The following is a 288,358-nucleotide window of genomic DNA, read 5'->3' as shown; positions in this document are numbered from 1 at the left end:
AAGAGACTTGCTTCTTCCTCGCGTCTGACGCGAGAGCCAGTTCGCTTGAGTCAGCCATGATGAGCTTTGTGTATTTGTGTGCTGCGCCATGGAGAGGTGGATTACCAGAAAACCGCCGTGATACCTCCATTAACGAGGATTTTCCCCCATGGAACTAGTTGGAGACCTCCTGCCATTTCCTCTGATCATATTTTTGGATTTATATTTCGTCTGGATACTTCCTAACGAGGTCTGGTTGCTGGGCGTGTGACTGCATTCTCCGTTAACAATGGTCAGGTTTAAATTCCTCTCATTTCTTCACCACCAAAGGTATGTACCAGTGTTTGAAACATTTTAAGCGTCGTCCAGAAGAGGATTTTGATATTTTCGAAGATTTCAGGAATAATAATAATAATAATAATAATAATAATAATAATAATGGTTTGAACTTCGTCGTTAAATTGGTACCTATTTGGCGTGTGCAGTTGTGAAAATCTGAAAAACAGTTTCGGCAACTAATCACAGTAATGTGGAAGGTTCACAGTGAACTGAATTGGGATTATTAATTTAAAATTTAAATGAGTTCTTTTTGGCACTTTAAATTGTAACTTTCCTTGTGAACCAAGGTACAGTCTCCAAGGTAGCGGGCTTTACCTTCTTCGGCTTTCTGTTTGCTTCCCTGTGTTTGTTTTCCAATTCGTTTGGTATGTTTTCTTCTCCCCTCCCCCTTCTGGGGTTTTTGGTGAATTAAATTTTCTTTAGCCTGTTTTCCTCCTTGTTTTTGGAGGCGTTGCTTTTGTTTGGGGGTTACCTTGGCAACGTGTGTGTGGATTGTTGTCGGGTTTGAATGTTGTCTGGCGCATAGAGCCTGTGTGGATCTTGAATTATATATTTCTGAGTTGAGTGTATCGTTTTCTGTTTTAAATGTTAACTAATTAATTTTGACCACCCTTTAAAGTTGTGTTACATTTTCTTGTCCCGGGTGGTGGAGTACTTTTACGTAAAATTCTATATGTCTTGGAAACTGTCCTTGGTGGAAACTGAACGTTTTTAATTTTGGTAGTCATGAGAAGCGGCCGCGTTGAAGATCCATTTTATGAAAACTTGTTAACTGAGTATGATATTTTTTTTAATTAATCAACTATCCGTGATCGATCACGTTTTCATTTCAAGGTAGTATTTATGTAAGGAAGTCAATTGGTTTTCCGTTGTTTTCTGATCACATTTTATTAGATACGGAGGTCATCCTTTTCTTTTCTTTGTTGTTTTCATAAAAATTTCAATTTATTATCTGTTAAAGAGTATTTATTTACCACTAATTGTTAATTACTAATGAATTAATCTTTCTTTTAAACCATACCTGGTATATTCTGATTTATTTTATTGATTGTTAATTTCTTTTCCACTTTTCAACTTTACGTTGAATTTATTTACATTTTGGCTTTACTTCTTAAAATAAACATAGGTTTTATCAACTTAATGATTTGGTTTGTTACCTACAATTTGCCCTTCAATTAAAATTCTTTAACCTTTTTGAGTGCTGGTTTTCATTCGCCACGTTCGGTGGAGCACTGTCACCGATTTTCTTGTGTATTTACTTCCACGGCCTTAAGTCGTCTTCCTCCGCTGCTTCCGGTAAGTGCGGTAACTTCATTCTTTGGTTATTTCTTTGGTTTCTTGTTTTTTATTGTGCTTGAACCTTTGTTGTCGTTCTTCTTGTGCTCATCATTCTCCCTCGTGTTCGCTATAACTCCCATTTTGGGGCGGACACGCTAGCAACCTTCTCACCAGGGTCTCTATCTATCTCTCTCTCTCTTTGTCCTTTTTCCTCTCTCTTCTACTCTCACCCTGGTGGGTAAGGTTATTGACCTCATCATCCCTAGGTCGTACCGGGGACCTAGAGGGTGGTGAACGGTGAGAACTCACAAGCTGACTTCTAACCCCGTGATTCCACTTCTTTACACATATCATTGATATATATATATAAGAAAACATAAATGTCCAATAATACTGCCTGAGGAATTCCACTCTTAATTATTACAGGGTCAGATAAAGCTTCTCCTACTCTAATTCTCTGAATTCTATTTTCTATAAATATAGCTACCCATTCGGTCACACTTTTTTCTAGTCCAATTGCACTCATGTTGCCAGTAGTCTCCCATGATCTACCCTATCATACGCCTTAGATAGGTCAATCGCAATATAGTCCATTTGACCTCCTGAATCCAAGGTATCTGCTATATCTTGCTGGAATCCTACAAGCTGAGCTTCAGTGGAATAACCTGTCCTAAACCTGAACTGCGTTCTGTCAAACCAGTTGTTAACATGTCTAATATAATCAGAAAGAATGCTTTCCCAAAACTTACATGCAATGCATGTCAAAATGACTGGCCTGTAATTTTCCGCTTTATGTCTATCACCCTTTCCTTTATACACAGGGGCTACTACAGCAACTCTCCATTCATTTGGTATAGCTCCTTCAACGAAACAATAATCAAATAAGTACTTCAGATATTGTACTATATCGCAACCCATTGCCTTTAATATATCCCCAGAAATCTTATCAATTCCAGCCGCTTTTTTTGACAAGTCCTTTAACAAGTATATACAGAGAATGAAAAATACCGAGGTTCTTATTCTATGCCGAGAACAGATACAAGACTGTGATGTCATCATTTATCTCGCTTTGTAAGAATTGATTAAGCATGCTAATCACCACATTTTGACCCTTTCTACCAATAGTTTCTTCGTACATATAACAGAACTAGCAGTTACCCGCGGCTTCGCTCGCGAGGATTTCGTAATTTGATAAAAGTAATCATTCCTCGGTACTGACATTATCTAAAAATCCCTAAAGTATAAAAGCTTACCGAAAAAATGAGTTTTATTTACCCTAGAAACTCTTTGTAAACCACGTTTTTGGAATTGTCTTTTGGGGCTAAGATGACCATGCGACATGGAACTGTACATGTGAGAAAATGTCATCTCTCAAATCGGAAAAAAATCTTTATTTTTAAAGGACAATAAGCGTTAACATGGAGGATTAAAATCTTATGGACCATTCCCGATCCGAGGTTCGATGTCGTCTAGAAGGATGAGTAATAGTATCTTTATAATGTTGTAACTTGCGTAGACGCTTAGAGGGAATGTAAATAGCATCATGACTTGATACAACCGCGGGTTGCGGGTCTTGTAAATAATGGAATAGGTAAGATTAACTAAGCGAGTTCATAATCATGGCATTTTATTTCATTGTGGGAAGTTTCAATGTTACTGCATGGGAAACATTTGTGTTAAATAAGTGTAAATAAAGGAGAATCAATGTCAAGATAATTGAGTAGTAATTAAATGGGATCGTAATCAACCAGAGATGTTTATAAGCCGGAAATATAATGTAAAGTCTTGGGATAAATGAGTTAAAATTTTATACCTCGTGTTTGGTAGAAAGCATGAATGTGTATGAATTCCAGAGATGGTTATATCAGTGTGAAGTTTCGCAGAATATTGAACTGTACTGTCGTAATTCGTTTGTGTTAAAATTTAGTGTTGTTGGAAAATGATGTCGTAATGAATTAGGGTATCATTAGTTCGATGCCAGATTTCGAGAGAAATTATGCACGCTGAGTGTCGAATTTGTGTGTTGCGTAATCGCCTAAAAATACCAAGCTTGAATAAAATGTAGGGAGAATTCAGTGTTGAATTTAGGCGAGTTATTTTGTTATAATGTTCATCGAAAGTATTTAAGTACATAAGTGATCATCGAATCAGATTTGAGATTGTTACTATGGTTGTTAATTGAGTTAAACGTTAAATTGGAATAAAGTTACAAGTTATTCGAGATGATTTTGTTTCATCGTAAGACTAGATATTCTGAGTAAGTGTGCGATTTATTACGATTGTTGTATGAGAATACGGATCATCGGTACAGGCCATAAATGAGTGATATGATGACAGGCCTTGGGGGCAAATTTTGATTTATCGCTTTTCTTCGAAATGTAGAGCTGGTCAAGAGATGGTAGGGTCTTTTAATATAGTGGAGCGATTGGATCTTCGAACAATATGGGCGAGTTTTAGGGAACATGTGATTTCCTTAGTATTTGATTTCCGCCGAGGTAGTGAATTTTTCCGAAAAGGAAGTGTGTCATTGCCCGTCGATGTGGTTGTTCCGACGAGACATGTTATGAAGTTCCAAGGATTGTTTATGAATTAATTATAGAGGCCTATATGTTGTTTATTAGCACCCGCACCGCTCACGAATGAGTTGAGGTGGGATATTCTCTTATCATCTGCAGGTCGTTATAGAAAGTAATAGATTAACGTCGAATAGGAAGGTAGGATCGTCAGAATAAGCCTGAGACCTAGAAATAGAGGGACGTGATGATTTAATTAGGTGTGATATTTGATTAGGAAAGATCACGTGTCCGAATTCAGTCTTATATCGATGTCGATATGTGTGAAACGATTCTGTGACTGATGTGAGTGAGAAATTGCATTTTTGTTGTGATTTTATGATTATTTTTTAAATTGGCTTAACGTCGCACCAACATAGATAGGTCTTATGGCGGCGATGGAAGAGGAAAGGGCTAGGAGTGAGAAGGAAGCGGCCGTGGCCTTCATTAACGTACAGCCTCAGAATTTGCCTGCAGTGAAAATGGGAAACCACGGAAAACCATCTTCAGAGCTGCCGACAGTGGGGCTGGAACCCACTATCTCCCGGATGCAAGCTCACTGCTGTGCGGCCCTAACCGCACGGCCAACTCTTCCGGTGAATCTATGATTAGGATGGATACTATGTTGTAAGTCTGTGTACATTGAATGTTTTGATTATGTATCGATAGTGTTATGTTTATTTTATGTGTGCGTGGTAACTGAAATCCACGTGTTGGAAATAAGTTATAACTTATTTGGTTTATTGCGTGTGTTAAAAATAATTGAATCACTCAGGAATGAGAGTATTCATTGTTAGATAATAATTTTCCCCTAAACGCGTATGCGAGTTTGGTCAGGAATCTCACTACGATGTGTGCGTAGAAATGAGATGAATACTCATTCTTCACCAGGATACAAAGTACTGAAGAGATCGGTAGTGTCAGGATTTATTAGGTGCAAGGACTTTTAAATTTTATTTGTGTCTGTCGAGATGATTACATTCCATTTGTTTTTGTGTTCTTGTGAGTAAATTATGCTTTTTCTTGAATAAATTAGTATAGAATTTATCGAGGGTTGCCCGTTATTTATAGATTGCTTAACCTTTGTCTGTCTGTTGAGGTGTATGTTTCCCGAAAACTTAGCCGCTACTTCAGACCTATTCTCCAATAGAGCGTGAGGCGAACACGCCTGAGGTCGCAAGTTTAGTCGGAGCCATACCAGATTTTGGTAACATACGGAGACAGTAATCTGTAAGTTGAGTACAAACCCAGAAGGCTGGGTAGATCCTAAACAGATACACCATCAGTGGTCGTAGGTAGCCTAGGCGTCACTGAAGACGTGTTCTAGGAAAATGAGGAGTGGGGTAGTTTTCCGTTGCTTTCCTCACCGAACCAGAAGGTGCTGTTACATATGAGTCTGCCAATCCAACTGAAATTACACATCAATCCTATGAGCGAATTTTTGCATCATTCATAGCAGAAACTTGCTGCATGAGGAATGGTGTTAGTAGCATCGCTCACACCTCAGTCACTTTCATATTGTTAAAGCCAAGTTTGAGACTGAAAAATAAAAGTAACAAACTTGATTTAGCCCATACCATGAGACACAGTGCGTTCACCAGAGATGGATCTGGGCAGGTTAGTTAACAGGGAATTACAATGACAGTCACCGAAATGCTAACTACAACCGCCAGGTTGTTAAGACAGCTGAGTTTAAACTGTAAACTTTTTTTTTTTTTTTGCTAGGGGCTTTACGTCGCACCGACACAGATAGGTCTTGCGGCGACGATGGGATGGGAAAGGCCTAGGAGTTGGAAGGAAGCGGCCGTGGCCTTAATTAAGGTACAGCCCCAGCATTTGCCTGGTGTGAAAATGGGAAACCACGGAAAACCATCTTCAGGGCTGCCGATAGTGGGATTCGAACCTACTATCTCCCGGATGCAAGCTTACAGCCGCGCGCCTCTACGCGCACGGCCAACTCGCCCGGTAAACTGTAAACTGTATGCTTATCTACATGAATATTTAAGTCCGCGGGAGCGAGTACGAATTGTTTCATAATCGAGCCAGAGGCAGCCTTTGTTGTCTGTGTTTTTCATTGGCGGTATCGATTGTAGTAGAAATAGGCGACTTACTAAATTATTCAACAATGATCGATATTTCTTTCACTTTTGTACCGGGGCGGCGTCTCCTTCTTGATGGTAGCGGTGACTGTAAGAAGTATGGTATTGGCAGGCGCGTAGTGTCCATGGATGTGTTGGAAGCACCGCTTCCGTTCAAATTTTAAATACGTCATGAATTTTTTTATTTAGAATTTGTATGCGATATTATAATTTCGTTTAACGTTCTCTAGTAAATCCGCATGCTGGCTTGCGCACGTCAACCCCCATTGCAAGGATGGCCCATTGAAAGGTCGACCGTCGAGTGATACCGGTAGGACAGGAACTCCCGAGCCCCATGGATGTGATTGTGAAGTTACAGACAAGATGACGAAATTGTACGAACGCATGGTGACATTTCCGTATTGCTGTTTAGGTTTTCGTTAGCTGTATTCTCAAAGTCAGTAGTATATGTAATTATTGTATGGTGTTATGTATATCGCGGGCCCCGTGGTGTAGGGGTAGCGTGCCTGCCTCTTACCCGGAGGCCCCGGGTTCGATTCCCGGCCAGGTCAGGGATTTTTACCTAGACCTGAGGGCTGGTTCGATGTCCACTCAACCTACGTGATTAGAATTGAGGAGCTATCTGACGGTGAGATGGCGGCTCTGGTCTAGAAAGCCAAGAATAACGGCCGAAAGGATTCGTCGTGCTGACCACACGACACCTCGTAATCAGAAGGCCTTCGGGCTGAGCAGCGGTCGCTTGGTAGGCCAAGGCCCTTCAAGGGCTGTAGTGCGATGGGGTTTGGTTTGGTTTGGTTATGTATATCGGTGAAGTGAATTATATCTTGCGCTAGAGGCGAATTAAGTTATACATTTGAGTCTTCTAGTACGCTGCGAACTAACGTGGATGTATGTAAAAGTTGGAAACTCACTTCCCACTGAACCCAGCATGCAGCGTTGCCAACCGTACGATCTGGGTCGTACATATACGATAATTCGATGCTATGTACTATCCTAGAACGTATCGAAAATGTTGTATTGTTTTCTCTTTAAAATGTATAGATTTTTGTTCCTTCTTTTATTCATGCTAGTTATGTTCTGTCATAGATGACAAGTTGGAATGAGAATAATGAGATTCCGAAAGATAATTTACCAATTTACTCCCCTCTGAGTTACTCCACGGTCTTGCGCCTCTAGATCATAGTATTCGCCTTCAGCAGATTGACGATGACTGGATGAAATTACCCTTTGTCAATATCAACGATAACATTAAAGCCTGCTCTGAAGTAGTTAATTTTGGGCTAAAGTAAAGCAAACTCGTGTCCTCATCCCGAGGTGGTGCAGCTCTTGACAGGCACACCCGCAATGGAAGTGAGCTGCACGTACCATTTCAACCACATACCAGCAGTCCTGCCATTCTTAAATTTCTGGCAGTACCGGGAATCGAACCCGGCCCCCGAGGACGGTAGCTAATAACACCAACCGTTACGCTACGGAGGCGGACAATTTTGGGCTAAACTTACAGGAGGTGAAAAATACGTTTGGTGAATGTGAATTTCCCGCACTTCCAGAATGTCCAGTCTCTGTTTAATCACCCCCTCACTCGAATGCCGATTGTAAAAGAATATTCAGCAAAATTAATCTCATTGAAGTCAAAAACAGGAATAGGCTAATTACTTCCATAGCGAATATTTTAATGGTTATTTTAAGCTGTTCGATCCTCTATTTAAAAAGTACGACCTTTCTTGGGGTTATTGGCAACGCTGCCAGCATGGAAGACTTGACAGCGGGCCAAAGTAGTGTAAGTACGGACTACGGTCCAGAGATTACAGAAAGTGTTCAAGTGTTCAAGTGGAAGTGTTCAATTGGAAATTACCTAAGGCTCCTTTCGTTTTGTTACCATTTCATGAGGAATTATATATTGTTAAAAATCGTCCACCAAAGCTAACTCTTCGTTTAAAAACAAGAACAGACATTTGCTGAGCATTGCAACGAGCGCATTTATGACTCTACACCGTGGCTGCATGGCTGTAAACAATTAAATAGAATGTATTGTTGGCCCTGCCTTTTATTTTCGGAAAGAAAGGAACGTATCGAACACGTATGGTTACGACGATTTGAATAACATTTATAAAGCAGATAAAAGATAATCTAAAAAAGCTTCAGATATCTGAAAAATATGCGAATTGAATTTTGCTTAAGAGAGCAGCATAAAATAGTTATGGGTAAGTACAATGATACTATTAAAGAGAACAGGAAAATGATGTGTCTTTTTATAATTACTGTTTACTTTCTAGGCTCTCAGGGATTTGCTTTTAGGGGTCAAAAACAAAGTAGAGTATCTTTGAAGCGAGATACCTGCGTTCAGATTTTTAACATCTTGGGACGTTAGGACAATCAACTTCGAACCTACTTGGGCACTTCAGTAGTTTTTCTTTATACTTGCCCCGACATTCAGAATGATTTAATATTCATTCTCTCTCTCTCTCTCTCTCTCTCTCTGAGGTGTTGACTATTAAAGGTGGGTTTAATTTCCTTAATTTTTACCTTATCAAATTTGTTACTTTCATTGACGTGTCTCTGTCTCATCCTTGGCTTTGACAATATGAAAGTGACTGAGGTATGAGCGATGCTAGTAATACCATTGCTTATGCAGCCAGTCCCTGTTATGAATGGTGTAAAAATATCGCTCATAGGGTCGGTTGGTGCATGCATTTCAGTGGGCTTGGCAGACTGATATGCAATAGCAACGACTGGCTCGGTGAGGAAAGCAATGGGAAACTACCTCACTCCTCATTTCCCTAGTACGCCTCTTCAATGATGCCTAGGCTATTTATGACAGCTGTTGGCGGAACTGCAGAGGAGAGTTGATCTAGTTTACAAGAAATAATGTAAGCAAAAGTTTACTTAAATGCTTTCATAACCATTCAGTAACTGTTGTTGTTGTTTGAGTCATCACTCCATAGACTGGTTTGACGCAGCTGTCCATGCCACCCTATCCTGTGCTAACCTCTTCATTTCTACGCAACTGCTGCATCCTACATCTGCTCTAATCTGCTTGTCATATTCATACCTTGGTCTACCCCTATCGCTCTTACCGCCTACACTTCTCTCAAAAACCAACTGCCACGAACCTGCTACGCTGGCGTAGCAGGGGGAGAGGTGATACTCCCACGTGGCGCGTCCCAGGTGGCGGATAGGGGGGTCCTAACCGGCTTGCCGGCGGACTTGAGGGAAATAAAATACCTCTCGCGGACCAAACACACTACCCCCTGCGGGTGGGGGACGCACATGTAGAATACACCCGCGGTATCCCCTGCCTGTCGCGAGAGGCGACTAAAAGGGGCGACCAAGGGATGACGGAATTAGAACCATGAAACTACTTTTGATTCGTACCAACACGTGGGGAACACCATGGGTTGCCTGTACTTGCGAGTAGTACCACTATATTAGGTATGAAATAAGTTTGTGATTAGTAGCAGCTGGAGGGGGTTCTCCTGTGGGTTTCCAGTACCCGTGCGTCGTACCCATGTGAGCAACACCGCGGGTCTGGGCGTTGCCTGTGAGTTGTACCACTATATGAGCGACACCGTGGGTCTGCGTTGGCTGTGATTGGTACCCACTCTGTGAGGAACACCACGGGATGTGTGGTTAGTACACCTAGGTGAGGAACCTTATCGGTTTGCGTTGGCTATGAGTGGCGCCATTGTGTGCGAGACACCATAGGTCTGCGTTCCCTGTACGAAGTGCAAAACTTGTGAGTAGTACCTTCTTGTGTGGAACACCGTTAGTCTTCGCTACTTTTGATTAGTACCCCGACATGACAAATAGCATGGTTCTACTTTACTCGCGACATGTACCATTCTGAGGGGCCTTAGATCTGGATTTTGGACCCCTATCGACATCAAGCATTCTCGATTCAGGATTGTGCTTTATGAGTGGTCCCTTGGTCAGTCATACATTAATTATGATCTTTTTTGAATTGGATCCACTGTTTTTGTGTTTGCTCGTTTTTTTGTTTTTTTGGTTCATGTCCATCCATTCTTTCTTCACGACATTTTTATTTTATTTTGGTCAGTGAATGAATTTGATTTCTTTTGTTATTTCATTTCGTACCATTAGGGGCCGATGACCTCGATGTTAGGCCCCTTTAAACAACAAGCATCATCATCATCAAAACCAACTGCACAAGTCTTGAGTGTCTTAAGACGTGTCCTATCATTCTCTCTCTTCTTTCTCGTCAAATTTAGCCAACACGATCTCCTCTCACCAATTCGAAACAGTATCTCTTCATTCGTGATTCGATCTATCCATCTCACCTTCAGCATTCTTCTGTAACACCACATTTAGAAATATTATATTCTCTTCCTTTCTGAGCTACTTATCGTCCATGTTTCACTTCCATACAATGCCGCGCTCCAGACGAAAGACTGCAAAAACGTCTTTCTAATTCCTATATCAATGTTAGATGTGACCAAATTTCTTTTCTTAGGAAAGGCCTTCTTTGCTTGTGCTAGTCTGGATTTTACGTCCTCCCTACTTCTGCCATCGTTAGTTATTTTACTACCCAAGTAACAATATTAATCTACTTCCTTTACGACTTAATTTCCTAATCTAATATTACCTGCATCGCCTGCCTTCGTTCGACTGCACTCCATTACTTTTATTTTAGACTTATTTATTTTCATCTTGTACTCCTTACCCTTGCCTCTTTGCTGGCGAGATGTAGTGTTTACAGTGCACAATGTCTTCTGGTACCGGCTATATCAAATTTGTTACTTTCATTGACCTGTCTCTGTCTCATCCTTGGCTTTGACAATATGAAAGTGACTGAGGTATAAGCGATGCTAGTAATACCATTGCTTATGCAGCCAGTCCCTGTTATGAATAGTGTGAAAATATCGCTCATAGGGTCGGTTGGTGCATGCATTTCAGTGGGCTTGGCAGACTGATATGCAATAGCAACGACTGGCTCGGTGAGGAAAGCAATGGGAAACTACCTCACTCCTCATTTCCCTAGCACGCCTCTTCAGTGATGCCTAGGCTATTTATGACAGCTGTTGGTGGAACTGCAGAGGATCAAACCAGCCTTCGGGCTGAATACCCAACATACATACTCCTTACCCAAGACTCTGTTCATATCATTCAGCCATTTCTCCAGATCTTCTCCAGTCTCAGATAAAATAAAAATATCATCTGCAAATCGCAGGGTTTTAATTTTCTTTCCTTCACTCCTTTCTGGATTGCTGCTTCTTTTTCAAAGTCCTCGATTCTTAGCACTGCAGACTGATTTTTATACAGATTGTAGATAATTCTTCGTTCTCGGTATCTGATCCCAATCACTTTCAGAATCTCAAATAACTTGGTCCAATCAACACTATCGAATGCCTTTTCGATATACGAACGCCATGCATGTGGGCTTGTACTTTTTAATTCGATCCTCAAAGATCAGACGTAAATTTGAGATAGCTTCACGTGTTCCAACATTTCTTCTGAAGTCAAATTGTCTTCTCCCAATTCAGTTTCATTTTTTTTCCATTTTTCTGTAAATAATACGTGTTAACATTTTGCAGGAGTGAGATACTAAACTAATGGTGCGATAGTTTTCACACGTGTCAGCACCGGGTTTCTTGAGAATTTTATCGAAAATCGGATGGCATTTTTCCTGTCTCATACAACCTTCAACATCCTTGCACTTCTCCTTCAGCCATTCTTCCTTAGATGTCCTGCACTTTCTATCCACTTCATTCTTTAATCGCCTGTATTCCTTTTTGCCCTCTTCATTTTTTGCATTCTAATACTTACGTCGTTCATCAATCAGATCTAGTATCTCCTGAGCTATCCATTGGTTCTTAGGTGATCTTTCCTTTCTTCCTATCATTTCTTCACCAGCCCTAGATACCTCATTCTTCACGACTGTCCCTTTTTCCTCTATTGTGTTTCCTTCAGCCTTTTCGTTTAATCCTTGTGCAACATGTTCCTTGAAACAGTCCTTCACACTCTTTCCTTTCAACTTGTCTAGATCCCACCACCTTGCATTCCTTCTTTTCTTCAATTTCTTCAACTTCAGATGGCATTTCATTACCAACAAGTTGTAGTCAGAGTCCACGTCTACTCCTGGGAAAGTTTTTCAATCCAGCATCTGACTCCTGAATCTCTGCCTAATCATAATTAAGTCTATTTTTATACCTTCCAGTGTCTCCAGGTCTCGTACAGGTATACAGCCGTCTTTTATGGTATTTGAACGAAGTATTAGCAAGGACTACATTCTGTTCGGTGCAGAATTCAACCAACCTACTTCTTCTTTTATTCCTTTGCCCCAATCCAAATTCTCCTACTGTATTACCTTCTCTTCCTTGGCCTACCACTGCATTCCAGTCTCCCATCACAATTAGATTCTCATCAGCTTTTACATATTGTATTAAATCTTCTTTCTCTTTATTATATTCTTTCGATTTCATCATCTGCTGAACTATTAGGCATTTAGACCTGCACTATTGTGGTGGGCATTGGTTCGGTGTGTATCTTGACAACAATAATCCTTTCACTATGCTGGTCGTAGTAGTTTACCCGCTGCCCTATTTTTTATTCAATATTAAACCAACTCCTGCATTTCCCCTGTTTGATTTTGTGTTGATAATTCTGTAGCCGCCTGACGAAAAATCCCGCTCTTTCTGCCAATGTACTTCAAACCAACTACATCTAACTTTAATCTATCCATCACCCTTTTAAGATTCTCTAACCTACCACAACGATTCAAACTTCTAACATTCCACGCTCCGACTCGTAGAATGTCAGTATCCATATTCCTGATTATCGCCCCCTCTCGTGTAGTCCCCACCCGGAGATCCGAATGGGGGACTATTTTACCTCCAGAATATTTTACCCGGGAGGAAGCCATCATCAGTACCTATTCATACAAAGAAAGCTACATGTCCTCGGGAGTTAGTTACGGCTGTAGTTTCCCGTTTCTTTCAGCCGTGTAGCAGTATCAACACAGCTAAGCCATGTTAAGTATTATTACAAGGTCATAGCAGTCAATCATCTAGACTGCCGCCATTGTAGCTTCCGAAAGGCTTGCTACTCCCTTTAGATGAACCATTCGTTGGTGTGGTCTCTCGACAGATACCCATCCGATATGGTTGCACCAGCGGCTCGATTATCTGCTTCATTGGGACACGTAAGCATCCCCACCGCGGCAAGGTCACATGGTTCTCAGGGGAGGCTGTAACTGTTACACTACTGTGTTAGTTTTAACGATAGTCTCAAATGTGTTCAATGAACTGTTTTCGTTGACAGATTCCTCTAAGCAGAAAACCACGCTACGCCCCTGGGCATTGGTGTTACTGTGAACTTGAAATTAGGAATCAGGAAACGTGGCTGAAATATATTCCAGCATTCTCATGGAGGTGACATCGAAAACGATGGAAATGCATTTCAAGGATGGCCAACGGTGACTTCAATTTGTCTTTTGTGTTCAGAAGTTGTGGATATTGGCCACAGGGTCCAACGATGATGATGGAAATCTCGAAGGAGAATAGAACTTTGTGGCGTTTAATATGCAAGTAACAAACTACAAACCAACCCCATGGCACTACAGCCGAGAAAGACCTTGCCCTACCAAAGCGACCGCTGCTCATCCCGAAGGCCTGCAGATTACGAGGTGAAGCATGCTTTGCACTACGAATGTTCTCGGCCGTTATTCTTGGTTTTCTCACTGTCCGATACCTCCTCAGTTGATCTCATGTAGGCTGAGTGGACCTCGAACAATCCCTCAGATCAAGGTAAAAAAAACTCCTGACATGGCCGGGAATCGAACCTAGAGCTTTCGGGTGAGAGACAGGCTCGCTACACCAGTGTCTTCATGTACAAATAATGAATGTACCCCCGAGATTGTGTTCAGCACGTTCATATGATGGGAAAAGAGCTCTTAGGAGTGGGGGTCTCAGGACCTTCCAGCCGCTGAATCCTCGAGTGAAAATCCCCTTCCAAAGTCATCAGAGTTCAGACTCGGGACACCTCGGGTTGGGAGCCGAATGACTATACCACATTGCAGGGCAAACCCTACCCACAAAGTATACTTTCGAGTAATGCAATTATCTACTAGTACAGTATATGCTATAGAGTCCGGGTCCTTGGCTGAAGGGCCATCGTTGAGGCCGTCAGTTCAGAGGGTCCCGGTTTCGAATCCCGGCTGGTTCGGGTATTGTAGTCTCGGGGACTGGGCGTTTGTGTTTGTCCCAAAACTTTCCCCTTCATTTTCAGACAACACACTACGCTACCAACCACCACCGAAACACGCAATAGTGATTACAGCCATCCATACTGAACCCTTGAACTTACCGTTCCATCGCTCGTCGTCTGCCTCGGCTGCTTCGGTAGAACAATATTGATTCTTAGATCTTGGGGTCGCGTCGGATTCTTTTCAGTCACATCATTGACCGATCAACAGGGTTTAGCGGAGAGTATAACTACTTTAAACGAGGCGCAAAACTGTGCTTACTAAAATGTATTGAACAAAATAATGATAATCATATTTACTGAATAACCCAAGAAAAATGTTATAACGCAGTCAGATTGCATAATGTGAATGGTGAAGATATCGTGAAATTATTTACATTAGTGTCTTCCAAAGAGTGAAAATGCAATGTAAGATTTGTGGACAGCAAAAACAGAAAAGGAACAGAAAACCTGAAAATCGGGCACCATTGACCCAGACGACAGCTGAGAGTTAACTCACGCGATCCGTGGAAAATCTGGCCTTCAACAAGTAGAATTCCAGATTTACATTTAATTAAGGTTATCCACCAGTCGACTATCCTCTCGGATACCGGAACATCCCCCGAATAGATCCTTAATCGAACAAAATTAACTATCAGTTGCTCTGGATAGGTTGCGACATATTATTTGAAAGCATGCTGTTTATTACAAGTTAACAGCAATTATCACAATCAGAAATAAAATTCCACCATGTTTTGTCATCTCGTGACACCCTTAAGGTATAGATGAATCCCGATGCTGAAACATGCATCACCCCAAACAGATGTTCAGAATGATCCAACAACACTTGATCCGACAGGATCTTAAGTTACATCTTTCTGAAGGAACAAAACTGCAGAATGCAGGGAAACATTAATTCACTATGCGTTTAGAAGAAACGCCAAACACTGAAGATAAATAAAAATAATAAATCACTCGAAAAGTCTTCTTACTAAACCAGCTTTCAGGTTATACGCACTCTAGGGACGTGGTACCACGCGTTATCTATTGTTTTGCAATCATTCCATCTGTTAACCGCTGGACCGATTTCTGTGAGACTCACACCAGAGATTCCGCCTATTTTTCCGATCTCAATGGTGTTGTTCCGTGATTTCTACTGCTTCTTTTACAGACGAATTAATTAATTAATTAATTCCGTGGATGATATTCCGCGTGTTTTGATTGGATGACCCTGTCACGCGTCAATTCCACTCTGTCGATAGACAGGCGAACTTCTATCTGGACATAATTACATATATTTCTCCCTGTGAAGTGAGCTTCATCAAATGATTCCAAAATTCTTAATTACTTCCTCGCTAATGTCAGTGCGGAAATCTCTCCCAATAGTGAATGTTATTATTAATTTTCCGAGGTCTTCCGAAATGTGCCGATCTCGCTCGATGTTTTTTTATCATCTCCTGCTGTAATTAACAAGCATAGGTACTTGAGGCTAGCTATATTACAAAGATGGATGCGCGTTTTCCCCTCTCGCAGCTGACCCTACATATCCGTGCGGCGGTTCTTTCAGCAATGTAGAATTATGGACTCAATACAGGGTTGGATTCAGGAAGGGCATCCAGTCGTAAAACAGGGCCAAATCCACGTGTCCTACACAGTTCGCACCTACCGGTGTGGGGAAAGCGGCGGAGAAAGAAGAAGAAGACAGTATATGGAATAGAGGTGAAGGATCGGTCAAGCTGTTGGTTATATTGGTCAAGAATAGTCCTTATCTAAACGTTTTTGATCATTTTAAGACAACTGGGACCAAAACCAAGGTATTTGTCTGTCTGTTCGTTCGTTACTCCAGCATGAGGAAATGGCTGATCCTATTTACAAGAAAATTTGTATTTATACTCCTTTTAGTCAAAATTAAAGTATAGGCTGTATATGCGTATTATTCAGAAAAGGAGGGAGGGTTCAGAGGAACGACAAAGTATCAAATTTGACTAAATACAGCTCACTTTGGTGGTTTCTACGTGAGGGAGATGTTTAGGTTCACAGGATCCAGAACGCCATGATTTAAGTTCAATTATAATCTTATAACTAGGGTTCAAACATTTTGTGATCTGCCTAGTGACCGCGGTGGTCCGGCTGAATCTGGCATTTTAAAAATATTTTTGTACCAGACTTCTCACTTTCATCTTTCCTGTGTAACCTCCGTTAGTAAAATCTTGTTCTTTTCCAACCTCAACGGCGTTAATGTGGTAAAACTACAGTAAGTAATAATTTAATTCCCGCACTTTCGGCCGCACTTTTTCTTTACACTATAACCTAATTCGGTTTATTCTACGTCTTCATCCCTTCTTAACAATGTGAAAGCCCTTTCACTTTTAATAGACGCCGCAGTTTTATCCTAGAAGGGATTGTTTTTTATGGCATTGTACATTTACCAACAGGAGTCTGCTTCCAGACCGCCTGAGCTCAGTAAACTTCCTATTTAAAACTGGCATGTGAAAGGCAATGGGGTCTACTGTAAACGGTATCCCGTGGACCACAATCGTACCACATATACTTTAACCGATTCCCGGGAACTTTTTGAAAGTTGCTAACACGTAACCCTACTCGAACATTCAGATCTGATTTAAACTACAGTATGTTTAAGATATAAATTCGTGGGAGTTCTTTAATACTGGTTCATAGGCACAGCTTCGTTCACCAGGTTCATTTCTAACTTGTATCACTTCCTTACCTGTGCCACCCTCTCATCGTTCCCAGTTGTTTGCACCAGCAATTATTCTGCCACTTCAATGTGTGTTATTTCTAACGTATATACCAGGTGGCTCACGGACGCCGTACTTTCTACTTATAAATGTCCCGCATGCATAAGTGATGTGTGGGGTGTCTACCAACTGATTTTAACAGGGGAACTACTGTCAGCGGGCAGGTTACGTCAGAATATGAAGAGATAAGAAACAGAGTCACACTCGCAGCATGTTACTCAGCGCTGCCGGTCGAATGTATCCCTTGCATTCGTAAACGTTTTCGACCGCATAGTTCTAGGGTGGTGTATGGTACAGCCGCACTATATTTGCTGCCTGCATATCGGCAATGGCTAGTGTGATCAGCAGCGGTGAATACATAGACATTATTTTAAGCTGGACAACCTGGTCGGAATGCAACAGAAGCTCCAAATAGACGTACGCCTTCTACACACATATTTCGCCGAACAGTATTCGTTTTTGTTCCATGCAATCATCTCTTTTATCGAGTTGAATGTCTACACGTGTCTAAATTAATAAGTTATTAGATTACATTTAGTGCATCTTTGGCGTGTCTACAAACAGTAGCGGCGGTTAGGGGGTGGGGTGAGGAGGGACAGTCGCTCCCACCCGCACTTTGTAGAGTAAATATGACATTTATTCCATTTTAGCCAGCGGGAACTAGGAATTATTTTTAAAAAGCTATTTGTACAAGCCTTGTTGTCTTATATGCTAAATCTTTCCTTTATTGTATAGCACTACGGCAAGTAGTGGAGACGTTGCATGTGCTTGGAGGAAGGGTAGTAAGGGTACAAATTTTTGCCTAGGTCGTGGCCACGGACTTATAATTCACCCGCTTGCCGCGCGCATTCGTCAGTCTGGCAGTCTCTTTATTGTCTGTTAGTTTATTAGTGTGTATTCAAATACTAAATGATTATTAATTGCAAAATCATGCCGTACATCTATGTAATTGTACAGGGCGATCTGACCGTGGGGTTACGGGCGCGCAGTTGTGAGCTTGCACTCGGGAGATAGTGGTTTCGAATCCCATTGTCGACACCACTGAAGATGGTTTTCCGTGGTATCCCATTTTCATACCAGGCAAACGCTGAGGCTGTACCTTAATTAAGGCCACGGTTGCTTCCTTCCCATAAGTTATATCTTTGTCGGTGCGACATAAAGTCAATTGTAAAAACAGATATATTTAATTGTAATTGTAATTTCAACGCGAGAGAATACCAACTTTACATTCACCGGACTAAATTATTTCGCTTGTATTGTGCTTTTTTATAAGTAAATGTAATTAATCAGCCCCGTGGATTAGGCCTATTCGTAATAATAGTTTTTTGAGATTTTGATTCAATGCTGTATAATAAAATTTTCACCAGGTCTCACAAACATACTACGGGGCATTTACTTAATAAATAACATAACACAAAGAAATAACTTAGGAACGTTGGTATTAGCTCCTGTTGAAATACGATTACAACTGAATATATTATTTTTACGATTGGCTTTACGTCGCACCGACATAGATAGGATTTATGGCGACGATGAGACAGAAAAGGGCTACGCGTGGGAAGGAAGCGACCGTGGCCTTAAATAAGGTCCAGCCCTAGCACTTGCCTGGTGTGAAAATGGGAAACCACGGACAACCATCTTCAGGGCTGCTGATAGTGGGATTCGAAACTACTATCTCCCGAGTGCAAACTCAGAGCTGCACCGCCACCTCGCCCGGTATAATTACATAGAAGTACGGCATGATTTTGCAATTAAAAATAATTTAGTATTTGAATACTCACTAAGAAACTAACAGACACTAAAGAGACTGCCAGACTGATGAATGCGCGTGACAAGTGGGTGAATTATAACTCAGTAGCCACGCCTCGGCAAACAATATATACCCCTACAACCCTTCCTCACAGCACAGGCAAAGTCTCCATTACTTGCCGTAGAGCTATACAAATTGGTTAGCGGCGACGAACAGCATTTTGTGCGTATTTCGGTCAATAATTATGTTAATAATTAAAGAAAGTATACGAAGGAATTAGCAGATAAGATAACAAGGTTTGTACAAACAGCTTTTTAAAATAATTCCTAGTTTCAGCTGGCTAAAGTGGAATGAAAATGTAATGTGTACTCCACAAAGCGGAAAGGTGGGGGGGGGGGGGGCGACTGTCCCTTCTCGCCGCACCCCCTAATCGCCGCTACTGTTTGTAGACACGCCAAAGGTGTAGAAAAGGAAATCTAATAACTTATTTATTTAAACACGTGTAGACATTCCACTCGATGGAAGAGTTGCATGTATAAAACAAAAACTAATACTGTTCGGTGAAGTACGTATGTAGAAGGCATACGTCTGTTTGGAGCTTCTGTTGCATTCCGACCAGATTGTCCAGATTAAAATAATGTCTGTGTGTTCACCGCTGCTGATAACACTAGCTACAGCCGATACGCAGACAGCAAATATAGTGCGGCTGTACCATACACCAGCCTAGAACTATGCGGTCGAAAACGATGTTTACTAATGCAAGGGGTGCATTCGACCGGCAGCGCTGAGTAACGTGCTGCGAATGTGACTGTTTCTTATCTCTTCATATTCTGACGTAACCTGCCCGCTGGCAGTAGTTCCCCTGTTAAAATCAGTTGGTAGACACCCCACACATCACTTATGTATGCGGGACATTTATAAGTAGAAAGTACGGCGTCCGTGAGCCACCTGGTATATAAAAGATTTACTGAATCTACCCGGTACACCTTGGTATCTGGTCACTGAAGTCGTTTGTAGATTTGTGTGTTGACCTATTCGCAATCAAACCGAAAGCTTTGTCAGAATTTAAAAGCAAAAGAATGACACGGAACTTAACGTACTTCGTTGGCGTTTATGCCTTCTACGAAACGATGTTATAAAGAACTTGCTTAAAAGTATTAAGAAATGAGAGTTATAAAAACAAATTGAGACGTCGAAATCATACAATGATCTACAAACTTTCAATCTTCGTAAAGAATGTCAATGGAATGATCAAAGCACGGTGAAAATGAACAATATGTACACCTGTCAACTGTAAAATTTGCATATACCCGATCATCTTTGGTCCAGTATCGAAGACTGCACTCAATAGATTATCAGACGATGATATAACAGTGTCAGTATCAAATCCTGTAACACTGATCTATGGCTCGGAGCAGAGAGTCTATTTTTGATAATAGAGTGAAGACTGATGACCAAACACCATTCATTTAATTATTACTCTCCCCAGACTCAAGCGGTCTTAGATTTGTGAGGTTTCACGAGTCTTTTATTTTCACGCCCTTCATGGTGCTACCTTTTCTTTTGTCGATACCCTCATCTTTCGGAGGTCGGACCTCTTCCTTTTCCTCTTCTGATAAGTGTAAGGGGGTGGGTGCCGACTGTCGCTGTACTTCCCCTTAAACAATAATCATCACTACCACGTACGCCGCTGCCATGGGATCCTACCGGATAAACACAAAATTCTACTTCCTGGGAGTGATTACTATTATTATTCTCTGAATCACAAATGTTGGGCTTGAAACATGTATTTTGTAGTATCTGAGTGTTACCTCCCTCGTAAGTTATTCATTCAAATCACCCGTATTTCACGTACAACAAGCAGCCTGGTGTTAACCACAGGTCGATACGGTTCATCATCAGCACATTTCCTCACTCTGCCGCGCTTTGGCATTCGGAAGAATTTTAGCTGACCGAGCTTAAATGTACAGATCTTGGGCATTCTTTTCCATAGAGATTTACAAAAGCATAGCCAGCATTAGTCTCAATTTGAACAGTCTCATCTGCGTAACAGGGTCTTGATATTAATTCTAGTCCTACAACATTTTTTTAAATTTTTTTTTTTACAACTTGCTTGGCGTCGCACCCACCCAGACAGGTCTTATGGCGACGATAGGATAGGAAAAGGCTAGGAGTGGGAAGGAAGCGGCCGTGGGCTTAATTAAGGTACAGCGCCCGCATTTGCCTGGTGTGAAAACGAGAAACCACGAAAAATCGAGTCCAAGGGCTCTTAACACGGGAGCGTGGTTTGGCGGCCATGGGGCCTTTAGCTGAGTCTTGGCATTGCTTCCACTTACTTGTGCCAGGCTCCTCGCTTTCATCTATCTTATCCGACCTCCCTTGGCCATCTCTTATTCTTTTCTGACTCCGACGGTATTAGGTATTGAGGCCTAGGGAGTCCTCCATTTTCACGCCCTTCGTGGCCCTTGTCTTTCTTTGGCCGATATCATTTTTTCGAAGTGTCGGACCCGTTCAATATTTTCCCTATGATTAGTGTTAATACAGGATGGTTGCCCAGTTGTATTTCTTCAAGCAATAATCATCACCACCACCTCGCTAGGCCAGTGTAGCGGTAGCGAGCTTGTCTGTACTCGGAGGACCTGCGTTCGATTTCCGGTCAGGACAAGGATTTTTACCTGGATTTGAGGGCTGCTTGAGGTCTACTCAGCCTGCGTGAGAACAATTGAGGAGCTATCTGACGTTGAGTTAGCGACCCCCGTATAGACATTCAAGAAAGACGGCCGAGAGGATTCGTCATGCCGACCGCTTGTCAGCTCGTAACTGTAGGCCTTCGGGCTGAGGAGCGGTCGCTTGTTAGGCCAAACTCCATCAGCAATGTAGTGTCATGGAGTTTAAGTTTAATTCCTTGCTAGAGGCCTATTATCAGTATCACAAATGGAGAAGCGGACCAGGTTTGCACTATGTGTACTGTATATTCAGTCCTCGGCCCAAAGGCTCGTTGGATACTCAACAGCTCCGCCATCAACTGTCATAGATGGCTTAGGCATCACTGAAGAGGCGTACTAGGGAATGAGGAGTGAGTTAGTTCCCCGTTGCTTTCCTCACTGAACCAAAAGTTGCTATTACATATCAGTCTGCCAAACCCACTGAAATGCATGCACCAACCGACCCTATGAGCAACATTTTCACACCAGGGACTGGTTGCATATGAAATGGCATTACTGGCATCACTCATACCTCAGTCACTTTCATTTTGTGAAAGCCAAGGATAAGACCGAGACAGATCAACGAAAGTAACAAAATTACTCTAGCCTATACCAGAAAACATAGTGCACTGTAAACACTACGTCCCGCCAGCAATGGCATGGTTTGCACCAATGCATACTAATACATATTGTCAGCTCTAGATCGGTATATAATCACGAACACATCTCCTCAGAAATGTTATGCTGTTGATGTGCCATCATTGACAAGGCACCTCATTCCAAATACTCAGGATCCAGATGTAGACATCAAAACCGGAATCGGTATTGCAAGAAGCATTTTTAAAAAAATCTTCCGTGCAGCCGTGGCCGTCGATTCGAAACTCGTTAGTTTGTCGTGAAGTGTTAAGTGTTTTGCCTGTGGTGCTTTACGGTGTCGAAGGTTGGACATTAAAGGCTTTTCAGTGAACGAAGACCACATCGCCAACGAGGAGGTATAACGTCTCCCTCGCCAAACTCAGGAAAGTATCCTATATCGGTCACATCTTCAGAAATGACAAATACAGCCTGATACAAATGATCACAGAAGACAAGATAGAAGGAGAGCGTGAACGCGGAATTTCCAACAGTGGTTGACATCAACGATTCGGCGGGAAACAAAAATAGGAGAAAATATACTCCACGATGGTCACATTCTGTTAAAAAGAAAAAATAAGCGGCCACAAAAAAGCCTTGAAGAATCCATTGAGGATTGGGGTGTAAACAGGTTTCTGGGTTCACAGGTATATAATCCATGTATCTGGAGAGTATATACATTGCTCAAAAACGTATATACAGATGAACATGGATTTTCACTGAACACGTAAACGTAAACGACGATACGTTTCGAACTCACCCGTGAGCAGTTATAAACGTTTATACACGGGAAACGCGAGCTGCCAGAGTAGCCGAAAGGTGCCACGTCGGATTCTCAGTTAGATGATCGAGGTTCCATTCCAGCTGATAGCAATAACTTCTTCTAAAATAAAAATGCACGATTTTGAACATTCTGGAATGTTCTCGACTTTGCTTTTTTTGCTAGGGGCTTTACGTCGCACCGACGCAGATAGGTCTTATGGCGACGATGGGATAGAAAAGGCCTAGGGGTTAATTAAGGTACAGCCCCAGCATTTGCCTGGTGTGAAAATGGGAAACCACGGAAAACCATCCTCAGGGCTGCCGATAGTGGGATTCGAACCTACTATCTCCCGGATGCAAGCTCACAGCCGCGCGCCTCTACGCGCACGGCCAACTCGCCTGGTCTCGACTTTATTACAAGGACTGTAGCTATCCTTGTGGTGTAGGGCTAGCGTATCCACCTCTTACTCGCAGGCGAAGGTTTCGATTCCCGGCCGGCCGAGGATTTTGATTCTAGGCTGGAACGGGGTTAACTCCTCAGTCTCGTGAGACCAACTGGGGAACTGGCCGATGTGAGAGGCCAAAAAAAGCCAAGGAATTCGTCTGATGATGCCGTCACATACTACAGTAGAACTCCAGTATCTACCGGTCAGAGTTCAACTTGGCAGGGGCAAGGCCCTAAATGGCCATTGCGCCACGGGTTTGTATTTTGTTTTATATCCGTAGGCTATGTCCATAAGGAGGTGTAAAGTGGAACTGTAAGTGTACCCAAGGCTGAATTACAGATATATCGAGCGAGTTGGCCGTGCGGTTCGCGGCGTGCAGCTGTGAGCTTGCATCCGGGAGATAGTGGGTTCGAAGCCCACTGTCAGCAGTCCTGAAGATAGTTTTCTGTGGTTTCCAATTTTCACAATAGGCAAATTCTAGGGCTGTACCTTAATTAAGGCCACGGGCCCTTCCTTCCCACTTCTGGACCTTTCCTATCCCATCGTCGCCATAAGACCTATCTGTATCGGTGCGACGTAAAACAAATTGTAGATAAAATACAAAAAATACACGTTAAGAGAGCATCTAGCTGCCACCCCCGGAGGCCCGGGTTCGATTCCCGGCTCTGCCACGGAATTTGAAATGTGGTACGAGGGCTGGAATGGGGTCCACTCAGCCTCGGGGGGGTCAACTGAGTAGAGGGGTTTCGATTCCCTCCTCAGCCATCCTCGAAATGGTTTTCCGTGGTTTCTCACTTCTCCTCCAGGCAAATGCCGGGATGGTAGCTATCTTAAGGCCACGGCCGCTTCATTCCCTCTTCCTTGTCTATCCCTTCCCTCGTCCCATCCCCCAACAGGGCCCCTGTTCAGTATTGCAGGTGAGGCCGCCTGGGCGAGGTACTGGTCATTCTCCCCAGTTGTATCCCCCGACCCAAAGTCTCACGCTCCAGGACACTGCGCTTGAGGCGCTAGAGGTGGGATCCCTCGCTGAGTCGGAGGGAAAAACCAAACCTGGAGGGTAAACAGAGTGAGTGAGTGTGTAAGCATCACGTTTATACTTCATACGAAATTTTACCGTGTTTTTGTAATGCTTTCAAACTAATGATGGACATCACACTGCAGTAAAGTATAGTAAGCATTTTACATTTAGTATAATACTTTCGTTTCAACCACTTCGTAATATACATTATGTTTCAAGAAAGTACAATGCTTACCGATGGGTATGACTTTTCAATTAGATAGATAGATAGATAGATAGATAGATAGATAGATAGATAGATAGATAGATAGATAGATAGATAGATAGATAGATAGATAGATAGATAGATGTTTTTATTGGCCTAGTTAAGGCCACGAGTTGCCTTTGCTGGCAAGATGTAGTGTTTACAGTGTGCTATGTCTTCTGGTATAGGATAGAATAAATGTGTTACTTTCATTGACCTGTCTCAGTCCTATCCTTGGCTTTGACAATATAAAAATGGCTGAGTAATGAATGATGCTAGTAATGCCAATCCTTACGCAACCAGTCCCTGCTATGAATGGTGTGAAAATGCCGCTCATAGGGTCGGTTGGTGTACGCATTTCAGTGGGCTTGGCAGAGTGATATGCAATAGCAACTGCTGGCTCAGTGAGGAAAGCAACGGGAAACTATATCACTCCTCATTTCCCTAGTACGCCTCTTCAGTGACACCTAGGCCATATATGGCAGCTAATGGTGTACCTGTTGAGGATCCGACCAGCCTTCGGGTTGAATACCCAACATACATACATACATATAAGGCCATTAGGCCTTCTCTTAAACTAAACCAGTTATTGTACATTAGAAAATTACAGCGTAGTTCAAGGTTCCTTTGGAGGTTAAAGATTATTTGGTATATTTGATAATTCACTTATGTAGAGTTCTAGAGAAACTATGCAAAGGCCCCTAATGCTGACATTCATTGACATTATAGTGAGCTCAACAAGGACCTTTAGCAATTTGCTGCGACTACCACGCTAATAATCTAATTTGGAGTGGCCTAATTATTCCTCCTACGTGGCGAAGCACAGCAGCCTTTTCTTCTTAAAAGTGGATTTATATCTTTGTACCACCCACAGATATTAAAAAGCATTAGAAACGATTTTGTTGTAACGTGCATGCAGAAAACGTGAGGAGAAAGGAGAAGCAAGATCATTGGACGACATAGGCCTATATAATATACTGTACGTAAAAATCATCATCATCATCATCATCATCATCATCATCATCATCATCTGTTTACCCTCCAGGTTCGGCTTTTCCCTCGGACTGAGCGAGGGATCCCACCTCTACCGCCTCAAGGGCAGTGTCCTGGAGCTTCAGACTCTTGGTCGGGGGATACAACTGGGGAGTATGACCAGTACTTCGCCCAGGCGTCCTCACCTGCTATAGTGAACAGGGGCCTAGTAGGGGGATGGGAAGATTGGAAGGGATAGGCAAGGATGAGGGAAGGAGGCGGCCGTGGCCTTAAGTTAGGTACCATCCCGGCATTTGCCTGGAGATGAAGTGGGAAACCACGGAAAACCACTTCGAGGATGGCTGAGGTGGGAATCGAACCCGCCTCTACTCAGTTGACCTCCCGAGGCTGAGTGGACCCCGTTCCAGCCCTCGTACCACTTTTCAAATTTCGTGGCAGAGCCGGGAATCGAACCCGGACCTCCGGGGGTGGCAGCTAATCACGCTAACCACTACACCACAGAGGCGGCATGTACGTAAAAATAAAAACATTTATTTCAGACCGTCACTAAACGAGTAAAACTAACCATGAAGCCGTATACCATGAGTCATACGGATACACACAGCTGAGAACGGATAGCTCATTAACCGTATACACGTTTATTGGCGTACACGCTTAATCAGAAGCCCTAGTGTTCATCCTCCTTCACATAATTCCAACTCAAATGTGATAGAACAGGCTAGGGCAAAAAATAACGAGGGATAGGCCTATAACTTACGAAAATGCACTCTCGACATACTATCACTTGAATGGATCGGGGAAGGTAACACTTGTAACAGAATTTTTGGGAAAAAGCAGATGTCACTCCTCTTCTCTCGCTGTCTTCTTTGTATGAGAAGAAAGTATCGCCCCCTAGCAACGATGCCATCCTCTTTTCATTGATCAGTCATTTTTTCATGTCACAATGTTACTAATTGTGTGCTCTACTATTCCGACAGGCTAATACAAAATCTCAGTTTGGTATTTCAAGAGTTTTCAGGTGATAATGTAATAGCTAGTTCTATAGTTGAATAAAGTATAGCCTGATTCGTTTGAGGACTGGTATTCTTAAACTGAGGTTCTACCACCTCCGCACATATAACTCATCATTTCCTCACTTCTTCCTGTTCTCTGCATATGTGGCACTGACTCTTGCTCGCAATGAGGAACCGGTAGCCGATTAGTTTTGATATCAGGCGTGGTCGCTTTTTAAATTTACCAAGATTCTTTACTACAATTCAAAACTACAAGTAGAATATTGTATTAATTGCAATTTAAGTTTCCATATGATTCAGCTTCGGATATATCCTTTATTACAAAGTATGGCGTAATGTCTGCTCCTTTACGAGTTCGCACTTCTCGTAGAAGGGGTCCATCACTTCTCAACAATGCGCTTGCTCAACGAGTTTCCCATTGAAACACAGTTCTTCTGGTAAAAACGAAGGACATGCTTCGGTAGATGTTTTAAAGCCATCTTGCCGTCGATAAACTTATTGAATCTAAATATGATAGTAGTGAGATTATATTTTGTTCCTCCTTTATGTTTACCTAACCCGAAGAATTGAACGTGTTTCCATGAAACTTGATGCAGTCAAGACATTTCAAGAACCTCTGATTCTTAACCTATATTTTTCTATTCCGACAGTGCTAAAGAGTGATAGTTGAAATTCATTAATATCTGGAACAACGCGAGACACCTAGTCCAATGCCAGATGAATATTAACAATTAAGATATGAGGCCTGATAGGGAATCGAATACGAGGTTCTTTTCTGTCTTTTTTGCTTTACAATGTTATCTTCATCTACACTCAATACACCATACTACCAGCCATCACAAAAGCACGCAATAGTGGACACATCCCTCCACACAGGGCTAACGTCAGGAAGGGCATCCGGCCGTTAAACTGAGTCAAATCTAGACGAAATGCCAAACCCAAGAAAATGGGGGGAAATGTGAGGAAGAAGAAACTTACATCACAATGTTTACCTATAGATATAAAGTAAGGTCCTCGATGATTGTCTATCGGTGGTTGTGCGCCTAGTCTCAAGTAGACTACCGTGGAATGGGTTTTCGCCGGATGAGCAGGCTGATGTAAGTAATCTTGATCAAATCCCTTAAAATAATTTATAATACCCGTTGAATTCTCATACTGTTTTTATATATATTTTTTACGAATAAAATGCTTAATGTCAAACTTCAATGTTACGCTAACTTCAAATAATGTAAATATTATTCGTTTTGCGTCTCGCCCTGCATTTACAATTTTGGGAGACGCTGTGGTATCGGAATTTTGTCCCGCAGGAGTTTTTACGTACTAGTAAATTTACCAACACGAGGCTGACTCATTTGACCGGACTGAGCCGGAATCGAACCTACTAACTTGTGCTCACAAGGGAGCTTTTTGGATTGGAACAGATCGTTTACAGTGAAACTTGGTAAGACGATCAATTCAGGCGTCAGAAAATTTCCCCACTCTTCGACAGCAGCCATCCGGAGGTCGTCCAGAATGAGAGCTGGTCGCAGACATGTTTAAAATGATTCATACCAGTAGACTCACAGACAATTCTGTCCGATTGATTTGGGTCTCCCTGGGGAAGGTGCTAACACGAAGGGAAATGTGCGCGCGCGTATTGCAGTCTTGCAGAGCGAAGCTGCCTCAGATATGTTGTCGATATAGCCGAAGGAGCGTTTTCACGGGGCTAGTTTACGAGCTGAAAATTCTATCGGCCTGTGAACTTAGCCAATGTAAACATACTGGCTAGTTAGATTCCAGCTTACTGGGCTAGTGGCAAGCGGAGTTGAACTCCTGACTAATTTCCATTCCACTTGCCGATCACGTGACAAGCTTGCAGCACGTACTTACTGCAAATAGCTTAATATGATCATATTAAGCTATTTGCTTACTGCGTGCAAACACAGAGTTACTCAGTTACTGGCTAAGGAAGGCAAAACCAAGGTGTCATCGAAGTGATCAAAGCAATGTGAGTGCCTGCGGAACATACCACGATATTCTGCTTAATGCAATAAACATGAAAGGGATTCTACCATTATTAAATTAGTGAGTGCATTGGCGAAAGAGAACATTTGCGTTGATAATATAGAGAAGTTACGTAAAGCGATCAAAGTAATAAAGAATGTTTATCTCCAAGTATTACTCAAATCAGGAAAGTCTAAAGAAGTGGAGCTCGTGTACAGTCCGCGAAACTTTTAGTGATACTTCGGCTTCCTAGTGCTGAATCGGTAGACCTCGGTTATCTTCGAGATTCGCATTGGCAAACCTCTGACACAAAAAATTTGAATCGATTATGCATCGCCGTGAGACATCTGGCGGTTTAATTGAAACACTTAAAATACTGTTGTCATTTACAGAGCAAAGTCAAAATATAGGTTAAGCTTGAACATGAGTGAGGAAAATGAAGGTACATCACAGGAACAACCTAGAACTCCTACACGGAAACGACGGTTTAGAAAATTCATATCGATCGACCATACTATCGATTCAATTCAGATTTCATTTCCATTCAGTTGGCAGTATTACCGGAACGTTGTAGCTCCTCCTTACTCCTCATCGCGTAAAAAGAAGTATCACTAAAAGTTTCGCGGATAGTAGATGATTTATCATCCCATAGTGATATGGTTTAAGAGAGCAGACGCTTTCCCTAGGAATGTAATAAGTTGATTACTGTGTCTGGTAAAACTCTTGACATTATGCATGGTGGCATTTTAAACAATAATGCAAAAGAGGAGTATACTATCTCCACTGGCAAGATATGGAAAAGTTACTTCAAGCTTGGTTCTTGCTGTAATTGCACAATTCATAATTGTATCCTGTTTAGTAATAAAAGTTTCGACAGTGTGAAGCAACTCCTCAAATTTATCGACACCCAGTCTAAGATGCCTTCTGTGTTCGTGCGGATCTTCATTTGATAATTCACGAAGCACACAGTTTGATGGACCATGAGGTTATCTGCGGGCAACCCATTGTTTACACGGCCTTCATTTCGACACCTTTTTCTTACTACTTTTCTAAGTTCTTCACTTATGACTACTACAGTAGCAGCAATAACTTCATCAGTATTGCACAGTTCCATCGAAACGACAGCAATATACTTATATCTTCCTCGATCTGGGTGAGTGTAGACCAGGGCCTCTCAGAGTGCATGCGCCTGGTGCATGCACTGTGCACGATGCAAAAGACGACTTCGCTTGGTTGACCAGAGTGCAGACTACTCATTGCTCCTCGATTTGGAGCAATAGCACTGTCTCTCTCTTTCACTACGCCTGTCTCGCTCTTCCTCACTTGCTCCGTAGCGCTCCAAATCCGAGCCGAGTTGAGCCGTGTTGAGCCGAGCTTAGCCAAGTAGCCCAGAGACGAAGCGTTGGTCCGAGCTGAGCCGAGCGGGACCGATGCATAGTGCACGGAGCTCTTGCGCCTCGATTTGCACGCGTGAGATTTTGGGCGTTTGAGAGGCCCTGCTGTAGATTAATGCTGGCGAACCTATGACACGCGTGCCACTAGGCGACACGCGAACACGTCTTCTGTGGCACGCCACATAACATACTAACATCTGTTAATGTTTTTAACATGTAACAAATAGATTGAAAATCTAGCAACATAGCATATTTTAACATTACGCTTTAGTACAGAAGTATGTCACAATTAACTCTATGAAGAAATTTTTTACAAATTTCATTAGGTTAAAGCAAAACACACTGTATCTTATTCTTAAAATTTGCCTGTTTTTGAAATGAATGTTTGCAAAATAAAATCACGGAACATCCAATCGAATGCTCTTATTTGTAATGTAATCTAATACATAAATGAAGTCAAATGAATGGGCTTCATGATGATTGTAAAGGAAAATAACCGGTGGTATACTAGGCAGTAAAAAGTAATAAACAAAACCTTAATTGACAAGCTAGTCGGAAAAGGTTTGCCATCCCTGGTAGACAATACAGAACGATGTGTGGGCTGAACTAGCCGACAACTATATCCGTCTTCTACTAGCTCCACTTGCCTTATGACAAGTAAACTAGCCTTATGGTACACTTGTGTCACAGTGTCCTCAACGATAATGTGCCTCGTTCGACGTCCATACATAATGCCGTACCAAAACATGGCGGATCCGTCTCCCTATTGGACCGGTGGTGTAGTGTATATGACTCTCGCGGTGTTACTTCGTTCTCTCCACATCCTCCTCCGACGATCATCAGGCGTCTGATAAATTCTGCACTCAGGCGCAGAAGACCTGACGCCATAATGCCAGGTTCCAGTTGGCATTCTCTTACCCATAGTATCACCTGGCTGCACAGTGTTGGAGTATACACGCAGAGGCTCGCTAAAGAATTCTGGAGAGTAGGTGCGCTTTATGTGGATGATTTTGGATTGTCTGAGTAGATACATCCCTTTCAGTTGCCGTCAGATGGACAATTTTCCCCACAAAGAGTCCTTGTTGTCCGCATCAATGATATCCTTACCTAGTCATGGCGGTGGGGCTTGCGTGGTCAAATGATCTATGCCGTCAGTAGCTTAGCTATTGGTAGGGCCTCTCATGCTGGACAGGTCGAAGTTGATGATCCAGACTAAATAGGATATCCTGGTCCTCCGGATTGGGGGTTGGGCGTATGGCTAACAAATCCCGAAAAGAAAAAGGAAAAAAAAAAAACACCACTTGTTACGAAACCTAAGGGAGAAGCTGACAGGCCCATGCAATGGAAGATGACAAATGATTGAAGGATTGCGATTAGGAATGTGCTCTCGATAGAGTGGGAGCTATGAGGAACCAGCAGTACGTTTGGGAAAGTGCTGGATGATATGGAAGACCTATATCAACTGGGAGACAGAGTTTGCGGAGGAAAGAGCTAGTTGCTTTACGTCGCACCGACACAGATAGGTCTTATGGCGACGATGGGACAGGGAAGGGCTAGGAATGGGAGGGAAGCGGCCGTGGCCTTAATTAAGGTACAGCCCCAGCATTTGCCTGGTATGAAAATGGGAAACCACGGAAAACCATTTTCAGGGCTGCCGATAGTGGGGTTCGAACCTACTATCTCCCGAATACTGGATACCGGCCGCACTTAAGCGACTGCAGCTATCGAGCTCGGTGGAGGAAAGAGCGGAAGTCATCAAAAGGTTAAGGTCCTTCAAGGGCTGTAGAGCTATGGTCTAAGTAAGAGGCCTTGTTGACGCAATGTAACAACGTACGTACAATAAAATGCTGTAATGACTCGTCCATACATGGTTACACACTGAAAAGACCATAAACTTCGTTCTGTGCACGTTGTGTCCAAGTTACAGTGCACTCTTCTATACTGTCCTGAGACTGCATATCGTACCTCCACGTACACCTAATAAGTGACGTTAGAAGATATTAGAATCATTCAGTATTGACGGTTTTCACTTTACAAAGGTGAAAAAATGAGTGTACCCTCCTGATTCAATACATCATATATTCAATCATTAGACGGAGTAATCAAATTCAAACATGTTTCGGCTCGTTTGAGCCATCTTCAGTGAAAAAGGGTGGGGGTTGAAATAATTTACACAATACAAGCTAAAAAATGCCAAAAAACATAATGAAGGAACAAATGAAAAAACAAAAGAGAGCCTAGACGGAAAGAAAATTAGCACAATATACAATATTTACATCATCATGTGGAGCAAAAAACAACTCACTGCGACAAAATTCAGTGAAACAGGGGTTAATACAAAACAGTATGTCTCACTGAATTTTGTCGCAGTGAGTTGTTTTTTGCTCCACATGATGATGTAAATATTGTATATTGTGCTAATTTTCTTTCCGTCTAGGCTCTCTTTTGTTTTTTCATTTGTTCCTTCATTATGTTTTTCGGTATTTTTTAGCTTGTATTATGTAAATTATTTCAACCCCCACCCTTTTCACTGAATATGGCTCTAACAAACCGAAACATGTTTGAATTTGATTACTCCGTCTAATGATGGAATACATGATGTATTGAATCAGGAGGGTACACTCATTTTTTCACCTTTGTAAAGTAATAAGTGACGTTACATTGCATTTCGATGTCCTTGCAAGTAGTGTTTCAGCAGACTTCCCTCACCCAACGTGCTGTACATTTGGTTCATTTCGGTGGGTGGTGGGGAGGGCAGACAACGCCCCCCCCCCCCCCCACCACCACAAAACAGCGCCACTCCTTCACAATTCACTCTCAGAGGGCTGAATTAACGTTGTTCACTTTAGTCAAGACAGACACACATTAGGCCTATAAATTAGAACTTCCTTAATAAGTACATTTTCTTAAGAAATGTCCTATTACTGTACATTATGCATTTCATGATACGAAATGTGAAAAGCTCTACCACTAGAAGTACCGCCTGAACAGTCTCCGTTGGGAAATGTAGTTCTTTGAAGGAATGTCCGCTTTCTAATCTCATTTCTTGATATAAAACAATATTCGAGAGTCAACGCCTTAGTAGCCTCCGAAGACTAGCAAACTCCACGTTTGGGTGGGGATTGGGGAGGGGGGTAAAATGGCACTCTTTCCCCCTAAATTCATTTTGGTAGGGGGGGGGCAGAAAACGCCTTTCCCCCCCGCCCACAAAGTCAGCGCCACTGCTTCACAATTCACTCTCAGAGGCCTGAATTAACATTGTTCAGTTTAGTCAACATGAAACTAGAAGAATATGGAATGAGAATTAATAAGAAGAAGACCAAAAGTATGATAATTGGAGGAAAAGGTAGAAGTTGTCATATTAGTATAGGGGGAGAAGAAATAGAGCAAGTCAGTAACTTCAAGTATTTGGGAAGTATGATCAGAGATGATATGTATTGCACAACAGAAATTAAGAAAAGAATTGCCATAGCAAAAGAAGGCTTTAGGAAAAAATCAAAATTATTTTGTGGACCACTAAACAAAGATTTGAGGAAAAGACTTGTTAAGTGTTACATTTGGAGCATAGCGCTGTATGGCGCAGAGACTTGTACATTGAGAAAGAAAGATGAGAGAAGATTGGAGGCAGTAGAGATGTGGGTATGGAGGAGAATAGAACGAGTGAAATGGGAAGACCGGGTAAGGAATGAGGAGGTATTACGAAGAGTTGGAGAAAAACGAAGTATGTTACAAATCATTAGAAGGAGAAAAATGAACTGGATCGAACATTGTTTGAGGAGGGACTGTTTACTGAAAGAAGGAATAGAAGGACTGGTGAAAGGCAAACGAGGAAGAGGAAGGAAAAAATATCAAATGTTGGACAATATCCAAGGAAATAAATATTCGGACATGAAAAACTTGGCGCAGGACAGGCAACAGTGGAAGAGGTTCATCCCATGACAAGACCTGCCATAAGGCAGAATACCTAGATAGATAGATAGATAGATAGATAGATAGATAGATAGATAGATAGATAGATAGATAGATAGATAGATAGATAGTATAGTCACGACAGACACACATTAGGCCTATAAGAGGCCAGTGTCTCGGATTCAATTCCAGCCAATGGATGTATAGCGGACATTAAGTTCATGCTGCCGGCCCCGTTGTGAAGGGGCAGCGTCCGTGCCTCTTATCCGGAGGCCCCGGGTTCGATTTCTGGCCAGGTCAGGAAATTTTACCTGGATCTGAGGGCTGGTTCGAGGTCCACTCAGCCTACGTGAGTAGAATTGAGGAGCTTTTTCTGACGGTGAGATAGAGGCCCCGATCTAGAAAGAAAAGAATAACGGCCGAGGGGATTCGTCTTGCTGACCACACGACACCTCGTAATCTGCAGGCCTTCGAGCTGAGCAGCGGTCGCTTCGTACACCAAGGCCCTTCAGGGCTGATGTGTCATGAAACAAAAAAATATGTTCATGCTAGACAAACTCAGCGATTAAGCATTTCCGGGCCCATATTTATATGATTTATTCTCCTTTCCTACATAGGATGAATCTATTACGTATGTTACAATGTATTCATGACTGGTATCAGAGATAAGGTGACTTTTATGCAAATTTATACACTGCAAAAGTGTAAACGATGTACTGTAAGTGCATGTAACGTTGAAAATTACGGTTTGAAATATATTCTAGAGTAAATAGAATTTCTAAAGGAAAATTAACCCTTAAATCACACGAAAGTAGGTGAGTTAGCGCAAACTAATCAACATCCCCTTATCGTAAGGAATGGTAACTTAATACTGCAACTGTTGCAGTTCTTCGAAGCACATGGTCGAAAGCCTAAGCTGACCTTTGTTAAACTTTCTCTATAGCGTGCTTGGTGCATTAGAGATTTAATCTCAGAGGAACAACAACCTCCCTCACGGCATGCTTGAGTCCTTCGCCTAGTCACATTTGTCTTAAAGCCGAACATGCAATATTACAACCTCTGTCGCAGCATTTACTGCTTAAAGCAAATGTCTTAATAACATACTTCGCTCAAATAACCTTTAGGAAATTGAATGTTCGTGAGCAGATATCATATATCAGGCTATTTTGTGTGTATAAACTCCGTTGTTTAGAAGAAGTGGTGGTAGTGGTGATTATTGTTTTTTTAAGTTGCTTTACGTTGCACCGACACAGATAGGTTTTATAGTGACGATGAGACAAGAAAAGGCTAGGAATGGGAAGGAAGTGTCCGTGGCCTTAATTGAAGTACAACCCCAGCATTTGCCTGGTGTGAAAATGGGAAACCACGGAAAGCCATCTTCAGGGCTGCCGACAGTGGGGTTCGAACCCACTATCTCCGGAATACTGGATACTGGGTTATTGTTTTAAGACGAAGTACGCTGGGCAACCATCCTCTCGTAACACTCATCAGAAATAAAAATGCAAGAGGTCCAATCTTTTGATGAATGAGAGTATCGGTAAAGTAAAGGGAAGGTTCACGAAAGGCGTGGAAATGAGAGACACACGAGGCCTCGCAGAGTTGACCAAGTGAAGTCAGAGAGGAAAGAAGAAAGCGAGAATCCTGGAAAAAGCAAGTAGAAGCAAAATCACTTTCAGCTACAAGTCTGGAGTTTGCCAACCCACGTCCCCCTCCCCTGCGCTCCGAGGGGTTTAGTTACCTCTTATGTCAGGCAGTTGGTACTGTGTATGTAGGCCTATTCTACCGTTCTCACCCACACGCGATTCTATTGTTTATAGTCTACACTGTCCTAATAATAATAATAATAATAATAATAATAATAATAATAATAATAATAATAATAATAATAATAATAATAATAATAATAATAATAATAATAATAATAATAATTGTACCGGGAGGTACACCTCAACTCCGCTCATTCAGAAGAAGCGCATTAAGGAACGCTATCTATCAAACAAACGTGAAACTGCCACTGCATGAAGTTGGGACATTAATCAGAAGATGTCATTGCTGAATAACTGAGAAGTTTGTCATTTCTAAGTTTCCCAAACTGATTGGATTTATCTTGTTTTGTTTTGGTGTAAGTTACATCAAGAAGTTTGGACATTTCTCCATAGATGTCATTACAAAAACTGAGGTCATCCACTCTGGTGCAAGGTAAAAGAATTTGTTATTGAAAGAAATTCTGTGTCTATGGGTTATCTCAAGTTTTTTTTTTTTTTTTTTTGCAAGTTGCTTTACGTCGCACTGACACAGATAGGTCTTATGGCGACGATGGGATAGGAAGGGCAGGAGTGGGAAGGAAGCGGCCGTGGCCTTACTTAAGGAACAGCCCCAGCATTTGCCTGGTGTGAAAATGGGAAACCACGGAAAACCATCTTCAGGGCTGCCGATAGTGGGGTTCGAACCCACTATCTCGCGAATACTGGACACTGGCCGCACTTAAGCGACTGCAGCTATCGAGCTCAGAAAAATCAAGTAAATTACATTTCATTTATTTTTTAATATATTTCAAGGTTTGCACCACTTCTTTCTCATTCCGCCAGTTATGAATCTGGCCAATAAGAATTTTCTGTAATTATTTTTCAACCTATCACAGGCTTCTTGTTGGTTTTTTGGTGTAACTTTTGATTCTGCCAATAAAATCGAGAGGGTGTATCCGGATTAGTCCAGAACCCTCTAGAACCGTCCCCTCGCGTATATAAGCTGCGGCCTTTCCGGCTACCTTATCTCTTGATCGTCATATTTCTGAGAGTGTGTGTGTTAAGACTGGAGGCGGGGTGCCTCATTCTTCGCCAGGCAGACCATCAGCCAAGGTAATGACCACCAGACTTATTTTCTGTAGCTACCTCCCCAGACTTACACGAGGGGTAGGTCCTAATTTCTAACTATGTATCCTGTTTTCTAAAATGTAAATTTCCTTTCGGCTAATGCAAAATTTCATAAAGTCTTTAACTGCAATTCGAGGATAGAGAGTGCGTTACCCTCTCGAGTTCCCCTTCAACTTGGTTTTAGGTGACTACGATTTTGTAACTGTTTTCTTCTTTCCTGTAATGCATTAAATTAACTTTCATTCGAGTCACCTCAGTAGCTGGGGATTAGCCTCCGCATCATCGGGCCGAGAGCCCAATCAGGGTTTTATATGTAATGTTCTAGGAGTGCAAGTGTACGCCTCCATTCATTTTGTGTTCGATGTCAGAAATTATACGATTTTTGATGTAATATTGCCTTGAATAGGCTGCAAGAAATTGGTTAAAGTGGGAAAGCATGTAAGCTCTTTTCTGTAATTTCTAAATTATACTGTAATATTGAGGAGTGCCTCTGGAAGGCTGTAAATTTGTTGGAGCAAAGTGCTATTGTATTTGGGAGATTTCTTTGTCTAAATAATACCACTTTTGAAATTGTAAGTGTGTAAACTAGGAGCTTGAAGCCCAAAATTGTTAAATTCCCTATTCTGGGGATCTCCATTTTTATCCCCAAATTTGTCATTGTTATTTCACTAAGGGAAAAGTTGTTAAGTTTGTTTTTTGAAAAGAAATATAACTTTTATTTAAAGTTTTAATTATTTTTGATATTGTAGTTAGACCAATTCAAACCCACGCCTTCTTACACCTCTCTGCGTTCCACAGATAAACCGGAATAATAATAATAATAATAATAATAATAATAATAATAATAATAATAATAATAATAATAATAATATTAATAATAATAATTATTATTATTATTATATATTATTATATTATATTATATTATATTATATTATATTATATTATATTATATTATATTATATTATTATTAATATATTATTATTATATAATTATAATATATTATTATTATTATTATTATTATTATTATTATTATTATTATTATTCCTTCCCACTCCTAGCCGTTTTCTGTTCCATCGTCGTCATAAGGTCATAAAACCTATCTGTGCCGGTGCGACGTAAAGCAAATTGTATTTTTTTTTTAAAAAAAAGAAGATGGCGTTGTGACTAAACTGAGACAACTGACAGTGAGCACCGTGATCTTCTCTCACAGAATATCTTCTTTTTGGAATCTTTTCGCATGTTTTACGCAATCTGTCCAAGTGGAAGTTGTAACGCTGATCTCGTTCGTCAACATGTGCTCCGCAACACTTTTGACTGCAGAGCGGTGCAATACGGTGCTAAAGTAGTGGGGTGTCGGCAGCTCTGAAGATGATTATCTGTGGTTTCCCATTTTCAAACCAGGAAAATGCTGCAGGCATCAAGGAAGTTAAGGGAGACCAAGAGAAGAGGGGATCAAATGAGAACGGTAGGGTTGAGGCCCTGGTCATAAGTGACTCAATTCTCAGACATGTGGGAAAAGTGTCTGGAGGAAAGGGAACCAGAGTAGAGTGTTATCCAGGAATCAGGTTAAGGCAGATGTTGAGAAAAATAGAAGGGAAGGACGAGGGTTTGGAGAAGGTGGTAATCTTCCACGTTGGTACCAATAATATAAGGCAAGAAGGAACATGTAACAACATAGCTGGGCATGTATAGGATATGGTTTCAGCAACAACGTAGAAGTTTAAGGAAGCAGAGATTGTTATCAGTGGGATACTGTGTAGGAGGGATACTGGCTGGAGGGCAATTGGAGATTTAAATGAGACTATGGAATGGGTATTTGGAAAATTGGGAGTGAGATTTATAGATTCTGATGGGTGGGTAGGAGATAGGGATTTAAGCTCAGACGGCCTTCGCTTAAACTGCAGCGGTACGTATAAGTTAGGAAGTTTGTTTAGAATGGTTATAGGGATGTACATTCAGGGAAACAGGGTGGTCTAGAGAGCGGTGATAAGGGTACAGGAATCTGGACGTCAAGCAGGGATGACATAATAATGTTAATGTTGAACTGTAGAAGAATTGTAAAGAAAGGAATAGAATTAAGTAATATATAGATATTATAACCTTCCAATGAATGTTGGATTAGAGTCGGTGAAGACATTGGAAGTTTATGATAAGATAAAAGTTAATGAAATCATACGTCCAGTTATTACACGTCCAAGTACGTCAGAATAACTCGCTCAACTACGTAAATAGCCGACAACGGATCGAAGATACCGGCAAAATAATAAGCTCAGAATCCCGTCGTATCTCATTAAATTACGGTTGATAATGGTATGTCGTAGCACGAAATACAGAATTAAATAAACACCGCAGTTTCTTCAAGCAAAAGATTAATAAATGTAAATAAATGGCGAGAAACATCAATGACAGAAATATGTATCGGAGGCCATGGAATGAGTTGTATCAAATGGGCCAAGTTCAATGTATATATGGTGGCCATACCTTGCCTATCTAGTCCGATGTAATTCGAAAATCGAGACTTGTGGTGAAATAGTCGACAAGTAAACCAAAATATCATGTGACGGATTGTTAAATGAATTTCTTTGCCGATGTTAATGGTTGAGTAGGAGTACTCTGTATCAAAGAAGTGAGGTCTTTTACGTCAAAAAACATATGGGAAGCTACGGTACATGGAACAGTCTTTAAAAAGCAAACCGACTTTTATTATTGCAGTCTAGCTTTAGATTTTCTTTCTAAAAAAAGAGAAGATTACAGTTTGTTGAAGGATTCTAAAGCATTAGAAGGGTTGCACACGTTTCAGAAGGAAATCAGAAGAAAAGCTGAATTTGATTACGATATTATCATTTGTAGTAAGAATAATTCTTTGTAAAGAGGCAAGATACGTATCTGGTTCTCTCTAAAATATTAAGGCAAGTGTTGTGTAATAATATTGTAAATGATATTCATACTAATAGCATGTTACAAGTTTCAGGTAACATGATGTCGAGTATCAATGAAGCTGTTTATAAGATGTTCATAAATCCCAGCATGGCTAACTAAATTATGAGGCGGTCTTGAAAGATCTGAGGAGTGTTGGGATGGATACCAACGGATAAAATATTAAAACCGGAGGATGAGAGGTGTCTTCTTCCTGAAGTCAACGACCGATAAGTACTCAAAATAAATGTCTTATTATCCTGCTATGCAGTCGCTTAAAATAGAGTAGTATATTTTTATGATATCAAAAATGTGACATGCCCAGTTATACAACTTGAATGCAACCGTTTAGTTGTCAATCATTACCTTACGATGGGTAGGAATGTTGTAAGTTTTGACGTGAATAATCCTGAAAATTATGGCATACTGTACGCTGTGTTATGAAAATTTAAGCGGTCGCTAGTAAGTGTCATGTAGGTAAAATTTAGGCATGGAGAACGCATGTGTTAAGATAGTGTCATTATGAATAAACCTCAGTTTAATTTATGGTTCAGATATATGTTTGAAGGAATCGTGAAGTAATATATGTGCGTGATTTAGAGTCATCTACGATCATATTTTATATTAGGCATAGTATTCGCGAGTGTATGAATAGTCTTTGTAATATAAAGTGCTTGAGTATGTTTGAAATGAAATGAGAATTCGTTGAGCATGACATGTGTATAAAATGATGAGAGGTTTATTGTGATAGGGTCGTCGAGTAATGTGAGTGATTAATATTGTATGGATCGTCGAAGAATGTTTCATTGGGATTAAGCATTTAATGGAATAATGCGGTGTTAGAAGTCCCGGTGATATTTGTTGTAGTGAAGATTGATTTAGTCATGCATATAAATTTGATTTGCAGTAATGAATGGTGACTAAGGCATAAGGGCGATATTTGCGATGATGTTTCGAGGCGCATTAAAGACACTTGTAGGATGATCGTCAAAGATACCTTAATTAAAGACACAGTATTGGTAATTGCGCACAATACTGGAGGATGATATAAGATGAGAGCTATGTCACAAATGGAATGTTTAACCTTCTCTGATGTGTATTGTGTAGATTTATTTTTTTGCTAGCTAAATTTCTTCTTATAGATCATTGAATTGACACTTAGAGCTGAAGTAGCTTTTCCAGGTTTCTTCCACGGAGTACACCCGGGCTGCAGAGTCATCGTAGATTTTGAATCATTGTAGTTGGTGATCATTGTATTTTCAGATATTTATTATTTAGGTGCAGATGCCGATGAAGCTCAGAGGAGATTAATTTCATTTTTATTGCCCAACGTTAATGTTTTGAAGTATTATAATGTTGTCCTATGTTTCTTTGATCATTTTTTAACCCGAACGATAGTAATATGCACAGGTTATTGGTGCGTTCAAGTTGTTTAGCGCTAGATTTTTTTATTAATTAAAGGACGGTTCCAAAATGATAACGGGATATTAAGACATGCATTTTGAAATCAGTGAATAAGTGTGCAAAACAGACAAGATTGTATAATTTTAACTATCAGTTAGAAGATAGATGTGACGAATGATGGACTTATTTTTTAAAATTAAGCCTTACGCAATGCGAGGTTAGTTTTCCTTTTGATTTTTCTTGCGAATTTTAAAGATTATTGATGTTGCGACCAACCTGTTATGATAAGAGCATGATGATGTATGATGGAACATTAACAAGAGTCAGAGATTAGAATTGTTTTCTTTTGATCAATTTAATGTTCAGTCACTACTAATGTCCATTTTTGTCGCTTTTCTTTTATTAATATTGTTGTTGTTATATCGAATATGTTGGTTATTAAACGGAGCATCCTTTTTACGAAAAGAAATATTTTCGGATTTCTCATTTAATAGAGTAAGGTATATCATGATGGTTTAGGTTAAGATATTCATTAACAAACATATTCATACCGAGCTCGATAGCTGCAGTCGCTTAAGTGCGGCCAGTATCCAGTATTCGGGAGATAGTAGGTTCGAACCCCACTGTCGGCAGCCCTGAAGATGGTTTTCCGTGGTTTCCCATGTTCACACCAGGCAAATGTTGGGGCTGTATCTTAATCAAGGCCACGGCCACTTCCTTCCCACTCCTAGCCCTTCCCTGTCCCATCGTCGCCATAAGACCTATCTGTGTCAGTGCGACGTAAAGCAACTAGCAAAAAAAAAAAAAAAAAAAAAAGAAAAAAAAAGAACATATTCATACGTCAGTCAGATCAAAAATAAAGCCAACAGTGCGATTCTGTGACCCAACTCGATGAACTTTCACGTCCCTAGAGTGGAATCTTTTGCATCTCCGCATGACACCAGCCGAGGCATAGCTTTTTCAACAAGAACCCAGAATTTAGAAATGCGTGAAAGGTCACAATATATACACACCAGATATTGTAATAGGAGTTGAATTATGGCTGAGAAATGATATAATGAATGCAGAAAAGTTTTCATAGCAGTGGAGTGGTTATCGTAGAGACGGGATAGGAACGGAGAAGGTGGAGTTTTCTAGTGAAAGAAGAATTGGTAAGCTACGAAAAATTTAAAGATGAGAAACATGAAATTCTAGGTGTAAGGCTCATCTCTAAAGATAACAGGCAACTTGATGATTTAGGGGTGTATAGACCTAGAAAGGGTGACGCAGACGCTAATTTAGAATTATTTGATAAGATAATCAGCTATGTGGGAAACGATACGGAAAGAAACGTGCTTGTAGCAGGTGAACTCAATTTACCAAATGTCAATTGGGAAGGTAATGCGAACGACAGGAGGCATGACCAACAAATGGGAAATAGGTTAATTTGGGAAGGACAGCTGAATCAGAAAGTGATGGAACCAACTAGAGGGAAGAATATTCTGGACGTGGTCTTGGTAAAACCAAATGATCTCTATAGAGAAACTCAAATAAAAAGATGGTACTAGTGATTATGACGCTGTTTTTGTCGTAATTCAAAATAAATGTGTTAGAGGGGAAGGTCGTAAAATTAGGACTATTAGGCAGTAGCACATGACTGAGAAGACAGGCATGAGAGAGTTTTTAAAAGTAATTATGATTATTGGAAAACGATAAATAAAAATGTAAACAGATTGTGGGATGGTTTTAAAGCAATTGTAGAGGAATGTGAAAACAGGTATATACATTTAAAAGTGGTAAGAAGTGTTAGAGACTCGCTATATTATAACAAAGAAGTAACGAGACTGAGAAGAAGATGCAGATTGGAAAGAAATGAAGTTAGAAATGGTTATGGATGTAAGGAGAAATTGAAGGAACTTACTTATAAATTTAATCTAGCAAAGAAGTCAGCTAAGGATAACATGATGGCAAGCAATTGACAATCATAAAAATTTTCGTGAAATATGGAAGGGTATGTATAGGCACTTTAAGACAGAAACAGGTTCCAAGAAGGACATTCCAGGAATCATTTATGTACTAGGGGAGTGTGTATGCGAGAATCTTCAAAAGGCAGAAGTATTCAGTCAACAGTATGTAAAGATTGTTGGCAACACGGAAAATGTCCAGACAGAAGAAGGGGCTAATACTAACGAAGTATTGAAATTTACTTACGATAACGAAGACATTTACAATAAAATACAAAAGCTGAAAACTAGAAAAGAAGCTGGAATTGATAATATTTTTTGGGGATATACTAAAGACGATGGGTTGCGATATAGTACCAAATCTGAAGTACGGTACTTACTTGTGTTCAAAGATGGCGGCGAGTGAATGTCTCAGTGTGGATATATTCTGTGCTATTTTAGTAGTACGTGGGGTTAATCAAGGAATTGGTGTTTTGAATTGCGTCGGAATTTCTTGCGAGGAATTTATTGGTGATGTGGGGTATAGTGAGTTGGCAATCTGCGACGATATAGCGGTGAAATCAGTGACGTGGTTCAACTGTGGCCATCTTACGATATTACAGGGCGGTTTTTTCAACTGCCGCGAGTGATCCGCCAGCAGGTACGCAACGGAACGTGGAAACTTCTCTCGTCCTCTCACAGGCAGGAGATTGGTTAACTGCGGATCGTAAGTTTTATTTTCCTTCCTTAACGACGGCTAAACTTTCTTGTTTTCTTACGGTCCAAACATCGACCCACGATTCATTGAAATTACCCTGTCATTCACGCCATTCCTCGTTAAGTTTCTTACTAACACTTACTGCTCTCTGGCGAAAATGAAATGAAATGGCGTATGGCTTTTAGTGCCGGGAGTGTCCGAGGACACGTTCGGCTCGCCAGGTGCAGATCTTTTGATTTGACTCCCGTAGTCGTCCCGCGCGTCGTGACGAGGATGAAATGATGATTAAGACGTTACACATACACCCAGCCTCCGTGCCAGAGAAATTAACCAATGATGGTTAAAATTCCCGACCCTGCTGGGAATCGCACCCGGAATCCTTGTGACCAAAGGCCATCACGCTAAACATTTAGCCATGGAGCCGGACACTGCTGTCTGGTGATGTGCAAATAAACCCTGGGCCTACAACGAACAATCATTTCTCTGTGCACTATCAAAGTATCAGGTCCATAAAAAAATAAGATTACAGACTGTGAACTTCATATTCAAGAATTATTGCTTTCGACCTTATCGCCGTAAGTGAAACTTGGTTGACGGACTTTGTATTAGACTCTGAAATCCCACTCTCTAAAGAGTTTTCTTTATTCAGGGCCGATCGTAGAACTGGATCCCGTGGAGGGGATGTTTTAATCCCTGTCAAATCTAAATTGCATGCGACTCTACGCTCCGACTTGATGAATGACTGTAAAGGTGTATGAGTTGAAGTTACATTTCATAACATAAAATATCATCTATTTGCATGTTTATGTAGACAACCTCGTTCTTACCTGAACTATTCTGAAGCTTTTCTTTCCTCTGTGCTTAAAGCCGTTCATTCCAAAGTTAACATTGTCTTATTAGGAGGCCTTAATTTGTCCGTCCTCTGGATTTTCCCTTTATTAGATCACCCTTCAAATAACATTGACGAGTGATATCTGGACCACTATATTACTGGACAAATAACCTTGAAGAATGGTATCTGGACCACTATATTACGACTGCATTTCAAACATCATGTCTTGGAAAACTTCTGCGGAAATAATCATTTTGACTACCTCCTTTCTTATAACGAGCCCTCATCTGTTTCTGACTTTATGTGGGACGAGATATTTTTAACTCCAACCACAATTCCGTTGAAGCAACTTTCATTCTCATCCCTCCCCGTGCTCCGAGATGTCATCGACCTGTCTTTGGGAGCTCTGTGCCTGTGTGGCGTAAAGTTGACTGGCAGACTGTTAATTGTACCCTGCCCCTTTTGCTGACGTGAGTGAAGTTCAAGATGCGTTGGTCTTATTGTATGATTGGACCCTTGATCCGTGACCTCGTTCCTACTAGTTTGATGTCCAGAAAATGCCAGCCATGGAAGAAGAGTGATACTAAAAGTGCTGAACTTAAAACATCGGAAGCTTGAAGACAATGGAAGAAAGCACCCTCTGAGAGAAGTTATAAGTTATAAGATATTCTCTGACCTTCACAAATCCCACAAGTGTTTACTAAGGCGGGATTACTCAGAATATATGAGTATTAATGGAACTTGTCTTGAGGTAAGACACAACAGTAAAAGGTTCTGGTCACTTATAAATAACAGAAGAGATAACAAACGAATACCGGAAGTAGTAACCTGGGACCATTCTGTAGCCAAATAATTTTGCTTTACGTCGCACCGACACAGATAGATCTTATGATGACGATGGGATAGGAAAGACCTAGAAGTGGGAAGGAAGCGGCCGTGGCCATAATTACGGTATAGGCCCAGCATTTGCGTGGTTTGAAAATAGGAAACCACGGTAAACTATCTTCAGTGCTGCCGACAGTGCGGTTCGAACCCACTATCTCCCGGATGCAAGCTCACAGCTGCGCACCCCTAATCGCACGGCCAACTCGCCCGGTCATTCTGTACTCTGTAGCCAGTGGAGCAGATAGACCTGAATTGTTCAATGAATATTTTATCTCGAATTTTGTTAAACCTGTTCCGCATGCTGATTTTCCTAAAAATCATATCTGTTACTTCCCATAGCCTCAGTATGATTTCTACAACTGAATCTGAATTGTACTCCCTACTTTCGTCTCTGTCAGAAAATAAACCCACTGGTCCTGATAGCCTTCCTTAGGAATACAGCAGTAGCTCTTTCATAACCTATTGGTGTGATATTCAATAGGTGCTTCTCAGTCGGCTACTTTCCGAGCTCCTGGAAACTTGCATATATCACACCGGTTCTTAATGGTGGAAAGAGGTCGGATAACGCAAATTATCGCCCGGTCTCTATATTACCTGCGTCATGAATCATTTTTGAAAGGATCATCCACCAGCGTTTGCTTTCGTTGACAATTTCTTACATATTCCCCCAGCAGCATAGTTTCCCTCATGGAAACTCGTGTATAACGAGGCTATCCTCCTCCACCATGCCACGTCTGCCATCCACGCGGGCTCTCAACGTGATGAGTGCTACATCGACATCGCGAAGGCCGTCGATACCGTGGATCACACGCTTCTTTCACACAAACTTTCAGAACGGTTTAACGTGCATGGGAGACTCCTAGCTCTCATTAATAGCTTTCTGAGTGAAAGACTGGTTCTACTCCCGCCACCACCCTCTCCGATGTCCCCTTCTTTCTGCACAGTTTATTGATGATCTTACCGACACTGTTTCCCACCGTCTATGTGAAACCCTTCTCTTTGCGAATGATTGTAAAATCTTCAAGCAGACGGATTTTCACACAGATACAATTCACTTGCAAAAGGCATTTGATTCACTGTCAGGTTGGTATACTACAGTGCGTCTTAAACCTCATCTATCCAAGTGTTCCACCATTTCGTTCACACTTCGTAAATCCCCGCATTAAAATAATATCACTTGCTGAACCAACCGATTATAACTGTTGATAATCAAAAAGACTTGGGAGTACATTTTGACAGTAAATTGTTGTTTGTCTCGCACATAAACAGGGGTCACCTCACGTGCTATGTCACTCCTTCGTTTACAGGTTTTCTGACATCACAGAAATAAATGCCCTCAGAACATTCTTCGTTTCCTGTATCTTACCAATAGTTGAATACGCCTCTCCAGTCTGGTCCATGTCTGCTTCTTCAAATCTCAGCCACCTTGACCGTGTACACTCTGTCTTCTGTGCAGTCGTCAGAGTCAGGGTCCCTGCTTGTCGCAACTTGAGCACTGACCAAGTACTTGGGAAACTAAAGCTCAAAACTAATTCTGCTCTGAAGAAAGTAGTCAACATAAAGCTGCTAAACAATGGTTTATTTAGGTCTCCAGGATTAGTTTCTTTATTCCCGCTCTACGTCCCATCCCGTAGTACCAGGGCCGATGACATTAGATGCTAGGATGTTAGGGCCCTTTAAACAAGCATCATCATCAAGCATCCCGTAGTACCAGAATGAAAACCCTCTTCTATACTCCTTACTCCCGGTTTTCTCTTACCCAAACGTCCTTTTCTGTATGTCTTCCAGCAATGTTTAATACCTTGTCTTTCAACAAGAACCTTGATATCTTCCTATCGTATCCTTCCTTCAGTAGTGATATTTCTCACATAACTTAATTTTTCTTCTTCTTCTTTTCTCTCTCTTCTCTGTATTTAATTGTATTTTCCTTTGTTTATGTCCTTGTTAATGTAAATATGTAAAATATAGAACTGTACATTTTTTATTTTGTATATTTGTGTCCTTTGTAAATGTTTGTATATTTTTCATATTAGATTAATAATTACTGTACATATCTCGGATCTTTGTAATTCAGCGTTATGCTGCTACTGATCCTAAATAAATGAATAAATAAATACACAAATAAACAGGTTACTGTTTGCATGAAGAAACGATACCAAATGAATTGAGAGTTGCTATTGCGGCTCCTGTGTGTAAAGGAAAGGGTGATAAACATAAAGCCGAAAATTACAGGCCAGTTCGTTTGACATGTGTTACATGTAAGCATTGGGAAAACATTATTTCTGATTATATTAGACATGTTTTTGCGAAATTCGATAGAAGGCAGTTCGGGTTTAGAAAAGGTTATTCTACTGAAGCTCAGCTTGTAGGATTCCAGCAAGATATAGCAGATATCCTAGATTTGGGAGGTCAAATGAACTGTATTGCGATTGATCTCTCCAAGGCATTTGACAGGGTGGATCATGGGAGACTAGTGACAAAAATGAGTGCGATTGGAATAAACAAAAGAGTGACTGAATGGGTGGCTGTATTTCTAGATAATAGAAGTCAGAGAATTAGAGTAGGTGAAGCATTATGTGTTTCTGTAACCATTAAGGGAATTCCTCAAGGCAGTATTATTGGACCTTTATGTTTTCTTAGATATATAAATGATATGAGTAAAGAAGTGGAATCAGAGATAAGGTGTTTACAGATGATGTTATTCCGTATAGAGTAATAAATAAGTTACAAGATTGTGAGCAACTGCAAGAAGACCTCGACAATGTTGTGAGAAGGACAGCAGACAGTGGTATGATAATAATAATTTCGTGTGGCTATTTCCAGCCGAGTGCAGCCCTTGTAAGGTAGACCCTCCGATGAGGGTGGGCGGCATCTGCCATGTGTAGGTAACTGCGTGTTATTGTGGTGGAGATAATGGTATGTGTGGTGTGTGAGTTGCAGGGATGTTGGGGACAGCACAGACACCCAGTCCCCGGGCCACTGGAATTAACCAATGAAGGTTAAAATCCCCGACCCGGCCGGGAATCGAACCCGGGACCCTCTGAACCGAAGGCCAGTACGCTGACCATACAGTCAACGAGTCGGACAGTGGTATGATGATAAACGGGGTTAAAAGTCAAGTTGTGAGTTTCACAAATAGGAAAAGTCCTATCAGTTTTAATGACAGCATTGATGGGGTGAAATTTCCTGATGAGGATCACTGTAAGTACCTAGGTGTTAATATAAGATCTTCATTGAGATAATCACATAACCGGTATTATAAATAAAGGGTACAAATCTCTGCACATGGTTATCAATATATTTAGGGGTTGTAATAAGGATGTAAAAGAGAGGGCATACAAGTCTCTGGTAAGATCCCAGTGTATGGGACCCTCACCAGGATTACTTGATTCGAGAATTGGAAAAATTCCAAAGAAAAGCGTCTTGATTTCTTCTGGGTGATTTCCGACAAAAGAGTAGCGTTTTAAATGTTGCAAGGTTTGGGCTGGGAAGAGTTGGGAAAAAGAAGACGAGCTGCTCGACTAAGTGGTATGTTCCGAGCTGTCAGTAGAGAGATGGCATGGAATATCAGTAGACGAATAAGTTTGAGTGGTATTTTTAAAAGTAGGAAAGATCACAAAATGAAGATAATGTTTGAATTAAAGAGGACAAATTGGGGCAAATATTCGTTTATAGGGAGATGAGTTAGTGATTAGAATAATTTACCAAGGGTGATGTTCAATAAATTTACAAATTCTTTGCAATTATTTAAGGAAAGACTAGGTAAACTACAGATAGGGAAGCTTTCACCTGAGTGACGGACCTAAATGCAGGCCAGTTGTGGCTGATTGACTGTACCTTGTTTAAGGCCACTCCCACTCCTTCCCACTCCCTGCCCTTTCCTATCACATCGTCATCATAAGTCATTGTACGACTGAAGCAAAGTGCTTAAGAGGCTGAAGCAGGAGTGGTCCCTTTGCCAATGCTCACTGGTGAATTGCAGTTCACAATTATCACTTTAAAAGAAAAGTTTCGCCTATTGCTTTTTGTAAAGTGAAAACTTCGTTCTCTCTCTGCGTCACAGGGATTATTGGGGCATATTTAAATTATGTTAACTTCTCCACAGAGAGGGGTGTCTCTTGGAGTCGCAGATGGTTCTCCTTCAAGAATCTCTCGAATATCGCAGACCTGCTTTTTTTACATTGTCTTATTCACTTTATCTTTCACTTTTCGTCTTATATTACGAGGAACGCAGCTCAGATTGCGCACTGTTTCGTCAAGAACGGTTAGTGATTCTTTCAAGGGAGTTTCCATGGACGTGATGACTGTTGGTAATTTGGAAAAGTGGGTGGATATGTAAACAAGATTATCTTCTAAGTCACTGCTTAATATATTATTTTGAACCATTCCTACTGACGCAGCAGCATCAGGCTCCGGTGAATTAATAACCTCTATGACTGAATGTATGTGCTGGGCATAATACAAGGCTGCACCCAGCCACATTCCCCATCGAGGAAGATGTGGGATATTAGGTGACGTTGATCTAAACAACTGGACTCTCGAGAGGAATTTAACAAAAATTGTCTTTGCGAAGTCCACGAATGTATCCACCAATTGGAAAGAATTGCGTATTGCCTCAACAATGCTATGAAGGACATATGCCAAGTATGTTATACAAATTAAGTTAGAAAAAATACCTTTCAGTGTTTGTCCTGATTTTACGATATAACTAGCCGCACTTCTAACAAATAAAAGTAGCTGGTCGTATTTAATATCAGATAGCCATAATCATTTCAAGAAGTTCATCATGCATTGGGTCACAATTATATTGTTAGTGGTCAGTAATTTAAACAATTAAGAAGATAAGGTATGGTCTTTTAGTCCTAATTTAAGACCGAAAATTACATTAGCATTAAAACTGTCCTCGAAATCAGTGTTTTCATCGAGAGACAACCATACGAACTGATCCGCTAATTGAGTTTGTAAATATGAGATTACGTTATTGTAAGTAACAACGTCCTACGTAACTTTTACACGATGTACTTTCTTCGTTCGTTCGTAATCGGTTTACCCTCCAGGGTCGGTTTTTCCCTCGGACTCAGCGAAGGATCCCACCTCTACCGCCTCAAGGGCAGTGTCCTGGAGATTCAGACTTTGGGTCAGGGATACAACCGGGGAGAATGACCAGTACCTCGCCCAGGCGGCCTCGCCTGCTATGCTGAACAGGGGCCTTGTGGAGGGATGGGAAGATTGGATGGGACAGGCAAGGAAGAGGGAAGGAAGCGGTCGTGGCCTTAAGTTAGGTACCATCCCGGCATTTGCCTGGAGAAGTGGGAAACCACGGAAAACCACTTCCAGGATGGCTGAGGTGGGAATAGAACCCACCTCTACTCAGTTGACCTCCCGAGGCTGAGTGGACCCCGTTCCAGCCCTCGTACCACTTTTCAAATTTCGTGGCAAAGCCGGGAATCGAACCCTGACCTCTGGGGGTGGCAGCTAATCACGCTAACCACTACACCACAGAGGCGGACATATACTTTCTTAAAAAATAAAATCAAGCCCCATGGCGCAACAGCCTACCAAGAGACCGACCACTGCTCAGCCCGAAGGCCTGCAGATTACGAGATGTCGTGTGGTCAGCACGACGAATTCTCTGGGCTATTATTCTTGGCTTTCTAGACCAGGGCCTGTATCTCACCGTCTCATAGATCCTGAGTTGTAATCACGTAGGCTGTATAGACCACGAACCAGCCCACAGATCCAGGTAAAAATTGTTGACCGGGCGAGTTGGCCGTGCGGTCAGAGGCACGCGGCTGTGAGCTTGCGTCCGGGAGATAGTGGGTTCAAATCCCACTGTCGGCAGCCCTGAAGATGGTTTTACGTGGTTTCCTATATTCAGACCAGGCAAATGCTGGGGTTGTACCTTAATTAAGGCCACGGCTGCTTTCTTCCAACTCCTAGGCCTTTCCTATCCCATCGTCGCCATAAGATCTATCTGTGTCGGTGCGACGTAAAGCAACTAGCAAAAAAAATTGCTGACCTGGCCGGGAATCGAACGTGGTGCCTCCGGTTAAGAGGCAGACACGCTATCCCTATACCACGGACCCGAGAACTTTCTTCACGCATTTGTTACTGAGTGTATTTAGAAAGAAAATCTTTTAATTTAGGATAACTAATTTTTTCCACAATGGACTATCAGCAGCTGAATATGCTTCGCACAACTCACAAGAACGCTCATTAACCTTACTCTCTATACGCTCTACTAATTGCTCTTGAACATGCTCTTTATTTGCGTATTTTCTTTGTGTTTTGCTATGTTTATGTGCTGAACTACTTGGAATCTTTTCTCACTCCCTACAATTTTCTCACATGTTCCACAAAAACAAAGTGCTATATTATCTGTAGATATTAAGTCACCTGAAAAATTCATCTGTAAATTAGTTAAACAAATCTACCACTCGAAGTTGATCTGACTTCGGCATCTTTCAGTATGATTGAAATACATTTTATTATGGACTGGTTTCATTTGTAATACACGCATTATATTCGTAAGTCAATTTGGATAGCAGGCAGCCACTTCAGATCCCCATCACAGCAATATTGCAAGCTGCGGGCTCTCCGGCCTCGCATACACCATACAAGGATGACGCAATACTCGAGGATTCACCGTGTAGCATCAGCACCACCCCTTTGTACAGGACGAGTTGCATCATCACGCGCGACAGTACTGCCAATTGTATGGTCCAGACGGAAAACATAACGATAAGCCTTAAAACTCGTTAAAATGTACCATAGGGGTATTAAAATATTGAAAATATGATGCATTTATAAAAGTCACGAACATATGCAGCATAAAATCACGTTTAAATAACTGAAAATTCCACAATTCGTACACGTATTATACTGTATCCACCTCTGTGGTGTAGTGGTTAGCGTGATTAGCTGCCACCCCCGGAGACCCGGGTTCGATTCCCGGCTCTGCCACGAAATTTGAAAAATGGTATGAGGGCTGGAAGGGGGTCCACTCAGCCTCGGGAGGTCAACTGAGTAGAGGTGGGTTCGATTCCCTCCTCAGCCATCCTGGAAGTGGTTTTCTGTGGTTTCCCACTTCTCCTCCAGGCGAATGTCGGGATGGTACCTAACTTAAGGCCACGGCCGCTTCCTTCCCTCTTCCTTGCCAATCCCTTCCAATCTTCCCCTCCCTCCACAAGGCCCCTGTTCAGCATAGTAGGTGAGGCCGCCTGGGCGAGGTACTGGTCATTCTCCCCAGTTGTATCCCCCGACCAAGAGTCTGAAGCTCCAGGACACTGCCCTTGAGGCGGTAGAGGTGGGATCCCTCGCTGAGTCCGAGGACAAAGCCGACCCTGGAGGGTCAACAGATGATGATGATGATTATTATACTGTATACGCATACATACCGTGTGATTCTCTTGCTCCTACTAATTTTGTTTTATGCAGCCCAACTAACCGGCGGTTTTATATGTGTCATGAAAACACCGACCTTCCTGGTACGCACAGCAAAAACAGATATCATTGTATTTACCGCCAAACCATGCTAGGAAGACGTTATGCCGTAACATTATTAAACAATGGCAATCACGAGTGCTCTTTCCAAATTATATGAAAATGAAACGTCTGCGAAACACGAAGTGGCTATTGTGACAGCGTTAAAACTATTACATGAGCTACAATCTGCACACATTGTGTCTCACTGCACTGTAGCGTAGATGCTGAGGGCAAGGACAGCGGGCAGGTCTTGAGTGTGAGGTGGGAGGTTTGAATCTGGGCCGAGGATAGTTCTTAATTTCTGTTTTGTAATTTTTACCTCAATGTATGTGAAATGTTCCTTGTTATGTCCAGCTTCATGGCTAAGTGGTTAGCTAATAGGCCTTTGGTCAATGGAGTCCCGGGTTCGTTTCCCGTCAGGGTCAGGAATTTTAACCATCATTGGTTAATTTCGCTGGCACGGGGGATGGGTGTATATGTTGTCTTCATCATCACTTCATCCTCATCATGACGCGCAAGTCGCCTACGGGTGTCAAACCGAAAGACCTGCAACTGGCGAGCCGAACATGTCCTCGGACATTCCCGGCACTAAAAGCCATACGCCATTCCATTTCATTCTTTGTTATGGATATTTTTCTCCGTCTCTGTAGTGTAGTGGTTAGTGTGATTAGCTGCCATACCCGGAGGCCCGGATTCGATTCCCGGCTCTGCCACGAAATTTGAAAAGTGGTAGGAGGGCTGGAACGGGGTCCACTCAGGCTCGGGAGGTCAACTGAGTAGAGGGGGTTCGATTCCCACTTCAGTCATCCTCGAAGTGGTTTTCCGTGGTTTCCTACTTCTCCTCCGGGCAAATGCCGGGATGGTACCTAACTTAAGGCCACGGCCGCCCCCTTCCCTCTTCCTTGTCTATCCCCTCACTAGGCCCTTGTTCAGCATAGCAGGTGCGGCCGCCTGGGCGATGTACTGATTCTCCTTCCCAGTTGAATCCCCTGACCCAAAATCTCATGCTCCAGGACACTGACCTTGAGGACGTAAAGGTGTGATTCCTCGCTGAGTCCGAGGGAAAAACCAACCCTGGAGGGTAAACGGATAAAGAAAGAAAGAAATATGAATATTTTTAGTTAAAGACAGTGTATATGGCCCTACGAAGGACCGATTTGACATCAGGGCCGGATAAATACGGAATAGGAAATAGGGAGAACCAAACTACACTGACAATGTTTAGCTACGGTAGCAAATACTCGAAGTGATAATCCGCTTGGTTTATGCATATCTGAGCCAGCTGTTGAATAGATCTTCTAACACGCCGAAGCATGGCCAGTGTTACTGATCTGCAAATTTTGGTGATAAGTTGCCGCAGGAACTCGGGATTTTCTGGCGCTTGAGTCTTAACTATTTATTTAAACGCCCCCACTGGAAAAATTCCAATGGCGTTAAATCCGGTGACCTGGCGGGCTAAGGAACAGGCCCTCCTCTTCCTCTACTCCCTATCCATGTTTCCGGATGTGTCTCGTTCAGTTGGCGACGGAAGGCTAACATCGAATGTAGTGGAACTCCATCCTGCTGAAAAACCACATCGTTAAACGATCTCCAAGTCGTACATCCTCCAGAAGAAGCAGGAGATCATGACAGAGAAAGTGCAGGTAACATGTGCCTGTTGTAATAATGACCCTCGAAGAAATACGGTCCGATAGGCGATCACACAAGATTCTACAATTTTCACCTCCCATTGTGCTTGATAGGCTACCTATCGCACCCAGTGAGGATTGTCAGCACTCCAATTGTGCGTGTTTTGGTGGTTGACGGTTTCATTAATGCGGAAGATTTTCGACAGAAATGCTTCACCATTTTCCACATTTCCTAATAGCCATTGACATAAATTAATTCGAGCTTCGAAATCTCGCCTGTGGAGCTCTTAGTTTAACTGCAGATAGTAGGGGTGATATTTATGTCTACGCAGTATTCACCATACGGATGGCTGGCCGATATTCAAGTGTTGTACAATTGTGTACTTGTGTGTGGATTATTGCGAGCTGTATCCAGGACTGCCTCCTTATTCTCACCAGGTGTTACAGATTTCTCTCCGACAGGCGGTACTCTTTGAACCAAGCCTGTTGTCCGTATACGTCTTTCAATACGGATGAAAGTCTTTGCAATCGGATATCGCCTGTCTGGATACTTCTTTCTGGTACAGATGTAGTGCCTGGCACGGATTTTCCTTGCTTCCCTCTGGACAATGAGCATGTCCATGTATACATCCGTGGAAAACATGCCGAATGACTGAAGTGACTCATTCAAGCCGTATAGCAGTGCAGTGCACAATATCAATAACAGCGACGTTCTACTGTTTGCATGTGGCACACACTGGCCTGTGCCTAAATATTAAAACAACATATCGATGCAAAGGAAATTGAAAGATGTAGGATTCGAACCACCAATGTTGTTCCGTTTATTGCTAGGCTAGCATCTAACGACATGCGATACTTCCGAACGGTGAGTGTGTGTGCGTGCATTAAGAATGGATTACAGTACATTAATCCGTCAATTCACCATTTCATACGCTCTTCACGTTACTGTAACCAAGTTTTAAGCATTAATTTTTATCTTTGCTACACCCGGTCACTAGGCACGACATATTAACATACTAACATGGTAGACTCACGTAAATTAACGATTTAAATTATGTAATGTTTTTCGAACAGACTATAGCAGCTGTCGGGTGTGGTCAGAATCGCTTGTAAGCTGAGCTTACGGGGCATTAGTATCACAAAGGATGCCAGTACAGACATATCGACCTTACGACGTTTTCACACGTTTGTTGGGCTGCATAAAACAAAATTAGTAGGCGCTAGAGAATCACCCAGTTTTATAATCTCTAAGAAAAATACGCAAATACTTGAACTTACGGCTCTTAATGATCACAGTTGAGCAACGCAAGTGTACTTCCCTTTTTATTTCAGTACTTCAACATCGGAAGAATTAGTTTCAAAAATTGCTACTTTTATATAATGCTCGTTTGCTTTTATAATTTCTTGTTCCATCCACTTGTTTCTTTGGTCGGTAGATGCAGAGTGGGACTCTGGCTCTCAAGTGGCCACGGCTGGACCGTGGACGAACAGCTCTGCACTCTGACTGACCAACCGAGCAGAGGAGGGGTGGCCACGGCTCTACCGCGGCTCTACGCCTCTGCATTCGGGAGACGGAACAGGGCTAGACATCACGGCTGGCCCCAACCGTCGGCTGCCCTGAGAATGGTTTTCCGTGGTTTTCTATTCTCGTGCACTAAGGCGAATTCCGGGACAGTCCCTAGTATAGGCCACGGCCGCCAACCCCCTCACCTTCCCCATGGATCTCCTTCACCGTCACAAATCTCCCGGCCTGAGAGATGGTGTTACCGTCTAAGAGGCCCGCCTTCCCCTTCAGGGGAGGAATGAAATTTTAGTAGTAGTAGTTGCTGCTGTTGTTTCTTTCTCGGTCTTTGCTTCTTTTCTCCTACATCTCTTTCTGTTCACCCGTGCACTACAGCATACCTGAACTCGGGATGTCTTGGCTGATGCAGGATAAACGTAGTACCTTTGTTTTCTTTACCGAATCGATGATACATGTAATTAGTTTACAACTGGGGTCGTATGTGAGTGAATGGATGAGCGTTCGAGGCTATCGATCCATTTTGTTGTGTGTACCTTGTGTAGTTTCGTCGCTATCTCGTGAGTTCTGAATCAGATTGTGAGTTGTATGCTGTCTGCCAGGGCCGGGCTGAGTGGAGTAGACGTTTGAGATGCTGGCTTTCTGAACCCAGCTTGGCAGGTTCGATCCTGGCTCAGTCCGGTGATATTTGAAGGTGTTCGAATACGTTAGCCTCGTGTCGGTAGATTTATTTCTGCCTGGACAGTAACATTTTCAAATGAAACTTTGACAGTTCTCTCTACTGTAAGCTTTCTTTGGCGGCTTCCTCCTTCGTAAGAAGACGTGTGATATTTGTAAATAACGTAGCTCTCATCAGCTCTCATCGAGCGAGTTGGGTACGTGGTTTGGATTACGCAGCTGTCAGCTTGCATTCGGGAGATAGTGGGTTCGAATCCCACTGTTGGCATCCCTGAAGATGGTTTTCTGTGGCTTCCCATTTTCACACCGGGCAAATGCTAGAGCTGTACCATAATTAAGGCAACGGTCGCTTCCTTCCCAGTCCTAGGCCTTTTCTATTCCATCGTTGCCGTAAAACCTGTTTTTGTCGGTGCGGCGTAAAATACATAGCAGATTATAATTCTTTCTTTCTTAGTCCGTTTACTCTCCAGAGTTTGTTTTTCCATCGCACTCAACGAAGGATTCCACATGGACAGCGTCCTGGAGCGCGAGGCTTTGGGTTGGGGATACAACTGGGAAGTAGGACCAGTACCTCGCCCAGGCTGCCTCACCTGCTATGCTGAACAGGGAACTTGTGGAGCGATAGGAAGATTGGAATGGACAGACAAGGAAGAAGGAAAGAAGCGGCCGTGGCCTAAAATTAGGTACATCCTGGCATTTGCCTGGAGGAGAAGTGGGAAACCACGGAAAACTACTTCACGGATGGCTGAGGAGGGAATCGGAGCCCCCTTTACTCAGTTGACCTCCCGGGCCGGAGTGGACCGCGTACCAGCCCTCATAACACATTTCAAATTTCGTGACAGAGCAGGGAATCGAACCACGGCCCCCGGGGATGGCAGCTAATCACACTAACCACTACATACATCAGAGGTGAGCAGCAAATAATAATAATAATAATAATAATAATAATAATAATAATAATAATAATAATAATAATAATAATATCAACGTCATCTGTAGGCAATATTGAGATTTGCTTGATTAACTTAAATCATTTTTATATGTTTTGAATAGTCCCTTTATTAGTTTTCTTTTTTACAATTGGCTTTACGTCGCACCGACACAGATCGATTTTATGGCGAAGATGGGAGAGGAAAGGCCTAGGAATTGGAAGGAAAGCGGCCATGGCCTTGATTAAGGTACGGTCCCAGCATGGTGTGAAAATGGCAAACCATGGAAAACCATCTTCAGGGCTGCCGACAGTGGGCTTCGAACCCACTATCTCCGGATGCAAGCTCACAGCTGCGCGCCACTAACCGCACGGCCAACTCGCCCGGTCCTTTCTTAACTGTGGAGTCGGCATCAATCATTCATCTGGATAGAAAATGTACTCCCGGCACTATTATGTAGTTGTTTCTATAAATTGTGTTATATTTTGATAAAATTAATGAAAGAAACTACGAACCTGCACGCTTTATCATTTCTGCTAGACCTAAAGTTATCCTTTGATTTGCCATTTATTGATTTCTTTCGTTTTCTGAGATTTCCCTGCCATTGCTTGGACGTTTGAGGGCAGTGAAGGTGTAATAATGATGGGTAGTTTCAAAAGAAGTTGTTGTGACATCTTGGAGGTAAGGAGCGAGAACCGAATTCTCATATTCCATACTATTGTCCCCACCGTTTTTCAACACGAGAATGAATGGGAGATTCTGGTTCGAGTATCGGGGGTAATCATGTGCTAACTATATTTCCTTAAGTAGTGACTGCTCCAGAACAGGGATCAATACCTATAAAGAAAGATCTAGAATTCTTCAATTTATGAAATCAATTCCTGGCGTGGCTGACAGGGTACGCTGTTATGGTCAGTGACTTGAGTGATATTTGTCCCAAGATATTTAACAAAGTTGGAAGTCTTGTTACTCGCGTGAGGAGTGTCCAGGCGAAATCAATCTGGAAAGTATGATATTCGGCTTCGAGTGCTGGTGCTGGTCATGTTTTCATTACTTATCCCAAAATAGCGGACAATATCAGAAAATGTACAATTTTCATGCGGAATTAATTCGAACGTCCAAATAACAGTCATATAATTCGGTTAACTATCTACAATAATATTGCCGACATTTTGCTATTTTATCTGTTCTAATAATTATATTAATGACAAATACGGTAATTTATGTTTCTGTTCGGTCAAATCCACGTAATATATTGTAATGAAAGTAAGTATTTCCATTTCAGCGTAGACCATATTGTTATTTTTAGTGGACTGTTCTAAAGGAGTAGGAAAAAATGTGTAAAATATTAAGGGAGTCATAATATAGTTTTTGACGAGAAAGTAGTCAATTGAAAAATAATTAATCAAATATAATTTAAAACTCAATTGTTCTATATGAACTTCTTTGTATTATTGATACGTTTATATGCCACAACATGGAGCTAAAAGTGCGATCGAAGGCGGACGGTGGGTAAAACACTGTATCCACAACAGAACGGAACGTTTCGGATGCGTGTTAGTAATGTGAAACTAACGTGCATTCGACCGCTATGACTCAATCCTAATCGGCTATGTTATGAGGGAAAAATCATCGAGCAGCTTGAGGAAGGTCAATCTGATAATGGTGTCCATTGTATTTCATGTCTCATACATTGCACACCATGACAGAAATATCAAGAGCGCGAATTGTTGGTCAGTCCTTTTCTGGAGTGTTTGCTGCTATTATGGTGAATGTTTCAGGACACTAATACTGTTGGAACTGAATTGAGGTAAATTGTATCCTAGGAAGGAAATATATTCTATCATTAGCAATTCATTCCGATATTATAATGCTTTGGAGCTAATTCTCTAGACGGTTTTTATATTTTCACATTTATATTCTGCAATTAACTCGTCGGGCGTTGCGAGAGGAGTTAAAAACACATTTTATTCTACTTTGTTCTTCTTCAAGAGCTGATTCCTTTCTATCATTGCATCCGCCATGCCTAGAAATAAAACTTTTAGAACTCGCCCATTCTGTCTAGAAGTTCTGCTTTTCTATAACTAGGATAACCAACGCTTGGCTCTCTCCCGGGACTTTCCCTTTCTGTTTGTTTTCATACTGCTGAAGACGCCTAAAAGATGGTAATGCCCTATGCTCACTGTTGAAAGCATGAACCTCTAAGGCGACTTCCTCTTTTTTGGATGTTTTTAGCCTCCAGCAGACGTCTAAGAATAACGCGGTATCTTTCGTTTTGTTCTTTACTAAAGTAAGGATCTCTCTCGCAACCTGCCTGCCTACATGCTTTCAGCCTTTTGCAGACGTTTAACACGTTCATTTTACTTGGATCTCTCGTGGTAATTCCCCTGTCTCTATTTATTATTTATTTAGGAAACGAAAACAGCGAGAAGCCGAATTACAGGGTTCCGCAATGAAAAATATATTTACAATAGAGTAGCAGAGTGCAAACATTTAAAAAATGAAAGAGCAATGAATAAAAATCATCTAATGATAAAAGTAGCGGAACAAATTTAAAACTAACAAAACAATTAACAATAAAACATAAAGGCAAAAGAAAAAAAACGAAGAAAATTAAAGATTGAATGTAAAACGAAGAGAAGAATTTATAGCTAGACTTTTAAACTGCTGCAGATGCCTAATGGCTTACGAGGAAATAAAATCTAAACTTTGCACCACGCTGGACGGAACCAATATAGTTTTTCGAACAGGCTCGTAAAGTTAATAAAATTTAGCGCTCATTAAAGTTCCCTAAACGGAGATTGCTTTGCTGTCTACACTTGTCTTTCTTCACCAGTTCTTTATTATTCATTGGGAACCTGTAATGGAGTAGATCTGTCAGGGAGTATTACAATTGCGAAGGCTTCAGCACGTCTCTCTCTTCTAAAAAATAAAAATTAAAGAAAAAGACGTGAACTGTACATAGTAACTTCTACACAACATGAATACAGAGAACGATTCAGACACAAATATATAGGCTACTTCTTCCCAGAGCTTAGTTAATGAACATTTCATTAAAATGCGAGAATGTGGGCAATACCAATTAGGCTACAGGCACCCTATACACCTCATATACCGGGAGAGTTCGCCGTACGGTTAGGGGCACACAGATGTGAGCCTGCATCCGGGAGACAGCGGGATCGAGCCCCACTGTCGGCAGCCTTGAAGATGGTTTTCCGTATTTTCCCATTTTCACACCAGACAAATGCTGGGGATGTACCTTACTTAAAGCCACGGCCGCTTCCTTCCCATTCCTATGCTTTTCCTATCCCATTGTCGCCGTAAGACCTATATGTGTTGGTGAGACGTGAAGCAAATAGTAGAAAAAAAGTAAACCTCCTATTTATACATATATAAATAAAATTGTAACGATCGTCTGTCTGTGCATTGACTATTTTGGCGAAATTTTCGTACAGTTATCCGTTTCAGGTGTAACAATGACCATCTCCATATTTCTTAGCTTTGGTGTTTGTTTGTTTGTTTGTTTGTCTGTTTGAGTTCTAAGAACTTGAAAACTGCGGGATATATTTCTAGCAAACTTGATATTTAGAATCCACTTGTCCTTGGGTAGGTTTTAGGGCCAATATTATTTCTGAATATCTAAATTTACTGGGAGTTTATACGAAACCGAAACCGAGATGTTGCACTCCCACAAAATATACACATCCAAATTTTTTTTTTTTTTTTTTTTGCTATGGGCTTTACGTCGCACCGACACAGATAGGTCTTATGGCGACAATGGGATAGGAAAGGCCCAGGAGTTGGAAGGAAGCGGCCGTGGCCTTAATTAAGGTACAGCCCCAGCATTTGCCTGGTGTGAAAATGGGAAACCACGGAAAACCATTTTCAGGGCTGCCGATAGTGGGATTCGAACCTACTATCTCCCGGATGCAAGCTCACAGCCGCGCGCCTCTACGCGCACGGCCAACTCGCCCGGTCACATCCAAATTTAATGGAAATACCATCCTCAGAGGAAATTAATTTCTAAAACTTTTTTCTCATGTGCATAATTTCGATAGGAGGATTAAAGGCCACCACACACAGAAAGCTAGGCTAAGCTAAGCTAAGCTATGCGGTGTTGTGGAATATATCGCTCCCAATGCATTTAAGTACGATGACACACACAGGCCGCTATGCTAAGCTATACTATGCCAAGCTAAGCTAAGGTAAGCTAGACAGATCGCTATACTAGACTTAACTAAAGTTGGCGTCTGACAGGTAAGATTGGAGGGAGGAGCACTGCACGTGCCATTTCACGATGTTGCAACATTCCAGCATTCCTTTCTACATACTCTTACCCCTCGCTTCCGGCTCACTTGTTCCCTCCTCCATTCTGACCGCTGTGATCTGTTGTAGACTACCTGGCCAGGAGGTGTCGTCCCTTTTGCGATCACTCTTATACAAACAATCAGGTTCTTATCAGTGACAGGTTTGGCAACTCCCAGCAAGACGTGCTGCCCTGAAGTTTTATCTCCATGGCAACCGCAGTCGCCCCACCCTCGTTTCCACGGCAACCACACAGCCAGTCCCTTCATCCCGTCTCGGCAGGCAGTAAACGAACCTCCCTCTGAGAAATGTCAGACACCAACTCTTATTATTAGCAGTATAGGCAGGCGATTTTCTTGGCTGTAGCTGGCCTGGCGCATGCGCTTTTCATTTCTGAGCAGTTGGTCTGGCGGGCTGTCGTGTGTGTTTAGTCGTGTCGTGTGAGTCTCTTCTGGTACAGTACTTCGATATTTTAATACAATGGATAACAGGCCAAAAGAAGAACGACTAAGTGAGGTGGTGAAAAGATATCTCGGGCTTTATGATACGTCATCAAATTACTACAGATATTTGATGATGATGATGATGATGATGATGAAGATGATGCTTGTTGTTTTAAGGGGCCTAACATCGAAGGTCATCGGCCCACAGATATTTGATAAGAAAGGGAAACTGTTGGCAGGAAGCAAGTACAGTACTTCAGATTGATGTAAGTAGGCTACCATTTATAAATTTGCTATATGATTAGAATTTGACAGTTCTAATTGTTTGAGAATAATACATTTTTCACATGGCTTTACGCACATTATTTACAATTTAGCAGACACAGTTGAAGCGCCTGTTCTGCAACTGTATGCCATATTCTTAAATATATCAACAGTTACTAAGAACGTGAAAGGTAAAATAATAGCACATATTGGTTTAGGCAGAGAACTTGAAATGAAAAAGACTGAGAGGCTGTTTTAGGGAGGCACTAACGAGACTAAAAGCGAGTAAAAGTGGACAGGAAGGGATAAAATGAATGAGTGGAGATTCCACAAACAAATGGAATTTCTTCTGCCTTATATTTCTACAAGAAGGTGAGCTGTCATTTTAACGCACGCGGTATTACTACATTTTAAATATTTTTAAAATATAAAAAATTGATGAAATTATAAGTGAATTTATATGTTGAGTATATTATAATTTAAAACGCATATAATTCATTCGAGGTTATAAGAAAATAAGAACGTCTCGATTTGTTATGATTTGCAGCTAAGACATTATAAACATTTCACTAATAAAATGAACAGCATGAATAATTGCGTGTGAAGCACAAGGACTAGGACAGTACAATATGCTCATTCTTCATAAACAGATCTCCATGTGTCATTTCTTCTTAATATACGTTTGGATGTGAATTAATAGCTTAATTTTCCTTACAGCACCACATTCACACATTGACAGGCAGGAAACATATCGACGTCAAGAGATAACTGAAGTAGCCACCCAGATGACCGTGAGAGTGCGGAATGTGATGACCTACACTCCCTTTCACATATATCTGATTCATCGGCTGTTCTATCCACCCCCACACCTACACAATATCAGCCAGTCGAATCCTTCGGGAAAAACAATCATACCAGCGAGTAGTAGTGCAGAGAGAGTAATTGATTATTTACAACAGCGAGACAATAAAAGTGCTGTCGAGCATAGTTTAGCTTAGCTTTTTATTCGTGTCATAGCACACCACAGCTTGGCATTGCTTAGCGTAGCGTAGTGTAGCGTAGCTTAGCTTAGCTTTCTGTGTGTGGTGGCCTTAATACGGAGGATAGCATTAAACAGACGGGTTTTCAGTACAGGTCCCACCGAACTTACTCAAAAGCGGGTGTGTAAAGCGTATTTCCTATAACTTGAAAACTACTGGAGGTATTTCAACCAAATTTCATATTTAGCATCCACTTGCTCAAAGGTAGGTTTTTCAGGCCCATGCCATGTCAAATTCCTGCAATGGACTGGGGGTTTATAGGGAACCGAACCCGTGATTTTACTCTCCCACAATATATACAAGACCAACCTGACTGGAAATTCACCATCCTTGATGGAAATCCATTTCTAAAACTTTTTTCATGTGCATTTTTTTTTAGATAGGAGGATTAATAAGGGAGATATCCTGAACGATTGGTTTTTCAGGCTAAGTCCAACGGACATGGCCCAAAAGGTGTTGTACGTGGAGCAGATTCCTTATCTATCTATATAATCTATATAAATAAAATCGTAACGACCGTGTGTCTATACAATGACTATTTTGGATACAGTTATCCGTTTCAGGTGTAATAATGACTATGTCCATATATTTTTGAGCTCTATAGTTTCCTGAAAGTCCTCATTTTTACCCCCTTCCCCTCAAATCAAGATTGCGGCACAATCTTCCAGACGAGCTAGAATATTGAAATTTGGTAAAATTGTAGGTCTTAGCCTGTAACTGACGGAAACGGAAAGCTTCCCTCGAAAAATTTCGAAATATTGAGGCAATTGTAATGACAGTGCAGACCTTCGTTTCGAGGTATTTCGTGGCTAAACGGCAAGTCGTATCACAAAACGGATGGCAAAATCTCCGCTCAATGTGCAGTGATCTACAACTTTGGTCCTATGACTTTTTGTCGTATCACTATCCCTTGTACGTTAGATTTGTCTTTATTTCTCGATTGTACGTAAATTTTGAACTTTTTTACAGATATAATTCATAGTTTGAATCACTTATACGAAAGATAGAATCATCAAATTCTACACGAACATTGGACCATCCAGTAACCATATTTGAGCCAAATTCTATGTTTGTAGCTTTCACATAAGTATCCGAAAAGTAATGCACTGTAGGGAAACCTTGCCCAAATTTCACCCTCTTCAACGTTTCTAACTCAATCTTACCTATAATAAGATTAGATACGAGAATATATCACACGACCTGCCATTTACACCGATAAATGAGGTGTCTTGTGGTACAATCCATTTGTCGATATGACGTACCGTTTAGCAGCAGTTAATCTGTAAATGAAGGTTTGCAATATTGTAAACATGCATATACTTCGTATGTCGATCTATATATATTCATTGAAGTCGATCTGTAGAGATGTAGAAAGGGCGTGTCTGCCATTATAATTACAATTTTACAAATCGATAGCGACACTCAGCAGGAGGGCGTCTGCTATCGTAGTCATTACTCTCCACATCGACTTTGACTGGCAGTAGGAATGGGATCCTTCTCCAATTGCTGTGTAACTGGCATTAGTAAGGAAGGCCTACTATTGTAATGAATAATGCCATCCTCGATTTGACTGGCAGAAGGCAAGGGAGCATGCAATTTTGTACAAAACTCCCCTAACCAATTGTCTTTGGGAGTAGGCAAGGGTACCCGCCATTATAAACGAATTCACCCATCTAAAACATAACTGGCATTAGGCATAGTGGCCTGTTATTATAATGAAAACTCACCAACTCGATGTGACTGCCATTAAGGAAAGGGGCCTGTCATAATGATAACGCACAACTCAATTTTGTCTGGCAGTAGGGAAGGTGCCTGCCATTATAATAAAAACTCCTCAACTGTAATCTGTTTGGAAGTAGGAAGGGGGTCTGCCATTGTAACTAAAACTCCCCAAATCGATTGTGACTGCGCAATAGGTAATGGGGCCTGCAATTATAATGAAAACTCCCCAACTCGATTGTGAATGGCAGTAGGCAAGTGAGCCTGCAGTTATCATCACAACTCCTCAACTCGTACTTTACATTGGAAAGAACGTATGGGAACCTACCCCTGCTGTTTCTGGATAACGCAAAGAGACATGCAATTTAAAAAATCTTATCACTGCATGTACCGTAATTTACTTCGATATCTGTATACAATGTAGAAGTGAAGCACGGGTATATTTGCTAGTATATATATAAAATGCCTAATTCTATCTGTCATTCACACCGATATCGAGAAAACGGGAAGGTTTCAACGGCTGGAATTGGTACCATTTATAGATTGTTAGGTCTACTTTGCAAAAAAAAAAAAAAAAAAAAAAAAAAAAAACAATGAACGTCTCACGGCCACGACTTTATACTTTTTTAAAGAATACGTTTCTTTCAGCGAAGTTATTGTCTAATAGGCCACACAGCTATATATATATCGGTATGAGGTCAACTACGTGCATCGTGACTATTGTTACCTTCCGCACATACTGTATACGGAGGAAACGGAAACGTTCGAAATACCAGATATGGGTTACAAGAACAGTGCAGTGATGACCATTATACTTGAACCGTTTAGTGAAAAATACTATCTTTCTATGAAATGAATGAATAATTTTTTCCATTGTGGGGTATGAAAACACATTGTTTCCACGGTTAGCACAGCCCGCACGGTTGCGATGATCGTTTAGGCGTGCAGACTAAATGATCGAACACTGTGGTTTGCCTGTTCGAATCCCATTGATCGAAAAAAACAATAGAATGTTGGCCGACAGGGTAGGAGAGGTGTTGGTATGTATTTCCTAATCACTAGATTGCGTGTCAAAACCGAGATTGTTCCAAAACTTTTCGCACTACTCATACGGAGTGAGGGCATATGACGCTGTTGATGGTGATTCGTCCGTCGGATGGAGACGTAAAGCCTTGAACCTTTGGTGCTATTAGACAGTAGTAGGCCGTATGTCGGCAGGGGTTTCGCCCTCTCCATTCCCACTATCATACATCACGTCATTCATTTCATCTCATTAACTCCTCTGATGAGGTTGACGTCAGGAAGGGCATCCGGTCATAAATACTAGATACGAAGATTCATCTTACTTTGTAACCGAACCCGTATGGGTTGGACATACAAGTTTGAGGAATGGCATCTTAACAAATGTTGATCATGGATGCTTCATTGTAGGAGTTTCTATGGTAGAGACGTGTTTCGACTGAGATGGAATTTCGCATGCTTGTTCCTTTCTCTATAAAATGCCTCTCATTCAACTAGGCGAGGTTGCAATTTTGTTGCACATACAGAGAACTAGGCCAATGGCAGCATCCAGATTTAACAAAACCGGATTTCAAAAAATATTCTGCGAGATTCACTTGGTTCTTATTTTCATCCAAGTAAGAGTACAATGTTTTCCAAAGCAACATCTTTTTGCCCAAGAAACAAACAGGTTAACAAGTTGAAAGATAATCAAATAACGTACATTACCATTTACTCCCTAGTGAACGATGATGTTATTGAAGTTATATAGCTGGTTTGCGCAAAGGAACGGAAACTAGACAAAAATATCGTTCATGCAGAAGTTCAGACGGACTCAGCTTCAGGAAGAAAGTGTTTTATTCCAAGAATAAATTTAGCACCTGTGAATGCTGGAATATCATTCGTTCTTAAATGGAGACAATTTCCTCTAAATCTAGCTTTCTCTGTCGCAATGAATAAGCCACCAGGACAAACTTTAAAGTTGGGATGAATCTCCCCAGTGTTTTGAACAGTTGTACATACCTTTTTCAAGAGTACTCAGTTCCATAAAGTTCAAGCTACACTCATTTGTTTGTAAAGAAATATTGCTATAATACAGTATTTCTTTTGATTCCATTCAAATGCCATAAAAAACGTAGAAAGTGTAACATTTATACATAAGGCATATTCATAGTCCATTTAGAATTTCATATTACTTTATAGATAGTAATTTCGACTGTCGACAACAGGCTTTCGTACTGGTAGTTAATTATTTGTAAGCTACTGTAGTTTTCTTTCCAGTATACCTCTACTCAGATACCACTTTGCATGCCGATCACTGTAGTAGTTTCTGTGATACTTTGATGAGCAGAAGAAAGTGAAATAGAAGATAGAATTGATAATCATGGACATAGTCCGAGGAAGGTGCAGAATTAGCTGAAAATGAACCAACAGAAGGAAGAACGCGCGCCCGCCTTTGTGTGTATGTGTACATTGTGCAAAATAAAAAGTTCCATTCTCTCTGGAACATGGAAAGAACCAATATATACTGAGTGGCCAAAAGTCACAGGAAGGAGAGTCCCATTAGAAAATGTGCCGTGTATGACCTCTGAGCAGCCTGTCACAGACACCAGTGTCGTGGAGATGACAACACGTCGCGAGTTAACCGACTTTGAACATGAGATGATCATCGGAGCACGGAGCATGGATCATAACATTGCGGAGATTACACGCGAATTCGGGTTTCCGAGGTCAACAGTGTCGATGATGGATCTTCAATATCGCAGAGAGAATGCTATCACCCGTGTAAACCGCCGTACGGGAAGACTACAGGTGTTTAACGAAAGGACATCACGTCGCCTCCGCAGAACCATACTGGGCGCTCGACGGGCTACTGTGAGTCAGAACACCGCCCAGTTGAATGCTATACTACTGATATCACATTGGTACAAATTACCAGAAAAACAAACAAGTACATACATACGTACATGCATACATACATATGAAGGCTGGAAAAATTATAGTGGCAACATATACATACAGTATATAGGAAACTATTTATTGCAGAACCACAATACTTTGAATGTTGCTCCCGTTGCCAGATGTGTGGAAGGCGCAGGATACTAGTAGCAACACCGCCTTTGTTGATATCAGCGAAGGAGCGTTCTACCGCTTGAAGTGTGGCGTCCCGTGTTTGGAAGCCCTTCCCTCGGAGTGTCTTTTACTTTGGGGAACAGATCGAAGTCATAGAGACTAATGTATGCTGAATAGAGTGGATGCTCCAGGACTTCCCACCTCCACCGTGCCTACACTTCCCTCGCAGGAGCAGGACAATGAGCGGATGCGTTTGGAAACGGGTCCGTTTCGTGCGCAGTAAGTAGCTAAAGAGGGCAGCACTAAGGTTAGCAATGCAAGATGGTGGATGACAGCTGTGACGTAAAAATTACCCGCAAGATAGCAGCACGATGCTCTTTTCATTAAAGATGGCAGCTTGTTAAATAGAATTTTTCAAATTAACCGCCTCAAAGGTAAGTAGCTAAAGAGGGCAGCACTGTTCTCTCTGGATTAAAGATGGCTGCTTGTCAAAAAAGAATTTTTCAAATTATCCGCCACCACAAAGAGGGCAGCACGGTGCTCTCTTGATTAAAGATGGTGGATGACAGCTGAAGAGCACGTAGAATTTGTTTCCAAACAAGAGCACGTGGAATTTGCCGCCACCACATTTCAACTAAAGAGTGCAGCACTATTCTCTATGGATTAAAGATGGTGGATGACAGCTGTCAGAAAAGCACATGGGTTTGTTTCCAAACAAGAGCACGTAGAATTCTACGCCACCACATTTCAAAGGTAAGTAGCTAAAGAGGGCAGCACGGTGCTCTCTGGATTAAAGATGGCGGATGATAGCTGTCAAAAAAGCGCAGAGGTTTGTTTCCAAACAAGAGAATGTAGAATTTGCCGCCACCACATTTCAAAGGTATCTAGCTAAAGAGTACAGCACTGAGGTTTGTGATGCAAGATGGTGGATGACAGCTGTCAGAAAAAGCACGTGAGTTTGTTTCCAAACAAGAGCACGTGGAATTTCCCGCCACCACAAAGAGGGCAGCACGGTGCTCTCTTGATTAAAGATGGCTGCTGTCACGTGGAATTGCCTGCCACCACATTTCAAAGGTATCTAGCTAAAGAGGGCAGCTCGGTGCTCAAAGATGGCTGCTGTCAAAAAGCATTTTTCAAATTATCCGCCACCACATTTCAAAGGTAAGTAGCTAAAGAGGGCAGCACTGTGCTCTATAGATTGAAGATGACGGATGACAGCTGTCAGAAAAGCACGTGGATTTGTTTATCTCGCGCTAGTGAGGTTAAGTTGGTGGCACTAAGGTTTAGGCCCGCCAAGATGGCAGCACTGCCGATGACAGGTGACGAATTTATAGCTACTGCGATAAAGAGGGCAGCACGGTGCTCTATAGTTTAAAGATGGCGGATGACAGCTGTCAAAAAAGCACGTGGCTGTCAAAAAACACGTGGATTTGTTTATCTCGCGCTAGTTAGGTTAAGTTGGTACTACTGAGGTTTAGGCCCGTCAAGATGGCAGTACTGAGGTTAGCGATGCGTTGTTGTCTGTCAAAAAGCACGTGGCTGTCAAAAACACGTGGCTTTGTTTACCGATTCAAATCTCGCGCTTGTGAGGTTAAGTTGGTACCACTGAGGTTTAGGCCCGTCAAGATGTCAGTACTGAGGTTAGCGATGCGTTATTGTCGGTGACAGCTGTCAAAAAGCACGTGGCTTTGTTTACCAATTCAAATTTCCCGCGGGAGGTGGAGGAGACCTCTGGGAGGCCTCTGGCTGTGGTGGTGGTGGAAGAGGCCTCTGGGAGCCCGGTGGTGGTGGTGGCGCCCGAACTGTCCTATTATACTACTGATATCACATTGGTACAAATTACCAGAAAAACAAACAAGTACATACATACATACATATGAAGGCCGGAAAAATTATAGTGGCAACATATACATACAGTATATAGGAAACTATTTATTGTAGAACCACAATACTTTGAATGTTGCTCCCGTTGCCAGATGTGTGGAAGGCGCAGGATACTAGTAGCAACACCGCCTTTGTTGATATCAGCGAAGGAGCGTTCTACCGCTTGAAGTGTGGCGTCCCGTGTTTGGAAGCCCTTCCCTCGGAGTGTCTTTTACTTTGGGGAACAGATCGAAGTCATAGAGACTAATGTATGCTGAATAGAGTGGATGCTCCAGGACTTCCCACCTCCACCGTGCCTACACTTCCCTCGCAGGAGCAGGACAATGGGCGGATGCGTTTGGAAACGGGTCCGTTTCGTGCGCAGTGCAGGACGAAGATGATGCCCCAGAAACCAGCGATAGTACGTGGCCTCCGGAGAGGCTTGGTGCAGGTCTTTCAATTTGACGCCGTATGGGCGACCTGCGCGTCTGTGAGGATGTGGCCTTACCTAGGATGATTTCTAATGCTTAAGACAACACACATTCTCAGCGCCCGAGCCATCGGAATTAACTAATCCGACTCTGCCGGGAATCAAACCGGGGACTCACTGGACCAAAGTCCAGCATGCTAATCATTTAACCATGAAGCCGGACCCCTTTTAGGTTGGTCTGGTTTGACACGACTTCTTTTGCAGGACCAGCACTAGGGCAACAAGGTGCGTTGCGTAGAGCACCCTCTGCGAGTGTTGCCAACAGCAGCGTCCTACACAAAGTGACGTCAGTGTTGCCCATGGCTGCAACACACGTCGGAAAAAATCATCTTATCGTGAGGGAGTAATTCATAACAGAGCATACCTTTAGATTTCTGCAAATATTCCCCCTCCCTCCCACTCCCGATCGTTGACTCTTCAACAATACTCTGTCCATACATTTGACAAACGTCAATGCATGGCTGTACAGCGTCGTTTTATGGAAAGAGAATAATGCATATTGGACATGTTTTTGTTTCTAAGTATTCAAAATCCGTCTAAGAACATTAAGCATTTCAGAGGCACTCACTGTTTATTAACATGTAAACAAGTGGATAAAACATATAATGTTTTTACAACTATAACATTCCTTACGAAAATACCCCCCATCAACACTAAAAAAAAGAAAGATAAGATTTTGCAACAACATTTGTGGTTTGTATGGTTGATCGGTACAAGGTGGTCTGTTATTTCCTACAGGAGCGTGGTACGTCGATTACGCAGCTCAGCTGAATCGACAATAATAATTGCTAAGTAGAACACCGGGCGAGTTGGCCGTGAGGTTAGGGGCGCGCAGCTGTGAGCTCGCATCCTGGAGATAATGGGTTCGAATCCCACTGTCGGCAGCCCTGAAGATGGTTTTCCCTGGTTTCCCATTTTCACACGAGGCAAATGCTGGGGCTGTTCCTTAATTAAGGCCACGGCCACTTCCTTCCCATTCCTAGGCCTTTCCTGTCCCATCGTCGCCATAAGACCTATCTGTGTCGGTGCGACGTAAAGCAAATAGCAAAAAAAGACTAATTAGAACCTGGCTCCTCTCTCTCATATTTTCTATCCGGCCTCCCATGCAAAGTTGTTCTCTTTGAACCCTATTGGTTATAGGTTTGCCCGGTCCAGAATTCCTCCACCTTCCATGGCCCTTCCGTCTCTTCACCCAATACCTTCATAGTTGGGATTGGCAGAACTCTTCCTTTTTATTCTGTGATTTGTGTTAAGAACGCCTGATCTTAAAAATAACAATCACTTCCGTTATCACATGTCGACATATCAGTGTAGGGACCTTGCAGTATATCCTTATAGGTTACAATATATGTTTACAGTTTGCTAAACCGGCTTTATCTCATTCATAAAAGTAAATACGCAGGTAATCACGGCATAGCAGTCGCACATTGAAGCTGTACTGTTTGGAGATCTCGGATTTGAATATTAGTGGCGACGGTGATTATCCTAAATGAGTATTCAATAGCTCTCCTGCATTTGATTCAGAAAATATCCTATATTATTGCCGTATTCAAAATCCCACAGTTGCAATTCGAACCTGAAGTCCAAATGACTTCAGTAACATTCATTGGTACGATCCCAGAAGCACACACAAGAACAGATGACTGTTACACAAGAATGTTGCTATAGTTGGGCCCACGAGAGTTGAAGTCTGACATCTGAGCGGCGAAAGCAGTAACTACGAAGTACGCTGCTTTGTCATAGTTACCTCAATCTGCGGCATATCACTCTTCCATACAGGCTGAATATTTAAAGAACTATGTTGGCCTAATGCAATTCAATAAACTGTGACCCGTTCATAAGCTCGTGCTAATGATTCCGGCATCTAAGACAGAACACGTCATTGCCGATAAATATGAGATTTCATTTTCACTAAACTGACAATAATTTCAACAAATACACTTGTCAAATAGAGAATAGAACTGTACAACTAGCCACTGATTAACTTACAAAAAATAAACTAACAACGAAAATACTACTCCGGAAACAAACACTTAAATTATTACATAAACCAGCAACTAACGCAGCTAACACAGTACTACTCCGAATAATATCACAAAAGCGACTGAGAGCAAGCCAACCCACGTGGCGAGAGCTTCCTTAAATGTGGCATCTCTGTTATCGTTGCCATAGCAACAGACCATTTTCGAGCAGCGTTAGTCAAATTTTTTACGCCGGTGGCGCTAAATGTCAGACTTCAACTCTCGTGGGCCCAACTATAACTCCAAATGCAGTAACACCAACAATGTATGGTTGAGAACGATGATGGTTCCACTCAGAGGAAACTTTACTAGCCTAATCTCGAAAATAATAATATATATTCTTGTTTCATTATTGCAGACTCGTAGTAAATTGGTATTCATTTTCATTGTCCTAATAAGAAGGATGAGCCTGTTTATCCTTAATTATTTCATATCTTCGTGTTAGTTTAGATACAACAACATGTACTGCTTTTCCGATGTTGAGTTTAGTTTTATGCAGCAACGAGTTCCACGAGACAGAAAATGGTGCGCGTAGAGCTGTTATTCCTTAAATGATCTACCGAAGTCAAGAACGCTAATTTGGCGCACAGACTGTAACAAATAGAAATCACTACGCCGAGTGCGGAAAATCTTGCACATGGGACCATCTTATATTCATCAATAATAATAATAACAATAATAATAAAACCGTAGGTCCAAAAAAGTCACTACATTCACAACCCATGTCCCGATCGAGAAGGAGTCGAGAACTTTACGAAACAGTTGAGAAGATAACAGCTACTATGAGAAGAAGAAGAAGACTGTCATTTTATGGGCACATTGAGAGGATGAATCCCAAGAGACTGGCACACAGGTTACTTAGTCTACAAGAAAAATGGAAGGCACAACCTTTATGGCCAAAAGAGGTACACAAGGACTTGGAAGAAGTGGGGATCCAGGAGGGAGATAGACAGGAAAGAACAACCTTTAGGAAGAAAATTGCGGGAACGAGGGACGCTCCGGAGAAACTCGTCAAGTCACGCAACATCTCGGTTGAAGAACGACAAGGGAGAAGTCAAAGATTTATGACCATCTGGAAGGAGTGCAAAGAAAAAGGGACTAAGTTTGAGAGATAGAGGATCTGGTGGACTGTGTAGACGTGGTCCATAGATGACCTTAACGAGTGTAATAATAATAATAATAATAATAATAATAATAATAATAATAATAATAATAATACGAGAAGAAGAGTTATTGGAAAGAAAGATTTTTAGGCAGAAAGTCTTACAAATGAAAGGATTCCAAGGGAGGAAGGAAAAGAAAACAGGCACAAAGTGCACTGAAGACAGGAAAAAGAAGCACAGTGAAACAATGAAAGAATACTGGAAGAAAAAGAAAGAACAACTAAGGAGGAAGAATTGAAATTGTAACATGGTCCTTAGAAGGCCGGAACGCAATAATAATAATAATAATAATAATAATAATAATAATAATAATAATAATAATAATAATAATAATAATAATAATAATAATAATAATAATAAAGCGAATGACCTCAGCTACCCTGTGCAAACATTTTGATTTGATGCCATGTAGTCTGCCCTCGCGTCAATTTCGACGTTCTATCAGACGGCAGAGTAACCCGAATCTCTCTTGGGCGACCTAAGCTTGAGTTTCTATTCATTGTATCGCGTAAACACTAAATATGTCACCGGAAATATTTCACATGCCAACATTGTACGACATAAAGTGTGGAATTGACTTTCTTTCGCCCTTCAAAAATTCGACTGTCGGGTTCGAACCCGCGATCTTTGGGTCCAAATTCTACCATTGATCCTCGCTGATATGAAAAATAAGATCATAAATTACAACTGTATTAACACTACCCCGTACAAACTGGTTTATGTAAATCTACGCATAGGTTATCGGCTTATCATTTCTAAGCCCTAGTAGCCAAATGACAAAATCTTCAGTGCGGGCGGCACACACTTACAGAACCACTCAGTTATTCAGATCACAAGAATCGCTTACTCTGGTACAGTGAACTTACAAGAAATACCAAAAGCAGCGCTACAATTCAAAGTTTTAGTTTCACAAATAAACATAAATTTGGCAATTTTAATATTGTAGAGATACGACGCTAACTCCTCTAAATACATTGGTAAAATGTAGCGATGTTTGTTTTATGTTCAATCTTTTCTTTAATATTAGCGATGCATTAGGTAAGGAATATTATAACGCATATATGTAATGGCATCCTAAATATATCTCAATAAATTTTCCGCTGTACAGTTGTATCCTGTGTTGTGTTTCTCCTTCAGACTTGTTGGACGAGTGATGGTTACAGCCTGTTACTGACAGAGTGAACGATCGGGAGCGGGAGGGAGGGGGATATTTTTCAGAAATCTAAAGGTATGCTCTGTTATGAATGACTCCCTCACAATCAGATGATCATTTCCGACGTCATCGATTTCGGTAATAACTGTACGTAGACTGTTATAGTATTTTAATTTTTAACAGCTGGCACAGAAGTAATACAAAATTTATTTTATAAATCTTACCATGTCATAATATCCTACTACTAATTGTAACACAATGATGCAGAATGAAAACTCAATTTTTTGAATGCGTTGTGGTTTACGAAGGTCAGGCTTTTGAAGTCGTTTAGAAGCTATAGCGTGCAGGATTGTAAAAGGTTGATAACTTACTGAAACATAGAGAACGAGTTGCGCCCGTAATTTCTTAGGAAAGTTTTCTTCCTAGTTGTTAAGGTTTTCAGTCACTCAAGGATGGGAAACCGACAGCATTGGTAAGAAAGCGGCCATGGTCTTGATTAAAGTAGATCCCTAGCAGTTTCCTGGTGTGAAAATAGAAAATCATCTTCAGGGTTGTCGGCAACTACCAACTCCCGAATGCAAACTCACAACTGCGTGACCTGAACCGAGCAGCCAACTCGCTCGGTATTCTAGGTTTTTTTTCAAGCGTCTCGTACATTATTCGATCCACTTTGTATCAATATGTCAACTACAGTAATTGGAGTAAATAAATTTAAATTTCGTGTGGCTGTTTCTAGCCGAGTGCAGCCCTTGTAAGGCAGACCCTCCGATGAGGGTGGGCGGCATCTGCCATTTGTAGGTAACTGCGTGTTATTGTGGTGGAGGATAGTGTTATGTGTGGTGTGTGAGTTGCAGGGATGTTGGGGACAGCACAAACACCCAGCCCACGGGCCACTGGAATTAACCAATTAAGGTTAAAATCCCCGACCCGGCCGGGAATCGAACCAGGGACCCTCTGAACCGAAGGCCAGTACGCTGACCATTCAGCCAACGAGTCGGACAGTAATTGGAGTTATGAACAAAGATTTTCCCAATTTCTACATAAATAATAGCGTATACGACTTTAATGGAATATGCAGTACTTGTTGAACAGTTACAACTTAAAACGAGTTGGATATGGTCCCAAGCCTTGTCGTTAAAATGACTGCTGAGGTCGTGCCACAATGAGGATGATGTAACTGCTGTATAAAACATGTAATGATGCTCGATTTCACATTCGGCTAAGTACTGTGGATAGCTTTCGCTACCGTAAGTAGCCTATAGTAAAATTAAGTTTTTGTAGTTCAACAACTAAGAATGTTATTTAAACAAAACGTTGTATGTTAAATATGCATTCATTATCATTAGTGAAGTAATGTGGAGATTTCGTAAAAGTTAGTAATTACCTGTAATTTGCATATTAATGTATGCAGCTCAATGAAGTTTGCGATATACCACAGTTCACACAATGTACTTTCACTAAAATGATTTAAAGACAACATACTCCAGAGAGATTCTTTGAAAAATATTTTCTCTTAATCGTTACCTTTCTAATCAGTCTTCCAAATTATTAACGAAGTGAATTTCAAAGTAAAGAACCTAGAGCTCATTGTTCATATACGTTCAATAATTATCGTATTATCATTAAAACTGTGTGGAAAAATGAAAGCTACATACATTGAGCAACGAACATATGACAAAGTGGGACGTAGCGGGTGATATATATGTGCATTCGCAAACTTATATTTTGAAGTCTACTTGTTAGGTCATCACCCCGAAGGCCGGTTGGATTCCCAAATAGCACCACCAAAGGTTATGTGATTATAAGGAATCTACAAAAGCCGTAGGTGGCGGTAAAAAGGGGCTTACCAGGCAATATGAGGAGTGAGGTAGTTTGCCACTGCCTTCCTCTCTGTCTTTTGAAACAGTGAAGATAATTATTTTAACGTGTTGACCTGCATGCGCAGAACGTTGGTGTTACGAAAATTAGACTCTTTAACATAGGCAGTGTCTGTAAGTGGTACATTCAATACTCCGATATCTTAAGGCTTCAGCTAAGTGCCACAATGATCCAACCTCTCCCCGAGGGGGCCTCGTGCTTTGAGCGCTCGATTACGCACACTCAGTACATTCAGAGCGCAAAAGGGATTGAACGTGCCGATCAGTTAAAAAGATTCTGGTCTCGCTTCGTTCGTAGAGAAGCTACAAATATAAGGACACTGTAACGAGTGCAAGTGCCTTTTGTGAAACAATGGGCGTGGTCACTGAAAATATGCAACATTTTCTTAAAAATAGGTGGTTTGTCCGTCTATATATCAGTTCCGTCCCCATTGTGTATGGGGGCGGTGGGGAGTAAAATGATAAAGTTATCCCTGAGCTCGAGGTAATGGTACTACAACAGTTACCCTACGATCCTTAGAGACGAAGTTATGTGGGGTCGAAAATGTGCGAATTTCTTTTGCATCACTGAATGTAAATTCTGACCAATGAGGTGTGTATCATTGAACAGAGAACCTTACGCCCGACATAACGGTACCACTGCAGTAGATTTAGGATAACTAGGGCAAACGTTACATGGTGTACGACATTTTGAAATTACGAAATGTTTGTTTGTCCACATCTTAGACCCGTTTTCTGATACGGGGCCGGGGATGAATTTATATGGCATGTTTTTATGGCCGAATGCCCTTCCTGACGCCATCCTCAGCTGAGGAGCTAATAAAGATGAAATGAATGATGATGAATCAAACTGGGTAAGGAGTTGGAAGGAATAGACTGTTGCCTATGGATTCGAACTATCCCGCTATTTGTCTATAAGTGAAAATAGGAAACCACAGAAGACCATTCTCAGGACAGCAGACGGTCGGGTTTGAGCCCACTCGTCTCCCGAATGCACAGCTTGGCTCCATAACCGCACTCGTTAACACGCACGGCCACTCCGCTCGGTGAAAATTACGAAATATATGGAACCAATATGCTCGGGCTGTAATTAGACACCTGCGACCATCCAAATAAGTTCTCAAAATAAAGGAAACTTAATTAAGCTAATAATTTTTTCCAACACGAAGTGTGCAGTTTAGATCTTTCTGTTTGCATACTTCGTTCATAATACTGATGTCGGCTACATAGTGCATTGGAAATGGAGTAAGTCTGAATTTGTGAGAGATTGATTAGAGCCACCCTTTGTGTACATTCCACCGAGAGTCGTAAAATTAATATCAGTTAATCGGTTTTTATTTATTTATTTATTTATTTATTTATTTATTTATTTATTTATTTATTTATTTATTTATTTATTTATTTATTTATTTATTTATTGACGTGACTTTTATCCACTACGATGCTGTTTTGTCTCTCACTGTAGTTGTCATCGGCCAGTTGTAAATAAAATTGTATTGAACTGGCTGTCTAAAGTGTCTTTCATTTCACGGGAAATCGAGTTGCACCTAATGACGTTATCACGAAAATTCAGTGATCATCTGTTCGCGACCGTATTTTTCTTTTTTAGTCTGATTAAAGAAAATAATATATTATATTTTAAAAAGTTGAAAAATTGCAGTAATTGATCCATAAATGTGTACCTCCCCATTTAATTGACTCTGAAATCATAAAGGAAACTTAATTAAGCTAATAATTTTTTCCAACACGAAGTGTGCAGTTTAGATCTTTCTGTTTGCATACTTCGTTCATAATACTGATGTCGGCTACATAGTGCATTGGAAATGGAGTAAGTCTGAATTTGTGAGAGATTGATTAGAGCCACCCTTTGTGTACATTCCACCGAGAGACTAATCATTTGGAGTCAACCCTTGTTCTCCCCCAACCTAAATGGTATTAAATTTGTAAGCTTCACGTATCTGAGGTAGATATTGAAACTCTAGTCAGGGCCGTTAATTTTGGCTGGAGTATTATTGAAGGTAGGAAGTTATGGTTGATTACATAGTTACTTAATGACAGTGGCTTGGGATAAAAATATAATTATATCTGAATTTATGTTAGCTTACTATTTGGTATTAGTGAGAAAAGTTTTTTAAATATCAAATGTTGTTCGTGCTATTCCAATTAATTCGAAAGTAAACATTCAGTACTGTGTGGGAATTCTTTTATTATTTGCAGTAACTTCAATTTTAATATTTTAGCATAGTAATAGAAAAATGAATTTACGAGTGTTTAGAGTTTATTAGCAGGATTCTTTGAAATCTCCCGATTTTCGTAGTCCTTCCCGTCATTTGGCAGATAACCTCGTTCTTTATTTTTGGTGGGAGGGGTGGGGGTAGGGATCATACCTCACCCTCATGTGTAATGTTAAGGGACGATGGTGAATCCGGTGTTTTTCCCTAAAAGTAGCAATAATGCTGGCATATTATCAATCCGTTTAGTTCTTTCAATGGAAGCAAATGCATGTCATTTTAAACTTGAACTAAATGACGATGATTGTAAAAAGTGATAAAAAAATACCGAATAAAATCAGAGAAAGTTTATGTAGCAAATGCCTTTTTGTTTAGGCCGTCATTTAGATGAATTCGAGGGATCAACAGTCTGACAAAATGTTAACTGTCCTATTTAATCCCATACCTAGTCTTTTTAATACCTGCTACACTAACTTTTTTTCTAGTTCGTGCGCCGTGTACAGTTCTACTTGTAAGGTAAATAATAAAAAGTTCAACCTCTTAGCAAAGTTTGTTCCTTACCTGTTGCAGCGGCTCCGTGCGGTCCAGCTAGAAACGAAGAAACCACTGAGTTAGGGCAAGGCACAGTACAGAACTCGGAACGGACGACAATGCAGCAATGTGCGGGCGACACGCGGCGTAGTCATAACAACCGCCAAACACAGCCCCTTATTGGCTGCACATGCCTCCACCAATCGCGAGCGGCCAGCGAAACCTAAATGATATCATTGATGAATTACCATAACCTCGCTTGCTTTTTATAACAATCATGTTAAAAACTTCACTTCTGAGATCTTTTAGATGTATTGCAGCTCCAAACGAAATATTTGACATATTTCATTGTATGTATTATTCAGATTGCTTTAGTTTCAGTCTAACGTTTTATAGAAGGAGATTATCTGTTGCGGAAAATTTCATTGCAACTAAGAAGTGAGACTCTTTCACAATTTTAGTTGAGCAGCAGTACCGAAGTCACTTCTGAAGTAGCTGCGTCCTCCAAGATTATACTATAATTCAGCTACTTTGAAGGGAGTGACATCGCTTTGAGTAATTTGGTGTTCAAGATCACTGAACCTCCTACCTCTCATAGAACAAAAAAAATGTATCCGGTGCTTACATCCGGGGCGAGTCAAACTTTTAAGTTACCTATGGCTGCTACATCACACTTCATTTCTATGAAGGGAGATATGTTAGTTGCGATCGCGACGATACATCAGAGTTCCTTTCTCCGAGAGGATATATTTTAGTTAGTGAAGGTCATAATACATGCGCCATCAGTGTTCCTATCCTTGAATAGTAAAATTAGTTTTACTTCCCACTAACTTTCCACAGACGCCGAAAGGCCGGAAATTTTCTCTCGTAGGAGTTATTTAGTCCGCCTCTGTGGTGTAGTGGTTAGTGTGATTAGCTGCCACCCCCGGAGGTCCGGGTTCGATTCCCGGTTCTGCCACGAAATTTGAAAAGTGGTACGAGGGCTGGAACGGGGTCCACTCAGTCTCGGGAGACCAACTGAGTAGAGGTGGGTTCGATTCCCACCTCAGCCACCCTAGAAGTGATTTTCCGTGGTTTTCCACTCCTCCTCCAGGCAAATGCCGGGATGGAACCTAACTTAAGCCACGGCCGCTTCCTTCCCTCTTCCTTGTCTATCCCTTCCAATCTTCCCATCCCCCCGCAAGGCCCCTGTTCAGCATAGCAGGTGAGGCCGCCTGGGCGAGGTACTGATCATCCTCCCCAATTGTATCCCCGACCCAGTGTCTCACGCTCCAGGACACTGCCTTTGAGGCGGTAAAGGTGGGATCCCTCGCTGAGTCGGAGGGAAAAACCAACCCTGTAGGGTAAGCTGATTAAGAAAGAAAGAAAGAAAGAAAGAAAGAAAGAAAGAAAGAAAGGAAGGAGTTATTTAACGTGCGGAATATTTCCTATGCTGAGCAGGGATCAGCCCCGTCCACTTGGACTCAGAAAAACAGAGCTCTGCGGTCTGAGCCACTCAACGCGATCGCTATTAATGAAGTTAGCGGAGATAACGATAACAGCAGGAAGTTCATGAGCGACGCAATATCAGAGTAATTGCCGTATCTCTTGGCGGAGTTGGGACTCTTGAAATATTACGTTAATACCCTCTTACTGCAACACCAAACATTGATCAAGTATTAAGTATTCTAAAGCTATGAATAAGTATTCTAGTAATAATAATAATAATAATAATAATAATAATAATAATAATAATAATAATAATAATAATAATACATTACTAATCGTATGGCCTCAGCTGTCGTGGGCAAAAATTTTAATTGACATCATCTGGCTGTCTGCTCGTCAGTTTCGACGTTCCATTTCACTCTAGGCCTCCTAGACGGCAGAGTAAAGCGAATCTCTCTTGGGCATCTGTACATAGCTGAGTTTTAATGAATTTTGCCGGGTAAAAACCAAATGTGTTATCAGAGATCTTTTACATGCCGACATCGTATGACATGATGTGTTGAATGGACTTCTTTCCGCCCTTCAAAAATCCGACCACCTCTGCCGGGTTTGAACCCGCTATCTTGGGATCCGGAAGCCGACTGATCCACAGAGGCAGCTAGTGTTCTAGTTATTCTAGGCCACTACATTGGTAGGTAGTAGATGTATAGCGCAACAAAACTGTAACATATTTAGATGTTTCACATGCTATTCAAGATGTTTGTAGCATATATTTGACGGTCGTTATCCAGCAATTCCAGCAATTGGCTGCCCTGCGGATTTAAGTAACATCTGTTTATAAGAAGGATGAGTTGAGATCAGAATTCGATTTACATTTGTTTCAGTCCTACTATTTGCTGTAATATCTATGAAAACATCATACATTAGAAGAAATGAAAGATCGAAATAAGATGCCTGTTAAGTCTTCAGCGGGGAGGCTTGTTGGATCCGCAAATCCGACGGCGGTGCCACAATGAGACACGATTAGGAGTAACGATGTTTGCTATTGGCGCAGAAAGTGTTATTGCAGCACGACTGGCGCTGTGAGTACCACCTTTCATAACATACAGGCACACTCTGACATGACGGGTGCAAAAATAATGCATCAGTCAAGAAATAGCAACAGGGAACGAAATAAGATAGCTAAGAAAAGCTGTGGGATTTCTATGAGTAAACAGTTTGCTCCGCAACTTCAAGCTGGTACTGTTGGAGATTTAACAACTGTGCCCAACTTCCCAGACTGGCCAGCTAACAGCTTTCCATGTATTGGTATATTCTCTCTGGAGATTAATACCGGTACTCATTCTACGATCATATTCTGCACCTTTCTTTCTAAAGTTCCCATATTTATAACATACAGTTAACTGTGGCATCTCATACTGATGTTACACCGAACAACTTGGCTATGCGGTTAGGGTCGCGCAACTGTGAGCTTGCATTCGGGAGATAGTGGTTTCGAACACCACTGTCGGCAGCCCTCAAGATGGTTTTCCATGGTTTCCCATTTTTACACCAGGTAAATGCTGGGGCTGTACCTTGATTCAGGACACGGCCACTTTCTTCCCACTCCTAGCCTTTTCCTATCCCATAAGACCTGTCTGTGTCAGTGCGACGTAATGCAAATTATAAACTGAAGTTACAATGTGCTTACAATTCCAGTGTAGCTGTAAATTTCCTTTAATCACCGGTAATTTCACACCGTACTGCCTCCATTCTGCATTCTAACTCAGAAGAGAGGGGAATTAATGCAGTGAATTAATGAATCAATAAATTAAAGCGTAGCTCTTCAACATAAACTAAGCTGTGGAGGGGGCTGACCTCAAATTCGCTGCATTTAAACATCTTTCGTTATAGAAGCACAACCATTTAAACACAGATTTGATATTTGTCGTTTTACGTAGGCTTGCCGTTGTATTGAATAAACATGCGGTGATGTGGTCTCATTTCCTCATATAGCCTACACAGCTGCAGGAACACCTTATCATCCAGTGATGCCGAACGTGGGCTTCAAAACGAAGGGGGTTAGACCCAATAATGCAGAAATAATAACAGGCCTAATAATAATAATAATAATAATAGAGAGTGAGTTGGCTGTGCGGTTCGGGTCACCTAGATGTGAGCTTGCATTAGGAAGATGGTGGGTTTAAATCCCATCGTCGGTAACTCAGAAAATGTATTTCCATAATTTCTCATTTTCACACTACCTAGGCAAATGTTGGAGTCTGTACCTTAATTTTTAGGCCAGTCTTGACCGCTACCTTTCCAGTTCTAGCTCTTACACATCCTTGCGTCGTCGAAAGACTTCGATGCGTCAGGCATAGTGGGACGTTACACCACTGGCAATAATAATAATAATAATAATAATAATAATAATAATAATAATAATAATAATAATAATAATAATAATAATAATAATAATAATAATAATAATATTTCTTTTTCTTTTTCTACCACTCTTCCCACATTTGTGGGATCGAGGGTGCGAACTGTGTCGCACATATGGATTTGGTCCTGTGTTACGGCCGGATGCCCTTCCTGACGCCAACCCCATATTGAGGGATGTAATCACTATTGCGTGTTTCTGTGGTGTTTGGTAGTGTAGTGTGTTGTATGAATATGAAGAGGAAAGTGTTGGGACAAACACAAACACCCAGTCCCCGGGCCAGAAGAATTAATCAGAGACGATTAAAATCTCCGACCCAGCCGAAAATCGAACCCGGGACTCTCTGGACCGAAGGCCTCAACGCTGACCATTCAGCCAATGAGTCGGACACTGGCAATAATAATAATAATAATAATAATAATAATAATAATAATAATAATAATAATAATAATAATAATAATAATAATAATAATTTCGACCTTATGATTCTGCTGCTGTCTAGTAGTGAAGGCGAAAATCTTCTGAGCTGTTAATGTTCTTGGATGACACGTAGAAGTTCACGAGAGTTCTTTAACGTGCTAACCAAAAGAGTCATGGAGTACCGATTTCTTTCCTCCACCGTTCAAAAACCAACTATCTCTGGCAAGATTGAATCCGCGAACTTGAGGTCATGAGTCGGACACTGTCCACTGAACCACCGAGGCAGCTTCGTAGTCGAAATCTAATGTCTTTTTTTTCTTTTTTCCTTTTCTTTTTGCTAGGGGCTTTACGTCGCACCGACACAAAGAGGTCTTATGGCGACGATGGGGCAGAAAAGGACTAGGACTGGGGAGGAAGCGGCCATGGCGTTAATCAAGGTACAGCCCCAGGATTTGCCTGGTGTAAAAATGGGAAACCACGGAAAATCATCTTCAAGACTGCCGACAGTCCGGTTCGAACCCACTATCTCCCGAATACTGGATACTGGCCGCACTTAAGCGACTGCAGCTATCGAGCTCGGTAAACATAATTTCTATCCAGCACGTACATTTCGCAGTCTTATGAAACATGGCAATGAATTACGAATTACTTTGTCGTTGATTTAGATTACTATCACGGAACATAAGTGTTAATCTATTTCATACCGGGCGAGTTGGCCGTGCGTGTAGAGGCGCGCGGCTGTGAGCTTGCATCCGGGAGATAGTAGGTTCGAATCCCACTATCGGCAGCCCTGAAAATGGTTTTCCGTGGTTTCCCATTTTCACACCAGGCAAATGCTGGGGCTGTACCTTAATTAAGGCCACGGCCGCTTCCTTCCAACTCCTAGGCCTTTCCTATCCCATCGTCGCCATAAGACCTGTGTCGGTGCGACGTAAAGCCCCTAGCAAAAAAAAAAAATCTATTTCATTATTAACACTTCAATAAGTTTTATACATTTCCCACTCACGTAAAAAAGCTTAAGAAAAACAAAAACGGGCCCGCCTCTGCGGTGTAGTGGTTAGTGTGATTAGCTGCCACCCACGGAGGCCCGGGTTCGATTACCGGCTCTGCCAACTCAGCCATCGTCGAAGTGGTTTTCCGTGGTTTCCCACTTCTCATTCAGGTAAATGCCGGGATGGCACCTAACTTAAGGCCATGGCCGCTTCCTTCCCTCTTCCTTGTCTATCCCTTCCAATTTTCCCATCCCCCCGCAAGGCCCCTGTTCAGCATAGCAGGTGAGGCCGCCTGGGCGAGGTATTGGTCATCCTCCCCAGTTTCATCTCCGACTCAGAGTCTGAAGCTCCAGGACACTGCCCTTGAGGCGGTAGAGGTGGGATCCCTCGCTGAGTCCGAAGGAAAGCCGACCCTGGAGGGTAAACAGATAAAGAAGAAGAAGAAGAAGAAGAAGAAGAAGAAGAAGAAGAAGAAATGGCATACTAATGTTACTTACCAAGGAAGCAATTATTGTGAAAAACAACACGAAGTCAGAACGAATAAGACACAAAGTTTTGTTAGATGTGAATGGTGATGAGACAAAATGGCTCTGCATTTTCATATTAAAAATAACTTATATAGTACACACACACACCGAATAAAAACTATAAAATGTACTTCATCATATGGGCAGCAATGTTCTAAAGATTTTTATTTTTTTTTATATTTTTTACTATTTGCTTTACGTCACATCGACACAGATAGATCTTATGGCGACGATGGGATAAGAAAGGCCTAGGAGTGGGAAGGAAGCGATCGTGGCCTTAATTAAGGTACAGCCCCAGCGTTTGGCTGGTGTGAAAATGGGAAACCACGGGAAACAATCTTCAGGGCTGTCGCCAGTGGGGTTCGAACCCACTATGTCCCGGATACAAGCTCACAGCTGCGCGCCACTAAATATTAAAGGGATCTTAACAATAAACATTGTCCGCCTCTGTGGTGTAGTGGTTAGCGTGATTAGCTGCCACCCCCCGGAGGCCCGGGTTCAATTCCAGGCTCTGCCACGAAATTTGAAAAGTAGTACGAGGGCTGAAACGAGGTCCACTCAGCCTCGGGAGGTCAACTGAGTAGAGGTGGGTTCGACTCCTTCCCTCTTCCTTGCCTGTCCCTTCCAATCTTCCCGTCCATTACGAGGCCCCTGTTCGGAATAGCAGCCGAGGCCGCTTGGGCGAGATACTGGTCATCCTCCCCAGTTGTATCCCCCGACCCAAAGTCTCGCGCCCAGGGTACTGCCCTTGCGGTAGAGGTGGGATCCCTCGCTGAGTCCGAGGGAAAAACCGACCCTGGAGGTTAAACAGATTAAGAAGAAGGAGAACAATAAACATGAAAAAACTGAAGGCATGAATTGCACAATAAACGGGATAGAGAGAGCTGAGAAATGACTGAAAGGGGAAAGGCTATCGCAATTTTCTACTTTTATAATATCAGGCGACAGAACTACAAAGTATATACTACTTGCTCTTGTTCTGAACTTAAATACCAAATTAAATCAAAATCATCTCTGTCCGTTTTCCTGTAATGCTGTAACAAACAGACAAAAATTAAACTGTTCTCTACATAGGCCAGTATTTGACCTGTCTGGTGTAGAAACCAAATATCGCGTTAGTATTTAAAAAAAGTACCGACAGAAAGATGAGTACATATTTGGACCAAACAAGGCCATATCTTAAGATGTAGACATCAGAAGAAAGGTTGAATTCAGAGTTGTGTTCCAGATGCTGCGCCATGAGAGAATATCTGGGTTGCTGGCTTTCATCCAAACTCAATACTGCTCATCTTTAAAGGCGAGCTAAGGACACATTAAAAACAAAAGTTAAACAGCAGAGGAATACCAAGTTTCACCGCCAATAAAGAGAACGTGTGGCACATACAGCTTATATAGGGCCTTGGCAAGTCAAGACGACTCCACATGGCCACGTGGTATGTGAAATGATATCCTCAGCTGTACTACTTATCTTCATGATCGGGTCCACTAACTCTCAAGTCAAATAGCTCCTCAGTAGATATCACGAGGCAAAATGGACCACATTCCACTCCTCAGTCGATCGAACTTGGGACCTTCGAGTAAGAGGCAGGCATGATATCCCTATACCTCTGGTCTTACCAACATAAACTATTGTTATATAAATAGATAATAATAATAATAATAATAATAATAATAATAATAATAATAATAATAATAATATAATATGTATGTATGTAGTATGTATGTATGTATGTATGTATGTATGTATGTATGTATGTATGTATGTTGAGTATTCAGCCTGAAGGCTGTTTGGATCCTCAACAGCTCCACCACGCCATCAGCTGTCATAGATGGCGTACGTGTTACTGAAGATGGATACAAGAGAAATGAGGTAGTTCCCCGTTCCTTCCCTACTGAGCCAGAAGTTGCTATTACATATCAGTCTGCCAATCCCACTGAAATGCACGCACCAAGCGATCCTGTGAGTGACATTTTCGCACCATTCATAACAGGAACTGGCTGCATAAGAAGTGGTATTACTAGCATCGCTCATACGCCAGTGACTTTTATATTATCATATCAAAGCCAAGGTTGAGACTGAGACAGGTCAATGAAAGTAACAAATTGATTCTACCCATACTAAAAAACATAGTGTACTGTAAACACTAGGTCCTCGCAGCAAAAGTATACTACTGCTGCTACTACTATTACTACTAAAGTTACATGGTCTCAGCTACCGTTTGCAGCCATTTTGATTTAAACACCATTATTAGGTTACCTCTGTGTGTCAATATCGACGTTCTGTTTTACGCTACCACAGCGTTTCTCAACTGGTAACACGCGAACCCTTGGGCGTACGCGCTGGGCCTTTCAGGGGTACGCCGAAAATAATCAGTAATGATGGAAAAAGTCTACAAATCAAATCCGCAAAAATGAGAAAAACTGCAGAACAACATAAAACATATTCAGCACTCAACATTCGCAAACAGAGTTAAGTGTTAATATTTGTTTAGAGTTACCTCGAGGCGAACGATGAACGTTTTCTGGATTTTCTTTGAGAAGGTAAACAACGTGTAGGCCTAATTTAATCTAAAAAACCGGTTCCATGGATAAATGGTTATCAAGCTGGTTTTTGGTTCAAGGGGTCCCGGATTCGATTCCCGGTCGGGGATTTTAATTCCTACGACTTGTCCTATCTGCCGTCTTCAGCATTAGATTTCATTTTAAACGGGACGCCTTTCTCACAGACGTGAAGATCGCGTATACGGTATCAACTCAAAAGACCTGTACATGGCCTTACACACCATTTTTCTCAATAATAAGACCCACAACGAGCTTAATGTAAGACCAGATTGGACATTGTAGCTTACACCCTTTGAGCCTGATTTCAAGAAATGTAAGTGTATCAGAACAAACTCAACAATCTCATTAGCAACAATTATTACAGACTTCTCAGATAACAAAAATAAATATAATTGTTAAATTAATAGTCTGTTATATATTTGATCATCAATATTTTTAAATATGAAGCCATACTTACAGTATTTCTGCGTTACGAATATTGTAAAATCAAATCTGTGGATTATTCAATGTACGAGTGATTTTCCTTTTTCACCTCATTACCTCATTTCTGCTGTTTTATGTTAGAAGTACTGAATAAAAGAATCGGTATTAAAAAAAACTGCTAAACAAGGGGTACAATGTATAGAAACCAGTTGGAACGGATACACAAGAGTGAAAAGGTTAGGAAACGCTGCACTACCAGATGACAGACGAACTGATTTCTGTTGAGTGAACAACAAATGTATCACCAGCTATCTTTTACACGCCAACATCATACGTCATGGAGTGTACTGCCCTTCAAAAATACGACTACCTTTGTCGGGTTTGAACCTGTGATCTTGGGATCCGGTGGCCGACACACCGGGGGCAACTAAATAGATGGTGATATAGGCTTATTGACAGAGGAATGCAATATATAGCAAAGGATATATTTGTAAAGCAAGACTTTGACACGCACTTGTATATTCAGGTGTGGAAGGAGATCTTGGCTTATCCAGAGATATATTATTCTACCCCAGTACCTTGAGAAATACGCGGAAGTGACACTATAATCCTGTGACAATTAGGAGAGAAACATGATCATACTCTGTGTAATGATTCTAAGTTGCTATATGTTGCATTTTCCAAGAAGACAACATTTTTTCAGGACTAAAGAACTGAAATGTGACCATCTTGAAACTCTGAACGCTGTAATTTACACACAAGTTGCCCCGGTAACGCCCACTCATCAAACACAAATGCCCAGTCCCCAAGTACGCAGTTGAAAGCTACGACGCGGCCGGGAATCGAACTTGCGAATCTCTGAACCGAAGGCCATACCGTCGCCATGTGGCTCACCATTCAGTCAAGGAGCTGCACTGAGAGGATATACAATATTATTATTATTATTATTATTATTATTATTATTATTATTATTAGAGATGGGAATTATAGGCATGAGTATGTTAGAATGCAAAAGTATTTGAACAAGACCCAAGTGTAGTCTAGCCACTCTACGGTTAAGCCGGTGAGTTGCATAAATTTTAGGGGTTCTGATAGTTCAGTTCGCTAATATTTATAAAAATCTCTCTGTAAAACCGTCGTGACACTTGCGCCTTGGTTAAATACGTTTGCATTATTATTATTATTATTATTATTATTATTATTATTATTATTATTATTATTATTATTATTATTATTATTATTATTATTATTATTATTTCTGAAAGTGAAATCTTTAACGGTTTAAGAGTTATTTGAGGTGAACCTGTTAGCCGACTACTCCTGTATCCAATATTGCGCACTGCACTCTAAACAGATGTCATTACAAACCTGAAAGTACAGTACAATTTCTGTTCTTCCTACCAGAAGATGATTAGTGAAGTCCCCCTCCATTAAATGTAGGCTGTAATGTGTGGTTATTGCATTGTTCCATTTCGTGCTGGGCGTAGAGCGGACTGCCGATCGATACCAGGGATTCCCCCTTCTTTGCTCACTTGCTGAGGGATTTCCCTCACTCCAGCTCTTGACTGGCTTGATGTCCAAGCAGTTACCCTCAACACTTCCTGTGTCGGTGAAGAGCGGAGGGTGGAATGGTTGTGGCCTTCCATGCAGAGAGGGCCGGGTTCGATTTCCAGCCGGGTCGGCGACTTTAGCTGCATCTAATTAAATCCTCTGACTCAGGGACTGGGTGTTTGTGTTTGTCCCAATAAACTCCTCTACATACACTGACTGACAGAGCAAATGCAACACCAAGGAGGAGTGGTTCGAAAGGGATGAAAGTTGGGGAAAAAACAGAGACGGCACGGACGAATAATTGATGTTTATTTCAAACCGATATGCAGGTTACACAATGCGCACGGCATCGAATCAGTAGGATCTAGGACCACCGCGAGCGGCGATGCACGCAGAAACACGTTGAGGTACAGAGTCAATAAGAGTGCGGATGGTGTCCTGAGGGATGGTTCTCCATTCCCTGTCAACCATTTGCCACAGTTGGTCGTCCGTACGAGGCTGGGGCAGAGTTTGCAAACGGCGTCCAATGAGATCCCACACGTGTTCGATTGGTGAGAGATCCGGAGACTACGCTGGCCACGGAAGCATCTGTACACCTCGTAGAGCCTGTTGGGAGATGCGAGCAGTGTGTGGGCGGGCATTATCCTGCTGAAACAGAGCATTGGACAGCCCCTGAAGATACGGGAGTGCCACCGGCCGCAGCACATGCTGCACGTAGCGGTGGGCATTTAACGTGCCTTGAAAACGCACTAGAGGTGACGTGGAATCATACGCAATAGCGCCCCTAACCATGATGCCACGTTGTCTAGCGGTAGGGCGCTCCACAGTTACTGCCGGATTTGACCTTTCTCCACGCCGACGCCACACTCGTCTGCGGTGACTATCACTGACAGAACAGAAACGTGACTCATCGGAGAACACGACGTTCCGCCATTCCCTCATCCAAGTCGCTCTAGCCCGGCACCATGCCAGGCGTGCACGTCTATGCTGTGTAGTCAATGGTAGTCTTCTGAGCGGACGCCGGGAGTGCAGGCCTCCTTCAACCAATCGACGGGAAATTGTTCTGGTCGATATTGAAACAGCCAGGGTGTCTTGCACATGCTGAAGAATGGCGGTTGACGTGGCGTGCGGGGCTGCCACCGCTTGGCGGCGGATGCGCCGATCCTCGCGTGCTGACGTCACTTGGGCTGCGCCTGGACCCCTCGCACGTGCCACATGTCCCTGCGCCAACCATCTTCGCCACAGGCGCTGCACCGTGGACACATCTCTATGGGTATCGGCTGCGATTTGACGAAGCGACCAACCTGCCCTTCTCAGCCCGATCACCATACCCCTCGTAAAGTCGTCTGTCTGCTGGAAATGCCTCCGTTGACGGCGGCCTGGCATTCTTAGCTATACACGTGTCCTGTGGCACACGACAACACGTTCTACAATGACTGTCGGCTGAGAAATCACGGTACGAAGTGGGCCATTCGCCAACGCCGTGTCCCATTTATCGTTCGCTACGTGCGCAGCACAGCGGCGCATTTCACATCATGAGCATACCTCAGTGACGTCAGTCTACCATGCAATTGGCATAACGTTCTGACCACTCCTTCTTGGTGTTGCATTTGCTCTGTCAGTCAGTGTATACCCACAGCACACCACAAAAACACGCAATTGTGAATACATCTCTCCACTTAAATTTGGCGTCAGGAAAGGCACACTGCTGTAAAACACGGCCAGATCCACGCACCCCACACCTCAGCATGGAAGAAGAAAATTATTAATTAGTGTAGTAACACAGAACGAACGCATCAGTATAGTACTCATGCTATAAAGCAGAAATGTATTGTCCACCTCCGCAGTGTGATGGTTAGCGCTATTAGCTGTTGTTCTCGGAGTCCTGTGTTCCATTCCTGGTATTGCTAGAAAAAGATTGGCAGGAGGGCTGTTTGGGTACATGCAGCTCACCTCCGTTGGAAGTGTGCCTGCAAAGAACTGCACCACCTCGGGACGTGGCCACGAATTTGCACTTGTTCATTGTACAGGTATGTATCTTCACCCCACCTCTTTGTTCTTGGAGTTAGTGCTGTAGGCCATTCGCAATGTTGTAAGTTCGATCCTAGTGTCTGCCAGCAATTTGGAAGTAATTTGAAGAATTCATGTAACCTCAGGAGGTCAATTAAGGAACTATTGTATTATAAAATAAACGGTTCTAGTCAGCTGGGGACGATGACTTAGATGTTAGGCCCTTTTAAACAACAAGCATCTTCTAGTCAACTGTAACATAATATACCCAGAAGCTGATACATAATCACAGTGATTTACCTCCTCAAACAACATTATATAGGCTACTGGTTTCTTCAACTTCAACCACCGAATTACTTTATTTGTCCAATAAGTTACCCCATGAATATACGAGGGTTAATTCGGAAGTCATGGCCACAATTTTTTTTTTATTTTCCGAAAATGTGCCAACGCTAAACATGTAATATAATATACATTTGGAAGCACGTTACATGAACTTCGTAACGCTGAAATGGAAATCGCGTATGGCTTTTAGTGCCGGGAGTGTCCGTGGACATGTTCGGCTTGCCAGGTGCAGGTCTTTCGATTTGACACCCGCAGGCGACCTGCGCGTCGTGATGAGGATGAAATGATGAAGACGACACATACACCTAGCCCCCGTGCCAGCGAAATTAACCAATGATGGTTAAATTTCACGACCCTGCCGGAAATCGAACCCGGGACCCCTGTAACCAAAGGCCAGCACGCTAACCATTTAGCCACGGAGCCGGACTTCGTAACGCTGCTGGCAGATGGCGTATGATCGTGATCAGTTGTCTGATGATAATCAAAGTCGAGCAGCGTTTGTACATCTCAGTCCGTGTGACTTCGATCTTATTCCCCAACTGAAGTAGCCATTGAGTGGGAAACGTTTTGCCAACAAACAAGGCATCGTACGAGCAATTCGACGTGAGGTAGTGCACATTGACCAATCTCGCGCAACAGATGGTATGTCCCGTCTTCCTCATCGATGGAAACGAACCACAGACAATATAGGAGATGAATTTGAAAGATGTTAAACAGCTTGTAAAATACATCCAAATGATTGTAAATAGGTTGTATGAGAATGAAACAAATAAAATACCCAGGAAATGATTTCAAAATGCTATGTTTGTCATCTTAGTAGAGCCTCCGTGGCTGAGGCGGCGGCGCGCCGGCCTCTTACCGCTGGATTCCATGGTTCAAATCCAGGTCACTCCATATGAGATGTGTGCTGGACAAGGAGGCGGGAAAGGTTTCCTTCCGGGTACTCCGGTTTTCCCTGCCATTTTTCATTCCAGCAACACTCTCCAGTATCATTTCATTTCATCCGTCAGTCATTTAATCATTGCCCCAGAGGAGTGTGCCAGGTTTCGGCAACCGGCACAATTCCTATCCTTGCAGTTAGACGAGGGCTTCATTCATTCCATTCCTGACCCGGTGGAATGACTGGAAACAGGCTGAGGATTTTCATGTGAGTCATCTTATCTTACCAGACGTTCCTGCATCCCTACCCCCATATGGTGTCACCTTTGAAAGTCCTGTGATGGAGCTTTTTCCAGTGACTTCTGAATGAATCCTCGTACTTTGTCGACATAGACTACGTCTATATTTTCTGAACCGTACTTGGTCCGGCGAGCGTTAGAAAAACATGTACGTTTTAAAAATCGAAATACTTGCTGGAAAACACGTGCGTCGACAGTGTTCAGTGCCTGATTTCAAAGAGGAAGAACCAGTGTATCTAACAACAAGACGGCATTTGATGATTTAAATGTCTTGAGGTGGCGGGTAGCTCTGGACTCTGACGTGATTCATATCAGCGATTTCTACACTTACAAGCAAATACTATTCAAAGAGTGAATATTTTAGAAAATTCTGGTGTGAAAAAGTGAGAAAACGTAGTTCTTTCGTAAAATATAGCAATTTGTGGACAATAAATGGTTTCAAAATTATAAAAAATGCGTTCGAGAGAATAGAGCGGCTTGTCAAAAATCCAAAATCACAAGTAGAGGCCGGCCCTTAAGAACTCCAGGGTTGTGTCCTCCCTAGAGAATGAAAAGGTTTTCTCGAAATTTGAAGTCAAATATTGGACACGAATAATGCTTTAAAAAAATTACATTTCATTTATTGTAAAACTGTAAATTATCATCAATAAGGAAGACTGTTCGGCGATAAGTTATCAAACTTAGGTGAATGACTTTCAGCGCGCAGTTCACTGGTAAATGTTCTTAGTTTGAAGATAAGGCACGGACTCTCGAGCTTCCGTCCGAGGATATAGTGTGGGTGAGTGGGTTGAGATGTAAGGGGGAAGCGCACTGGTGGACGGTTTCGGGGGGAGGAAGGGTTCGGGAATAGCTTTCACGTGGGCAGAGTCCGTAGCATTGTAGCAGTAAAGATGTCGTTACAAACCCCTATGAAAGCATGCGCCAGCCAAGTCTCCTTGGTTGCATACAATAAAATTACATAATAATTTACGATCTTGTTTGCCCTATTATTTATATTTTAAGTAGAAAAATAATAATTATATTGACATCTAACATTTGAGATCAGGAATTCTGATTCAAATTGGGCCTCTGGCTTACATCCCGCATTTTGTGAGGGTTGGCAGCAGTGAATTAATTTGTTTTCGCGCGGAAAACTTGAATGAGTGCGGTGGTGTTGGTCAGAAGCAAAGAAAGATTTGTTGGAAAAAGTACTGTGACACCCCACCCCCCGCCATGACAGTCCATAGTCCATCGGCCGTCACTGAAAATCACTAATGTTGACCTTAAGAGGATAATCACGAACGTCTCGAAGTTAGGATGGCTGCGTGTCATGGGGCGAGTTCCACTCCGATGAAGTCCTGCACTTCTACTGCCATAGTGGTGCAAAATGATTTCGAACTCATGATCTTCAAGAATGTAAATTTGTTTTGAATTAGGAAATAAAATGTCAACAATACAATTTCAAACCCACGCTGACTATACCAGGTGGGCCGCGAGCGCCGTACTTTCTACTTACAATTGTCCCGGATGCACTAGTGATGCATGGGATGCCTAATCACTTGTTTTCGAAGGAGTGTTACAACGTGCTCTACTGTGGATGTTATGAAACGTATAGCAGTTCATTTTACTGCACACGTTCCATAACAGCGTGCATTTGTAAATACGCTAATGTTGCAGAAAATAACATTTAACAAATTAATTTATACACATGTAGACATTCCACTCTATGAAAGAGTTCTTCGTATGAAACAAAAACTGATACTGTTCGGCGAAATACGTGTGTAGAAGGCAGAGTCTGTTTGGAGTTTCGGCTGCATTCTCACCAGATTCTCCACAGATTAAAATGATGTCTGTGTATTCGTCGTCACTGAACACACTAGCCATTGCCGATATGCAGACAGCAAATGTAGTGCTGCTGTACCATACCCCAGCCTGGTACTATGCGGTCGTAAACGAGGTTTACTAATCCAAGGGGTTGCATTAGACGGATAGCGCTGAGGAACATGCTGCAAGCGACCGACCGGTTGTGATCTCTTCATATTCTGACGTACCCTGCCTGCTGGTAGTAGTGCCCCTGTGAAAATCAGTTAGTAGATATCCCATTCATCATTTGTGCATGCGGGACATTTATAAGTAGAAAGTACGGCGCTCGCGATCCGCCTGGTATACTTTATTCCAACAATACCTTTCAAGCGGACGTGACCACGACACAGCTACGTTCGATTCCTTTCAACTTTTTTGCAAAATATGTAACACACATAACGAAGTTAACTAAGTGAGATATAATCAAAATACCAGAATATATATAAGACACCTTTTCCAGTACACTCCATTATGCAAAAGAACATTACATAGATTTTTATTGTTGACTGACGTCTTTCAGTATTCAGCCTGCAAGCCTCTGTAAATGAAATAAGTGCCTCTAAGAGCTTCTATTTAGAACTACAGTAGCACTCTGGCTTTCATTAGTTCTTCAACGATTTAAAAAACTAACGATTTCAACATAGGGTTGTTCTGTTCTGTAGAGACTCAATCTAGGATTTAGAAAGGGAATGAGTACAAGGGGTAATATACTGGTAGTAAAAACAATAACGGGTAACTACATGAAGAAGAAAAGAAGCAAATTTTATATTTCGGAAATAGATTTAGAGAAAGCTTTTGATTCGGTGAGAGATAGACTATCGTCTATAAGTTGAGGCTGATCGGGATATCAAGTAACATGATAAGCGCTACTGAAAATATATATTCGAAATTTGAATGTTCAATCAAAATTAACGATGCACTAGTAATGGGGGAAATATTTATAAACTGGGTCTCAAACAAGGATTTTAACTGCCCTTATATTAGTTTCATTAATGATATTTTCCACTCGGAAGGGAAAATATCAAACATTTCCCTTGCTAAATTATTTAAATTCCTAAATCATCCTCCAATAAACGAGCATTTGTCCTAGATTTTTCTCTTGAATTCCAACTTTATCTTCATATTATGATTTTTCCTACTTCTAAAAATCCACTCTAGCTAATTCGTCTACTAATGTCACTCCAAACTTTCTACTCGAATTAACACCTATCAAAATGCAAAACATTATTATGAGACTGAAAGTTTTGTAAGGAGTAGAATCTAAAAAAAATGTCCACAGGAAATCAGAGTCATAGTGTGTAAATATACATGACAAACTTACAAAGAACGAACAGTGGTAGATGGCCAAGACAAAATTAAAAATGTTAATACCTAGTGGCAATAATGGGCAGCAATAGAAATGGGTAGAACAGGTCATCATCTTCTTCTTCTTCAATGGCTCTATAGTTAATTGTGAACCTTGGCCTCTTCAACAATCTTCCGCCATTTATCTCGATCCAACGCTAAAACTTTCCAATTCCTATAGCCCATTTCCCGAAGATCTTCAGTAACTCCATCCATCGATCTGGTTCTCGTTCGACCTCGTCCTCTCTGTCCCCCTGGACTTCCATTTAATAACTTTTTAGGTACTTCCGTATCACTCATCCGTGCTACATGCCCGTCCTACCTCAATCTGGCTGATTTCACTCTTCTTCTAATAGGTGGGTCTTTATAAATGTTGTACAATTCATGATTGTACCTCCTCCTCCTTGTTCCTCTTTCACAGACCGGGCCGATGATTCTTCGAAGTATCTTTCTTTCGAAGGCATCCAGCATTCCAGTATCTTTTGCTGTTAGTGGCCAAGTTTACGAGGCATATGTAAGCACATGTCTTATAAGTGTTTTATAGATGGTTAATTTAGTGGTACGGGTCAAGAGCATAGAGGAGAGAAGCCTTGTTGGAGCAAAATAGGCTCTGTTGGCTTCTATTAATCTCTGTTTAATTTCATGAGAGGTATCATTTGAGTAGGTGACTGTTGATCCCAGATATTTAAACTGCTCAACTCTCTCAAAGGTGGTTGAAGTTCAGTCCCATTTTCCTACTGGCCTGTTCAAGGGCGATAAATGTCTCTTCCATTGCCTTTCGAGTTCTTGCCACTATATCCATATAATCAGCATAAGCACTGATCTATAGAAAATTGTTCCCCTATTCAGGAGGTTTGCATCTCTCGGGTAGAACGGATAAAGAGATCAAAATGAAGGAAGTAAGTGCTTTGGATAGTAAACAAATGTTGGACGGAAATATGCTTAACAATGAATACTATATTAAGGCGAGAAAAAATATATTTAACTCAGTAGTTGCATAAAATGTAATGCATGGAGCAGAAATTTGGATGGTGAATAATGGAATTGTATCATGGAATGTATTCGTAAGTAAATTTGCCAAAATAATAACAGGACTGCCAAATTTTACTGCAAATAGTTGCTAGTGGCTTTACGTCGCACCGACACAGATATGTCTCATGGCAACGATGGGATAGGAAGGGCCTAGGAGTGGAAAGGAAACGGCCGTGGCCTTAATTAAGGTACAGCCCCAGCATTTGCCTGGTGTGAAAATGGGAAACCACGGAAAACCATCTTCAGCGCTGCCGACAGTGGGATTCGAACCCACTATCTCCCGGATGCAAGTTCACAGCCACGCGCCCCTAACCGCACGGCCAACTCGCCCGGTGCAAATAGTTGAGTGAGAATGATGTACGAAGGAATGAATATACATGCGGATATTGTTAAGCGAATAGTTACTGTAAGTATTTGTTCAGAATAAAAACAGGGCATGAACTGAAATTCTAGGGATAGCGTATCAGAACTAAATGACACACTGGATGGATGAGGTGAACAATCTACTAGGTGACGTAGGAATGAGGCACTACTGGGAAAGGAATTTATCAAGGCACGACAGGTGATTCAACAAAAAGGTTATCCAAAGAATGAAAGACGTAGAAGGGCAGAATGTAACAGCAAGAGAACAGTGGTAGAAATTTATAAAATAAGTGAAAATATGACAATAAGGACTGAAACATCAATAAAAAAAAGAGAAATGATAGGGATAATTTGGCAGTTGATGGGAGTAGCTAATACAAGTTAGGTTATGCGTATAACTGAAAACAATTTTCATGTATTATAGGCAAGGATATGTACTGTATTTAGGTTTAATCATATGTATTTATAGGTTAGATTACGGTTGTTGCTTGTAAATAATTTGTCATGTGTTCAAAGACATTCAGGAAATTTCCGGTTGGATAAGGGAACTTAGATTAACCCTGACGGTTACCGGTACACCATACGACTTCCTGGCGTGTCGTGCGAATGAACGCCATCTAGTGCGGTTTTTCTCGTTTGCCTAAATCAAATTCTGACTTTTTATTGTAGTCATTTCTTATAACGAAAGTTTTTAAATTGTTCAATATGAAATGATAATATAGGTATGCTAGCTGAGCAGTTCTTTTACTTTTCCAGTTGTTCCATTTCCTTGTAAATTAAAATGATCGAATTAAATTAAACTTGCAATTGACGCGAACTATTTCTAGAGCATAACGCCTACCGAAACGTAACTTTAAATAATAGGCTTTGAGTGGCATGTAACTAAAGCGATATTTATAGACGTGTTACTGTCAGGGTTAAGGTTGCGTCACGCTTATCACCGTTCGTGTTTTCCAAGTTTCTCAGGAAAATCCTCAGTTTTGTGTGTGTCAGTGTAAGTGAGCTCTGGAATCTTCATGTGCCAAGGACATGTTGTATAATATTCTAGGTGTTTAGGTGCCTGCTGTCATTTTTTGATGCATACTGTACTTTTGCATCCATTTCTTGACGCAGGCCAGAGCAAAGTGTAGCTTCCGCCGAAGTCTTCGGCAACCAACGTATGTAGAGAAATGTATGCTAAGTGCGATGTGGTAATGTTAAATACTTTGAAAGAAGTGGATGATGTTCCTCTGTGAGCATAAAAACAATACTAAGTCAGTAGATAATACATATAAAAGACATCTTCGTAAATACGATATTGTGTCGTATTGTGCTGGAGGGAGTGGATCTTGTGACCGGAACTGTGTGTTGAAGAAGTTAAATATTCTCGATCCAATGCGGGCCTTTTGTTGGCTGGTTGTGTGCGCTGCGGAGTTGAGTTAAAGAGGAACTGCCAATGCTGTACAAAGCACCCAAATCTAAAAATTTTAAGACTATCAAAGATTTCGAACTTATTTTCTGCGAAGTTTCTCAGCTTTAGTTTTTATTTATTTTATTTGTGACTAACAAGTTGTTAAACTTGTACTAATTACATATTCATACGTGGACATTTAACATAAATATGCTTTGTATTTTAACTTGTTATGGACAGTTTTAATTATGAGGGTCAATTTTGTGTGTTTTAACTTTAATGTGTATCTTTGTATAATGACCCTATTTGGCTGATGATGACGTCCATAGATGTTGAAACCGGTACCATTTAATAAATGAGGTCGTAATTTTAATCAACAACACATCTTGTATTGAAAAGGTGGAACTTGTACAATTTAACTTATTGTTTTTGTAATCTCTATTCAATACGGACCAAACATGAAATTCTTGACTTTAAATTTCAAATTCCTGTTGCATTTTAAAACGAATTAAAAATGTAATTTTATTGCTCCCAGACTTTTGAGTACCTTTGGAGCAATTACCTTTCTGAGGTCAATTTGGAAATGTCATTTTCTAAGGAATATTTTTGGTGCATAAAACCTCTACACTTTCCGACGTACTTCCACCACGATTGGCAAACCACAGACTATCAATATGTCACCCATCGTCTTCATATCAATGAAATTAAGTCATTGCTATGCTCATGTAATGATAAAACGTCGTTTGGGAGTACGGTGTTACGCGATTTTTCGCAAATAATTCCGCAGATAGTACATTTTTAGGTCTATGTTTTGAAACAAAGTATAGTTAAGCGTTTGGAAGAGAAGGGTATTCTATTCATTTATTCTAGTAATATGGCAGAATCTTCTGAGATTGTTTGTGCAAAATTTAATGAAATTCTGCTCGGGGGACGTGATGTCAGTTTTGAAGGAAGGAAGGAAGGAAGGAAGGAAGGAAGGAAGGAAGGAAGGAAGGAAGGAAGGCATATAGATGGATGTCTTTACATTTTTATATACATACAATTTTTATATATAGTAGATAGAAAGTTTATTTCCATTAAGATAGCCGCCGCTAGAATCAATACACTGCAGCCAATATTCGGTGTATGATTTTCACCTCTTCATTCTCATCCGTCTTGATGGATACAATGTTCCTTTTCTCCTTCCTTTCAATATTCTTATGTCACCGTGCGAATCCTTCCGCTTTACTAGGCTAAAAAATAAAACTAGAAGGGAAGTGGCATAAACTAATTGCAGCTATCCATGGGTATATTGAACACCAAAGGCAATGTATTAAGATGCTACCAACATTTTTCTGAAATTTCGACGGCAGTGCTTAGATTGTTGTGGGAGCTACTTTGAACGGAATAAGCACTATTAATCCGTAAGTTCAGTATTTCACGTCTTTCATTTCCAATCCTAATAGCAAGGTTGTATTAAAATACACAGAAGTGTGTAGTGGTAATGTTATTTGTTTAACGTTCCTTCAATACCTACAGATTTAGGCGACACCTGTCGAAATTTTGCAAGTGATACGAAGGTGTCGCATTAAAACATCCTCAAATACCTCCGACCTCAATCGAGATGGAACCCTCCATCTTGGATGCAGAAGGACTACCACTAAGAGAACGCCCCACTGATATGGACAGAAGTATGTAGTGTTACTTTGACTCTTCGTGTATATTTTGAGGAGGGCATGGTAGCCCAGTGGCATTGTCACCAAGCCAGCCGCGGTTCGAATCCCGACCAAGGTACATGGGATTTTTGAAAAAAAATGTTTTAGCCCTGTGGTTAGAATACCATGTAAAACTAAAGTGAACATGACTGCGATCACGATATCAGTGGGCACATAAAACTGCAAGCTTACTTTTTTAATATATATTTCGGGAGAGCGTGTATAGCAACAACTTATCTTTTCATCTCATCCCTTCTCAAGCGCTGTCTCCAATTCTATAGCCGTAGCCGCACTGAGATAAGTTGAAGTTTAATGTGTGAACTTGCAGAAAAACCAATACTGACAGAGTAATTCGCCAGAAGTGTAGCAGCATCTTTTGATACCGCTCCAACCAAGAGGATCCCATATCCAGTTCTAGATGCGTCGGTTTGACCTGATTCTAGCCGAGTTAAGGTCACTTAATGGAGTGAATACTAGAGTCAATGTAAGACCGGGGCTTGCCTAGCCGAGGCGATGAAGACGTATTTGGTTCATCCAGAGGGACGTAAATTGAAAGAATTAGAAATACGTCTTTCACTTCGTGAGAGGCATATGGACCGGACTTCACTCTTGCCTACATCAGAAATGTTCATGATGATGATAAAAAATAATAGGCTAATAATAACAACAACAACAACAATAATAATAATAATAATAATAATAATAATAATAATAATACCAGCAAGTTCGCCATGCGGTTACGTTCGCGCAACTGTGAGCTCGCATTCGGGAAATAATGGGTTCGAACCCCACCATCGGCAGCCCTGAAGATGGTTTCCTGTGGTTTCCTATTTTCACACCAGGCAAATGCTGGGGCTGTACCATAATTAAGGCCACGGCCGCTTCCTTCCCCACTCCTAGCCCTTTCCTGTCCCATCATCGACATATATTTTTATAAATCACTTGGAGGTGCTTTTGTGCGGATGTCGTGCTTAATGCATCTTGTGCTTCATCTTCCTTCTCCTGCTTTACTGTCTGTCGTAATCATCCAGATCCTTCTTCTTCTGACGCAGAATATTTACTATGTAAACTGCCACCTGATCCCAAGACTCTTGACTTCGCAGCATTACTGACAGGATGCCTTCTAGTGTCAATTCTCCCTGCATAACTTCTAAGCATCTAAATCGTAAAGACAACGCTTACAAAACCAAGTGCCGATAACAGATCAGTAACTTCAAGGATCTGTACCATACCATTCACCACTGCCTTTTGGCCTTTTCTAGTGCTTTGCGAAACACGATACACTTGCATGAACCAAGAGCATGATGTCGTTTTGACTCTTACTTAGTGATTGCAGCTATCGAGCTTGGTAAAAGAGGTAGAAAGAAAATCATACTCATTTTACATAATTTTGGATTCAGGGAAGATTACTCTATTCTAACGATTGAAAATTCAAATTATGAATTTTTGATGGCTCTCCAGGTCTACGTGCCCTTAAGTTGATGACTTTGTCTCTTTGCTAATCTGGCGAGTCGTTAATATCAAGACGGATGAAGAATATGAAATCCCCCCCCCCCTCCGAACGAAGAGCTTTTGTGAGAAATGATTTGGTTATCCAACAGCGTGTAGTGTGCAAGGTTAGCCTAAGAGGGGACGCACAATTATTCATCAAACAGCCCGACCGCGATCCTAATACTTCTGGAGCCTTTGTTCAGCTGTCAGCTCAGCTTGACTAAATCACTTCCGCCTGGTATAGTACAGTCTCGTCGTTAGTTGATCGATCAGCTCATATTTGTGAAAAAGGTGTTGCCAGGCCGAGGTTGTGAAGGCGCGCTCGGTTAACCCGCAACTACATGGGTTCGATTCCCTTCCAGGAAGACGAAAATTTATGAAACGGAATTTCCATTTCCAGAGGTACACGTGGTTCTGAGGTTCACTCAGCCTACACCAAAAATGAGTACCGGGTTAATTCCTGAGGGCAAAGGCGGTCGGGAGTAGAACTAACCACTCTACTCCACCGTTGTCGAGGTTACGGAGACTGGAAACCTTTAACTTCCACCCCTCCAAGGGCCTTCACGACCTGTAAGGAAATGATTTTGCTTTTGGTTTTTCATATTTATAGAAGAGATTAGAGTCAAGCAGGGGCGATACATTTAACATTTCTAGCACACATATTTACGTTAATATGTACTAGCGCAAACATTTCATTCTGAAGAGAACATTGATTCCGTTCTGTGCATGATGATTGGTGAACAATGTTTAGTGTGCTGTCCAATGCTTGTTAACTGTGGTGAGCACTTTGGCTGGCCGCGATACTGGAGTTTCTTTCGCAATTGTCTAGAATTTGTTTCGGGAAATGAGATACCTATCACGAGGTTTGCGAAGTTACTTAATTTGGGCATTTATAGAATAGAATAGAATAGAATAGAATAGAATAGAATAGAATAGAATAGAATAGAATAGAATAAAACAACCATACAAATGACACGGTGTAAGAAGACCAAGAAAATCAATAAACTTAATCTCTCTCCTCATTAGAAACAAAATAATTAATGTATATTACTACACATTCCACAGGGAAATTAGTGTATAACCACGAAAGGAATTCTATCTACAATTTATCCTAATTAAAATTATTATTTTGTTTTAATTATGGAATCACTTATTCGTTACAGGAATGTTCTCCTAAATCATGAATAGTTTTCGGTATTAGGATAATCTGTCGTATTACGAATTTTCTTCATTAGTTCCTGTAAGTTTTTGACTTATAAATGTATTCTTTGTCGTTTAATCAATCAATCAATCAATCAATCAATCAATCAATCAATCAATCAATCAATCAATCAATCAATCAATCAATCAATCAATCAATCAATCAATCAATCAATCAATCAATCAATCAATCAATCATCTGCATTTAGGGCTGTCGCCCCACGTGGCAGATTCCCTATTAATAATTGTTTACCTAGCTTTTACTTTAATATTTTCAAAGCACTTACAAATGTATCGAACATTTCCCTTGATAGTTTATTCCAATTCCCTACTCTTCGTTTTATAAATGAATATTTGCTCCAATTTGTCCTCTTTAATTCCAACTTTATCTTCATATTATGATCTTTCCTACTTTTAAAAGCTCCGCTCAAGCTTATTCTTCTACTTACGTCATTCTACGCCAAATCTCCACTGACAGCTCGAGACATACCAAATAGTTGAGCATCTCGTCTCCTTATACCCAAGCTTTCCCAGCCCAAGGTTTACAATATTTTCGTAACACTACTCCTTTGTCGGAAATCACCCAGAACCAATCGTGCGTTTTCCTTTGAATATTTTCCAGTTCTCGTATCAGGTAGTCCTGGTGAGGGTCCCATACACTGAAACCATACTGCGATCAACTGCGGTCTTACCATAGACTTATACACCATCTCCTTTACATCCTTACTACAACCCCTAAATACTAACCGGATCCTTGGCTGAATAGTCAGCGTAGTCACCTTCTGTTCAGAGGGCACCGGGTTCGATTCCCGGCCGGGTCGGAGACTTTAACCTTAAATTATTATTTCTTCTGGTTCGGGGGTCGGATGTTTGTACTCTCTGCTGCAACTCACACACCACACCAACATTATCCTCCACTACAATAAAACGCAGTTCCCATACACGGCAGATGCCGCTCACCCTCATCGGAGGGTCTGCCTTACAAGGGCTGCACTAGGCTAGAAATAGCCACGCGAAATTAGTATTACTCTTAACTACTCTCATAACCATGTGAAGGGATCTGTAACCTTTCTTAACAACTTTGTTAATATTATTTCCCCAGTGAAGGTCATTCCTTATATTAATACCTAGGTACTTACAGTGTTCTCCATGAGATACTATCACCCCATCAACACAATCATTAACACTGAGAGGAAGCTTACAACCTGACTTTTCATCCCATTGTCTGCTGTCCATCTCACTACGTTGTTTAAGAAAAGAAATATGAAAACATGAATGTCAAATAATACTGCCCTGTGGGACCCTCTTAATCATTAAAGGATCCAATAATGTTTCAGTTATCTGAAATGGTAATGGCGTATGGCTTTTAGTGCCGGGAGTGTCCGAGGACAAGGTAGGCTCGCAAGGTGCAGGTCTTTTGATTTGATTCCCGTAGGCGACCTGCGCGTCGCGATGAGGATGAAATGATGATAAAGACGACACATACGCCCACTCCTCGTGCCAGCGAAATTAACCAATTATGGTTAAAATTTCCGACCCTGCCGGGAATCGAATCCGGGACCCCTGTGATCAAAGGCCAGCACGCTAACCATTTAGCCATGGAGCTTCAACTTACCTAATTCACTGAGTTCTATTTTCCAGAAATGTAGCCGCCCGTTCTACCTCTCTTTTGTCTGGTTCAATAGCCCTCATTTTCGTCAGTTATCTCCCATGATCTACCATATCAAAAGCCTTAGACTGGTCAATAGCGATAACTCCTGAATATAAAATATCTGTTATATGTTGCTGAAATCCCTCAAGCTGACTGACCTGTAATTATCCGCTCTATGTTTTGAGGCAAGTGTAATGGACTTGTATACTGTAACTTGAAAACAATTCTCTAAACCCATGGGTAAATAGTGAAAATATCGAGCTCGGTTAGTAGGTATTATTATTATTATTATTATTATTATTATTATTATTATACCGCTTTTCCAACACCTGTGGTGTCACGGGTGCGAAGTGTGTCCCACATGTGGATTTGGATCTGTTTTACGGCCGGATGTCCTTCCTGACGCCAACCCTATATGGAGCGATGTAATCACTATTGCGTGTTTCTGTGGTAGTTTGTAATGTAGTGTGTTGTCTGAATATGAAGAGGAAAGTGTTGGGACAAACACAAACACCCAGTCCCAGGGCCAGAAGAATTAATCAGAGGCGATTAAAATCCTCGACTCGGCCGGGAATCGAACACGGGACCCTCTGAACCGAAGGCCTCAACGCTAACCATTCAGCTAATGAGTCGGACAGTAGGTATTATTATTATTATTATTATTATTATTACTATTATTATTATTATTATTATTATTATTATTATTATCATCATCATTATTATATTCTGTATATATACATGCGTTTGGCCCTCTAAGGAGCACTTAGAACCATTATTTAGCATTGGTATTCTTGATCTTCTTGTTCTTCTTCCCAAAACTTCCTTATCCTTTCAATATGGGCCTGACGTCTTTCTTGTGTCCACGCGTTTTTAATTTTCAAATTTCTTGCCGTCGGTTTCTTGGGCGAAAATTTGTGGGTGTTGATCTTTTTTTTTGTCTATATGAAGTCCTTGTGTTTTCTAGTAGATCAATGTCAGCTTCTGCGAGATCTATTTGGGTGTCTACTAACCAGCGCACTTTGGTTTGTCGTGTTCCATTGGTAATGAAAAATATTTTCTTATTATTATTACTTGTGAGGTGTGACTATGAAGTTGTTTACGTTTATTATTATTATTATTATTATTATTATTATTATTATTATTATTATTATTATTATTATTATTATTATTATTATTATGGGGGTCATCGTTGCTTTACGTCCGTAGGTATAACCTTAAAGTGCCCTACACGTGTCCCCCGGGTGGCGCTAAGTAAGCAACAACATCGGCTGCTAGACCAAAAGAAATTTTCTTGCGGATATCCCAGCAAATAGAGGATACATCCCAACCGTGATCATGACTACAAACGGTTCTTCTCAGCACCAAACAACAACAAAGTACCCAGGACATTCACTGACAATACTACAACTAAATGTCGAAGGCATAAGCAAGGCAGTGAGTGATATACTTGCAAGAGTGCTGAATGACAACCAAGTGGATGTACTCAACTTACTGTGAAGACCAAAGCCAACTCCTGTCCAGATGTAAGTTGCCAGGATACAGTATTGTCGCAGCAACTTTCCACGAGAGCTACGGAACAGTAACTTACGCTAAGAACAATATCGAACAGGTAGAAGCTTTAAGTACAAGTGCTGATAATAATATATTCATCATCAAAATTAGAACTGCTGGCATAGAAGTTATCAACATCTATAAACCTCCTTCCCAGTCCTGGGTTAATGAAGCTATCCAGAATGTGAGACATCCTACTGCCATCCTAGGGGATTTTAACAGTCGCCATACTACCTGGGGATATAAAGATACCAATTCTAATGGCAACAGTATACTAGAATGGGCAGAGGCCGAAGATATTTTCTTGATGTATGATGCCAAAGAGAGAGGTACCTTTCACTCTGCTAGATGGAAACATGACTATAACCCAGACCTCTGTTTTGTTTCCAAGGACCAACAGGGGAGACCTCTTCCCTGCAAAAGAAAAGTGCTAGACAATTTCGCCCGAAGTCAGCACAGACCAGTTCTTCTGAGAGTCGGCATTGAAGTTCGAAATTGTAAGATCAAATCCAGTGCCCAGATGGAATTTTACAGAGGTTAAATGGGATTTGTTCACTAGTGAGATGGAACACAACATTCAATTGATTCCACCAGTTCTTGAAAACTATAACCGTTTTACTGGGCTGATGTGTTCTATAGCAAAGATGCACATTCCCCGAGGATTTAAAAGGGAATACATCCCAGGGTGGAGCGAGAGGTGCAATGAGCTGTACGAAGAATACCAACGCAGCAATCAAACGGAAGTCGCTGATGAATTACTGCATTGCTTAGACTCTGCCAGGAAGGAAAAATGGCATACACTGACGTCTAGTATTAACTTCCAACACTCCAGCAAAAAAGCATGGTCCCTCCTTAGGAAGCTGGGCAGTAGTGACCCTAATTACCATAGCAAGAACTCTAAAATAAAGCCGGAACATATAGCAAAGAGAATTGTTGGTTTAACCAGAGTACCAGCAGACACAAAAAGGGATGAAACAAGGCAAATCCTAAACGAGCTTAAGATAGAACTGTCCAGAGCTGAAACAAACTCGCAGTTCTCCGAGGATTTTTATGTTGCTGAGATCTCAGCTGCTTTGAAGGAAACATAATCGGGGAAAGTAGCAAGCTTGGATGGTATCCATCCCGAATTTCTGAAGCACAGTGGTCCTAGAACTATGGAATGGCTTGCTAAATTCTTTAGTGACATCCTAATGAAAAGAAGGCTCCCACCTCTTCTTAAAAGAATTAAAGTAGTTGCTGTTGTGAAGCCTGGGAAAAGTGGCTGTAATGCGGAAGATTATCGACCTTTGCTCTACCGAGTATCTGCTAAAAAATACTAGAGAGATTCATCTATAACATAATCTCAGATACAGTACTTCAGCACATTCCAATTGAACAAGCAGGATTCAAACCTAAAAGGAGCTGTTGCGATCAGGTTCTGGCACTAACCAGCCATATTGAGCAGGGCTTTCAAGAAAAAATGAAAACGTTTGCTGTGTTTGTGGATTTATAATCAGCCTATGGAACAGTCTGGCGAAAAGGGATGATCCTGAAGTTCCTGAAAATCATCCCTTGCAAGACCCTAGCTTCGTTGTTCAACAACATGCTATGCAATCTCCTAATCAAGTGCATCTCAATGGAAACAGAAGCAGATCCTACAGATTAAATGATGGATTGCGCAGGGTTCTGTTTTTGCTCCACTTCTCTTCTATCTCTTCACGGCAGATTTTCCATCTACTGCGTGCCGAAAGTTTATATATGCTGATGACATAGCCCTAACAGCACATTCCATAGACACTGTGACCGCTGAAGCCATTCTCACATAAGATCTCCTAAACGTGGATAGATACTTCAACACCTGGCGATTGAAACCCAATGTAAACAAAACAGAGATTAGTACCTTTCACCTAGACAACAGGTGAGCCCATTACATCCCACAAGTTCAATTCAGAGGCCAACAGCTGAAATACTCTGCTCATCCAAAATATTTGGGTATTGTGCTGGATCGCTCTTTGACGTATAAAGAAAACCTCTGCAAAACAGCAGCAAAGGTTAAAACATGTAGCAACATCCTCCACAAACTCAGTGGCACTAGTTGGGGAGCAAATGCTAATGTCCTCCGAACAACAGCTCTTGCCCTAGTATACCCAGTTGCAGAATATTGCAGCCCTGTATGGATCAGTAGCACACACAGGAAAAGTTGATGTCCACCTGAATAATACCATGAGGACAGTGTCTGGCACACTCAAATCCACACCACTTAAATGGCTGCCAGTATTAACTAACATCCATCCTCCTCACCTACGAAGGTTAACTGCTCTGAAGAAGGAATGGTTAAAATGTACTGCAAATACACTCTTGCCGATTCATCAGGACTGCAACTCTCAGAAGCATGGACGATTAAAATCTCAACATCCATCATGGCAACTAGGAAAGAGGCTGGTTGAGTCACAGTACAACATGAATAATGCCTGGAGGGAAGAGTGGGCTTCTTCAAACCATGACCAGCTAGGGTTGATATCTGACCCTTGTAGGAAACTTGCTGGGTTCAACTTGCCAAGAAGAATCTGGGCTTCGTTGAACAGAGTGCGGACCGGTCTTGGAAGATGCAATTTCTGGCTCCACAAGTGGGGAAAATGTCCAGCCCTCATTGTGACTGCAGTGACGTGGCTCAGACAGTCCACCATGTTGTAATGATGAGCCCACTTTGGAGCTTCATGCGGCAAGTGAAGAGGCAGCGAATTGGCTAAATTCTCTGGACATTTATATTACCATCAATTGATCCTTTGTCCGATTGTTGTTCTATCTATTTTAAGTGTATATAGTTTTAAGTGTTGTACCCTCTATATGCCATATGAAATAAATATAATAATAATAATAATAATAATAATAATAATAATAATAATAATAATAATAATAATAATTGTGTATTTATTATCTGTCTTGTGCAACGTAACATGTGAGGTTATGTCACGATACAGTTGTAGTACAGTATGTATATTAGTAAGAGTTTATTTAATGTAAGTACACGTAATTGATAGTATATAATGTACTATTACGTGTAAATATGATGTATAAATCCAATGCAATGTTGCGCAGCACTGGGTAATAGTCCAGAAAAACGTATCTTTGTCACTAGTGTTGTATAGAACATTCTATTCATTTGTAAATAGGTTATTGGAGACTCGAGAAAATTCGAGAAAACATGTTGTCATACTTTTGTAGAAGCCTGGCCAGGCAGGGTATATAAAGAGACAGTCGTGGGTAGTGGAGTTGAGTTGTTAGTGAGTGTTGCGAGTGAAAGTCGTTAGTCAAGTGTGTGAACTCACGTTGTGATTTTGTTGCGTTGGTAGTTGGTAGACAAGCTAAAGTGGCAGTCTTCTTATTCTTAATAGCAGTGTTTTGCTCAAGATAGCAGTTCATTAGTGTGCGTGTATAACGTGTGTATAATTTGTATATAAAACAGTGTACTCAATTGACAGCATCTCCTGCGTGCGTCTTTGTAGTTACGACAGTTTGTCACCCTCTCCCTTGTACAATGGGGCTACTATTGCAACTCTCCATTCATTTAGTATCTCTTCTTCATGCAAACAGTAATTAAATAAGTATTTACACTATATCCCAACCCATAGCCTATAATATATCCTCAGAAATCTTATCAATCCAGGCTTTCTAGCTTTCAGCTTTTGTATCTTTTTATCAAAGGTAAATTTTAGTATTTCGCCAGTAACAGTTGCCTCCACTATCAGGACATTATCTTTATATCCAACTACCTTTTTGACTTACGAATGAATACTGCATCTACATTTACTGGACTTCATTTCGACGCTAACCATTGATACGGTTTCACATCTAAATGTATAGCATTAAAATTTAGAATATATGCTTCGAAATACGAATCTTTAAACCGATCCCGAAGAGTTTAGCAACCACCTTCGTATAAAACTGAGAACCCGTGAATTATAATTTCCAGCGCAGTCGACCGTGCGGTTTGAACCCATCATCTACCCGTCTACTCGTAAGTCTATCGCATAGTCAGCCAGCTTGTATCATCTTATCTTCTCTTCTCCAGAAGTTAAATCTGTTACAGTTCCGGTTGTTTCCTTGTTGGTTTAAAAATGTAAGCGTGTATTCATCTTGACAGAGAACTTGTGTGTGTGTGTGTTTTTTTACAATTGGCTTTACGTCGCACAGATAGAGACAGGTGTTATGGCGACGATGGGACAGGAAATGACTAGGAGTGGGAAGGAATCGGCCGTGACCTTAATTAAGGTTATTCATCTTCATTAATTTGCCTGGTGTGAACATGGGAAACCACGGAAAACCATATTCAAGGCTGCCTACAATGGTATTCGAACCCACTATCTCCCGAATGCAAGCTCACAACTGCGCGCCCCTAACCGCACGACCAACTTGCTCGGTGAACTGATGTGTAATGCAACCAATCATTACCTGTGTCCTTGCCCCGTAACGTACAACGATTAGGCTACTTTTCGATCAACCTTGCGTCGTGTGTTGCCTATATTTCGCTTTCAGCATTTTTATGTATTAACCGCGCAACAGCGCGCTGCGGGTTGCAGTGCGTTGGTAGCAGATGGGCACCCGCAGACTTAATAAGTAATAAAATCATGACCTGTTTTATGAACAAAATAGCTGCGACTAGCGATATCGTGATTAAAACCACGGGACCTGTAATCTGAACCACAATCATGTGGCTTTTCTTTTCAAAAATTGCACATACATTGGCTGCGATACTAACCATAGGCACCTGGGTGAGAAGTCAGTGGCAATTAAACTCGACTGTAGCATTCCCGTCTATGAACAATGTTGACTCGCCCATGAAATCAAAGTTTTTGAGAAGTGGTGGGTGACTAAAGGACTTCAGTTGGGTCTGACTTGGCTACCATCTAACTTGCACCAAGATTTGACCTCTCTTAGTTAACCTTTACATTCTTCTGTCGCAGAAGGTCTTATGTCATGGTTTCAGGTTAAACTTTCATGTTCCTGCCTTTCATTACCCTTTGTTTTCTTTACGTGGAATCTTCACCGTATGAAAAGTCAGAACCTGTCTGTTCCTCTTGCACTTAGAGATGATAATCTAGTGATTTTGTTCCTTAAAACAACATACCACTCCATCCATCTACAATCTTGTGTGAAAGATCTAAGCAGCTCAATAACCTTTTATTCTCTGCTTTTCGTATTTCAGCAGTTTCATCGGTCGTTGATATCGTGGATATAGCAAGGGGACCTGCAGTTTTACGTGGAACCCGAGCTACAAGGTCGCAACTTATCATTTAAAAATTCCAAGGGCAATTGACAGGGGATACCGTTTGTTTGGTTTGTTTTTCTATTTTGTGTATGTGTGACATATGCTCTGCTACAGTATTCGCTGGCTGGATAATGCTGGCCAGGGCTGCATCTCCTGTACGCAATATAGTAGCGTAATGAAATTAGTTCTAAGTTGTGATCAGCGGGTATTTCTGTAAGACAGAAATAAGTTCACGTACGGAACTATTTTTCATTTGCTCTGTTTTCAGGCAGATTTCTACTGTACAAGAGTGACAGCATTGTGATATTTAATTCATACGCTGTAGGTAACTTACAAGAAACTAGGCATAATGATTCCTGGGGTCGTAACAATAGACAGTATGGGAATTGATTGATTCTGTTTCAATCTTGATGAATATCTGCCGGTCCGATACCCTGGTGGGATTGGTTATACTGTTAGATAGTCGGTGATTAACAACAACTGCCACACCATTTTTTGTTGTGACAGTCCCATGAGAGATGGCCTTGTAGCCAACCCCTATTTTCTTAGCTTTGGAGCCTTTCCATTTTGTCTGTTGGGTGCACGCGATATCAGCCCGTCTGTCTACTTCACGGTTTCGGCTAACTCTCGATGGCGACCAATAAACGTTTCAATGTTAAACGTAGCAAACCGCAGTTGGACTATTTTCTTTGGCCTGCTCCGTCCTTGAGCAGGTTGCCCTTGCACATTTTTCACGTTACTCGGACAAAAGCGGCGCGTGGCACTTCGGGGGTACGCCCTAACATGATAACAATTCCGATAAGACATAGCCATTGATACGACAATAAATTACCTCAATCAACGTGTCGCTTCGGCTGTCATTGAGGGTATTTTATACCTCCTGCCAGTTCACTGAGGTCGCCCCTAATCTAGAGAACAGACGCCTATTGCAGCCGCCCCTAACCTAGAGTACATACATCGCATGCTGAATTTCAGTAGCATTTCCTCCATTGGGGAAACAGCATCCACCTGAAGGGGTCTCCTCCGCCCGAAGCCATTGGTCCCCTTCGGGAGCCGGGTTTTATCCCGCCGCCCAACACTGCGTTGAGTCGTTGGCTGTACGGTCTACTCCATCCCGTAACAGGTATCCCTGGCCAGAAATCGAAACTTGCCATAATTTGTTTCTAACTCCATAGTATGTAATGTAATATTTCCCTCAACTGTTACTAGAAAGACATTGTGATAGTGCATAAGTTATATCGCACCCCTGCATTGTTTTTACACAACGCATTCCACTGTATATATTATTTAGCTGTGTATTAATTTAGTTATGTTAGGAGTAAGTTGACTCTGAAGGTGAAAGAACGTACGTCCCTCTCAGCTAGTCTCTCTCCTCACCAGGAGAATACTACTTCCTTATAAGGATTTATTTCAGGAAACATGGCATCAAGGATTATAATTATCAAAATATAGATATTTTATTTTAAATTGCCGGTAGTTGGGAAGTTAATGATGAACCTAGGTGCAGTTGCCATCCGTTTAATCGTTTTCAGGGGGTTAGGCAAGGCCCACAGCGGATTTACCAGAACACAGCTTCATGTACACGCCGTGGGAGAGAAGAGAAAATGATCGTGCTCTATCTAAATTCGAGGGTTCCATTTTGGTGAACTCTGGCGACCAAATTACGAACATTTCGGTTAATTATTTTATTTATTCGTTTCAAGTTAAACGCAAAGTAGAATTAATCAAAGTACAATCGACGCCCAATGTGTGGCGAGTATATTTTTATTACAATTACAAATGGCGACCTACGTGGTTGCAATAGTGCTTCAATATCTCGCAGCCTGTCTCATAGACGGATAGGGTTAAGATGCCGGAGATATACAGGAAGTAGGGCAGGGCGAGGCGAACAAACGGAGTGGATCGGCCCGCTTCGGGCGGTACAATGCTTAACGAGATTGCTTCCTTGTCTAAATGGTGCATTCATTGGTATCTCCACCCTGCATCAACTATGTCACTCAACACTAGCAATTATATCCATGTTGTAATAACACACCGGGTCAGCCTTGACATTCCGCAAGACTGTTCTTCGTCTTGCGGTACCGTCGAGCTTCCAGTGTTATCAGTCCTTATCGCATGAGGAGCAAAATCAGTATCTCAGGAAACACAACGTGCACCATATAAAATCTGAGTGCGGTTAGAAAACTGAAGGCATTTTTCGCTAATATCACCCAGACTTCCATCTCGTTATGTTCCATTGAGCTTTTAGGAACTTAACTCGAAGAATCCTTTTGATGAACTGAGCATTCGTGTGCTTCTTTTTCACACGTAAAATTAATTTTAAGCCTCAGTCAATAAATACGGAATGCTTAAGAAATAATTTTCAATGTTGGTACTTAGAGATTTATTTATTTATTTATTTATTTATTTATTTACTACTTATAATAGTGAGTTAGAAATCTTCTGAATCAATCAATCAATCAATCAATCAATCAATCAATCAATCAATCAATCAATCAATCAATCAATCAATGATCTGGATTTACGACTGCCGCTCAAGTGGCGGATTCCATTTCAATATTTTACCTAGACTTTCGTTATAAATGAAGTCAAAGAACTAGGAAATTTATTGAACATTTCTCTTGATAAATTATTCCATTACCTAATACTTCTGCCTATAAATGAATATTTTCCCTAATTTGTCCTTTTGAACTCCTTTATCTTTAAAAGCACCACCCAAGCTTATTCGTCGACTAACGTCCCCCCACGCTCTCTCTCCACTGACAGCGTGGAACATCCCGCTTAGTCGTCCTTACTTCCAAGTCTTCCCTGCCTAAAGCTTGCATCTTGTTCGTACGGTAAGGCTAATCTTTTGTCGGATATCACCCAGAACAAATCGTGCTGCTTATCTTTGGATATTTACCAGTTCTTATATCAAATAATACGAATAACAATAATAATTAATGTTTTTAATAATAAAATTGTTGGCTTAACGTCCCACTACCCACTTTTAAAGTTTTTGGAGATGCCGAGGTGCTGAAATTAAGTCCCGCAGGAGTTCGTTCACATTCCAGTAAATCTACCGACACGAGGCTGACGTATTTGAGCACCTTCAAATACCACCGGACTGAGCCAGGATTAGGGTCAGAAGACCAGCGCCTCAACCATTTCAGCCCGGTTCATATCAAGTAATCTTGGTCCTCGGACACTCCCGGCACTAAAAGCCATGCGCCATTTCCATTTCAATACTTACAGTGATCACTTGGTCCGAGAGTTTGTTTAACTGGCCAGGAACTCTAACTTGAGTCCATATAGTTTAAACGTAAGAGGCAAACATTCAAGCAACTACACTACAAAACTGGTTTTTTTCCTTCATACTCTTTATTTTTCATCAACTAGGCCTATGCTGTATTTAATGTACATCATAAATCAGAACACAATATAACTGTTTTTCTCTTGGCAATGTCTTCGAAAGGCATTGCCACTGGCTTCTCACCAAAGCGGTCGCTGTTTGAATCCCGGCCAACGCACATGGGATTGTTGGAATTAAAAGAAGCACCCCTGTGGTTCAGATTGCAGATCCCGTGGTTACGATCACATCAACAGTCCGTAAAACGACAGGCTTACTTGCTTTTCCTCTTCAGTTATACTTATACAAGTGATTGCTTCTATGTTTGTAAATAATGTGAGTTAACTCGTTCATCCACGCATGTCTTCAATATTGATCGGTAGAAATAATCATTAGGCCCTAAAATGGTGAAGTTAGAAGGTACCTTTGTTGTTCAGTAAAATGTAACAAGAATATGCGATACATGGCAATTTCGTAAACATTTTCTCCGTGAAACAGTTATTAAATCTCCTACCTCGATGCAAAAGCGTGGAAAATATTTTTCGATTGTGGCCGGTGACAGCGCCAGGGGTGGGCGAATGTTTACTCAAATATCTGAGTCTCTGTCCACCTAAAATTTAACACTGTACGTATAAATGTATATTGTTAACAATGTTCAAATGCTTACTAAAGAACAAATTCTCATTTCGTGACTTTATTTAATTTTCTGTCAATCACTGCAGTTGTGGTTTAATACTGAATGCTGAAAAGACTGCGAGAATTTGACACCAAGGAATGCAAGGAAGTGATTAATATCCCGAAGTGACACGTGGGCGACAGCTTCGCTGTTACTAGTATACATTCAGTATAATTGAGGACCAAAGATGGAAAAGGATGAAAGTGCCGAAATATGAAAAAAGGTGTTTTTTTTAATAAGGGGATGTATTATCCATGCCGCATATGATGGTAACTTGTGCATATGCCTGAGGTCATTAGTTTAGTTGGTAGGAAGTTCAACAGGTAGAGCCACAGTCCAATGTGCCCAGCTGAGTATGGTGGAGAAGGGTGAATGTGCCAGTGTCTCGCGCTGCAAGTCTTCTGTGCTGCCCGTTGTGTCAGTGTGCTATCACCCATGCATTTTCTAATTTCTGAGCCACTTAATTAAAGAAATGACATTTATAGAAGCTAAATATTGTTATGTAATTATATAAAATGTATTGTATGTAGTATACTTGCAGTTCAAAGGCCGTAAGTAATCACTGATTCCTGGTTTCCTTTATTAGAGGAGGGTGAAAATGCCATTTTTCTCAGAACCTCTATTATTGGCGTTTACTCGAAAACATGTCTGGCACTTTCACCCTTTTCCATCTTTGGTCCCGTCCTCAGTTGTAAATATCTTCGTTCCTCATGCGATCAATTTTTCGTCGCTTCTCTGCAGACTAAGATATCATTTCCAGCACTTGCTGTAATATGGCATTTTTATAAAATTAATGACAGATTGTGACATGAGCAAGAGCAGTCAGAAGGCCTGGAGACTTTTACGTCGTCTCAATAATGACAATACCCAAGCCAGCACATATGCTAATATAAAGGCAGATCAAATTGCCCATCAGTTGCTAGTAAATGGAAAATCAACCCGATCTAGACAGCTAGATAAGAAACCAATAACACGGAAGCCAAACCATGAGAGCAACATACTATCTCCACCATTTACTGAAGCTGAACTGGAATCAGCACTGAGGAAGTGCAAATTGGGAAAAGCAGCTGGACTAGACGACATTCGAGTAGAGCAGATCAAAAATTTTGGTCCTGTTACGAGGCGATGGCTAATGGAATTAATGAATATCTGTGTCCAAGAATGCAAGATTCCCAAAATCTGGCGGAAGGCTAGAGTCATTGCTATCCCTAAACCAGGCAAAGATCGGCTGGATCCCAAAAGCTATAGGCCTATTTCCTTGCTCTGTCACCTGTACAAGGTCCTGGAGAGGCTCATTCTTGAGCGACTGATAGGAAAGGTGGAGTCGTCTCTTATACCACAGCAAGCTGGATTCCGAGAAGGAAAAAGTTGCACATCACAGGTATTAAACTTGACACAGCATATTGAGGATGGCTTTGAGAATCGGCTCATTACAGGCGCTGTCTTCATTGATCTTTCTGCAGCTTATGACACAGTCAACCATTGGCTTCTTCTAACAAAATTGTATGACATCACCAAAGATTTCCATCTAATGTGCAACATTAAAAATATTCTCCAAAACCGAAGATTCTTTGTGGAATTTCAGGGAAAAAGAAGCAGATGGAGAACAAAGAAGAATGGGTTACCGCAAGGCAGTGTGCTCGCACCACTGTTATTCAACATCTATACTAACGATCAGCCTCTACCTGAAGGTACCCAGAGTTTTATCTATGCTGATGATTGTGCAGTCACTGCTCAGGCCAACTGTTTTGAAAAGGTAGAACAGACTTTATCCAAAGCTCTGAAAGAATTTACGAACTACTACAATGAAAATGACTTGAAGCCAAATCCTGCCAAAACTCATAGCTGTGTATTTCATCTCAATAACAAAAAAGTAGCTAAAACCTTACAAATCACCTGGGAAGGAATCCCTCTTCAACACTGTTCGACTCCAAAATATCTGGGAGTGATTCTGGACCGTACGCTTACGTATAAGAAACATTGCCTAAACGTGAAACAAAAAGTGTCTGCCAGAAACAACATAGTGCGGAAACTTAGAGGCACCACCTGGGGAGCTCACCCTTGCACTGTGAGAGCAAGCGCGTTAGCACTGTGCTACTCCACTGCTGAGTATGCATGCTCCGTGTGGCATAAGTCCAGCCATGCCAAAAACATAGATGTATCACTAAATGACACCTGCCGTATTATCACAGGTTGTTTAAGACCTACTCCCATAGATCAACTCCACTGTCTCGCTGGTATAGCACCATCTGAAATCCGACGTGAGATTGCTGCTAGGTATGAGAAAACCAAGGCTATGACTATGGAAGCCCATCCTTTGTATGCCTGTCAACCAGCACATCCTAGGTTGAAATCAAGAAAGAGCTTCTTGACAACCACTGAAGCTCTTAAAGGAACACCACAACAAGCAAGAATCTCAATGTGGCGGGAAAAATGTCAACATTTGAGAGAATGCATGGTTCCAAAGGAAGAACTTCCTCCTGGACATTCTGAACAGTGGACAACATGGAAGGCTCTCAATCGATTACGCTCCAGCACCACGAGATGCAAGACCAACCTACAGAAGTGGGGCCTTCCTGTGGAGACAGTTCACTGCAAGTGTGGTACTAAGCAGACTAACGAGCATCTTCTACTGTGTCCATCTTCTCCAGCCACTTGTACCATTAAAGATCTAATGAGGGCAACTCCAAATGCGCTTGTCGTGGCCAATTTTTGGTCAACCAATGTTTAAAATTTCCTTGTTTAATTTTTGTCTCTCTTACTTTGTACTTCTGACACGATAAATAAATAAAATAATTTTCTATTTGATTAATTCATTTGCAACAGTTGATGGATTTTAGTGTAGGCAAACGCTCATTGTGTATGAACCAGAGCTCTCTCGTTTACGCCACCCGACGTATCTCGACCTGACAGTTCCGTCTACAAGTACAAATTAAAAACAATCTCATTTGCTTCAATTTTTATTGCAGATAGTGTCATGTGTTCCTGACTCCAGTAGTTCTGAACAAGAACCAAAATTTATTTTAATATTGGTTTTCTACTATTAATAACCAGAGATTTCTTTAAGGTACGATTCTCCGTCAAACAAGCTCATGTTCAGGAGGGGCAAATTAGTTTTTTTTTTTTTTAGAATTTATTGCATTGGCGTATGGATCACATCTACATTAATACCGGTACTTAACTAAATTTTACAACCCGTGCGGAATTACATTAAGCGCTAGAGCGGTTTAAAGGTGACGATTTTAGATTGTAGACATCACGAAATGGAAACCTTATATTAAACTATCTGTTATTTTTCAGGAGCCCAGTGGTATAATTCTAGCGTTCAGGAAATGATGTTTAAAACAGAAAATTCAATTGTTAAATGGTGATCTTTGCGCAAGATTGCATAGAAGTTAATCGCTTCATTTCTAATAGAAGCATTTCTTTCATTTTCGATTTGCTCGATTCTTAGGACGTCCACAATGATAGAGATTCGGCTAGACATGACAATAAGTTTTTGGGCTCTTGCCGTGTCAAGAAAACAAGGTGAAATTCTTTACGCGTCTTCAAAAGAAAATCTCGACTATTCACGAGGAAGACATCTCCCTATAAATTAATATTTTCCCCAATTTGTCCTCTTGTATTCTCATTGAGCATCTCCTCTGAACACCCTCTCAGTTTCTTCCAAAATGGCAACATCATCAGCAAAAACAAATGCATTAAGATCTTCCATATATGTTTCTTTAAGTTCGTTTACAATAGTATCCTTGAGTGAAATGAAGAGCAATGTTGGACACCTCTTCTTGTTTTAAACCATCGAGATCTTCCATATCCCTTCCATATCCAACTTGTACACTACTTTCACAACATCTGAATTTTTTTAATTAGTGCTTCTGAGATGTTATGTTTTCCTAAACATTCCCATATTTTTCCTCTCTTCACCCTGTTATATGCTTTTTCCGCACCCAAAAACACTATTATCAATTCTTTCCCCTTTTCCCAAAACTTTTCCATTAACTGCCTGAGTGAAAAAATTAGGTCTGTGGTACCTCTATTTCTTCTAAATCCATGCTGTTCCTTTTCAAATTGGCCTTCTATTATTTCTCTCAGTTTCTGTTCTATAATCTTCTCCATTATCTTAAGGCAATGTGACAAAACGTTGATACCTCTATAATTGGTGCACTTCCTTTTTTAAACAATGGTATTATAATTCCATTTTTCCAGACATCCGGCAACTTGTTCTCTTTCCATTTAACGTCCAGTGTTCGACGTAACCACTGTATTCCAGGGATTCCAGCTGCATTAATTATATCTCCTTTTAGTTCATCTGCTTCCGCTGACTTTTCATTTTCTGTTTCTTTCCAAGTAATTGAAGGTTGTTCCTTCTGTAATTCATTAGTAACTTTGGAAACCTATTCTTGAGCATAATCCCCATTCAATAATTTTTCAAAATAACACTCCATCTCTTCCCTGATTTCTAACATGTCTGATAATGATCCCATCCTCTGTTTCAATAACTTTAATTTCTTCCCTGTGATTTTTTACTTTTCATAAACCCGTGTAACATTTTCTGATTTTTTTTACTTTCTCAATTCTTCAGGTGAACAGTTCCCAGCTCTTCTCCTTTTCTTCTTTTACTACTCCATTTTCCTGCAGTTTCTTATACCTGTATTTCTGATCCAGGCTTCCTATCTTTTCATTGTCCTTTAGTACAATCACCTGAGCCTGACTACGTTTTTCAACATCTTTGTTTTTCTTTGCCATGTTTCTTCCTTTAATTGTATACTTTACTCTATCATTCCACCAACTTGTTTCTCCATCTTCTTATAGCCTTCTTCCAGCTTCTCCATTATCATTTTCTGACCTTCTTTTATCTCCTTTCAATTTTCTTCCATCTTCTACTGAATCTTCTTCATCACCATATCAAAGGGCACATTTAACTGAGCCTCAATTTTCATGTGGCCTCTGGTCTCAGTTGGCATGCAGCAATTAACACAAGATGAAAATGGAAAGATTTATGTGTGTGTGTGTGTGTTGTGTGTGTTGTGTGTGTTGTGTGTGTTGTGTGTGTGTGTGTGTGTGTGTGTGTGTGTGTGTGTGTGTGTTTTCACTATACACCGATGTTCTGAAATGCTCCCAATGGTTGTCGAAACCTGCAGTACCTGGTCCGCTGATTACAGTGATGTATTACACATGGGGTGTATTCTAATTTCTGACACTATTCTGTTACGAATAAAACAGTGTCTGCTTTATTACTCTAATTTCTGACACTATTCTGTTACGAATAAAACAGTGTCTGCTTTATTACTCTAATTTCTGACACTATTCTGTTACGAATAAAACAGTGTCTGCTTTATTACTCTAATTTCTGACACTATTCTGTTACGAATAAAACAGTGTCTGCTTTATTACTCTAATTTCTGACACTATTCTGTTACGAATAAAACAGTGTCTGCTTTATTACTCTAATTTCTGACACTATTCTGTTACGAATAAAACAGTGTCTGCTTTATTACTCTAATTTCTGACACTATTCTGTTACGAATAAAACAGTGTATGTTTTATTACTCTAATTTCTGACACTATTCTGTTACGAATAAAACAGTGTCTGTTTTATTACTCTAATTTCTGACACTATTCTGTTACGAATAAAACAGTGTCTGCTTTATTACTCTAATTTCTGACACTATTCTGTTACGAATAAAACAGTGTCTGCTTTATTACTCTAATTTCTGACACTATTCTGTTACGAATAAAACAGTGTATGTTTTATTACTCTAATTTCTGACACTGTTCTGTTACGAATAAAACAGTGTATGTTTTATTACTCTAATTTCTGACACTATTCTGTTACGAATAAAACAGTGTATGTTTTATTACTCTAATTTCTGACACTTTTCTGTTCCGAATAAAACAGTGTATGTTTTATTACTCTAATTTCTGACACTATTCTGTTACGAATAAAACAGTGTCTGTTTTATTACTCTTATTTCTGACACTATTCTGCTACGAATAAAACAGTGTCTGTTTTATTACTCTAATTTCTGACACTATTCTATTACGAATAAAACAGTGTATGTTTTATTACTCTACAGCACGCAGAGGTCTGAAATTTTGAAAATAGGTAGATGGAAGGGGGTCCGAATGCACCTTGAAGCCGGATATTTCATTTTCTCTTTCATTGGTGGGTTATGAACGAAAAATCATCAGACAACGTGTTAGAATATGACAATTCAACATGCTGTCCCCAAGATTGAATGCATAGATTAACTGTCGCTAGGCAACGTACATAAGATAGATAATACAAGTCAAGGAGCCATTTTAAGTCCACGGAGTAGGAAGCCATTTTCGGTCCCAGACACAAAGAGCCATATTCAGTCGGTCCATGATGTCTAGAAGTGTTTGTATGTGTGTGATGCACGGCCAAATCCACGGAACGGAGAGATCTAAAGATGTTTTTTCACGACAACATAAAAAGTATAAGTAAACATACGCTTCTTTTCTCTGAATCTATTGTAGACAGGATCTGGATAAGTTCCTTGTGGTCTGGAATATGGTCCTTAAGAAAGCATCAAAGATGAAAATGATGCATAAATAGCGGTATGGTAAATTACTAACTGAATAAATAAATAATTAACGCGATTCGTGACATGTTGTTTTAAAAGGACATGTTAAGGTACCGGTATTACAATAGAAGAGGAATACCATGACATGAGCAGTGTAAAACAGATCAAATAATAATAATAATAATAATAATAATAATAATAATAATAATAATAATAATAATAATAATAATAATAATAATAATAATAACAATAACAATAATAAATTACAAAATTATGCCACCTTGACTTCTCCGAAAACTTGAAGAGTAGTTATTTGGACATAAAATCAATAATAGTATTATTTAGTTCATGGGGTTTCTGTTTCAGATCTTCAAATTCCACACACAGCTCAGCACACTGCCAACCAGTGCAGAAACACGTAATTATTTGACACATCCTTCTACACAGGGTTGGTGTCATGAAGGGCATTCGGTCATAAAACCGGGCCAAGTCAACTCCCTAGGTTTCACAAACCTAACAAAGTGGGGGTCGGCTCTGAGTAACAAATGGACATATATCCTATGTTTAGGGAGCTACAAAAATTAAATTTACCTAGGTCTTGTCAAGTTAAATACTGTCTGGATCGGAAGACTAAGTGAGGTCCAATAGAAAGTTGAATGTGATGAATCTGGTAGAAGTTCATGGAAGCAATGTCAGGCATGACTAGGGGCCCTGCGGTCTCAAGTTTAGAGCCTAGGGTTACCCCTTTTAGTGACCTCTTATGACAGACAAGGGATACCGTAGACATATCCTATGCCGTAATCAACGGGCACGGGTACTCTCAGATGGTAACAAAAATTACAGCCATATGTAGCAAAAAGTGTAACATTTAAGAAACTACAGCAAGAAGAAAATTCATAAATTTTATAGAACCATTTCATAGGCTGTGATATTTTTCTCTACACGCATGTGAATTTCTTATGGAACTGCTCTACGTGTTTTTGCCAGACCACAACAATGGACCATTTAGAGACAGTCAAAATGACAGATAACCCCTCTCTCAGAAACTGGAAGTGGGAATGAAATGAAACATATCCTCCTGTAGTGCATACAACGAGCTAGAATAACAAAGAGAGGTGGAAACGCTGCCTGACAGAACCTAACTGTACGAACGTCCGCAATGTTTCCAGTGGTCAAATAAGCAAGCGGACGTGGCTCTCGAATTACGAGAAATGTTGAAAATACACATTATAAAATCACACGTGCAAAATTGAAGACCGTTAACCGAAAGCTTTATCTTCATATTATAATCTTTTCAGTTTTTAAAAACACCACTCAAACTTATTCGTCTACTAATGTCATTCCATACCATTTCTTCAGTGATAGCTCAGAAAATACCATTTAGTCAAGCAGCTTGTCTCCTTTCTCCCAAGTCTTCCCTGCCCAAACTTTGCAACATTTTCATAACGCTACTCTTTTGTTGGAAATCGCCCAGAATAAACCAAGCTGCTTTTCTCTGTATCTTTTCCAGTTCTCAGATTAATCCTGCTAAGGGTACCGTATACTGGAAGCATACTCTAATTGTGGTTTTACCAGAGACTTATATGCTTTCTCCTTTACAACCTTACTACAACCACAAATACCCTCATAATCATACGAAGAAATCTGTAACTTTTATTTACAATACCATTTATGGGATTAGCCCAATGAAGATCTTTCCTTATAATAACACCTATGTACTTATAATGATCCCCATGAGGAACGTTCACTCCATCAATACAGTAATTAAAACTAATAAGACTCTTCCTCTTTGTGAAACTCACAACCTGACTTCTGATCCCGTTTACCGTCATACAATTGCCTGCTGTCCATCTCACAACATTTGCAGTCGCTCACAATCTTGTATCTTATTTATTATTTTTATATAGTATAACATCATCTAGGGGCTCCCTGGCTGAGGCGGCAAAAGCGTGCTCATTTCGCCCGGAAGAACGTGGGTTCGAATCCCCGTCAGGAAGTCGTAAAATTTAAGAAACGAGATTTCCACTTCCGGAGGTGCACATGGTCCTGAGGTTCACTCAGCCTACACCAAAAATGAGTACCAGGTTAATTCCTGAGGGCAAAGGCGGCCGGGCATATAGCTAACTACTCTACCCCATCAAGTGCCGAGGTTGTGCATAGTGGAAGCCTTTACGTTCCACCCCTCCAAGGACCTTCATGTCCTGTACAGAGATGACTTTGCTTTATAACATCATTTGCCTATCTCTAATTCCAGTATTTACTCATATGATTTATATATACAGGGTGAACCGAAATTCACGCACTCAGGCATCGCAGTGCGACTCTTCACATGCCAGCAACGAAAAAATGTCTCTCACAAAAGTTCGGCCTGCGAGTATATCATCATCATCATCATCATCATCATCTGTTTACCCTCCAGGTTCGGTTTTTCCCTCGGACTTAGCGAGGGATCCCACCTCTACCGCCTCAAGGGCAGTGTCCTGGAGCTTCAGACTCTTGGTCGGGGGATACAACTGGGGAGTATGACCAGTACCTCGCCCAGGCGGCCTCACCTGCTATGCTGAACAGGGGCCTTGTGGAGGGATGGGAAGATTGGAAGGGATAGGCAAGGAAGAGGGAAGGAAGCGGCCGTGGCCTTAAGTTAGGTACCATCCCGGCATTCGCCTGGAGGAGAAAAGGAAAACCACTTCCAGGATGGCTGAGGTGGGAATCGAACCCACCTCTACTCAGTTGACCTCCCGAGGCTGAGTGGACCCCGTTCCAGCCCTCGTACCACTTTTCAAATTTCGTGGCAGAGCTGGGAATCGAACCCGGGCCTACGGGGGTGGCAGCTAATCACGCTAACCACTACACCACAGAGGCGGACCCTGCGAGTATATCCGGCAGAAAAAGTTGGTGCAGTGGATAGAGTTTTGGGTTAGCACGCAGCAGGTCGAGGGGTCAATCCTGGGTTGAGGCGTATGTTTTTTATTTCGTAAATATAGTCCAGGTGGTATGGTATCTGGCATCTTAATCAACAGCGAATAAATTCACACCCACGTCGCGGAAAGGGCGTCTTTCAAAGTTGACCAATGAAAATGACTGTTCGTCCATTTCTAGGATCGTAGTATGTAAGTGCAAATGGTTTCTAGAGGACCCGCTGCAATCGCTGTTGACGATAAAGACCATATTACCTGGACTACATTTATGAAATAAAAAACATACGCCTCAACCCGGGATCGACCCCTCAACCTCCTGCATGCTAACCCAGAACTCTATCCATTGCACCACCTGTACAGCACGACTGATATGTGCTGACAGAGGTAGTTACCCTACATATGGTTACAGTGTTGCCAGATTGCCACTCTTCAATGTCTTTTTTCTGCCGGATATACTCGCAGGACGAACTTTTGAGAGAGACATTTTTTTACTGTTGGCATGTGAGGAGTCACGCTGCGACGCCCGAGTGCGTGAATTTCGGTTCACTCTGTATATAAGAAAACATAAAGGTCCAATAATACTGCCTTGAGGAATTCCCCTCTAAATGATTACAGGATCAGATAATGCTTCACTTACTCTTATTCTCAGAGTTCTATTTTCTAGAAATATAGTCACCTATTCGCTCAGTTTTCTGTCTAGTCCAATTCCACTCATTTTTGTCAACAGTCTCCCATGCCTTAGATAGGTTAATTGTAATAAAGTCCATTTAACCTGCTGAATCTACAATATTTGCTGTATCTTGCTTTCACCCCATCAATGCAGTAATTAAAAATGAAAGGACTTTTTGCATTAGTGAAACTCATAACCTGACTTTTAACCCCATTTCTCATCATATCATTGCTATCAATCTCACAACAATCTCAAGGTGCTTTTGCAGTTGCTCATAATCTTGTAACTTATTTATTACTCAATACAGAATAACATCATTTATCTCTGATTCCAGTTCTTTACTCTTATCATTTATATAGGCCTATAAAAATCTCATTCGCTGAATGGTCAGCGTACTGGCCTTCAGTTCAGAGGGTCCCCGGTTCGATTCCAGGCCGGGTCAGGCATTTTAACCTTTGTTGGTTAATTCAAATGTCCCGGGGGCCGAGTATTTGTGCTGTCCCAAACATCCCTGCAACTCACATACCACATATAACACTATCCTCTGCCACAAAAATACGCAGTTACCTACACATGGGAGATGGTCTGCCCTTCAAGTGCGGCACTCGGCTAGAAATAGCCACACGAAATAAATTAATTATTAGATATATAAGAAAACATAAAGGTCCAAACATACTGCCTTGAGGAATTTTCTTCTTAATAATTACAGAATCAGATAAAGTTTCACCTCTTCTTAATTCCCTGAGTCCTATTTTCAAGAAATATAGCCACCCATTCAGTCACTCTTTTGTCTAGTTCAATCACACTCATTTTTGCCAGTAGTCACCCATGATCTACCCTATCAAATGCCTTAGATAGATCAATCGCAATGCAGTCCATTTAACCTCCTGATTCCAAGATATCTGCTATATCTTGCTAGAATCCTACAAGTTGAGCTACAGCGGAATAACCTTTCTAGAGGTGGGGACGGAGCGAGTAATACCGATGAGTAATCCGGTTGTAGCGGTAGAGCGCACCACCGATCCCCTCCGCTTACAACTGCGAGTACTCGCGGAGGACCTGAGCACAGTGTAGCGCACAACACACGTACGAAAGTACCTGTATTCAATCTGTGTGTTTAGAATGTACGTATATATTTTCTACGCTTGTTATGTTTTGTAGATAATGTAAAGTCTGTTAGATTATATTTGTGGTGTTAGTGTGATATTTAAACATATTCGTAGATAGTAGTTATACTTTTAGAATTTAAAGAAATTTTTACAGAACGTTATTCCACAAATGCCACGAAAACCGTCGGATGCCTGGCAGTTTTTTGACATCACTGATAATAGGAAACACGCAAAATGCAAATTTTGTGGCCGCACATACGCGACGGGTGGTGGCACATCAAATATAATATAATATAATAACTGTATTTATAGAAGCATTCTACTGATAGCTGTTTGGCATTGGGACGTGTAGTAATATGTTGTCAGGTATGTTTTGTTATCACAATTGCAAAGAAGGACATTCCAGTCAACGTTCATTTACGTAATTACTTTTGTCATCCTGTAGATGAAATTATGTCAGTGTTTTTCATTATATTCTGATAAGATTCTTCATATTCAGGTTATTCTTCTCATTAACAGTGTACCGTATCACATGAACTTACGAAATAATTGTTAATACATTACTTTTCTGTTAACTTCCAATCCCCTTGTATACAAACCATTTCGGTAGGTATGCGCCATACTCTGTTTCACTATTCGAATGAGTTAACTATTCGAGTTACTAACATTTATTCCACATCCTACCTCCTACTCCCTAGCAGTTACGTATATAACAATTATAGTGAATATATATGCAGTTATTTACAGTTGTTACGTTGTGAGAGAAGGGTATTAATAGGGGGATGCAATACCTTCGCAGTGCCATACCTATAACGTGTTTAAACGTCCCGCGTCAGGACATTCACTCGGTACTACCGGGTGATGACGTCACAACAACTGCTCCGCTCCGTCCCCAGCACTAAACCTTTCATAAATCTGAACCGCCTTCCGTCGAACCAGTTATTAATTTTGCAAACATGTCTAATATTCCTTTCCCAAAGCTTACATACAACACATATCAAACTAACTAGCCTGTAATTTTAGCTTTGTGTCTGTCACCCAATCCTTTATACACAGGGCCTACTACATCAACTCTCCATTCATTTAGAATAGCTCCTTCATGCAAACAGTAATCAAATACACTGACTGACAGAGCAAATGGAACACCAAGAAGGAGTGGTCAGAACTTTATGCCAATTGCAGGGTAGACTGACGTCACTGAGGTATGCTCATGATGTGAAATGCGCCGCTGTGCTGCGCACGTAGCGAACGATAAATGGGACACGGCGTTGGCGAATGGCCCACTTCGTACCGTGATTTCTCAGCCGACAGTCATTGTAGAACGTGTTGTCGTGTGCCACAGGACACGTTTATAGCTAAGAATGACAGGCCGCCGTCAACGGAGGCATTTCCAGCAGACAGACTACTTTACGAGGGGTATGGTGATCGGGCTGAGAAGGGCAGGTTGGTCGCTTCGTCAAATCGCAGCCGATACCCATAGGGATGTGTCCACGGTGCAGCGCCTGTGGCGAAGATGGTTGGCGCAGGGACATGTGACACGTGCGAGGGGTCCAGGCGCAGCCCGAGTGACGTCAGCACGCGAGGATCGGCGCATCCGCCGCCAAGCGGTGGCAGCCCCGCACGCCACGTCAACCGCCATTCTTCAGCATGTGCAAGACACTCTGGCTGTTCCAATATCGACCAGAACAATTTCCCGTCGATTGGTTGAAGGAGGCCTGCACTCCCGGCGTCCGTTCAGAAGACTACCATTGACTCCACAGCATAGACGTGCACGCCTGGCATGGTGCCGGGCTAGAGCGACTTGGATGAGGGAATGGCGGAACGTCGTGTTCTCCGATGAGTCACGCTTCTGTTCTGTCAGTGATAGTCACCGCAGACGAGTGTGGCGTCGGCGTGGAGAAAGGTCAAATCCGGCAGTAACTGTGGAGCGCCCTACCGCTAGACAACGCGGCATCATGGTTTGGGGCGCTATTGCGTATGATTCCACGTCACCTCTAGTGCGTATTCAAGGCACGTTAAATGCCCACCGCTACGTGCAGCATGTGCTGCGGCCGGTGGCACTCCCGTACCTTCAGGGGCTGCCCAATGCTCTGTTTCAGCAGGATAATGCCCGCCCAAACACTGCTCGCATCTCCCAACAGGCTCTACGAGGTGTACAGATGCTTCCGTGGCCAGCGTACTCTCCGGATCTCTCACCAATCGAACACGTGTGGGATCTCATTGGACGCCGTTTGCAAACTCTGCCCCAGCCTCGTACGGACGACCAACTGTGGCAAATGGTTGACAGAGAATGGAGAACCATCCCTCAGGACACCATCTGCACTCTTATTGACTCTATACCTCGACGTGTTTCTGCGTGCATCGCCGCTCGCGGTGGTCCTACTCCCTACTGAGTCGATGCCGTGCGCATTGTGTAACCTGCATATCGGTTTGAAATAAACATCAATTATTCTTCCGTGCCGTCTCTGTTTTTTCCCCAACTTTCATCCCTTTCGAACCACTCCTCCTTGGTGTTGCATTGTCACTGTCAGTCAGTGTAAATAGGCCTACTTCAGAAATGGTACTCTATCCCAACCCATTGTCTTTAGTACAGTTAAATCTTGATATCTCAAACCTCCATTACTCAAATTTTCAGTATCTCAAAGTAAATTAAATTTTCTGGCTGTTTGTCCTATTCTTCACGTGTATTTATTTCTCTATTATTCGAAATTTGGTTACACGAATTTCTCGATTTCTCTAAGCAAACATTTCATCTGTTGAAGCAAAAAAATACTCTGTAACTGGAATTTTGTGCAACATTAACTGTGCAATATGGCATTTTTTGGTTTGTGAGGAACAGTTAACAAGTAAAGAAAGGGTTACGGTAAAGCTGAGAGCTAATACGACTGGAAGCGAAAAACTCAAACTTCTAGTGATCGGAAAATCGGCAAAGCCTAGCTGTACCTCAGGGTCAAATACCGGTCACGTACGAAACAAGCCCAGAAGTTGCAGGCGACAAGCTCTATTTACGAAACTCGGCGGTATTGACGGGAAGTTTTAATGTGAAGGAAGGGAAGGTTAACCGCAATGAACCAAAGAGACTAATGGATTTTTTTCTAAGGTGTGATGATGGTGATAATGCTTGTTTTTTAAAGGGGCCTAACATCTAGGACATCAGCCCCTAATGGTACGATATGTAATGACAGTTTAAAAGTTCAAAATCATCCACTGACCAGAATAAAAAAATGTGATGGAGAATGAATGGATGGTTATGAATTTAAAATAATCAGTGGATCTGACCCAGAAACTAGCATAAACAATAGTATTACTGACCAAGGGACAGCTTCTAAAGCACAATCCTGAATCTAGGATGCTTGTCATTTAAAGGGGTCCAAAAGCCACGTCAACGGCCCCATATAATGGTGCTTATCACTAGTAAAGTAGAACCATGGTATTTGTCATGTTGCGGAACTAATCAAAAGCAGCGTAGACTCACAGTGTTCCACACGTGATGGTACTACTCACAAGTATTGTACGTCGCACAGTTAACGCAGACCTATGGTGTTTCTCAGAAAATGGCGCCACTCATAGGTAACGCAAAACCATGGGGTTCCTCACTTAGGTGTACTAATCACGGGCGCCGGAATTCCCATGGTGTTCCTCATACAGTGGGTACTAATCACAGGGAATGCAGACCCACGGTGTCGCTCATACAGTGATACTAATCACAGGCAACGCCTAGACCCGTGGTGTTTCTCACAATGGTACTGATCACGGATATTGGAAACCCACAGTGAACCACTCTCGGCTGCTACTAATCACAAACCTAACATAGTGGTACTATTCACAAGTAAAGGTGACCCAGGGTGTTCCCCGCGTGATGGTACTAATCACAAGTAGTTTCATGGTTCTGATACAATCATCCCTTGGATGCCCCTTTTAGTCACCTCTTACAACAGGCAGGGGATACCATGGGTGCATTTTTTGTATGAGTCCCCCACCCACAGGGGGTCCAAAAGTGTTAACGGAGGTGTGTTGCTTGTTTCACTACTGTATGTACTGTATCCTGTCTTCTAAAAAGTTAATATGATAAGGATTATAATTAAAATGATGCCGTAAAATAGAGTTCGTTTTGTATATTTTTAAACATTGTTAAAAATAAGGCATTCAGAATAAGCCTGTAGGTACATATGATTAAATTATATGCTGTACATACTCTAAAACGGTATTCTATATATCTCAAAATTTCAATAACTTGAAATAAAACTTAGCTCCCAAGGTGATTCGAGATATCCCCTGAAATCTTATAAATTCCAGATGCTTTTTTAGTTTTTAACTTTTGTATATTATTATAAATGTCTTTGTTATCATAGGTAAATCTCAATACTTCGTTAATATTAATCACCACCTCTATCTGGACATTAACCTTATAACCAACAATATTTACATACTGCTGACTTAATATTTCTGCCTTCTGTAAATTCTCACATACACACTCCCCTTGCTCGTTAAGGATTCCTGGAATGTCCTTCTTGGAACCTGTTTCTGCCTTAAAGTACCTATACATACACTTCCATTTTTTACTAAAATTTGTATGACTGCCAATTACGCTTGCCATCAAGTTATCCTTAGGTGACTTCTTTGCTAGATTCAATTTCCAAGTAAGTTCCTTCGATTTATTCTTACTTCAACAACAATTTATAATGCTATTTCTTTCTAGCCTGCACCTCCTTCTTAGTCTCTTTACTTCTCTGTTATAATATGGTGGGTCTTTACCATTCCATACCACCTTTAAAGGAACATACCTGTTTTCACATACCTATACAACTGCTTTTAACCCATGCCATAATCTGTTCACATTTTTATTTACCATTTTCCACTGATCATAATTACTTTTTAAAACCATTCCCCCAAAAGAATCGTTAGTGAAGAAAATAAGAACAATAACTTGCCTTGAAAATTGTACGAGAAAGGAGGATAACAGAAAGTAATTTACGTAATGACAGTACAACATATTCTCATGTTTATTGCAGCAAATACAAATTTCACATATAATATGACAATATTTTTTTCAATGACTAGGTTTAGATGTTGTATATATCACTAGAATACAGAAGTTGTAAAGAGAAATCCCCATGCTTAGTTACACATTCTTCCATAAGGTTTCTATTTCACTAAAACAAAAAATGTACACACAAGTATACAATTAAAAAATACATTAATTAAAGCACAACATGATGGCATTGCTCATTACTGCTGTCACACATACAGACCCCAGTCAGTAGATCTACAGAAATAATGTCCAAGTGAAAAATGTCCAGTACATCAGGTCTACTCATAAAATGTCTACATAAATAAAGCAGGTTTTTCTATAGCTAAAAGTGAAAATGACTACAACGTCCACTAATTTTCCAGGTCTATTTGTAATAATGTCCAATAAAAAGAAGTCAAATAAACAATCTATAGCATCATAATGATGTATGTCTAACCCTTGTCCCAGTTCTGTATGGGGTCGAGTATGAAGGGAGATGAATCTTCGTAGCGTGTTTTTATGACCAGATGCTCTTCCTGATGTGAACCTCATCAGCAGTTAATGAGATTAAATGAATGACGTGATGTATTATAGTAGGAAGGGAGGGGGTGAAACATGGTGCTGGCACATAGCCTACTTGTGTTGAACAGCAGCAAAAGGTCTGCTCAAGGCTTTACGTCTCCATCCGATGGATGAATCACCACGAAGAGTGCCATATGCCCTCATTCCATATGAATACTGCAAAGAGGTTTGGAACTCGATCCAGGCTTTTGGTATACAATCTACTGATTAGAAATTGTATACCACCAACTCTCCCATGCTGGCGGCCAACATTCTGATGGTGAATTTTTTCCTTGATCAATATGACTTGAACGGTGTCAGGCCATATAGACTCAACGCCTTAATGATTGTGGCCTCCAGGCGGGCTAGAGCGTCATAATGATAACCTGAAGAAAATTTATTGTTCATTGTAATTAAGGCAGTTTATTGGCAAATGAATATCACTGAATATCTACAATTATTAAACTGTTATTCATCCTAGTAAAAATTTCCTATCGGGTTGGCAAACGAGATGTTAGTAATCCAACATGGCACAGTTCACATGACATCACAGTTACGCTACACATGACTTGCCAACGTCGGCAAGACCACTGGTCTGGATTGGCAAGGTACGGTAAATTACAAGACTTGTACGACGGACAAAGGGGTTGTGGGGGGGCATAACCCCCCAGCTTAACTGCTGCAGAACATATCCCCTGGGACAGCAGTGTCCCTCTGTCAAATGCTGTCAATTGGTGGATAGGTTGTCTAACATGACTGCCACAGCACTATTAGAGGTGACCTGAACACATATCCTATGACTCTCCACACCATGATGCCAGGGAGAAAGGACAAAACTTAATTTTGCACTTTCCTTATTTTCATGGAATGTGACAGCACTATGGTCAGATATGATGTGAGCTCTATCAGAGACAATAGCGAACTGCTCTTCAATACAGCCGGCCAATAGCAACATAGATAATGGTCGCATTTTGCACATTTACACAGTCTTCATTCTAATTCTTCTACAAATTATTTCAGCAGTGATGGGAAAAGTACAAAATAATAATTGGGATGAATTACAGTGGCATGGGGGAGGACGACTGGTATCACATCATGTTCAGTGACGAGTTCCGCTTCTCCACAACCTCTGATGACCATCGTGTGTGGGTCTGGCAGCATCGAGGGCAGAGCGCAGATTCTGCCCATATTGTAGAAAGACACACAAGAGTAATCCCTGGCATCATGGTGTGGAGAGTCATAGGATATGCGTTCAGGTCACCTCTAATAGTGCTAATGCAGTCGTGTTAGACAGCTTATCCACCAACTGACAGCATTTGACTGAGGCTGCATTGTGGGATTGCATGAGGCTGGTTGGTCCTATTGTGCAATTGCCAGGCATGTGGGCCGTTCAGATGTCACAGTGGGCCGATGCTAGACTCAATGGGTACATGAGGGCACCCAATCACATTGTACAGGTTTGGGCCGACCAAGGAACATCATTCTGAGGGAGGACCGTCGTATGGTGTGCCAAGCATTGCGGGATCCCATAACTTCGGCTCCCGCCATCTGCGAACATGTACTGAAGACTCTACAACATCCTGTGAATTCCTGTACAGTGTCTCGATGACTGGATTGGGGTCCTACCGCCCCATGTGTTGGTTGCCATTGGCACCAGAACACCAACGCGTGTGTTTGGAGTGGTGCCTTACCCAGGAGGCATGGACAGAGGACAACTGGCAATGCATGATGTTCAGGGATGAGTCCCGCTTCTCCATAACCTACGATGACCATCGTGTGTGGATTTGGCAGCATCAAGGGCAGATCCTGCCCATATTGTGGAAAGACACATGGGTGTAATCCATGGCATCATGGTCTAGGGTGCCATAGGGCACCTCTAATAGTGCTTCGGCAGACTTTGATGGCACAGTAATAAGTCACAGACATTCTGCGTTCGTATGTCCTACTCATTATAGCACAGCACTCTGGGACAGTGTTCCAACAAGATAATGCATATCCACACGCAGCACGTGTGTCTATGGACTTATTATAATAAGTACTACCATCAGCACCATTACTAAGATGGCTTTGAAATTTTATAATGATTACAATTTGTCTATGGACTGCCTAGAGCTCGTTAAGGTCCTCCCGTGGCTGGCAAGATCCCCAGACCTCTCCATCATTGAACATGTGTGGGATGACATTGGAAGGGGGCTCCGTCCCAGTACCAACCTGCGGGATCTGGAGGGAGAGCGGCAACAACTGTGAACAAACTTGGCTCAGGAGAGGATCCAAAGGCTGTTTGACACCATTCTGAACAGCATAAGGGAAAGTATTGCGGCCGGGGGGGAGTTGCGGCGCCCTACAGACCTGGTGTCAACATTCCACCTATAATTGCCAACGGCCTTGGTCTCTTTCATCCCATACTGTAATCAGTTCATTAAAGGCACATTGTCTTTCAGCATATGTAGTTTTATTCACTTTCAACCACTCCTTCTGGGTGCTTAACTTTTTTTGTCAGGCAGTGTAGATAAAATGCATCTAAATGTACAGGGTTATTACAAATGATTGAAGCGGTTTCATAAATTCACTGTAGCTCCATGAATTAACATATGGTCACAAAACTCAAGTCATGTAGAAAAAAAATGTTTTGGTCTGCTGAAGTCGCACTTCAGATTTCTGCTGATTGTTTGGAGAATGTTACAGAAACGACTAAAGCAGAAGCCTTACCGCTTACAATTCCTACAAGCCCTGATTCCTGATGACGAAGTTGCAACAGTGTATGGAAGAGGATGAGTTTAGTACGAAACTTGTCTTCAGTGATGAAGCAACATTTTTTGTTAATTGTGCAGTGAACAGACACAATGTGCGAATTTGGGGGTAGAGAAACCTCACGCTATCGTGCAGCACATTCGAAATTCACCGAAAGTTAATGTGTTTTGTGCAGTATCACAGTTTAAAGTATACGACCACTTTTCTTCTGCAAAAAATCCATTACAGGACAAGTGTATCTCGACATGCTGGAAAAATTGGCTCATGCCGCAACTGGAGGATAGCACAGACTTCATCTTCCATCAGGATGGTGCTCCACCCCACTTCCATGGTGATGTTCATCCATTCTTAAATAGGAGATTGACAAACTGATGGATCGGTCGTGGTCGAACTGATGATCAGCAATTCATGTCATGGCCTCCACGCTCTCCTGACCTAACCCCCATGCGATTTCTTTGTGTGGGGTTACGTGAAAGACTTGGTGTTTACATCTTCTCTCCCAACAAACCTGCCAGAACTGCGAGCTCACATCAACCGTGCTTTCGAATCCATTGATAGGGACGCACTGCGTCGAGTGTGGGACAACTTGATTATAGGCTTGATGTCTGCGGATTCACTAAAGGGGCACACAATGAATATTTGTAGAAAAAAAAAAAAAAAAAAAAAAATTGGGTTTTTCTATGCATGTGCAAAGCCTTGTGACAATATGTCAAATAATAAAGTTAATGTAGAGCTTTGGAATCGCTCAAATCATTTGTAATAACCTTGTATATAAAATGAAAGTATAAAAATGTTATTATTTTAAAATTGTGACATAACAGAAAAAGAGGGACTTCAGATCTATAATCAGCACACTCTTATTAGGGTTGGTACACTTATTTTTGTTCAATACCAAAATCACAATAAAATAAATAAAATGCCAATTGGCTTTACGTTGCACCGAAACAGATAGGTCTTATGGAGATGATGGGATAGGAAAGGGCTGGGAGTTGGAAGGAAGCGGCCATGGCCTTAAATAAAGTGGATCTAAAAGTATTTTAAATGTAAAAATTTTAAATGTTATTATTTTAAAATTGTGATGTGACAGAAAAAGTGGACTTCAGATCTGTAATCAGCACACTCAAATTACGGTCAGTATACTTGTTTTTGTTCAGTAGCAAAATCACTGTAGACCAGTGCTATCTGGATTTCCAATTTCAATTTTTGATGGTTGCTGTCTATCAAGATATTTTTTGCCCTTTTTGGATGCTACGATATACAGTAGCTCATCACAGTGATAAACTGCTGATAAAAATTTGCACAAAACCAAAAATCCGTATTTTCCCAAGCAAAGTAATGCAATTTTTTCCAGTATTATTGCGTAGGAAACCATTTTCATTATTACCTACTAGCATGTACTTCATCTGCATTTATTCATTCAACCGTTAGTGTTTTTGAACCATTTACAGTATTTAAAAGCAAAATTAAAAAATATTTATTAACACACATTATTTTTACATAAATAGCATGAAATAAAAAATTAATTTTTCCTTATAGAGTTTCCGCATAAACTATATTAACCTTTAGGGTGCTGAGGAGTGCAATTGCGCTCCTCCCAACTCCCACTAAAATTGCCGGGAGCACGATTGCGCTCTTCTCGCTAGTGCCTTAATAAACACTAATTACTGAGTATTGTTTTGGTGATGGGTAGAAAAACTTGGGGGTTTGCAGGATAATAAAGGCACATAATTTTCATTATTGCATGCAGATTGTCACTATGTTTACTTGTTCGGGTTTTATGAGTGCTTGAACTTGGTGTATGTTTTATGAAGTGTCACTAAGTAGCTAGTGAAAATGGCAGAAAGGCATGATGCTGATGGTAATGTGTTCACAAATGATGACGAGTTAGTGGAGTACTTGATCACTTCACCCTTTAATGGGAGTGATTCTGAGAATAATGACTCAGACAGTGACAGTGATGAGGTTATGACGGGAACTTTGCAAGTAACTGCAGCGAATATATCTGAAATACTGGAGGATTCTGAACTTAGTGATGGAGCAAATGACGCTCCTGAGAATGACGATAACGATGATGATGATGATGGTGATAGCAGTAATACTTCCCAAAGATCTGTGCTTCGGGAGGTTTCCGTAGGAAGCGATACTCATCACCCTGCTCCTGTCTACTTGGAAAATCCAGGTCCAAAGCATGTCCCGCCTTGCAACGTGAAACCTACATCGTATTTTTATCTCTTCTTTACTCAGGCTCCGTGGCAGCTAATGGTGACAGAAACAAATAGATATGCTATTCAATTCAGGAAATGAAAGGTTTTATCGCTGTATTGTTAAGAGATGGGAATTACACAACAATATCTTCATACTGGAACACTTATTCTCGAGTCACCCCATGGTTTTCAAAAATGTTCACAAGGAACAGATTCCAGCTAATACTGAAATTCTTCCACTTTGTGAATAATGATTCATTGTTTTCACCAGGCCATGAGAAATATGACCCATGTGCTCACTTCAGTCCTCTTGTGGAACACACCAACAATTTGTACAGACACCATTACACTCCCCACCAAAACCTTAGCATAGACGAGTCACTTGTTGGAACAAAATGTCATTCCTCTTTTAAAGCCAAGAATTTCATGTTTGGTCCATATTGAATATAGATTACAAAACAATGAATTAGATTGTACAAGATCCACCTTTTCAATACAAGATGTGTTGTTGGTTAAAATCACAACCTCATTTATTTATGGTACTGGTTTCAAAATCCATGGATGTCATCATCAGCCAAGTAGGGTCATTATACAAAGATACATAGTAAAGTTTAAACACACAAAACTGACCCTCATAATTAAAACTGTCTATAACAAGTTAAAATACAAAGCATAATAATGCTAAATGTCCAGGCTTGAATACACAATTTGTACAAGTTTGACAACTTGTTAGTCACAAATAAAAAACTGAAGCTGAGGAGCCTTGCAGAAAAACAAGTTCAAAGTCTTTGACACCCTTATTTTTAAATTTTTTTAAAATAGATTTGGTTCCTTTATGTGGCACTGGTAGCCACAACATATGCAGAGAGCTGTATGCTGAGCGCAATGCAGTAATAGGTTAAAAGAGTAGTTGGTGTTCCTCTGTGAGCATAAAAATGACACTAAGTCAATTGGTAATATATATGAAAACTATCCTCATAAAATACAATGTTATGTTGTATTATACTGCTGCGAGTGGATCTTGTGGCCAGAACTGTGTGTTGAAGATGTTAAAAGCAAAGGTTCTCGATCCAATGTGGGCCTCGGTGGGCTGGTTGCATGTGCTGCGGAGTTGAAGAGGAACTGGCCAGTATGCCGAGTGCAATGCGATAATAGGTTAAAAGAGTAGTAGGTGTTCTTCTGAGGCCAGTCCCTTGGTCAGTCTCAAGAAACAAGTTTCCTGAAAAGCGAAACCTTATTAAAGATCTATCTCCCCGTCCATGTCAAATGAATTGCTGTGATTTAGCAATGGGTGACCCACAAAGAGGCCGTCGGACTAACATTTCTTCCCAGAATCGTCTCAACATGATAATGCAAATTACATGTTTCATGGTACATACCTCTGATTGTGATTCACTTCTCTCATTTGAGGTTAAACAGTGCTCTCGACAGTGTTTAAACATGACCCGTTGAACATTGGTTTTAGACAGTGTCTAAGTGATAAATAACGTCTCTGCAATGCGGCAGCCATACTTAGGCATTGTTTAACAGTACACATCGTCTAAACACCGTTTCTGCAATCGGCCCTTACTGTCCACAAACCATTCACACACACCTAGCTTTATGGCGGGAAACATTACTGTGATGATACAGATGACAGTCATCATCTCAACAAGCAGTGAGTTGGAAGATAACTTACCTATGAGTTATTTCAATACTGATGACAGTACTGTAGACAAGACTTGCATACCTAACAATTCAAAATTACCTATAAATAAAGTGGGGAGGAAACAGGTATGACATAAGTCTGAATGGCTTGCAAGTAACAAGAAAAAAAAAAGAGAGGATTATGCTGGTGGACGAGTGTATGTCAATAAAACAGGTAAGGTATTAATAATAATAATAATAATAATAATAATAATAATAATAATAATAATAATAATAATAATAATAATAATAATAATGTTATTTGCTTTATATCCCATTAACCACTTTTATGGTTTTCAGAGATGCCGAGGTACCAAAATTTAGTCCCGCAGGAGTTCTTTTACGTGCCAGTAAATCTACCGACACAAGACTGACGTTTTGAGCACCTTCAAATACCACCGGACTGAGCCAGGATCGAACCTACTGAGTTGGGGTTAGAAGGCCAGTGCCTCAACCACCTGAGTTGCCCATCCCGGCAAAACAGGTAAGGAAAGACCTAGCAAAACAGTCAGAGTTCCATGCACATGTCATATGCAGTGTTATTCAAAATGATCTGACGTTCAAAGCAAAGAGATACATCAGCATTATTGGGACACATCGAAAGACTACAATATGAAAAGACAATGTATATCACTGAGCACTGAAAGGCGACCTACAGATGAAACCAGATTGAGAACAGATGATGAATCAAAAGAAAAAGTGAGTACCGTACACTGCATTACTACCCGCTGTGAATAATCAAAATGGAATTATTTGGGTTTCAGTGTACAAAAGACGTACGAATTCTAAACCTAACATACAAACTATCCGAAATGGATACTTGTGATGTCTGTGACTCATATCGTGCTGAACTACAGCAGACTTTTACTGAGACAGATACTGAAACTGCACTGAGTTTGCACTTACAAGTTCCAGAATATCGCTACAGGCTTAAAATGACTTATACAAATGAGGCAAAAATAAGTACAAGATACAAATTACTGCTGACTGGCAAAAGTGCCTTCCAACTTCATTCTTGACAAAATAGCATACATTTTTATAAAAGGAAGCTTTGGACTTTTATATTATCCTAGGTTTGATTCATCTGAAAATGGTTCAAACCCCACTGTCAGGAGCCCTAAAGATGGTTCTCCATGGTTTCAGATCTTCACACCAGGCAAATATTGGGGTTGTGCCTTAATTAAGGCCACGGCTGCTTCCCTCCTATTTCTAGCCCTTTCCTATCGCATTGTCTTCATAATTACATAAAATTAGCTTCATGGTCCGTATCGCACTTCAATAGATTCACAATTAAGTATTTATTATTTTCCACCTATCAATCAATCAATACTGATCTGCATTTAGGGCAGTCGCCCAGGTGGCAGATTCCCTATCTGTTGTTTTCCTAGCCTTTTCCTAAATGATTTCAAAGAAATTGGAAATTTATTGAACATCTCTCTTGGTAAGTTATTCCAATCCCTAACTCCCCTTCCTATAAATGAATATTTGCCCCAGTTTGTCCTCTTGAATTCCAACTTTATCTTCATATTGTGATCTTTCCTACTTTTATAAACGCCATTCAAACTTATTCGTCTACTAATGTCATTCCACGCCACCTCTCCGCTGACAGCCCGGAACATACCACTTAGTCGAGCAGCTCTTCTTCTTTCTCTCAATTCTTCCCAACCCAAACATTGCAACATTTTTGTAACGCTACTCTTTTGTCGGAAATCGCCCAGAACAAATCGAGCTGCTTTTCTTTGGATTTTTTCCAGTTCTTGAATCAGGTAATCCTGGTGAGGGTCCCATACACTGGAACCATACTCTAGTTGGGGTCTTACCAGAGACTTATGTCCTCTCCTTTACATCCTTACTACAACCCCTAAACACCCTCATAACCATGTGCAGAGATCTGTACCCTTTATTTACAATCCCATTTATGTGATTACCCCAATGAAGATCTTTCCTTATATTAACACCTAGATACTTACAATGATCCCCAAAAGGAACTTTCACCCCATCAACGCAGTAATTAAAACCTAGTCGATACAATGATTGCTTAAGGCAATTTAATGGTTAAAAGTGGTACATGTTTTGTATATTATCAACATCTTCAGCCACATAACATTGTTTAGATGAAAAATATATAAATTGACAAAGTAATGCTTAAGAGGAAGTGTCCTTAAAATTAACATAAGATTGACCTATCTGTGTCAGTGCAATGTAAAACAAATTGAAAAAGAGAGAAAAAAAACCCTGACAATTTGGCCTTTTCTATAATGTGGGATGAGTCAAAAGTAAAGAGGTGAAAATGAAATAGCATTGGCAGTTCTAAAATGGACAGATGCTACTCTTGCAGGGACAAATTTTGACACTATTACTTATACTATAATGATTGGACAATTGTAATGGAAAAAACAAGAACACGTGCCTTTATTATGAGCCTGTATTTTATCCTCAACAAAAATCCTCTAGTGAAAGAAATAAACTGAGAATTCATGTCGAAATGTCATACACACATGGAAGCCGATACGGTACATGCAATCATAGACAAGAAATGTAAGAAAACCGCCACAATGACAATCTTTATTCCACGGCACTGATAACAGCTGGTGCAAAAATTCTCCTCCAAATACAATATTAATAATTTAGAAAGGGAGGAATTCATGAATTTTCAGACACTACACTCTGCTCCTAGGATTTCCCCCCTTCATTAAGTCTACTTTGATAAGCAGCCATTTCTAATCTCTCAATGTGGTTATTTACAAGCTAGACAAGACACAACCGGAATTCTTTACTACAAATCATCATTTGAAGATACTACTTTCCAAGCAATAGACTTGCATGGAATCTCAAAGTGACTTTACCAGCACAGCTGGAAGTGTGATATCAAGAGTCCAATTCCAATTTCAGCATAAAAATCTCGGGGACTTAATGCAGTTTTTACCATCATATTACCTCACTGCACCAATGGGGTTGATTATCCTGCCAATGAAGACAGTTTCTGAGCTTTCATTATTATATTTTTCATGCTTAATGTAAACTTGGAGTATGGAATAAATGCGAGTTCCTTTGTCTTTAACAACATGGACTTAGGATCTATTATCCTTATTCGAAAATCAATTGACAAATGTTGGAGTAAAGAGTCCCAAGCCCGTTAATTGTTATAAATAACATTTCAATCTTTCTACTACACCGAAAATAACCTTGACCATTATTTGCATGAACAACAAGAAAATGTACAGACTGTTTTCTTAATACTTTGTCAACTTAATAGATTCTTTTGAATTGACATTTAAATTAGCTCTCCAGTAAAATTACTAATATGTGTCTTCGAACACTTTACTTCCGATGTACAGATATATAACATATATCACAAATACATATCTTAAAAAGTTATTTTGATTGTTTCTTTAAAAATAACAATAAATTGCTTTTCAAATTAATAGTCTAGTAATAGTAATTAATAGTAGGTCTAATACATTTACATTACCATTAAGTAAACTCCATATATAAATCCTCCAACCCTTGCACTTTATATTCGATTCTTTATGTGAAAAAAATGATTCATAGATTTAAAAAGAGGTTTGGTATTTATAAAATCTATGAATAGGGTTTTGAAATAAAAGGGCTACATACTTAAAAAGGAAATTCAGGGGCACAATATTTCAGAAATAGAAAATTCTTTATAAGAAGTCAATATCAAACATATGCAGCAACAAATATTCAGTCAATTTGTTTACTAAATTGGTCTAACTTCACAGTATTAATCCCATCTTGTATATTCATCAATAACGGCATTTCACTGTATTGAAATAGTTGAAAACAGCATGTCAGTTAGTTACTGACTAAAGAGGCAAGTTGCTTTGATTCCCATTTTTCCCCATGGTGGGGGTGGTACATTTCTTTAAGTTTCAGCCTTTTACAACCGAAGCAGAGTCATAATTACAAATATGCTTATAAGAACAAAACATCATAGCAACACTAGTTATCAATCACATATCCTTCATGAGACAACAGTTATCTAGTTGTAATCCCCTTAAAACAAAAATCACCATCATCAAATCAAAGATCATGATGTCCCAATTGCCTGAATGGGGCAACAACCACCAATGATCATATCCAGTTTCACCTTTAAATGCCCAATTTATTATTTCTTTCAAATATTCATGTTTTAAAATCCAAAATAAAATATCTGCATCAGAAAATATTTTTAAAATATTTGTCAAAACAAAGTCAAAATATGATGTGTTTTGATTGTTTTGCATATATGCAAAGTTGTACAGCTACAGACGCTAACATCATACTTCAGTGTTAGGGAATGGCCATGCTCACAAACGCTCTGAGATTTTTTTTAAAAAAGGAAAGCAAACAGAAAGTGTTGATTTTACCCTCACTGTTTAAAGTTTACACTTCACTCCAGTTAATTAGCCTGAAAAGTCTTGAAACAAAGGATTACTGCTACACTAGCAACACCTAGTTAGTTCATCCACACTTTTGCAAACTTGTACTGCAGAAATAACAATACTCAACTGTGTAAGAGAATGTATAGCAAGCAAGTAAATTCTTCTTTGTACATAAAAAATGCTGTACATTTAAGGGTTAAGGTGATTTGTTACAATCTGCAGAAACATGGGCGCCCGCAAGGGGGGGCGCTTGCCCCCCCCCCCTGGAATTCTAAAAAGTTGATGTTCAATTGTTTAATATCATACCAGATTATTTCATAAACTGAACTTACTGACAGTCATCTAGCATCTGTTATATTCGCAAATTTCTGTAAACAATTTAATGTTGCTGAAGTTATATTGGTATTTATATTCGAGAAAATTGTTAATGTGCCCCCCTTGGAAAAGATCCTGCGGGCGCCCATGTGCAGAAAAGAATAGATTGCAATTTCTACAGAGACAATATGAACAGCAGCAATGTAGGCAGTGTGGAAAGATCTAATAATAATGTTATTGGCTTTACGTCCCACTACCTACTTCTACAGTTTTGGAGACAATGAGGTGCCAGAGTTTAGTCCTGCAAGTAGTAGTGGAGGAAGAAAATGGAAAAGTTGGACCTTATTCACACAGAAATTGAGAGATGATATGTAGGCCAGCATGAAATGACTGTATGTTATTTTAAGAAACAAAAAGAGAGATCAAGTAAACACCAGATTTGTGAAGGATGAAGGTGGCATAATATTAACAAAGCCATAAGAAATAGATGGAGAGAGTATTTTCAGAAGTTGCTGAACATGAGAACTAATGACAGTCATTCAATGGATGACCAGGAAAGGCAATATTAGTTGATGAAGAAATGGATAAAGAAATTACAATGAATGAAATTGAAATGGCACTAAGAAAGATAAAGAATGGAAAAACTGCTGGAATAGATGAAATTTCAGTGGAGATGATGAAGGCAGCTCGAGCCGTAGGCCTGCAGTGAACATATTGAGTTCTCAGAAATGTCTGGGAGAATAAGGAGATCCCTGAGGATTGGCAAAAAGGAATAATCATCCCAATGTTCAAGAAAGGCGATAAGAAAGTACTGAAGAACTACAGGGGAATTACTCTGATATCCCATGTTGTTAAGATAATGGAGAGGATACTGGAAAGTAGGATAAGGTTGCGGGTTGAAAATCAGATACAGGAAAATCAGTTTGGTTTCAGAAGTGGAAGGTCAACAATAGAGCTCATTTTCATTATGAGACAACTAATGGAAAAGCAGTGGGAGTATCAATCACTACTGATCTGCATTTAGGGCAGTTGCCCAGGTGGCAGAATTCCTATCTGTTGTTTTCCTAGCCTTTTCTTAAATGACTACAAAGAAGTTGGAAATTTATTGAACATCTCCCTTGGTAAGTTATTCCAATCCCTAACTTCCCTTCATATAAACGAATATTTGCCCCAATTTGTCCTCTTGAATTCCATCTTTATCTTCATATTGTGATCTTTCCTACTTTTAAAGACACGACTCAAACTTATTCGTCTACTGATGTCATTCCACGCCGTTTCTCCACTGACAGCTCTGAACATACCAAAGCAAAGTCACTTCCATACAGGCCATGAAGGCCCTTGGAGGAGTGGAAGGTAAAGGCCTTCCACCATTGTTAACCTCGGCACGTGATGGAGTAGAGTGGTTAGCTCTATGCCCGGCCGCCTTTGCCCCCAGGAATTAACCTGGTACTCATTTTTGGTGTAGGCTGAGTGAACCTCATGGTCATATGGACCTCTGAAAGTGGAAATCTCGTTTCTTAAATTTTACGACTTCCTGACGGGGATTCGAACCACATCCTTCCGGGTGAACCGAGCACGCCTTTACCGCCTCGGCCAGGCCCCTTCTGAACATACCACTTAGTACAATTTACGAACTTCGTTGTGTAGAACCGTATTGATACAGTTAAAACTAAGAAGCAACATTAGGTTTTGGTCCACCCAATCAATACACATCAATACACACATGTGTATTGAAATGTCGTATGGCTTTTAGTGCCGGGATATCCCAGGACGGGTTTGGCTCGCCAGGTGCAAGTCTTTCTATTCAACGCCTGTAGTCGACCTGTGCGTCGTGATGAGGATGAAATAATGATGAAGACAACACATACACCCAGCCCCCGGGCCATTGGAATCAACCAATTAAGGTTAAAATCCCCAACCCGGCCGGGAATCGAACCCGGGACCCTCTGAACCGAAGGCCAGTACGCTGACCATTCAGCCAACGAGTCGGACACATGTGTATTGATTGGGTGGAACAAAACCTAACATTGTTTCTTACATACCACTTAGTAAAGCAGCTTGTCTCCTTTCTCCCAAGTCTTCCCAGCCCAAACTTTGCAACATTTTTGTAATGCTACTCTTTTGTCGGAAATCACCCAGAACAACTAGAGCTGTTTTTCTTTGCATTTTTTCCAGTTCTTGAATCACCTGGTGAGGGTCCAATACACTAGAACCATACTTTAGTTGGGGTCTTACCAGAGACTTATATGCCTTCTCCTTTACATCCTTACTACAACCTTTTATTTACAATCATATTTGTGTGATTACCCGAATGAAGATCTTTCCTTATATTAAGACCTATTTATTTACAATGATCCACAAAGGGAACTTCCACCCCATCAACGCAGTAATTAAAACTGAGAGGACTTTTCCTATTTGTGAAACTCACAACCTGACTTTTAACTCCATTTATCATCATACCATTGCCTACTGTCCATCTCACAACGTTATCAAAGTCATTTTGCAGTTGCTCACAGTCTTGCAACTTATTTATTATTCTGTACAGAATAACATCATCTCCAAAAAGCCTTATCTCTGATTCCACTTCTTTACACATATCATTGATATATATAAGAAAACATTAAGGTCCAATAATACTGCCTTGAGGAATTCCCCTCTTAATTATTACAGGGACAGATAAAGCTTCACCTACTCTAATTCTCTGAGTTCTATTCTCTAGAAACATAGCTAACCATTCAGTCACTCTTTTGTCAAGTCCAATTGCACTCATTTTTGCCAATAGTCTCCCATGACCTACCCTATCAAATGCCTCAGATAGGTCAATCGCGATACAGTCCAATTGACCTCCTGAATCCAGGATATCTGCTATATCTTGCTGGAATCCTACAAGTTGAGCTTCAGTGGAATAACCTTTCCTAAACCCAAACTGCCTTCTATCAAGCCAATTATTAATTTTGCAAACATGTCTAATATCATCAGAAAGAATGCTTTCCCAAAGCTTACATGCAATGCATGTCAGACTGACTGACCTGTAATTTTCAGCTTTATGCCATCACCCTTTCCTTTATACACAGGGGCTACTATAGCAACTCTCCATTCATTTGGTATAGCTCCTTCATGCAAACAATAATCAAATAAGTACTTCGGATACAGGACTATATCCCAACCCATTGTCTTTAGTATATCCCCTGAAACCTTATCAATTTTAGCTGCTTTTCTAGTTTTCAACCTTTGTATCTCACTGTAAATGTCATTGTTGTCATAGGTAAATTTTAATACTTCTTTAGTATTAGTCACCTCCTCTATCTGTTATGATATGGTGATGACATTCAATGACATTGAAAAGGCATATGACAGTGTCCCCAGGACTAAAGTTTGGGCCAGTCTGGTACAAAAAGGAATTGGACAGGGATTAGTAAAAATGATGATGGCAATGTACAAGGAATGTTGTAGTTGCGTGCAAACACAAGTTGGCAGGACAAGTTGGTTCAAAATCACTAGTGGGCTGAGACAGGGAAGTGTTTTATCGCCAATCCTGTTTACAACAGTATTGGATGACATCATGAGAACAACAAAAGCAATATATGGAGGAAGAGAAATGAACATCATGATTGTTATTTGCAGATGATATTGTGATTTGGGGAGAAGAGGACATGAGGTTCAAGAACAGTTGGATATGGTGAATGGGAAGATCGAAGTATGTTGATTGAAAAAAAGTGTAGAAAAGAGTAAAACTCTTGATATTACTAGAAGGGAGAAAGAAAGGAAAGGTCAGATTAGAATTGCAGGCAAGCCCTTGAAAGTAGTGGTGAGGTTCAAATACCTGGGGAGTGAATTAATGGAGAATGTTCGACTGGATACTGAGATTAGTAAGAGGATTCAAGCTGGAAGCTGTTTCTATCATAGTGTAAGAAACATGTTATGGGACAAAGATGTGCCAATGGAAGCAAAGGAAATTATGTACAAGATGTATTACATACCCATAACAATTTACGGAGCAGAAACTTGGACAAGACAAAGAAGGATGAGAGTCGAATACAGGCAGCCGAAATGAAGTTCTTGAGGAGTATGATGCAGAAGAGTAGAAGAGACAAAATAAGGAATGAGAAAATCCAGGAAGAAATTGGAGTGGAAAAAATAAATGATAGAACAGAGAAGAGCCGACTAAGATGGTTTGGGCACATAAAGCGAATGAGCGATCAAAGAATGCCAAAAAAGGTGCTGGAAATGCAAATACAAGGAAGGAGAGGCCATGGACGACCATGATTGAGATGGAAGGACACAATCCAACGCAGCATTATAGAAAGAAACCTAGACTGGGATGCAGTGTTGGAGGAGGAGTGGTGGAAAGACAGAAGAAAGTGGAGAGGAACCATATTTGTCCCTACCCAGCTACAGCTGGATAAAGGGAAATGATGATGTTGAGTTCTTTTACATGCCAGTAAATCTACCAACATAGGCTGACGTATTTGAGCACCTTCAAATACCACCGGACTGAGCCAGGATCGAACCTGCCAAGTTAAGGTCAGAAAGCCAGCAACTCAACCGCCTGAACCACTCAGCCTGGCTAAATGGTAAACATTATATAACATCAATTATTAAAAGATAAAACCTGCAGACAATAAGTAACGTACACAATTAAATGAACTTACTTGAATTATGGCAGCGAACTCTGAAGGTTTCTTCTGTTAATCCAAAGCTAGGAATACAATTATCATAGTCAATTTGTTTCTTACTAAAATATTTTATGTACAGCAATTGACTGACTGATGTTCCTCACAATTAATGTAAAGTATTAAATCATAACAGTGACACAAATCACAAACATAATTAGTTGTACAAATAAAAAAAATAATTAAATAACATATACATAAATGCAAATATTGGTATAGACTTTGAGTGAACGATTAAATCAGATTTTTGATAATATGAGGTTAGCAATGCCTTGAGTGTGTTTAATTTCCCTCCCTCCACTCCAACCCAGAGATTCACGATAGTACCTGAAACATATTATTTTCACTAGCTCACGCTAAGCTTTACTAACCATTTCTGTCTGATCAAATTTCATAAACTCTTGTACTTTTCTGATCTTGATGATATTTAGTTTGCAAAACCCCAGAAATCTTTCATTTTTCTGGCCTTACATAGCCCTTTCCATTTTAAAAATTTATTCTTGTTCTTCAAAATATCAAAACTTTCCTTTTCATCCTTCAAGGCACAAATAATCTTATTTTGCCATGTAAAACAACTGTCATTATCTTAATTAGACATGTTTTGCACAGACCTCTTATTTATGACCTAACGAGAAATTCAATTATCCCAATAATGTATTGGTCTCAGAGTAGGACCAGGTTAAGATGTTACTTGAGAGGCAAAGTCTCATTTGGTATCATCATGTCTACAATTATTTTATTGTAAAAGAGGAAAACAGGCTGTGTGTATGTTTATCAAGCTGTCATATGTAGTATTTTCCTCAAAGGACTTCTGATCATTAAAAAAAACACACGCACGCACGCACGCACACACACACACACACACACGCACGCACGCACAAAATCATTATAAAACCTTATTCCTTTCAGCGTTCAGTCTGCAAGCCTCTGTGAATCAAATGGGAGTGGGACTCCGTTACTCCCATGGGTCTGAGGCTTCACGAAGGAAAAAAATAACAGACAAACACAACACTTAGAAATGCTCCAACTTGTTTGGTCCCGGTTCACACGTAACACACACAGTCTATTTACAGCTTCCTTGGAGGATGTTCACAGCCATCTTCAAGAGTTTTCAGTAAAGGTTTTTGCTCCTTCAGCTGAAATGAAATATATGAAAAATATAGTAATAAATGTGATGTGCTTATTTGCAGACTGTCTTAAAAAACACATCGTACAATAAAATAATATAACAGAACACTTCAATTATCCCAATAATGCATGATTAATTGGCCTCAGAGTAGGACCAGGTGTTACTCAAGAGGTAATGTCCCACTGGTTATCATCATGTCTACAGATTTACTTCACATTTAAAGGCAGATACTGAAGATATTTGGCAGGTCATCATTAATGACATATTTAGGGAGTATGTTCCCTGAGCTGAGACCCTTAGTCACAAACAAAATACTGCTGGCTGAAGTTAACATAAATACCGTATTTTATTGCATAAGTTCCCCCCTGACATAAAAATGTTTCCAATGTCACAACATACCGTAAATTTGAACAGTGAAGTTGCAGGCGTGTTTCTAGGTCAGTTTGTTACAAGTCGTCATAATGTCGAAATATTCAAACTAAACGGCAAAATTTAAATTAAACGTGTTATCTTATGCCGATACAAACGGCGTGAAGCTGCAGGAAGACATTTCTCCGTTGATCATAATTGCAAAGGCAAGCTCCAAATCTTTCTGTGGGCCTAAAAAAGGGAAATATCCCGAAATTGATAATGGTGTAATTGCTTATGTCACAATGAACTTCGGAACGATGGTTGTGCTGTCTCTTATGAAATGATTCAGAACAAAGCTCACGAGATAGCTGCCATGCTCAACATTGACAGAAAGGATTTTAAAGCAAGCATTGGTTGGGTGATTCGTTTTACGAGATGGCAAAATCTCAGTTTACGGAGGAGAACATCTTTGTGCCAGCATTTACCTCGAGACTTCACAGATAAGGTAATCGAGTTCCATCGTTACGTAATACAAGTTGGTAACGCTGACCAGACGCCAGTGTTTTTCGATATGCCGCATAACACCACCGTTGCTCCAACTGGCTCAAAAAGTGTCCTTGTGAAGACGACTGGAGTGGAGAGTCTAAGATGCACAGTGATGTTGTGCATTACAGCAGACGGCAATAAACTTCCACCGTATGCCATCTTTGAAAGGAAGACATTACCAAAGGAGACTATCCCACATGGAATTCACTTACGAGTTCAAGAAAAGGGCTGGATGACAGCAGATTTGATGGTGGATTGGTTGGAGAAAGTCTGGGGAAGACGACCAGGGCATTATTACAAAAGAAGTCCCTTCTTGTCCTAGACAGTTTCCGGGGTCACCTTGTGGAAGCTGTAAAAGAGAAAATGAAACATGAAGTCCCATCCTTTCATGATCCCTGGAGGTTTAACGTCTATTCTTCAACCTTTAGATGTCAGCGTCAACAAAACTTTCAAAGAACATCTTCGACGCCTGTATTCAGAATGGATAGCGGCAGGATTTCATCAGCTGACTCCAGGAGGCAAGATAAGGAAGCCATTAATACTGACGATGTGCGAGTGGATAATCCGGGCATGGGAGAAAATTAGTGTCGATATTGTTAAGAAGAGTTTTAAAAAATTGGAATTTCTTGTGCCATTGACGGTTCTGAGGAAGACATGTTGTGGAATAGTGAAAACGAAGAAGATGATGTGTTATCTGAGCCTGAAAATAGTGATGATAGTGACGAATGTGAGGCCACAGAATAGTGAGAGAAAGAAACAATGAAACAATGCATTGCTGCTCTTCATTGTAGCCTAATGAAACCGTGGTATTCTTTTGTGTTAATTGAAAATAAATACCGGTAGGTACCACTTTTCTCACATACTGGTATTACCGTGAATATAACTTTTACCTAATACGTCGTTTCCCTTCCTTTCTGAATGCCTAGAGGCACCACTCGCATAATTCCCTCCCTAGTGTTTTCAAGAAAACTTTTCGAGAAAAAAAAAAAGGGAGAATCATGCAATAAAATACAGTATTTAATCACATATAGTTGCTATTAAAAAAAAGGAAAAAGGGGGGGGGGGGTGAGCACATGGTATTGAATGTTCCTTGCATTTAATATTTTATCAGAGTTTTAATTAACATCGACATATAATTCACCTCCCATGCAAATACAAACCTTGTGGATACCCACATTAAACATCTACAGGTTCAACAATTTCTGAGAAAAGTGTACCTGCAAGGAACTTCATGCACTACTCATTCTTATTTTCGAGTGACTGTAGCCTACATTATTGCATAAAATAACCACTCAGCATGAAGTGATGTGTGCTGCATGCTCTGTTGAGGAGTGTCATGTACTGTAAACAAGAGACTGCTTTGCACTGCCATCTGTTAGTTATGAGTTGAAATATTACTTTTTTCTTTTTGCTATTTGCTTTACGTCGCACCGACACAGATAGGTATTATGGCGAAGATGGAATAGGAAAGGCCTAGGAATGGGAAGGAAGCAGCCGTGGCCTAAATTAAGGTACAGCCCCAGCATTTGCCTGGTGTGAAAATGGTAAACTGTGGAAAACCATCTTCAGGGCTGCCAAAAGTGGGATTCAAACCCATCTATCTCCTGGATGCAAGCTCACAGCTGCGCGCTCCTAACCGCATGGCCAACTCGCCCAGTACCAATTCTGTTAATATTATAATGATAACAAAGAGGATTACTGATTTGGTGTGTGCATCTACAGAATTTATATTGAATATATTAAACCTAGTTCAAAAGTACATCAAAGTGTTTGACTTTTGTTGACATAATTGCAGCTGAAAGTACTTTTGTAGTTGTAGACACTAAAACTCGAGACGTTTTAGTCTATGATGACTTGGAATGTTTCTGAAATGAACTCTACTCACCAACACTGCATTTTCTCATCCCTGCCTTTCTTTTTCCGGATGGCTTTGCTTCCTTATGCTACGGCTACACCAGTATCACTATCAGCTGATTCACTCACATCAGCATTGTCAGTCTACTATGTTTGTCCAGTTACCAGAATATTCCTCCATGGGAATTGAACCCGGGACCCCTGTGACCAAAGGCCAGCACGCTAACCATTTAGCCATGGAGCCGGATCCTAAGAGTAGATTTATGACTTGATTGTAAAAGTTGATGCTTTTTGTGTCCTGGTGAGTATTTCCTGCTTGACAGAGTTGTCTTTGGAGATTGTGCTTCCAAGAAACTTGAAGTGAGAAACTGATTCTAGATTTGCTCCTTCCAAAATGAGGTTCGAATTTGTTCCTTTCCTGCTGATGGTCATTTCTACAGTCTTTGTTTTACTTATCTTCCTCTCAAATTTAATGAACACATTGTTCCACTAAGTCAGCTTTTTCTGTGCTTCAACTTCTGTTTCTCCCTATAACTGCACATCATCAGCAAATACCAGGGTATTTGGTATGCTGTCCATTTTCTTAATAGACTTTATGATCTTGTCCATTACTATTAATGAACAAGAGCACTTCCTTGTTGGACAACTCTCTATGTCTCAAACCATTTTGATCTTCCATTGCCTATCTGAACACAGCTGTAGCAATTTTGGTATAGCATCTTCACTTTGTAAGTCAGGTACTTTGGCACCTTGACATCTTCCAGGCATTCCCAGATCTTGCTCCAAGAGACACTGTCATAGGCCTTTTCAATGTCCAAAAATGTAATCACAAGATTATTTCCATGTTCCCAGTACTTTTCTGTACATGAGTAATAAAGTAAAACACGTGCTAGATGATACTGAAGACATTAAACACTACACCAGAAAAAATAATTTATTAATTTCTGGAGTACCCGAATTACCAAAAGAAAATATCTATGATATAGTAGTCATTATGGCTACTGTGTTGGGTGTGAATTTGCAGAATTGTGACATTGATATTGTATACCGACTATCATATAAAGGGATCAAAACAAAGAAGATTATTGTAAGATTCATAAACAGGTGAAAAAAAGAGGAAATAGTGCAGGCTAGAATACAGAAAAGAACACTGAAAACCATAGAGCTAGGTTATCAGGGAGCGCCACAGAAAATCTATACATCAATGACCATCTATTGCCGCACAATGACGTAATTGCAAAGAGATGTAGGAACCTAAGGCAGAAGGGTAATATCTTTGCAATATGGACCAGGGACTGTAAAATATATGTCCGAGAGGTGAGAGAGGGTCCAACTTTGCACATAGTGAACAAACACAAACTAAATGAACTGGAAGGGAAATACTGCTAACGTAAAATATTTTACAAACTACATTTAAAATTAACATGGATTGAAATACACCAGTTGTTATTGATAAATTAAGCTTGAAGGAAGTAGGCTATGACACTGTACAAAACTACCAACAAGAGCAAATATCTCAGAGACATAATTCTAACAAAGTACTTAAGTGATTATACATTAATGCACGTAGTATATTAGAAATAAGTCTGATGAGGTAAAACTAACAATGGATCAATCATGCTTCCCAGATATAGTAGTCATCACTGAGTCTTGGTTAGAAGGTACTGAGGCAGATTATTTAATATTTCAGGATTTAGGTTATCACACGTATCAAGACAGGGAAGAGATGGGGTCGGATGATGTACACGTCTGTAACATTATCAGTTAAAAATAGTAAAGCAGGGAACAAATAACATAGAATTCTTCAATTAGATTTAACACAACATGAACAAAATTTTACGGTAATTGGATACAATAATCCACGAGAAAGTAACATAACAGAATTCATGAATGTGCTAGAATGTCTACTAGAAGGAAAAATAAACAAACTATTATTATAGGTGATGACAATATCAATATTCTTGAAGAAGATGGACATTATAAAACATATTTCCTGATGTTAAAATGTTACAATTTTGACATATGTAATAAAATCTTGCCTATGAGAATTACACCTTCATCTTCTTGCCATTTGGAATTTTTCCCACTCTTGCTTCATGGATTTGTTTCTCCCCTCCCCATTTTTTCTTAAATGAGCACTGATGAAAGTGTGTTTATATCATACCAATAATTGGACCTCTACCACTCTCGTCCCTGTACGCGCTTCCATTTCCTTCCTAGCCTTTGATTATATTTATTACTTCTTATTATCTTTATGACTTGGGCTTGATTATTATACTACCTTACCATTTGGTGTTTCCTATTAGGTTTCACACCTAACTACAGGATGTCTGAAAACTTTCACGTCGCTCTGTGAACTCATGGCATATTTAATCCTGGGCTTTTAGATACTTTATGATTAGTCTATCGTCGACATAGAGGTAGCAGTACTGCCTCTATAGTGACGGTATGTTGCCACTGTTTCTTAACAGTATGTTTAAGTGTTGGTAACAGTGCTACCACCATGTCTAATAACAGAACTTGACATTTATCCTTGAGACCTGTGGAATATGTCTCTTTCAAAGAAACATTTACTAGGTTGTGTAAAATATCATCTTGGATATGACCTGTGGAATATGTCTCTTTCAAAGAAATGTTTACTTTATGGTGTAAAATATTATTGTAGAATATTTTACTTGTATTCCTTTTATATATCTAAATTTGGAAATGTAACCATGAAATTGTAAATTATTTTTATTGTTGAGTGATATTTTGTAATGTTCTGGAAAGTTTCGTGACGCAGACTTTCGGAAAAGGGTGTGTCTGCCCCTGTCGATTCTAGAAGCATGTTCTTACTAATTTTGGACGATGGAAAGTTTGCGATTAGGGTTAGGTAATGTTCTGGAATATTGTGCAAACATCGTGATTTGGTAAGGGGTTTTAATTGGCGGATCTGGGTGGCGAGAGGGAAGCTCCTGTGATCTGATTGGTTTCTCGGTGATCGCATTGGGGCTAGCCTTGCCTTCTTAAGAGAGCAAGGCAAGATTTCATGGTCTTTTCGTTTTTTGTCAGTCCAGCGATCAGACGCACGTCGACTATCCTCTCTGCCTTGGGGTAAGCGCTGTTGGTTTCATTTCCACCTTTATACTTAATGTTTGCTTGTACTTTCACACAGGAGTTTACCCCTACTCGCCCAGATTTGCCACACTATTAATCAAATGCCTTAGCTTTTCAGCTGGGCCTGCCTGTTTGATTTTGGAGACATTCCCCCTTTTCTTTTAAATTGGTAAACAGTGTAATTAGTAGATTAATATGATTTCCCTCGGGGTTTGCCTCCAGTAACTCTGTATTACTTGATGCATGCTAGTTTTTCCTCTGCCCCGCATCAGAAGTGTTTTTGGTGTGGGAGCAAGTTGAACTGGCCTCTCCGTCAAGTTTAAGTTTTTCTGCTTCCCCCTTGTTTCCGTTATGTGGCGCAATTGTCTGAAAGCGCCGTTAGCTTTCACTATGTTGTATTACTAATATCATGTGTTTCTTATTAGATTCAATCGTTGTATTATGGAAGTTGCATTACATTGAAGTATCTCTGTATCTTAGCCTCTTGACTCAAAGGAATTGTCCTTGGTAAATTACATTTAGTCTTGTTGATGTCGAGTGTTATTTTGTAACGTTTTATTTTGGAATATAATATCGCAGAACAAGGGATCACCGTTGATTTTTCTAGAAACCCGCAACCTACGTATCCCAAATGCCCCTGGTAGGGTTTCCATGCCCGCTCCACATCCTTTATTATAGTCGTCACGTTGCCTAACCTGATGTTCATTTGTTTAGACTTGATGCAGTTTATCTGAGGTTGGGTTTGGTGCTATGGATGTTAAAGTGCCATGTAATTTAATTTTTCCTTTTTCCTCGCTATGTATTGTGTAAACACTGAAAACCGGTTACAATCCTAAGTGTGTCACTTTGTGAGAATATTGCATTACAAGCATGGTGTCGGTACCATTGCAGACTTGGTAGCAAGGTATCTTGATAAACTGAACCATTTGCTTGAATGGTAGCAGAGTGACAGTTCTTGTGAATGATAATAATCAAACTCAAAACTTTGTTCAAATCTATTATATATATATATATATATACTGACTTAGCAAATGTCATGGGATAGTCACTTAATAGCATGTGGGGCCTCCTCTGGCCCTGCGAACTGCAGTGAGACGCCGTGGAAGTGAGTCGACAAGTCCCTGGTAGTCCTCTGGACGCAGCTGACACCAAATCGTTTGCAGCGCAGCCGCCAATGCTGGTCCGTTCGTGGGTGCAGGATCCATGGCACGGAGCCTGCGTTCCAGGACATCCCAGATATGCTCGATAGGGTTCATATCGGGGCTCCTGGGTGGCCATGGCAGTCGTTGGACCTCCGCTGCATGTTCCTGGAACCATTCCCAGGTGACATGGGAGCGATGTGGCGGTGCATTATCATCTTGAAACACTGCAGAACCGTCTGGGCGCTGGAAGGCCAAAAATGGGTGGAGATGGTCTCCGAGCAGCTCAACATACCGCATACCATTTAAAGTCTCTTCCAGAACAACTAGGGGACCCATTCCATATCAGGAAAATGCACCCCAGACCATAACAGAGACACCAGCGCCCTGGACCACAGCTTCGAGGCAGGCGGGATCCATCGCTTCATGTGGTCTGCGCCATACACGGTGCCTCCTATTGGCATGGTGCAGTTGAAATCATGATTCGTCCCACCATATCACGTTAAGCCATTGATCCAGTGTCCATCCCTGGTGACTGGTGACAAATGCGCGTCGTTGTGCCCGATGACGTTGGGTTAACAGTGGCACCCGTGTGCGGCGCCGGCTCCCATACCCCATAGAACTCATGTTCCTATGGATTGTCCACTGGGAGACATGTCTAGCATGGCCTGCGTTGAATTGAGCCATCATTTGTTGCATGGTTGCCCGTCTGGCACTATTAACAATCCGTTTCAGATGTTGCCAGTCATGGTCATCGAGGGTGGCTGGACGGCTGGTTGTTCGTCTGTTGTGGACGGTGACACCCGCATTCAACCATTCACGATACACCTTGGACACGGTTGATCGTGTGAAGCCAAATTCCCTCACCTCTTCTGAAATCGCACTTCCCATCCGTCAGGCACCGACCACCATACCCCATTCGGTGTCAGCTCATGAAGACGTTACATGTTACACCTGCCACATGCACAGCCACTGCTTACAAGGTCTCCTATAAAACTGCCGCTGGTACAGGGGGTGTGTGGTGCCCAGACAACACACCTGCGCATCAGGGCTCCGCTATCCTATGACATTTGCTCAGTCAGTGTATATATACGTTCCTGATTCTGAGTGTCTCCACATTCATACAGGATGTCTCCTGCTGCACAAAGGAAACCCCACTCCATTTATTCGTAGATCTCCAAACAATAAATGGTTGAGACACCTCCAAGTGGTATATGGCAAATCATGTCCTGGTGGCATTCTTGTTTTATTTCAATTGGTGGCAGGTGTAGTTCCTCCTTCCACCTTGTAAGCCTTGCTCTCTCTGGAGAGCAAGAGAATGGAGTTGTTCCTCTGAGGAAGCTGTTATGAGCTTTTCCATGAAGCTTTCTTACTCTGTCAAATAAGAACTCAACTCATGCCTCATATCAGAGTTTCTTGAATATTGCCAACTAGGTCACAGAGGGTTGCCATCAATAGCATTTGTGAGCGTGACATTGATCTTTTTCTGGCTGCTGCTATTTCATCATTCCACCAGGAAATGAGTCTACATCAAGGAGTCCCAGAGAAAGATGGAATAGACTCCTCAGCAGAAGCAAGAATAACTTGTGTGATGTGTGTCGCATCATCATCATCATCATCATCATCATCATCATCATCATCATCATCATCATCATCACCACCACCACCATCTGCACCCTGGGTTATTCGAGTCATTAAATACAGCTTCTAATGTGTACTTTGATCACCAATCAGAACATTTCAGAATCCACTGAGGAAAGTAAGAACATTAGGAGAATGGTCACATACGTCACTATGCACCTACATCCAAATAAATCAGAGGAATGAGCGCATCGCTGCACACGCAAAAATGAGTTGGCTCCATTAAATTCAAAATGCACAAATTCAGCTCTCCTACCAGCTTCTCCAACTTCCTTCCTCTGAGGCAAGGCATTTTGGAATGATATGATGAGTGATGAGCGTTAAAATCACCCAAAAGGAGGAGAGGCGAGGGGAGTTGAATAATAGTCTGGAAATCATCACCCTTGACAGCCAAAGCGAGATCATTGGCATAAACGAAGCTCCTAGTGAGAGGGGATTGTGGTTGGTCATTCGTATAAATGTTAAAGAGGATAGGCAGCAGAATACTACCCTGTGGAAGGCCATTCTTTTGGTCTCTCCATCTACTATTCCTTCCTTGGAACTCAACAAAAAACCTGCGTTTCTGTCAGAGAGTCTCAATTATCTTTGTGAAACCATAGTCCTTTGCTGTGTGGTAAAGTTCGCACAACAATGTTCTGTGGTGTACTGTATTATATACCGCAGTGAGGTCCATGAAGGCCACGCCGGTTACCATGCATTTGTTGAATCCATCCTCAATGTACTCAGTAGTGGGTGTAGTGTGTGTACATGTTTCATTTTAGTTTCTGAAAATTTAAGGCATTTCACTTTCCTGCTACTTCTCTTTCGCACAGTTCCTACCCTGTCTGAAACCTGCTTGTTCAGGAATAAGATGTTGTTCTACCTTCAAAATCATGCGCTCAAGCAGGATCCTCTCAAATATCTCATAGAGGTGACACAATAGTGATATCGACTATCGTTCTCAATTGCGATTTTATTTGACGGGAATAAATATCACCGAGAACACGCTCACTTCATTATATACATTACTTTATTGACACTGTAAGTCATAATACACAATTATACACACTAGCAAGTGACATATTACACTTAATAGCGGAGTACCCTGAAGTCGATTCTGACGAGTACAGATATCAACAACACTGACTCGCGCACTAAAACATACACTCTCTTGAACTCACCACCTCACTCACTGATAACTCGATATATATACTGTTTGATCAACCATCTAGAATTATTGATTTCTGGAAGGGTTCTTACAACACACTAATGGAACACACTCGAAACATCAATCGACCAGCTAGTTGAATGGAGTACTCCAGTAATGGATCCAACTCGGAACTTTCGTTTTCTGTTTACTAACACACAGCAATTTCTCCAACATTCCTATTGTCTCTCCATGTATCTGGATAATAAACCTTACAGTAAGTTTCCAGAACCCTTCATATTACCAAATTATAGTACAATCAATCTAATATACAAACATTATAGAGTTTTCTATTGCTTTCGACTATATAGATTTTGAGGTTAAACTTATACACAATATGTATTTGAGGTTACACAAATTTATAATACATAGTTATAGAGGAACCATGTATTAGTCATAATTTACATTTAATAAAATATAATGTAGCATTTAATAAAATATAATTAAAATATATTAAACATTATAATTGAAGGTTTTACACTGGTTACGATGTCGTATGTACGACAATTATCCCCCCTGAAACCTTCAATACCTATCCTGTTCATTCCTTACTCTAGGTCTTAAATTATATCTAGGTGTCCTTATATCTATGTCTTTGTTTCTCTTATCCTCCAAGGTAGGTATCAGTTGTGCTGATCCTCCACGAAGTCCGTATTCTTCTGGGGCCCTTTAGAGAGTGTCGACTCCTCGGTCTCTCCGACTTCTTGTAGGGGTCGAGGTAACCCCTTCAATTCCGATGCATGCACCTTCGTCGGCGGTGTAGTCTTCAAGAGATACACATCTTTCCCCAACTTCTTATCCACTTCGAAAGGTCCCAGCCACTTTGGTGTCATCCCAGCGTGGAATTTCTGAAGTCTGTTGCTGAGGGGATGGTTTTGAACGAAGAACTAGTGTTCCAGGTCTGAACTCCCTTTCCTCTGGCGCATCGTTGTTCTCGGCTTCTCTCCTTGAACGCTTTTCGGCCTGGCAGTGCACCTGTTGAATCCGCCGCTGGTTCCGCATATGCCAGGTATCTGGATCCTCTGGTCCCTCTCTTCGCCCATGGACAAAATTCCAGTCGCCAGTTCTCTTTATTGGATGTCCAAGGAAAATTTCTGCAGGTGAGAAACCCGTGATGCAGTGAACCTGCTGTCTGATGGCCAGAAGGGACTCGTGTAGGTGTTGGTTCCATTTGGTACGTTCTCTGTCAACCAAGTGAATCTGATGCATCTTCTTTAGCTCTTGGTTTCTCCATTCAGTGGGATTTGCTTGCGGATGACAGATCGGTGTAGTCCAGTGTTCAATTCCCCATTCCGACAGAGCTCGCAACCACTGTCTTGAGGTGAACTGACTGCCATTGTCTGTGAGTAGACACCGAGGATACCCATACCGACTGAAGACTTCCGCCCTTAAGAGTTGTACGATACGTCCTGATGCAGCTTCAGGGATGGCGAATGCTTCCACCCATCTGGTGAATAGGTCAGTCACCACGAGGATCCCTGTCTTTCCCCGAGATATCCAAGGCTAGGGTCCCATAAGGTCAAGGGCGAGAACCTCCCAAGGCTGATGTGGTGGGTGTCCTCTCATGCTGGTACTCGCCTTCTGGTGGTTCACCTTCGTGCGAGCACAGATTGCACAGGCTTGGACATAGTTCTTGATGTCCTGACGCATGTATACCCAGAAGAAACATCGCCGAATCGAAGAGTAGGTTTCCTCTTGACCAGGATAACTGGCTTCTGGATTATCATGGTATTTTCCTAAAATCCTCGCTGTCTGCGACTTCGGAATGATGATGACCGGAGAAGATTCAGGCAGGTGGGAAGTATACTTAAGTATACTGTCTTCGAGTCGAACGTTCTTGTAGCACATCGTAAACTGAGCTGGGACAGATCGACAATCAGTGCTGCGTTTGCTGATCCAGGATGCCATTCTGTTTCAGGACATGTATTCAGTCTGCCACTTCCTTATTAAATCTACATTGATCTCATTATTTCCTCACTGAATAGCAAGAAGCACGGGGTCTGTTTGAGATTTCTTAGTTGGCCCAGGAATTTCCCTCTCTGGTAAGTTCGTGGTTGATTTCTATCTGTCCTCAGGATTTCTTGATAGACTGCAGAAGCTGGAACATGACAAATTTCAAATTCAAAATCGGCAAGGATCAAAGCCCGTCGCATCAATTTGGACTTAGTTTCAGAAACTCGATTCAACCACTGAAGTGAGGAGTTGTCTGTACAGAGTCTGAATTCCTTCCTTCTAGATATCTTCTGAACTTCCCGACCGCCCATACGACCACTAATGCCTCCTTCTCGGCTGTACAATAGTTTCTCTCGGGAGCAGAGAGTTTCCTACTGGGATACTCAATTATATCCTTGCCTCCTCCTTCTGTCTTGTGTAACAGTACAGCCCCAAGACCAATGTCACTCGCATCTGTCTGCAAGCAGACCTCTCTTTTCATTTCTTGGAAGGCTGTTTCTACCCTTTGGGTCAATTTAAATGGCATGTTTTTATTGAGGAGGTCGGTTAGCGGAGCAGCTTTCGTTTCAAAGTGTGGTACAAAGCTACTGTACCACCCACAGATGCCTAAAAATTGACGTACCTGGCGTTTCATGCGAGGCCTTTCCTGTTCCTCAACGGCCCTATTCTTCTCAGTTTGTCTCTCCAAGCCATTGCCCGTCAATACAGGACCTAGGTACTCAACTGAGTTTGATGCAAACCAATACTTCTTGACTTGGCAGGTTAGTCCGTGAATCCTCAACCTCTCTAAGACTCTAGCTAGATGTTCCAAGTGGTCCGAAAACGTCTTGCTGTACACGAGGATGTCGTCCAGATAGACCTGGCAAAATTCGCCTGTGTATCCAGACAAGACTTCGTCCATCAGATGCATAAAGGTGGCTGGAACATTCTTAAGACTAAAGGGCATAACTCTGAATTGATAAGAGTCCTCTTGGGGTGGAAAAAGCAGTCACGGTCGAGACTCTTCCTCAACTTCTACTTGTCGGTAGCTAGAGTTCAAATCGAGGGTACTGAAGACTTTTGCCCCACTCATTTGCTTTATAAGATGTTGGAGATCTGGCATGGTGTAGGCACCTGATATAGTCTTGTTATTTACCTGACGTAGGTCTACACAAAGTTGGTAATCACCATTTTTCTTCTTAAGTAGTACTATTGGAGAAGCCCATCCTGATACTGAAGGTTCAATCAATCCTTGGATTTCCATTTCCTTGATTTTTTCTATTACAAATTTTTGTTTATCTGTGTTAACTGGATAAGGCCTTTGTTTAACTGGGGCATTATTCTTACAAATTATTTTATGTTTTACCATTGTGGTAAATCCAATCCTATCGGTAATGACCTCAGGGAACTTCTTCAGCAACTTCTCAAGGTCTTCCTTTTCCTCCACCCTCAACAGCCCTGTTTTCAGTTCGGCCAATACATTGGTTTCCAAAGTTTCCGACTCAAAGGCTTTGTTTTCTACCCATGCCAACCTAATTCTGTTTTTATTACCAAAGAATATTTCATTGGCTGTATAATCTATCACTACCCCATATTTAGTTAAGAAGTCGTGTCCTAATATTATGTCAGGTATCAAATCCTTGACAACGTTTACCAGTATATCTATGACTTCAGTAGAGCACTTGGCTTGAAGAAAGGTACAACCCTCAATCTTGTAATGTATGTCATGGGTTGCCCCCTTGACTGTTGCCACCGAAGCAGGATGAACAGGATTTAATCATTTTGCTACATTCCTGTTCACAAACGAGTATGAAGCTTGAGTATCCAGGATAGCGATGGAAGGCCTGTCATTAACTGTCAAGTTAATAGCCGAGTGGGGTGGATTAGGTTCATCATCACTATAGATTTCACCAATATGTTCACCTTCTAGCCAGGTGTAATGTCTCTGGGGCTTCTTCACTCTTCCGGAACCATCTTTGCCCCGACTCGAATGGTCCCGATCTAGTTTTCCGAGCAGCGGTCTTTTAGATGCCTGGTTCACCCACATCGGTAGTATTTTCGGGGTTCTTCCGCTGTTGAGGTTTTCATTTTTGAGGCATGGTAACTTGTTTCTTCGTCTAATTTTATTACGATGTGATGGAGCTCTTGGTTTTTTCCCTCCAAAGTGATTCGAAGTCAAAACTGCCTGGGTCCTCCTCGTTGTCTATCAAATCCTCGCGCAGCCTCTCTTGTAGGTCCTCTTTGCTTCCAGCCATCAGTAAACCTCGGGATGCTACCTTAACAAGTGATTGAACCTTATCATGTAACAGTTCAATTATATGAGGGACGCTCATGTCAACATTCTCCCCTTCGGGGACTCTCTTAAAGAGATGGAGTTTTTTAATTACGAAAGCTCCTGCTCTCATTCCACTGGATTGTGCAAAAGTTAGGAACTTTTTTTGTACTGAAGTTTGGACAGCCTCCGAGTCAAATCTCTGGACGAATTCTTTCTTGAATTCCTCCCAGTTGAGGCTGAGCCCTTTAATGTTCTGCCACCAAGCCCCTGCTGACACTTTTAGTTGCTGGCTAACAATTTGCAAATATATTTCCATAGGTATATTTGTCCTACCCAGTAGAGACTCCGATGTCTTTAGAAATGTTTTAAGACACTCCTTGAGCCTCCCATGAAATTCCGGTAGGCTGTCTTTGATAACTCTGGGGTCAACCGGTATCCCAAGGGGGAGGTCCATACCTCTGCCAGGTTGAATACTGCCTATAGAAATGGTTTTCTCCAGGGATAAGATTTTTTTATTAACCTCAGATTCTAACTTCGTAAATTTCTGGCCTACTTTGGTTTTAAGATTGTTGGATTCCCGGTCAATTTCTCCAAACTTCTCCTCGACTCTGTTTTCTAACGTGTGCATATCACTTACTACTTTATCTATGTCTAATTCTAAGCTACTGATTTTGTCATTAAATTTTGAAATATCTTCTTTCAGATCTTTGACCAAAGAATATTGATCTGGCTCTTTATTTCTTGAGACTGGGCCTCGATTTTCCACTCAAGATTTTTGGATTGGGCCTCGATGTTTTTAGACTGGGCCTGAATCAAAGCAGTTAGTTGTGCGAACATAATGCTTACCCGGTCCTTGTTTTTTTTCCTCCAAAGTGACTTCGAAGTCAAAACTGCCTGGGTCCTCCTCGTTGTCTATCAAATCCGGGCGCAGCCTCTCTTGTAGGTCCACTTTGCTTCCAGCCGTCGGTAAACCTCGGGATGCCAGTGCTTTCCGTAACATCGCCACGGTCATTTGTTCGATCTTGATTGCCGAGTCTTGAAGTGTCCTGTCCTATCCTGTCATGGTCGCCAATTTATTGTTCTCAATTGCGATTTTATTTGATGGAAAGAAATATCACACGAGAACACATTCACTCCTTATATAAATTACTTTATTGACACTGTAAGTCACAACACACAATTATACACACTGCAAGTGACACTAGAACACTTAATAGCGGAGTACCTTGAAGTCGATTCTGACAAGTACAGATATCAACAACATTGACTCGCGCACTATAACATACACTCTCTTGAACTCACCACCTCACTCACTGATAACTCGACATATATACTGTTTGATCAACCATCTAGAATTATTGATTTCTGGAAGGGTTCTTACAACACTCTAACGGAACACACTCAAAACATTGATCGACCACCTAGTTGAATGGAGAACTCCAGTAATGGATCCAACTCGAACTTTCGTTTTCTGTTTACTAGTACACATAGAAATTTCTCCAACATTCCTAATGTCTCTCCATGTATCTGGATAATAAACCTTACAGTAAGTTTCCAGAACCCTTCATATATACCAAATTATAGTACAATAAATCTAATATACGAACATTATAGAGTTTTCTACCGCTTTCGACTATATAGATTTTGAGGTTAAACTTATACACAATACGTATTTGAGGTTATACAAATTTATAATACATATTTACCGGGGAACCATGTATTAGTCATAGTTTACATTTAATAAAAGATAATGTAGCATTTAATAAAATATAATTAAAATATATTAAACATAATAATTGAAGGTTTTACACCAGTTACAATGTCGTCTGTACGACACGACCTATAGCTCCTGGCATCTGATATCTCTTTACCTGGTTTCAAAATGGCAATCACTCGGGTCTTTCTCCAAACCTTTGGTATTTGTTTATTCCTTAGGCAGTTATTGAAGAAAGAAACAATCCGCTCCTTCGCCCCGGTACCGAAGTGTTTAATCTGCTCCACTCCAATTTCTTGAATGTAATATTGAGAAAAAGCATTCCCTACTTGGACTTGAAAGAGCCTGAGTTCTTATTGAACCTAGGTATTAACCCAAAATTCCCATTGGTGTAGTGTGAAGATTATCCCATACCGCCAGGCAGTATCATAAAACAGGACCAAAAAAACATGGCGACTAGGTGTTCCTTCTGGAGAAAGGCATCATGATTGGTACTCTCCAGTCTAACCACATGATCGGTTGCAGAATGATGAGAACGAAAACCACCACCCTTCCTTTTTATAACCCACACAATTTATCGGTTCACCATGCCATTCGTAAGGCATATTGGCCTATAACTATCCACAAGCTTTGGATCTTTACCAGGCTTGGGAACTGGTATTAAAATTCCCTCATGCCATTGAGATGGAAACACTCCCTCACTCCATATTCTGTTGAATAGGGTGAGGATATCCTTGTGACATTGATCATTGAAATGTTTGAGCATTTGATTGTGGATTTTATCCAGTCCAGGACGGTCCCTGCATAGCATGATTAGTCACCTTCTACAACAGGCAGGGATTACCTGTAGATGTATTTACATCCCCCACCCACAGGGGACCAATTCACAATTCCAATGCTGTAATCCAGCGCCGTGCCAAGGTCGCCCCTTTCAATCGCCCTCGTACAACAGGCAGGGGATACTGTGGGTGAATTCTATGCTCCCAACCACAATGGGGTGTTAACAACTGTTTAAATGAATGTGTACGTGCTAAGCACATTTTGTGCCATTCTCCTTCTGCAAAACAGAGAGTAGCAGAAAAGTGATTTTCCTTAAATTTTCAGAAACTAAAATTAAACATGTACACACACCACATAATGAATGAATGAAAATAGAAAAAATCAGAATATCTTGACAGTGTATGTAGGATATATGGAGACTCGGGCTCAATAACAAACAAAACTGAACTTACAAATCCTGTGTTAGCCAATTAAACTTAATTTAAACCATAGACATCTGAGAGAGGTTGATTAATGAAGAATATTCATATCAAGTACTGTAACTTGAATCTACAAGAGTAGTGATGAATTCAGTAGGTGGCATGGGAAGGAAGAATTTCTGTCCGAAAATTTCCAATATTATATTCCCAATGAAAAGTACTGAAAGTATATTTGTGCTAATTTTGTTTCCGTCTAGGCTCTCTTTTATTTGTTTTTTCATTTGCTCTTTCATATGTTTCTTAGCATTTTTTTCAACTTATATTATGTAAATTATTCCAACCCCCCTAATTTTTTCACTGAAGATGGCTCAAGCGAGCCGAAACATGTTTGAATTTGTTTGCTCCGTCTAATGACGGAATATATGATGTATTGAATAGGAGGATACTCTCATTTTTCGCCATTGTAAAGTCACTTACATTTTACAATCTTTACATCAAATTAATTTGACGGTCCTTCTTGAATCCAATGTAGTAGTTACAGTCGTACTTCTCTCCTTACCTTGTTATATAGCAGATACTTTCGGAAACTCAACCATATCAAAGTTCTTACAGAACATTTTAGTAATCTTGATTATCATAAGATAATATTTAGCTACTTCTTTCCAAAAGTCTTTCTTTACACCAACTCTCCAATCTTCTTAAATATCAATATACTGATAGCTTCAGTAATTTAACCAATCAAAATTTCCTGATCAAGGCAAGGGAACTGAATATTTACTTCTCTCAAGACATTATTATGTCATGTAAACTGAGGCCTTTTAAATCCTTTTATGAGAAAAAATCTTCAACACTCCATCTATCTCAAATCCTTTTTCCTCTGATAAAATTCCTCAGTTTTCAGATGTATCACCAAAAACCAAAACCAAACCCCATGGCACTGCAGCCCTTGAAGGGCCATGGCCTACCAAGCGACCGCTGCTCAGCCCGAAGGCCTGCAGATTACGAGGTGTCGTAGGGTCAGCACGACGAATCCTCTCGGCCGTTATTCTTGGTTTTCTAGACCGGGGCCGCTATCTCACCGTCAGATAGCTCCTCAATTCTAATCACGTAGGCTGAGTGGACCTCGAACCAGCCCTCAGGTCCAGGTAAAAATCCCTGACCTGGCCGGGAATCGAACCCGGGGCCTCCGGGTGAGAGGCAGGCACGCTACCCCTACACCACGGGGCTGGCGTTCTGATGTATCACCACACTACTTAAATCTAATGATTCTACCAGCCTCCCTTCTATCGCCTTCTCTTCCCGATACTTCTGTATAACAGGCTCCAATATTTAACTGAAAATAACTGGTCTAGAAAAGAAACCTTATCTAACCAGCAGAAGAGATAACATTCAACTTAGGATACTGCACATGCGTATTTTGTTTTCAGATAAAAATAAATTTTAGAAAAACAACTCATGGGATCAAACAACTGCATTAAACTTTGTTCATAACAGTTCAGAGAGCAACCTATATATTCTTAAATATTTAACTTCAGACACTTTTTGAACTCTCATATTTCACCTGTGACCCTTAAAAAAACCATACCAAACCCCATGGCGCAAAAGCCCCAAAGCGATCGCTGCTCAGCCCGAAGGCCTACAGATTATAAGATGTTGTGTGGTCAGCACGACGGATTCTCTCGGCCGTTATTCTTGGCTTTCTAGACTGTGACCGTTATCTCACCGTCAGATAGCTCTTCAATTGTAATCACGGAGGCCGAGTGGACCTCAAACCAGTCCTCAGATGCAGGTAAAAATCCCTGACCTGGTTGGGAATCAAACCTGGGGCCTACAGGTAAGAGGCAGGCACGCTACTCCTACACCGTGGGGCCGGCGCATCTGTGACCCTTACATGTACAAAATAAAACAGAGAAAGAATTTATATTAGTGAATAATTGTGAGTACTGGACTAGTGATTTAATTTTTCATTCCAGAACTGACAGAGGAAGATGGGGCTGTGTAAATGAACACACATTTTACATGACTAAACTCTCAAAAGTTTTGATATGTTATGTCACGTACGTACAAGAGTGAAGTGCAGTATAAAATCCACTGCCTAATAAGAATGACTGTATAGTTACATACTCATAGAATATTGTTGACTGCTAAAAATGATGATCTGTTATGTAGATGTGTGTGGTTCTTTCATGAATGTACAAGCTTAAGTAACTGTTCTTCGTACATATTTATGACCATGGATTAAAGTGGTTAAATTAAGATGTCCTGCAAGTATGTGTGTATGTCTTACAACACACTCTTGTAGACAATATTTATATTCTCAACAGGTACATAACGTTGCTTCAGAACCAAAAACTCATATCCCACAATGCTTTCCCTATCCATTATTACCCTTAAAACTGGTCATGCCTTGCAGCCACATATGGATATACAGTCCATCAGAACAATTTTTATTGTGTTCATTTTCCTATGCTAATATGTAAAGGAAAAAAATGAAATGGCGTATGGCTTTTAGTGCCGGGAGTGTCCGAGGACATGTTCGGCTCGCCAGGTGCAGGTCTTTTGATTTGACACCCGTAGGTGACCTGCGCGTCGTGATGAGGATGAAATGATGACGAAGACAACACATACACCCAGCCCCAGTGCCAGTGAAATTAACAAATGATGGTTAAAATTCCCGACCCTGCCGGGAATCGAACCCGGGACCCCTGTGACCAAAGGCCAGCACGCTAACCATTTAGCCATGTAGCCGGACATATGTAAAGGAAAATGAACCTTACTGTACCGTACTTGTAGGAATGTATATTTGCATCAAGTATTTATGCACTCCTTCAGTAAGGCCAAGAAGAAGAACAATTTATAATAGCATTTGACAATCCTTTCATTCTTTCAATTGGATTTGCTTTATGATTTTTTTCTGTTCCCTTGCTGAGTAAGAACATGGTAATATGCAATACAGACAAGATTTATTATACCTGGTGTTCAACAAACATTATTGTGGGTTTACAAGCAAAACACATAAGCAAAAAATTTTCATTGCCAATATGAAAAATTATGCAATGGGTTTGTTAATGTATCTAGAATAGGGCTGTAGGGCAGTGTGAAAATGTTAGAAACTCAAAAACTAACTTACATGATTTGCTTGTAAACCCAAGATTATTCATAAATCTGCAATTCATACAGTGAAAGTAGGCTAGAAGTATGTTAGTGCTAAGACCAGTATTTCAAAAAGACAGAACACTTTGAATAATTTATTTTCAGGATGAAATAAAAATCTTCAGTAGTCATGATAATTTTGGTTTGTGGTGTGTAAACTGTACTAGAAATGCTTGGGTGTTTGCAGAGAAACCTTGACTTATTTCTTTAACACTAAACCACAACTCTCTCACTATTCTTCCATTTACGGCATAAACCCAAAACCTTGCAAAGGTCATTATGGAATAAGAGTAATGCACATACTTCTTGTATGAAGCACTGAAGTAACCATGAACACACACGTAGGTGATTCAATAAGTAAAATAACAGGACCTCTCACATATATATTAATTCTATTCTTTGCCCAAAAAAGAGCAAATACAGCATTCCTTCCCCTTACAGCCATTAGACTACACCTCATATCAAACCATCCCATTCATGATGAAAATAAATATGAGCCCAATTCTTAGCTCACTGCACTTAATTTGATAAAAATATTTGCAGTTTTATCCTTGCCACTATACCGGAAAAAAAGATAAGCTGTAAAGAGCACAAGAATGCTACAATAGTTTGCATACAGAACAGCTAGTGATTCTTGGGCAATACCAAAACTTAAGAGAATCCATGGCTTTCTGAATACTTTTTTTTACAATTTGCTTTACATCACACTGACACAGATAGGTCTTACAGCGATGATGGGACAGGAAAGGGTTAGGAATGGGAAGGAAGCGACCTTGGCCTTAATTGAGCTACAGCCCCAGTATATGCCTGGTGTGAAAATGGAAAACCACAGAAAATCATCTTCAGGGCTGCCAAGAGTGGGTTTGAACCCACTATCTCCCAAATGCAAGTTGACAGCTTCTAAATATAATCCTTAGCAAGATATAGGCAGGCAATCTGCAGAATGTACTGTATATCAAAGGCTGTGTTTACAGTTGGAAGGTGCAAAATGACCCCAGGCAAATCAAGTGGGTTGAGCAGTACTGACTTACATTAGCACGACTGTGAGGATTTGAAATTGAGTGAAGAGGAGATTGTCTTTCAGAACTCGGTTGGGAAGTGAGTATCACAGCGCTTCAAAAATAGCCAGTGAATCTGAAGTTAAAGAAGATGATGATGATGATGATGATGACGATGACAGTTGTTGTTTAAACGGGCCTAATAGCTAGGTTATTGACCCCACCTGAAGAAGGCTCCAGTTCATTACAAGAAGATGGTTGCTTTGACTGTGTAACCTACAAGCCTACCCACGCTGATTTTATGAAGTTCTTGCATAATTCGATAAGTAAATAAACACAGGGACATTCATAAATTCTGCATATTCAGTGTTTGTGTTAGCATGTAAATCCTTTTATTCCAGTTTGATATATGCAAAAAATTGTTTTAGATTTAAGAACAGATAGCAGTATACATTTCCAGAATAAATACAAATAGAGGTATGTGACCAGCTAAACAAATTTGAGTGTTAGGGTTAATGAACTACCTGCTGTAGCTTCCAAACAGTCTACTACAGAATTTATTGCAAGCAAACGGAGTGACCCAGGAGGAAAGGACAATAAATATTCTAGGATGTGATAGTACTGGTCATTGTGATCAAAAAAGTTCATATGAACATGGGGTCAATATATGACGGTTGTCGAGATCGCCCTGTTTGAATATAAATATTGACAACCTGTTTAATTAAATTAATTGTTTTATTTCCTTTGTATTTCAGGTCATGTCACAATCAAGGAGGCCATGCATTTCCATTTAAACGCACTGTTTTATTTCTCTTTGTATTTCCGGTCATGTTATAATCAAGGATGCCATGCATTTCCATTTAAAATTATTGTTTTATTTCTCTTTGTATTTCAAGCCATGTCACAATCAAGGAGGCCATGCATTTCCATGGAAACATGTTTACAAAGTACACAGCCGACTGATTATTGTGGACTGTAAACTTAAATGCTGTAGTTTATGTGGTTATTTCTAACACTGTTTTAGTGATATGGACAGTGTGAACGTAGAGTTCAAGATGCTACACATCTGCACGAATGCAGAGTATGCAGACATGCTGATTGTTTAAGGCTACTGCGATGGTAGTGCCACTGCAGCCATAGAAGAGTACCGCTGACGCTTCCTTAGACGGAGAATTCCTGATCAAAGAGTGTTTCCCAGAGTTTTACATACACTGCGTAAGAATGGTTCACTTCCTAGTGCTCACATGCAATTGGAACAAGGACTTGACCACCACGTGGAGGAAGATAAGAACATTATTGGCGATGTCCAATGCAGCCCTACTACTAGCACATGGTGTATTGTTGCATTGCGCAATGTTTCACAAACACATGTATGGCGATTACTGCATCATGAACGACTGTACCTATTTCACCTACAATGTGTGCAAAATCTTCGGACAATGCCCAGCGTCTACAATATTGTCACTGGTTACATAATAATTGTCATTTGGTGCCAGTAATGCTCTTCACGGATGAGGCTGTGTTCACCTGCAATAGAATCTCCATCATTTATGGAGCCCCAGACACCAGAACCCATATGGTATTGTAGACACGAATTTTCAAGTACATTGCTCAATTAATGTGCGGTGTGGTATGTTGGATGACCAGCTGATAGGTCCCACTGTTTTAGATGATCGTATGAACGGGGCAAGGTCCCTGCAATTATTGCAACATACATTACCTGAACTACTCGAGTATGTTCCTTTGGCTACATGTCTTGTTTTGTACTTTCAGCATGATGAAGCCCCTTCTCATTATTGGCTCCAAGTAAGGGAGCATATCAATACCATATTTCCTAATCGGTGGGTTGTTCGTGGTAGTAGCCTACCATTCCCCTGGCCACCCAAGAGTCAAGTCTACAGAAGAAACGTTTATACACGTGAAAAACTGCTCGCTCACATAATGGATGCTTTTGCTGGCGTACAAGAACGTCACAGCAATCTTCAACAGACAACATGTCATATTCTTCAGCGAGTTGACAAATGCACTGATGTCAATGCTGGGATCTCTGAGAACTTATTGAGAAATCATTGTCATTGGGCCACAAAATGATACAACATGAAACAAAAAGTTCACGTATTAATAATAAATATTTATTGCAGCCAAATATCCATATAGAAAGAGAGGAAAATAATACATTTATATACACTGTACTAGCGGGCTTGCGCCTTGGATTGCATATTCTTTAATTGTTTTTGTTCTTTTTTTTTTTTTTTTACGTCGCACCGACACAGATATGTCTTAGGGCGATGATGGGATAGGAAAGGCCTAGGAATTGGAAGGAAGCGGCTGTGGCCCTAATTAAGGTACAGCCCTGGCATTTGCCTGGTGTGAAAATGGGAAACCACGGAAAACCATCTTCAGGGCAGCCGACAGTGGGGCTCGAACCCACTATCTCCCGGTTACTGGATACTGGCCACACTTAAGCGACCGCAGCTATCGAGCTCGTTTATTATTTTTTATTTATTTTTTATGCACAGTTCTACGTGGTAACGTTCACACATGTATCCACATAGTTTGCACTTACATGTCTCCGTCAGTTCATGGTATGAGGTGTTGGTACAAATTATAGATGGTGGAAACCATGTACTGCCAGTCTTGTGAACACGTGCCTCATCTCAAAGTTGGATGTTGTCCATGTCCGGTCTATCATGGCCCCAGTTCCAAAAAATTCTGAAGGAATATCTTCTCTTTTTTTGTTGAGTGTTTCTAGGAGATTTTCTGATGCTCTGGTGTTGGGTTGGGTCAGGTGTGTTCTGAAGTCTTGAATGAGGAAGGATTCTCACGCTAGGAGGTAGACAAGTCTTGATCTTGTTGTCTTGGATACTCCGATCGCTCTTTTTATGTAGCTTTTACTCTTTCTAGTGAGGATAGGTTCTTCTCTGTGAGGTACGGCCATATGATTTCTATCCCATATGTTAGTATAGGCATGATTTTTGATCTAAATAGTGCCATCGCCATTTCTAGGCTGAGTGTTCTGATGTAGTTGATTTCGTGCATCACCCGTACCATCTGTATTTCTTTCTCTGTTACATGCTTTGTAAAGCATTTGGCACTTGTTTGCAGAGTAATGCCAAGGTACTTGAAGTCGTTTACTATGGCTACTTTCTGCCTCTTTATGAAGATTTCTGCCATTGCTGGGATCTTTCCTCCTTGCCTAAATACCATCATTTTTGTTTTTGATGTATTAATTTCAAACTTGTTTGTAGCACCATTCCTCCATATCTTTTATCGCGTTTTGTAGTTTCATGATGTCTCTTGATCCGATCACTATATCATCGGCATAGGCGTACGATACTACGTCTTCCTTATGGGTTATTCTCATTATTTATTCTGCTGCCAGAATGAAAAGTAACGGGCTAATTGGGTCAACCTGTAATACCCTGTTTGTTTAAAGTATTGGTTCTGAGAGTGATATATTGTCAGAGATTCTTATTTTGTTACATTGTAGTATTGTTTTTATGGTTTTAGTCCACACATTGTTTCTGTTGAGGGCTTCTTCTAGCTTCTGGGTCACAAGTTCCCGATTTATGAGGTAAAAAAAAAGTTCACGTATTGTAATCTTGTTATTACTGCTATGGAAAAAAAAGAGAGAAACATAAAAGCAATTAAAACAATAAACTTATTTTCCAGGTTATCAAAGTTTACATTCAAACATGGCTATCTTGACAACTGTCTCATATTGACCCTATGTTCCTACAAACTTTTAAAATCACAATGACCAGTACTATCACATCCGAGAATATTGCCCTTATATTCTCATTTTTACAACATGGTAGTCTATATAACTACAGAGACACAAAATAGGACAAACCATAGACAGGTCAGTGTGGGAAGAGGGAGCAAGGTTACTCTTACCATGACTGCTGATGATCCCTCCTACATTTGTGTTCTTTTTCTTGTTCCTCCTGTCTATCTATTTATGACTTGACACTAGTTTGTTCTTTTCCATTACTTATACAGGGTAGAAGGTAACTGATGCATCAGATTAACATAAGTAATAGATCTTGGGGAGAGGATCACAATGTCGCAAATTTCAGGTCTGTAGCTTGCACTGTAATGCTATAGTATCACAATGAAATCAGTGATGTAAAGCACTAATGGCTTGGCACCCAAGATGATGGAATGTACAAACCCCTAGGAATAAGTCATCCTCCTCCTTCCCCCTTATCCAGCTCCTGCTGCCGGGTCGGGACATTTATGGCCCTTCTCCACCTTTCTCTCTCCTTCCACCATTTCTCTTCCATCATTTTATCCCAGTCCAGGTTTTTTCTTCTTGCACTCCTCTTTACTGAATCGATCCGCCTTGTTCTAGGTCTCCGTCTCACTCTCTTTCCATCCTACTTTTTATACCACTCCGCACAGACTTGCTTCGATCAGGAGATCTTGTGTGTATTAAAATTGGTTGTCTCAAGCAAATATACTGCTTTTATTGTGCAGCATCTTATCATCATCATCATCATCGGTTTGCCCTTCCAGCGAGCTGGGTAGGGTGTTTGAAAACGAGCGTCTTCCAAAGATTTTGTTGTCCACGACAGATTCCCAGTTCCATCCTCTTCTCTCCATGTCTTCCCTCAGTTGGTCCATCCATCTTCTTCTTGGTCTTCTACCTGTTATTCTTTTTTCTAAATAAGCACATAGTAACCTTGGGCTATTCATTCGTTTAACATGCCCAAACCATTTAAGTCTTTCCTCCATTGATTCATTTAGACCTAGGTCAGACTGGATCTCATCATTTTTCAAGTGATCAAGTCGTGTCTTTTGGAGGGCAGTTCTAAGAAATTTCATTTCACAGGCTTGAATCCTACTACAGGTGCAGGTTTCCAGAGAATATGTAAGGGTGGGAATGAAATGTGACTTGTACAGGATTATTTTTGTTCTTTGTGGGACCTTCTCATCCCATAGTAGGTGTCTAATGATACTGAAAAAGTAAGAGCCTTTGGTTACTTTGTTTGTTATTTCTATCTCAGCTCTATTATTACTACCCATTATGCTTCCCAAATATCTGAACTGGTGTACTACAACTTGGTGGTTCTGTAGTTTTATGTTGCAATCTGTATTATGTCAGCTGATTTTCAATGCTACTGTTTTTGTTGGGTTCAATTTCATTCCATAATCATCAAACTTCTTACACCATGCATTCAGATTATTTTGCACTCCCTCCTCAGTTTCATCCCATATTGCCACATCGTCTGCAAACACCAGAGCCTGAAGATCTTTATTAACTTTTCCTTTTAGTTCCTTTAAAGTGGTATCCATAACTGCTATGAATAGAAGAGGCACTTCCCTGTTGTACTCCTTTGGTTGTATTGAACCATTCAGAGTGACCATCTCCAATACTGACACAGCTTTTGCAATTAGTATATAGCATTTGGATCTTCCTGATAAGGTACTCCAATACAGCAAGTTTTCTAAGACTTTTCCAAATAGTTGATCTAGGAACATTATCATACGCCTTTTCAAGGTCCATAAACACAATAATTAGGTCTTTTCCTCTTTCTCATAGTTTCTCTGCCAACATCCTCAAAGCAAATATTAGATCTGTTGTGCTTCTTCCAGCCCTAAAGCCATGTTGTTCTAAGATATATCCCTTACTTTGGCTTCAATGATCTTCTCCATAATTTTAAGGTCATGTGATAGGAGGGTAATGCCTCTGTAATTTTCACTTTTCCTTCTACCCCCTTTCTTAAAGACAGGAACTATCATCTCTTTTGTCCAATCTTCAGGTATTTCGTTATCCTTCCATATTGTTCTGAGACTCTATACAGCCACTGTATTCCTGGTGGACCAGCAGCTTTAATCATGTCAGCTGTAACTTCATCAGCTCCTGCTGACTTACCACTTCTCATCTTATGGAGAGCTTCTGTCCATGTAATTGGGATATCTTTCTCTATTGTTTTCTGTTCTACATCCTCAACAGAGATCTCATTAGAGCCATTTAGGAGCTTGTCAACTTACTGTCCCATTGCATCTCTGATATTTTTCACATTGTGAACTATATTCCCATTTGCTGTCTCCAGAGCAGTAATTGATTCTTTATCTGATCTTTACTTTTTACTATTCCATATATCATTTTCATATTCCCCTCACTGTCTTCCTCCAGTTTAGTTGTAAATTCTTCCCAACTTTTCTTTTTTTTTCTTCCTGTACAATTCTCTTGACTTCCAACTTCCTGTATCTACATTCTTTCACCATATCTTCCAATTTATTGTTGTATATTTGGTCGCTGTTGATTCTACTGTCAGACTTAGCCACATCAAGAGCTTTATTTTTGGCTTTATTCCTTTTCATTATGCCTTCTTTCACTTTATCATTCCACCAAGATGTTTTCTAACTCTTCTGCTTGTTCTTCCACATATTTTATCTGCGCTACTAACCAGACTTGCCTTAAAATCATTCCATTCTTCATTATCTTTCTTTGTGTCTGTTATTGGTATTTTAGTTCTGATTTCCTCTTGAAACTGCTATTTGACTTCCAGATCTTTCAATTTCCAGTCTTTAATTTGTGGTTCATTCTTCTTGTTTACTTTAATGATAGGTTTGGTGACTTTTAGGTCTGTAATGAGGAGTCTATGGTCACTGTCAAGGCTCTCACTAGGTATCACTTTTACATCATACACCTTTTCTCCACTTGGTCTATCTGTGTCGATAAGGTCTACCACTTCTTTCTTCTTTATTCGTGTCAGAAGTATCAACTTTACTTATAGATATTTAACAAAAAGCAACAAGATATCTACATTCCTACTAAACAAATATACAAGTCTATTATACAATCACAGATAGAGCAACAATATTCGAGAGCTAGATGATGCTTGCCCAGTATCGGGCGACGTCAATAGCGTTGGGGGAGGCTGCAATCAAGTCTTTCATACTGACCATCCCATCTGTATCTTGTTATCTTGTGGCTATCCCATTTCTGAAACCATGAGTTCTTCACCAAAAATTGGTTTTGTGTACATAGATCAAGTAGACGCTCACCCTCCTCATTTATATTACCAAATCCATAAGGACCAATAATTTCTTTATAAATTGACCTATCAGTTCCTACCTGGGCACTAAAATCCCCAATTATCATCATGTTCTCTTCATCAATGATGTCCTCTAGTTTTTCTAGGAAGCTTGCTTTTTGGTTATCACTACAACCCTGCTGGGGAGCATACACTTGGATCATAGTTTGAGTTTCTCCATTTAGGCATATTTTAGCTTTGATTAATCTCACATTGATGAATGAGATGTCTGTTACACTATCAATGTCTTTATATATAAAACCAACTCCATTCTTCACCACTGCAGGATTACCACTCCAGTATAATTTATATCCATCCTCTAACATTTTTGTGTTGCAATCTTTCCATTTTGGTTTCACTTAGCCCTAGAATGTGAATATGTCTACAGTTCATTAAATCCATGATTTCACTGCATTTTCCTGTTAGAGTCATAAAGTTGAAGGTCCAATCCGAAGCTTGTTTCTATGATTAGTTCTTCTTGTGCATCTTGAATGAACATCAGACATGACGTCGTCATTAGTTCCAAGAGTACTTGAAGTATTGTCAATATTCAGAATATGTTTCTTTCCGGGGCTCGTTTTTGTTTTGAAAGCAACTGCACTGTACTCCCGTACTGACTTGCTAGGCTTAACGTACTAGAGGATTTTATTTCAGGGTGGTCTCCCTTAGCGTTTGGCAGTCCCCTGCCTCACTGCAAGACAGCAGTTGATGAATTTATGTGTTATTTCCCACACAAAGGCCTCATCTTATCCAGCATCTTGTATCGTGTAATATATTTTTTGAATTTTGATATTTATTTGTTTATTATAAAGGGCTTCTCCATTAGTATAATATTTTATATCTATGGTGTCAGTCTTACCAAAATATCATTGAATCACTAGTCTGGCTCTTGTTCTTGCCCTTTTTAATGTTTTAGGTGTGTCCATTTTTAACTTATGGTAATCATTTAAACTCTCTAAGTAAGTAAAATTCTGATTTTATTGTACCTTTCAACTTTTCTCTTGCACTATGCTTTATAGTCACCTTTTTTATATCAGCTTTCCTCTTGTAATTTAATAATTTAGTATTCCTAACAATTATCCTACATACTGATTTATCTCAATGCTAATGTAACCCCCACTTTTTTTATTTCATACCCCTATTTTTTCTAACTTATGTAGGATATGTTTCTTTTCATATATGACTTAATATTACATTGAAACTTTTACAATCAAATAAGCTTACACAAATTATGTGTTTTGTTGCTCAATATATGTTTTCCAGTTTCCATTTAACCTGGATCCGACCAAGATTTTAATTTTTAAGAATCATCTTGCAATTTTTAGCGTTGGATAATGTGCATATGAAGATCCCAGAAATGCTTTAATTTTATTTATTCGACGTGTAACTTCCGACAAAAGGCCCATGCCATATCGTCCCTGCTCTGGCAAACTAACGAATCTGAAAATTGTCAAGAGGTTAGGAGAGCTGAAAGAAGTTGTGATTACTCATGTCAAATCAATTTTTATATTTAATTATTGGTTTTATGTGTTAGACATATAGAATGAGCTGCAGATGTGAGACTTTGTCAGAGGGTAGACAGTATATAAATAACAAAATCTAGACCAGAACTTCAGAACTACAGATTCCTTAGTTTGTCAGTTTCGCTAGTTTGCCAGAGCAGGGACGATATATGGCACGCTGGGCGGTAGTGCTGTCTTTTGTTTCAATACGGGAATGTGGATGTTATTCCGCATTTGGCTTACAGATATGCTTCTAACCAACACTTTCTTTTGTAAATCATCAGTATACAAGTTTTCCTTCAATATTTGCATATATTACAAAAATAATGTTGTTCCAGAACTATTAAAAATACCTAGATGTTTGATTTTTGGTGCTAGGGATGATTTTATCGGGGTTGTAAATGACCTGAGTTGTTAATTGTATGAGGAAATAAATTTATATTTTAAATAATAATGCTAAAATATCACAAGCTACCCAAGTCACTTATTACATCTTGAGACAATCAGTCTGTATGAGGAATTATAGCAGCGGTATGTACAGAGATAAGTCACCTGTTCATATGAGTACTGCACTAACGGTGATGTTCTGAAAGGCAAGTACAGACTACTTATTACCTTTGTGCGAGTGATAATAAGTAAATCAGTCTACACATAAACCTAGCAAGGCAATTTTTCTTCGCTCCTGGAATTATAGAAAGCCAGTGATGCATTCCATCGCACCAAAGTTCCTGTACTGCATTATGTCCAAAACAATGAGATCTGCCGAACAAGGGAGCAGCTTTTAGCATGTAAGGTAAGTCTGGATAATTGCTCGCTGAAAATCAAGGTGAGAAATGCATTCTAGAGACATGTGTTTCAGCTGCCATGCGTTATGCATTCCACACCGCCGATCCAGGCAAATATTGCCCACCAACACTTTTTTTCTGCATTTGCTGAAGCTAGCTACCAGGTAAATTGTCGGCGAAGCCACCTCTAGATTCACCCCCGCTGTCATCATCTGAAAAAACGGCGGCGTCTGGAGGCTCCATGAATACCTTTTCTACGTCGGAAAGTTCATAATTTTCCAACAAGTCAAGTACTTCTCACAGTGAAATTCTCTTAGAAAAATGTACGAACCCATAAACATGAAGCATATGAAGAAACAGGATGAATAACTGTATAAAAGATACATTTCAACAAGAAAACTGCAACGTAGTGTCAATTTTATGTGAAATATTTACTCTGTGTGATTAAAAATTGTTAAATTAAAACATATAAATTACTGCCTACACTATTATGCATTGCTAGGTTGATAAAGAAAAATGAAATGAACGGAAAGGAACATCGGAACTATAACAATTATACGCTGAGTTGTGCCGGACAGAAAGACAGCACTTCCGCTCAGCGTGCCACATAAGTACCACCAAACTTCTACTTCAAATGAAAGGACACCTATCATCACTAAGACATATCTTACCTAATCCCCATACTGCGCCGTTCCCGGCTCCCTGAGAGGACGCATAATATCCAGGCTAGCTTAATTATGACCTTTCCAACTAAAATAATTCTATAATTTGGGCGGTGAGTTCCGAATAAGAGAAAGACATACCATACGGAGCCAAATAAGATTTAAATCACCTATAGAAACGACTCTCATATGTTGCTTATTCTAATTCTTATGCTATCAAGATGTTACCGCACTCATTCACTTAAATCTAGGTCTCTACACTACGAACACATTGAAAGAACTGTTTAAAATTTTACATATTTGTTTATTATATAAATGTTTCAATCCAGAATTCGAATATTAAGCTATCCTCCCACAAGAAAATCTGCTAAAGGAAACTGTATGATCGACTGTTCACTTGGCCTGTTTCTAGGGAACATGGACTTAACCTCATAAGTCTACCTATTTCTCCATTCGATTATATAATTAATCATTTCCTTTTCTCTTCTAATTGCTCCATATCACTCTTTCATTCAGCACTTCCACATTTCTGGGTAAAAAGAAGAACCGAAGAAATGACGGTATCGTGCAAAAATATATGTACGCAACGTTTATCGAGAATCTGCCGGTATTTGGCACATCCGGCACCCACTATGCATTCTAAAGGAAAAGTTGCTTGATTTTGTCATCATTTACAATAGATCTACTGAAATCCATTGCACTAAGTGCTCAGGTCTTGCTTGCCCACAAAAATCAGGGACAGAATACAGTATATGGCAAATTATTAAGTTCCGCATAAGCCATTATTCAGCTGAATATTATTATGATCCAGCTCATAATTATCAAATTAAAAATCATAGGTCCAAAAGAAAATGTCAAATTCTCCCCCTTGGGCCCTTAAAGAAATAATCAAATCCGAATAAAGCGTACAATTAATGGATTAAAATGATGAAGTCAAATATGTTTGAATACTTAAACTAGTGAAATAGTTTATAACACAGGTGAGTAATTAAAATTCGTATAAGTAACTAAAAACTTACTTGGGTAACTAAAGAAAAACTTATCTGGATAACTAAAAAACTTATCTGGGTAACTAAAAAAAAATGTATTTGGGTGCACCCTAGCAAAGGAAAGGAAAAATATTTACAACATGAGTTCTAACAAGCTAAAATATAGACTGAGGGTGTCTTTTGCATGGTATCCAGGACGCGTTTTGAGATTTATAACCATATGTCATGAATTGGAATTTCCCCTATTGCATATCAGGTTTGAATTAACTATTAGCTCTCCCTCGGAGCTCATATTCATTTACTGCCATATAATCATTCCTATCTTTCTCAACATACTAATAAATACCTATGGATATTAACCTGGGAGGATAGTTCCCTAATGCTTCCCTACATAATTAGGTTACAATGTTGAATATGGAATATTCATGCTCCTTTATTTACGTTGTTTTATTCTGCGTGAAGTTTGATAAGACCTCTTTTTAAATCAATGTAATCCTCATAAAAGGTTCAATCAGTACCAATAAGATATTCATACAATTTTAAGATCCAAATCCTCTTATCATTTTAAGTTGTACATACGTGCGATATTATACTTGTTAACGACTACTCTACTAGTCACATCTGAAATATGCTATCTAGAGTGGTGCATGGTGTGAAGACTTGACCGTCGAATATAATTCCTACATTTTCATTCAGTCATCAGTGATAGGATGTCGCCTAAGAAGTTACTACGTTCCTCTCGTCTGAGAATAGATTGGTATTAGAAAACATTTGTGACAGTACATGTGTTTATTTCATCCTCCTAACTGAGATTTCGTTGACACTACCAAGTGTGTGCATTAACCAACAAATGTCACTCCGATCTTATTTGTATTTCTTTATGCTTGCTTGTAAGATAAACAGTACATGAAACGGCTACACATTCATTTCCTTATTAGCAAAACTCAACATGAAAACCACTAAGTCCACTACTACATCACCGTGCTCATCCTCGCGAAGAATCAATATCTATCACTATTCTAAATCATCAATCACGTATCAACTTCTCTTAAAATATTATTATTATTATACTTTCAAAAATATATTCTGTCTCCTTACTAAATACGGGTTCACTTCTTACAATCGTGGCCCTTATTATTTCAATCACGGTTCATGGACATATTTCACGATACTATGACCTTCATTCCGTCATAACCTCCAATTATCATAAACACATTTGTCTATCTAGCAAGCATATCCTACTGCTGGTTCCTAACTTGACATTCATTGGCTATAACCAATATACACACGTACCTACATCGCTCTTTGACATATCATACAACTCACTGTCACCTTAACGAACTCAGTATTTCACACTACATGGATCACATTTCGAACGTAGGCTTTCATCACTGATTGACTACCTATCTAAGGATTTGTCATGCATATCTGAAGATTACCTATCCATCTTTATTCTAACTCATCACACCACTCTTGTCGCTTAATCATTTTGCACGGAACAAATTAATAAATTATATTACACTTACATATGAATATAAACGTTATTACATTAATTTAAAAGTAAGACCTATCTGAATTCAGCATCTCCAGTCGTCGGCATATGTCCAGCTGACAGGACATATTGAAACATCGCCTCTTATTTCCCTAGGTGGACGGGAAATATTGGTATAGTTCTCCTCTGGGCTTAGTCATCTCGGTAGGCAACGTCATCCGGCGGCACCCATTTGGGCAGTCTGGCTTATCATCTTCTTAGAACATCTTGCTCACCTCTGGACTAGTTGGAATAGAATAGCAAATAAGATTAATTAGCATTTCCATTGTGAACAGCTGTGGGAAACTGTCTAATGCAAAGATTGTTCCTTTTGAAAGAGTTGATCTACTTGTCGAATATTCTCCTTGGGGTGATGTAATTTTATAATTTGAAATGAACAAATTCTCTTTCTTCACTCAATTTCGGGTTATTGTAGGATTCCCTTTCTGTAACTCCTTAACTTTGGTAATATCGTGAAATACGCCAGCAGAGACTGTTGTGACGTAAGCTTGTTGCCGTTATTTTCCACTCTCCATGTTTCTTGGAGTTCGCTAAATGAAATTATTAGTCTTCCACTTAATTCGCAACGTAGCTTCTAAAAATCCGTTCTTTATCCCGCTGAGCTGATTTCTTGTTGTACCGTCCTTAAAATTCCAGGAGTTACTTCCGTCTTCGACTCGTATTTTTCAAGTAGCAATCCAATCTCGTTTTTCTAATTTTTTAAAAAATAATTGTTAGTAACAATATTCCCGTTCGATCCTTTTCACTGCCTTCTGGATCTAAATTCTTTTTCTCTCCCGCTTGATGTGAATACTTTCGCCTTCGCTTGCGGTATGATCAGACCTTTCGACGTTAATTATTCTAAGATACCTGGGTTCCATCTTTGTTCTACTTACGGACGGAACTTCTTATAACAGTGAAATGGCACAATACATATAAGGACTTTAGAGAAAAATATAGCACAACTGGGTCCATATAAATAACTATAGAAGTAATGCAGGAATTACTTCAAACGTGCAGCCATTACTGGCACTCGTGAAAACAAGACTTCATTTTTATGTAGCTGTATCGTACCATTGGGCACGTTATACTAAAATAAACCATGTAAGATGTTCGGCGAGACTTCTCTGAACACGACAATACCGTAGTAAGCAATACAGTGCACACAGTTTCAATAATAAGAGTCCAAGAAGACGGTGTTGTTTGCCATGCCATATATGGCATGCTGGGCGGATCCAGGTTAAACAATTTAGTGAGGTTGCTTGGTTTGTGCTATCTTTCCCTTGTTTCCTGCTTTCACCATTTCCCCTCACCTTACTAATACATGACATAGCACTCATGAGCCTCTCTATTCCTCTAGTGACACAAACAGCCGACCAAGAGAACCACCACAAGTTCCTAACTGGCATACCTGAGCACTTTATTGTATAGTGCTGACATTTTCAATTTCTCAATTTGATCCATGGTAAGTTCTCTGAAGGCCCACAATTCTTCAAAACTCTGCTTATTTTAACGATATCTAAATCTAACTGCTAAGGTTAGAACTTTACTGTTGCCAGCCCTGAAGATGATTTTCTGTGGAATTCTATTTACGTATGAGGCAAATATGGTTAATATCTTAATTAAGGTCATGGCTGCTACATTTCTATCTTAGCATTGCCAAAAACTGTGTTGATTCAATGTTAGAAAGGTAAAAAAATATGTAAATACAATTTTGAAAAGAAGAACAGTTATACTGTGTATTGGTTATAGCCTTATTTTCATTTCTAAACTTAATAGAATTTCTAAAAGTTGTTTTCCACCTGCTTGACAACATAAAGCAGATTGGCACAAAGGTAGAGCAGTCTTCCCCTACAAACTTCTTTTATCCATTCACAGGATTGCTCCCTATGGTGGTATCCTGTTTGGGATAGGTATGTAGTGTATTTCAAAACTCTCTTCTGCAATAAGGAGCTGTCTTTACATCATCAAAGATTCACTCCTCGTGTTATTCACATTACAAACATTTTTCAGGATCACTGCTGTGGCACATTCTTCCTCCTCAATAGAATCTAGGAAAGCACTACTAGAATACTGTTCTGTTTCATCCCTTTCTTCTGTAAGGGTCATCAATATGAAAGCAGAATGTTACTTAACAATAGCCTAGTTAAATTCAAGCAGTACTGGTGGATTATCCATATGTTCCATTCTTTAAACATTAGAAAAATTTTCAATCATGTACTCTGATTCAACTTGTACTTCAGTAAAAATTTGAATCCTCACTTCTCCTTCAGGGAAGTGTTTGTTATTCTACTTCTTCTTAGGTCACTTCTTCCAACACACAAGTGGGGTCATGCGTGTGAGGTGCGTTGCACATGTGGACTTCACTCTTTCCCGCCCGGTAACTAAACCTGGGATCCTTCAGGCAAGGAGTCAGAAGTTTGTTTCTCTACTTCTAAACTGGAATCTTTCATCTACTGAAAAGGATTTGAACATCCGCTGGGAGTGCAGTTCACAATTTTGAATGCACAATATCTGCTAACAAATATTTATGACAAAACACTAAAGTATCTGACAGATGAAGAGAGAACTCACACAAGAAGTTTGCATTTTGTCCAAATGCTCTGAGCTTAAAATTATATAATCTCCACCACCAAATATTCAATGAATCAGTTCATTTACAAATACTCACTTTTGCAATCAAAGGTGCTCTTAAAAATAGGCCTGACAAAGCCAATGACTTGATCTTATACGCTGGTGGTGATTATTGTTTTAAGAGGAAGTACAACTAGGCAACCATCCTCTATATAACACTAATCAGAGGGAAAAACAGAAGGGATCCGACACTTCGAAAAATGAAGATATCGGTCAAAGAAAGACAAGGGCCACGAAGGGCGTGAAAATGAAAAACTCCCTAGCCCTTGCAAACCTAATAGCGTCAGGGTCAGAAAAGAACAAGAGTTGACCAAGTGAGGTCGGAGAGGATAGATGAAAGTGAGGAGCCTGGCACAAGTAAGTGGAAGCAATGCCAGGACTCAGCTAAGGGACCCGTGGTCGCCAACCCACGCTCCAATGTTCAGAGCCCCTGGGGCCCCTTTCAGTCGCCTCTTACGAGAGGCAGGGGATACCGTGGGTGTTATTCTACCGCCCCCACCCACAGAGGGATTGATCTTATACCTTGGAAACTTTTGGTGGCAATTCTCATTCATTATCTGATGGATTTTCCATACTTATTCCAGGAAAATGTTAGGAGAGTACTTCAATTTGAATACCAGGACACATATGACAATTGTATGTCCAAATAATTGCAGCTATGCACACTTTCACAGATAACACAAGAGCAATGGTTATCATATCATTGAATGATAAAAACGATTGATGACCAAAGATTTCCCTTATTCCTAAAGTGAATCAACAACAAAAAAATACCATCTTATTGGTCAAAATGTAAAAAAAAAAAAAAAAAAAAAAAAAAAAATTCCCATAAGCATTTAGTCATAAGAGAGTTTAGAACCACTGCAATACAAAAATTAGCTGTAGCTGCCTTGGATAGTAGGCTATGGGAATAATCAGCAACAACTTCAAATTATTTTTTGGGTTTATGCCAACTTAATATTGTGTTACTAGGCCTTGAAAACAATAATCAAAGCTTCTCAGCATTCTCAAGAAACACATATCAAAGAACTGCACAAATGAATGAAGAATTAAAACTACATGCATTATTTATTTTAGCTAACAATTCCTGTCTAACATGCAAACAAACTCTAGCTCTATATCTTTGATAATTCCAATTCTTCATTCAAAATATACTCATATAATACATGTCCTTGATATTTACATCCTGAGTGTTCTGTCTGTTGTTAGTACATACTCGAGAAATCCGGTTGGGATCCTTCAGGCGCCTCGCCTGCAGCTTAGACCCGCCTACCTTCACATGAGCATAAGCTGTGATGCCAATCACAGTCAAGAGAATACCAACTCCTTGGTTGACATGCAGTGGGTCTTCAAATAAGAGGACTCCTCCCAGAACAGTCAAGCAGAACTTGAGGTGACCCACCATATTATAGCTGGAGTAAACTGTCAAGGAAGACATCCATATTATGATAAGTAGTTGCCTACCTGAAGAACTGGTAGGTGGCTGCATTCCCAGATAATCAATTCTAAGAAATACATTTAAACTACATCTATATTACATAAACAGAGGGAAGAACTACAAGCTTGTATCCAGTATGAATACAATGGCAATTTGATGAAGCAATTAGCTTTAGGAAGGTAAAATCATAGACACACTACTGGAATATTCTGGTATGGTGAACAGAGACTAAGTGCAAACTTCAAGGAAATTAAGTGCATTCTCATTACCTTTTACCTTCATGTTGAGCATCAAAATGATAAATGTACAAAATATGCTGCCAAAAGTTGATTATTTATCTTGTATCAATTTAACCTTCAAAATTATTCCTAGAAAAGGAAATTTCACAAATCTACTGCTGTAAACAAGTTGTGTAAGTCTGGCAAGTTCCAACATAAATTTATTCAATACAGTTAAATTTAGGATGTATCTTGTGCAATAGCATAAACTGAAAGTTAATAAATGAGGGGATATATGACAATATAATCTCATTAAACAATATAAAATGGACTGAAAATATTGAGGGCTGAATTTATTTACAGAGTAGCAAACAGTGGATGGAAAGATACAATCATTAGAATAACAAAGGGTTGGTTCTTTTTATCTAGATACTAGCTGATGTACCTGTGCTTCGCTACGGGATTCTCAGAAAGACTGACTTTGTGGTTTTCCTAACTGAAATCAACATAGGTCATTACAAAAATGTGAGTATGAATGTAGCGATTAAAAGCAATGCTATCATATAAAATACTCGATCAAATGGAAAGCCGCACGTTTTATTACTTTTAATGAACAGTGCTGCGGTTAGATGGAGGTGCCAATCTAATAGTCCAAAGTTCCAGAGCTGGGATGACCAGGCCTCAGATTGCCATGAACACTCATCTGCCATTATTCTGCTAAATATGCACACTGTTAATTCCAATCAGTGCCTCAAAAGAGGGGTTGAATAGCTTGAATGCTATGACGATCCAGTGTGTTACGTACCAGTAGCATCAAAAAATTTATAAACCAGGGGAATGGCATGCTAAAGAAGAAAGTTATCTAACTCCCCAGCTACTTCCCATCAATATTCAGGCAGGCTGTTACACTCTGTACGACTGGGCGAGTTGACCGTGTGGTTAGCGGTGCGCAGCTGTGAGCTTGCATCCAAGAGATAGTGGATTCGAACCCCATTGTCGGCAGCGCTGAAGATGGTATTCCGTTGTCTCCCACTTTCACACCAGTCAAATGCTGGGCCTGTACCTTAATTAAGGCCTAAGGCACTCCTAGCCCTTTCCTATCCCATCGTCGCCATAAAACCTATGTCGGTGCGACGTAAATCAAATAAAAAATACTCTGTACGCAGCAGTAATCCTATCTACCGGATATGAGGGACAACAGAAGCCACAAAGCACATCACGACAAACAATGGTCAATGTAATGTTATTGTTGATCAACGTTATGAGATTTCTATATTGTAGGCCTTCACATTTAGTTTCCTTTCGACTCTGTGACTTGTAAAATATTTTATATCGTAAACTGTAGTTTCTTATTCTCCGACTTTACATACCGATTTTCATTAAATACGGTTTACCCATTTTCTCGTTACTCGGCGCTGATATGGACTTAATAACAAAAATCCAAATTTATGAATATCTTTGTGATCATAGCCAGTACGGTAACAATGTATAAGACATGAATAATATGAAATTTAATACTATATAACCTTAGTTATGTAGCATTCATCGATTACACCTCTAATAAGAAATATTTGAGATTTAAATTTTAGGCCTTCCTCTAAACTACCATTTCGCTCAGCGTGAATAAAATAATTTACAGCCTAGACTATAGCGACTTATTTCCTGACTTTGCATACCGATTTTCATCAAGATAGGACTACTAATAACAACAATATTTGAGAATAAAATTTTAGACCTTCCCCTAAACTACGATTTTTCGCAGCGTGAATACAATTATTGATAGCCGAAATTGTAGCAACTTATTCCCCAACTTTGCATACCCATTTCATTTAAAATACGACCACTAATAATATAAATAGCTGAGAATTCAAATTTAGGCCTTCAATCAATCAATCAATACTGATCTGCATTTAGGGCAGTCGCCCAGGTGGCAGATTCCCTATCTGTTGCTTTCCTAGCCTTTTCCTAAATGATTTCAAAGAAATTGGAAATTTATTGAACATCTCCCTTGGTAAGTTATTCCAATCCCTAACTCCCCTTCCTATAAATGAATATTTGCCCCAGTTTGTCCTCTTGAATTCCAACTTTATCTTCATATTGTGATCTTTCCTACTTTTATAGACGCCATTCAAACCTATTCGTCTACTAATGTCATTCCACGCCATCTCTCCGCTGACAGCTCGGAACATACCATTTAGTCGAGCAGCTCTTCTTCTTTCTCTCAATTCTTCCCAACCCAAACATTGCAACATTTTTGTAACGCTACTCTTTTGTCGGAAATCACCCAGAACAAAGCGAGCTGCTTTTCTTTGGATTTTTTCCAGTTCTTGAATCAGGTAATCCTGGTGAGGGTCCCATACACTGGAACCATACTCTAGTTGGGGTCTTACCAGAGACTTATATGCACTCTCCTTTACATCCTTACTACAACCCCTAAACACCCTCATAACCATGTGCAGAGATCGGTACCCTTTATTTACAATCCCATTTATGTGATTACCCCAGTGAAGATCTTTCCTTATATTAACACCTAGATACTTACAATGATCCCCAAAAGGAACTTTCACCCCATTAACGCAGTAATTAAAACTGAGAGGACTTTTCCTATTTGTGAAACTCACAACCTGACTTTTAGCCCCGTTTATCAACATACCATTGCCTGCTGTCCATCTCACAATATTTTCGAGGTCACGTTGCAGTTGCTCACAATCTTGTAACTTATTTATCACTCTATAGAGAATAACATCATCCGCAAAAAGCCTTACCTCCGATTCCACTCCTTTACTCATATCATTTATATATATAAGAAAACATAAAGGTCCGATAACACTGCCCTGAGGAACTCCCCTCTCAACTATTACAGGGTCAGATAAAGCTTCACCTACTCTAACTCTCTGAGATCTATTTTCTAGAAATATAGCAACCCATTCAGTCACTCTTTTGTCTAGTCCAATTGCACTCATTTTTGCCAGTAGTCTCCCATGATCCATCCTATCAAATGCTTTAGACAGGTCAATCGCGATACAGTCCATTTGACCTCCAGAATCCAAGATATCTGCTATATCTTGCTGGAATCCTACAAGTTGAGCTTCAGTGGAATAACCTTTCCTAAAATCGAATTGCCTTCTATCGAACCAGTTATTAATTTCACAAACATGTCTAATATAATCAGAAAGAATGCCTTCCCAAAGCTTACATACAATGCATGTCAAACTTACTGGCCTGTAATTTTCAGCTTTATGTCTATCACCCTTTCCTTTATACACAGGGGCTACTATAGCAATAATCAAATAAGTACTTCAGATATGGTACTATATCCCAACCCATTGTCTTTAGTATATCCCCAGAAATCTGATCAATTCCAGCCGCTTTTCTAGTTTTCAACTTTTGTATCTTATTGTAAATGTCATTGTTATCATACGTAAATTTTATTACTTCTTTGGCCTTAGTCTCTTCCTCTATCTTGACATTATCCTTGTAACCAACAATCTTTACATACTGCTGACTGAATACTTCTGCCTTTTGAAGATCCTCACATACACACTCCTCTTGTTCATTAATTATTCCTGGAATGTCCTTCTTGGAACCTGTTTCTGCCTTAAAATACCTATACATACCCTTCCATTTTTCACTAAAATTTGTATGACTGCCAATTATGCTTGCCATCATGTTATCCTTAGCTGCCTTTTTTGCTAGATTCAATTTTCTAGTAAGTTCCTTCAATTTCTCCTTACTTCCACAGCCATTTCTAACTCTATTTCTTTCCAGTCTGCACCTCCTTCTTAGTCTCTTTATTTCTCTATTATAATAAGGTGGGTCTTTACCATTCCTTACCACCCTTAAAGGTACAAACCTGTTTTCGCATTCCTCAACAATTTCTTTAAACCCATCCCAGAGTCTGTTTACATTTTTATTTACCGTTTTCCACCGATCATAGTTACTTTTTAGAAACTGCCTCATACCTGCTTTATCAGCCATATGGTACTGCCTAACAGTCCTACTTTTAAGACCTTCCTTTCTATCACATTTATTTTTAACTACCACAAAAACAGCTTCATGATCACTAATACCATCTATTACTTCAGTTTCCCTATAGAGCTCATCTGGTTTTATCAGCACCACATCCAAAATATTTTTCCCTCTGGTTGGTTCCATCACTTTCTGAATCAGCTGTCCTTCCCATATTAACTTATTTGCCATTTGTTGGTCATGCTTCCTGTCGTTCGCATTTCCTTCCCAATTGACATCTGGCAAATTCAGATCTTAGGCATAGATATCAAGGATAATTAAATAAAAAATCACCTATTCAATACTTTCCACGTTTAATGTGGTTATTATCTACATGATTTTATGTAGACTCATTCAGATTCAGATCTCCCGCTACAATCACATTTCTTTCCATGTCGTTTCCCACATAGCTGACTATCCTATCAAATAATTCCGAATCCGCATCAGTGCTACCCTTTCCCGATCTGTACACTCCAAATATATCAAGTTGCCTATTATCTTTAGAAATGAGCCTTACACCTAGAATTTCATGAGATAAAATTGATGTCCACCTTTCCCCAATTCTAATTGTGAATCTCAGTTCAATATGGGAAAATGAAATTCTTAACATTATGTCAGACAGTTCGAGAAACTTCATGGTAATCTCAATGCAAGAGAATTAGAGGTTGCATGATTGCACTTGATAAGTACAGCCAACGACAGAGCTTTTTCAAAGAGTACAATGCCCTGAAAGAAGAAAGAGACTTGTCTAGACATTTAGAAATTTCAAGATAGCATGATACAGCTCCTTCTTACAGGATAGTCTTATTAGACTGAGAGAGTGCCTCCACCATGCAGACCTGCTGATATAGCAGAAACATCCTGTTATTCGACGGTGCACATCACTAAGTTGTTGATCCTCCAGACGCACATAAGGCTACACCACCTTGGAGTCTAAATTGTTCTCTCAGTACTACGCAAAGAATTCTGGATCCCCGAGGCATGCTAGGCTGTAAAGAAAATAATCAACATGTGCTACCATGCAAGATCACAAGGAGCCAGCAATGCAATGAGATCAAAGCCCCATTGCCTGTACACTGAATCCAACATACTGTGGCATTTGCAGTTACTGGAGTGGATTTTGCAGGACCACTACACGTTAGGGTAGGGAGCCTTCTATAGAAATTGTATATTATGCTCTTCAACATGTGCAACTAGAGGGACCCTTCACTTTGAACTAGCTTTGGACATGACTATGGAGAAGTTTCTGATGGCTTTCAGACAGTCTATGGGAAGAAGAGTGCTCCCACGCACAATCTACTCGAACAACGCAACAAAATTCCATGCTGCACACACAGGAATGTAACGGTTCATCCAAGTCATTATATACCCAAGAACAAGCCAGTATTTCTCACACAATGGAGTACAGTGGAAATTTTCAGCACCACTGTCAGCTTGGTGGGGAGACTGGTGGAAAAGAAAGGTGGGGACGGTTAAAAGATGCCTAAGAAAGGTTCTGGGGAAGACTAAGTAGTGAGGAGGCACTCAGAACACTAATGGTGGAAATAGAGACCGCCATTAACTCAAGACCAATAATTCAAGATGGAGCTGAGACAATGACTCCAAATTATTTCCTAAATGGCACGCGACTAACTGCCCTGCACACAAGCTCTGAACCCACAACCCAGATAGACCTGAAGGGGGAGGCCAGACTGCAAATGAACAGACTAAAAATGGAGGAGAGATGGAGGAATGAGTATCTTCTTGACCTCAGGAGCTTCCATGAAGTTCGACTCCCAAATGGGCAGATGTGGAAGTGCCGAGCAGGAGACATCATGCTGCTTCAGGATGATATGCAACTTAGACATCTGTGGCAGAAGGCACGAATCACCGAAAGGAAACCAAGCAGAGACAATAAGGCACAAACCCCCATCCTTTAGATAGCCAACGGGACCAAGATTTGTCGGCCTGTACAGCTGGTCCTCCCTTTGGAGATCGATCAGGGTGGGGAGGATGTGGAGAACTGAGAAGTTGAGCTTCTGTAATTCCTTTCTCTATGTATAGACAAGAAATGTGTTTTTCCACCAATCAATACTTAATTTATTGTAAATAAATTACAATAGTACCGGTTTCGGCCCTTCAAGGCCATCATTAGCTAGTACATGATTAATTAATGATTAATCATTGGTGGAAAAACACATTTCTTGTCTATACATTGAATCTATCAATATGGAAAGTGAAATTTATACATAATAATTCCTTTCTCTATGCATGTATTTATTTCCTATCCATGTTTTCTTTTCTCTTTGCATATACCGACCGGATAGTTGATGAATGAAAACCTACAACCTGTTATCCAGTCTTTGACTGGGTCAGGGATGGAATGAATGAACCATATATAGGCTATTATGACAATGGGGTCGCCACTCCCAAGGTGATTATTAATGACTGATAAATGCTATGAAATGATAATGGAGAGTGTTGCTGGAATGAAAGATGACAGGGAAAACCGGAGGACCCAGAGAAAAACCTGTCCTGCCTCCGCTTTGTCCAGCACAAATCTCACATGGAATGACCGGGATTTGAACCACGGTATCCAGCGGTGAGAGGCTGACGCGCTGCCGTCTGAGCCACACAGGCTTCGGCTAGTTGATGCTCATAATAAAAGATGGGTACACTCTAAGACATAGCTCAAATAACAATCCTTGGGAATAGATTTTGCTGGTTCCTGGTTAATGTTATGTTTAATCCTCCTAAAAAGTACAAACTACAGTATTAGCTGTAATAATGAGATCTTTGATACAGTATTATAATTAGAAAATATTTCCTTCACTTCTACTGCGCTTTTACAGTCATACCGGCTCCTGGTCTCATATAACTGCACTTGAGCCTCTTCAAAATCAAGAAGTCAAGAGTAAGCATCTATCATTCTGTAAAGGATACGTCAATGGAGATGTGTTTCCAATAATCCAGTAGATGGAAATGTTGACAAAGAATGCAACAACGCATGAGGTCAGCACCATTCCCTGGAAATACATCACACACATTTAGATTATATACCGGAAATGCTATTTCTAATTAACATATGCTGTAGAAATACAAATAATATTATTGCAAGAAATGTGGAAAAAAATAAATGGGGTTTGTAGCTTATACTATTTCTCCTAAATTCCTCTGCTCTTCAGCAGAAAGATCATAACTTCATAATCATCAAAAATAAAGTTAATTTCAAATTATAGTACTATCAACAAACACATACCAGTCAAAAATAGCGCAAATCATTTTGGGCAGCAGTGTCAGCCATATCATATTACACTGCATGGTAATTGGAAAAAGACAATGCTGCTGCTGCTGATGATGATGATTGTTGTTGTTTTAAGGGGCCAAAAATCACGGTCACTAGCCTCTAAAAACACAATAGAGTTGCACCTTAACACGTTCCTTGCGGTTCAGGTCACCATGCGTCCCGAAGCATGTTACTCTTATCCGTCACTGTGAACTTCCCAAAATTGCAGAGTAAGTAACTACATCCTAGTTACAAATTTCCAATAACTAATGGCAACACAGTGTTCCTATTGAAGTAAAGGATCGAGGCATACTGCTAGTTTCAATCGGCCCACCAGTGACCTGAAGGAATTTTTCTCATATCGCTTCGGGTTACCCTGTGTTCGGATTGTTGTCTAACCTATATTTTCTTGATTAATTAATTTCATTATGTTCCGTATTGAGATCTATCATATATCATAGAAAGAAAGAGAGATCCACCTGATCAATACTTATTTATTAATTTTTTTTTTTTTTAAACAGAACCGGTTTCGACTCCTCACAAAGTCATCTTCAGCTGTCATACATTTACATTAGACTATACATTCTCAATAGTAATACCTTGCCAAATTTAAAACAATTTTGTACTGAATGACATTAAGTAGTCATGTTTTCGATGTCATGCACCATTATTATTATTATTATTAAATAAAAATGTTGAAATTTACAGCGGTTGTACCCATCGTTCACTAGTTAATTGGCTTCCTCAGGAGATCAGTGGTGGTGTCCGACTCATGATCATGGGTTCGATTCCAACCAACAAAAGAAAACACTAAACCTAAAAGATGACATTTCATTTTAGCAGATCTACCAATAAAAATAAAACTATACTTCTCCTCTAACGGCAGCCCTGCAGTCTCTTCCTACAAGGATGTAGAAGTAAATGGGAGTGAGATTTTCCCACACTCTCTTATCTATATCATTAAGTCCGAAGTTTGAGGTGAGGAAGTATACACGATGAATAACGCATGGTTGATAGCAGTGGCGATCTGACGGACCGAAGCTTAGCACACCTATCCTCCGCCGGTCCCCACTCCTATCAGATATCCAGCAGCAAGCCGCGTGTGCCGAGTCGAGGGGAGAGGGGGGAGAACCTGGGCTGCAATATCAGTCTCCTATGCCTTGCTCTCAGAAATATGTGCGACGTTTTTTCTCCCTGCTTTCTAGTTTTGTAAATGGAACAATGTTTCAGATGCTTACATTATAATGTGCTTTAGATTTCCATCGTTCGCATTTGAGGTTTGGGCTTCACTGATAGCCTTGGTAGCCCTCAGTATACGCCACTGAATAACAATAATAATGAAAATCCATAGCCTGTTTCCAGTCATTCAACCGGGTCAAGAATGGAATGAATAAAGCGGTGAGGATAGGAAATGTGCCGGCTGCCTGTCGCACTCCTCTGGGGCAACGATAAATGACTGACAGATAAAATGTTAATGAAGTGTGTAGCTGGAATGAAAGATGGTAGGGAAAACTGGAATACCCGGACCTGTCCCACCTCCGCTTCGTCCAGCACAAATTTCACACGGAGTGACTGGGGTTCGAACCACAGTATCCAGCGGTGAGAGGCCAGCGCACTGCCACTTGAGCCATGAAGACTTGAATAATATAATAATAATAATAATAATAATAATAATAATAATAATAATAATAATAATAATAATAATAATAATAATAATAATAACAACAACAGAAATTGGTTGAATAAGGAAGGTAAAGAAATTCAAATAACTGGGAGAAACAATTCAAGAAAATGGTTTGGAAACATCTGCAGTAGAAGAAAGGACACATAAGAGTATACTGTATACGATAACTAGGAATATCTACACAATAAAGTGTTTAAAACCCTCAAAATACAACACTACAACACAGCAGTCAAACTGGAATGCCTATACACGAGTGAACATCTAGTACTGAATTACAAGCTGAATAAATTAGAAGTACTGCAAAAACAATCATACGGAAAATACTCAGTCTGCTAAGAACTGCAGAACTCTGGAAATCGAGAAGTAATGATGAAATAGCCTATACCGGAACATAGAAAACATAACAGAAACAATGGGAAAGAAAACAGGCTCGAAATGGTCCGAGGAGAGGAAAAGGAGGCATAGTGAGTAGATGAAGGAGTGAGTATTGGAAGAAGAAGGAACAACAAAGGATGAAGCATTGAAATTGTCACATGGTCCCTAAAAGACCAAAATGGAGAAATAATAATAATACGTACTATATCTGCGAGAGTCCATTCACGCATAAAAGTTTCATTGAATGGTTCAAGAAATGGCACCAATACTAGAAGCATCAGTGCTGATATTGGTGCTTGATAGTAAAGCAGCTGCATAGCATCCATCTGTAATTCATGTTGTTTCTGACTCACCAGCTGAAAAAAAGATGAAAATGGAGATGAGTAGAAAATGTAAAATTATCAAAAAGAGTTTTTCCTTCATTTTGATTAAATAAACTGCACTGCTGTACTTACCACTTGATAAAAAGACGTCACTATGACACCCAAAATTGCATACAATGTTCCCAAGAAGTTGAATTGAAGATCATAATAGAAGTTAAGGAAAACTCCTAAAGTAATTGGGATCTGAAATAAAGCACATTCTATTATAAATGAAAATTATCAATCGTATAGTAACAAGCAGATTTAGTATTTAGAAACAGAGGTACAAATTTCTGTAGTTTTAAGCATTTATATACTTAGGGGGGTTTAGAATGCATGTAGACTGAATCAAATAAAAAGTGCTACGAAAAGTAAAATTTAATTATAAACAGAATTAATCCTCACCAAAGTCAGCTTAACACGAAGAGAAAACCTTTTCTTATACAAAAACATTTGTATGGCAATAATACAAGGAGTTGTCATAGATTTGGCTAGTTGAAATGTTCCGACTGTATTACGTTCTAAACTTAAATTTGTAAAAACTACAAAACCACAAAATGTTGAGGCTAATGGTAGCATGTCTTTGATCCCAGCAGATTTCACATGAAACATATTCCATTTCTGACAGATATGTAGCCCTAAAAACGTGACAATAAAGTGAAATAAGGTTAGAGTTATATTAGGAAAACCAATGTTTACGTATACCCACTTATTCAGCAACACGATAACAATAGAACAGACAATATTAAACAAAAGGTAAAGTGACGTTAATGTTGTCCGGTCCATTGTAGAGCCATATGCGCTGAATACAGCCATACATACACAATCAGATTAGCCAACCCTGAGTAGCTACTGAATTACAATTGAGACTATAATCATGATTATTTCTGAAGTAATAGTACTTATAAAATATTAAGCGTAAGGCATAATACAAGATTATGTCAGATTTATTTATTTTCAAGAATCCATTTGGAAGCCAACACTCGTCGAAATTACAGCAAATGTTGGTCACCAGATTATCTTTCTTCGTCTGTCTTTGATCTGTCATATCGTTGCTTAGCAACGGCGTCCTTTCTCTCGCCTAAGCATGTGTTGTACAGTGTACTTCGTGTTTTTGGAACATGAATATTCGAATTAATCATTCGCCATCTCCAGTTGTTGAAAAGGATTTTATGATACTTACAACACTGTTCATCACAATTACTTGTAAGTAGCAACAATAGCCTAGGCTACTATGTTCAAATTTAATTAAATTTAAAAGTTTTATGTACTGTTCTGTATTTTTTTCTGGTTTATATTCTTTAATGATTTCGTTCAATGCTACTGTGGATAATAGTAGTTCATGGGCGTGAACATTAAAGTAATAAATTCAATTGAGGGAAAGATTTGACTTTAAAAGAAATAGTACTATATGTGAGAATTCACAAACTGAAGGATTGTAAAAGGTTAAGTTAAGGTTAAATATAAATTGATCCTATAACTAATCAGATTGGTCCAGAGACAGTGGCACCAGTTTGAAGAACATAGTTAAGCATCCAAATCCACTTCTTTAAGCTTTGCTTTTAATCTTAAGCAGAGGGCCTTTGCCATCATCCCCTTAATCTTGTTAATGGGAAACACCCAAAGAAATAGACAATGAAGACTTTTTCCTTTTACTTCAATTGCTTTCATTGTAACACTGCAGAGTTATGTTGGTAAAATAAAGTACAGATTTGTTTGCTCGTAAATAAAATTCAGTTTACATTTCTACAGTGAAAGTTGACTTACGGATCTCTGCCCTAGAAATGAAGTCATTGACTATAGAATCCATGTCCAAAGAATTGGACTCCTCATGTTGGACATTCAGGATTGCAAGATGGTTTAGGTGTTTTGAAGTCATTGTTAACCTTGGGTAGTTTCTTGTTCTTTTCAGACTTCCCAAACTTATCTTTCTACTGTAGAAGTTGATATAGGGATCATTAGTAGAAGTGTGATGAACTTCAATAACTGTGGAAGCATGGTCTTTCCATGTTTTTCTGAAGAACGTCAACCACATATGCCACACTGAGAACACTTTCATTCCTCATTTTCAGAATATCTGAAAGTATGTCTCGGTGTAATATAAACCTTTCAAAAGCTTCTTTAAAGTGTTCACTAAGCTCGTTAAAGTACTTCCTGTTTATTTCATTTGCTTAATTCTGTTTATTTAGTTCTGGGTACTCAACCACTCCCAAATGTCTTTTGTGGAACTAAGAGATCTGAGCCCCATAGAGTTGGCACCCCTGATCAGAGATATAGCTGATATTCCCAGTATAAGTGACTTAAGCAGAGATCATCAATTAACATACATACATACACCTTTATTAAAACATAGACTGCTATTATGCCTTTCATTGTGTAGTCTCCAAACTTCTGTCAGTGAACCATGCATGTCCACAATTCTCTATCTGCCACTAGCACTACTCCACATTTCTTACATTGAAATGATTGAAACCTGAGTCTAATCATCGTCTTCTATATCTTCCTCTGCTTTTCTCACCCTTTTTTGCTGATTTCATTATTTTCCTAGAAATCCTACTCATTTTGTATCACATGATTCTACCACTAAGCCTTTTCTTATGTCAAGTTTCTTCATGGTATATTGTTCATCTTCATACTATCCCCTCCTGCTATTGTTCCCTCTGATTTGTTCCAGCAATCATCCTTGCTACCTTCATGTCAGTTAGCTCCAACTCATGAATAGGATATCCTTCACTGTGATTTTCATCTGTACAGAAATATTTATCTGGAAACAGAGCAATGTAAGGATGGTTTTATCTTCAAACTCAAGTAGGGCCTACTGTTGATCACTACTGTAAAACGTGAGGAACTACATCTTATTTGCCTGTATTGAACTGAGATCACAATTGAAATAAAAATCTTGTAGGTTCCACCTTGTTCAATACAAATACACTGTTGTTCGATGGTTTTTACAACATCTATTTTATTGCAGAACTAATTTCGGCACTCATTTAGGCACCATTATCAGCTGCATAATAAGTCAAGAAAAACTTGAAGATATAACAGTATAAAACAACATATTGATACAATTACTTAATATTTATCTAATGTTAAGTTTAAAAACTCTAATTTACAACAAGATAATCCTTGTGAGTCAAAAAAGTAAAATCTCATCTCTGAGTGATGAGTTGTCTTCGGTATTCTGTGATGGCTATTATTCTATACACTCGTAAAAAATCGAGTTCAAATACAATCTTAAAATTGGAAAATTAGAGCTGAATCAAGTCCTGTAATGTTAAAATATTCATTTCACAGATGCATTGCTAGCCATTTATTGAATAAAAAACTCGTTGTGTTCATTAAATTGCTAAACTGCACCATCTTCTGAAGTTTATTAATGTGTGGAAACGTAGTTCTTATGTTCTAACCAATAGATATACAGATCCAGTGTGATACTATAGAAAACTATAAATTACAAACTAAGAATCAAGCTCTAAATTCTAAATTGAAATGTATCTGTATCAATGCACGAAGTGTTAGGAATAATTTTGAGGATATTATGCTTATTATTGACGTCAAGTTCTGTAACCTCTTTTAAAAATCTACGTTATTGTCTCCTATAAGCAATGAATTTGATTTTCGTGTATTGCACAAAACAAGTTCAATATCTATCATAAAGTTAGTACCGTAGTATTACTCTCCTTTGGGTTGTAATATGAAATTACATTATATCTCCAGTTTTTGCTAAATACTTCTGTTTAGAGAATACTGTGATAACTGTTAATGATCTCAATGACTTTAGTTGTCCATTTTCTTGATACATACACTGACAGTCCCCCTCCAGCACCCTCTCTAGCTAGATGGTAAGTTTCAAAGCTAGGTATGTTATAATAGGATGATTCTTCACCTGATCGGCAATTTTCTATTTTGTCTGGACAACTAAAGCCATTAAGATCATTAACAGTTATCACAGTATTCTCTAAATAGTATTTAGCAAAAAATGGAGATATAACGGAATTTCATATTACAACCCAAAGGAGAGTAATATTACTAACTTTATGATAGACCTTCAAATCAAAATCAAAATCTCTTTATTTGCAAATGATGTGTCTACCTCGGTGGCAAATGGTACACTAAAATACATATTGTCAAGCACTAAATTTTAAATTAACAACAAAAGAAGAAAATTTTCATAGAATACAAATATTAAACAATTTATGCTAACAATTTTTTCTATTAAACACACACCTCATCCTTAATAAATTTATATTGTTTACAGAATTCTTTATAATATCTCCTGTACTTACAAACATAGTCAACTCATATACAGTATATGAAATTACTTCTAATAATACTGAGCTCGATAGCTGCAGTCGCTTAAGTACGGCCAGTATCCAGTAATCGGGAGATAGTGGGTTCGAGCGCCACTGTCGGCAGCCCTGGTTTTCCGTGGTTTCCCGTTTTCACACCAGGCAAATGCTGGGGCTGTACCTTAATAGGCCACGGCCGCTTCCTTCCCATTCCTAGGCCTTTCCCATCCCATCGTTGCCATAAGACCTATCTGTGTCGGTGCGACGTTAAGCAAATAGCAAAACAACATCTAATAATACTATACAACTGGTATAAGATTAAAATTAACATTGCATTTATTTATTTATTTTCTACCCATTTTGGAACCTAAGTAGCATAACGACCTGCTGCGTCTTAACCAGGGCTAGAAATGAAGAAGGCAGAAAAGTATACAGGCAATTAAAGAATGAAGTGGATAGAAAGTGCAAGGTAGCTAAGGAAGAATGGCTGAAGGAGAAGTGCAAGGATGTCGAAGGTTGCATGGTCCTAGGAAAGATAGATGTTGCATACAGGAAAATCAAGGAAACCTTTGGAGAAAGGAAATCTAGGTGTTTGAATATTCGGAGCTCACATGGTACGCCACTTCTAGGGAAAGAAGACAAAACAGAAAGATGGCAGGAACATATCCAACAGCTGTATCAAGGTAAAGATGTACATAATTTGGTTCTGGAACAAGAAGAGGCTGTTGATGCTGATGAAATGGGAGACCCAATTTTGAGGTCAGAGTTTGACAGAGCGGTGAGAGACCTAAATAGGAACAAGGCACCTGGAATTGATGACATTCCCTCTGAATTACTGACTGCCTTAGGAGAAACCAGCATGGCAAGGTTATTCCATTTAGTGTATAAGATGTATGAGACAGGAGAAGTCCCATCCGATTTTTGGCAGAATGTTGTTATACCTATTCCCAAGAAAGCCGGTGCTGACAGGTGTGAAAACTACCGCACCATTAGTTTAGTATCTCATGCCTGCAAAATTTTAACACGTATTATTTACAGAAGAATGGAAAAACAAGTTGAAGCTGAGTTGGGAGAAGATCAATTTGGCTTCAGAAGAAATGTTGGAACACGTGAAGCAATCCTGACTTTACATCTGATCTTAGAGGATCGAATTAAGAAGGACAAGCCCACGTACATGGCATTCATAGATCTAGAAATGGCATTCGATAATGTTGATTGGACCAAGCCATTTAAGATTCTGAAGGTGATTGGGATCAGAAACTGAGAACGAAGAATTATCTACAAACTGTATAAAAATCAGTCTGCAGTGATAAGAATCGAGGGCTTTGAAAAAGTAACAGCAATCCAGAAAGGAGTGGGGCAAGGCTGCAGTTTGTTCTCCCTCCGTTTCAATGTTTACGTAGAACAGGCAGTAAAGGAAATCAAAGAGGAATTTGGAAAGAGAATCACAATCCAAGGAGAAGAAATCAAAACCTTGAGATTTGACGATGATATTGTTATTTTGATCTGAGACTGCAGAAGATCTCGAGAAGCTGCTGAATGGTATGGATGAAGTCTTGGGTAAGGAGTACAAGATGAAAATAAATAAGTCCAAAACAAAAGTAATGGAGTGCAGTCGAACAAAGGCAGGTGATGTAGGAAATATTAGATTAGGAAATGAAGTCTTAAAGGAAATAGATGAATATTATTACTTGGGTAGTAAAATAACTAATGATGGCAGAAGTAAGAAGGACATAAAATGCAGACTAGCACAAGCAAGGAAGAGCTTTCTTAAGAAAAGAAATTTGCTCACTTCAAACATTGATATAAGAATTAGAAAGATGTTTTTGAAGACTTTCGTGTGGAGCGTGGCATTGTATGGAAGTGAAACATGGATGATAACTAGCTCAGAAAGAAAGAGAATAGAAGCTTTTGAAATGTGGTGTTACAGAAGAATGCTGAAGGTGAGATGGATAGATCGAATCATGAATGAAGAGGTACTGAATCGAAATGGTGAGAGGAGATCGATTTGGCTAAATTTGATGAGAAGAGATAGAATGATAGGACACATCTTAAGACTCCCAGGACTTGTTCAGTCGGTTTTTGAAGGAAGTGTAGGTGGTAAGAACGGTAGGGGTAGACCAAGGTATGAATATGACAAGCAGATTCGAGCAGATGTAGGATGCAGTAGTTACGTAGAAATGAAAAGGTTAGCACATGATAGGGTGGCATGGAGGGCTGCATCAAACCAGTCTGTGGACTGATGACTCAAACACACATATAGCTTATCTTGAGTTTACTGGTAAGATATTCCTGTTTGCAGATGATATATTTGTATTTTATGACAGCAGTTGCGAACAAACGATTATGGAGTATATGAAGGGTATATACGGGAAAAAAGGGGAATGTCAGTGTAGAACAAAAAATGAATTAACATTACCCATATATACTTTATGGTCAGGAGAATAGTTTAAAACAATGTACAACCACGTAAAGGGAATTTTCACGGAAATATAACAAGTTTAAGAATACATGTACAATTGATGAAAGGGGAATGTCACCACAGAACAAGAAACAAAGGGGGAATGTCAGTTTGGTATGTGGCAATAGCGATGGATTTCCACAGGAATTTATGCATACCTAATTTATCCACTAACGACGTGATTACCGTAGACAGCTGTCACTGTTCTCCTTCAATATACATGTTTTGTCTAGTGGACACTCGGTATTCTATACATACCCAGAGACAGTTGCACATAAAGCAGCAGATGATGTGTGTTCTGTGTTATATCATTTTATGTTTTGTGAACTTGGGTACGAGATAAAAAACACTTGACAATCTTCTGTAATTCTGCATGTGGACAGAACAAGAACTGGACTGTTTTCAGATTTCTCCACTTTATAGTACATCATGCCAAACGCCTCGAGTCTGTGGAAGTATTTCCAATTCGTGGGCTCTCGTACTTAGAGTGCGATAGAAACATGGCACTAATTAATCAGAAATTTGCAGCTGAAAGACCAGAAGACTGGGCGGATCATTTTACAAGTGCCATAAATAAGCCCTTCCTTTTCCATGTAATCGAAGTTTATCAACCAATGATTCATCTGTGGACCAAGTTTTTTATTCCCTTGTACAGAAAAGTTTGCCCTTTTAAAACAAGACCTATAAGGGAACTTGTCATGTCCATTGAGCATCCACAATTCATGGAATACAGAGACAGTTACAATAGCCATTGGGAACGACCTGTTGTAAATGCTCCAAAATCAACTCCACACTTCCCAGAAACACCAGTTAGTGAGTTTGTTCTTCCAGAGGTTTTTTTTTTTTTTTTGCTAGGGGCTTTACGTCGCACCGACACAGATAGGTCTTATGGCGACGATGGGATAGGAAAGGCCTAGGAATTGGAAGGAAGCGGCCGTGGCCTTAATTAAGGTATAGCCCCAGCATTTGCCTGGTGTGAAAATGGGAAACCACGGAAAACCATCTTAAGGGCTGCCGATAGTGGGATTCGAACCTACTATCTCCCGGATGCAAGCTCACAGCCGTGCGCCTCTACATGCACGGCCAACTCGCCCGGTCAGAGGAATCTTATGAACGTAAGTGCAAGAGTTAGTGTACATGAAGTTGCTCTACATTCGAAACATGCTGGCAAGATTGAGATTTTAAATATGTAATTTATTTCTATTTCAGGTATACATCCAATCTCTACAGCAAAATTGTCTGATCTGCACATCCTTAGATCATTTTGTGGACCAGAGGGAAGATCATTCATTGATACACTTCCTCACTATTAATTGACAGGTTATTGGTTAGGTTTCGTTAAAAGTGACATTCCCCTTTATTTCCGTGATAATGTATTCATAAGACTGACATTCCCCTGTATTTTCGTGACAAATGTGTATTTACTTCATATTCTATTTTTTTTTTTTTTTCAATTATAAAACTTAATTCAACATTTTCATTATTATCTATTTACAATACCAATACATTAGGCTAACATTACACAATAAAATACTTTATGTACATATATTATTGTAGACAGTATTAAAGGTTGAAACTTTCAAATTTAATTATCTCAGTTTGTAGAAGATATGACATTCCCCCTTTTTCTCATGTACCCTTCATATGCAAAAAGATCTGGACATACTAACATCATGGCTGAACAAAAATAACCTAGTAATAAGCACCTCAAAAACAAAATACATTATATTTTACAAACCAACACAAATTATCAATACCTGTAATGTAGTAAAAATTGGCAATGTGCCCATTGAAAGAGTAAAGCAGTTTTCATATTTAGGCCTGGCTTTAGACAATAACTTAAGTTGGAATGAGCATATCTCAAATGTAAAGAAAAAAATTATTAGTGTAATTGGAGTACTAAAAAGAATGAAGGACTATGGAATAAACAACCAACACTTAAGAAACATATATACCTCCCTCATACATTCACACCTTATGTACATGAATATAATATGGGGAAATTGTACACAGGAAGCAGTAAAGGGACTAGAAGTACTCCAAAAGAGAGCTTTAAAAATTATGTATGGATATGATTTACTAAAACCATCTGTGGAAGTTTTTCAGGAAGCAAACATATTGCCAGTACAATGCCAGATGATACAGCAAAGATATTCACACCCATAACCCAAGATCAGCAAACCAGTTTTACAAAGATTCCACAAACACTACCAAATATGGTGTTAAAAGCATTTCTTATTCAGCAAGCACAGCCTTTAACAATCTACCTACCAAATTGAAACAAATCAGTAAGTTGTACAGATTTAAGAAAGAAGTACGCAGGTACTTCCTTGAAGAGTATGTTGGAGAATAAATTGATAACCACTGTGTACCTATTTTTCCACCTAAGTTTATTTTATTTTGAATATCTTATTTTTTCCATGTAAAGTAATGATGATGTAAATCAATATTTGTAAAACATTCCTTGTTATATATGTAGGCTTATGCCTTATCTGTTAACTGAACTAAAAGCTGCCAAGCTGTGATTGTAAAGGGCAGTCCCTCCTTGAGCCACTAGCTCACTGGGACATTCTATACGGTAATTAATTAATTAATTAATGATGTCACACACCTGAAAAAGTGTTCTGGAAAAAACAGTCACTATTGTGAAGATATTAAAAAAGTCCTCAAGTTAAAAGTTACAGACTAAAGTTCTCTTGTCAGTTGCAGGGCAGTTGTTTTACAGTAACAAAAATTATTTACTACTAATGAGACCAGTGAGAAACCCCATTATGCCAACATTGCAATACTTGCAGTATTTTACAATTATACTGCAGCACAGATGCAGAGCTATTATGCAAGAACTGAAAGGAAAAACCATAAGGCAGATGTAAACCAAATTAATCCTTTTCAAGGGACAATGAATCAGAGCTAGAAAATAAATCTCAGTTCATGTGAATGAGAGAGCTGTTTTGAATCAACAAATGCGATTATTAATATATCAGTATAAAATTCATATTTCATATTGTAAATTTTATTTCCAGTCTATTGTTATCAAAATGCTTCTGTGGAAATGTTGCTCTTGTAATTTAGGATAATTCAATAAAGTGTTTTTTTAACCTGCGAGGGGTCGCGTGCTGAGTGTAACGTCAGGAGTCGCGTACGGTCGTTTCGACCGGAAATCAATAAAACACCAAATGCTTACTTAATATGCTATTTATTGTTACAATAATATAAGATAATACTATTTAAACACAGACAAACCCTTTTTCATATAATAATTACAATAACGAGATTGCCTTTTGCGGATGAAATTGGAAATAAAAATTCATGTTCTGTTTATGGAAAATAGTTTTTTTAAATGAAGTTTAATTTCATTTAACACACATCTAGATAATGCTCCTTCTCCCTCTACTCAACAATGAATGATAACAGTGCACTTTCCACATCATAAATAAGTCTACGCCATGAGTCGCGTATGGTTGAATAGAACGGAGACAGGTAACGTGAGGAGTCACGTGCGAACGAAATGACCGGATAGCCAGCTTGTCACTCACTGAAGGAGTGGAGAGGGATAACAGTGGTGTGACAGAAATGTGGATGAGTCCATTGAAAGGTAATGAGGGGTAGGAAGTATAATAAACAATGTTCATAGAAGAATTGATCAAAATAAACAGAAATGGTTGAAACGACCGGACGCGAAAACTTTGGTACGTAAATGGGGTCGAAAATGATACCATAGAATGGATGACCACAAACACCTTTTATTTAAGTTTCAAAAATAAATACATGTCAATTATGTTTCCTTATACCTTTTGCATTACCTACAATGAGAAATTAATATCTTTACTGATTATAGATTGTGAGATAATGCACAATTGTTTTACTGTCACTGATTTTAAAAGAAAATCACACTCCCATGAATTAAACTTAAATGAAAACAAATTTTAAATGTCCATTGCTCCAAAGCAAATTCAAAGGTACATTTGAATATTATAGTATACAAAAAAACTCATAAAAATTTTGTATTTCACAGTCATTTTCGTCATTTTCACAACCACTTAAAACCCACTACATGTCTTCTTCTCCACAATTCATACACACCACGGAATAGCAAGTTTGGCAGGTTGGACGGTCACATTTCACACAGTACTGATTTGTCTTTTTTTCAGCAGAGTGAGGACAAAGTGCACATCGCTTCCTTTTTGAGTTTTGACTGGATATTGCACCTTTGGAACAGTTTTCTTATTCAAAATTCCTGACACTCCCATTCGCAGTTCTTTCGGAAGTTGGTCATCGACAAGTCTTTCATTGAGGTAGGTTTCAGTTAATTGTCTGGCCAATGTTTTCAGAAATTGAAAGCGAGTGACAGGCATGTAGTTTTTGAGCGATGTCTGTACAATGAAAGAATTTGTTCCAATAATATTGAGGATGGTGAAGAAAATAGCGAGAGGCCATCTGCGTGTCCTTCTGCTTGTTTTGTAGGTAACACACAACTGGTCAAGGGTATCCACTCCACCTTTAATATTATTATAGAATGTTGTGATTTCATCTTTACCAGTTTCAGGGTCTACAGCTTTGCAATGGTGCATACTGGACACTAATAACACAGCTTTCCCTTTCTTTGGAACATGAGAGATTAGTGTGAGGTTGCCAATGAAGCCGTACTCTGTAGAGCCCACCATACGCTTCCTGTTTAGCTGGAATTCAGGAGGTATTTCCTTTTATTTATTTCTGATCGTTCCTGTGAAAGTTAATTTGCGTTTCTTCAGTTCTGACACGAGTTCTATTGAGGTGAAGTAATTGTCGGCTGTAATATTGCGATTTGTACCGCAGATTGGTTTTGCTAGTCTAATCACAGACTGTGTCGGTTTCTGAAACTTTCTTTCTTCCGCTTGTAAACCAGCTCCATCGCTGTCTTTTCCAACGTATAGATAGGCAATCAAGAGATAATTTGTGTGAGCATCAGCTAATATCATTATTTTCAGTCCATACTTTTCTGGCTTATTTTGCATGTATACTCGAAACTTACAACGACCTTGAAAGCCGGCGAGCATTTCGTCTTCACATGCATGAGCACCTATGTTGTAACATTTCTAAGAATTTTCGACCATCCTCTGAAACAGCCATGACACTGCTGCTGCAGGGTCACTTTCTTTCCTTTCAGCTCAGCTAGTCAGATCATCAAATCTCAAGCAGTACATTAAAGTCAAGAATCTCTTCTTCGATAATGTCTCACGAAAAATGTCCCTTCCTGATCCGTCTGTGGCTAACATTGATTCAGTATTTCCGTGATTCGATTTAAAAATAGCAGTAAAATAAAGTAACTCTATCAATGCTCTAATTTCTGTGACATTAGTGTCTCTGAGTTCTGTTCAGGTTTGATCGGAATAATGTGACCGGTATGAAGCAATTTTTTTCATTTGTATGTTTCATGATTGTCTAGCATAATCTTCTGTAAATAAACACTGCCACGATTCTAGTGGGCTGCATAAATCTCCTAATCTGCTCGCACTTCCTTTTAGGGTTCAAAGTTTGACAATAATGTTGTGACTTTGACGTCTCACTTGCCTGTTGGGTTCGGTAGCTGACTACTTATATCTGTTCCTACCATAGACAGATGACATCTGGTTATGGACATCTAGGTTGAACGTGAAACTTTCTTCTTCGTCTTCCTCACCTTCTTCTTGTTCCGAATCCGTGTCGTGCTTGGAATTGTAATTTGGATCATTTTCATCTGAGAGATCGCTGTCATCACTTCTTTCGGCATCTTCCTCTAAAACAGTGCTGATAAAGTCTGTGGTCCTAGAATCACACACTGACATGCCAGGGCAAGCAAGTTCCTGAAAAAAAAAAAAAAAAAAAAAAACCAATATTTACTAAACGCTACAACTCCAGATAGCAGTTGACCTTGCACTAAGAGACAGATACAGTGAACGGCGATAGCCAGAACGGAATGCGGTGGGAGCGCCAGGGTTGTACAAAGTCACTGGTATCTTTAAATACCCACAATGCCAGAGGAGGGTTAATTTTCTTGGCTGTGTAGATACGGATCCTTATCCATAATCTTGTACGTTAGGCCTACACTGTTCTGTATATTGATAAATTGGAGATCTATGGATATCTCCACATCTTTGCAATAAAACAATAATTGATTTAATAATTTTCATCAATATATTGCTTCAAACAAAAACAAAGTATTACATATAGACATTATACTGTATAGGCTTTTGGGCTTATGCCGTGTCAAGAAAATAAGATGAAATTTTTTAGGTTTCGCAGAGAAATGTGCTCTGCGTCATCAGAAGAAAATCTCCACTGTCCACAAGAAAGGCTTCTTAAACAATGACTTTTTGAAATTTAGACGTTAAAATAGAAGTGGAAATGGTATGTTATTTCATCACCAGATGGCTCCCCGGACGTGGCACAGTACTAACGTTTGAAGCGGAAGCTGCAGCAAAAGCTGACGAATGAACATACCATTTCCACTTCTATTTTAACATCTAAATTTCAAAAAGTCATTGTTTAAGAAGCCTTTCTTGTGGACAGTTGAAATTTTCTTCTGATGATGCAGAGCACAGTTCTCTGCTAAAAACATAAAGAATTTCACCTTATTTTCTTGACATGCCATAAGCCCAAAAGCCTATACAGTATCATGTCTATAAGTACAGGCCGTGAAAGCATCAATAGCAACAAAAGTCTTACATATTTTGTTTTCTAAGTTACTAAGTTACAGGCTTAATGTGGTCGTTAGTCTACATTGCAATTCTGTAACGAAACTCTGCTAAAGGAATGCTTATACACATCAAATAGTTACGCATTCCATGCAAGTAGTGTTCGGATAATTTTTTCATTAACTCAAATAATCTTTGTTTTACACCTGTCTGAAAATGTCTCATTTTCCCGCTTTCTTCCACACTTGCTTACGCAGCGCTCTGCCTGCTGAGGTATTTTTAACATGGCAGATGCCAGTTCAACCTTTTTGAAAGATGGCAGCATGATAGCTAATGTATATATTATATTCTAGCTCATTGATGCGGACAGCTTCATCAGTCGAGTTCATTCTTAACTTTTATCTCCTCATTGTGAGTACCCTCCTGTCATTTGTTCCCACATGTTTGTACCAGCAATTATTATCACTACATTCATGTCTGTTACTTCTAACTTATGAATAAGATATCCAGAGTTCATCCAGCTTTCATTCCCATAGAGCAAAGTTCATCTGAAAACAGACCAGTGTAAAGATAGTTTTGTCCACAAGCTGACTTCTTTCTTACAGAATAACATTGATCGCAACTGCAAGCTCACTGTATTAGCTTTGCTGCACCTTGATTCAATCTCACTTACTGTACTACCATCCTGGGAGAATACACATCTTTGCATTCAGCAGATAGTGGGTTTGAACCCCACTGTCAGCAGCCCTGAAGATGGTTTTCTGTGGTTATCCATTTTCACACCAGGAAAATGCTGGGGCTGTACCCTAATTAAGGCCATGGCTGTTTCCTTCCTGCACCTGGCCCTTTCCTATTCCATCACTGCCATGAGACCTATCTGTGTCAGTGTGACAAAAAGCAAAATTGTAAAAAAAAATTTTTTTTAAAAAATTAAATTAAATTAAAAAACAACAAAGAATATGCATCCTAAATACTTGAAATGATCTGCCTGTTTCAGTCTTGTATTCCCAACAAGACATTTAATTCTCTTGGACTACTTCTCTACTGACATCACTCTAGTCTTTGAAATGCTAATTTTCATATCATACTCATTGCATCTTATTTTCAAGTTCCATAATATTAGATTGCAGATTTTCAGTATAGTTTGCCGTTTAAACCTAGTCATCGGCATAGGCTGAACTGTTTACTACATTTCCACCTAACTGAATCTCTCCCTGTCACTTTATACACTTCAGTAGATGATCCATGTAAACTATGAACAACAAAGGTGATAGCTTACAGCCTTGTCTAACCTCTGTAAGGACTTTGAACCAGCAACTCAGTCTACCATCAATTCTCACTGCAGCCCAAATGCCTTTGATTGCTTTTAATAATTTGAGCTTAATTCCATAATCCCCCAGTACTCCTAACATCTTCTCCCTTGGTACTCTGTCATATGCCTTTTCTAAATCTATGAAACATAAAAATAATTGTTTATTCCTCTCATAGCATTTTTCAGTTATCTGGTGCATACTGAAAATCTGATTCTGAAGCCACTCTGGTTTTCATCCAACTTTCAACTACAGATTGCACCATCCCTTCCAAAATGCCTGTGAACATCTTGCCTGGTATACTGATCAATGAAATCAATGAAATGCCTCAACAGTTATTGCTATCCTTCCTCTTTCCTTGCTTTCTTTATTGCTGCTTTCGTCCAATTGGAAGGTACCATACCGACATTCCAATTTAATGTTTTCTCTATGAAGCCATTTCATCCCTGCCTTCCCATTATATTTCACCATTTCCAATCTAATTTTGTCTATTCCTACTGCTTTACGACAGTGGAGTTTATTTACCGCCCTTACCACTTCCATAAGAGTAATTTCACTAACATCATTTTCCTCCTCCCCATGAACTCATTTATTTGCGGCATCAGCAGAAAGATTTCCTTTTACGCTGAGAAGATTTTCAGAATATTCCTTCCACTTGTCCAGTGATTATCTGGGATCTACTATGAATTCACTTATTTACCCAAAACACCATTCATTTCTGTTTTCCCTCTCATTTTTAAGATTCTTTATTACTGTGCTGAAAGGTTTTGCTGCTGTTTGAAGATGGTTGCCCAGTTGTACTTCCTCAAACAATAATCACCATACCGTCATCCCTGCCGCTTGACCTAGCCTTTCCAGGTTATTTCTGAAATCTTCTCATGGCTTCTTCTTGGATTCAACAATTATTTGTTTCACTCTGTTGTTTTTTCTTCGTCTATATAGAACTCTATGCATCAGTCCTTGTTTGCAGCCAGTTCTGAAACACCTTTCTTTTCCATTTACAGATTTCATCATTCCACCAAGATATCTGCTTTTTCCCTTCATTATACACAGTTGTTCCTAGGCATTCCCTTACTGTTTGTACTACAGCATCCATGTATATCGCACATTTCCTTTCTGTATCCTGAACTTGTTTACTGTCTACTGTTTGGAACTTTTCGCTAATCGTATCCATGTACTTCTGTCTAATTTCCTCATCCTGAAGATTTTCTACCCTTATTTGCATACAGGTTTGACTTTATCTGTCCTAAGCCTAGAGATACTTAGTTCACTACAGATCAGATAGTGGTCTGTATCATCAAAAATTTAATACCTGCACATGTCTAATAGATTTCTTGAATTCATTGTCAGTTATAATATAAGTGTATTATAGATCTAGTATCCCCACCCTCCTATGTGTAGCAGTGAACAGCGTTATGCTCGAAGACTCTATTCATAACCGCTAATCCCATACTAGCACAGAAGTCCAGTAATCACTATCCATTCCAATTAGCTTCCATATCTTCATCACATTTACCCATCACCTTCTCATAACATTCAGATCTGGATATTTCCAGCTTACATTGAAATCACCCATTAGCAGTAGTCCTTGTGATTGACCCTGACTACAATGTCACCCAGTTCTTCATAAAACTTGTCAACTTCATCCTCATCTGTACCCTCGCATGGTGAATACACTGAGACAGTTCTGATCCTAGTTCCTTCAACTGATTAATTTATCGAAATCATGTGGTTAATAGAAACTATGTCGTGTACAATAGCATTCCTGATGAACAGTTCTACCCCACACTGCCCTTCTCTTCTTAATATCTGTTAAGACACTAAGGACAGCAGGAGGGGAAGGGATCAAATAAGGTGGGTAGAGTTGAGGCTCTGGTCATGGGGGATTCCATTGTTAGATATGTGGGGAAAGTGTGTGGAGGAAAGGGAACCAGGGTAGAGTGTTATCCAGAAATTACGTTAAGGCAGATGTTGATGAAAGTAGAAGAGGAGGAGGAGGGAAAGGAGAAGGTGGTAGTGTTTCACGTTGGTACCAACAATGTAAGACAAGCAGGTATAAATACCAACATAGTTGGGGATGTGTGGGATCTGGTAAATGCAGCACGGGTGAAGTTTAAGGAGGCAGAGATTGTTATCAGTGGAATATTGTGTTGGAGGGATATTGACTGGAAGGTGATTGAGGATTTAAATGAGACTATGGAGTGGGTACGTGGGGAAAATGGGAGTGAGATTTCTAGATCCTAATGGATGGGTAGGAGATAAGGATATGTGCTCAGATGGCCTTCTCTTAAACTACAGTGGTATCGGTACATATAAGTTAGCAAATTTGTTTAAAAGGGTTATAGGGAGGTACATTCAGGGAAATGGGGTGGTCTAGGGAGTGGAGATAAGGATACAGGGATCTGGAAATCAAGTAGGGATGACATAAAAATGCTAGTGTTGAACTGTAGAAGTATTGTAAAGAAAGGAATATAATTAATTTAACAGATATATACTTACCAGATATTGTAATAGGAGTTGAATCATGGCTGAGAAATGATATAATGGTTGCAGAAATTTTCTTACGGAACTGGAGTGTTTACCGTAGGGATAGGATAGGAATGGTAGGAGGGGGGTATTCATTCTGGTGAAAGAAGAATTTGTAAGCCACGAAAAAGTTAAAGTGACAAACATGGAATTCTAGGTATAAGGCTCATCTCTAAAGATAATAGGCAACTTGATGTCTTTGGAGTATACAGACCGGAAAAGGATAGCACTGATGCTGATTTGGAATTATTTGATAAGATTCAGCTTTAAGAAAAGTTATTCCACTGAAGCTCAACTTGTGGGATTCCAGCGAGATATAGCAGATATCTTGGGTTCAGGGGGTCAGATGGACTGTATTGCGATTGATCTATCTAAGGCATTTGATAGGATAGATAATGGGAGACTACTTCATAAATGATATGGAAAGGAATGAGATTGTAGTGGCTGATCTCAATTTACCAATTGGAAAGGTAATGCAGATGACAGGCAGCATGACCAACAAATGGCAACTAAGTTAATCTGGGAAAGACAGCTGAATCAGAAAGTGATGGAAACAACTAGAGGGAAGAATATTCAGGACGTTGTGCTGGTAAAACCAGATGAGCTCTATAGAGAAACCGAAGTAATAGACGGTATTAGTAATCATGAAGCTGTTTTTTTCGTAGTTTAAAATAAGTGTGATAGAAAGGAAGATCTTAAACATTGGACTATTAGACAGTACCATATATATGATAAAACAGGCATCAGGGAGTATTTAAAAAGTAACCATGATTGGTAGAAAACAGTAAAAAAACATTTAAACACATTCTGGGATGGTTTAAAGCAATTGTTGAGGAATGTGAAAACAGGTTTGTACCTTTAAAGGTGGTAAGGAATGGTAAAGACCCCCTATATTATAACAGAGAAGTAAAGAGACTAAGAAAGAGGTACAGAGAGTTAGAAATGGTTGTGGAAGTAAGGAGAAATTGAAGGAACTTACTCGTAAATTGAATAGGCAGCTAAGGATAACATGATGGCAAGCACAATTGGCAGTCATACAAATTTTAGTAAAAAATGGAAGGGTATGTATACGTACTTTAAGGCAGAACAGGTTCCAAGAATGACATTCTAGGAATCATTAATGGACAGAGGGAAGTGTGTATGCGAGGATCTTCAGAAGGCAGAAGTATACAGTCAGCAGTATGTAAAGATTTTTGGTTACAAGGGTATTGTCCAGATAAAGGAGGTTACTAATACTGAAGAAGTATTAAAATTTACCTATGATATCAATGACATTTACAATAAGATTCAAAAGTTGAAAAATAGAAAAGCAACTGGAATTGATAACATTTCTGGGGATATGCTAAAGACAATGGGTTGGTATATAGTACCATATCTGAAGTACTTATTTAATTATTGTTTGCATGAATGAGCTATACCATATGAATGGAGAGTTGCTATAGTAACTCCTGTGTATAAAGGAAAGTGTGATAGACATAAAGCTGAAAATTACAGACCAGTCAGTTTGACATGCATTGCATGTAAGCTTTGGAAAAGCATTGTTTCTGATTATATTAGACATGTTTGCAAAATGAATAACTGATTTGATAGAAGGCAGTTCGGGTTTAGGAAAGGTTATTCCTTCTTCTTCTTAAGGTGCCTTCTCCTAGTGGAGGTTGGCGGTCCACATAGCCAGCTCCAAACTTGATGTTGCAGCATGGAAAGCATTTTCTGAAGTGCAGTTGTGCCATCTTCGGATGTCCTTTAGCCATGAATTCCACTGAAGCTCAAATTGTAGGATTCCAGCAAGATATGGCAGATATCTTGGGTTCAGGAGGTCAAATGGGCTGTAGTGCGATTTACCTATCTAAGGCAGTTGATAGATCATGGGAGACTACTGGCAAAAATTAGTGCAATTGGACTAGACAAAAGAGTGACTGAATGGGTGGATATATTTCTAGAAAATAGATCTGAGAGAATTAGAGTAGGCAAAGTTTTATCTGATCCTGTAATAATTAAGAGGGGAAATCCTCAAGGCAGTATTATTGGACCTTTATGTTTTCTTATATATATAAATGATATGAGTAGATAAGTGGAATCAGAGATAAGTTACAAGATTGTGAGCAACTGCAAAATGACCTCATTAATATTGTGAGATGGACAGTAGGCAATGGTATGATGATAAACCGGGTTAAAAGTCAGGTTGTGAGTTTCTCTCAGTTTTAATTACTGCGTTGATGGGGTGAAAGTTCCTTATGGGGATCATTGTAAGTACTTAGGTGTTAATATAGTTAATATAAGGAAAGATCTTCATTGCGATAATCACATAAATGGGATTGTAAATAAAGGATACATATCTGTGCATATGGTTATGAGGGTATTTAGGGGTTGTAGTAAGGATGTAAAGGAGAGGGCATATAAGTCTCTGGTAAGACCCCAACTAGAGTATGGTTCAAATGAATGGGACCCTCACCAGGATTACTTTATTCAAGAACTGGAAAAAGTCCAAAGAAAAGCAGCTTAATTTGTTCTGGGCAATTTCTGACAAAAGAGTAGCATTACAAAAATATTGCAAAGTTTGGGTTGGGAAGACTTGGGAGAAAGGAGACGAGCTGCTTGACTAAGTGGTATGTGATTAGAATAATAACAGTAAGTTATTTATTAAATTGACCATCTAATCAATACAATAAGATAATACAATAAGGTGGTCAATTTAATAAATAACTTACTGTTATTATTCTAATCAAATATCATCAATACGGATAAAAATTATATTCATTACATGTAATAAGTGGTATGTTCCGAGCTGTCAGTGGAGAGATGGGATGGAATGACATTAGTAGACGAATAAGTTTGAGTGGTGTCTTTAAAGTAGGAAAGATCACAATATGAAGATAAAGTTGGTATTCATGAGGACAAATTGGAGCTGATATTTGTTTATAGGAAGGGGAGTTGGGGATTGTAATAACTTACCAAGGGAGATGTTCAATAAATTTCCAATTTCTTTGCAATCATTTAAGAAAAGGCTAGGAAAACAACAGATAAGGAATCTGCCACCTGGGTGACTGCCCTAAATGCAGATCAGTATTGATTGATTGATTGATTGATTGATTGATTGATTGATTGATTGATTGATTGATTGATTGATTGATTGACTGACTGACTGACTGATTGCTTGATTTATTGATTTAATTTATTTATTTATTTATTTATTTTCTCCTACCTCTTCCTCGTTGTCTCCCCTTTTCTGAATGTTATTAACTCCTAACCCATCCATCCTCTTTGCTAACTCAGCCTGTCGTACTTTCTTTCTTCCATAAGCCCCATTAATATTGATAGCTCCGCATCAAATTCTGTTTCTTTCACCAAGTTGTTTCCAATGAGTCCCTTGCGTGTCGAATGGAACTGGAAGTCTATTTCTCCCATAGGCCCATAGGTCCGAGGTTTGTTTAAAACATTCTGAGCATGCTAGATAAAAATTCTCTGAAGCAGGATGCTACCCTACTCACAAATAGTCCCTCTGATGGTTTAAGAACCACAGGTGGATTGTATAGTCCTAGCTGTCTGAGCACAAATGTCTGAGATTCTGTCTCCTATTCCAAAGCAACTCATGTCCTGACTCTCAGGACCAATACTAGGCCACTCAGCCATTGCCCTCTGTTCACAAACTATGATGTGACTACAATAGCATGTTCCATGAACTACCACTAGACTTAACAGTTATTTTTGACTCTATTTCATTCATCTGTTTACATCGATAAGAATTACAAAATAATATGGAGGAAAAGACAAGTTTGACCATTATCATTCAGTACCTCCTGTGAATAGAGTGTTCTTTTTCCTTCCTCTCTGATGAAAATAACATGTAGTCACTCACCATACTTAGCATTACCATACTCACTGTTATAGATTTTGCTAGAACCAATGTTTTATACTTGGGTAAACTTTTGCTTGTGAAGAATGTAATATTGCATATATTTGTTTAATTGCCTTTTTTTATCAGATGCTGTTATGCTCTATTAGAATCATGGTATTTTTCTAAAAAAATTACACTGGACATACAGTAGTTGAGAACGTCAGATATCTTCCAGAACTTCCTTGTTTGATTGTGGTGATTATTATTTTAAAAGTTAAAACAGTGGAATTGCCAGCCTCTTTTAACAATAACTATAGGAATTGGAAGAAGGTCTGCATTATGAGGGCTGCATCAGGCTAGCAGTAACCAGACAAAAAAATATATCTATATCATCTACTACACTTTGGTAGTGCCTAATGTCATATGTTCTGTGACCTACTAATTGATTCCAGGAACTCACATTGTATCTCCAACCTAGCAAGATACTGTAAATTGTCTAATGGTTGTTCACAACCTGTGTGAAAATAGAGGCATAGATGAGGTATGATTGACTAGTATGATTGCTTAATATCATTAATTCACCCAGTGGATAAGACTATTTAATACAAGATGTATGGCTTCCTGGGTTTAAACACAGCAGAGTTAGTAGGATTTATTAATGGTGGCAAAGCCCGTTCAGCATTCCATCTCTTGCACTGTCAGCATGTCGAAGATTCCCGATGACACCCCACACAATTTTCAACCAGTCATTCATTAATACAGTGATATCTGACTCTTTCATTATGTTCTGGCTGTTCCAACAGCTAAACTTTCTTCTAGGAATGTTTGTCTTTCCCTTAAAACAATATTCACCACCACCATTATCAGGCTTAGATGGCTAGTTCTTAATTTTGTGTGATATAATAATTGAATTGCAGGTGTAAACCAGCCAGTCGTTGTTGTCGTGGCTGATCAAGGACTTGTAGACTATGGCCAACCCCAGAAAGGTAGATGGGACAATACAGGATTGTCAAGACGTAGGAGTACCAATGACTGGAAAGATTCCAGAATCACAACATGGGGAAAACATAAAATAAACAGGCGAAGAGCATCTAGAGGAATGAAAGACAACTGGAGATACAACCCAGTTGCAAACTTAGAGGATGAAGAACTGGATGAGGAAAAGGCTCAGATGATGTCTTCACATTTTTCTGCAGGTGAGTTTCTGTCAAGATTATTGTACACTTTTATTTATTATTATGCATCCTCGTGAATGTAACTGTGATTCATCAGGTGTGTGAGTTTCTTGAACACAAATTAAATCAGTGCCATTATCCAGTGACCATTTGGATCGGTAGTCCCTCTTGGATTTGCTTATGCCTTCTATGTTGATTTGAAGGATTCTCCGAGAGTCTTTGTTGATTGAGTCTTAAAAGAGCTGGTATTAGATATTATTTCTTTGTGGATCATTGACCAGGAGATCTTTAGAGATAGTCTGATAATAAAAGGTTATTAAAAGAACAACCAACCCATGAGAAAAGGTAGTGTGGTGCTTCATCAGATATCTCTGACCCTTTTACTGAGGAGGAGCTAGTTGTAGCCCTGAAAGAAATGAAGAACCGAAAAGCTCCTGATTTTGATGGTATCCATCCTGAATTCCTCACACACTGTGATAAGAATGTAAGGAAATGGTTGTCACAGTTTTTCACAAATATCTTGCATACTGGAAAGCTTCCATTGGTGTTCAAATGACTAAGATCATAGCCATCCTAAAACCAGGGAAAGCGGCAGGTTGTCCTAAAAACTATCGTCCAATTGCTTTGATAAGTGTTTGCTATAAACTCCTGGAGAGGCTTATATACAACAGGATTAGCCCTCAGATTTTAAGCATTCTTCCAGTCGAACAGGCAGGTTTTAGACCCAGGCGTTGTTGTGAAGAACCAGGTTCTTGCTTTAACAACTCATATTGAGGCAGGTTTTGAAAAGGAAATTGAAGAGTGGAGCTGTGTTTATAGACCTTGCAGCTGCATATGATACAGTATGGAGAGAAGGTTTAATGTACAAGTTCATCAAACTTACAGCCTGTAAAACAGTCTCAGAACTCATAAACAACATGCTATTGAACAGGATGATCCAAGTTTTGATGGATAATAAGCATAGTAAACTTAAGGTGCTCAGTAATGGGTTGCCTCAAGGATCTGTGCTTTTCCCGTTGTTATTCAACCTGTATATTGCAGATATCCCTTCTACTACCTCCTATCAATTTGATTATGCTGATGACCTTGCTATTATTACTCAACAGTCCATTGTGAATGTCATAGAAGAAATCCTAAATGGAGACCTTAATAATTTGTGTGGATACTTCCAAAAGTGGTGTCTGATACCAGGCATCAGCAAAACGGAAACCCGCTTCTTCCAACTCAACAACAGACAAGCTAATGTTACCTTGAACGTCTCACTCAATGGAGTGCCTATATCACACAACCCCAACCAAATCTTGGAGTTACTTTGGACCAAGCATTGTCTTTCAGGACACACTTTACTATGCTGCTAAACTGAGAGCAAGGAATAACATCATCCAGAAACTTGCAGGTTCAATGTGGGGAGCTACTGCATCCACTCTTTGATCATCAGCAATGGGCTTAGTCTACTCGACAGCAGAGTACTGTATGATTGAACATTCTACGTCACGCAGATCGACTCAGTTCTGAATCAGACAAAGAGCATCGTTAGTGGTACAGTAAAGTCTACTCCTCTTTTCTGTTTACCCATATTGAGCCATATTGAACCTCCAACAATAAGAAGATTTATAATCTGATCCGTGAGTTCACAAAAATACTAGCGAATGTCTGCCTTCCCATACATGAAGACATGCTTCATAGACTTGGCTGTTTGAAATCATGTTTCCCTCTTATACTCAAAGTGAAAGAACTAATCAACAGAGGGTTTAATGCTTTAGTAGAATGGAGACAGGAATGCAACAATGTAGCTCCGAAGGAGTGGCAGTCTCTGTTTAATACCAACATCCACCAGCAGGTTTTGATCTGCCACGTTAAACGTGGGTTGCTCACAGGGTATGGGCCAGCCATGGGAGACATGGCTTGCTGCTGTATAAGTAGGCCATGAGAACTTCACCTAACTGTGACTGTGGTACGAAAAAACAGTGTGTCCGGCATATTGTTACTGAATGGGTTTGCTGAAAGACTTTGCTTAAGCCTCTAGAATGGCTATAGAGTGGCTGGACAATTTAGATATAAAACTTTGAATATTTCTGGTGCCCGGTTGATTGTTTTCCTTTTTAGATTGTTACAACCCAAACTGCTATTTTATTGTATATATATTGTGTAATTTGCCATAAACCCCCCCACCCACCCCATGGCAATACAGACCTTGAAGGGCCTTGGCCAACTAAGTGACCACTGCTCACCCCGAAGGCCTGCAGATTGCGAGGTGTCATGTGGTCAGCACGACGAATCCTCTTGGCCGTTATTCTTGGTTTTCTAGACTGGGGCCGCTATCTCACCATCAGATAGCTCCTCAATTCTAATCACGTAGGCTGAGTGGACCTCGAACCAGCCCTCAGGTCCAGGTAAAAATCCCTGACCTGGCCGGGAATCGAACCTGTGGCCTCAGGTAAGAGGCAGGCATGTTACCCCTACACCACGGGGCCGGTGTAATTTGCCATAAGCTAAATAAATAATAAATTTATTATCATAATAACTTATATATTAAAAACATTTACTAAAGACAGCTTTTTCCAGTCCATCCAGCCTTTCTACTGGACTGATTTGCTTCATTTCTGTTTTATTCTCTCTGGGATTACCAGCCATTGAATCATCAGGCATTGGGAGGTCTCGAAGTTCAGTCATCTTTGAGTAATTCTAAAATCAACTCACTTAAATGCAGTGGCGGCTCGTGGATATCAGCAGTGGGGGGCGCACCTTAGTTTCATAATTCCACAAAATATCTCAAGTTCTTCAAAACATGTTATCAAGGTACACACTTCGAACACTATACGGTGCAATGCATATGCAATTGTTTTGATTATGATGATGTTGATTATTATTATTATTATTATTATTATTATTATTATTATTATTATTATTATTATTATTCTTTCGAATGGGCCACCAGAGGACCACGTGCCAATTTCAATTCCTTCTTCTTTGTTCTTTCCTTTTCTTCCAGTACGCTTTCATCTGTTCACTATGTTTCTTCTTTCTGTCTTCAGACCACTTTGAACCAGTCTTTTTTACTTTCCTAGCTTGGAATCCTTCTATTTTCAATACTTTTTCCCGAAAGCCTTCTCTATTATTTTTTTCTTCTGTTGTTATATTGTTTTTTCTAAATCCTTTCTTACTTCATTGACCCAGCTTGTCGTTGATTTCTTACCCCACAAATATCTGAAAATCTTACTGGATAATCTACTATCTTGTATTCGATATAAATGTCCTAAAAACATAAGTCTCCTTTTCCTCATTACATCTGATATATTTTCTATTTTTTGATATATTTCAGCAATACTTCGTAATTTCCATCCTTCTGCTGTGTTTTGTGGGCCTAATATTTTCCTCATGATTCGCCTTTCTAGTATTTCTAGCTTATCTAAATTATAGTTTAATGCCAGACATTCGCTTGCATATAGGCATTCTGGCTTCACTACTGTGTTGTAATGCCTTATTTTTGCATTTTTGGATATGCATCTTTTATTGTAGATATCTTTGGTGACTCCATTGTTATTATTATTATTATTATTATTATTATTATTATTATTATTATTATTATTATTATTATTATTATTATTATTATTATTATTATTATTATTATTATTATATGCCTTTACTGGCAGGACCTAGTGTTTACAGTGCACTATGTCTTCTGGTGTGGGCTAGAGCAATTTTGTTACTTTCATTGATCTGTCTCTGTCTTATCCTTGGCTTTGACAATATGAAAGTGACTGAGCTATGAGCGATGCTAGTAATTCCATTCCTTCTGCAGTCAGTCCCTGCTAAGAATGGTGTGAAAATGTTGCTCATAGGGTCGGTTGGTGTGTGCATTTCAGTGGGCTTGGCAGACTGATATGTAACAGCAACTTCTGGCTCAGTGAGGAAAGGAACGGGAAACTACCTCACTCCTCATTTCCCTAGTACGCCTCTTCAGTGATGCCTAGGCCATCTATGACAGCTGATGGCAGAGCTGTTGAGGATCCAACCAGCCTTAGGGCTGAAGACTGAACATACATACAGATATATTATTATTATTATTATTATTATTATTATTATTATTATTATTATTATTATTATTATTATTATTATTAATAAATGTTCTTGTCTACCATAGAGTTAGGTTTACGAATAGTTTCGTTGTAGTGATCACGTACACAAGACACGACATTGACTTCACCAAGCATTTCAAAGTCCATGGTTCTATTGATATCACCCCTGTGGTGATCCATTTATCTCCTTTCCTAGAAAGGGAGAATAGCAGGTTAGGAAAGCAGTAAAAGGTTTCTGAGATATCACTTTCACATATCCGCGAGTTCTTGTTATATACGTCAGGAGAACTAATTTCTGTTTGGAAAGCCCTATTTTCATTTTTCTTTGTCTCCGGTTTTTTCAACGAGAAGTCTGGTGTCGGCCTAAAACACTCCTTCAGTTCGACTTTCTTCTCGATGGAAAGAGAAGAAAACGTTAGTTCTTTAATATGTTCGACGGTAATCATACTGTACGAAGTGCATACATAACACTACGCCTACATGTAAATCACAACCTTTCTCGTAATTTCACCTTGCCACAGTCACCTCACGAGATCATTCATCAACACAAAGTTAAACATCGCGCTCTCCAGTGAGTATGGCCAACATGAGTCAAGTGCGAGGAGCCAGTAGTTACAGTCGTTACTCGTTTCGTTAGTTAATAATCCTAACAATTACAAGACAATTTTCAATGTATATTTAACTCAGGTAAGTGCCTCAGTAAAATAGTTCCTAGTTTTAGGAGAGAAATGGCATAAACTGACCCCTGTTAAATAGAAATCGGATCACCAATGTTTCGGGTAGGTTGGATGCAACGATGGGCCGCGGCAGAAACGCGCCGGAATCTCCGTAGAACAGCACATCTCTACTGCGCCTCTGATTGGCTCCCTCAAGGCCAGTCAAGCGAGACTCGGGAGTATTTGGTCCGCTGTGAGAGAGCGCCCTCCTGCGTAGGGCCAGCAGCGCATCGCGCCGCAGCACAGTACAACTCGCGCCCTTGATAATAATCTTATAGTAAAATATTTCCCTTGTTAACATTTAAGATTAAAATTCCCGAATTTAATGGAACCCCGTGGGGGGCGCGCGCCTTAGCGCCTCCCAAACGAGCCGCCACTGCTTAAATGACCATTCCAATAACAGCAGGTGAAGGCTTACCCTAGCCCACATTACATTCTGTACGTAGTGGGTTGCATACAGTTAAGGAACAATATCTTTACATAAAGATACCGGCAAAGCTAGACAATTAAAAATGACAACGATTATAGGCAATCCTGCAATTTCAACCAAACTTGGTACACATATGACCGAATACTATCTGGAGAAAAATACTGTGGGGGCAAGACACTGCTAGTACCCCTACAGTTGGTGGTTAGGAGGGAGTGGCATGCAAAAATCATCCAAAAACGACCAATATTAGTGTTTAATCCACTGTTTTTGGGTTTGTTGAGATGAATAGTGAAACTCCAGATGACAGCCACCATCAGCATGAGGTGTGAGAGGGGGTGAAAAAGAAAATGTCATAAATGACGGAGGTAATGTACTGAGTACACATATGCCGTAATGTTTGTCCAACCCTTGTCCCGTTTCCCTATGGGGTCGGGTATGAGGTGAGATGAATCTGTCATGGCGGTTTTTTATGACCGGATGCCCTTCCTGACATCAACCTCATCAGAGGAGTTAATGAGATGAAATGAATGACGTGATATATGATAGTAGGGAGAGGGTGAAACCTGGTGCCTGCACATAGCCTACTCCTGTCGAATAGCACCAAGGGGTCTGCTCAAGGCTTAACATCTCCATCCGACGGACAAATCACAATCAACAGCGTCATATGCCCTCACTCCATATCAGCACTGCGGAGAGGTTTGGAATTTAATCCAGGCTTTTGGCACGCAATCTAGTGATTGGAAATTGTATACCACCACCTCCCCTACCCTGCAGGCCAACATTCTGATGGTGAATTTTTTTTTGACCAACGGGACTCGAACCGGCTAACCTCCGTGTCAGACCGTTTAGACTCCAGCGCCTTAACGATCATGGCCACCAGGCGAGCTTTACACATATGACATAATGTTATCTGGATAAAAATATTGTGGGGTTAAGAAACCAACCCCTAGCACTCCAACAGATGGGGGTTGGTAGGGTATAACATGTAAAAATCATAAAAAACTACCAATATTAATGTCAGTTGCATACTTTTTTCGGGTCACTCAGGTGAAGAGTGATACTCTGGATGCCGTTTAAGTCTTCATTGGCATTGTGGGGGTGAAAAAGAAAATTCCAAAATGGCTGAGATTATGGATGTATGTGTATATGTGCCAGCAAAGCTCTCAACCAAACTTTGTACAGATATGACTCACTAACTGGAGAAAAATACTGTGGGGGTAACACACTCCAATCACCCCTATGGTTAGGGGTTTGGCGGTAGTGACATGTAAAAAATCATTGTAAACGACTAATATTAATGTTGAATCCATACTTTCCAGGGTCACTGAGATGAATGATGACACTCTGCATGTCGTTTAAGTCCAAGTTCAGCCTCCATTGGCATGTGGGAAGGGGGCTGAAAAAGGGTGAAAAAGAGAATGTCCAGAATGATCAAGATTAGTAATGACTCCACACTTTTCGTGTTTGCTAGGCTGATTGATGAATATATCAATGACAGTTGGAATCTTGTACATCATATGTATAGAGTGATGCGTGAAACATATAATTATCACAATTTTATTATTTGTTTGAAGAAATCAACTACTTCCCAGACAAAGGACAAAGCTCCATGTTGCATAAGACCAATTTCATGTTTTTTGCCCGTATTAAACTTACTAATATTAGTTACAAGTTCTTGTTATTATGTCCACCTATTCAATACATGAAATGTTTATTGTCTCTAAAAGGACATTTACCACAATACAAACATTAAATGGGACATGTTTCGCTCGTTATGTCGAGCATCGTCAGCCATTTTTTACAATTATCTCAAGGTTTAGTCCTTAGGTTAAACCTAATTTACAATTATTGTTCATTAAAATGTTATTATACAATAAAATATTCTTATTATATAAAAAGTAAATGTGAAGAAGTAACAATTAAAATGGATCTATAATAGACCAGACATTAATCACAGGAAGTTGATGTCCAGGTCATAGTAATGTGCCAATTAAATGATGTGATTTAGCATCTTTAACTTAGCTATCACAAGCAGTGTTAGATTTGGCATGAAAATTCTGTTTTTTTTCTAACACTGCTTGTGATAGCTAAGTTAAAGATGCTAAATCACATCATTTAATTGGCACATTACTATGACCTGGACATCAACTTCCTGTGATTAATGTCTGGTCTATTATAGATCCATTTTAATTGTTACTTCTTCACGTTTACTTTTTATATAATAAGGATATTTTATTGTATAATAACATTTTAATGAACAATAATTGTAAATTAGGTTTAACCTAAGGACTAAACCTTGAGATAATTGTAAAAAATGGCTGACGATGCTCGACATAACGAGCGAAACATGTCCCATTTAATGTTTGTATTGTGGTAAATGTCCTTTTAGAGACAATAAACATTTCATGTATTGAATAGGTGGACATAATAACAAGAACTTGTAACTAATACAAAACTCTGTGTGAAACAAAATCTAAAACTAAAAATTTTAAGTAAACATGCAACAATAACGTTAAAACTACAAAATAGTTTGGAAAATATCAATTAACACCACAATAAAGAATTCTACAAGAATCCATCTGAAACAGGATTGAGAGGTAAAACAAACCTTAAAAGTAGACATTCAAGAAGTACCCGGGAACGCATGGAGCAATTTCACATCAAGACACACTATCTGACCTGCTTGTAACGAATGCTGTACGGATCCTCTAGTATCAGTAATTTACCCAAAGATGACTTCACCCAATGGATAAGACTATTTTATACAAGATTTATGGCTACTACAGTGGAGGTAGTAGGATCTATGAAGGGTGACAAAGCTCATTCAGCACTCCATCTCATATACTGTCAACATCTCAAAGATCTCTGATGACACGCCACATAGTTTTCATTAATACAGTGATATCTGTCTCTTATGTTCTGGCTGTTCCAACAGCTAACCTTTCTTCTAGGAATGTTTTTCTTTTAACTAGGCTACCTGCATGTGAACTACAACATTCCATTCACTCTACTAAATGGCAGAGAAACAAGAACTCTCTTAGGCAATCTGTTGCTGAATTAACTAATTTTCTTGAATAAACACCAAATGTGTCACCAAGGATCTTTGACCTGCCAGCATCTTATGTGATGGAGTGCTGAGTGGACTTCTTGTTGTCATAAAAAAATCCAACTATCTCTGCTGGGTTTGAACCCAAGATCTTATGATCCAGAGACCAACAAACTACCAGTGATCCACAAAGGGATCTAAACATCATACAGACAGCTAGAAGACAATATTTCCAAAGAGAACCTCTTAATAGTAGGTGACTGTAATGCTCAAAAAGCAATGGAAAAGAGAGCTATGGAAAAGGAAAGAGGAACACATGGAAAAAAGTTATACTAAATCTGTTTAAGAGACTGATGGTAAAGTACACTTAGTTTCAAACTGATTCAAAAAGTTGAGAAAGACTGTGTGATTACATCTCCAGTGAGCGTTGATAATGGCTGTAGATCCTTTCCTGCTGAAATGATCAGGGAAAGAATAAGAAAGAGGCCAAGGATAAGAGAATATGAAAGAATTAGTAGGTTTCCAGGTCTTTTCCCAGGTTTTCTGTTAGGGTTTTGCTTCCCCTAAACAGGCTGCTTCACTACAGCTAACGAGTCTTATATACCCCTCCCAGAGCGTGTTGGTAGCCATGCTTGATATGGAGGAACCATCACCCACCTAAAGGAGCTCATCTACCCAAAACCATTGGCTCCTTTAGGTTGTCAGGCTATATCCCATCACCTAACCCTCTGTGTTGAGTTGCTGTTTATATGGTCTACTCCAGTGCCGTAGCAGGATAACCTGGACAGTACCTCATAAAATCTTGGGCTGGTCAAGCCAAAAATCTTCTTGGAAGAGAGTATAGTGAGACAAAAGCTAACTTACTTTGGCTACATAGTGAGAATTGTGTCACCAAGGATCTTTGACATGCCAGCATTTTATGTGATGGAGTGCTGAGTGGACTTCTTGCTGTCATTAAATAATCCAACTATCTCTGCTGGGTTTGAACCCAAGATCTTATGATCCAGAGACCAACAAACTACCAGTGATCCACAAAGGGACCACTGGGCATGTTATAATAAATAATCTTGAGCAGTTTTATAGCTTCACTAAAAACCTTACTGAGATAGTAGAAATCTAGAAGATTAATTGTTCCCTTGATATTTTGACAATCTTCTCTTCGGTACCTGACATAGTTCTGTAATCAATGTTCCTTCTTCAAGCATAGGGTACAATGAACAAACATTTTCCACTTTGTCTTGAAGAAATTCTTTAGAAAGTACCTCAAATTTGACACTGTTCATGCTCATACTCAAAATGGTGGGTGGCAAAAAAGGAACTGGTAGTTCAAGATCATGTTGATTAGTAGGTGGCATGAAAGTAGATACTGGCATGACAATTGCTGAACTGAAAGAAGCTGCTCACAATAGAGTTGAATGGTGGATGACCAAGAGCCATACTCCATGGAATGGATGAAGAAGAAGAAGAAGAAAATGTGATGGTCAAGATATTCATTGTCAGTGGTGGCTCGTGAATGCCAGGTGCAGGGGAACATTGACAATATTTAAAAACGATGATTAAAAATATTTTACACTAAAAATAAGTAGGGTATGAATCTAAGCAAGTCCAAAGTAACAAAAACACCTTATTAATAATAAATTTGTGTAATTTTACGTACCTCAATGTTATGGCATTTGTTGACCCATTTCCATCCCAAATATGTATGCTATTTATCAGAAAAAGAGACTTTGTCTTTAAATTTCATAGTTCACATATCATCATTATTTGTTTTTTATACAAACTCCATTCACCATTGTTTTCATTTCTCAAAATTTTCTAACACACTTTCATCAAATTCTGCAATCACCAGTACTTTATCTTTACTAATCAACATTATTGCCAAGCTTTTCATCTTTTGTTTGTCATGGTATTCCTTAAAAACTATTTTGTATGCTTTAAAGTTGGAAAACATCTCTCGGATTCAGCTGTTGTCACTGGGCATGTTGAGCAATTTTGAAGCTTCACTAAAAACCTTACTACCGAGCTCGATAGCTGCAGTCGCTTAAATGCGGACAGTATCCAGTATTCGGGAGATAGTAGGTTCGAACCCCACTGTCGGCAGCCCTGAAAATGGTTTTCCGTGGTTTCCCATTTTCACACCAGGCAAATGCTGGGGCTGTACCTTAATTAAGGCCACGGCCGCTTCCTTCCCACTCCTAGCCCTTTCCTGTCCCATCGTTGCCGTAAGACCTATCTGTGTCGGTGCGACGTAAAACAACTAGCAAAAAAAAAAAAAAAAAAACGTACTGAGATTGTTTACATTCAAGAAATCTAGAAGATTAATTACTCCCTTGATATTTTGAAAATCTTCTCTTCAGTACATGACTTGTAGTTCTGTAATCAATGTTCCTTCTTCAAGCATAGGGTACAATGAAGAAACATTTTCCACTTTGTCTTGGGGAAATTCTTTAGAAAGTGCCTCAGATTTGACACTGTTCAAAATGGAAGCTCCTAGGTGACCAGAAAATAAAAATCAGTCCTTCATTTGAGTTGCAACAATGTCACATACCGTATTTCTTTTGCCAATTAAACAATAAAATCATACCCTACTCTACTTCAGTGACTAACTTAGGAATTATTATGACTGAGATCCTAAATTGGACTCAACAGGTGATAAGCACATGTAGTAATGTACATAAATGTTTATATCCATTGAAACAGTTCTGTAATGTATTCTACTGAGCTCGATAGCTGCAGTCGCTTAGGTGCGGTCAGTATCCAGTAACATATCAGATGTAAGGCTTTTCTAAATTCTAAATTCCCATGGAGGGAATGAGATATTATTCACCAATAGAGCATGTCAAAAACATATCAGATGTAAGGCTTTTCAGGTGTTTGCTCTATTAACCAGCGTTTCGTCTTAGGTCTGACACTAGAGTCATCAGAGTGGGATGTGTCAGACCCTACCCACTGACGCTGGGTGTATGCAGGTGAGCTTATGAGAAGCCTATATAAGAGGCACAGTCTGACAACTGCATACGGGAGATAAATCTCACAATGGAATTATTGCCCGCCTAGCAATTCCGAATTATATAGGCTTTTGATAAGCTCACCTGCATACACCCAGCGTCAGTGGGTAGGGTCTGACACATCCCACTCTGATGAGTCTAGTGTCAGACCTAAGATGAAACGCTGGTTAATAGAGCAAACGCCTGAAAAGCCTTACATCTGATATGTTTTTGACATGCTCTATTGGTGAATAATATCTAATTCCCTCCATGGGAATTTAGAATTTTCCATTCAGTATCCAGTATTCGGGAGACAGTGGATTCGAACCCCACTGTCGGCAGCCTGAAGATGGTTTTCCGTGGTTTCCCATTTTCACACCAGGCAAATGCCAGGGCTGTACCTTAATTAAGGCCACGGCCGCTTCCTTCCCACTCCAAGCCCTTTCCTGTCCCATCGTCGCCAAAAGACATATCTGTGTCGGTGCGACGTAAAGCCAATAGCAAAAAAAAATTGTAATGTATTCTCTGTTTGACTTAAAGTACAACTAATTCGCTCTCTGATACTACCTATATTTTACTATTGTGATACTGTGTTGACTGAAATAACCTACGACAGTAACAAGAAACTGGACCGGAGCCTGAATAGCTGTGCACCAGCGCCGTGAATGAACTTCACAAGTTATCGCTTCTGCATAAAATACTTTCCACTAATACTCCCAACTATCTGTCTTCTTTTCCTTACCTCTCGTCCTGTCATGACCATAATACAAGATCTGGCCCCTCCCTGGCCATACCTATAAACCGCACTGCTGTTTACAACTGCTCCTTAATAATCTCTGTGTCCAGGTCATGGAATTCACCACCTGCAAACATTAGAGACAATCCCTCTCATCGCAAGTTTAAAGTGGCTTGCCACGAGCATTTACTGAGTAGATCCCACTGACTTGCTGGATAATTGTTGAGTGAATGAGGAAATGAGTGAGATGAATGAATGGATTACTGTAGTTACATCATTTAAGTGTACTTTATTTTGTGTATTTTAAAATTAAGGATATTATTATTATTATTATTATTATTATTATTATTATTATTATTATTATTATTATTATTATTATTATTATTATTATTTTAATATACTGCAAGACTATTTGAAAGACCGTACATTGTTATACGACATGGAAGATGGTCAGAGAAGAAAATGGCTCACAGCTGGTGCAGCGCAAGGCTCAATTCTTGGACCACATCTTTGGAATATCACGTATGATGGTTTGCTACGGCTGGAGATGCCAGAAGATGTAAATCTTGTGGGTTATGCTGATGATGTGGCTGCTCTGATAGTAACCCGTAACCTAGAGCTGGCTCAATTTAAATTGAATCAGGTGATGCGACGTGTTAAAGAATGGATGATAAATCATAAGTTAGAACTCGCAGATCATAAAACAGAAATTGTCCTCCTGATGAGGAAAAGGATTAATACTGTTGTACCGATGCAGATCGGACAGATAGCCATCGAAACAACTAGGAGCACAAAATATCTTGGTGTAACTCTTGATACTAAGCTTACATATTGGGACCACATCCAGCGGGTAACAGATAAGGCAGCGAAAACCATGGCTGCACTGAGTAGACTCATGGAAAATGTCAAGGGGCCGAAATCTAGTAAAAGGCGGCTTCTCATGTCGACTGTCCAATTGATACTGCTATACAGTTTGGAAATTTGGGCTGAATCGTTAAAAATTGCAAAATATCAGACAAGAATTGTGACTGTACAACGGAGAGCAGCTTTACGAATTGTTTGTGCATATCGTACCGTATCAGAACCTGCGATTCTAGTAGTAGCAACAGTAGTTCCTATTGACTTGTTGGCCTTCGAAAGACAAGAAATTTGGCTCACACAAGAAGAGCTATGAAGGAAAAGGGCAAAGGCTTTGGCTCTTAGTCGCAGAATGCAACGATGGCAAACAAGATGGGAAGATGATTCTAGAGGGAAATGGACGAAAAGACCGATACCTTCTCTGGACATATGGCTTGGCCGAAATTATGGTGAAGTGAACTACTATCTCACACAGTTCTTGACAGGTCATGGATACTTCCGAAAATTTCTTCATAGACTAGGGCTAGCAACTAGTCCGGTGTGCATATACTGCAGTGATATCGATGACATATTACATACTTTCTTTGTGCATGTTCATTGGCTGCCACAAAGAAGATCCTTAGAAGTTATGCAGGGAGAATTTACACCAGAAGGGATCATGTCAGTAATGCTACGAAGTCAAGAATCTTGGGACCAGGTGGCAGTCTACGTAGAAAATATTCTGTGTCAGAAGAAGAAGGACCTGGATGATTATGACAGACAGTAAAGGAGAAGAAGGAAGATGAAGCACAAGATGCATTAAGCATGAGATCCGTCCTGAAGTAATGTGAGGGTGGTTTCCGGGGAGGAGATAAATGTCGTGGGAAAAGGGAGTGTGGTTTTTAGTGGGTAAGAATCTTCACACACTTGTCGAGTGCGGACCCTCACAAGCGTCATATGAAAGATTTTCCACACTCCCTCGCAAAAAAAAAAAATTATTATTATTATTATTATTAGTTTCATTTGTGTTTGTAATTATGTAAATGTGTACTCTTCTAGTGGTTAAGTGTAAGAGAAGGCCTTGAGCCCTAACTTCACCACCAATACAGGCATTATCTATCTATCTATCTATCTATCTATCTATCTATCTATCTATGTATCTATCTATCTATCTAATATGTACGGTTATTACAAACATCTTCCTTTTTCGATCTGGTTCAGTAAAGTCACTTTTTATTTTCCATTTCAATTTCATCAAATTGTCATCATTGATCTGCATTTAGGGCTGTCGTCCAGGTGGGAGATTTCCTAGAAGTTATTTACCTAGTCTTATTGTTTTTGTTTCGATGTATATCTCTTGCATCAAGAATATAGATGTAGCTGGCGGTTCTCTCTCTGGATTATGGCGGATTATAGATGAACAAGTTCATTGTGCTGGCTCCCACACCTTTGGCTTAATAACTCATAATTCCAGTGTAGCCAGATAGTATGGATTCATTCCAGCAATGTCTTGAAGTTCCCCTGGAATTCCTTCCTGGTTGGTCCATGATGAAAACCGGCTCTCGTAGATTTGCTGAAACTAAAATTTTATATTAGAATTGGTTCCTCACTCATTGTATTCCAGTGATTTGCCTTAAAATACTTAACTGGTGCAATGATGTACAATGCGGCTCAACACTTTGTTTAAGACCTATTATGTTTTATAGCACTTCATTGAATCTTTATAATTTCGTATACTATGTACACACGAACTTGCTAAACACTTTCTGGAACAATGTTCATCAGCGAAGTAGACTCTCGAAGTTTCCAGATCAATGATTACGTTGCCTCTTGATGCCTACTAGAATATTCTTACTGCTGTCTCAGCTTAATGTCTTGCTGTGATGGTCCGTGGTTTGTACTATTACACCCAGTCGAATCTAATGCAATGTAATGCCGTACTCTGCTGTTTCGTGTCTGTACGGTAAATTAGTACAATCATACTCGAAGGCAATGTAATGCCGTGCAGTACTGTTCCGTAGTTGACGAAGTCCTTTAATACGACGTAGTAGTAACTCTCGTATTCAGTCTGTCTTTCGCACAGTCTCACGCTGAAGATACTCTCTTTCTTTCCGGAATGGTTTCCGCCTGTAGAGTAGTTTCATTCCTTCTGATTGGTTCTGCAACGTGATTTATCTTTCCATATTTGGTATAGATGTTTCTGGAATTCTCACTCCCTTTGTCTCCGGCTCGTGCTGTATGACGTAATCTCTGTCCTTGACCGCCTGGCCTAGTTCAGCTCGCTCGCAACGGAATGGCCTGGTAACCAGCTGATGCTTGTCTGTGCGTATTCCTGTATAAAATTACGGGAACTGAATCAGACCTCTATAAATCTTGTAAAATACTATTTGGACGGGTAAAATACATACATACATACATACATACATACATACATACATACATACATACATACTGCCCCCATTTTGCTGGGCAGCTCAGCCGGTGAGCGAGAGTCTCAGAGGTAGACCATTCGCTTACTGGCTGTGCAGAAAATTTTTAAGGGCAGGGATAACTTAAGGACTAACGACAAATGGAAGGAACACTAAAAATAGGTTTTAACATTTATTATAACTAACACTCTTCATAAATAAATAAATAAATAAATAATTTACAAAATCTCGGAATTTGAATTGTTTTCTCTTCTCCTCGGGTTATCATTAACATGGGATTCTCTTCATTGAAATTGGCAGATGTGAGAATCTGCAATTATATAAACATGTGTTAGCCTACATTTATTAGGTAAAATAATCAAAGTAATTTTTGAGAATAACTTTCTCTGATTAAAATAAAATTATTTTGAAAAATTAAATTTTTTTTATCTCCTCTGGATTTCATCTATTATTGATGATTGAGTTGACTCTTTCCTCATTAATTGAAAAATCAAAATAAAATTTTCACTCATGAAATTATCTTCAAATCCTCTTCCATATATTGTAATTTATCAACTGATAGATTTTTACAATTATTCAATAAATATTTTCCTCATTATTTATATAAATGTGACATCGCGTCAATCTACATGTTACTCATTGACTCAGATTTAATGGTTGTGTAAGGTCTACAAATTTCATCTCGTGATTCCCATCCACGGACATGGCCTTTACTTATTCATTTTTTTCCTAATAAATAAGATCCTATTCTAACTTAGTTACCAATAAAATTCACTAAAGGTTCATATTTAAATAAATTATGAGCACAACAAACTACGCAAAATCGACCAAAAATTACGCGCGCAGCGGGTATGATATCATGACAAATGTCGACAAGAAAAATATTACAACACACAAAATATGGATAAAACTCACACACACATTCACACTAGGACACACGGTAATATTTAAGCAATTATGTACATGAATACTAGCCCTTAATTATTATTTTAGATTTTTTTAGTCTAAGTCAAGGGAAAATTTCATGATGACAATATCGGGTAAAATCATAACGACAAGTTGGGAGGTGATAGAGTCAGGATTATCACTTCAGTGAAGAAATTGAGCTTACAACGATGTTCAAGAGAATCTTATAAATAGAAATCATCAGAAAAATTATCTTCCAAAAATGCCTATAACTTAAATATAATTTAAATATACACGTTTGCGGTCCATGAGTTGCGACTCTATTTTTACTCTCCTAATGTGGTGGTTCTCAATTAATCTGTGCTCAATCTGAAGAAATTATGTTAGGCAACATACTCTCTTCCCATAAGACTCAATTAATGGATTCACAAATAACTCTCAAATATTAAATCCATTCCCAAGTCCAAAATAATATCACAGCGCAGTAAATGTTATGAATGATCCGTCAAGATACAGCCATATTCCAGGCCCACATTTATGTAAACTGAGCATACATTAATCTCATACAAGATTAAATAATATTACACTCATGGCCTTATTTGTATTTTTAACCCGTAATGAAGTTGACTTATTATTATTATTATTATTATTATTATTATTATTATTATTATTATTATTATTATTATTATTATTATTATTATTGACCGCGTAAGGTCACATTCACGTAGGCTACTGTACAATAAAATTTCATAGATGATCCTAGCGTATCTCAAATCCATTAAAAACATCGCAATACCATTGAGAGAAATCTGACGTAATGAAACGCACTAACACACTGTCCCATCTGATGATCTCAAATAAATTATAATATCATTTTAAATTCAACCAAGAGTATCGGAGAGGTCAAATTACTTTTAATATTCCTGTTACGCTGAATTAGGACAGTCGAAATTAGTCTCGAAGACATTCATTCCACTAACTAACAAATAGAATCCAGTACACTTTCATACAGCATCACAAGCTACCTTTCACCAAGGAAAGAAGGAGTAAAAATCTAATTATAGAAATATTACTAGAAGTTACTTCAAATGAATAAGGAAAAGCAATGTTTACAGTAAATGTACAAAGATAAAGGGTACTCAAGTGAATGTTGAATGCTGGATTTTGGCAGATGACCTATGGCATGGTCAAGTCAGTGAAAGAAAAGCTGAAACTGACAAAAATACCTTAGAATGTGTTCAAGACACACGCTCGATGATATATGAGTTAGTTGGAATACGTAACTTTTATAAACTCTTCAAATATTTGTAGGTTGATTTTATTATATGTCTGAACTGTCGAAGATCCAATATTTAATGAAGTTTGCAAAGTGAAGTTCTCCAGCGAAGTTAACACGTCTAAACGCAGCAGTAGTCGCAGTCAGAGTGATCATCCAGAATCAGAATTCAGAAAGTAAGATTTCCCTTTGGAAATACCACACTTTAATCGTCTTGAGACAGAGTTGTGTCTTCTCAATCCATCTTGATTGGTTACTCTCTTACATTCAGGCGTATATTATCATTTTATTGGCTGATACTGTCAAATGTCAATCGGCCTTGAATTTATCAATCGGCTCATCTCTAGCTCTGCTCTGTGGGTCACGTGGCACACAGCTGACTGAAGGACATCTAACCAACCAAAAAGAATTCCCCAGCTTGCTCCTCGCTTGCCTGCCGAACTGGAAAATCCAGCCCTAGGTAGCTCGCTCTCGCCGACACGGAAGTGATGAAATTCCCCGTCCTGGCTGTAGAAATAATGTTCCAACTCACTGATAAAATAAAGTATTCCTTCTGAATAAAATATTACAAAATTTGAAGGGCACAATACATACATACATTATCATTATAGACTGTTATGCCTTTCAGTCTGCAAGCTTCTGTGAATTTACTAAACATCGCCACAATCCTCTATTTGCAACTAGTGCTGTGGCTTCAATTAGTTCTGTACCTCTTATCTTTGAATCATTAGAAACTGAGTCTAACTATGGTCATCCTGGTCTACCTCTACTTCGCTTACCCTCCATAACAGAGTCCATTATTCTCCTAGGTAACCTATCCTCTTCCATTCGCCTAACATGACCCCACAACCGAAGCCAGTTTATACGTACATCTGCATCCATTGAGTTCATTCCTAAATTAGCCTTTATCTCCTCATTCTGATTACCCTCCTGCCATTGTTCCCACATGTTTGTACCAGCAATCATTCTCGCTACTTTCATGTCTGTTACTTCTACCTTATGAATAAGATATCCTGAGTCCACTCAGCTTTTGCTCCCATAATGCAAAGTTGGTCTGAAAACAGACTGATGTAAAGATAGTTTCGTCTGGGAGCTGACTTCCTTCTTACAGAATACTGTTGATCACAACTGTGAGCTCACTGCATTAGCTTTACTACACCTTGATTCAATCTCACTTACTATATTTCCATCCTGGGAGAACACACAACCTAAATACTTGAAATTATCGACCTGTTCTAGCTTTGTATCACCAATCTGACATTCAATTCTGTTGAATTTCTTACCTGCTGACATCAATTTAGTCTTCGAGAGGCTAATTTTCATACCATACTCATTGCACCTATTTTCAAGTTCCAAGATATTAGACTGCAGGCTTTCAGCACAATCTGCCATTAAGACCAAGTTGTCAGCGTAGGCCAGACTGCTTACTGCATTTCCACCTAACTGAATCCCTCTCTGCCATTTTATACCTTTCGACAGATGATCCACGTAAACTACAAACAACAAAGGTGGAAGGTTACAGCCTTGTCTAACCCCTGTAAGTACCCTGAACCAAGAACTCATTCTACCATCAATTCTCATTGAAGCTCAATTGTCAACATAAATGCCTTTGATTGATTTTAATAATCTACCTTTAATTCCATAGAGTCCCAGTAGGGCGAACATCTTTTCCCTCGGTACCTTGTCATATGCTTTCTCTAAATCTATGAAACATAAACACAGCTGCCTATTCCTCTCGTAGCACTTTTCAATCACCTGGTGCATACTGAAAATCTGATCCTGACAGCCTCTCTGTGGTCTGAAACCACACTGGTTTTCATCCAACTTCCTCTCAACCACTGATCGCACCCTCCCTTCCAAGATGCCAGTGAATACTTTGCCTGGTATACCAATCAATGACATACCTCGTTAGTTGTTGCAATCCTTCCTATTCCCTTGCTTATAGATAGATTCAATTACCGCTTTTGTCCGATCTGAAGGTACCTTACCAACACTCCATGCTAATCTTACTACTCTATGAAGCCATTTCATCCCTGCCTTCCCACTGTACTTCACCATTTCAGGTCTAATTTCGTCTAATCCTGCTGAATTATGACAATGGAGTTTATTTACCATCTTTTCCACTTCCTCAAGCGTAATTTCACCAACATCATTTTCCTCCTCCCAATGAGCTTGGCTGTTCGTAGCACCACCAGGAAGATTTCCTTTTACATTGGGAAGAAGTTCAAAATATTCCCTCCACCTCTCCAGTGATTCCCTGGGATCTATTATGAGTTCACCTTCCTTCTTGACATCCTTCTTTGTTCCTTCTTAAAAATCTTTGAATGAATTGTGATGCTTTATATAATGGACTCGGTCTATAGTTAAGATCGGGCGAATGGGGACGCCAGTTTTGTGTATCTTGGGGAAGGCTTTGGCGGTGGGTAAATGTCAGTTCATATTAATTAATTTAGTTTTTTCTTGATCTGTTAATAGATATGAAGTATTCTTGAGGATCTGCTTAAGTTGATGTTGGATTCTCGGGGTAGAGTTGCCAGAAAGCCTGGAGGCTTCTTAGGTATCTCAATTGTGATCCAACAACTAGAGAGGGACATGCAAATGTAACAGTTTACCAGATTGCTCGTCAGCTTGTGAAAAATGGTAAATCTGACCATCCTATACATAAGTCAGACTTCAAAATTGCACAGTCAGAAGAATTAGAGACTAGTCAACTTATGCAGCCTTTCTGCATGGCAGAACTAAAGCAGCCATTGACAATTGTAAGATCAGTAAGGCAACAGGAATAGATGAGATCAGATTTGAGCATATTAAACACTTTGGTGATTAAGAAGGAGAGTGGGTCTTGACACTCTTTAATAACTGTGTAAAATCCTCTAATTTCCAAAAACCTGGAGGAAATCACAGGTTATGCCTGTTTTAAAACCTGGAAAATCATCAATTGAACCCAAAACCTACAGGCCAATATCCTTCTGCTTAAAAACTCTGAGCGAATGATGCTGAACCATTTAATTCATGTTGTAGAGCCAGTTTTAATTCAACAACACGCAGGCTTCAGACCAGGGAAAAACTGTACTTCCTAGGTTCTCAACCTTACACAGTTCATTGATGATGACTTTGAAACCCAGAAAATCACAGGAGTAGCTTTCATCAATTTGACTACTCCCTATAACACTGTCTACCACCGTGCACTCAAGTTCATTGGCTTCCACTGCTAACTGGTATAATGCCACCTGATCTATGCCGATCTAATGCCCTTATGAAGGAATTCCACAAGATCTCAAGAAATCCTAGTCTACCCGTGAATAGTGACCTGCCACTTCTGAATCTTAATAGACTAAAATCATGCCATCCAACTCTGCGTGATGCTGCTAACATGGATGCTAAGGATTTTAAATCTCTTGATGAGTGGAAAAGTAGATGGGAAGCAGCAACGGATGTGCGCCTTCATACCTTCTTCTCAGGTCCCAAACTTCCAAGTGGATCCCACCTACCACGCAAGACCTGGACTGCCCTGAATAGAATCAGAACAGGACATGGCCGGTGCAGAGCCGCTCTCCATAAGTGGAAAAAGCTACCTAATCCAGACTGTGACTTGCGGAGCTCCACACCGTACTGTTCATCAAATCGTCAGGGAATGTAAGATTCGAGCCTATCACGGTGATAAAGATGACTTCCTGCTGGTATCTCCAGATGCTGTAAGTTGGATTGAAAAACTTGATATTCAATTGCGAAGCACAAATTAATTGGTTTCTCAGCTGTAAATATGTATATATATATATATTACTGAGATTGTCTGTATAAGCCATACGCTAAATAATAATACCACCGTGCATTGTCACAAAAGATTTACAGGATCAGAGACAATTACAGTTTCACCAAAATTGAAACTATACTTTGAAACAGGAGATTTTATGTGGACTTCCAGGGACAATGTAGTCAGTGGAGATGCCAAAGAAATTATTTACCAAAAGGAAGTTTTCTGTCACCATTGTTATTTAACATTTACACTGATGACTAACCACTTCCAGTGAACACAAGAAGTCAAGGGAAATCGTTTGAAGTGCTGAGAGAATTGGATGTCTATTACTTGAACAATCAACTTTATCCAAACCCAGCAAAAACCCAATTATCTCCTTTCCATCTTAAGCACAATCAAGCCCATCACAAATTTAACATCTCATGGCAAGGATTACATTAAGTAAGCATGCCTCATCCACAATATCTGGGAGTCACTCTTGATTGTACTCTGACATATAAGCAGCATTGGCAGAATACAAGGCTGGAGATGGAAGCTATGAATAATATTCTTTGTAAGATCACTATTAGCACATGGGGGTCTCAACCAATAATCCCAAGAACGACAACACTTTCATTATGTTACAGTACTGCAGAATATGCATGCCCAGTTCGGTACAAATCTATCCAAGCAAACAAAGTTGACAAGGCACTCAATGAAATATGTAGGCTTGTTACAGGTTGTTTAAGGCCTGTACCTCTTGTAAAACTCTACCAGCTTGCAGGGAGAGTGCCAGCAGTTACTCATCATGAGGTTGCAAAACTAAACAGGTCCAACAACAATTCCACCTGCTATATATGGTTATTTACCAGCTACACCTAGATTGAGGTTCAGGAGAAGCTTCCTTGAAACCACTGAATTCTTGCAAACTACAGCGGCTACAGCAAGAAGGCAACTGTGGGTTTCTCAACTTGGGAATAACTCTACCTGGCCTCACCCTTGGGAAAGTCTCTGAATATACTGTTTTCAGTTTTCTTGTTCACTGTTTTCCCCAAAGAAAACTCTGGTGTGTCTACCACACTCAAATCTACTTGAGAGAAAGAGAAGTTAATGGCATGAACAAAATTGGACTGTATAAGAAGTCACTCAGTTGCCTCTGTTCTGAAGTTGAAGGATCCAGGAGTAATCCCCAGAAATGGCACTTCCATGTTGGCACCATTAACTGCAGCTGCAGAGAACTCCAGACTATTGAGCATCTACAGGATTGCCTAGTGTGCCCTGCATCTTGTACAGTAGAAAGATATCTTTGTGACACCGAAAGCTATTGAGGTTGCACATCACTGGTCTACTGTGCCGTGGTGTGACTTAGTTTATAATTGTAATATGTATAACCATATATTTTGTTTGCTTCTGACTCGAATAAATAAAACTCCTGTTTGTATCCACTTATGTTCTCTCTCTTTGAATGGGAAAATAATAACCATGAAAACACAGTAAAACAGTTTTGATTCACTACTTCAACATGTCCTAGAGTACTTATTATATATGTCTGCGGAATTTAGTTGTCTTTTAAATGTTCTATTTTTCACTTTCCTTGTTACTTTTCTTCCCAAAGAAAACTTCGGTGTTGGCCTGCCACACTCTTTCAACTCTATTTTCTTCTTGAGAGAAAGGAAAATGACACCTTTTTAAGTTCTTCTACTGAAGTCATATTTTACAAATGCTGGGCTGAGTGGCTCAGACGGTTGAGGTGCTGGCCTTCTGACTCCAACTTGACAGGTTCGATCCTGGCTCATTCCGATGGTACTTTAAGGTGCTCAAATAGGTCAGCCTTGTGTCGGTAGATTTACTGGCATGTTAAAGAACTCCTGCAGGACAAAATTCTGGTGCCTCGGTGTCTGTGAAAACAAAGAAGCAAAAAATTTAGTGGTATGTAAAGCCAATAAAATTATTATTTATTATTATTATTTTACAAATTTATAAAGTGCATGGTATGAGCTATCTATAACACCATATCAACACACAAAAGAAACAATAACAGTAACTGAGTCATTTCCACGACATTAGCCTGTGGTGCAGGTATTGACCGCTCGTGCTGTTTAAATGTCCCAAAACTCAGCCAAGGAGCCTGGGTAAATCACTGAGTTATGATTTATTGCCAATTTCTGACTGCAAGCTACCTCCTTCAAATGCTATTACCTGTTATTAATACATTTTCTCCAATTCACTCATCTTTTACACAACAATGTTATTTAAGCATCAGATCAGGAAGGAGAGCATGCGCCATAGTGCCACCCATATGAGTTGTATCTCATTCCCATTCTCATCCCGCATAGAAACATGTACTCTGACTTTGGAATTAGTAATGGAAAGGAACAAATGGCAAGTCAAGTCGTACAGAAAGATAGAAACATTATAAAGAACACATAATAGGATAAAAATATTGACAGTTCAGTGTAGGGAATGGAACAGAAAGGGGAAACAAGGACAAACATGAAAATGTAAAAAGACGAGGACAATCTCCATATAGTACCATCCTTCTCTACATGACTTGATTTGTCATTTTTGTTTGTTCCTTTCCAATACTTGTATTGACCTGTTAGGACCCTTATATTCTTGTGGGTTTGTCCTATGGTCTTTGTATTTTACCACCTTTATTTCTTTGTATCTTCCCTTATATTATTTTGTAACACATGATATATTTATTTAAGTTAATGTTTGTTACAACACACAAACAAAATAGAATGGATGCAGGATACTGATCAAGAAACTAATCTTCATACAAGTCAGCTGATGAAATTAGCATGAGACTGTAGAATATATTTTTCATTAACAAAATACACTTTTACTACAATATACAAGTAAGTCACAGTGTACTACTGTAATCTCTACATAATAGATATTAGCATCTTTCTTTCTTCTGAATTTGTTTGTTTTCCTATAGCAGAACTTGATTTATTAGTTAGTGTGCTGCTTTAATTCTGTCCTGATTATAATTTACAATTCTGTATACATAGTGTGTTTCACCAAGAATGCTTTGTATCATTATTTTCTGCTTCTCATTGCCATTACTTACTTGTGTCAGGCTTTCATCTTTCCTATCTGGCCTCACTTGGTCAAATCTTGTTCCCTTCTGATCCAATGATATTAGGTTTTCTCCCTGTTCATAACCCTTGCTTTTCTTTGGCCAAAGATTGAGACCTCTTCTTTTTTTCTTATGTTTAAAGGATGATTATCTTGTTATATTTCCCCATGAAATAACATTCATCTCCACCACATGAATTACCATACAAGTATATCAGACACCATAATTAATATTAGAACAGTTTACAGCTGTTGGCCTGGTCTGTGTGGAATGTGAGCTTCTCCATTGTTTCCTGTCATTCCACCAGCTCTCTGTCCACACTCTTCTCCTCTCCTCTCCTCTCCTCTCCTCTCCTCTCCTCTCCTCTCCTCTCCTCTCCTCTCCTCTCCTCTCCTCTCCTCTCCTCTCAACACAGTCCTCCATCCCATCTTAGTTGATATTTCACTATCCTCTCTTGTAAGGGTACCTCTTTCAGTATTTCCCTCACCTTCTCATTTCTAATTCTGTCTCTTCTTGTTGCTCCTATACTGCTTCTTGTGAACTTCATTTCACTCATTTGTACTTTGATTTGATTTGATTTGTTTATTTATCATCAACAGAGTTATTAATTCTCTAATTACAGATGATATAATACATTCAAATAATAACAATATTAACAGCACTTACTACTACTACTACTAATTATGCTAATGGCTCGTACTTTCATTACCCAAGTGTCTGGTACATAGTTTAGTACTGGAACATAATAGATGTGATATACAGTATAATATGTTTGTTTTTCTGGGGTACAGCCTTGTTCCAGATCAGGCTTCAAACACTTCAAAGAAATGTATGTGCCTGTCTTCCCTACTCACGTATCTCTTTGTTGCTTTTACCACCTTTCTCTATTATACTTCCTATTATTTGAAACTTTATGCTTTCTTCAATACTTCATCCCATATTATTCCACTGCTTCTGCCCATACACTCAGCTGTTCCTGTACTTCTTCCTCTCTTACCCTTTACCATCACATCCTTCGCAACCACCATTGCCTTTATCTTCTCTTCCCCAGTCATTACTGTTACCATCATCATTATCTAATCCATCTCAGCAATAAAAAGTAGTGGTGAAAAGGCATTTCCTTGCTTTAAATCATTTCTTTGTTTCAACCAGCCTCCTCTCTGTCTTCCACTTTCACACAACTCATACTACCTTGATACATCTCTTTCACTCTCTCTACTGTATACTTCCCAACTCCTTGGTTTTCCAGAGATCTCCGCACACAGCTTCTATGTACATTGTCTTATGCCTTTTCTTTATCCAGAAAGACCATCCATAAATCCTTTCTGTCCTCATAACAGTGCTCTGAAAGCTGTGTTATGGCAAGGATTAGATCAGTTGTTGGCCTTTCCAAGCTGATCCATCTTTCCACTTTTGCCCTAATTCTTCTCTCCAAAATCTCCTCAAATATCTGTGCACAGTATCACATCCCAGTAGATTTTACATACTTTCTTACTTCCTTTCTTGAAGATAAGGATAATTACTCCCTTCTTCCATTCTTTGGGGGTTTTTCTCCTCCTGTCTTCTGTTCTCCTAACATGATAAAGCCAATTTATTCCTTTCCTGCTGCTCTCACCATTTCCACAGTCATTTCATTCAGACTAGGAACTTTACTCCATTTCATACTTCTCAAAGCATCTTCTACTCCTTTCCTTATCAGGTCCATTTACATCTCTGTCACGTCCTCTGTCTCTGCCATGTTGTCTTCCTCTGTACTGTCCTTTTCTTCCTCCTTATCAGTTTCTTCAGTTAGGCTGAACAATTCATCAGAGTGCTGCTTCCACAACTCCTATCAAATATTCCTACAAAATATAAGATTCTTTCTTCAGTTGTTTGTATAAAATGTTTTATTTCCTCTGGTAAAAACAGGCCTCACTGTTGTTTTCAGAAGATGGCCCGATAATGGAGTATGAAGCTCCAGAGGAAGATGAGGAAGAGGACGATGATGATGATGATTTGAGTATCACACAGATAAGCATGAGCAGAAGGGAACTAAAGAAACCCAGAGTTCGAAATAGGTGGAGAAAGTCTGGCAGCAGACGACACAGTCCAAGAAGACATGGGCGAGACATGCATGGTAAATGGCAGTACGATAGATTTGCTCCGGAAGTAGACAGAGAAAATGAGGATCCAAGTAATCATTTGAAACTGCATCATCACTATAAAAATGGTATGTAAAACAAACATTTTAATGGATTTTTAATTTAGGTAGTATTAATTTTCCCTTCTCTGTCAGTTCAGAAATTTTGTAGAGGACTAGATCTGGCCCTAGCTGAATGTGGCATTTCTTCCAGTTACTTGTGCTAGGCTCCTCATTTTCATCTTTCCTATCTGTCCTCCCTTGGTCAACTCTTATTCTTTCCCAGCCTGAATGGTATTGGGTTTGCAACATCTTGGGATTCTTTCTTTTTTCAACCCTTTATGATTCTTCATTTTCTTTTGTCAATATCTTCATTCTTTGAAGGATTGGGCCTCTTCTATTTCCATTTCTGACGTTAGGAAAGGATGATTGCCCAGTTGTACTTCTTCTTAAAACAATAATGACCACCACTGCCACCACCAGGGCTGGATCTTGGATTATGAAGTTAAGCATATCAATACTAAAGAGTTCCAGTGAAATGAAATGTCGATGGCTTTTAATGCCGGGATATCCCAGGACGGGTTCAGCTCGCCATGTGCAGGTCTTACTATTTGACGCCTGTAGGTGACCTTCGCGTTGTGATGAGGATGAAATGATGATGAAGACAACACACACACCCAGCCCCCGTGCCATTGGAATTAACCAATTAAGGTTAAAATCCCCAACCCAGCCGGGAATCAAACCCAGGACCCTCTGAACCAAAGGCTAGTACACTGACCGTTCAGCCAACGAGTCGGACAAGAGTTCCAGTAATTTTAATAGAGACACTATAAACCACCAAGTGAGACAGTTATGCAGAACAAGACATGTAGCTATTAGCTTACATTCGGGAGATAATGGATTGGAATCTCACTGTCAGCAGCCTTGAAAGTGTTTTATCATGGTTTCTGATTTTTAGATGAGGCAAATGCTAGAGCTGTACCTTAATTTAGGCCACAGTCACATTCTTCCCAGTCCTAGCCCTCTTCAATCACATTGTCACAATAAGATCTCCCTGAGTCGGTGCAAAGTTATTCTTGCCTTTATTTTTATTTTTACCTTTATTAAACAAGCAAGACTCGATTACTAGTCATTTGAAATACATTAAGGATTAAACTGTCATCACCTCTTTACTTTTCTTAATTATTTTGTTCACCGAGCGAATTGGCTGTGCGGTTTGGAGCATGCAGCTGTGAGCTTGCATTCGGGAGATAGTGCGTTTGAACCCAACTGTCGGCAGTCCTGAAGACGATTTTCCATGGTTTGCCTTTTTCACACAAGGCAGATACTGAGGCTGTACCGTCATTAAGGCCACAGCCGCTTCCTTCCCACTCCTAGCCCTTTCCTAACCCATCATCGCCATAAGATCTATCTGTGTCAGTGTGGCATAAAGGCAATTGTAAAAAAAAATAAAAAAAAAAAATAAAAAAAATTTTCTTTATTCAGAGATTTCACAAGCTGATTCACATAAAAATGATCAGATACAACACTCATGAGTTCTAGGCAGCCCGCATGGTGGCCATGATGGTTAAGGCGTCAAGTCTTTGTGTTCTGACATCATGGTTAGCTCGTTCAAGTCCTGTTGGTGGAAAATATTTTCACCATCAAATGTTGGCTGGCAGGATAGGAGAGGTGATGGTGTACAATTTCTAATTACTAGATTACAAGCAAAAAGCCTGAGCTCAATTCCAAACCTCTATGCAGTGTTCATATTGAGTGAGGGCACATGACACTGTTGATAGTAACTCGTCTTTTGGATGGGGACATTAAGCCTTGAACAGACCCTTTGGTGTTATCCAACAGGAGTAGGCTATGTTCCAACACCGGGTTTCACCCCTTCCCTACCTCATTATCATCACCATCACACACCCAAATATGCAGGTCATCCATGGGCATCAACTAAAAAGACCTGCACTAGGCCTCTCTGTAGGCTACACAATATCATCATCATCATTATCATGTCTAGGCATTTCTAACAATGCTTATGTTTGTTTCAGTTGTTTCTCCAGACAAACTGAGGCAAAAGTGGGCAATAAACAGGGTTAACTGGAAGAAACTACTGAAAGTTGAAAATCTCACTTTTAAAATTATTTACTATTACTATCACTGCCACTGGGTGGGCAAAACAAAACTGGCCCAGAAAATATTTATGATAGGACTGACGCGGGATTGACCCTTGTTGATGAACATCACACAAGATGCTGGAAATGGCCTCATCTGAAGAAATGAAAAACTGAGGATCCAAAAGTACTGACTCCACTTCACTCAGAAACCACCAGCAGAACTCAACATGCAAAGGTTCTTCTGGATGCTTCAATGCACGCACAACAGTAAATTTGTAAGGATACAGATAATGTTTTGACATGACGATCTCTTAATTCCTTCTTGCAAAGATAAACGGCATTGAGATTTCGTCGAACTTCATTCCAGGCTTCCCTTCACTTGAGCAATATTTTCTGGTGTTCAAACTCTTTTTTTATTTGCTACAGAGCCTGTTTCACACCATTTAGCCACTTAGTTTTGCATTGCAGACTTGGCTGGAGGTTTTATCAAAAGACTTCCAGTCTTAAACTTTTGAGCAAACAGTACCGCACAGGTTTTTCACAAATCATGCTTCGCACAACACTCGACAATGAACATGCGCTGTTTCATCGTAAGAACCATTTTGTGTTGCATTCAACTGGTCACTAAACTCATCTGTTCCTCTCATTAATTCACACACAATGACACAGAGATGTACTTGGGAGTTGCAGGAGATGCGCACGCATGGACATGTGACAGCAAGCCATTGGTGCATTGAAACATGGTTTCCAGCATTTCCTGTGATGGGCAGTTCTGTTCATTAACTAGCATCAATTCCATGTCAGTCTTATAAATATTTTCTGGGCCATTTTTATTTTGCCCAACCTGTTGCTACCACCACCCTTCTCCTCTTCTTTCTCCTTCTTTTTCACTTTGCTTACCATTCTTGCCATTCTTTCAGTTCTGTGCCAAATTGTGGACAGTGTTTGACACCTTGTGTGCCCTGTCTGGAATGTGGAAGTTTATTTTTCTAGGAGTTGTGGGCAATTCACGAAGGACTGGAACAATTTAAAAATGAAAAGTGTATCCAGGAATTCACGTTATTGTGACAGACTATGCAGATTTAATGACTGTTCTAAAGTTATATAATCAACATTATTATAAGAGAACCCTGCTCTAAATTAATATAAATGAAGCAATTTATGTTATAGTGAATCTAATTTTTGGATAGAATTCTGATAAGAAGGTTTCCATAGAGGTGTACAGTATTGTAGTACTTTCAGCACATTTGGCAGGTTATATTTCCCTTAATGAATTGTAAATATTTACACTTCTCGTTAATTTCAGTACATAATAACAGCGACGTGCAAGATGCTAAGGTGTTCCCCACAAGCGACGTGCAATTCTTGTGATGCTGGGAGAAATGTGAGAAATGGGCAACCAGCAACATAATACATTAAGATAGCGACCATCAATGTAGTGACACTAACAGGGAAAGTAGAAAAAATTGTAGATTTTATGGTTGACAAGAATATAGCATTGGTGGGAATCAGTGAGACAAATGGAAAGGAAAAGATGAGAGGAAACTAAAGAAAGGATACACCTTATACTATAGTGGAGGAAGAGAAACCAAAAATGGTGTAGGTCTCGTAATTAGAAATGACCTAAAGGAACACCTAGGATTGGTGGAAAACATAAATGACAGGTTGATTAAGGTCAGACTGGTGTTACCGATATAATTCAAGGGTATGCTCCACAAACAGGAAATAAAAATACAAATCTAGAGGAATACCTTGAATATCTGGAGGGTCATATACAGGACAAACAAGTTGTGATCATAGGAGACATGAATGCCCAAGTAGGTCAGGAAAGAAAAGGAGATGAAGATATTATAGGTCCATTTGGATATGGAAAGAGAAACAAGGCTGGAGATATTTTGGTACACATTTGTAGAAGAAATGAGCTGATCATTGATAACACATGGTTTTGAAAGAAAAACAGTCAGAAGATAACAAGATATAGTTGGGATAAAAAAATCAAAACTCTGATAGATTACATTTTGATCAAGAAAGGAACTTTTGGGGTTATGGCGTATCAAGAAAATAAGGTGAAATTTTTTACGTTTCACAGAGAACTGTGCTCTGCATCATCAGAAGAAAACCTCGTCTATCCACGAGAAAGGCTTCTTAAACAATGACTTTTTGAAATTTAGACGTTATAATAGAAGTGGAATTTCACCTTATTTTCGTGACACGGCATAACCCCAAAAGCCTATATAGCATCATATCTATAAGTACGGGCCGTGAAAGCATCAACGGCAACAAGTTACAAGATTGTGAGCAACTGCAAAATGACCTTGATAATGTTGCTCTCTCACATCTCAAACAGAAAAATATGAAAGTGCTCTTGTCTGAAAGTATCGAAAGATACTCTCCAACCCTCAGTTACCAGTTCATGCTGATCTGCTGGACCAGAAGATATTACATCATAGATTAGCATTAAGAAAACCCCAATATTTGCAGGTTTCATTCATTCTGCAAATGCTTTTAACTTGAAGCAGAAGTGGAACGAAGAATGTTCCTCCAAGGCATCTCTGCAGTGACACACTGTCAAAAAGCAGTACACTAGGCCTGAGTGACTTAACGTAGTCCATCATCTATGGGCTCATCTTAATAAGGTCCAAACTAATCATGGATGCTTTGCTGCGTTGGCAGTGAAGTGGGGCTTAAAACAGTCCTGCGACTGTGGAAATGACAACCAGCCCATCAGCCTTGTCGCATTTGATTATCCTGTCAGGTCTTATGCAGGCAATTAAGACTTCATTGTTGTCACTACTGACGTAGTTGACTGGCTGTAGAATCTTGATTGTCAGCCGCGAGGGCCCACTGAATTCTCTCCTCGCCATTTGTTAAACATGTATCTTTTTCAGTTTTACTTTCTCTGTATGCTTTGTATGTCATGCGCTAAGTAAATAAAAAGTTGTGATGGTCTGGGGATACTGTGAATATATTCTACCACCCCACCCAAAGGGGGACTGTAATTGGATTGCCAGGCTGAGTAGCTCAGATGGTAGATTACTGGCCTTCTGAGCTCAAGTGGGCAGGTTTGATCCTGGTTCAGTCTGCTGGTTTTGGAAGGTGCTAAGATACATCATCCTCATGTTGGTAGGTTTACCAGCACATAAAAATCTCTTGTAGGATGAAATCCTGGCACCTCAGCATCTACAAAAACTGTAAAAGTGGTTAGTAGGATGTAAAGCCAATATTATTATTTTATAATTGGACTCTTCTTTCCAGGTGCTTTACTTTTACGGTCCGTAAGTGTACAAGAGTGGTTTTGTAAGAATCCAACACTACGGTGTAACACAAATTTGGAACTTAAAAAATATCTTACTAAATATTGTAGTAATCCTTTCTGATCAATATTTATGAGTGTTGAAATGAATTGACTTTACTCTTCTTATCTGAAGAAGTTCTATGTAATAATATCTCATTGAGGTCCTTTTATTTATTCATTTACAGAATAAAATATATGACTTGTAACTGTGAAATGTTATTGAAGGATTGTGAGCATTTGCAGATGACAGCCAAGTTGTTCCTCTTTATAATGGATGGGGAGAACCAAGATTTACAAGACAGAACAAGAATGGGCGATTGCATAAGATGAGCAGTTGGAATGAACAAAGGATCCCTAGCTGGTGGGAAGACAAGCAAAACAGACTGCGAATTGCAAGACAAGACCGTGATGTGAACAGTAACTGGGGTCTTGATATAATTGATGACAATGAAATAGAAGATTTCTTTGATGAAAAACCTCTTCTTCGTAAATCAAGACTACCTCCCTGTGATGAAGATCAACTCATGACATACCTTGCTCAGTTGCAAGCTATTAACCCTGAAAGTGTTGTGCAGCTGTCTTCTGTTAACAACCTCAATGTGTTGTGCAGGTATGTAAGTAATCAGTGTGTATGAAATAGAAAATTTATTTCTACTGGTATATAAAAAGGGACAGACTCAATGTAAAATCTGTAAGCCAACTAGCTCTCAGGGAATAAAACTTTTGTTCGATTAAGATCAATCTAATACAAATTCAGAATTTTTAAAATATCTTAAATAAATTAAGTAGTAATTCTACCTGATCAATATTTATGGACATTGCAATTAATTGACTTTACACTTCTTAAGTGAAGAAAATCTATCAAGATTTTCCTATATTTTAAAATATTTCACTAGCTGTCTATTTCAATTTTAGAGTAGTTCTTATTTTATGTCTGTATTTTATAATACCTTACTTCATTTGTTATCTTTTAACCTTAATTATTCTAACAATATTCAGGCATATTCTTATTCATTATTCCTCTTTCCAACTTCTCTAATCTAAGTTAAAAGTATTTTTTAACTGTTAAAGTTAAAAGTTAAACCAATAATGAAACTGGCCTTTTAATATGACATTTAGCATTAAAGGATATTTTGAGTAAGGTTTACATTCCTGTTTTTATTTTCAAATAATGTAGATATTATTACAGTCATTGTGATTTTCATGCTCAAACAAATTTGAAAATAAATGCAGCAGGAGAACATTCTAAACAAAATTCTGAACTATTCCCAGAAGAATTGCTGGACATTTATTTGCAGTGCAGGTGTAGAAAGGTGATTTTGTTGATTGCTGCAGTTTTGAGATTAAATAGTCCCGGTATGAATCAAAAAGCAAACATTTTAAAGCACCGGTCAATCAGGATGTAAAATGTTTCATACTGCATATATACTTATAGGATATCTAATAATATTCAAGTGTTCAAAAATGTCAATAATAATTCATGAATGTAACTTCATGTCCTCATCCTAAGGTGGTGCAGTTCTTTTTAGGCACACCTCCAAGGAAGGTCAGATGCATGTACCTTTCTAACCACATATCAGCCCTACTGCCAGTCTTAAATTCCTGGCAGTACCTTTGGAACTGAACCTGAGCTTCCCAAGACATCTAATAGTGTGCTAATCATTACATTACGGAGATGGACAATTTGTGAATGGTTCTATTTTATATAATTGTAAAGTAATAGTTTACCTTTTCAAGTCATTGGCAAGAATTATCATTTCAGCTGAGATGAAGAGTGAATGGAAATTGTGGATTTAAAATAAAATGGTAGAATTACAATATGCATAAAGTTCAATTTCCACTCAATGCATTTGAAAATTTTGAAATGACAAATCACATTCTTGTGAACTGAATTTCACATCAAACCTTAAATCTCATGGCCTGTGATTATAATACTAATGGTTACATCACACTCCAAGGTTGCCTGCTTAATCATACAGTTAATATGTACAATAATTAATACACACACGCACCCACCCACACACACACGCGCGTGACCCAGGAGTCGGTTAACATTTGACGAGGCAAAACTTTACAGAATATTGTAGGTAGAGAGGTAATAATTGATACACATGATTGGCGTGATATGGGGTTTAATTGACACCACATGAGACCCATGTGCGGTATAAAAGGAGCTGTCATGAGAGAGGGCATTAGATGCGCCTGCAATCGCGGCATGTCATGCTTGGCCTCCATGGTCCTCCGACCTCAATCCGTGTCATTATTGGTTGTGAGGTTACTTGAAGTCGCAAATCTACCACTATCGTCTGACCTCATTAGGGATGCTAAAAGACAATATCCGATGGCAGTTTCTCACCGTACCTACGGATATGCTGTACAGTGCTGTTTACAACATTGTCCCTCAACTACAGGTATTGTTGATGAATGACCGCCTACATGGAGAGCATGTGTTATAAAGAACTTTGTCTGTGCTAAACCTTGATTGTTATGCTAATTATTGCTTGTGTATCATATGAAGTGCCCTTTGTTGGTCATTTTGTTTACTTTATTTTGGTGTCAATAAAACACCATGACATGCCAATCATGTGTATCAGTTTTTACCTCTATTCCTCCAATATACCGTGAAATATTGCCTCGTCAAATGTTAATGGACTTTTGGGTCACCCTGTACACACATCTTCATTCAGCATTCCGTCTGGATGCCTCTGTAAATTACCTATGTGCCTCCGCAATCCTCTATTTGCAAGTAGCTCTGTGGTCGTGTTTAGTTACAGCTGTTATCATATAATCATTAAAAAATGAATCTAACCATTGTCACCTTGGTCTCCGTCTACTTTTCTTACCTTCAGTATTCTCCTAGGTAACCTGTACTCCTCCAATTGCCTCACAAGACCCTTTCACCAAAACCTGTTTATCCCTTTCAGACCTGAAAGAAAACTGGCGGAGTGAAATTTTGTTTGTATGTCAAAAACTGACTAAAATGCTCTTAAATACATGTTTTTACAATTTATTTTACAAAATAAGAACTATCGGCTGAAAAACAGAACCCACACAATTGTGCGTGTCAGGACTTCATTCACTACTTGCAAAAAATAAAAAATTTAAAAAATTCAACTCAGTACATGTGAATATGCACATGTATATGATCAAATGTTCTATTTTACAGTGTGGAACGATTTTAAACAATTAAAATCTTATACATTACATTTCTCATGTAGAGTATGAGTTTTGCTTTCACAGTCCTTTTTGTGACAGCACCCAGCACTCCTGCATGCGTTGGCTGTAAGGAAACCTAGCCCGCACATTTGTGCGTATCAACATTCAAAACCTCATAGTATTACGTACGATGTTGTAAGTTCACAATTTACGTTTGCTACACAATCTACACACTTCATTGATTATATTCTGATATTCAGTAAAGCTTCTAGATTAATATGAATGCAATAAATAAATACTTACTTTAGGCATTACTGCTTCCCGCCATATTCCTAATGAACTGTATTTTTAAACTCTTCTTCCTGCCCCCTGGTGGTCAAGTACTAAATAAAAACAGCTGAAGTACATGCTACGTGTCCCGCACAAGCACTGCAGTCTGGTCTAGCGCCAAGAAAACGTCAAATAAGTTCAGACATAAATAAAATACGAACCCGCACAATTGTGCGTACACGGTCTGAAAGGGTTATGCGTACGACTTCATGTTTACTCCTAACTTAGCCTTTATCTCCTCATTCCAAATATTTCTGCCATTATTCCCACATATCTGTACCAACAATCATTCTCTCGCTACTTTCGTGTCTATTAGTTCTTGTTTTGTTTGTTTAACCCTTGTCCTGTTTTTCTGCGGGGTCGGGTATGAGGTGAGATGAATCTGTTGTGGTGGGTTTTTATGACTGGATGCCCTTCCTGATGTCAACCTTATCAGAGGAGTTAATGAGACGAAATGAATGACGTGATATATGATAGTAGGAAGAAAGAGGGAGAAACCTTGTGCCGGCACATAGTCTACTCCTGTCGAATAGCAGCAAGGGGTTTGCTTAAGGCTTAACGTCTCCATCCGACGAACAAATCACCATCAACAACGTCATTTGTCCTCACTCCATATGAACACTGCAGAAAGGTTTGGAATTTAATCTAGGCTTTTGGCACACCATCTAATGATTAGAAATTGTATACCACCACCTCCCCTACCCTGCCAGCCAACATTCTGATGGCAAAATTTTTTCGGCCAATGGGACTCGAACCAGCTAAGCACGGTATCAGAGCGTTTAGACTTCAACACCTTAATGATCATGGCCACCAGGTGGAGTAATGTGTCTGTTACTTTTAACTTATGAATAAAATATCCTAAATCCACCTAGCAGTTTTGTCTGGGAGCTGACTTCTTTCTTACAGAATACTGTAGATTGCAACTGCGAACTCGCTGTGTTAGCTTTAATGTACCTTGATTCAATTTAGTATAGTACTATCCTGGGAGAATACACATCCTCCACATGCTCCAGTTTTGTATTCCTGACCTGACATTCAATACACTTAGTTTTCTTCCCTACTGACATCACTCTCATCTTGGAAGTGCTAATTGTATTATACTCAGTGCACCCCAAATGAATCCTTCCCTGCCATTTTATACTTTTCAGTAAGTGATCCGTGTAAACTACGAACAACAAAGGTGAAAGGTTACGGCCATATATAACTGCAGAAACTATTTTGAACCAAGAGTTCTTTCTACCATCAATTCTTAATGTGACCCAATTGCTCATATGCATGGCTTTGATTGCTTGTAATAACCTAATCTTAATTCTGTAATGCCTTTCCCTAATTACTCTGACATAGGCCTTCTCTAGATCTATGAAACAAACTTAAGTGTCTGTTCCATTTTCAAATTTTCAATATGCATTTGAAACCGCACTGATTTTCATCCGACTTACTCTTTGCCATTGATTACACTCTCCTAACACTTGAATGAAATAACATCTTTTCACAATTTTCTCCTTAAAATTGAAGAAATTGTTAAAATCTAATAAAATATTTTAGTAATGCAAAGCCATTTTATACATAACTTTATTTTTAAAAACAAATATTATACTGATGGAACTTTGCTGATAGTAACATTGTACGTTGTGCAGTCGATTAAATAATAGTTTGGATGAAGTTGATGCTTACCTCAAGACATGCACTCCTTGCCACCAGCCAGACCTCTACATGAAACTACTGGATGGTGTGAGAACACTGAGGTTCATGCTGTGTATTGATTCCAAGTACCGGGCAGGTAAGAACAATACCTTTGATTATATATTGTATTGTAAGATAAATGGTGTTATTAGTGAAGATTTAAATCCTAGAACTACTTATTCTGTGTTTAATAGAAGGTACTTGGTTATCGACTGCAATGAATGGGCCAAATCAAATTATACACTGACGGAAAAAAGTATCCAAACACCATGAAATAAGGAATGTAGAATACAGAAATTTTGGCAATATGTTTGTTGAGGTAACATATTTAGTTGATTAAAGGTACAAGACTAAAGACTAATATCCGGGCGAGAAAAGCCATCGCAGATGTGCCATGCTGGTCCATTAAACCGGTATAATCACTGGCTGTTGAATGCAGGCATGCAGACATAAATGCATTGTGTCGTACAGGTCCTGGATGACAGCTTGTGGGATGGAGCTCCATGCCTGTAGCACTTGGTTGGTCAATACAGGGACGGTTAATGCCGGTTGTGGACAACGCTGGAGTTCTCGTCCAATGATGTCCCATACATGCTCAATTCGCGACAGATCGGGAGATTGAGCAGGCCAAGGCAACATGTTGACACTCTGTAGAGCACGTTGAGTTACAACAACAGCATGGGGGCATGCTTTATTTTGTTGGAAAGCATCCCCGGGATGCTGTTCATGAAGTCGGGGTGCATGGAAAAACCACGAGAGTGCTCCTGCTGTCATAGGGAATTGCTCCCCAAACAGAATTCCTAGTGTAGGTCCAGTGTGTCGACACCGCAGACAGGTGGAATGCAGGCACTCACCTGGCCTCCTCCTAACCAACACATGGCCATCACTGGTATCAAGGCGAACCAGCTTTCATCGGAAAACACAACGGACTTCCACACCATCCTCCAATGAACTCTTGCTTGACACCACTGAAGTCGCAGATGGTGGTGGTTTGGGGCAAGTGGATTGCACGCCACAGGGCATCTGACTCAGAAATGGCCTTCAAGTAACCGATTTTGAACAGTTTGTTGCATCACTGTGGTGCCAACTGCCGCTCGAATTGCTGCTGCAGACGCAGTCCACTGCGCCACAGCCATACGCCGAATACGGCAGTCCTCCTCTCAGTGGTGCCACGGGGACGTCCAGAGCCTGGTCTTCTTGCAAGAGTACCTTCTCGTGACCACTGCTGCCAGCACGCATGCACAGTGGGGACATTCCTGCCAAGTCATTCTGCAATAACGCGGAAGGAAAATCGACTTTCACGTAGCCCTATTATATGGCCTTGTTGAACCGCAGTGAGTTGTTGATACTGGCCTCTTCGTCGTCGTAAAGGCATTCTTGACCCACTTGCAGTCACTCCGTCCAATCTCAAAGGTAACTAATGCTCTTGCACAGATCAGACCGTATTTAAAGCAAACCTGATATGAAACGTCATGGGGCCGCTACTAGCGCCATGCTAATGCGAATGTGGGAAATTTGAATTAGCATCATCTTTGAGATGTATAAATACTCCTACCAATGTTCTTAAATTTAGCACAACCCCTTCTTGGTGTTTTGATATTTGTTTCTGCCAGTGTCTGTAGAATTTGGAATATTTGGTAATTCAGCTTCATAACATCAAAACAGGTTCAGGAAGGTCCATGAAATCCAGACAAGGAAAGAAAACCTTAGATGATAGAAAAAGCACATAGGTCTGTGGTTTTCCTTACTGGGCAATTTTTACCTCACTTGATTACAATGGTTAGCTTACAAAGTGCTGAAATAGGTTGTACCAGAAGTAGGCCTCTAAATAAAGTCACGTTCCCTATACAACAGTAAAAATAGGACTACACAAGCCCAGAATATATGCATATTATAAATGTATACAATATTAAGTTCAAAATGCAGAAATATTGACTTCAGAGAGGGATATAGAGAAATTGGACAGAAATATGTTTCATGAAATGTTTAAAACTTTCAAAGATTTTCCTTGATAAGTCAATGTTGAAATTCATAACTTTCTTAAGAAATATTGAAAATGATGAATGATATTTTTAATGCATTCAACGCCAAACCTGCATATATACATTATTGAATGCCATGCCTCGTCCGCTAAACCCATATATAAAAACAGATCAGATGTAAGGCTTTTCAGGCATTTGCTCTATTAACCAGCGTTTCGTCCACTTTCGCCCGTAGTGGCTAATTTCTTTATGGAGCAAATTGAGGAGGAGGCTATTACTTCGGCACCCGTCAAGCCTATGATATGGTGGAGGTATGTTGATGATGTATTTGTGATCTGGACAGAAGGTCCTGAGAAACTTCATCTATTTCTAGACCACCTAAATCAGCAACATCCGTCAATAAAATTCACTATGGAGATGGAGTCGGATGGATGCCTTCCTTTCTTGGATGTTCTAGTAAGAAAGAAACCAGACGGCTCCTTGGGACATACCATCTATCGTAAGCCTACCCACACAAATCGCTATCTTCATGCAGATTCTCACCACCATCCAGCACAAAAAACAAGCCATCCTCACGACACTCGCCAAGAGGGCGAGACGAATTCGTGAGCCATCACATATCCAGATGGAGATGGACACGCTCAAAGTCGCGTTTAAGGGTAATGGTTACAGTGATTTGCAGATTCATAGAGCCCTACATCCCAGAGAAACGACCAAGCAAATCTCACAGAAGGAAGAAGTGAAGGGAACTTCCTACTATCCTTACATTCACAACACCACAGATCGAATTGCCAAGGTCCTCTGCAAACACAATATAAAAACCGTGTTTGGCACTGTCACTAAAATTGCTCACAGTCTGAGTTAAACCAAGGACAAATTGTCCCCACTTTTACATCCTGGGGTATACGAAATTCCCTGTACGTGCGGTAAAGTATACATCGGCCAAACATGCCGGTCCATTGGTAACCGTATCAAATAACATGAACGTAATATTCGTCTCAACCAACCTGACAAATCGGTAATAGCTGAGCACACTCTATCGTCAGGTCATGATGTCATGTTCCAAGATGCTCGGGCTCTTACCCACACTAGACACTACAGGTCCAGGATTATATGGGAAGCTGTGCAAATACGTAGAAATCCTAAAAATTTCAACAGGGACACCGGCTATCAATTAAGTAATACCTGGTTGCCAGCCATTAAGAATTCACGTAGGTAGTTCCCTTCCCTGTCCTTTCACTATTGTTATTTCATCTCAGTGTTCTTTCCAAATTCATACGTTCCTCGTCGCCAGATGTTTCATTCCAGGCTTATGTCTATGTCTTACACCTGTCATATGTTATGTAAACACGTTATGTGAACCGCTTAGTCTGATTATGATGGTTTGGTCAGCTTCCGCTTCGAACACTAGCGTTGTGCCACGTCCTGGGGGCCATCTGGTGGTGAATGAACATACCATTTCCACTTCTACTTCTATTATAACATTCCAAATTCAAAAGTGTCATTGTTTAAGAAGCCTTTCTTGTGGACAGTCGAGAAATCTTCTGAGGACGCAGAGCACAGTTTTCTGCAAAACGTTAAGAATTTCACCTTATTTTCTTGACACGGCACAAGCCCGAAAGCCTATACAATATCATGTCTATAATTTAATATTTGTTATTGTAGGTGCTATCATGTGTTTCATATTGTTTTTTGATTAGTTATGATTTGCTCAATTGATTCATTGGCTAATGATGATGTGCAATGAACGTCAAAACTAGTACCTATCTTGTATAAACAGGTGATCTAACTCACATCAATAAACTGTCATTGTATTGAAAAGGTGGATCCTTAACATTTTCAATTTACTGTAATCCCAGTTCAATACAGAACATAATGAAGTTTCTAACTGTTAACTTCATACCCACACAAAGAGCTGAAAAATTTCATTTTATCATTGTGGAAGCCAATTTTAATGCAAAGATTGGCAAGAAAACTGGTACTGACCCTCCAAATATTGGACCTTTTGGCTTGGGCATAAGGAACGAGTGAGACTAAATGCTTCTAGACTTTTTCACCAGAGAGAGATTGTTCTGTATGAACACAATCCTCAAGAAGCCACCACAGAGGAAATGGATGTGGGTGAGCCCAAACAACTTAGTAAAAAATTAGATTGAATATATTCTCACATGTCAGAAGGAGATCTGTTCAGCTGTGGCCTTCCTGAACCAATTTGACACAGGAAGTGATCATTATATGGTGTAGGTGAAGACTTGAGAAATGAAATGAAAGAAGACTATCATCTTGACAGCATGTAACCTAGAAGAAAAGCAGGCTGAGAGTATCAAGAGACTATCAATGTGGAGTTGGTGCAACCAGAAGATCTAGGGCAGACGGATATAAATGACCAGAAGCATTCAGTTGGCTACAAAGAAAGTATGCCACAAATTTCACTTGAAGATCAACAAAATAATGCCAAATCCAAGAGCCTCATGGAGTAAAGACATCAGAGAGACAGAGACTCCAGCAGTTACCCAGAACTAAGAAACTATAATGTTCAACTGGTCCAGGAAAGGAATCGAAGAAAACAAGTGAGTTATCGACTCTTAAACTTTCGTACAGGAGAACACAGATATGAAAAATAAGAAACGGCTGGTAAGAAGTTGTGAAAGAGATGAGAGATTACGATAATCATAAAGGGCTTCTACCAATAGCTCTACAGCACATCCGTCCCATGCCAGACCACTTGGCAGCAGATAACAGACTGACAATTCTGGACATTGGGTCTGAGGAGATCCCAGAGGTAAATAGGAGTTAACTGCAAGCAGCTGTAAGACTGAGTAACAAGAAAGCTCCTGGCAAGGATCAAATAACAAGTGAGATGCTGAAGATGGGAAGAGAGCCACTGGAGGACATCCTACTAGCCTTGATGTGGATCGTTGCAGACCAACTGACATACTAGTTTAACTTCTACCAGCCAGGTGAGCAGGCCAGGTTCCAGAGAGGCTTTGACACTGTAGACCAGCTCCAGGTCATGCTTTCACTCATTGAGAAGGCAGTGGAGTACAACATCCCACTCCACTTGGCCTTTGTTTACTTCCTAAAGGCATTTGACTGCATATGTGGGCGGTGTTCTTAGTGATGAATAAGACAAGGATCACATCACTCACTCATTCATACAATCAATCAATCAATCAATCAATCAATCAATCAATTGATTATCTGCATTTAGGGCTGCCACCCAGGTGGTAGATTCCTTATCAGTTATTTTCCTATTATTTTCTTAAATGATTTCAAAGAACTTTGAATTTTATTGAACATTTCCCTTAATAAATTACTCAAATTCCAAATTTCTTTTCACAAGCAAATGGTTATGTGGTTTAGGTCACATAGCTGTCAACTTGCATTTGGGAAATAGTGGATTCAAACCCTACTGTCAGTAGCCCTGAAGATGTTTTGCCATGGTTTCCCATTTTCATACCAGGCAAATGGGGCTGTACCTTCATGGTTGCTTCCTTTGTGAACATAGACATATCCTATTCCATTGTCACCATAAGACCTGTCTGAACTAAGGTTTAGGTTAAAGGAATAATCCCACCTTCCAATAATTATTTGCTTTTTATGGCTAGTCTATGTAATCACAAATGTATTCCAGCTTAAAGTCCAGTTAAATGATTAAAAAGTACATGTTTGGTTCCTCTAATTTGGAGCATCTTCAGCTAAAATCATGTATAAAGATACAAAAATTGGCACATATATATATATATAAAGTAAGAGTTTTGTCTGTTCATTGCTCAGAATTTAAATAGAATGGTATTTCTGTGTTGGTTGTGGCCATAGTAACAAGAAAGTGCAATTTTTAATTTTCTGTAATTTCTGTCTGTCTGTCTGTCTGTCTGTCTGTCTGTCTGTCTGTCTGTCTGTCTGTCTGTATGTATGTATGTATGTATGTATGTATGTATGTATGTATGTATGTATGTATGTGCATTACGAGAAAACGGCTGAAGTGAATTGAATGAAAATCGGTATGTTAAGTTAATAAATAAATAATGTAACATTGGTTTGAGGCTCAGTGCGTACACAAATAATAATAATATAAAATAGCAAAATAATAATAATGATAATACGAAAATGATAATAAAAATAATAATAATGTGAATAAGGAATTGTAAAATGATGCAGTGACGGTGATTTCACATCACAGCATGGAAACATGATGGAAAACTTCAATACGTAAAATTAAATCAAATACAAGGGAACACTTACAGGCTTAAAAATGACAACTAAGAAGGATTGTGGAAGGTGCAGGAACCCTATGTGGTCCATGGGAAGGTATGGCATTATGGGGGAGAAAAGGTTTACGATAACATAATCAAAACCAATATTACAAGAAACAAGATCATGACATAGCTATTGATACTTAATTCACAAGTGAAGGGTGTTTAAAGACTTTAACATAGAAAGGTGATGCTACATTACAATGTATACTTTAAAAACGAAAGTAAGTGAAAGAACTGAAATTACAGTGACGGGAACCTAGGGCAAACTTTAAAAATTACATTAAGGAAATAAATACCGAAACGCAAAAGGAATAAAATTAAATCAATGAAATCAGAAAACATAGAGAATAACACTAAAATAACACTGAAATAACACTTACCAATAAGAACAGGAGTTCCCGAGGGAAGCCCTCGAGCGCACGCACTCACTAGGGCGGTCTGATGTAAATGACGCTGATCACACGCATCATTTTTCCGAAGCCGGCAGAAGACCAGAAATGGCCCGATTACAATTAACCAATAAGATCAAGCTTACACTAGAGTCCCGTTTGCCAATACAATTGCATGAGCATAATGGTCATTTCCTGGAGAGAATTTACATCACCTGTTTCAACATCGATAACCGCGCATGCGGTATAGGATGCTTCAAAATAAAGTACCAGATTATAATTTTGACATACATTACATAAAATTTAGATACCGGTACAAAAGAAAATCACTTCAAAATGCTTTTGCATCTTGCAATGTTCATACTGTTCGATATCTTGATGTTTCCTTATTTAAAAAAGATTAATACATACATGTTCCAATTACATAAAAAAAATTCCAGCAGAGTCCAGAGTTCTTATGAGTTTTTATTTCTCAAAATACAAAATATTACAAACAAAAATGAAATCCTTCAGACACGTTAAATAAAAAACTTAAAAATTATATTTTGCATAGTTCCAGTTCTCCGTCGCACCACATGTTACACATAATTTTATTCACGCTGAATGAAATGGTAGTTTAGGGGAAGGCCTAAAAATGTAATTCTCAAATATTTTATGTTATTATTGGCCCTATCGACAAATACTTCATAACTAAAATTATATAGTATTACATTTCCCATAATTTATGTCTTATACATTTTTACCATACCGGCTATGATAACAGAGATATTAATGAATTTGGATTTTTGTTGCTAAGTCCATATCAGCACTGAGGCACAAGAAAATGGTTTAATGAAAATTGGTATGTAAAGTTGGGGAATAAAGCACTACAGTCTACGCTGTATATAATTTTATAAAATGCCCGAATATCACAGAGTCCGAAGAAAACTAGATGTGAAGGTCTACAATACAGAAAGCTCATAAAATTGATCAACTATAACATTACAGTGACCATTGTTTGTTGTGATGTGCTTTGTGTCTTCTTGCTGCCATTCATCTCCGACAGGTGGTATTACTGCTGCGTACCAAGTATAACATCCTGCCTGAATATTGGCTGGAAGTAGCTGGGGAGTTAGAACTCTCTCTTTTTCCTCTGGTTCATAAATTTTCTGATACTACTGGTACATAACATTCTGGTTCAGTCGGGAAAACCACAAAGACAGTCTTTCTGAGAATTCTGTAGTGAAGCACGTGTGTATCAGCTAGTAAGAAATGATGATGATGATGATGATGATGATGAGATAAAGTATTTCTTCATATTAAGTTCAAACACTCAACAAATCAATGTTCAAATTTGTAATAAAATCTCTGTGTAAGGGATCCTAGAAAGTGATCTTTTTTCAAAATGCTGGAGAAGTTGCTGTAGTTCTTTTAGTATGTATTCTAATAAATAACTTGTGGATGACGATAGACTTAAATTAAAAATACGATGATCAGGTAAAACTCCCTTCAACAACTCGAACATTTCTATCAAGATTTATGCTCAACTTCAGTTTTTCTCCAGGAGCTTCTCCTGATCATCGTATTTTAAATTTAAGTCTATCTTCATCCACAAGAAAAATGAAGATTTATATTTGGCTTCTACTTGATGAGGATAAACACAAATATACAGAGTGATCCATATAAACCTGAATTACTTTAATGAGTCATAACATTATGATAATGCACAATTGTGAGATTACATACATACATACATACATACATACATACATACATACAGAACATAAAGTCCAGTGATCCAGGGAGGCACACATTTTTTGAGATTATTTGGTTAGCAAAGAAACAGGTTACAATATATTGTTGGGAGATTCCTCACAGCAAATTTTGGAAGTGCCCTCCACCGGCATCCATATACAACTGTACTCGTTTCACCATATTCTGCGATGTTCTGTGAAGTGTACCCTCACCAATGTTGCATATTTCTTGTCTGATGGCTTCACAGAATTCAGCAGTTGTCTGGGGTATATTCTTGTACACTCTGCTTTTAAGATACCCCCATAAGAAAAAGTTCAGTGAGGTTAGGTCAGGTGATCGGGGGTTGGGGCATACATTTTTGGAGATTATTCGGTCATCAGAGAAACCGGTTACAAGTTGCATAGAAACATTAGATGTATGACACGTTGCTCCATCTTGTTGGAAATAACCTTCTGTCAGTTTGACATCATCCTGCTGCTCCATGTAATGAAGACACCCATATAAACTGCAGTGCCTACATTCGTATCAAAGAAAACTGGGACAACAATCCTGGAAGCTGACACCGTGCACCACATTCCAACCTTTTCATCATGCAGTGGTGTTTCGTGGATGTTATGGGGGTTTATTGCAGCCCAATATCTGCTGTTTTGTGTGTTGATATAACCTGACAGATTAAACCATACCTCATCTGTAAACCAAGTTACGGAGAGAATGTCTGGACGTTGAATAATAAACTCCTTAAACCATCGACAATAACACATTCTTTTCTCATGATCTGCTTCTTGCAATGCTTGCATCATATGCACTTTGTATGGTCGCAACCCCAATTTCTTCGCAGCTCATAATGCCTGTCTCATAGCTCAGTTGACACAATGATTTATTTATCAATAGTCTCTGCACTCAGTGATGGTCTATGTTTACCAGTGTCACTGTTTAGTACACCAGTTTTCTCCAGTTTCCTTACAGTCAATAAAATTGTTGCCTTTGTTGGAACATTGCACTTATTGAATTCTCATTGGAATGCCTGTTGTGTTGCATCCAATGATTCTGTCTTCCAGTATGTTTTCACAATAAAAGCATGCCCTCAAAGTGTGTACTCCATGTTTCCGTTATAACTGCTACCTAAAGACTGCGAACAAATTATTAATTTGCCAACAGTGCTCGTTATTGTCATGGCAGTCAACAAAATTGTCAACAATGGGCAGCAGTACTGATTCTCCCAGAGCCACTGAGATCATTAAAACAAATTTCCAGTTTTTATGGGCTGTCGGAGGGAAATTATGACCTATTAAAGCAGTTCAGGTTTATATGCCACTCTGTACTAAAAGCCAAGTAAGTAGAAGTCTTAGGGATCCCAAGAAGACATTTTGTTTTGCATGAAAATGAAAAGTTAAATGAGAAATACAGTTCTCTCATTTTATAAGGAAACTTTGCATCATTTTTCCACTGGTTGACTTCCTGCTCTCCCTGACAGCACCGTAGGGAGCCAAATGTATAAAACACCACAGCAGTTAGTTGCTTCTGAGAAGTGAACGGGAACATGTGTATGACTGTTACTTGTGTATTATTGTTTAGCCTATATTGCTTGTATATTAAGTAATTGATTGGAAAATGAAATATTCAGTTGAAGAGTTGAAGATTGTAGCAGGTGATCTCAATTTACCAAATGTCAATTGGGAAGGTACTGCAAATGACAGGAAACATGACCAACAAATGGGAAGGACAGCTGATGGAAGCAACTAGAGGGAAGAACATTCTGGACGTGGTGGTAGTAAAACCAAATGAACTCTATAGAGAAACTGAAGTAATAGATGGCATTAGTGATTGCAACGTTGTTTTTTCTGTAGTTAAAAATAAATATGATAGAAAGGAAGGTTGTAAAAGTAGGACTATTAGGCAGTATGGTATGGCTGATGAGACAGGCTTGAGGGAGATTTTGAAAAGTAACTACGATTGGTGGAAAACGGTAAATAAACATGTAAACAGATTGTGGGGTGGACCTAAAGCAATTGTTGAGGAATGTGAAAACAGGTATGTACCTTTAAAGGTGCTAAGGAATGATAAAGACCCATTATATTATGACTATGCCGTAATTCAACTGGCAGGACGACCCAAAGGAGAGCGGGCCAGGGATCTGGATATAAATGAAAGGTCCAACCCAGAGGTTTAATGTCAAGACGCAATTCCAAACAGCTTGACATGAGTATTTATTCACAGACAATGGAAAACAAACAAATTCGGAAGTGCTTGGAAAGCAACATAACTAAAGGGGGGTTTTGACCCGTTTCCATTTCTCATCCTCGTAAAACATAGAGGAATTCCTCTCCTCCAATAAATGGTCTAACATAACGTAACCTGCGCACCTTGGTACAAATAAATGTCTGACTAATCACTACAGCGCTACAACGTATATACAGCTCACCAGTTACAAGGTAAGGAAAAATCTTCTATCAGTGAAGGCACAATGACACGCGTACTTCCTAAACTACACGTCCAGAACATTCTGGAACCTTTCTCTCATTTTCGTGAGCCCTTTTTCCTCATGATACAAGAAACATACAACACTTTAAGTTACTCACAAAATATCTCGGCACCAAGCCGCCCCTCATCAAATTACAACCAGATGCATGGTGTTACATATCCGTACAAGTTCCTAGTTCCTCCCATCATACTACCAACACATAGCAAGCCAGTAGATCTTACCTCCCATGCCCCCCTCACGGTCCTTGGTTCAACGAAAGAGTAGTGCTCTACGCCAAGAGCAGCAGGTAAGTGAGAAAGTCCATCACCCGGCGAGGCACACCGGCTCGCCGGGAGGGGTAGGTCTCAATACCAACGTCAGCACGCCCCCTCTCTCGGAGAAGCCGGGAGGGGGTAAACTGACGCGAGCAGGGGCATGGCAGACGATCGACATACGAAAAGGAATGCAAATACGGAGGGACGCTCCAGGACGGAACCAGGTCCTTGCCCGTGGAGCCATAAGTGAGGAACAGGGAGAGACACATTTATTACAAAATATCAATGCCCAGGACATTCAGAAATACGCACAATTAATAGTCGTAAATTTCAATGAGCTCACTAGGAGCACTGCACAGGTATCAAGTCCTTTAAGGCGGGAGGAGACCAAACACACGGTTCAGACCTCCCCCCCAAAACACCAACCCAGGGTTGGCCAAACTGTTTTCCCCACACAAAGTTCAGCCGCGTAAAGTTCATTATCTTGGATACTTGCTGGATATACAATAGTGTTCTTGCTTTACAATAAATAACTATATACGAAAGTAACATCTTGCTGCACATAAAAATGAAGAAACGAGTCTTTGCCCAGATTATATATAAAATTAACATTCTTGCTGTTCACTAAAATGAAGTAGCGAGTCCAAGATTATCTCTGAATTTTACATTCTTGCTGTACATTAAATGAAATAGCGAGTTCTTGCCAAGATTAGCACTGAAATTACATTCTTACTGAACACCACAGTGAAGTAGCGAGTCTTTGCCAAGCCCATCTCTGACTTTACATTCTTGCTGTACATAAAAAAAATGAAATAGCGTGTTCTTGCCAAGATTAGCACTGAAATTACTTTCTTACTGTACACCACAATGAAGTAGCGAGTCTTTGCCAAGCCTATCCCGGGATATGGCAAGATTAAGTTCAATGAAGATGTCCCCAGCAATCCCCAGGGGAAGGGTGGGCCACCAGGGCCGGCAACACTCATAGCTGGGATACAACCCAACCAAACATTGAGCGGCATGCATGCAGGACAACGGCCACAGTAGCAGACCGTCTCGGAGCCTCCTTAGGCAAATCAGACGCTGGAAATCCCAATCCTTCTGAACTCGGTAGCCGTAAGACACGGCGGCTGGAGTCAATGATCGCCAGGAATCGCAGCCACGAGGGGCCCTTCTCATGAAGCAGTGGGCGTAGGTGGATACTCCAGTCCACTGTAAAATAAAGCAGAAGGCCAGCAAAGATGTCGAAAGATATCCATCCACCGGTACAGGGTACAGGGGCCCAAGGCAGTGTAGGTAACCGGACCGGGGGGCATGGGAGCAGTACGGGTATGATAGGACTCCGGGAGGACGCACATTAAATCATTCATAATAATAAATAATACATTCAGATTTGTTTTTTGCTTAAAAAAAGGAAGGAACAAACTTAAGCTAACTAAGGGAAGAGCATATCTATGACAAGAATGGAAATGAGTCAAAACTCCCCAGATAATCAGGTTAAAGCTTCATACCACATGAAACCAAGGTACCCGTAGCCGAGACAGACTGCCACGCAGCAGTACCCTAAAAAAAAAAAAACCGCTAAGCAGGCTTTACCTGCAAAAGATGAATTCGGAAGACTCTCTCCGTCTCCGGATCCTTTACCAACAAGGTGACCGGCGTTAAGAAATCAATAATTTCATATGGTCCGCGGAATCTAGGAGCGAGCTTCCCGGAAGGCACGAAATTCTTAACAAAAACATTATCTCCTACAGCGAGATCGGTCGGTCGGCGCCCCTCATTGTAATGTTCCCTCTTCTTCTCATAGGTCACCTTGAGGTTTTCCTTAGCCTTTTTCCAAATTGCCCTGATGTTAAGGGGGTCAATCCTTTCTGGTAACAGTTCATCCATGTTCCAGAGATTACTGAGTGGAGAGTTGGGAACGAAGGAGAACATAAGAGACACAGGAGAAAACTGATGCGCTTCATGTACAGCAGAATTAAATGCGAAGGCAAGCCATGGCAACGAAGTGTCCCATCTCAAAACATCGTCATGATGGAAGGCGATGAGAGCGGCCCGCAAATTGCGGTTGACTCTCTCTGCATAAGAGGGTTGGGGGTGGTACAGAGACGTTTCATGGAAATATTTAAATATCATATGTACTAATACCGATGGAACAACAACTTTCATCTTGTGATCAGAGCAGGAGGGACAGCAAAGGACACCATTTCTTAACACATATGGGTTAACAATCTTGCCTTCTTTCAACTGCTGGACAATAGGCCCTAAGAGAGGATCTTCCACTTGGAATTTAGCAAGATCATGGTATAACAACGGGGCATCAGTCAAGATTGCTCCAGCAAGGGATAATGAAGTTAGGACCTCAGGGTCAGAAGAGTCATCATCCTGAATAGGCTGACCAGTGAACATGCGGCTAAGCGAATCGGCCACAACATTGTCCGAGCCTCGAATGTGCCGTACATCGAACTGAAACGCCGATATTCTTATGGCCCACCGAGCTAGACGGCCAATTATGCTTGCCATCACATTATTCTTAGTTGACTCCATTATATTCAATTTCCTAGTAAGTTCCTTCAATTTCTCCTTACTTCCACAACTATTCCTAACTCTATTTCTTTCCAACCTGCACCTCCTCAGCCTCCTCCTTTGGCTGGTCATCTGGCTTACCCAGGACCCAGCTCAACGCTTGCTATGTGTTGGTAGGATGATGGGAGGAACTAGGAACTTGTACGGATATGTAACGCCATGCATATCTGAAGTACTTATTTGATTCTTGTTTGCATGATGGAGCTATACCAAATTAATGGAATATTGCTACAGTAGCACTGTATATAAGTTCAAGGGTGACAGACATAAAGCCAAAAACTACAGGCCAGTCAGCTTGTCCTGTGTTACATGTAAGCTTTGGGAAAGCATTCTTTCTGATTATATTAGACATGTTTGCAAAATTAATAACTGGTTCAATAGAAGTAATTTCAGGTTTAGGAAAAATAATTCCACTGAAGCTCAATTTGTAGGATTCCAGCACGATATCTTCGATTCAGGAGGTCAAATGGACTGTATCGTGATTGATCTATCTAACAGTGGCAGTGGGCTCTCAAGAGCACATTAGCACGTGGACACCCAGTTTTCATGCATATTTATGCATTCATGGATAATTTTAAATCATTTCCTTTGTTTAGATCAGTTGTCATCAATCGATCAAAACCATTTGACTTATATCAAAGCTCTGTTACACTGACAGCTGTTTGTTTTCAATGACAATGCAGGTAGCACACTGGATTTTGTGCTACAATCCTGAAGACTATATGCATGTGCATGCAGAGTCATGTTTTATGCACAGATATCCCCATAAGTGAGGAGTACAGTGAGGTATGTGCCTTTTTGTGTACAACAACCCACAAACCAGAGGTAGTACTATAGGTGACTACAAAGGTCCACCATCTCCTCTGTTACTGTTGGCCACAGCCTGTCAGAAGTTACTATTGCATTATCATGCTGAAAGATATTGCTAGTAATTCTGAACGGGTGTGACAGGTGTTTGTAATTGCAGGAAGAAGTTTGGTTTTTGTTGTGGGTGGAGAATTGTTTCAAGTGAAATTAATTGAGTACCGGTAAATGTGGTCAATAATTTTTATATGTTATGTCATACTCAATGAACTTTGTGCTATGTAAAAACCAAGAATAGTGCTCGCATCCTTTAATATTCCCTACAATACAGCACTGTGCAAAGTTGCTGTGAATTTTACTTTCACCAAGCAGAGTAGCTTCGGCTAACAGTGGCCACAGCTTTTCAGTTCTGTATTCGGGAGGCAGGGGGCTGGTTCCTCCATGGATGGTCCTGAGAATGGTTTTCCATGGTTTCCATTCTCCTGACTAAGACGAATGCTGGGTCAGTTCCTTTTATAGGCTACAGCTGCTCCCCTCTCACCTTCACCTCAATACATCTCCTGACTTGACAGAAAACGTCAGACTCCAGGAGACTCGCCTTACCTCACCAGGGTACGGAATGAAAACACTTTAGTAGTAGTAGTAGTAGTAGTAGTAGTAGCAGTAGTAATTTTAGTTTTGTTGTACACTCAAAGATTAGTCTCAGATAAAATGCATCCTGGGTTATAGGGGTCTACCATATTATTGGTGGTGAAGGAACCGTAGAAGGAACCTTTAGTGAAATGATTTAATATGTTATTTTTTACTGATTTGCATTATACCCTGGTATATTTAGGATGTGAACAAAAATTTTCTGAACCCCCTGAAAATTTTGTCACAACCTGCCTTTACTATCTAAGGCATTTGATAGGATAGATCATCGGAGACTACAGGCAAAACCAAGTGCAATTGGACTAGACAAAAGAGTGACTGAATGGGTGGCTATATTTCTAGAAAATAGATCTAAGAGTAGGCAAAGCTTTATCTGACCCTGTAATAATTAAGAGGGGAATTCCTCAAGGCAGTATTATTGGTCCTTTATGTTCTCTTATATCTATATGATATGAGTAAAGAAGTGGAATCAGAGATAATGCTCTTTGCGAATGATGTTATTCTGTATAGAGTAATAAATAAGTTACAAGATTGTGAGAAACTGCAAAATGATCTCGATAATGTTGTGAGATGGGCAATACGCAATGATATGATGATAAACGTGGTTAAAAGTCAGGTTGTGAGTTTCACAAATAGGAAAAGTCCTCTCAGTTTTAATTACTGCATTGATGGGGTGAAAGTTCCTTTTGGGGATCATTGTAAGTACATAGGTGTTAATATAAGGAAAGATCTTCATTGGGGTAATCACAAAAATGGGATTGTAAATAAAGTGTACAGATCTCTGCACACAGTTATGAGGGTACTTAGGAGTTGTAGTAAAAACGTAAAGCAGAGGGCATATAAGTCTCTGGTAAGACCCCAAATAGAGTATGGTTACAGTGTATGGGACCCTCACCAGGATTACTTGATTCAAGAACTGGAAAAAATCTAAAGAAAGGCATTGGCACTGCCGGTGGCCTCCACGGTATGCACAAGCCATGCGTCTCGGTAGGTGTGCTATTTACCAAGTGATGAGCCCAACTTCGCACACTGGGGTGAAAATGCTGGCAACCAGGAATGAGTTAGCTGGAAAATTTATAATGTCCAATAACGGACCAACTATATTGTATTATAAATTTACTCATTCAGAACAAATACTTCAAGTTCCCTATGGGAATCAACATCTTTATCATAAGTGGTATGTTCCGAGCTGTCAGTAGAGAAATGGCATGGAATGACATCAGTAGACGAATAAGACTTTAGTTGTGTTTTTAAAAGTAGGAAAGATCACAATATGAAGACACAGTTGGAATTCAAGAGGATAAATTGGAGCAAATATTATTTTATAGGAAGGGGAGTTATGGACTGGAATAATTTACCAAGGAAGATGTTCAATTAAATTCCAAATTCTTTGCAATTATTTAAGAAAAACTAGGTAAACAACAGATAGGGAATCTGCCACCTGGGTGACTGCCCTAAATGCAGATCAGTGGTGATTAATGATGACTGAAGAGCAAATTTATTTAGTGGAATGTTCCGTGGAAAGAGTTAACTATAGAAGATGTTCTCATAGATTTACTCGTAAATGTCCTCACTTTGGCATCCTACAAAATCTTGCGTTTCAAAGTTGATAAAATAGTGGCATACAACAGTTCCAGTTTTTGATGTGTAGAGGAAGCTGTAAAGACAAATTTTTAGATAAACTTTTTGATATTAATGTGCATGTAGAAGTAATCATTGTTTAGCACAATAACCAAACATATCCATGATGTTGGCCTACAAAGCGATCAGACTGATGAAATTTCAACTGTATAAAGTAAGTTTTATGCAGAAACTTCACCAGACTGATTTTGATGCAAGAATAAGGTTCTATAATTTGTTTTGTGAAAGTGGTTTACAATGGAAATTTGGGTTCATAGGTGATATTCATGTATGACGAAACAAGAACAGCACACGGAAAGTATGAGTTGGGATTCCTTTGTGATCTAGTTTCTTCATTTTGTACACCTGGCTTTGCATGGTGGTCAAGGGGTGGGAAGTCAGCCAGTGGTAGAATGTTGTGAAGTTTCCTTGTAAAGTGAGAGCACTGTATTTATCAGTTTATTTTATATCTTGAGATAATGTTTAGCAATCAGAACAGTATTTTAATTACTATTTTCTAGCTTATTTACTTGAAAATTAGTAAAACTTTTCCTTTTAATATGTATAATATTTAGTCCATTTGGACTCCTGTACAAAGATATAATTAGACTCCGTTGAAAAGTAATGAATGACCAAAGTCACTTTGGACTAAAGCATGCCTAATTATTTGAATGAAGTATGACTTTAATTTTCACCAAAATTTTTTTCAAAGATATACCCTAGAATATGATATTTTAAAAAGCCATGAAGAAATTATTTTACCATATATGATGATAAATTATTCCAAAACTGTACTTTATATTACTGTTATGTTTTTCAAGATTCAGGCTGCAAATGTCTGTAAATGAACTGTGCTCTATAATCCGCTGTTTGATTTTGCACCATTGCTCTCATTTCAAAGCCTCATACTGTGAAGTCATTTAATACCTTATCCAACTGACCCGATAACCTAGATGTTAGGCCCCTTAAAACAACAAACATCAAGCCTTATCCAATCCAACCATTGTTTCCTAGTTCTCCCTCTGCTTTATATTGGCTACATACTTTTTATTTATTATATCACTGCCTATGAATGGAGGTAGGCTTAAGGACTCAGTATACTCACCTATAACATTGTTACAGTATGTGATTCCAAAAATAATATTGCAATAATCGGTATATTTAGAGAACATATCCAACAGACAGCCGTCCCTATTAGGTGATCGAACTAATAGGTGATACCGATATGTCCTCCATCATTTTGTGATGTTAGAAAAAATTTTATACATAATAAATGAATCCCTTATCTTTTTTTAAACCTATTTGGTATTAAATGGTATATTTCCCCTTGGATAGAAAGTAATACAAATATTTACATACTTTATTCTTTTAAAATTTATAGCAATTGAAGTAATGTTAAGCATTGTTGTCATTTACTTCTTTTGCAGAGTTTAGTCAACATGCTCCATGTTTGTCACAGCTACATACTGAGTATGAAGACTGTGTTGGGCCTACCAATTGGCCTGAAAGTCCAGACACTGAAGAAGTGTGCAAGTAAGTGTGAAATGCTTTTGAGCATTCTTTAAAAATGAATAGTAGATCATCTGAAACAATGCAGGTAGGATTCAAATACAGAAAACTATGAAGTAAGATAAAAACACATTAAAGGGATAGACACAATGACAAGTAGAGAGAGCAGTAGACAGAACAAACATGGAATCTCGAAAAGAAAAAAAAAAACTCCACAGTATCGGACTGTGCTGTATTCATAGATGTCCTCTTCATCATTCTCAGCTTTTAGATCTTCTCTGTCTTCATTGAGCTCATATCAGCTTCCCAACTTCAGTGGTGGGGGGAGGGCATTCCAGTTAATGCTTAATTCTTGATGTGGCAATGTGTATGATAAGGAAAAAGCTGAATAAATATAAGGAAAGAGGAAAAAAAAATAGGCATATGCAGGTGCTGGAGAACTAAGATCTCAAGACACATAAAGAAGAGAAAAGGAATCTAATGGGTTTATTACAATTAATGCAAAGGGAACAAACAGACATCATGAATTCAGACTGCAGCTCAATTTGATGAAGGCCAAGCACCTGGAGTGTGGCTCTCAGACAGCTGGTATGATTGTAATCAGTGTATCCCTCTCTCGAAGGTGTTTTATTTTAAGTTCCTCAGCTGCCAATGACAACTGATGGTGACACATCACTAGAAATCAGAGCATGTGTCGGTGCTGCTTGGTTTAACTGGCGTCAGGTCACAGCTGTCCTCTGTGATTGCAAAATTCCATTACACCTTAACTACCAGTACTGAATGGATTACAACCAGATTGCTTGAATTGAAGCATTTTGAATTTCTGTCCATTAATATAAAACAGTACAACCTTCAGAGAAAAAGTGTACATGGAAGACTCAAGTGGACCAATGTAGCCAATAAAGTTAATAATAATAGAAAACATCCCATTTTTCATGTACATAAAAATAACATTTATATATCATAAGCAGCGAGTTTTATTCTGGATCCATATTAACAAACTGATCACAATGAAAGGTAGGAAAGGTGCACCTATTCAATACAATTAATTTGATGTTTCTATGTTTTTTTAATAATGCTACTACCATATTTCACAGCATAATCATCACCACCACGTAATTATCACATCCTTTATTTTTAATACAAAAGTCAGATTTAAAAAATACATTGCATAATCATTGCATGTCCAAATGTTGTTCATCAGTCTGCTTAAAAGGTAAATGGAACTGCAATATAAGTTGCATATGAATGCGCAATTACATATGTATTGGCAATTTGACAACACAGTCAAGTTTGTGAGATGTCATACAAAGTATAAATCAATCAATCAATCAATCAATCAATGAATCAATCCCAGTATACGTACAATGTATGGATTATCGGTATAGTTTGACAATGTGGTCATGAGACAGTGTACAGTTTATACATCAGTGACATATTATGAGCTCTCATTTGAAATACATAAGACTGTAAGTTATTGTTTATCGAAAACGTTGCCGGGAAATACTTATTTTTTAGTACAGCTTTCAAAGCCATACAAATAGGGGTGCAGTGGTATCATCAGAACACACAGGCAAATGGCGGCAAAATGAGTCATTGAGAATCTAATTCACAAAAAAGAAAGTTAAAAATTGCTCTTATTAATGGTAAACATCAGAATGAATGTCCTTTATTCATAAAACTGTCATGTTCTAGTGGTCTAGTATAATACATATTCAAATGTCCCAGTACTGAGAAATTTGAGTAGGTACACCCCTGTTTGCAAACCTTGTACTTCACTCTAGTGGACCTCTCCATGTTGTGGGGGTATGTAGGTTTTTTCCAGTTTGTGTTTAATTAGGTACTCTCGTAGAAGTATTGACTGCCTGAAATGTACAGATTCACGTGTGTGTTTTGAGTGGAAACTTAGTGCATGACTTTCAGAAATTAAAAGACAAGCTAAAAAGCACAAACTATTCTAGACACGCGTTTAGATGTCCGGAAACAGGGAAGTGTCCAAACATTGACGAAGAAGTGTTTATCTACGTCAATGAAATGAATGTGTATAATATGAAATGTTTATTTATTAAATATCCTGACAGTTTGAACCCTATTGTACATGAGTATATTAGAGTTATAGTTTTGTTCAGTTTTTCTTTTCTTTTTATATTTTTTATTATTGATCCTTGACACAAAATTAGGAAACTAAATTATTGAAGATGTGGTGAATGAACTTACGGAACTTAAGGACAAATGAAGGCACGGGAGGTAGCGTGTAAGCACAACGTTCCTATAACTCAGTTTAAGGCAAGTCGTGGATGGGTTATGAGGTTCAGGCAACCACACAGTCTGTTGGTGAAAAGGAGAACGAGACTGTGTTAAATGTTGCCTGCTGATTACACGGACAATATTGCAGATTTTCACTGATTTGCCTTACATTTGCGCCAGAAACATTCATACTTTATGTCTCAAATTGGTGATGCTGATCATGTTCCAGTCTGTTTTGATACCATATGCCTCACAATAGCACTATTGCACTATAACGATCATGGAGTGTATTTATGAAAACCAGTGGTAGTGAGAAAGTATGGTGCATAGCAATGCTTATCATTACAGCTGACGGAAGAAAGTTGCCACCTTCCATAATTTTCAGGAGGAAAACAATGCTTAAGCAAATACAGTTTCCCCGTGGAATTCGTGTATGATTGCAACCAAAGGGTTGGATGGTCATAGAACTCATGCTGGACTGGTTTAAAACTGTGTGGGATAGAAGATCCTGAGCACTACTGAAACAGCCGGCTCTGCTTACTTTAGATAGATTCCAAGGTTACCTCATAAATGAAGTGAAAATACTTCTCAGTGAAAATAAGACACAACAGGTAGTCATTCCCAGTGGCTTAACATTTTGCAGCCACTGGACATATATACAGTATATTAGAAAACCATTTAAACACCGCTTACGTCAATTTTATAAGTGGATGATGAGCGGCGATCAACAATTGACACTCGCTGGGAAATATTAGACGTCCATCCTTTGACTAATTATGCTCGTTGGCAATGAGGAGGGACCTTATACCACCTGAACTAGTCTCCAAGAGCTTCAAAAAGACTTTAATTTTGAACCCACTAGACGGATCCAAAGATGACGCAGTGTGGCAGAGTGATTAAGAATCTGATAGTGATATGAGCAGCAGTGATAACGGCGCATCAGATACTGAAACCAGTGATAGCGACAGAAGATTTTAAGTAAATTGTTTACTGGGAGGTCCGTATTTCACAATAATGCAATAATTTTTTGCTAGTGTAATAATTTAGCTTTAATGATCCAAATTAATGACAATAAGTTCATTTTTATTTTCAGATTGGAGAAACACTCTCCGAACTGTTGTGAATAAATTATGAATTTTTATTTGGACTATTTTAATTATTTTTATGTATATATGCAATTATTACGTTCACCTTCAACTTGTATAAAATACAATTTAGTTATAAATTATTTCTTTCAGTAATAGAAATACATGTATTAAAAATATTCTTTGCATATTTTGGTATAAAAAAGTGCAACGATTATGCAGTGAAATACAGTAGTTTTGACCTCTTTACTTAGGTAATCTTCAGACATATATACCAAAATGGTAACAATATCAGGGCAAAAACAGTCAGTTTGGCATTTCCTTTTGTGCTGCTTATACACCAGATGCTGAGCCCTTGGGGACATTAACTTCATACTGAATTACTGACAGATGGATCATTTCGTCGGACCAGAAGGCCACAAATTCAAGTTGTAAATGTCCTCTTCAGCCTCACAATAACTTATAAATTTACAGTATATCACCTATTCACCAAAAAACAACTTTTTTCAGTTTAAGCACCTCTCAAAATACGGTATATGTTTGATCAACTGTCCTCAAGACAAGTCTAGAATCAGTCAAAACGAAAATACAAGGACAATTGCCACATTATTAGCATAATTATAGATAATTTTTAATGTGTTTCTTTCACCTTGTTCTTAACTGTATTGTTTCACATTCACGTACACAATTTTACAAATTACGGTTTTAGTCATTTTAATATGGTGTCTTACGTTGCAACACAAGCTCCATTAGACTTTGTATTCACTAATTAATCAACATCAGCGTGGTTAAGACTTAATATGCTTCTGAACATGTTTCTTCGACTACAAATTTAACACATACCAAGTTTGGTTTTATATTTAGTGACTGTTTTTGCCTTTATATTGTTTCCATTTTGCAATATATGGCTGAAAATGACCTAAGCAAAGAGATCAAAATTAATACCATTATTAGTAAAACATAGAAATATGAAATTAATTGTATTGAATAGGTGGACCTTCCCTGCCTTTGATTGTGATTTACATATCAGTCATCTTAATTTTCCCAAATCATGTTTCACCATTCTCTTCTCTTTTTCTTCACAATGAGGGAAGACAAAAACTCTACTTATCTTGCCTGTTAGTGGGAAGGTAAGTTGCACCAACAAATTTGTGGTGTGCTTGGGAATATAGCTGCTAGAAATTTGTTAGATTGAAGCCTGAGCCTTTAATTTTTTTTTAAATGATTCATTTTTTGGTAAGTTTCGTGGTAATACTTACATACTTGTTTGCTTCCTTGTTTACAGAGTTTATCGTGATATCTACGACTGCTATTACATCAAATCGGCTTATTTATGTGGCCTTGAAGGTGCCAATGTGATGAAGAAGCTGACTAGATCTATAATCGATAGTGTTCTTACGGTAAGTTTATCATAATGAATGTGAAGGGTATGATTTGTTGTTTTAAGGGTCATAGTATCATTCATCATTACCCATGCAGGTTTTTTTATTGATAGTTGAGCATTATTTTACCAATTAAATGTAAGCCTTCTTCATGCCTAGTCATAGTTCAAGTACTGATATGCTGGTGTTAACATTAGTAGATGAATAAGCTTCAGTGGGGCTTTTAAAAGTAGGAAAGATTATAATATGAAGATAAAGTTAAAAGTCAAGGGGACAAACTAGAGCAAATAGAGTAACTAAAGAATAGAAAAAATTATCAAGGGAAATGTTCAATAAGTTTCCACGTTCTTTGAAATCATTTAAGAAAGACTAGGTAAACAAGCAATAGCGATTCTGCCACCTGAACAACAGTCCTAAATGCAGATCAGTGATGGATGGATGGACGGACGGATGGATGGACGAATGGAAAAAAACAACCATCTGAGCACTTTCTTGGCTTATGCTGACTAAAACTTTGACAACAGATGTGTAGATGAATTATTGAGCTTTACATAACTCTGTGATGGTACAGTAGCTTTCAATAAGATAGTAAGATATCAACATTAAAAGTAGGACCATTTGAAATTAATCAGGCATTCATTATCAAAATGAATTTTTTGTTCACCTTAATAATCTTATTAAAAATATGCTATAAAGTATGTACTTTAGTACAATTGGCTTTATGTTGTGTACAATATGTAATTTTCATTAATCGTTTAGGAATTGTCATTTTACTGAAAGTGTAGGAAAAGTTTAAATATAACATAGGGAGAAAGGAGTAAGTTAACAGGCAGAGGGGTGGAAGAACTTCGGAAAATTGTTGCACTGAGCTATGCACATACATCAGAGAAAAAAACACACACACTCACACTCACACATGACCCCACCACCGAAGCCAGTTTATGCGTACAGCTTCATCCATTGAGTTCATTCCTAAATTAGCTCTTATCTCCTCATTCCAAATACCCTCCTGCCATTGTTCCCACCTGTTTGTGCCATCAATCATTCTTGCTACTTTCATGTCTGTTACTTCTAACTTATGAATAAGATATCCTGAATCCACCCAGCTTTTGCTCCCGTAAAGCAAAGTTGGTCTGAAAACAGATCGATGTAAAGATAGTTTCGTTCTTACAGAATACTGTTGATCGCAACTGCAAGCTCACTGCATTAGCTTTACGACACCTTGATTCAATCTCACTTACTATATTACCATCCTGGGAGAACATACAACCTAAATACTTGAAATTATCGACCTGTTCTAGCTTTGTATCACCAATCTGACATTCACTTCTGTTGAATTTCTTACCTACTAACATCAATTTAGTCTTCGAGAGACTAATTTTCATACTATACTCATTGCACCTATTTTCAAGTTCCAAGATATTAGACTGCAGGCTTTCGGAACAATCTGCCATTAAGACCAAGTCGTCAGCATAGGCCAGACTGCTTACTACATTTCCACGTAACTGAATCCCTCCCTGCCATTTTATACCTTTCAGCAGATGATCCATGTAAACTACAAACAGCAAAGGTGAAAGATTACAGCCTTGTCTAACCCCTGTAAGTACCCTGAACCAAGAACTCATTCAACCATCAATTCTCACTGAAGCCCAATTGTCAACATAAATGCCTTTGATTGATTTTAATAATCTACCTTTAATTCCATAGTCCCCCAGTATAGCGAACATCTTTCCCCTCGGTACCCTGTCATATGCTTTCTCTAGATCTACGAAACATAAACACAACTGCCTATTCCTCTCGTAGCATTTTTCAATTACCTGGCGCATACTGAATATCTGATCCTGACAGCCTCTCTGTGGTCTGAAACCATACTGGTTTTCATCCAACTTCCTCTCAACGACTGATCGCACCCTCCCTGCCAAGATGCCAGTGAATACTTTGCTTGGTATACTAATGAATGAGATACCTCGATAGTTGTTGCAATCCTTCCTGTTCCCTTGCTTATAGATAGGTGCAATTACTGCTTTTGTCCAATCTGGCGGTACCTTACCAACACTCCATGCTAATTTTACTACTCTATGAAGCCATTTCATCCCTGCCTTCCCACTATACTTCACCATTTCAGGTCTAATTTCATCTATTCCTGCTGCTTTATGACAATGGAATTTATTTACCATCCTTTCCACTTCCTCAAGCATAATTTCACGAACATTATTTTCCTCCTTCCCATGAGCTTGGCTGTTCACAACACCACCAGGATGATTTCCTTTTACAGTGAGAAGATGTTCAAAATATTCCCTCCACCTCTCCAGTGATTCCCTGGAATCTATTATGAGTTCACCTGAATCACTCAAAACACTGTTCATTTCCTTTTTCCCTCCCTTGCTAAGATTCTTTATTACTGTCCAGAAAGGTTTCCCTGCTGCTTGACCTAGCCTTTCCAGGTTATTACTAAAATCTTCCCACGACTTCTTTTTGGATTCAACAACTATTTGTTTTGCTCTGTTTCTTTCATTACATAGAAATTCCTGTCTGCCTCGGCCCTTGTTTGAAGCCATTTCTGATAAGCCTTCTTTTTACGTTTACAAGCTACTCTCACTTGTTGTTTTCAGGAGCAGTTGGAGTCCTCAACTGACAAAAATCCATCCATTTCACAGATCAATAAATATGTATTCCTGGCGGTTTATTTATAAGGGTAACCCAAATGTTTAGTTGACATTACTGCCATTATCCAGCACCTCAGGAAATAAAATACATCCCACTCTTCAAATATGGTGATAAAAATCATATCTTCCAAGCTCATCTTGACTACTTAGAAAATTTGAAACGACTTCACACTACCAACCCAGACTTGCTCTGTGACACATATATTGAATGCAACCGCCACATTCAGGCCCTTTGTGCACTAGGAAAAATATTGAGAATTATGGGCACTTGCTCCAAATATCCTCCATGCATCTCCCAGTGTGAGTGATGCCACCAATGGATTATCCACACAAAACGTGAAAAAATTTATCAAAGGGAGATATTACAAGGATCATACAATTTCTCAGTAATGAGGTAGAGGAAGTCCTAACAGCTCGAAAAATTCCAGGAGATTTCCCACACGACATTTACTGCCTGACAACTGCTTTTGCCTTCAGTGTCCAACCAGGTCAGACACTCCTCAGTGAAAAACCCAATTCCACTTCGTGTATTTTGTGAAACTAGGGAACATAGGGATCCAGGCCTGTAAACAAATTACAAATGTAAATGATAGGATTGCAAAATTGAAAGGAAACTCTCAATGTTTCCTGTGCTTGAAGCAAGAAGTGCAAAAAGAAAGACAAAATTTCCTGTTTACAGTTAAAACAATCTCACTACAATTCCATTTATAAATGTGTTACAGTGTAATCTACTTTTGTATACCAGACTGTTACCAAAACACCATATTTTACTTATCTTTAGACTGCGCAGGTGTGGCTAAAGAGACCATTAGGATTGCTAAACTTACTCCCTGCATTTTAGATGCTGATGGTCAATCCGGCTTCATCCACACCTCGATAATAGATCAACTGCAATTAGAAGTTACTGATAAAAGAGATAAGGGCTATATCAATGCACTGCAACAATGTCCCAAGTGGTCACAAAGACAGACCAAACTTCACCCGGGTGACCTGATGCTTCAATGGAAACAAGGGCTAGTTGAAGTAATTCATAATGGTAATGACCCCTTCGTTAGGGTTGCTGCAGTCAAAACCAGTTCTGGAATAATAACATGCCCTGTCATCATCGCTTCATTTTAATCAGCCTCAATACATTCCCAGGCTTGTCTTCTTGTCTGTGTTACTATTTGAAGAGTGCAGACCAAGGGAGCCCATAGGATAGTTTGTAGGTGGGAGGAAGCTAGACTTGGGGGTATGTAGTATTTTTGATATTTTGGAAAATGAATGGCGACTTGTATTCCACAGTAGAATACCACACACGGTATCCCCTACCACTTCTACGTAACACCAATTTTTAAATCATTTTCTTGAAAGAAAAACACCTGACTATATTCTTTTTTTTTCTTTCCCTGAGAGGTAGGCAGGTGGGAAGGCATCCCCACCTTGCCCCCGGGCATGGGCGCCCATGGTGCAGACTAAAACTGAAGTCTCTCTCACTGCTTGCTTTTTTTTAAAGCGACTACACATATTCAACACACCGTACACACCCTACTGTATTCTCAGATACCATGATGTTGCAGTTGGCCGATCCACATGACACCTTAAGATCTAACTATAAAAGAAAAGTTTTAATTGAAGCAGATCACTATTGGAGAATCATCTAAGACACTCATGCTATATGCCTTTTCCCTTCATTACTCTTACTACCTTCTGTATTCAGTTACATACTCAGTGGAAACAAAACTGGTGTCATCATAAGTCAAGTAAGTGTGAACAAAATTGAAACCTACAATATCTATGTTGCCATTGACACTACTGTTCTAAACTTCTAGAATCTGGAAGCTCTTAGGTATTGGGGAAACAGAAATCAAATCACTCCCACTCAGCTCTAGGGATGAATCTATTCTGAAGGAATTTTTGGACTCTTACCACTTAGAAAATGGAAGAAGAATAGTAGCACTTCCCAAGAAAAAAAAAAAAAACCCTATTCGTCGCCGTAAGACCTATCTGTGTCGGTGCGACATAAAACAAGTAGGAAAAGAAACAACAACCCTGACAATGAATAACCTTGTCAATGCTGAAAACTGCTTTGAATTTTTGCAGAAGAAGATGTCAAAAAAAACATTCTTCAAACAGATGTACTGTACTGTAACAAATGAGGATGGACTATGCACTTCAATACTAGGTTGAAGTCGTCCCTGAAGATACCAATGTGGAGAATATAGTTTTCTTACCTTATTATGCTGTGAAGAAAGGAAAACAAGGTACCTGCAAATGGCAGATAGTTTTTGATGCATCATCTTGTGAAAATGGCTAGACATCACTTAACCAAACCTTAGAAATTGGACCTAACCATTTTCCTGAGATTCTAGGAGTAATACTTTGCTTCAGATTACATGAGTTTGCAATATCAACCGACCGACCGACAGACCGTATTTAGGGTTGTTGCCCAGGTGGCAGATTCTCTATCAGTTGTTTAGCTAGCCTTTTCTTAAAGTCTTGGAAATTCATCAAACATTTCCCTTGCATATTAAGCCTTTCTACAACTTACACTGGATTCAACATTCTGTGCTAAAGAATAAGAGTGGAAGGCAATGAATCATAAGAAGTTCTCACATATAGATTTACTAGACTTCCGTTTAGTCTTGCCTGTAGCCCCTTTCTGTTTGCAGGCACTATAGAGGAATTAGACCCATTTTAAGGTAGTCTAGGGAACATTTTGATGATGATGATGTTGTTTAAAGGGGCCTAACATCTAAGGTCATCAGCCCCAGGGAACATTTTATATGTACATGAGGGCTCAACCTTTTTCTCTAAATCTTCCATATTTCTTCACAGAAATATGGTAAATAAATAATACTAATTACTGATTGCCCTGAAATACCAAAGGAATATCCTACAGCATATGTTCTTCTGGCTCTGAACGCTTATATGGATGACACTGCAGCCTCTCTTTCCAATGAGGAGGAAATAATCACATCTCAAAATCACTGAACTTATGAGTATAATTCATTTTGAGAATTTCAAAACAGGCACCAAACTCGTAAGCTTTACACAATGTCTTGAAAAATGATTGTGTGCTGTATAACACACACAAACACTCATGTTCTAGTGGTTCATTGGAATAATGAGACTGGCAATATTTCCATAGATATCACAAATACTCTGATCAAGTAGTCCAAACCAAACCCCATGGTGAATGTATGGTGAGTTAAAAGCCTCCAAATTAGGAAAGAGTTATAAACATTTGCTATAATTATATGTCACAACGAGAAAGCTTTGCAGAGGAATATGAAGCACTTCGTAATTGTTTGTTGCTTCCAAGGACTTCCAAGACAGGATATTCTCATCCTTACCTGTAAGACAACATTATTCACCTCAGAGAAAGTCTCCAGATTACAGAACTCTTCACAAATGAAAAACACCCCTATTACTCAGTGGAAATCACCATTTCACGCAACTACTCATACACCAGGCCCATGGAGGCAAACTGATGGTAATACCTACCAAACGAAAACTGAACATCAACATCAACTTAAAAAAGCATTCTGTCTTAGCCAACAACTCACAGAAGATTTCTGGAAGAGATGGACAAAAGAATATCTACTCCAACTCTGAAGCTATCAGCAAGTTCAACAGCCACACAAAAGTGAAGAAGTGAAGAAGAGCTATATTCAAGGCATACGTGGAAGCGGGTGTATGTAGATGAGTGACATCAAGGGCAAGATGGTAAAATAAGAACTACTGTGTTTCGTATTGCAGATGGAACGCATTTAATGTGCCATATTGAGCTGGTCATCCCCCAGGAGATGAGCCAGGATGGGGAGGATGTTGGGAATTCTTAGAGAATGCCACTCCTACTGATATACACTCTTAGTGAATGTCATGTCCATTGCAGACAATCAGGGATTTAATAAATGAAATGTAAGTTGTGTTCTATGCTCCATGCATTATTAAGTAAACCTAGATATTCCTCCACAAGATCAGTAGTAGAAATAAGGGATGTGCAAAATTTCTTTAAGTAAAGGTGAATGGCTCATTTTCATGTAATGGAATTTGAGTTCTGCACTGTTGGTAGGTAAGTTTAATTCATGTTATGTTTCTACATCTAGGTGAAATGTGACAACCTGCTGCAAGATCCTGTAGTTCCAGATGCCATGCTTCTCTCTGCTCCCACCGATAGAAGTCGAGGCCATAAAATTAGATTGTGGCCTCTCTATGTTGCTATCCCACTTGCAGTTCTTCTACCAATTGCAGTTCTTCTCTGTCTGTTCCGAAAAAAAGATGACGTAAGCTAGAGAGACTGTACGCACATGTGTATTATTTATTAAATTATTTACCTATTACTAATAAAATTTGAAAGAAATGTAGTCTTATTACATCTTAGTAGATTTTAGCTTATAATAGTTATTAAGGAAATATCGTGGATCACAGAGGTGTAAGAAGTGTAAAATTTTGAAATGTTATTTTTTTTTTTCAAATCTCTAATTTAAAATTGATAAATAGAAAATCTGAATAAACAACAACCATATAATGAGCTCATCAGCTCCAACAACATAGTGGACTTAGAAGTCCGAATATCAGATACAAAATTTCCAATAGTTAACGGTTTGTTTGATTTACATAGTATCGCGTATCTCCAAGGTATTCCCCGGTGATAGTTGTTGCATGACATGGGACTTTCACAGAATCACATCACAATGAGAGAAGGAAAGGTACTTACCAGAAATAGTCCCAAGGAAGAAGCATGAAAGAAATTAGCAGTCTGGGCCCAAGAGGTTAGGCGGATTAGTAAAATAATTAAGCAATTCTACTGACTGAAATAAAAATACACAGTAATTAAAAAAACATAAAAACTTTAATTAATTAAAATTTAATAAAAATGAATTATTAATCAAGTATTGAGTACTGCTTCAAAATAAGAAAAACTAATTTGAAAAGGTTGACCAAGTTGAATAAATATCCTTGCACTAATGTCCCCAAGAAATGAAATAAATAATTATTTGGAAATTAAAATGGAGCTAACATAATTTTTGCACAAGCAATTAATTAAACAGGATGGAATCACTTAGAAATTATGATCTATTAGCTTCATTGTCCGTATTGATGATTCTGGTATACACAAATATAAAGACGGGAACCTTCCACCTAATCAATACTTTTATTAATGTAAGGTGTCTAAAACATTTCTCTATCACAGTACCAGTTTCGACCTTTTACTCAGGTCATCTTCAGCTGCTTGAAGAACCTGGTAGTAATAACAATGTACAATTATTCTAAAACACTACTTAATCTAATCATGAATGAC

At 39.7% G+C, this 288,358-nt stretch overlaps 3 protein-coding genes across 5 annotated transcripts in view; 1 reads left to right on the top strand and 2 right to left on the bottom strand.

The window, feature by feature from the left end:
• LOC136880403 (calcyphosin-like protein) overlaps nucleotides 1-80,179 on the bottom strand; it is a 289,044-nt gene extending 208,865 nt beyond the window's left edge. The window contains exon 1 of the mRNA XM_068229187.1: nucleotides 80,047-80,179. The gene's annotated coding sequence lies outside the window, so the exon portion shown is untranslated. The remainder of the gene's footprint in view (nucleotides 1-80,046) is intronic.
• A 69,291-nt stretch (nucleotides 80,180-149,470) lies between these two features.
• Nucleotides 149,471-199,017, bottom strand: LOC136880376 (solute carrier family 35 member E3). 2 transcript variants are annotated; one of them, XM_067153296.2, is made up of 6 exons: nucleotides 198,633-199,017; nucleotides 198,321-198,431; nucleotides 198,069-198,221; nucleotides 195,464-195,546; nucleotides 188,094-188,289; nucleotides 149,471-150,651 (listed from the first exon to the last, which is right to left on the bottom strand). In XM_067153296.2, exons 1-6 carry the CDS (start codon nucleotides 199,011-199,013, stop codon nucleotides 150,583-150,585), a joined length of 993 nt encoding a protein of 330 aa, XP_067009397.2. In that variant the 5' UTR covers nucleotides 199,014-199,017; the 3' UTR covers nucleotides 149,471-150,582. The 2 variants fall into 2 exon arrangements, with proteins under 2 accessions (XP_067009397.2, XP_067009398.2); XM_067153297.2 differs by having other exon boundaries at nucleotides 149,473-150,651; nucleotides 188,151-188,289.
• A 299-nt stretch (nucleotides 199,018-199,316) lies between these two features.
• Nucleotides 199,317-287,360, top strand: LOC136858510 (uncharacterized). 2 transcript variants are annotated; one of them, XM_067138107.2, is made up of 8 exons: nucleotides 199,317-199,433; nucleotides 220,219-220,497; nucleotides 246,670-246,948; nucleotides 252,499-252,865; nucleotides 257,379-257,521; nucleotides 275,610-275,715; nucleotides 280,309-280,423; nucleotides 287,163-287,360. In XM_067138107.2, exons 1-8 carry the CDS (start codon nucleotides 199,349-199,351, stop codon nucleotides 287,346-287,348), a joined length of 1,560 nt encoding a protein of 519 aa, XP_066994208.2. In that variant the 5' UTR covers nucleotides 199,317-199,348; the 3' UTR covers nucleotides 287,349-287,360. The 2 variants fall into 2 exon arrangements, with proteins under 2 accessions (XP_066994208.2, XP_066994207.2); XM_067138106.2 differs by having other exon boundaries at nucleotides 246,667-246,948.
• Nucleotides 287,361-288,358: the final 998 nt, after the last annotated feature.

The sequence above is a fragment of the Anabrus simplex genome, chromosome 1 (assembly GCF_040414725.1).
Source record: "Anabrus simplex isolate iqAnaSimp1 chromosome 1, ASM4041472v1, whole genome shotgun sequence".
Lineage (NCBI taxonomy): Eukaryota > Metazoa > Arthropoda > Insecta > Orthoptera > Tettigoniidae > Anabrus > Anabrus simplex.
The sequence above is the reverse complement of the archived record's forward strand: the minus strand, read 5'-3'. Positions and strand labels throughout refer to the sequence as shown.

Bases quoted from the DNA above. Each gene is read 5' to 3' on its own strand.
- LOC136880376 (XM_067153296.2), bottom strand. From the start codon at position 199,013: ATGGACCGGACAACATTAACGTCACTTTACCTTTTGTTTAATATTGTC. The intron at 198,222-198,320 runs GTAAGTACAGCA...TCTTTTTTTCAG, and splicing joins TGACGTCTTTTTATCAAGTG to CTGGTGAGTCAGAAACAACA. The intron at 188,290-195,463 runs GTATCCTTTACA...AGTTTACTCCAG, and splicing joins GGAAACACATCTCCATTGAC to CTATAATATGGTGGGTCACC.
- LOC136858510 (XM_067138106.2), top strand. From the start codon at position 199,349: ATGAATATTCGAATTAATCATTCGCCATCTCCAGTTGTTGAAAAGGAT. The intron at 246,949-252,498 runs GTATGTAAAACA...GAGCATTTGCAG, and splicing joins GCATCATCACTATAAAAATG to ATGACAGCCAAGTTGTTCCT. The intron at 252,866-257,378 runs GTATGTAAGTAA...TACGTTGTGCAG, and splicing joins AACCTCAATGTGTTGTGCAG to TCGATTAAATAATAGTTTGG.